The 231,283-nt window shown below is 45.1% G+C and overlaps 34 protein-coding genes and 1 long non-coding RNA gene across 83 annotated transcripts; 15 read left to right on the plus strand and 20 right to left on the minus strand.

Annotated features, from left to right (window-relative positions):
• Window positions 1–5,048: 5,048 nt before the first annotated feature.
• sn (fascin domain-containing protein singed) lies at window positions 5,049–21,164 on the minus strand. Of its 2 annotated transcripts, none has more exons than XM_070278106.1 (7): window positions 20,947–21,164; window positions 20,288–20,612; window positions 10,913–11,186; window positions 7,226–7,646; window positions 6,585–7,154; window positions 6,274–6,522; window positions 5,049–6,215 (listed from the first exon to the last, which is right to left on the minus strand). In XM_070278106.1, the coding sequence occupies exons 3-7, from the start codon at window positions 11,139–11,141 to the stop codon at window positions 6,122–6,124; spliced, it is 1,563 nt and encodes a 520-aa protein (XP_070134207.1). In that variant the 5' UTR covers window positions 11,142–11,186; window positions 20,288–20,612; window positions 20,947–21,164; the 3' UTR covers window positions 5,049–6,121. The 2 variants fall into 2 exon arrangements, with proteins under 2 accessions (XP_070134207.1, XP_043065889.1); XM_043209954.2 differs by having other exon boundaries at window positions 20,288–20,835.
• Window positions 21,165–22,325: 1,161 nt separating this feature from the next.
• sws (patatin like phospholipase domain containing sws) lies at window positions 22,326–33,177 on the plus strand. 7 transcript variants are annotated; one of them, XM_070277928.1, is made up of 12 exons: window positions 22,328–23,120; window positions 24,921–25,655; window positions 25,709–26,724; window positions 26,783–27,354; window positions 27,411–27,829; window positions 28,167–28,442; window positions 28,506–28,692; window positions 29,827–29,943; window positions 30,778–30,894; window positions 31,327–31,538; window positions 31,604–31,948; window positions 32,174–33,177. In XM_070277928.1, the coding sequence occupies exons 1-12, from the start codon at window positions 23,019–23,021 to the stop codon at window positions 32,606–32,608; spliced, it is 4,533 nt and encodes a 1,510-aa protein (XP_070134029.1). In that variant the 5' UTR covers window positions 22,328–23,018; the 3' UTR covers window positions 32,609–33,177. The 7 variants fall into 7 exon arrangements, with proteins under 7 accessions (XP_043065640.1, XP_070134156.1, XP_017102051.2 ...); XM_070277959.1 differs by lacking the exon at window positions 22,328–23,120 and adding an exon at window positions 24,820–24,837; XM_017246542.3 differs by lacking the exon at window positions 30,778–30,894.
• A 31,931-nt stretch (window positions 33,178–65,108) lies between these two features.
• Window positions 65,109–65,923, minus strand: LOC108122721 (uncharacterized). Its single transcript, XM_017237439.3, has one exon. It carries the CDS (start codon window positions 65,803–65,805, stop codon window positions 65,191–65,193), a length of 615 nt encoding a protein of 204 aa, XP_017092928.2. The 5' UTR covers window positions 65,806–65,923; the 3' UTR covers window positions 65,109–65,190.
• Window positions 65,924–66,051: 128 nt separating this feature from the next.
• Window positions 66,052–68,061, plus strand: LOC108122749 (DM7 family protein GG17591-like). 3 transcript variants are annotated; one of them, XM_070280216.1, is made up of 5 exons: window positions 66,052–66,113; window positions 66,263–66,324; window positions 66,439–66,516; window positions 66,578–66,658; window positions 66,920–68,061. In XM_070280216.1, exons 2-5 carry the CDS (start codon window positions 66,300–66,302, stop codon window positions 68,035–68,037), a joined length of 1,302 nt encoding a protein of 433 aa, XP_070136317.1. In that variant the 5' UTR covers window positions 66,052–66,113; window positions 66,263–66,299; the 3' UTR covers window positions 68,038–68,061. The 3 variants fall into 3 exon arrangements, with proteins under 3 accessions (XP_070136317.1, XP_070136362.1, XP_017092965.3); XM_017237476.3 differs by lacking the exon at window positions 66,578–66,658 and having other exon boundaries at window positions 66,056–66,324; XM_070280261.1 differs by lacking the exons at window positions 66,439–66,516; window positions 66,578–66,658 and having other exon boundaries at window positions 66,054–66,324.
• Window positions 68,062–69,765: 1,704 nt separating this feature from the next.
• Ubr3 (Ubr3 ubiquitin ligase) lies at window positions 69,766–85,847 on the minus strand. The gene is made up of 9 exons (XM_070280311.1): window positions 84,307–85,847; window positions 81,637–82,602; window positions 81,159–81,571; window positions 80,940–81,098; window positions 71,798–75,260; window positions 70,983–71,737; window positions 70,793–70,924; window positions 70,588–70,727; window positions 69,766–70,531 (listed from the first exon to the last, which is right to left on the minus strand). The coding sequence occupies exons 1-9, from the start codon at window positions 84,929–84,931 to the stop codon at window positions 70,414–70,416; spliced, it is 6,771 nt and encodes a 2,256-aa protein (XP_070136412.1). The 5' UTR covers window positions 84,932–85,847; the 3' UTR covers window positions 69,766–70,413.
• Window positions 75,704–80,893, plus strand: orion. 2 transcript variants are annotated; one of them, XM_017237472.3, is made up of 6 exons: window positions 75,704–76,203; window positions 76,274–76,609; window positions 79,078–79,392; window positions 79,451–79,854; window positions 79,912–80,301; window positions 80,363–80,893. In XM_017237472.3, the coding sequence occupies exons 1-6, from the start codon at window positions 75,931–75,933 to the stop codon at window positions 80,655–80,657; spliced, it is 2,013 nt and encodes a 670-aa protein (XP_017092961.2). In that variant the 5' UTR covers window positions 75,704–75,930; the 3' UTR covers window positions 80,658–80,893. The 2 variants fall into 2 exon arrangements, with proteins under 2 accessions (XP_017092961.2, XP_017092962.2); XM_017237473.3 differs by lacking the exons at window positions 75,704–76,203; window positions 76,274–76,609 and adding exons at window positions 77,791–78,501; window positions 78,572–78,736.
• A 131-nt stretch (window positions 85,848–85,978) lies between the features above and the next one.
• On the minus strand, window positions 85,979–86,992 carry LOC108122751 (small ribosomal subunit protein uS11A-like). The gene is made up of 3 exons (XM_017237479.3): window positions 86,899–86,992; window positions 86,379–86,643; window positions 85,979–86,315 (listed from the first exon to the last, which is right to left on the minus strand). The coding sequence occupies exons 2-3, from the start codon at window positions 86,613–86,615 to the stop codon at window positions 86,097–86,099; spliced, it is 456 nt and encodes a 151-aa protein (XP_017092968.1). The 5' UTR covers window positions 86,616–86,643; window positions 86,899–86,992; the 3' UTR covers window positions 85,979–86,096.
• Window positions 86,993–87,138: 146 nt separating this feature from the next.
• Window positions 87,139–88,192, minus strand: LOC108122750 (small ribosomal subunit protein uS11A). The gene is made up of 3 exons (XM_017237478.3): window positions 88,057–88,192; window positions 87,555–87,816; window positions 87,139–87,494 (listed from the first exon to the last, which is right to left on the minus strand). Exons 2-3 carry the CDS (start codon window positions 87,789–87,791, stop codon window positions 87,276–87,278), a joined length of 456 nt encoding a protein of 151 aa, XP_017092967.1. The 5' UTR covers window positions 87,792–87,816; window positions 88,057–88,192; the 3' UTR covers window positions 87,139–87,275.
• Window positions 88,193–88,221: 29 nt separating this feature from the next.
• Window positions 88,222–89,550, plus strand: Dhdds (Dehydrodolichyl diphosphate synthase subunit). The gene is given in 3 exon segments (XM_017237427.3): window positions 88,222–88,932; window positions 88,934–88,981; window positions 89,078–89,550. Coding segments are annotated over 3 exon segments (903 nt in total). The 5' UTR covers window positions 88,222–88,323; the 3' UTR covers window positions 89,324–89,550.
• A 414-nt stretch (window positions 89,551–89,964) lies between these two features.
• mahe (maheshvara) lies at window positions 89,965–98,935 on the plus strand. Of its 2 annotated transcripts, XM_017237600.3 has the most exons (4): window positions 89,965–90,344; window positions 90,993–92,537; window positions 92,596–94,546; window positions 94,615–98,935. In XM_017237600.3, exons 2-3 carry the CDS (start codon window positions 91,011–91,013, stop codon window positions 94,033–94,035), a joined length of 2,967 nt encoding a protein of 988 aa, XP_017093089.1. In that variant the 5' UTR covers window positions 89,965–90,344; window positions 90,993–91,010; the 3' UTR covers window positions 94,036–94,546; window positions 94,615–98,935. The 2 variants fall into 2 exon arrangements, with proteins under 2 accessions (XP_017093089.1, XP_070138328.1); XM_070282227.1 differs by lacking the exon at window positions 89,965–90,344 and having other exon boundaries at window positions 90,829–92,537.
• Window positions 98,936–107,488: 8,553 nt separating this feature from the next.
• LOC122321059 (uncharacterized) lies at window positions 107,489–108,666 on the minus strand. The gene has a single exon (XM_043210130.2). It carries the CDS (start codon window positions 108,558–108,560, stop codon window positions 107,607–107,609), a length of 954 nt encoding a protein of 317 aa, XP_043066065.1. The 5' UTR covers window positions 108,561–108,666; the 3' UTR covers window positions 107,489–107,606.
• Window positions 108,667–108,896: 230 nt separating this feature from the next.
• On the minus strand, window positions 108,897–110,590 carry LOC108122705 (uncharacterized). Its single transcript, XM_017237426.3, has 2 exons — window positions 110,218–110,590; window positions 108,897–110,085 (listed from the first exon to the last, which is right to left on the minus strand). Exons 1-2 carry the CDS (start codon window positions 110,418–110,420, stop codon window positions 108,990–108,992), a joined length of 1,299 nt encoding a protein of 432 aa, XP_017092915.2. The 5' UTR covers window positions 110,421–110,590; the 3' UTR covers window positions 108,897–108,989.
• Window positions 110,591–110,796: 206 nt separating this feature from the next.
• RhoGAP5A (Rho GTPase activating protein at 5A) lies at window positions 110,797–112,933 on the minus strand. The gene is made up of 4 exons (XM_070277588.1): window positions 112,705–112,933; window positions 111,977–112,647; window positions 111,444–111,921; window positions 110,797–111,389 (listed from the first exon to the last, which is right to left on the minus strand). The coding sequence occupies exons 1-4, from the start codon at window positions 112,805–112,807 to the stop codon at window positions 111,124–111,126; spliced, it is 1,518 nt and encodes a 505-aa protein (XP_070133689.1). The 5' UTR covers window positions 112,808–112,933; the 3' UTR covers window positions 110,797–111,123.
• Window positions 112,934–113,169: 236 nt separating this feature from the next.
• On the minus strand, window positions 113,170–116,597 carry Mlc-c (Myosin light chain cytoplasmic). 2 transcript variants are annotated; one of them, XM_017237502.3, is made up of 3 exons: window positions 116,446–116,597; window positions 116,281–116,308; window positions 113,170–114,284 (listed from the first exon to the last, which is right to left on the minus strand). In XM_017237502.3, exons 1-3 carry the CDS (start codon window positions 116,446–116,448, stop codon window positions 113,872–113,874), a joined length of 444 nt encoding a protein of 147 aa, XP_017092991.1. In that variant the 5' UTR covers window positions 116,449–116,597; the 3' UTR covers window positions 113,170–113,871. The 2 variants fall into 2 exon arrangements, with proteins under 2 accessions (XP_017092991.1, XP_017092989.1); XM_017237500.3 differs by lacking the exons at window positions 116,281–116,308; window positions 116,446–116,597 and adding an exon at window positions 114,356–114,472.
• On the plus strand, window positions 114,820–116,446 carry LOC138926129 (uncharacterized). 4 transcript variants are annotated; one of them, XR_011442562.1, is made up of 3 exons: window positions 114,820–115,192; window positions 115,870–115,922; window positions 115,982–116,446. It is a non-coding gene; the product is annotated as an uncharacterized lncRNA (long non-coding RNA). The 4 variants fall into 4 exon arrangements; XR_011442616.1 differs by having other exon boundaries at window positions 116,048–116,446; XR_011442516.1 differs by having other exon boundaries at window positions 114,820–114,970; window positions 115,030–115,192; window positions 115,870–116,446.
• A 174-nt stretch (window positions 116,598–116,771) lies between the features above and the next one.
• On the plus strand, window positions 116,772–119,660 carry Pop1 (POP1 ribonuclease P/MRP subunit). The gene is made up of 2 exons (XM_070278255.1): window positions 116,772–118,577; window positions 118,645–119,660. The coding sequence occupies exons 1-2, from the start codon at window positions 116,903–116,905 to the stop codon at window positions 119,523–119,525; spliced, it is 2,556 nt and encodes an 851-aa protein (XP_070134356.1). The 5' UTR covers window positions 116,772–116,902; the 3' UTR covers window positions 119,526–119,660.
• Window positions 119,661–122,521: 2,861 nt separating this feature from the next.
• Window positions 122,522–143,283, minus strand: OtopLa (Otopetrin-like a). Of its 13 annotated transcripts, XM_070277363.1 has the most exons (13): window positions 142,895–143,283; window positions 138,088–138,140; window positions 137,665–137,833; window positions 136,867–137,000; window positions 136,420–136,458; window positions 128,129–128,313; window positions 127,805–127,962; window positions 127,499–127,610; window positions 127,280–127,440; window positions 126,386–126,403; window positions 124,388–125,820; window positions 123,855–124,201; window positions 122,522–123,472 (listed from the first exon to the last, which is right to left on the minus strand). In XM_070277363.1, the coding sequence occupies exons 3-13, from the start codon at window positions 137,812–137,814 to the stop codon at window positions 123,267–123,269; spliced, it is 2,943 nt and encodes a 980-aa protein (XP_070133464.1). In that variant the 5' UTR covers window positions 137,815–137,833; window positions 138,088–138,140; window positions 142,895–143,283; the 3' UTR covers window positions 122,522–123,266. The 13 variants fall into 13 exon arrangements, with proteins under 13 accessions (XP_070133464.1, XP_070137598.1, XP_017092983.1 ...); XM_070281497.1 differs by lacking the exons at window positions 138,088–138,140; window positions 142,895–143,283 and having other exon boundaries at window positions 137,683–137,911; XM_017237494.3 differs by lacking the exons at window positions 138,088–138,140; window positions 142,895–143,283 and having other exon boundaries at window positions 123,843–124,203; window positions 137,683–137,911.
• A 4,602-nt stretch (window positions 143,284–147,885) lies between these two features.
• On the minus strand, window positions 147,886–157,785 carry LOC138926363 (proton channel OtopLc-like). Of its 2 annotated transcripts, XM_070280161.1 has the most exons (7): window positions 157,619–157,785; window positions 154,871–156,992; window positions 150,610–151,353; window positions 150,438–150,555; window positions 150,277–150,373; window positions 150,036–150,218; window positions 147,886–149,978 (listed from the first exon to the last, which is right to left on the minus strand). In XM_070280161.1, the coding sequence occupies exons 2-7, from the start codon at window positions 156,697–156,699 to the stop codon at window positions 148,675–148,677; spliced, it is 4,275 nt and encodes a 1,424-aa protein (XP_070136262.1). In that variant the 5' UTR covers window positions 156,700–156,992; window positions 157,619–157,785; the 3' UTR covers window positions 147,886–148,674. The 2 variants fall into 2 exon arrangements, with proteins under 2 accessions (XP_070136262.1, XP_070136264.1); XM_070280163.1 differs by lacking the exon at window positions 157,619–157,785 and having other exon boundaries at window positions 150,610–151,356; window positions 154,871–154,998.
• Window positions 157,786–160,223: 2,438 nt separating this feature from the next.
• LOC138925826 (kelch-like protein diablo) lies at window positions 160,224–161,351 on the minus strand. The gene has a single exon (XM_070277308.1). The coding sequence runs from the start codon at window positions 161,349–161,351 to the stop codon at window positions 160,224–160,226; it is 1,128 nt and encodes a 375-aa protein (XP_070133409.1).
• A 568-nt stretch (window positions 161,352–161,919) lies between these two features.
• Window positions 161,920–162,957, minus strand: LOC108122770 (enoyl-CoA delta isomerase 2). The gene has a single exon (XM_017237526.3). It carries the CDS (start codon window positions 162,734–162,736, stop codon window positions 161,954–161,956), a length of 783 nt encoding a protein of 260 aa, XP_017093015.2. The 5' UTR covers window positions 162,737–162,957; the 3' UTR covers window positions 161,920–161,953.
• A 28-nt stretch (window positions 162,958–162,985) lies between these two features.
• Ns3 (nucleostemin 3) lies at window positions 162,986–165,240 on the minus strand. The gene is made up of 4 exons (XM_017237521.3): window positions 165,041–165,240; window positions 163,686–164,976; window positions 163,422–163,627; window positions 162,986–163,352 (listed from the first exon to the last, which is right to left on the minus strand). Exons 1-4 carry the CDS (start codon window positions 165,140–165,142, stop codon window positions 163,134–163,136), a joined length of 1,818 nt encoding a protein of 605 aa, XP_017093010.3. The 5' UTR covers window positions 165,143–165,240; the 3' UTR covers window positions 162,986–163,133.
• A 144-nt stretch (window positions 165,241–165,384) lies between these two features.
• O-fut2 (O-fucosyltransferase 2) lies at window positions 165,385–167,033 on the minus strand. Its single transcript, XM_017237522.3, has one exon. It carries the CDS (start codon window positions 167,031–167,033, stop codon window positions 165,558–165,560), a length of 1,476 nt encoding a protein of 491 aa, XP_017093011.3. The 3' UTR covers window positions 165,385–165,557.
• Window positions 167,034–167,165: 132 nt separating this feature from the next.
• Window positions 167,166–168,891, plus strand: LOC108122771 (mpv17-like protein). Of its 2 annotated transcripts, XM_017237527.3 has the most exons (5): window positions 167,166–167,360; window positions 168,015–168,184; window positions 168,261–168,394; window positions 168,451–168,582; window positions 168,655–168,891. In XM_017237527.3, the coding sequence occupies exons 2-5, from the start codon at window positions 168,025–168,027 to the stop codon at window positions 168,811–168,813; spliced, it is 585 nt and encodes a 194-aa protein (XP_017093016.1). In that variant the 5' UTR covers window positions 167,166–167,360; window positions 168,015–168,024; the 3' UTR covers window positions 168,814–168,891. The 2 variants fall into 2 exon arrangements, with proteins under 2 accessions (XP_017093016.1, XP_043065787.1); XM_043209852.2 differs by lacking the exon at window positions 167,166–167,360 and having other exon boundaries at window positions 168,043–168,184; window positions 168,237–168,394.
• On the plus strand, window positions 167,373–170,796 carry LOC108122772 (uncharacterized). Its single transcript, XM_017237528.3, has 5 exons — window positions 167,373–167,847; window positions 169,997–170,144; window positions 170,202–170,284; window positions 170,333–170,515; window positions 170,577–170,796. Exons 2-5 carry the CDS (start codon window positions 170,009–170,011, stop codon window positions 170,733–170,735), a joined length of 561 nt encoding a protein of 186 aa, XP_017093017.1. The 5' UTR covers window positions 167,373–167,847; window positions 169,997–170,008; the 3' UTR covers window positions 170,736–170,796.
• LOC108122769 (trypsin-1) lies at window positions 168,889–169,911 on the minus strand. Its single transcript, XM_017237525.3, has 2 exons — window positions 169,366–169,911; window positions 168,889–169,309 (listed from the first exon to the last, which is right to left on the minus strand). Exons 1-2 carry the CDS (start codon window positions 169,909–169,911, stop codon window positions 168,944–168,946), a joined length of 912 nt encoding a protein of 303 aa, XP_017093014.2. The 3' UTR covers window positions 168,889–168,943.
• Window positions 170,797–171,107: 311 nt separating the features above from the next.
• On the minus strand, window positions 171,108–172,479 carry LOC108122768 (uncharacterized). Its single transcript, XM_017237524.3, has 2 exons — window positions 171,655–172,479; window positions 171,108–171,600 (listed from the first exon to the last, which is right to left on the minus strand). Exons 1-2 carry the CDS (start codon window positions 172,356–172,358, stop codon window positions 171,387–171,389), a joined length of 918 nt encoding a protein of 305 aa, XP_017093013.2. The 5' UTR covers window positions 172,359–172,479; the 3' UTR covers window positions 171,108–171,386.
• A 311-nt stretch (window positions 172,480–172,790) lies between these two features.
• tilB (touch insensitive larva B) lies at window positions 172,791–176,363 on the plus strand. The gene is made up of 4 exons (XM_017237523.3): window positions 172,791–173,007; window positions 173,062–173,908; window positions 175,675–175,890; window positions 175,952–176,363. Exons 1-4 carry the CDS (start codon window positions 172,998–173,000, stop codon window positions 176,055–176,057), a joined length of 1,179 nt encoding a protein of 392 aa, XP_017093012.2. The 5' UTR covers window positions 172,791–172,997; the 3' UTR covers window positions 176,058–176,363.
• Window positions 176,364–177,378: 1,015 nt separating this feature from the next.
• Window positions 177,379–180,066, minus strand: wap (DDB1 and CUL4 associated factor wap). Its single transcript, XM_017237568.3, has 5 exons — window positions 179,330–180,066; window positions 179,072–179,264; window positions 178,554–179,013; window positions 178,318–178,499; window positions 177,379–178,255 (listed from the first exon to the last, which is right to left on the minus strand). Exons 2-5 carry the CDS (start codon window positions 179,260–179,262, stop codon window positions 178,057–178,059), a joined length of 1,032 nt encoding a protein of 343 aa, XP_017093057.1. The 5' UTR covers window positions 179,263–179,264; window positions 179,330–180,066; the 3' UTR covers window positions 177,379–178,056.
• A 43-nt stretch (window positions 180,067–180,109) lies between these two features.
• Usp2 (Ubiquitin specific protease 2) lies at window positions 180,110–190,965 on the plus strand. Of its 7 annotated transcripts, none has more exons than XM_017237564.3 (11): window positions 180,110–180,174; window positions 181,791–181,927; window positions 181,983–182,629; window positions 184,237–185,166; window positions 188,590–188,815; window positions 189,125–189,271; window positions 189,336–189,549; window positions 189,618–189,940; window positions 190,001–190,150; window positions 190,221–190,299; window positions 190,364–190,965. In XM_017237564.3, the coding sequence occupies exons 3-11, from the start codon at window positions 182,153–182,155 to the stop codon at window positions 190,434–190,436; spliced, it is 2,619 nt and encodes an 872-aa protein (XP_017093053.2). In that variant the 5' UTR covers window positions 180,110–180,174; window positions 181,791–181,927; window positions 181,983–182,152; the 3' UTR covers window positions 190,437–190,965. The 7 variants fall into 7 exon arrangements, with proteins under 7 accessions (XP_017093053.2, XP_017093056.2, XP_017093054.2 ...); XM_017237565.3 differs by having other exon boundaries at window positions 180,169–180,262; XM_017237566.3 differs by lacking the exon at window positions 180,110–180,174 and adding an exon at window positions 180,194–180,279.
• A 2,132-nt stretch (window positions 190,966–193,097) lies between these two features.
• LOC108122814 (uncharacterized protein C18orf19 homolog A) lies at window positions 193,098–194,775 on the minus strand. Its single transcript, XM_017237622.3, has 3 exons — window positions 193,946–194,775; window positions 193,742–193,887; window positions 193,098–193,685 (listed from the first exon to the last, which is right to left on the minus strand). Exons 1-3 carry the CDS (start codon window positions 194,353–194,355, stop codon window positions 193,525–193,527), a joined length of 717 nt encoding a protein of 238 aa, XP_017093111.1. The 5' UTR covers window positions 194,356–194,775; the 3' UTR covers window positions 193,098–193,524.
• A 72-nt stretch (window positions 194,776–194,847) lies between these two features.
• LOC108122813 (tRNA methyltransferase 10 homolog A) lies at window positions 194,848–196,073 on the plus strand. The gene is made up of 2 exons (XM_017237621.3): window positions 194,848–195,716; window positions 195,777–196,073. Exons 1-2 carry the CDS (start codon window positions 194,927–194,929, stop codon window positions 195,959–195,961), a joined length of 975 nt encoding a protein of 324 aa, XP_017093110.2. The 5' UTR covers window positions 194,848–194,926; the 3' UTR covers window positions 195,962–196,073.
• Window positions 195,980–202,274, minus strand: LOC108122812 (uncharacterized). The gene is made up of 4 exons (XM_043209769.2): window positions 202,102–202,274; window positions 200,224–200,654; window positions 197,747–198,051; window positions 195,980–197,688 (listed from the first exon to the last, which is right to left on the minus strand). The coding sequence occupies exons 2-4, from the start codon at window positions 200,304–200,306 to the stop codon at window positions 196,952–196,954; spliced, it is 1,125 nt and encodes a 374-aa protein (XP_043065704.1). The 5' UTR covers window positions 200,307–200,654; window positions 202,102–202,274; the 3' UTR covers window positions 195,980–196,951.
• Window positions 202,275–202,862: 588 nt separating this feature from the next.
• On the plus strand, window positions 202,863–206,082 carry Cp110 (Centriolar coiled coil protein 110kDa). 4 transcript variants are annotated; one of them, XM_017237682.3, is made up of 5 exons: window positions 202,863–203,049; window positions 203,104–203,275; window positions 203,338–205,023; window positions 205,494–205,742; window positions 205,807–206,082. In XM_017237682.3, the coding sequence occupies exons 1-5, from the start codon at window positions 203,036–203,038 to the stop codon at window positions 205,936–205,938; spliced, it is 2,253 nt and encodes a 750-aa protein (XP_017093171.2). In that variant the 5' UTR covers window positions 202,863–203,035; the 3' UTR covers window positions 205,939–206,082. The 4 variants fall into 4 exon arrangements, 3 of the variants coding, with proteins under 3 accessions (XP_017093171.2, XP_017093172.2, XP_017093173.2); XR_011442249.1 differs by lacking the exon at window positions 205,807–206,082 and adding an exon at window positions 205,314–205,418 and having other exon boundaries at window positions 202,864–203,049; window positions 205,494–205,635; XM_017237683.3 differs by lacking the exons at window positions 205,494–205,742; window positions 205,807–206,082 and adding an exon at window positions 205,092–205,453.
• Window positions 206,083–206,548: 466 nt separating this feature from the next.
• On the plus strand, window positions 206,549–220,314 carry l(1)G0196 (inositol hexakisphosphate and diphosphoinositol-pentakisphosphate kinase). Of its 11 annotated transcripts, none has more exons than XM_070282826.1 (12): window positions 207,846–208,100; window positions 208,357–208,412; window positions 211,573–212,005; window positions 212,074–212,316; window positions 212,788–213,286; window positions 213,346–213,626; window positions 213,687–213,855; window positions 213,914–214,111; window positions 214,168–215,191; window positions 215,246–215,579; window positions 217,554–219,287; window positions 219,439–219,950. In XM_070282826.1, exons 1-12 carry the CDS (start codon window positions 207,854–207,856, stop codon window positions 219,831–219,833), a joined length of 5,613 nt encoding a protein of 1,870 aa, XP_070138927.1. In that variant the 5' UTR covers window positions 207,846–207,853; the 3' UTR covers window positions 219,834–219,950. The 11 variants fall into 11 exon arrangements, with proteins under 11 accessions (XP_070138928.1, XP_070138931.1, XP_070138927.1 ...); XM_070282825.1 differs by lacking the exons at window positions 207,846–208,100; window positions 208,357–208,412 and adding exons at window positions 210,206–210,960; window positions 220,123–220,314 and having other exon boundaries at window positions 219,439–219,795; XM_070282832.1 differs by lacking the exons at window positions 207,846–208,100; window positions 208,357–208,412 and adding exons at window positions 211,079–211,200; window positions 211,256–211,354.
• Window positions 220,315–220,380: 66 nt separating this feature from the next.
• On the plus strand, window positions 220,381–221,943 carry LOC138927686 (inositol hexakisphosphate and diphosphoinositol-pentakisphosphate kinase-like). The gene is made up of 3 exons (XM_070282844.1): window positions 220,381–220,508; window positions 220,567–220,789; window positions 220,850–221,943. The coding sequence occupies exons 2-3, from the start codon at window positions 220,580–220,582 to the stop codon at window positions 221,801–221,803; spliced, it is 1,164 nt and encodes a 387-aa protein (XP_070138945.1). The 5' UTR covers window positions 220,381–220,508; window positions 220,567–220,579; the 3' UTR covers window positions 221,804–221,943.
• Window positions 221,944–231,283: the final 9,340 nt, after the last annotated feature.

Genomic DNA, 231,283 nt, shown 5'->3' on the forward strand with positions numbered 1-231,283 from the left:
AGAAAGTTTGTGCTGCAAAAGGAAGCGAACCGTTGACTGGCAGCTCGGTTAGCCAGGGTTCGAGGTTGGGTCAGGTCAGTTTGAATTGCTGCTGGCTGCCAGGCAAATAGCTAAAACATTTTTGCCAGGTAACTTTTTAATTAAAGCTGGCTATGGATGCTATGGAGAAGCTATGGAAGTAAGCGACGTGCCAGGTGTAACGCCTTTACCTTCACATCCTGCTGCTGCATCAGCTCCAGCTCCAGCTGCTGCTACTGCTACTGCTCCATCATCATCATCATTATTATCGTCATGATGGGGCAGTTAACAACAGCTTTCTCGATTACCACAATAAAATACTTTTGCAACAGTGGCTGCCACACAATGCCTTCAACGGTCTCCTCTCCATCGATGCGGTTTCCGAGTAATATTCCAGATTTTGTACATTCTTCAGTCTACACCTCAGTCTACAATCCTTTTAAAATATACTACTTACGGCTTAAGAGTATTACTTTTATTAGTATTATCTACTGTGGGATTTTCATCTCACTGTCTCGTTGAAATTTATTCATAAGCTGGAAGCTGAGCCTGGGCGACCGGTCGTCCTGTTGAAAACAATTTCAATTTATACAAATAAAATCAATTTCATTTATGGCTGGTTGCCTTTGCATTTTATTTTTTATGCCTGTGTGTGTAGCTGCAGTAAGCAATTTTTAATTGAAAAAAAAAAGGAAACACATACAACACATGTTTGAATAAATATTTGAAATATTCACACACTCGAACTGGAAGCTATTCCCGTTGCGATCCCCCGTCTCCAGCCATTGTTCTGGGCCTAAAATGTTGAATTATGAAAAGTCACAGGTAACGTGGCTCCAACTGGCAGCAAAATAATCAAACTGCACAAACAACTGGACCTCATAAATAGTTGAGAGGCAGAGAATACGGGAAAATAAAAATGTTATTCCTAGTCCCCCACGACCTGGGGCGGTTTGTACAGCCGGGAAGGGGCATGGGGCATCTGTCCCCTCGTTCCCTGTCCTTATGTGTGGCTGTAATTGTTTGTCTTGTGCATTGGTGTGTGTTTGCGGCTCGGATCATGGGCTGCTGGCAGTGCTTCCACATTATCTTTTGCATAGAGAAGCAAAAAACAAGCTAGAAACTAAGAATATCTAATGGAATTTGAAAATCGTAGGCTTTTCTAAAACTAACTTTAAGAAAACTATATCTTCTAAGCAGAGATCTTTATGATTTCAAATCGAAATTAGCATCTCGTTGAATTTGTATTGTTTTATTTCGATTTTCAAACATTTAGAAAGGTTCTTTAAGGCCTGTGAAAAAACGACAACACTAGCCCTGCTCCTGCTCTGTCAATTTTGCTTTCTTTTCCCCATCGGCTTTTGAAGGGAACGGAGCTGCTCCAACCACTTGTTTACACGGTCAAAACTAATTGGATTGCCCGTTTGGAACGCAACGTGAAAGGATATCCAGGTGTACATTGCACACACGTACCAGTTGGAATAGCTTTCGATGCGAGCCAGTCTACAAAAATATCATAAATTATTAGCTTCTAGATTGGCTCAAAACATGGAAGAAGAGGGTGTTTTTATGGAATTTGATCCGAGGGATAACAGGCTCCTAAGGCTGATCAAATATCCGGATCATCTCGTATTTGGGGTCCCATGTATCAGGGACGGTAAGTGAGCTTCTACCAGGTGTATATATTCTCGAGTTAACGTTGAAAACCCTCTAGAAGGACGTGTGGCTCCTCCACAAGTGGGGCGTTGTGCTACAGTGACTCCTGCTCGGCAGAATGATGACCAGGTGCCTTCTCCACGGGAGCACCAATTCAGGGAAATGCGCAAACGCTGATCAGTAATGAAGTGGAGGGGGATTTAATCTTTTTAATATACATAAACGATCTAATTCCTTAAGAAACTATATTAAATATTGTTAAATTCTGTTAATGGGGAAATAAAAGCTAGCCTTAAGATGAATCTCTCACAGGTGTCTTTTCATTTGAGAGTACATTACCAAATTGCCAAGAAAGCCAAGGAAAATCAGGTAATACAAAATTCCTGTATCCTTGGCCAAAAGTAGAGTGCAAGAAATCCTAGCCACAGCATCATACAATATTAAAATGAAAGTAAAACTTTGAAAGTTTCACTTAAAACTTAAAACTTTACTCTTATGTTTACAGTTTGCTGCCCCCAGGGTTAACCTTTGCCCTCTGCAATTAATATAATTAATTGTTGACTTAACTCCAAAGACTTGCCAAAAATTGACACAAACTTAAGGCGGAAACATTTTAATTACCCTTATGAAAGCTGGGCGGGGGGCAATTAAATTAATAGAAAGCTGCCGGGAGTCGTGAGGATATAACATGTGGAGAGAGGCCCTAAGACCTAAGACGTCTTTGAACTTCACTAAAATGTATTAAATCAACTACTTGATTCGTTTGATTGCGAATTGCGAACGAGACCTGTATATATTTTTTAATTAAGTGAAAATTGTGTGAACTTTTGGGTGTTAAGGCGCCTCAGACGGTAATTTAGCAAATTAGACCGTCCACATGGCAGGTCCTAGACTCTGAGAGCGTCGCCCCCACTCGCCCATCAACAACAACAAAAGTGGCACAGTAGCGCTGGGGTGGATCAGGAGGCGCTGGGGATGCCACTTGTTGGCCAAAGCCCCCTACCCTACTCCCTACCCGTCCTTCCTAATCGTTGCAGTCGCCTCGAGATGTCCTTACACATTTTCCTAAACAATAAAAATGCAAAAAGGAAATTGAAAGCCCCGAGTTGGAGCAATGGAGCCATAAAGTTTGTGACTTTGGCAGAGCGTTTGCCTGGCTTCAGGACACTCGAAAAATAGAAATAATTCAAAATAAATGCTATTAAGGATGTAAAATATAACAAGACTCTTAAGACATTGTTAATATATATTATTGAGATATTTGAACCTATAATCTAAAATCGATTAGATTTTTCTTTTCGTGTAGAGATGCTTCTACTTTTTCTACTGCCACTGCCACTGCTGCTGCTGTGCTTCTGGCAACTTTGTTGCGAAATGTGCAGCAAATAAGACTAAAAAAAAATAGGAAAAATCCGCCGGAGAAAGTTGCAGACCCAGATTGAGTCCGGGGGGTCCTGCCACCCTCCTCCCTCCTCCCTCCTGTCCTGTCCCTTCCCGCTACTTGTTTCGCCTCGTCACAAACATTTCGCAACGTCGCCCCGTTTTAATGGCAGTTCAGGATTGGATCCTAGCGGCGGGGGGTGGCGAATGCGGAGGTGGAGGGCGAACTCGCGGCCCTTTTGTTGCTTAATTGGCGGCCGGCGGCCGAGAGCCGCGTCGTCGTCGTCGTCGTCCGTGCACTGCCACAAATCGTCGGATGCTACCAGCTACGTGCTCCGGATCCTGGCTCCTGTAACTTGGAATCCCCACTAACCAGCTCCCGCCCCATTGCCGACTTGGGGATATAAATTTTCGCACCGTGTTCATCTATCCCACGTCCGTGCGCCATTTGCATTCCGCCATTGTCCTGCGCCAAGTCGTTTGGCCTGCCAGGATTTCGATGGCAGGATGTGGGCGCAGGGCCACCTCGTCCTGGCTTGGAGTAGCCAGCCCCACGTGCTACGTGTGTGCCATATAACTTGGCCGGCGTCATTGTCATCGTCGCTGTCCATTGTGCAGCAAGTGCATTACGTAATCAGGACACTGTCCCCAGGACATGAGTCCAATTCCATCCAATATCCGTCCAATGAGTCAGCGAAACGGTATTTTTCAAAATCTCTCAAATCTATTATTGAGCAGGAAAAAGTAATATATTTAAGTAATAGCTTATTACTTAAATAGGATATACTAAAAACAAAAAATATCCTTTTGAAAATGTAATTACTTAAAAAATAGTATAATATTTTCATTTTTATAGCTAGTATACCTTATATTTGAAATCCAAAACAAAATAGAATAATTTTCAAGCCATATCCTTTACAAATTGCATCCTTATAGGCCATAAATCTTGTTTGTTTGTTATCCTTTCCAAAAAAAAAAAATGAAAGTAAACACCACTGTGTGCAACATCAAGGATGACAGCAACAAAACAATGTGGCAAATGTGCAACGTGGCGGCTGGTGGGGGTACTGTCGGTGGCTACAACTACCCCATTCCCATCCCAGTTGGGGTCCGAGTCCAGAGTCCTGCCATTGCAGTTATGTCACATGGCTGACTTAATTCATTCATTTAGACGACGCTGACAATTGTAGGTGTCTGGTGCGCGCCCTCTGTCATTTCGTTTTTGTCAGCGCCCACGACGCAGTGCAGCAAAGGATATTCAAGGATCAGGCACAAGAACACTCGAAAAAAACAGGCCAAAGCCCAAAAAAATTATTAACCCATTGGCACTACAACGTTTCTTCTTTAATTAGAAATATAAAACAATAAGAGCCACTATAATATTTTTAATTAACTTTCAATAAGACCTGAAAAGTAACCCTTTTTTTTTGCCGAGTGTAACAGGGCGGAGTGGAGCCAAGCGGAGCTGGGCCATTATGGCTCCGACATTGTCAATGACTGGCGAATTATTATTGCCTGACAGAGGCAGTTGGACGCCAGTTCCACGCCCCCAAATTTGACCTGGTGGCAGCACCTTTCCCCACCCCCATTGTTCCCGGGTGTTGGTGCCACCAACCAGTGTGGGTGCATCATCTTGTTATGACAGTTGGCACCAATTTCTGCACACGTTGCAGGTGGGTCGGGAGGCGCCACAAAGGGGTCAACCCGTTTCTCCACAAGTCAATTAGAAACTGTCTTTGTGGTGGCTATTTTCCTTTTAAAAAAAAAGTTTTAAAACCAATTATACTCATATTTATTCTCTTTTATGTATTATACTCGTATTTTATTCCTTACTTTCAGGAGACGAAAGTTTAATATTTAAATTTCCGTTGCGGGAATTATCGATAACCGGTTGAGCGTTGCCAGTGGGTGCAGCGCTGCCAGAGTGTTCAGGATTGAAAGTTAAAGGACACAGTTGGCGCCAAATCCAAAAGCCAAATAAAAAGCCCCACAGATCATGTATATATATGTATATATTTCATATGTATCATACAAAATTTCAATTTTAAGATTTAGCAACTAAATTGGGTTGAGTTGTTTTTCGTTTTCAATTTCAAGTGCGAAAATTAAAAAAAAAGATTACTAATTAATTAATTAAGAATTGACGCAAATAAATAACAAAAAACTAATTCAATATACGCATATGTTAGGATAAATATATATATATAGATATAGTGTGGAGATGGTTCCATGTTTTTTTTCATTTTTTTTTTCGTTTTTTTTTTTTATTACAGATTAATCTTTTAATGTTGTCTTAGGATCTAAATTTCATGTTTTTTTTTGTTTTTGTTTTAATTTTTGTTTAATAAAATTGCTTGCTTGTGAGTGTGTTGGTGGATTGTTGAGGGTGTGAGAGTGTGTGTGTACGTATGTGAGGGGCTAAAAGTGTGATCGTGTCAGTGTTTTATCATTCATATCAATATTTTTATATAAATATATATATAAATAAATTTATAGGAATATGTGTTGATTTTTATGTTTTCTTATTTTCTTGCTTTCATTTCCATTTCAATTCTTTAATTCTTGATGTTTTTTTTCTTTCTTTCTTGTATTTCTTCGTTAAGCTTTACGAATCGAATATGTATATAGTGTTATATATGATGTGCTTGTGTAACCATTATGCCATTTTTTGCTGATATTCTTTTTACGTTCGATTTTCGATAAAAAACGGAAGGACTCGCGACAAAACTTGACTTGTCTATGCTAAAAAATTTCTTATTGTTTGATGCTGGATGCTCCCATCGTATAAAAACGTATAAAAAGCTAAATAGGTTGTTAAAAAATCTCTCATCTCCATGTATACGTAGATCTTTTCATATATAAATATATAAGTTTTTTGCTTTTTCATCTTGAAGTTTTCCATTATTTCCATTTATCTCTCGTCTCCGTGAACTCTGCGCTTTAGGATCAAATTGTTGTGCGACTTCTCCAGCTTGAGGCGCAAGACTTGGCCTCCAAGTTTGGATGGGAAATGTGATACTTTGATACTGATGGACCCGGATGGGGGCTGTGGGGACGTCGTCCCGCCCTAGAACTCCCACTGTGTGGCCGAGTCGGTGCCGTCTTCGAGCAGCTTGAAAGCTCCGTTCTTGGTGGCTCCCAGATACTTGCCCTGCTGCGATCTATTAACAAAAAAAGGACTTAGTACGAAGATACACTCAAATTATTCTAAAAGTCAACCTTATGCAGATCCTGGTTGGCTCGCGCAGCTCCAGGAAGAAGCCATCGCTTGGCGCATCCGCATCCACCGAGATGCTCTCGCCCTCGATGCGCCAGTACTTTCCGCTGTGCGCCTTCAGATGCACCAGCCCCTTCTGGGCGCGCTCCACCAGGATGGTCTCGTAGGTGGCCTTGTTGCACTCCAGCTTGAGGTTTCCGGGCGTGCGATAGCCCACGAATCCCTGCTCGCACTTCAGCACAAGAATGGGCCTTTAAAGAAGGAGAGACATGTTTGAGTGGTTGGTTGCTATGAGCTTAGAGCTTGGGTTTACCGATTGATCAAGTAAAAATAGAACTTGGCTATCTCCTCGATGGACTCCGAGGTGGCGAACAAATGTCCCGAACGCTTGGTGGCCAGGAACTTGCCGTTGTTGGCCCGGAAGGAGAGGGAACCGTCTCCGTGCCAGATAAGCTCAAACAGGGCATCGGCACAGCGCCGATTTCCGGTGGCCTGGATACCACCGCCGGCCGACAGGCACCAGTAGCGATCCTGGGTGGTGCGTAGAGCCCAGCGGTGCGCCGACCAGTCGTACTCCAGCTGGAACGTCTCGTTCTCGCCGACCTCGTCCTGATTGGCGGTCACATCCACGCCCTGCTTCACGCTCACATACCGCAAGTTGAGGCCGGCGATGAAGGAGGCCTGCGGCAGGGAGTCCTCCAGAGAGAACAGCTCATCCCGTGTCACCGTCGAGGAGCGCGACTTGAGGACCGCCTTGGATCCGATGGGCGACAAGTACTGTCCCTGGCGATCACGGAGCGCCAGATGTCCGCCATGGTACTCGGCACTGAACAGGCAGTCCTCGTTGCACACCACCTGCAGCTTTCCATTGGCATTCAGATATCTGATGGTAGTGGGGATTCAAGTGATACTATTAGTTTGTTTACTTCATTTCAGGCTATCCGGATCACTCACTTGTTGTTGCACGTGTGCAGGGCATAGCGACCGCCCTCCTCGGCACGGAACTCCAGAGTGAAGAGGGTGTCCTCGCCCCACGGAATGTTGGCATCGACATGGATCTCGTCTTGCGACTCGGAGAGATGGGCGAACCGCTTCCTCCCAATCGAACGAAGATTCACCTGCGGCCGGGCAGCCAAATGGACTGTCCAGAACTCGCTTGCCCCGGGCGTCTTTGCCGTGCAGACGAGTTTGTCCGGATTGCCGCCGAGGAAGTAGCCGCGCGACTCGTTCTTCAGTGCCCAGCGTCCGCTGCCGTCCTCGCTGATCGAAATCTGGAACCGGCTGCCCGCGTCCCGCTCCTCGCTCTCGCACAGCACGTTGCCAAACTGATCGACCGAAAGGTACTTGTTCAGATGAGATCGTAAGTAGATAATACCTACAATTGAAAATTAAGGACATTAATCACTTGCAGATGAGGGGAAGGGGTATTGAGCTACAAAACGTTAAACGTATTTCTCTTAAAGATCGGATAAAGATTGGGAAAGATATAAAAAAGGGTCGGAACATTGGGGCAAGTTTGGAAGTTCTGGAAGTCTAGGTTCCAAAAAAAATTTGAAAAAAATGGATTTGTATTTTAGTTTTCAAATTTTGAAGTAGAATGGAAGAGAATTTATCTAGAAATCGTTTAAGATATTCCTCTTGAAAATCGGACAAATATTGACTGAGTTATATAAGGTTGTCAAATATCTCCCTTCCGCTTTTTTGCTCTTTATTCAATGCTTTATAAAAAGTGTTACAGTGATCCGATTTAGTTTAAATATGCGCCGTTTTGTTCGATAATCCGTTTCCATCTAGACGGCAACTTCATAATACCTCCCTCGTAGAAGCCCCCCTCCTTATTTGCGAAGAACTCGGACAGCCACTTTTCACAAGCCTCTTTTGAGTTCAACTTTACACCACCAAGGGCGTTCGTCATGGACAGGAACAGGTGGTAATCACTTGGCGCTATGTCCGGGCTATATGGTGGATGCGATAAAACCTCCCATCCGAGCTCCCGTAGCTTCTGACGAGTCATCAACGAAGTGTGTGGTCTGGCGTTGTCCTGGTGGAACACTACACCCTTCCTGTTGGCCAATTCTGGACGCTTCTGGTCGATCGCCTGCTTCAAGCGGTCCAATTGTTCGCAGTAGATGGTAGAATTAAGCGTCTGGCCATATGGGAGCAGCTCATAGTGGATGATTCCCTTCCAATCCCACCAAACACACAGCAAAACCTTCCTGGCCGTCAATCCCGGCTTGGCCACTGTTTGGGACGATTCACCGGCCTTCGACCACGACCGTTTTCGTTTGATATTGTCGTATGTGATCCATTTTTCGTCGCCAGTCACCATCCGCTTCAAGAATGGGTCGAGTTCGTTCCGTTTCCGCAGCATATCGCAGGCGTTGATTCGGTCCACAAGGTTTTTTTGCGTCAAATCATGCGGCACCCAAACATCAAGCTTTTTTTTGTATCCAGCCTTCTGCAGATGGTTTAAAATGGTTTGGTGACTAACTCCCATCTCCTGGGCGATGTCACGAGAAGCCACATGCCGGTCTAACTCGATGTATTCCATGATTTGATCGGTATTTGTCGTCACAGGTCTTCCGCCGGCTGGCTTATCCATGGTGTCGTTTTCACCGGCTCTGAATCGTCGAAACCATTCCTCCGCGGTTCGAAGTGATAGAGTACCATCCCCCAAAACCCCATTAATCTCACGGAACGTTTCTCTAGCGGATTTGCCTTTAACGAAGGAAAACTTTAAAATAGCGCGAATTTCGGCGTTAGTGAACTCCATGTTTACACGTCTATAACTGGTGAACGCAATATCCAAACTAATCATGCATAGCGTCGTTTTGTAGGTTATGTCAAGACCTTTTAAATTATGTATAGTGTTGCCAGATACGAGCTCTGTAGCGCTTTGTACATAGCCGCGAAATTCAAAAGACAAAAAGGCGGAAGGGAGATATTTGACAACCTTATAGCTTCCAAAAAGGGGACATATTTCCATTTCCAGAACTTTTCTCATTTTTGAAGGGGGTCCATCAGAAAAAATTTGTAAAAATGGGATTGAAAAATTTATTTCCATATTTTGATGCAAATTAATGGAGAATCGATCTAGTAATCGTTTAAGGTATTCCGCTTAAGAATCGGATCAATATTGGCTAAGATACAGCTTCCGCAAGGGGTCACATTTCCATCCCCAGGAATTTCTCCATTTTTCAAAGGGGGTCCATCAGAAAAAATCAAAAAATTTGGATCGAAAATTTGTATTGCAGATTTTGATGCTGATTTATGGATAATGAACCTAGAAATCGTTTAAAGTAATTCGCTTAGAAATCTGATAAAAATTGGCTAAGATATAGCTTCCACAAGGGGGCATATTTCCATCCTCACGCACTTTTCTATTTTTTAAGAAAAATTTTTCATGAGAAAAATTCTAAAAAATCGGATTGAAAATTTTGTATTTAGATTTTGAAGCAGAATTAAAGATAATGAACCTAGAAATCGTTTAAGGTATTCCGTTTCGAAATCGAATTAATATTGGCTGACATATAGCTTTCCAAGGGGTCAATTTTTCCAGCTCCTCAAAAATATAATTTTTTAAAGAATTTTGTTTTTTTTTATAAAAGTATGTAAAAATATCATTGTATATTTTTTTCAGTGCATTGGAAAAATCAATCAAGTTGGCGCGGAAAGGCTGGCATGGCATGGCCTGGCCTGGCACTTTGGCGATGGCACTTTCGGCTATCGATAGCCGGGAATTTCGATTTGGCTCGCTTTCCAAACATTTTGAATGCTATTATCTATTAAGCCATTTGGCCGGGCTTTGGCCAAAGCCATGCCTCCAGGCGGGGATTGGAGCTCGGAAAATGGGAGAGAGAGAGAAAAACAAGCGTAGCAAGAAATTTTCAATTTGGATGAGCTATTTTAATGGCCAAGGCGAACGCCGGGCTGACTTATGGCTTTGGTATTATAGAAAATGTTTATTAATTGCCAATGGTAACGGCCAGAGATCGGCGCTATATATAAAAACCAGTTGCATGGCCAGCTTTAATTGTAATTGCAGTTGGATGTTGGTTGGCTTTAACATCAACAGTCTGAGTCCCAGACCGAGTCCGAGTCGGAGTCGGAGTTGGAGTCCAATTCCAATGCAGCAACTTGATAAATGATGCCAAATTCGTGAGGCGCTTTGTTTTCTACTCTCCCGGCACGTCAAATTAGTGCAACTGGAATTATCCGTGCCCCCCAAATGATTTATGTTGTTTCTGACAACAAAAACCAAAATCAAGAAACTCAAATAATAAACTTGGGGGGGAAGAAATGGGGGGAATGGAGCCAAGACCGGCCGAGATGATGGTGATTACGGTTGGCAAATGGTTGCCTTGACTCTTGGCCAATTACTAACTGGCTCAGGAGCTCAGGAGCTCAGGAGCCCCTCCTCCGACCAGCCATAATCACTTGCATTCGTTGGATTAACATAACTGCTTATCTGCCTGCAGATACAGATACAGATACAGATACGCTAGAGATAAAGATAGATTGCCGTTTGTGGTTGTGTCATCGATTGTTCAGAAAACAAATCTGCAAAACTGCAGATAGAAAGTTACAATAGATACTGAGATCGAGATAGTCTCCACTATAAGACTATAAAGGTCGACTTACTTTCACCGGTGTTCGAGGGTTCGAGGGTCCAAAGCTGCTTCTTCTTCAGACTGGCGCCATTGGCGTTGAGCTTGAACCCAAAGGTCTCGGCGGTCATGTACTTGTGCTGGCCGTTGATCAGGCCGATGGTCCACCATCCCTTCTGTTGGTTCTGTGAGATGATGTCCCCGTTGCTGTGGCCCAGCTCGCAGCCCTGGCCCTGGCCGTTCATGGTGCTGATGGGAGCCATTCAGAGGCTGTATCTCCGGCTAGAGTTTCAAAAAGTGTCCTCGAGCTGAAATCGAACAAATAAAACATGATATAAAAAGTCTATAAAAATAACCACAATTTACACTACATTTGGGGCAATTATAGTCCCCTCCCCCTGCCCTGCAAAACGCCCCTGGGTGGAGAGCATTGATTATGCGTTTAATTATGTAAAACTATCCACATGATTGATGAACACTTTGTCATGGTCGGGGGAGAGGAAGGGGGATGGAATGAAGATTGGGAGAAGAAACGCGAAGGCTGCGTGCAAGATTTATGTCTCGAGTCTTCAGCTTACGACTGCGACTTGGACTTGGAGTTGGAGTTGGACTTCTCCTTCTCCGCCTGTCAGACGGGATCTCCACTGTACTGTCTGGCCATGTGTGCGCTGTATGCATTTTAAGTAGTGACGAGTGGGCAGCGGGGGGGAGTGGCAGGGAGCTTGGTCTGCCATTTCAATGGCAATGCAACAGGAAATGCAGATAACATTTGCATTACAAGGCGACACATGTCGCTGATCCGGCTCCATCTCTCCCTGGCCCGTTCTCCACTCGGTCGCCTCCAATAAATTCAAATCCAACAGGCAGAAGTCAGCTGTCGCAGCCTCGATGACACTTCTATCGATGACACCGATAGCACATTGATGAATTTCGATTGAACCAGCAGCAGGTGTCATCACACCTTTCCAAAAGGTCAGCTACCCCGCTCAGAACTACCACAACTGAGTGGAAATAAGACCCCTAAAGTATCGAAATCTATCGATAATTATCGATAAAGACCCAAATTGAATAGAAACCTCAAACTATCCACCAGAATAGATACATAGATACTGGAAATCTCCACCCAATGACCTTTCCAAAAGCTATCCACCCAGAACTACCACAACTGAGTAGAAATCAGACCCTTAAAGTATCGAAATCTATCGATAATTATCGATAAAGCCCCTAATTAAATAGAAACATCAAACTATCTACCAGAGTAGATACATAGATACTGGAAATCTCCACCCAATGACCTTTCCAAAAGCTATCCACCCAGAACTACCACAACTGAGTAGAAATCAGACCCTTAAAGTATCGAAATCTATCGATAATTATCGATAAAGACCCAAATTGAATAGAAACCTCAAACTATCTACCAGAGTAGATACATAGATACTGGAAATCTCCACCCAATGACCAGACCCGCCTATATTTTCGCGGCAGACATTTGAAACAGAAGTTTCTCCAGCCAGACAGTTGCAACTGTAAACCGATAACTACTAAGTGGCGGGTCTTGGCAGCTGCACCAACATGCTGAACCACATTAAGAACAGAAACTGCTGTTGCAACAAAAAAAAAAAAAAAAAAACCGAACCAGAACCAGAACCAGATACAAAAAACCAAGTGAGTAAAGGAGAACAACTCATTAGCGTGACGCGTGCCTGCTAATCAGAGCTTATGAATCTCTGGCCGGGTTGCTGGCTTTCTGACTCATCCGGCGATAAAAAAATATAAAACCACGCCAAACATAAATTAAGAACAGCTACAAAAACTTAAAATATATAAAAACCGGGCAAGGGGACGGGGCGCAACTATAATAATAATAATAATAAATAGGCAGGAAAAACAGTTGATGCCACAAAAGGTGTGTTAAGGTGCCACCTGTGGCAAGGTGGGTGGAGGTGGCTCCTACTGGTTGGATTTCGCATTCTAATTTCTTAAAAAGGGGGAGGGGGGGCGATAAAGACAAAAGCGTGACTGCGACTCTCAGCACTTGCTGGATGTTCATTTTTCTAGGCGTTGGCTCCTGCCCATCTTGCCGGTTGGTAAGGGCGTGGCAGGGACGATGGCCTGGGCGTTGGCTTTTAAAAGCAAATCGCAGATGGCAGATTAACATCAAATGAAAATGAAAATGAAAAAAGTAAACAGTTAACAGCTAACAGGAGGGAATTAGCCAAGCAAATGTATGCTTTTGGCCAACAAAGTCAACGGACTGAGCCAACTACCAAAAAGCAAAGTCAGCAGGTTGGCTGGAAAGCCAGCTAACTCTCTTGTTAGCCGGTCTCCGGTACCTCTGGTGTTTACCTGTTTCGTCATTAATTTTCCCCAACTTGAATGCGATTCGATAGGCGAAAATGTATGAACATTGAACAAGTTAGCTGAACAATTAATGGTGGCCATTTAAAACAACAATTTCCACGCTCTTGACCACTGCAAATCATAATTAATTATGCAAACGTTGAGGTTTTGTATCTTTCTCTATCTATCCATCTATCTATCTATCTATCTTTTTTAGCTTTTTCTGTTAACTTGCCCCTGAGGTCAGACGTCTTGGATACGTCTTGGATGTGGATATAAAGTGAAAGATTTGATTTAGACGTCCTCTAACAATTAGTAGAAACAAAGAAATGCAGTTAGCCAAGCACCGTTGCAACAACATCATGATCTCGTCTTCATCGTTATTATCATCCAATTACTGCAAATGGAGTGCCGCCGCCGGGCAACGCCAAGCGGAACAAATGCAATCCGCATCCAACACATCCACACATCCATCATGTCCATTTCGAGTCCATCTGGAACTCTGATCTTCTCCAGACCGATGGCTGATGGCTCTCTCTTGAAAGCTAAAGTCTAGTAATATTTTTAGTTTTTTAATTCAAGAAGTAGGGACTAGGTTCTACTAGGGAAGTAGTTCTTCTAGAGGCAACATATAGCAGGTGTTTGGAACTGTTTGGCATTGTTTGAATGCGACTGCGTTTATCAGTTATACCGTTATCACGCATGAGAGCGAAACACACGCAAAATAAAAGCAGGTGAGTATCTAGCCAAGGCAGAGCAACACCTGAGATACCTGAGACACCTGAGAAGTTGGTGAAAGGTGCGCGCGCTCTGGATGCTTCTAGCTTCCATTTCATATTTTACATTTTTCCTAATTTGCTAAAAGCCCCAACTAGGCCTCTATAGAGAGTATGTGGTGGTGTGCGTGTCCAATTTCATTTAATTAGATTGCGTTTTAATAATGTCACACACACACTTAGGGAGAGATACTAAATTGCCAGCATACACACACTCCCATGCAGATACTGTATCTTTGTATCTTTGTATCTGCAGCAGCAGCAGATATTCACCGACATCCAATTGCTTTGATATTGATAGTGTAATTTAATTGATTTGCGAGCCAGAGCCAAGCAGCGGAATAATAATAATGAGCTAAATATCATGACTAGTGCTCCCTCCAGATACTCTACCTCGTGTTTCGGTTACGCCACCGTTTCAGTAATTCCCTCGAAAAAGACCCCCAATCTGCTGATGTTGCAGTTCAAAAAATTATATAAAATGAGACATGGGTTTCATGGTTTTTTTTTGCTGACCCCACAATGAAATGAAATTAAAGAAAAGACCTGGGGGCTGGCTTTTGGCAATTTCTTCATAAGCGCCATTAATCAGCGACAAAAGACCAGACAGTGCGATCGATTGTGCGATTTTCTTTTATTTTCTTGCAAAAGTATGTTGCAACATACGGTATATCTTACTGTAATGCAGCAAATGGAGCACCATTCTAAAAATACAGCCACACCATCTCACATACATACATGCCACATAACAAGACATTAACAGGGGGCCTCAAGATACTCTTCTGGCGGAGCTTCTTCTGGCCAGAAGAAATAGAAACATTTTACCCATGCTACCTGCTACAGTTTCTACAGTTAACGATGTGCTCGTGTCGTCTTCCATACTCACTGCCACTCTCCACTCAGAACTGAGACAAGTCTTCTCTTCTCAAAATTTGCTGTGGCATCAAGACAGTGGCAGTGGCAAGACGCACGCGCGCATGCGCTCTCAAGCGTTGCATATTGTTTGTTGCAACTTTAACGGCTGTCAAGAATGCGGGGCAGCAAACTGAAGAGGCAGCTCAAGAAGAGAGAGGCCTCTAAGATGTATCTCACCAGGGATATACCCTAACTTTTTGGGGATTAATTATTAAAATGGAGACTAAAACCTATAGGTAGGGAAGGGTACTCTGAGGAAGTATCTTCTACCTTCCTTGAACTATCTTAGGGATAGCATATACCCCATTGTATCTATAGGGTAACTCGTACATCCATGAGATACTCAAAATGTGAATTGTGGCTAGTGGTTAGTGAGATGCAAAATCGTTTACCACTGCCACCTCCTCCTCCTCCCCCTGAGCCAGCTCATGAGTTGCCTTGGGCCTGTTATTTTTAAAACATTTTGCGGTTTTCCCCCCCTTTCCCTCCCCCCTTTCCTATCAGATTAAAACAAAAGAAAACAACTTTCATCGTGTATTTACATACATGCTCTCTCTCTCTTTCTCTCCAAATATCTGACAGATACAGATACAATTCATCCAACTGAGAACTGTGATGATGAATCGATGATGTGGACAGTTAGGATAATGACGGCCATAGGATGTCATAATGAAGCCTTAAAAGATCATCAGACTAACCGCAGAGCCACCGAGAGCCACAGAGCCACCGACATTCAATTATCGAACCGATATAGTATCTGACGAACCCCCCGATCGATGGCGGGGGGTCACCTTTCCAATTGTTTCATAATTACTCTGGCTTGTGGCTGGAGAGGCTTTTCTCCTCGGCCTGTCTGTAGAAAGCTCCAAAAACAAGTGCAACAATCAATTATTATATCGCTCGGCTCGAAAAGTAAAAGTCGGGGGGCTGTTTGGCAAAACGCCAATAACCGTTAGAACAGCTACAGCTTCGCAATCGATTGTCATGCAAATTTTGGAGCCAAGATGTGGATGATTATGATGTGGCTGCCAAACCAAACGGAATCCCCAACGGCGCTACCAAAATAGTATAACAAAGACCAGCACAGTGGAAAAAAAAAATGTGAATGTTTCGGAAATGAGGAAGAGTCATATATGGAGGGAGGGGAGAACTGGGTTTTATTGGATCGTTTCCTCGTTTTTCTCTCTGTGTATGAGGGTCACTGCAGTTTACAGTTGGGAATCAAAAAATCAAAATCAATAATAAAATGGAGTGATTTCAAATAGAGAAATCAATGAAAGCCACAAAAATACAAAAAAAAAGCCAAAACAAGACAAAACGGTTTCGGGCTGGCTCTTTCTTCGTTTTGCTTTCTTCTTTCTTTTTATTTTTTTTTTTTTAAGATTTTGACTTGATTATTAAAAAAAAAATACGATCTGGGGGATGGTCTCGGCGAGGCCTGCAATTAAGTCGTGGTTTTGGTTTATTGAACGCATCTCCCGAGGAAACTATCTGTGAGATACAAAAATGTATATCGAAGGCAAGGCATCAGAGAGCTAACGGTCGCAACTCTGGCATAGCAGAGACTCTGTAAACTCTGAAATTACCGCTTCAGGTATACAATGATTTATGCGCCAATTACATGAACGCCGACAGAGCAGAGAGCGCGGGAAAAGTGTCTTGGAAAATCTTCAAAGATCTGCCCCTCCCCCTCCGGGGGCATATTAATAATTTGTTCGCATTTTCAATACATAATAACAATGCGCATAAATATTGTGAGCCATGAAAATTGCAGAGAAGAAAATGCCTGGCGGGCTCCGAAGCCATAAACTCGTCCAATATTTTCCATCTTTCAGAAAGAGTCCCCCCCTGCTGATCCTGCTGCTTGTGGCTTTCAATACAATTGTAATTTATGATTATTATTGCCAATTTATTATTCACTCTATGCGAGATATTATAGATTCCAGATCAGATCGTTTTGGGAGCTCCTCAATTCTGAACCATATCCGGTCCAGGCTGAACTCGAGATAGATTCGTTGGAAAGTTTTCACCCTGGCATTCAATTAGTGTTTTTGGCCAAAGAGCCAGAGGTGTCGCAACATATTCATTTTGTTCAGTCTCGGCTTTTCGGGGGCATGCCACACAAGAGCCAGTTGTTGCAGCAACAAACTTGTTGCAGTAGCTAGCTATTCGCCACAACCAGATAGATGGCAATGCCAGAGATGCTTTTGGGTGAAGCTTGGTGGATTGGTGGATTGGGGAGCTGGCACTGGTAGTGCAACTGCAACTGCTACTCCCAATCCTCATCCGAATCCAAATCGGATTGCTGCAACTGGTCCAGCTGGTTGTCAAGTGAGACATAAATGCCAGGCTCAGTCCCAGACACTTAAGCTCAGATTGAATTACACAAATATTATTTTGAATCTGAAAGATACAATCTCGTGGAATCTCAAAGGTTAGAGGCCTGGATGATGAGGGCTTCCTCTTGGGATGGGTTATCATCTGGTGTTGGGGGGCTGGCTATCGAACGAGGAAATGTGGTTTCGATATTTATGCATTTCGGGCTTTATCGGAACGGAAGTTGCAAGATCTTCCAAGATGGGTCACTGAACCCGCAGCAGATCCCAGCAGCACCCGGCGAGCATATCAATTATTTGTATTGTGAGCTGAACAAGGAGGCAAGTGGTGGGGCGACGACAGATGGGCGCCTCCAGAAGCCCGCCACACCCTGGCCATGCCGGCCATGCCGCATTTGCATTGATAATGCCACCGAGTCAACCCGGGCCATTGATATATGACCCATAAGTGTAACTCGGAGTTGGCCGGAAAGGAGCCAGCCATGAATCACAGGCAGGAGGGGGGGCCAGTCAGGGCGTGCCGTTGAAAGGGAAACCAGTCGTCGAGAATGGCGAGAAAAAAAGGAGTAACTCGAAAAAAGAGGCCTGGAACAAAAAAAACCGAAACCGATGACGACATGACTCAGCAACAGATACGAGAATACAGAAAACTTTAAGGGGTGTCGCCACCAACAAAGAGCCTCTGAAGCTCCCAAGCCCCGAAACCCCGAAGCCCCGAAGGGATTATGTTCATTACCAGGATTATAAGTCAAGTAAGTCAACAAAATCAAGACAATATACTTCTGATTAATAAAAAGAAATCCATCGCGAACTGAAGCCATATAGATACATAGATACATAGCTGCATAGATACATAGATACTTTGGAAGTTAATCAAAAAAGCAATAAAATTAAATGGAAAGTCGAACAAAGAAATGCAAGACACACTCCAGACCCCTCTCCAGACATTCGTACGAAAATAGCTCATCCACTGACTGGCATTCCGTTCAACCCCAGAGTGCCCCGCCCCCCATCCCCCATCCCTCGGAGTGCGTGAAGTGCGTTCAAGGACGGGCGACAGCTGCAATTGATGACGGATACAGACGGGGGCGGGATGAAGATACATCCACATCCACGAGATACAAACTGCAAGATACCAGATACAAGTACGGCAAGTACGGGGGTGTGTATGACCGGCATGTGCCGAAATATCCACAGACTCAGCACATAGGGCACACGCTGCGGAATACATAACAGCAGAGGGCACACAAATAGGACCTACCTATAGTTTTCCATTGTAGGAACTGCTTCTAGACAACTGCCCTGAGCTGTCCCCCCCTCCCCAACCCTCTGCCTTCTGTTTACGTTTATGTACTTTGTCTTGAGCCACAGCAGGGATGGCTGGGGCTTGGGGGGTGGGGGCCAGCGTACCTGATTTCCGGCGGCGCAACGGAAGCATTCGATTGCCATGCGACAAAATTAAAGAGTGGGAGTGGAAGGAGGACAAGGAGGAGGAGGAGGACGGTGGCTATGATATGGGAGACGTTGCCATTAGCGCAGCCAAATCACAAAAACAAAACGTGACTCAGGCTGGCAGGGGTTCTTTGTTTTTTTTTTAATTTATGGCAGTCTCGACTCTCAATGCTCCTGGCATACTAATTGATCCCCGGGTACTCTCCAGTCCAATACTAAAAACCGGCTGCCTGGTTGGATGGCTGACTGGCTAGCCTAAAATGCAAAAATGCTCATTGAAAATTATTGATTTACCATTTTGGCCGTAGGGCAGGGCAGGATACAAAGGATTCCAAAAAAGGGGAGTGCGCCGCCAACGAAATGAAGCAGAAACGAACAACATACACCCGAAGCGGGAGGGCGGGGGAGGTAACACAAAAGGAATATCCGTCCACCATGGGTGTTAAAGTGCAATTTTCCAATTCACTTCCCACACGAAATCCAATACTAATATACAAAAATATTAAGAAAAACCCTCATATTCTAGCAGAAAAATAATAGATTTATTTTTTGACTACCTCAGAGATTTTGGCAACCACAGTGCGCTGCTGCTGCTGCTGCTGCTGCTGCGCGCATCCGTTGAATTTTTGGGAGGGAAGGACGAAACGCCGGAAGGATACATACACACACGGATGCGAATGCGAATTGGATGCGTTTTCGAGCCGGGAACAAAGAAAGGAGCCACAAAGGAGGGGTGAGAACACATAAACAAAAACAAGCAACTAACTAGCCATCCAGCCAGCCGGAGAAAAGAGAACCATGCCCGAAGAGAGCTGGAAAACAGTTAGAAACTAAGGCGATGGGCCTCCCCCCGCCCCCTTGGGGGCACCATGACTGCGTGTTTATGTCTGTTTATGGTTGAACTTGAATGATTGAAACGAGTCAGAGAGAAGAGGTGAAAGAAAAAAAAAAAGAGAGATGGTCCAAAAAGAGAGCGGCAACAGTGGCTGGCTGTGGGAGGTGGATAGGCGGCAGGCGGCGGGAGGAGGCCATTCCCGAGGAATGGAGCCACGCCGAACGAAGAGCATTGGATGCCAATGTCAAGGCAATTAGCCAGCCAAAAGCCGGTTGGAAAAATCAGCAGAAAACAATGCCAACACAAGGTGGAGCACGCCGAAGGAGAGCTCAAAATGAAATGCTAAAGTGAAAAAAAAAAAAAAATAAAGAAAAAATGGCAAGAAGGTGGCGAAGACGAAGGAGCAGCGAAGCGAACTGACAACTTTTATGACTTGCAAGAGAGCGTGGCCATTGGCTTTTGGCAGGGGCGGAGCCAGGGAAACTTTCAAGGGGGGGACTTGGGATTAACTTTGCCGGAGGCGACTCAATTTAAAATCCATTGGTATTCATTTGGATTGGAATCTGCGTAGGTTGGCCCCCCCACAAAAAAAAAAAACCGAATCTTCTGCCAGCCCGTAAAGATTACACCTGGAAATGGAGCGCTTCTCTGTCTAATTTGCACAGGCGATAGAGGCGACAGACAGACAGGGGAGGGATGTATGTAGTATGTAGCTAGCGCGAGAGAGCCATCTTTGGGCAAGGAATTCCACTTACTTTCTTTGCTCTCTCTCTCTTTGCTCCTTCGCTCCTGTTGTTGTTGTTGTTGTTGTTGTGTGGCTGCTTTTGAGCTTTTTTTTTCTCTCCCTCTTTGGATGGCTGGGGTGTCACTTAATTACCGGTGATTTCAGGATCCTCCTGGGCCTGTTTGTAGTATTAGTTAGCTTTTCCAGGTGTTATCCTGTGCTGCGTTTGCGTTTTATGATTTTTTTTTTGTTCTGTTTTTCTGCACTCGCTCCGTAGCACTCTCTTCTTCTACCTTTACGTCTGTCACACCCTTCGGTTTTTGGTTTTTGGTTATAGGTTTTTCGGCTTTTTGTCACTGACACAATACAAAAAAAAATCAAGAAAAAAACGTAAACAAATCACGACCAGCGATTAATTATTCTTCCGTTTAGTTTTTTGAACCCTGCGGCTGCTTTGTGCGAGTGCTGTTTCTATGGGTGTTTATCCGGCTTTTTTTTCACGGCAGATGGCAGATTTTCACGACTTGGTTTTAGTGTTCACCTGATTCTGATTGTTTTCTTGAAAAGTTCTTAGGGTTGCTGATTTTATATCAGAATATCAATATATCAGTAGAGTGTGCAAGTGATATATTTATATCGTGATATATCGAAAGTACGGTTTCTTTCTTTTGATAGCTTTTGACGACTTACAAGTGCCTGGAATTGACTGAGTTCACCTGTCGCCTGTTTGATAATGTTTGATCCAACTAGGTTTAACTAGGTTCGAGGTTGGCGCAACCAGATTCTGGCAACCCGATTCGTACCCGGTTCGTACATGCGCTACGGTTCGCTCTCGGAGAGGGGACTGTGTGAATCTCTACTCTAACTCTACTCTCCAACTCTGGATGACTCTTGAACTCTTAACTAACGGTAACCTCTTGGATTCAAATATTCCGCGTTGGGCTTTATATACCCCGAGCTCTCTCCGCTGCTAAGTTGTTCTCTCTCTCGGGTCTCTCGCTGTTAACCTAGCCGTTTTCCGCTAAAAATATTATAGTTGGTGTATTAATATACTATTAAATAAATATTAATTAAATAATTATAAATAAATAATGTCGGAATTCCCTTTCAGAAGGAAGTTATCAGTTATCATTTATTTTTTAGTTATTTAGTTCTAATCGATATATTTCATTAATTAATATTTCTAAATTTAAATTTTAAAAAATGGAGCTAGGATTTGGAAAAAGCTAAGATGCCCAACTCTATATTTCTCTCTCTCTGTTAAGACGCTGCTAATCATCCTCTCCGGCTGTTGAGCAGCTGTTAACTTTCGCGCGGGATTTGAAATCGTAACGGTAACGGTGCCTGGGCAAAGGAAATGTGCATAACTTAAGTGCATTGCATATATAATTGCAGCTAAAATACACCTGAAGCTGGCCACCCAAACGACGCGACTTTGTCGTTTTGCTTGGCTTGCCGAGATTGGAGATTCGAGATTCGGATTGAGGCTGAGACTGAGCCCCGAGCCCGGCACGCTCCAGTTATTTTGGATGCACTTGCTTTTTTATTGGATGTTGCACGTTAGTTTCGGACCTCCGATTCGGATCCGGAGTCGCAGCCGCTTTGGATTTCACCAAAATCCTTTAAATCAACACACATGAATATTTATACAGATTTTACAGTTGTTAATCACTGAATATTACCGCCGGCCGCTCTTCACGGCTCCTTGGCTACAAGAAATCTTAAGCGGAGTTAATTATGCGCCGCAAATTAATGTTCAGCTGCATGCCACTCTTCGATCCAAGCTATATATTTTCAATTCAAAAACCTTAACAGCAGGCGCCAAAATGTGTCACCTCAACGGAACTATCGAAATATAACGTTTTCAAACTTTACAGAACTGCTAACAAAACAAAAAATAAAAATGGTACATAAATAATAAAATATAAAAGCTTTTAATCTGATAGTATATATATTTTATGATAGAAATAAGAACACTTTATTGGGTTTTTGAAAACATACGGTTTACATATTGGCAACTCTGGCCGCGAAATGATCGATAGTGTTGTCGATAGTGATTATCGTTATGTTTCGCCATCCCTAACTTAGAACTTAGAACCAATAACAAAATTTCTAGAGTGCATTTGACTTGATTTATTAGTTTGTAGAACATAGCAAAATTCTGGTCTAGACCGAAACACTAAATTAAGGAGGCTACACCCCCGCAATACCCGCAACCCAGAGACTGTCGCAGCAGGCTCCAGAAGAGCAGTAAGCGAGCACAAGGATAATTAAGCGAGGCAAACAAAAGCCAAACGAAAGACTCAAAGAGTGAGAGGAAAAAAAACAAAATTGCCCGATTTTTCTCGTAACAAAAAAAAAAGAGAACTTCTACTAAGGAAAATAGACGGAAATCCAAAATAAAAAAAAAACTCTGCTCGATAGTGCTGTGCGTATGTGCAGGTGTGTGTGAGGGTGTGCGTGAGAAAGCTGGCGGCGCGTGCATTATTACAACTATAATTGCAAATAACTTGCGTCAACATAGGGGCGGGGGGGAGAGCGCGCGCGCGCTAAAGTGAGATAGAGCTACGGAGCAACCGAGATTTGGCCACCCGCCCAGGCCCCCGCCCCACTCTTCGTCCGCTGTCTTCACACTTCCGTGTTTACCAAATAAGCCCCAAAAACAACAACAAACAGAACTACAACGTCGTCGCCCACAACTATCCAGATAGAGGGAACCTGATAGTCGAAGAGTCTAAGAGAAACGTGAAAGAAAGACAGTCATGGATGTCCTGGAACTGCTGCGCGCCAGCGCCACCGGCAGCTACACGGCTCTCTTTTCAGATGCGTGGTGCCAGTACGTTTCCAATCAGATCACTAACTCGGTAAGTGCCATTCCAAACTTCACCCCTTTCTTTGTTTATTGTTTAAAGCGATCGTGAGTCAGTTCAGCGATAAATGCGGGAAAGAGATATAGAAAGGGGTTTAAGGACAGACATATGCTTAGAAGAAGCTAGATAACTACTAATCTTCATCAGCATTATCAGCTCTCGACCCCTTAGAAGAATGACCTTCACTTGGTCAGGACTCTGTCAGCTGTCTTGGGTTCGGAACCCCGCTAAAGAGAGGGCCAGAGAGCATAGCTCCAAACTACTCTCGACAATAATTGGCAGCTGATGCTGGTGACCCCTCCTCCTCCCCTCCACCCCTTCCATGCTACCCCTTAATCTTTACGTCACATCCGTGTTTTGATATTTAGGCCTTCAGAACAAAATCGTTCTATATAGCCTGGCCTTACATAAAAAACAAGAACAAATCCGAGAAATTCAAAAAAAAAAACACAAGCTCCGCACCACCACTTCAGTAGCCACATGATAAGCACCAGGGCCCAATATTGATAGTGGCACTGAGGCACTAAAACCCAAACAGCATGACCCCCAAGAAGGGGCTGATTAGACGTCGCATAACTGATTGCTAATCAGAAGCACGTGCATATGTGGGAGGTTCTAGCTTCAAGGTGGGTGGGGGGTGTAAAGGGTGGCGGTCTTCTTTCAAATCAGTTTTCAATAATTCAATTAACCCCTTGGGGCCGAATCAATTTAGTCTTCCATCCGTTCCCTCCGTGTGACTGTGTAGAATTCCCAGCTACTCTATCTATCGTTGGGTTTTCTTGCGTTTTCCAGCATTTCCATGGCTCACATGGATCACTGCCAATCCAATTCAATCCAATTGGATCACTAGAGGAATGCATGCTTTGGTTTCCAATTAGCCAGGTTGGATGGCAATCGGAATTCGTTACGTTTCTTGGACGAATGCAGCTATGAGCTGAGGGAAACCTGTTGCAAAAATAAACTGTAAACAATAAACAAACAAACAACAAGTTAATAATAGCAACAATAACTAGAATAAGAGTAACACAAGAGGGGGGGAGTGTGGTGGGGGCTAAGGGGTGGGGGAATATCAAAGAGCGAGCGCCAAATGCGGAAACTGCTGAAAATCAACAACAACAAGAACAACACACAACGAATGCATCTTGATAAACAGCAATACCAACAACAACAACAATAACAAAAGCTCTAGTCTCTAGGCAGTGCTGCGGCAGCGACGTCGCGTCGACGTTTCAATGTCAAAATGCAATAACAGAACGGCGATCAGAAGCAGTGGCAGAGGCAGTCACCAGGTGGCAGGGGGGGGGGGGGGTTCTCTGGGGATTAAATTACCCTTTTTTTAAAAACAAATTCCTCACTGGCTAATGACTAAATTATAGCTCATTTTCCCAATATTATGACTAATAGAATAACTATTCCGAGACTCCTTCTCTATACCCTTCTCCTTTTCCTGCCTCGAGGCACCGCCTCTGCCTGTTGGCCACTGCCTGAGGGCAACAACAACAACAAAAGTGCAACCAGACAGCTGATGAGCTGGATTATACGGGCGTGACACTGGCTTGGAAATCAGCTTTTGGGAAATTACAAGTGTCCGTTCGTGCTGAATAATTCAGATACTAAGTGGCATGCCTATAATTTAGCCATAACGCGCTCGAAATAGCCCAGCAAACGCCTACTAAATGTCAATTAAACAACAGCCCCCCCCCCACACAAAGTACTTCCTATATAGTTTTAAAATTCAATAGATTTAATGGAAGACATCCACAAGATACTAAACCTATAATGTGTATCTTTCAGATGTACCTGTATTGCGCTTTGGGCGTTTTGTCGGTGGTGTTTCTGGCGTGGTTCATGTACTTCAAGCGCCTGGCCCGGATTCGGCTACGAGATGCCGCCTCTCGCTCCATGAGCGCCATCAACTCCTCGTCCGGCGGAGACCTGCGCGGCCTGAGGTTCCGGAAGCGGGACAAGATGCTGTTCTACGGCCGTCGGATGCTGCGCAAAATGAAGAACGTCAGCGGCCAGATGTACAGCAGCGGCAAAGGCTACAAGCGGAGGGCAGTGATGCGCTTCGCCAGGCGCATCCTTCAGCTGAGGCGCGACAACATGCCGCTGGAGATGCGCACCGTGGAGCCGCCGGCCGAGTATCTGGAGGAGACAATCGACGGCAGTGACCGTGTGCCGCCGGATGCCCTGTACATGCTGCAGAGCATCCGCATCTTCGGCCACTTCGAGAAGCCCGTCTTCCTGCGGCTCTGCAAGCACACGCAGCTCCTGGAGCTGATGGCAGGCGACTATCTGTTCAAGATCACCGACCCGGACGACAGCGTCTACATCGTCCAGTCGGGCATGATCAATGTGTATATCTCGAATGCGGACGGAAGCACGTTGTCCCTGAAGACGGTGCGCAAGGGAGAGTCGGTCACGTCGCTGCTGAGCTTCATCGACGTCCTGTCGGGGAATCCCAGCTACTACAAAACGGTGACGGCGAAGGCGATAGAGAAGTCCGTGGTGATCCGGCTGCCCATGGAGGTGGGTTGAGTTTTCCGTTCTAACAGTCCATTTCTCACATGCTCTTTCTGCAGGCCTTTGAGGAGGTTTTCCAGGACAATCCGGACGTGATGATACGCGTCATTCAGGTGATCATGATCCGCCTGCAGCGCGTGCTCTTCACAGCTCTGCGGAACTACCTCGGCCTGAACGCCGAGCTGGTGCAGAATCACATGCGTTTCAAGAGCAGCACCATAATGATGCCGTCCTGCACATCCACGCGCCAGAACGGCTCCCAGCCGACGCTCGGCATGCCCGCTCCCACGTCCTCGACCACCACCACGACTCCATCGCCATCGCCCACGACTGCCACTGCAGTTCACCCTGGCTTGGCAGGTGCCAACGGTGTCATTGGTCCGGGCAGACCTCCCGTCTCGCCGTCGCGCCACTCACGCGAGGAGCACACCCTGTCCGATCCCAATCCCAATCCGGACGTGATAAACGCCGGCGTTGGCAGCGCCTCCGGCACCAACATGTTCGCCGAGGCGCACGGTGATGCGCCCAATGTAGACGTGTTCCACCAGCACCAGCACTCCGTGGGCAATCTGTCGACGCGACGTGGTTCCATCTCCCAAATGGCGCCCGATCTGGGGCCGACACTAGCAGGTCAGGGCGTGGGACCCGGTGTAACGGGAGCACCTCCGTTGATAGGTGGAGCACCCGTGTCCACGATAGACATGCGACTGGTGCACGCCTCCGCTGTGGAGAGCCTGCGCAAGGAGCTGGGCCTGCCGGAGGAGGACGCCCACATTATTGAGTCGTTTGTGGAGGTGCGGGAACTGGAGCCGAATGTCACCCTCATCACGGAGGGCAACTCTGACGATGTGTGCGTGTGGTTCGTGATGACCGGCACTCTGGCCGTCTACCAGGCCAACCAGGACGCGACACGGGCCAAGCAGCAGCCGGAGAAGAACGACATGCTCATCCACTTTGTCCATCCGGGCGAGATTGTCGGCGGACTGGCCATGCTGACGGGCGAGGCCAGTGCCTACACCATCCGCTCCAGGAACAATAGTCGGGTGGCCTTCATCCGGCGTGCAGCCATCTATCAGTAAGTGGTAACCACTGCGGATGAAGTCCTGAACTAACTTGGGGCTCTTCCTTTTCAGGATCATGCGGCAGAGGCCCCGCATCGTTCTGGATCTGGGCAATGGAGTGGTTCGTCGGCTATCGCCTCTGGTGCGGCAGTGTGACTACGCCCTGGATTGGATCTTCCTGGAGTCCGGACGAGCCGTGTACCGGCAGGACGAGATCAGCGATAGCACCTACATAGTTTTGAGCGGACGAATGAGATCTGTGATCACGCATCCCGGTGGCAAGAAGGAGATCATCGGCGAGTACGGCAAGGGTGACCTGGTTGGCATCGTCGAGATGATCACCGAGACGTCGCGCACCACCACCGTGCTGGCCGTGCGCGACTCGGAGCTGGCCAAGCTGCCCGAGGGCCTGTTCAATGCCATCAAGCTGCGCTACCCCATTGTGGTAACGAAGCTTATTAGCTTCCTCAGCCACCGCTTCCTCGGCACGATGCAGACGCGCTCCAGCAGCGCGGCGCCAGGTGGACCCGTCGAGGCCAATCCCGTCACGCACAAGTACTCCACGGTGGCTCTCGTGCCCATTACGGACGAGGTGCCGCTCACGCCCTTCACCTACGAGCTCTACCACTCACTTTGTGCCATAGGTAAGCTCTCCAAATATTTCAAAATGTAAACAATCTACTAAAGATTGGTCCAACAGGTCCCGTCCTCCGCTTAACCTCCGATGTGGTGCGCAAGCAGCTGGGCCCCAACATCTTTGAGGCCGCCAACGAATACCGACTGACCTCGTGGCTGGCGCAGCAGGAGGACCGGAACATCATCACCCTGTACCAGTGCGACAATGCACTGAGTGCCTGGACGCAGCGCTGCATGCGTCAGGCGGACGTCATCCTGATCGTGGGGCTGGGCAACGGCTCCCATACGGTGGGCAAGTTTGAGCGCGAGATCGATCGCCTGGCGATGCGAACGCAGAAGGAGCTGGTGCTACTCTACCCAGAGACGACGAACTCCAGGCCGGCCAACACGCTCAGCTGGCTGAATGCCAGGCCCTGGGTAACGAAGCACCACCATGTGCTCTGCGTGAAGCGCATCTTCACCCGCAAGAGCCAATACCGCATTGTGAGTGACACCTACTAATAAGATACACCAATTCCTATTCATATGTAGGTGTGGTTTATTCGCCAGGAACTAACAATAGCATGTAAGCTTAAGATTGGCCAGATCGCTAGATACACCCCACCTTGGGGTGGCTAGCTAGCACAGTCCTGTCCCCAACATTCGTGGCTAATCAAGAACGATCCAAAGCCCCTCAGGGTATCTTTGTTAGTTAGATCGGACGTGACTGACAGAATGTTGGAGATAAGATACAGATACTAAATTGGGAAATGAGATTGTTGGTCGTTTAAGACTCTGTTCCACAACCTAGCCTTTGATGATCCGTCGAATCTACTTGCAGAATGATCTCTATAGTCGCGTCCTGCTCTCGGAGCCGAACATGCATTCCGACTTTTCGCGCCTCGCCCGCTGGCTGACGGGCAACTCCATTGGCCTGGTTTTGGGCGGCGGCGGAGCTCGTGGCGCTGCTCACATCGGCATGCTGAAGGCCATCCAGGAGGCGGGCATACCCATCGACATGGTGGGCGGCGTCAGCATCGGTGCCTTGATGGGAGCGCTCTGGTGTTCCGAGCGCAACATCACCACAGTGACCCAGAAAGCGCGCGAGTGGTCAAAGGTAAGATTCTACATATTTTTTTAAGCTTTATTTTTTTTAAATATATTTTTTATTTTTTTTTAGAAAATGACAAAATGGTTCCTACAACTGCTGGACCTCACCTACCCGATCACCTCGATGTTTTCCGGACGGGAGTTCAACAAGACCATCCACGACACCTTCGGGGACGTGAGCATCGAGGACCTGTGGATACCCTACTTCACCCTCACCACCGATATAACGGCTAGTTGCCATCGCATTCACACCAATGGTGAGTGATGCCCGCTTTGCAATTGCCTTCCTCTCTCTCTCTTTCTTTCTCTCTTTTCCTCTTGGTGTCTCTTTCTCGCTCTATCTACCTCTCTTTGTCTATTCCTCTATGCCTTTGTTAGTCTCTATTTTGGTCTATGGTTTATTTTGCTAATGCGGTGGATATCAGTCTTTGGAATTATTTTAAAAAAATAAATCTAAATGTTTTTTTATTGAAAAATGTACAAGTTATAACATGTTTCTGTTTCATTATCCTCTTGCTTTTGGACATGACTGTACTTGCGTTCTGTACTCATTATCCATCTCACTCTCTCGACTGGTATCTGCTGTATTATTATTTGGTTTTGTTTTCTGGTTTTCTGATAACTTTGGCTTTTGAATTGTAACGGTAATGGCTCGGGGAATCCCGCATTTTCATTTGGCTTTGATGCACTTTTAGTTCCATAACCATATTACCTCGTTTTATGCTTATTTTGTAATAGTTCTTTGGTTCCTAATGTCCTTAGAGCTAAAAAGAGTCCTTAGACAATGTGACACGCACACACACGTACACCCCCGACACAACCACAGCCTCATTCCATGGTCCGCCAACCTAAAATCCTTTTAGAGGTATTTTCACACACATTTTAATGCGAAAATCGATACTTAGTTTATCGATTGCTGTGCTATCGATCGAAATTGTGCCGTTACTTTTGAATTTGAATTGAATTTAGAATTCTCATTGTTGTTGCTGTTGTTGTTGTTGATGTTGATGTTTTGGAGCTTTTTTGTCAAACACGATCCGAAAACCAATTCTTGTGCTTTTTGCTAGAGGCTAACCCCCCCCGTTTCCATCGCACATTTCTAATTGTTCCCTCATTGAAAACCCCACATCCCCAGCTCCCAGCTACCAGCTCCATTGGGAAAAAAACCGAAAATGAAATCCTTAAAAACTAAGAAAAGATCGCTCAAAGCTATTTTCTTTCTCTTTTTCTCTCTTCCTCCCGATAAAAAAAAAAACAAAATAAAAACAAAATTACGACTAAAAAACACTAAAACCAACACCTTAACACCTTTATCATTGCTGGCATGTCTTCTGTCGTTGATTGCAAACCAAAAAAAAAATAATATCACCACCACCACCAACAAATACTAGGATCTCTGTGGCGTTACGTACGCTCCTCCATGTCGCTCAGCGGCTATATGCCGCCTCTGTGCGATCCAAAAGATGGACACCTCCTCCTGGATGGCGGCTATGTGAATAATTTGCCAGGTAATTACCAAAACTACCAACTAGCAACTAGCACATAGAATACGATTTAACAAAAAAATAGATAACATTAAAACTAAAACTATAAATAAACATAAATTTAATTCCGAGCGTCAAGTTTAATATCAAATTCAACTTAGAAATGTTTTTTTTTTATTGTTAATGGCACAGAGAGCGCGCAGAGTGTTGGAAAATCCTCTTGTTCGATCATGTTCGGTCATGTCCGGCTGCGTTTCGTTTCGCGTTCCATTCCATTTCGTTTCTAACCTAATTCTGGTAAAGTCCCGATAATTTCTGGTGTAAATATGTATATATAGTCCATTCCTCCCCCAAACACACATCACAAAAACACACCCACACACACAGACACAAGTGCACAATGTTTCTTTTTATTTCTATTCCCCACAAAAAAAATTATGTAAATTATTCTAGTTTTTTGAAAATTGATTTTTTGTGGTATGCGTACTTTTTAAAATGGTATTTCTTGTTCCTTGAGTTGCTCCTTAGTTTGTTCCTGTCCCTTTCTTCCCTCTGTTGTTGTATTTTGTATGATTTGTAGTTAGTCACCTTTAATAAGTCTTAAAATATCATGAAAAAAATTCCCATTTGGTTAGTTACAATTCTGTCTATCTCGTTCTCTCTCTCTCTTTTTCTATTTACCTCTTACACACCAAATAAATAAATAATATTGTCAAAAATGAATAAAACAACACTCCACAATTCACCATGCAACCCACACACACCTCACACGCCCACACACACACACACACTCCACACCTCTGTGCCCGTGATACACTCTTGTTGTTTTTGTCTCTTTGGGCGACCTTTGACCTGAAGGTCAGCTGTGGCGATACTGCCGGGCCAGTATGTCCATTGCCGGCGTCTTCCCGCCCTTCTGCGACTATCGTGATGGCCACCTGCTCCTCGACGGCTGCTACACGAACAATGTGCCAGGTAAGGATCCAAGGATCCATCCCAGAATCCAACCAATCCAGCATCCATACAGATTCCGATCCGTTCCGTTCAAATTCTAACGCTCTGTGCCGCCCTGCGTCCGTTCCCCATTTGGGAATTGAATTGAAATCATTAGCTCGGCTTTACCCTCAGTATCTAAGGACTCCTGAATTCCCATTTAATTGGCTATTGTGATTGGAGAAAAAAGTGTAGATCCTTAGATCCTGGGGGAAGCTTCTAACTTTTAAAAATCGTACATATCGCGAAATTAGTTATCAAAGTAACTTGTTAAATCGTAAACTCTTGCATGGTTGTAACGAAAAACTAACCAAACACTTCTCCACAACCACATTGTCAACGAACTCCCAAAACCAAACCAAATTCCATCCACTCCCCACTCGCTGTTGCATGCCCCACACACTCCCACAATAGCCGATGTGATGCACAACCTGGGCGCCGCTCATATTATCGCCATCGATGTGGGATCCCAGGACGACACCGATCTGACTAACTACGGGGACGATCTAAGTGGCTGGTGGCTGCTTTACAAGAAGTGGAATCCGTTCACCTCGCCAGTGAAGGTGCCCGATCTGCCGGATATTCAGTCCCGTCTTGCCTACGTGTCGTGCGTCCGTCAATTGGAGGTCAGTATAGGACACCATCTTGGCTAGTTTCATTCCAAAATACTCATATATATATTTGCTTACAGGAGGTCAAGAACTCGGACTACTGTGAATACATCCGGCCACCAATCGACAAGTACAAGACTCTGGCATTTGGGAGCTTCGACGAGATCCGGGATGTGGGCTACGTTTTTGGCAAGAACTACTTCGAGAACATGGCCAAGGCCGGGCGACTGGGTCGCTTTAACCAGTGGTTCAATAAGGAGCCACCGAAACGTGGCAACCATGCGTCCCTCAACGAGTACACCTTCATCGATCTGGCCCAGATTGTGTGCCGATTGCCGGAGACGAATGTGGGCAACACGGCGGACTTATTCAGCGAGGACGAAGACTGTGATGGTTACATCTCGGAACCGACAACGCTTAATACGGTAGGTGCCGGTGACGATGGTGCAAGTGCAAGTTATGTTGCTGGTGGTCCAGATTCACGATCTCAGCTATTAATGGGTGATGATGCCTCGCGAGTTCAAGCAACGGCGATAAGCGGAGTGTTGACCATATTTTTATTATTTTCTTTTTGTCTCCGCCAATAAAGGATAATCTGTACTCTTTTTGATTTCCTTTCCTGTTCCCTATATTTCATATCGCCTCACCAGGATCGACGGCGAATCCAAGTGCCACGTGCCGGCAACTCGTTGTCGTTCTCCGAGAACGAGATGGACTCTGATGTGGAGCTGGACCTGCAGCTGGAACGAAAAACGGAAAAGTCTATACACTCCGCGGCCACGTCTGTGGGGAGAGGCAGCATGCGTTCCAGGGAATTCCATAAGCTGGAGCAGGAGCGGAATGTGGATATCGCAAGGATCAAGGATGAGACTGAACGCGTAAAGGCGCCAACGAATCTGGACCGGAAAGGGGATGGACAGGAGCAGGAACAAGAACAAGAACAGGAGCAGAAACTGGAGCAGCAACTGCATCAAGGGGAACTACAGCAGAATCCGGAAGTAGAGGAGGAGCAGCGCAATCAAGGAGAAGGAAACGAGGACAACAAGGAGAACAAGGGAGGCGCGTATAACGAAACCAAAAACTAGGCTATAGAGGAGGATGTCCAGGCCACAGAACCCCAGAAACAGAAACTACTCAACCCACTCAACCACTCAATGCAAAATCAAACTCAATCAACTTCAAACTCCAATCACCAATCTCCAGCGAACTGGCAAACGGATCATGTTAACCTCTAGGTTTTAAGAGCAACCAAGACTTAGGCTTAGCGTAGCATATAAACGAACTCTGATACCCTAATCCCATCCAGTCCCGTCCTCTCCATCACCTCCTCCTTGAGTCCTTTTCCTTTACTTTTCACGCAATGTAATGGAGGCACAAGTCCAAAACGAATCATACTTGTATATATATAGTTATATATTTTTACTGAAGCAACAACACAAAAACAAAGACTTCCCTGCACTAACCCTGGATCCACGATCCTTGATCCCATGAACCTGAAACCCTTAGAACCGCCTCCTATTGCCGCACACTTGTTTAGTCTCTTATTTTTAATAGTTACGCAAAAAGTTTGTTTAATGGTCGAAATATTTTACTTTATTTTTCTCTATTGTGAATGCAAGCTAAATAAATTAAAAAAAAATGGAAAGTACAAAAACCTTGAAGTGTCACAGCTTTTTTATCCAAAACTCTAAGAGCTCGTAAGAATATGCCCTATTTTAATAAGGAAATTACCTATGACTCGGATGATACTTGGCAGATCATGAAATCTTATAACTTTCCGATTTTAAAGCAACTTTCCTCATTCAAAACAATGCTTAAATATCGTTCTTTAATTTTTCGACATTTTTCCAAGGGGTCCGCCTACAAAATTGTGGGTTTTCCTGATTTTCCCACTTTTGGTCCTTCGGATGGCCATAGCTCTGCCAATTTGTATCCGATCAGAAAATCAAGTACCATTTAGTAATCAGCGAACCCAAAAGCGACTTTCCTCATTCAAAACATTGCCTAAATGGCGTTTTTTAATTTTTCGAAATTTTTCCAAGGGGTCCGCCTACAAAATTGTGGGTTTTCCTGATTTCCCCACTTTTGGTCCTTCCGATGGCCACAGCTCTGCCAATTTGTATCCGATCAGGAAATCAAGTACCATTTAGTAATCAGCAAACCCAAAAGCGACTTTCCTCATTCAAAACATTGCCTAAATGACGTTTTTTAATTTTTCGAAATTTTCCCAAGGGGTTCGCCTACAAAATTGTGGGTTTTCCCAATTTCCCCACTTTTGGTCCTTCCGATGGCCACAGCTCTGCCAATTTGTATCCGATCAGGAAATCAAGTACCATTTAGTAATCAGCAAACCCAAAAGCGACTTTCCTCATTCAAAACATTGCCTAAATGACGTTTTTTAATTTTTCGAAATTTTCCCAAGGGGTTCGCCTACAAAATTGTGGGTTTTCCCAATTTCCCCACTTTTGGTCCTTCCGATGGCCATAGCTCTGCCAATTTGTATCCGATCAGGAAATCAAGTACCATGTAGTAATCAGCGAACCCAAAAGCGACTTTCCTCATTCAAAACATTGCCTAAATGACGTTTTTTAATTTTTCGAAATTTTCCCAAGGGGTTCGCCTACAAAATTGTGGGTTTTCCCAATTTCCCCACTTTTGGTCCTTCCGATGGCCATAGCTCTGCCAATTTGTATCCGATCAGGAAATCAAGTACCATGTAGTAATCAGCGAACCCAAAAGCGACTTTCCTCATTCAAAACATTGCCTAAATGGCGTTTTTTAATTTTTCGAAATTTTCCAAGGGGTCCGCCTACAAAATTGTGGGTTTTCCTGATTTCCCCACTTTTGGTCCTTCCGATGGCCACAGCTCTGCCAATTTGTATCCGATCAGGAAATCAAGTACCATTTAGTAATCAGCGAACCCAAAAGCAACTTTCCTCATTCAAAACATTGCCTAGAAATAGTTTTTTAATTTTTCGAAATTTTTCCAAGGGGTTCGCCTTAAAAATTGTGGGTTTTCCTGATTTCCCCACTTTTGGTCCTTCCGATGGCCACAGCTCTGCCAATTTGTATCCGATCAGGAAATCAAGTACCATTTAGTAATCAGCGAACCCAAAAGCAACTTTCCTCATTCAAAACATTGCCTAGAAATAGTTTTTTAATTTTTCGAAATTTTTCCAAGGGGTTCGCCTAAAAAATTGTGGGTTTTCCTGATTTCCCCACTTTTGGTCCTTCCGATGGCCACAGCTCTGCCAATTTGTATCCGATCAGGAAATCAAGTACCATTTAGTAATCAGCGAACCCAAAAGCAACTTTCCTCATTCAAAACATTGCCTAGAAATAGTTTTTTAATTTTTCGAAATTTTTCCAAGGGGTTCGCCTTAAAAATTGTGGGTTTTCCTGATTTCCCCACTTTTGGTCCTTCCGATGGCCACAGCTCTGCCAATTTGTATCCGATCAGGAAATCAAGTACCATTTAGTAATCAGCGAACCCAAAAGCAACTTTCCTCATTCAAAACATTGCCTAGAAATAGTTTTTTAATTTTTCGAAATTTTTCCAAGGGGTTCGCCTAAAAAATTGTGGGTTTTCCTGATTTCCCCACTTTTGGTCCTTCCGATGGCCACAGCTCTGCCAATTTGTATCCGATCAGGAAATCAAGTACCATTTAGTAATCAGCAAACCCAAAAGCGACTTTCCTCATTCAAAACATTGCCTAAATGACGTTTTTTAATTTTTCGAAATTTTCCCAAGGGGTTCGCCTACAAAATTGTGGGTTTTCCCAATTTCCCCACTTTTGGTCCTTCCGATGGCCACAGCTCTGCCAATTTGTATCCGATCAGGAAATCAAGTACCATTTAGTAATCAGCAAACCCAAAAGCGACTTTCCTCATTCAAAACATTGCCTAAATGACGTTTTTTAATTTTTCGAAATTTTCCCAAGGGGTTCGCCTACAAAATTGTGGGTTTTCCCAATTTCCCCACTTTTGGTCCTTCCGATGGCCATAGCTCTGCCAATTTGTATCCGATCAGGAAATCAAGTACCATGTAGTAATCAGCGAACCCAAAAGCGACTTTCCTCATTCAAAACATTGCCTAAATGACGTTTTTTAATTTTTCGAAATTTTTCCAAGGGGTCCGCCTACAAAATTGTGGGTTTTCCTGATTTCCCCACTTTTGGTCCTTCCGATGGCCACAGCTCTGCCAATTTGTATCCGATCAGGAAATCAAGTACCATTTAGTAATCAGCAAACCCAAAAGCGACTTTCCTCATTCAAAACATTGCCTAAATGACGTTTTTTAATTTTTCGAAATTTTCCCAAGGGGTTCGCCTACAAAATTGTGGGTTTTCCCAATTTCCCCACTTTTGGTCCTTCCGATGGCCATAGCTCTGCCAATTTGTATCCGATCAGGAAATCAAGTACCATGTAGTAATCAGCGAACCCAAAAGCGACTTTCCTCATTCAAAACATTGCCTAAATGACGTTTTTTAATTTTTCGAAATTTTCCCAAGGGGTTCGCCTACAAAATTGTGGGTTTTCCCAATTTCCCCACTTTTGGTCCTTCCGATGGCCATAGCTCTGCCAATTTGTATCCGATCAGGAAATCAAGTACCATGTAGTAATCAGCGAACCCAAAAGCGACTTTCCTCATTCAAAACATTGCCTAAATGGCGTTTTTTAATTTTTCGAAATTTTCCAAGGGGTCCGCCTACAAAATTGTGGGTTTTCCTGATTTCCCCACTTTTGGTCCTTCCGATGGCCATAGCTCTGCCAATTTGTATCCGATCAGGAAATCAAGTACCATTTAGTAATCAGCGAACCCAAAAGCGACTTTCCTCATTCAAAACATTGCCTAAATGACGTTTTTTAATTTTTCGATATTTTTCCAAGGGGTTCGCCTACAAAATTGTGGGTTTTCCCAATTTCCCCACTTTTGGTCCTTCCGATGGCCACAGCTCTGCCAATTTGTATCCGATCAGGAAATCAAGTACCATTTAGTAATCAGCGAACCCAAAAGCAACTTTCCTCATTCAAAACATTGCCTAGAAATAGTTTTTTAATTTTTCGAAATTTTTCCAAGGGGTTCGCCTAAAAAATTGTGGGTTTTCCTGATTTCCCCACTTTTGGTCCTTCCGATGGCCACAGCTCTGCCAATTGGTATCCGATCAGGAAATCAAGTACCATTTAGTAATCAGCAAACCCAAAAGCGACTTTCCTCATTCAAAACATTGCCTAAATGACGTTTTTTAATTTTTCGAAATTTTCCCAAGGGGTTCGCCTACAAAATTGTGGGTTTTCCCAATTTCCCCACTTTTGGTCCTTCCGATGGCCATAGCTCTGCCAATTTGTATCCGATCAGGAAATCAAGTACCATGTAGTAATCAGCGAACCCAAAAGCGACTTTCCTAATTCAAAACATTGCCTAAATGACGTTTTTTAATTTTTCGAAATTTTTCCAAGGGGTTCGCCTACAAAATTGTGGGTTTTCCCAATTTCCCCACTTTTGGTCCTTCCGATGGCCACAGCTCTGCCAATTTGTATCCGATCAGGAAATCAAGTACCATTTAGTAATCAGCGAACCCAAAAGCGACTTTCCTCATTCAAAACATTGCCTAAATGACGTTTTTTAATTTTTCGATATTTTTCCAAGGGGTTCGCCTACAAAATTGTGGGTTTTCCCAATTTCCCCACTTTTGGTCCTTCCGATGGCCACAGCTCTGCCAATTTGTATCCGATCAGGAAATCAAGTACCATTTAGTAATCAGCGAACCCAAAAGCAACTTTCCTCATTCAAAACATTGCCTAGAAATAGTTTTTTAATTTTTCGAAATTTTTCCAAGGGGTTCGCCTAAAAAATTGTGGGTTTTCCTGATTTCCCCACTTTTGGTCCTTCCGATGGCCACAGCTCTGCCAATTGGTATCCGATCAGGAAATCAAGTACCATTTAGTAATCAGCAAACCCAAAAGCGACTTTCCTCATTCAAAACATTGCCTAAATGACGTTTTTTAATTTTTCGAAATTTTCCCAAGGGGTTCGCCTACAAAATTGTGGGTTTTCCCAATTTCCCCACTTTTGGTCCTTCCGATGGCCATAGCTCTGCCAATTTGTATCCGATCAGGAAATCAAGTACCATGTAGTAATCAGCGAACCCAAAAGCGACTTTCCTAATTCAAAACATTGCCTAAATGACGTTTTTTAATTTTTTGAAATTTTTCCAAGGGGTTCGCCTACAAAATTGTGGGTTTTCCCAATTTCCCCACTTTTGGTCCTTCCGATGGCCACAGCTCTGCCAATTTGTATCCGATCAGCAAATCAAGTACCATGTAGTAATCAGCGAACCCAAAAGCAACTTTCCTCATTCAAAACATTGCCTAGAAATAGTTTTTTAATTTTTCGAAATTTTTCCAAGGGGTTCGCCTAAAAAATTGTGGGTTTTCCTGATTTCCCCACTTTTGGTCCTTCCGATGGCCACAGCTCTGCCAATTGGTATCCGATCAGGAAATCAAGTACCATTTAGTAATCAGCAAACCCAAAAGCGACTTTCCTCATTCAAAACATTGCCTAAATGACGTTTTTTAATTTTTCGAAATTTTCCCAAGGGGTTCGCCTAAAAAATTGTGGGTTTTCCTGATTTCCCCACTTTTGGTCCTTCCGATGGCCACAGCTCTGCCAATTTGTATCCGATCAGGAAATCAAGTACCATTTAGTAATCAGCGAACCCAAAAGCAACTTTCCTCATTCAAAACATTGCCTAGAAATAGTTTTTTAATTTTTCGAAATTTTTCCAAGGGGTTCGCCTTAAAAATTGTGGGTTTTCCTGATTTCCCCACTTTTGGTCCTTCCGATGGCCACAGCTCTGCCAATTTGTATCCGATCAGGAAATCAAGTACCATTTAGTAATCAGCGAACCCAAAAGCAACTTTCCTCATTCAAAACATTGCCTAGAAATAGTTTTTTAATTTTTCGAAATTTTTCCAAGGGGTTCGCCTTAAAAATTGTGGGTTTTCCTGATTTCCCCACTTTTGGTCCTTCCGATGGCCACAGCTCTGCCAATTTGTATCCGATCAGGAAATCAAGTACCATTTAGTAATCAGCGAACCCAAAAGCAACTTTCCTCATTCAAAACATTGCCTAGAAATAGTTTTTTAATTTTTCGAAATTTTTCCAAGGGGTTCGCCTAAAAAATTGTGGGTTTTCCTGATTTCCCCACTTTTGGTCCTTCCGATGGCCACAGCTCTGCCAATTTGTATCCGATCAGGAAATCAAGTACCATTTAGTAATCAGCGAACCCAAAAGCAACTTTCCTCATTCAAAACATTGCCTAGAAATAGTTTTTTAATTTTTCGAAATTTTTCCAAGGGGTTCGCCTTAAAAATTGTGGGTTTTCCTGATTTCCCCACTTTTGGTCCTTCCGATGGCCACAGCTCTGCCAATTTGTATCCGATCAGGAAATCAAGTACCATTTAGTAATCAGCGAACCCAAAAGCAACTTTCCTCATTCAAAACATTGCCTAGAAATAGTTTTTTAATTTTTCGAAATTTTTCCAAGGGGTTCGCCTAAAAAATTGTGGGTTTTCCTGATTTCCCCACTTTTGGTCCTTCCGATGGCCACAGCTCTGCCAATTTGTATCCGATCAGGAAATCAAGTACCATTTAGTAATCAGCAAACCCAAAAGCGACTTTCCTCATTCAAAACATTGCCTAAATGACGTTTTTTAATTTTTCGAAATTTTCCCAAGGGGTTCGCCTACAAAATTGTGGGTTTTCCCAATTTCCCCACTTTTGGTCCTTCCGATGGCCACAGCTCTGCCAATTTGTATCCGATCAGGAAATCAAGTACCATTTAGTAATCAGCAAACCCAAAAGCGACTTTCCTCATTCAAAACATTGCCTAAATGACGTTTTTTAATTTTTCGAAATTTTCCCAAGGGGTTCGCCTACAAAATTGTGGGTTTTCCCAATTTCCCCACTTTTGGTCCTTCCGATGGCCATAGCTCTGCCAATTTGTATCCGATCAGGAAATCAAGTACCATGTAGTAATCAGCGAACCCAAAAGCGACTTTCCTCATTCAAAACATTGCCTAAATGACGTTTTTTAATTTTTCGAAATTTTTCCAAGGGGTCCGCCTACAAAATTGTGGGTTTTCCTGATTTCCCCACTTTTGGTCCTTCCGATGGCCACAGCTCTGCCAATTTGTATCCGATCAGGAAATCAAGTACCATTTAGTAATCAGCAAACCCAAAAGCGACTTTCCTCATTCAAAACATTGCCTAAATGACGTTTTTTAATTTTTCGAAATTTTCCCAAGGGGTTCGCCTACAAAATTGTGGGTTTTCCCAATTTCCCCACTTTTGGTCCTTCCGATGGCCATAGCTCTGCCAATTTGTATCCGATCAGGAAATCAAGTACCATGTAGTAATCAGCGAACCCAAAAGCGACTTTCCTCATTCAAAACATTGCCTAAATGACGTTTTTTAATTTTTCGAAATTTTCCCAAGGGGTTCGCCTACAAAATTGTGGGTTTTCCCAATTTCCCCACTTTTGGTCCTTCCGATGGCCATAGCTCTGCCAATTTGTATCCGATCAGGAAATCAAGTACCATGTAGTAATCAGCGAACCCAAAAGCGACTTTCCTCATTCAAAACATTGCCTAAATGGCGTTTTTTAATTTTTCGAAATTTTCCAAGGGGTCCGCCTACAAAATTGTGGGTTTTCCTGATTTCCCCACTTTTGGTCCTTCCGATGGCCATAGCTCTGCCAATTTGTATCCGATCAGGAAATCAAGTACCATTTAGTAATCAGCGAACCCAAAAGCGACTTTCCTCATTCAAAACATTGCCTAAATGACGTTTTTTAATTTTTCGATATTTTTCCAAGGGGTTCGCCTACAAAATTGTGGGTTTTCCCAATTTCCCCACTTTTGGTCCTTCCGATGGCCACAGCTCTGCCAATTTGTATCCGATCAGGAAATCAAGTACCATTTAGTAATCAGCGAACCCAAAAGCAACTTTCCTCATTCAAAACATTGCCTAGAAATAGTTTTTTAATTTTTCGAAATTTTTCCAAGGGGTTCGCCTAAAAAATTGTGGGTTTTCCTGATTTCCCCACTTTTGGTCCTTCCGATGGCCACAGCTCTGCCAATTGGTATCCGATCAGGAAATCAAGTACCATTTAGTAATCAGCAAACCCAAAAGCGACTTTCCTCATTCAAAACATTGCCTAAATGACGTTTTTTAATTTTTCGAAATTTTCCCAAGGGGTTCGCCTACAAAATTGTGGGTTTTCCCAATTTCCCCACTTTTGGTCCTTCCGATGGCCATAGCTCTGCCAATTTGTATCCGATCAGGAAATCAAGTACCATGTAGTAATCAGCGAACCCAAAAGCGACTTTCCTAATTCAAAACATTGCCTAAATGACGTTTTTTAATTTTTCGAAATTTTTCCAAGGGGTTCGCCTACAAAATTGTGGGTTTTCCCAATTTCCCCACTTTTGGTCCTTCCGATGGCCACAGCTCTGCCAATTTGTATCCGATCAGGAAATCAAGTACCATTTAGTAATCAGCGAACCCAAAAGCGACTTTCCTCATTCAAAACATTGCCTAAATGACGTTTTTTAATTTTTCGATATTTTTCCAAGGGGTTCGCCTACAAAATTGTGGGTTTTCCCAATTTCCCCACTTTTGGTCCTTCCGATGGCCACAGCTCTGCCAATTTGTATCCGATCAGGAAATCAAGTACCATTTAGTAATCAGCGAACCCAAAAGCAACTTTCCTCATTCAAAACATTGCCTAGAAATAGTTTTTTAATTTTTCGAAATTTTTCCAAGGGGTTCGCCTAAAAAATTGTGGGTTTTCCTGATTTCCCCACTTTTGGTCCTTCCGATGGCCACAGCTCTGCCAATTGGTATCCGATCAGGAAATCAAGTACCATTTAGTAATCAGCAAACCCAAAAGCGACTTTCCTCATTCAAAACATTGCCTAAATGACGTTTTTTAATTTTTCGAAATTTTCCCAAGGGGTTCGCCTACAAAATTGTGGGTTTTCCCAATTTCCCCACTTTTGGTCCTTCCGATGGCCATAGCTCTGCCAATTTGTATCCGATCAGGAAATCAAGTACCATGTAGTAATCAGCGAACCCAAAAGCGACTTTCCTAATTCAAAACATTGCCTAAATGACGTTTTTTAATTTTTTGAAATTTTTCCAAGGGGTTCGCCTACAAAATTGTGGGTTTTCCCAATTTCCCCACTTTTGGTCCTTCCGATGGCCACAGCTCTGCCAATTTGTATCCGATCAGCAAATCAAGTACCATGTAGTAATCAGCGAACCCAAAAGCAACTTTCCTCATTCAAAACATTGCCTAAAAGTAGTTTTTTAATTTTTCGAAATTTTTCCAAGGGGTTCGCCTACAAAATCTTGGGTTTTCCCAATTTCCCCACTTTTGGTCCTTCCGATGGCCATAACTCTGCCAATTTGTATCCGATCAGGAAATCAAGTACCATTTAGTAATCAGCGAACCCAAAAGCAACTTTCCTCATTCAAAACATTGCCTAACAAGAAAGGAAAGCTAACTTCGGGCGGAGCCGAAGTTTATATACCCTTGCAGTTAAAACCGGATATATATCGCAAACATCGGATATAGTTGGCCGATCCTTATGGGAATAGGAATATATAATCCAATTTATTACAATACAAAATCTAAAAAAAGTCCCAAACTTCTATCTTCAAAAATACGAAAGTTGATATTTCTACCGAATACCATTTCCGATCGTTCAGTTATATGGCAGCTATGGGATATAGTCGGCCGATCCTAATAAAATTTGGTAGGTTGGATCAACTGACCAAGAATTAAATCTGTACTAAGTTCCAGCTTTCTATCTTCAAAAACACGAAAGTTGGGTCATTTCCGATCGTTCAGTTATATGGCAGCTATAGGATATAGTCGGCCGATCCTTATGAAATTTGGCATGACGTAATGTTTTGCCAAATATAGCTCACATGTCAAATTTGAACTCTCTAACTCTAAAAACACCAAAGTTATACCATTTCCGATCAATCAGTTATATGGCAGCTATAGGATATAGTCGGCCGATCCGGGCCGTTCCGACTTATATACTGCGTGCAAAGGAAAGAAGGGTGTGTGCAAAGTTTCAAGACGATAGCTTTAAAACTGAGAGACTAGTTCGCGTAGAAACAGACAGACGGACACACAGACGGACAGACGGACAGACGGACAGACGGACAGACGGACATGCTCATATCAACTCAGGAGGTGATCCTGATCAAGAATATATATACTTTATAGGGTCGGAGATGTCTCCTTCACTGCGTTGCACACTTTTGACCAAAATTATAATACCCTCTGCAAGGGTATAAAAATAGTTTTTTAATTTTTCGAAATCTTTCCAAGGGGTTCGCCTACAAAATTGTGGGTTTTCCCAATTTCCCCACTTTTGGTCCTTCCGATGGCCATAACTCTGCCAATTTGTTTCCGATCAGGAAATCAAGTACCATGTAGTAATCAGCGAACCCAAAAGCGACTTTTCTCATTCAAAACATTGCCTAAATGGGGTTTTTTAATTTTTCGAAATTTTTCCCAGGGGTACCCCTGCAAAATTGTGGGTTTCCCCGATTTCCCCACTTTTGCTCCTTCCGATGGCCATAGCTTTGCCAATTCGTATCCGATCAGGAAATAGAGTACCATTTAGTAATCAGCGAACTCAGAAGCGACTTTTCTTATTCAAATTATTGCTTAAATCTCGTTTTTAAATTTTTCGAATTTTTTCCTAGGGGTACCCCTACAAAATTGTGGGTTTTCCTGATTTCCCCACTTTTGCTCCTTCCGATGGCCATAGCTCTGCCAATTCGTATCCGATCAGGAAATAGAGTACCATTTAGTAATCAGCGAACTCAGAAGCGACTTTCCTTATTCAAAATATTGCTTAAATCTCGTTTTTAAATTTTTAGAATTTTTTCCTAGGGGTACCCCTACAAAATTGTGGGTTTTCCTGATTTCCCCACTTTTGCTCCTTCCGATGGCCATAGCTCTGCCAATTCGTATCCGATCAGGAAATAGAGTACCATTTAGTAATCAGGGAACTCAGAAGCGACTTTCCTCATTCAAAATATTGCTTAAATATCGTTTTTAAATTTTTCGAATTTTTTTGCTAGTACCCCTGCAAAATTGTGGGTTTTCCTGATTTCCCCACTGTTGCTCCTTCCGATGGCCATAGCTCTGCCAATTCGTATCCGATCAGGAAATAGAGTACCATTTAGTAATCAGCGAACTCAGAAGCGACTTTCCTTATTCAAAATATTGCTTAAATCTCGTTTTTAAATTTTTCGAATTTTTTCCTGGGGGTACCCCTGCAAAATTGTGGGTTTTCCTGATTTCCCCACTTTTGGTCCTTCCGATGGCCATAGCTCTGCCAATTCGTATCCGATCAGGAAATAGAGTACCATTTAGTAATCAGGGAACTCAGAAGCGACTTTCCTTATTCAAAATATTGCTTAAATCTCGTTTTGAAATTTTTCGAATTTTTTCCTAGGGGTACCCCTGCAAAATTGTGGGTTTTCCTGATTTCCCCACTTTTGCTCCTTCCGATGGCCATAGCTCTGCCAATTCGTATTCGATCAGGAAATAGAGTACCATTTAGTAATCAGGGAACTCAGAAGCGACTTTCCTCATTCAAAATATTGCTTAAATCTCGTTTTTAAATTTTTCGAATTTTTTCCTAGCGGTACCCCTGCAAAATTGTGGGTTTTCCTGATTTCCCCACTTTTGCTCCTTCCGATGGCCATAGCTCTGCCAATTCGTATCCGATCAGGAAATAGAGTACCATTTAGTAATCAGGGAACTCAGAAGCGACTTTCCTCATTCAAAATATTGCTTAAATCTCGTTTTTAAATTTTTCGAATTTTTTCCTAGGGGTACCCCTGCAAAATTGTGGGTTTTCCTGTTTTCCCCACTTTTGCTCCTTCCGATGGCCATAGCTCTGCCAATTCGTATCCGATCAGGAAATAGAGTACCATTTAGTAATCAGCGAACTCAGAAGCGACTTTCCTTATTCAAAATATTGCTTAAATCTCGTTTTTAAATTTTTCGAATTTTTTCCTAGGGGTACCCCTACAAAATTGTGGGTTTTCCTGATTTCCCCACTTTTGCTCCTTCCGATGGCCATAGCTCTGCCAATTCGTATTCGATCAGGAAATAGAGTACCATTTAGTAATCAGCGAACTCAGAAGCGACTTTCCTCATTCAAAATATTGCTTAAATATCGTTTTTAAATTTTTCGAATTTTTTTGCTAGTACCCCTGCAAAATTGTGGGTTTTCCTGATTTCCCCACTTTTCCTCCTTCCGATGGCCATAGCTCTGCCAATTCGTATTCGATCAGGAAATAGAGTACCATTTAGTAATCAGCGAACTCAGAAGCGACTTTCCTCATTCAAAATATTGCTTAAATCTCGTTTTTAAATTTTTCGAATTTTTTCCTAGCGGTACCCCTACAAAATTGTGGGTTTTCCTGTTTTCCCCACTTTTGCTCCTTCCGATGGCCATAGCTCTGCCAATTCGTATCCGATCAGGAAATAGAGTACCCTTTAGTAATCAGCGAACTCAGAAGCGACTTTCCTTATTCAAAATATTGCTTAAATCTCGTTTTTAAATTTTTCGAATTTTTTCCTGGGGGTACCCCTGCAAAATTGTGGGTTTTCCTGATTTCCCCACTTTTGGTCCTTCCGATGGCCATAGCTCTGCCAATTCGTATCCGATCAGGAAATAGAGTACCATTTAGTAATCAGGGAACTCAGAAGCGACTTTCCTCATTCAAAATATTGCTTAAATCTCGTTTTTAAATTTTTCGAATTTTTTCCTAGGGGTACCCCTGCAAAATGGTGGGTTTTCCCCACTTTTGCTCCTTCCGATGGCCATAGCTCTGCCAATTCGTATCCGATCAGGAAATAGAGTACCATTTAGTAATCAGGGAACTCAGAAGCGACTTTCCTTATTCAAAATATTGCTTAAATCTCGTTTTTAAATTTTTCGAATTTTTTCCTGGGGGTACCCCTGCAAAATTGTGGGTTTTCCTGATTTCCCCACTTTTGGTCCTTCCGATGGCCATAGCTCTGCCAATTCGTATCCGATCAGGAAGTAGAGTACCATTTAGTAATCAGCGAACTCAGAAGCGACTTTCCTTATTCAAAATATTGCTTAAATCTCGTTTTTAAATTTTTCGAATTTTTTCCTAGGGGTACCCCTACAAAATTGTGGGTTTTCCTGATTTCCCCACTTTTGCTCCTTCCGATGGCCATAGCTCTGCCAATTCGTATCCGATCAGGAAATAGAGTACCATTTAGTAATCAGGGAACTCAGAAGCGACTTTCCTCATTCAAAATATTGCTTAAATCTCGTTTTTAAATTAATTAGGGGTACCTAGGGGTACCCCTACAAAATTGTGGGTTTTCCTGATTTCCCCACTTTTGTTCCTTCCGATGGCCATAGCTCTGGCAATTTGTATCCAATCAGGAAATCAAGTACCATTTAGTAATCAGCGAACCCAAAAGCGACTTTCCTCATTCAAAACATTGCCTAAATGGCGTTTTCTAATTTTTCGAAATTTTTCCAAGGGGTTCGCCTACAAAATTGTGGGTTTTCCTGATTTCCCCACTTTTGGTCCTTCCGATGGCCATAGCTCTGCCAATTTGTATCCGATCAGGAAATTAAGTACCATTTAGTAATCAGCGAACCCAAAAGCAACTTTCCTTATTCAAAACATTGCCCAAATGGCGTTTTTTAATTTTTCGAAATTTTTCCTAGGGGTACCCCTGAAAAATTTGTGGGTTTTCCTGATTTCCCCACTTTTGGTCTTTCCGATGGCCATAGCTCTGCCAATTCGTATCCGATCAGGAAATAGAGTACCATTTAGTAATCAGCGAACTCAGAAGCGACTTTCCTTATTCAAAATATTGCTTAAATCTCGTTTTTAAATTTTTCGAATTTTTTCCTAGGGTTACCCCTACAAAATTGTGGGTTTTCCTGATTTCCCCACTTTTGCTCCTTCCGATGGCCATAGCTCTGCCAATTCGTATTCGATCAGGAAATAGAGTACCATTTAGTAATCAGCGAACTCAGAAGCGACTTTCCTTATTCAAAATATTGCTTAAATCTCGTTTTTAAATTTTTCGAATTTTTTCCTAGGGGTACCCCTGCAAAATTGTGGGTTTTCCTGATTTCCCCACTTTTGGTCCTTCCGATGGCCATAGCTCTGCCAATTCGTATCCGATCAGGAAATAGAGTACCATTTAGTAATCAGCGAACTCAGAAGCGACTTTCCTCATTCAAAATATTGCTTAAATCTCGTTTTTAAATTTTTCGAATTTTTTCCTAGGGGTACCCCTGCAAAATTGTGGGTTTTCCTGATTTCCCCACTTTTGCTCCTTCCGATGGCCATAGCTCTGCCAATTCGTATTCGATCAGGAAATAGAGTACCATTTAGTAATCAGCGAACTCAGAAGCGACTTTCCTTATTCAAAATATTGCTTAAATCTCGTTTTGAAATTTTTCGAATTTTTTCCTAGGGGTACCCCTGCAAAATTGTGGGTTTTCCTGATTTCCCCACTTTTGGTCCTTCCGATGGCCATAGCTCTGCCAATTCGTATCCGATCAGGAAATAGAGTACCATTTAGTAATCAGCGAACTCAGAAGCGACTTTCCTCATTCAAAATATTGCTTAAATCTCGTTTTTAAATTTTTCGAATTTTTTCCTAGGGGTACCCCTACAAAATTGTGGGTTTTCCTGATTTCCCCACGTTTGCTCCTTCCGATGGCCGTAGCTCTGCCAATTCGTATTCGATCAGGAAATAGAGTACCATTTAGTAATCAGGGAACTCAGAAGCGACTTTCCTCATTCAAAATATTGCTTAAATCTCGTTTTTAAATTTTTCGAATTTTTTCCTAGGGGTACCCCTGCAATATTGTGGGTTTTCCTGATTTCCCCACTTTTGCTCCTTCCGATGGCCATAGCTCTGCCAATTCGCATTCGATCAGGAAATAGAGTACCATTTAGTAATCAGCGAACTCAGAAGCGACTTTCCTTATTCAAAATATTGCTTAAATCTCGTTTTTAAATTTTTCGAATTTTTTCCTAGGGGTACCCCTACAAAATTGTGGGTTTTCCTGATTTCCCCACGTTTGCTCCTTCCGATGGCCGTAGCTCTGCCAATTCGTATTCGGTCAGGAAATAGAGTACCATTTAGTAATCAGGGAACTCAGAAGCGACTTTCCTCATTCAAAATATTGCTTAAATCTCGTTTTTAAATTTTTCGAATTTTTTCCTAGGGGTACCCCTGCAAAATTGTGGGTTTTCCTGATTTCCCCACTTTTGGTCCTTCCGATGGCCATAGCTCTGCCAATTCGTATCCGATCAGGAAATAGAGTACCATTTAGTAATCAGGGAACTCAGAAGCGACTTTCCTCATTCAAAATATTGCTTAAATCTCGTTTTTAAATTTTTCGAATTTTTTCCTAGGGGTACCCCTGCAAAATTGTGGGTTTTCCTGATTTCCCCACTTTTGCTCCTTCCGATGGCCATAGCTCTGCCAATTCGTATCCGATCAGGAAATAGAGTACCATTTAGTAATCAGCGAACTCAGAAGCGACTTTCCTCATTCAAAATATTGCTTAAATCTCGTTTTTAAATTTTTCGAATTTTTTCCTAGGGGTACCCCTGCAAAATTGTGGGTTTTCCTGATTTCCCCACTTTTGCTCCTTCCGATGGCCATAGCTCTGCCAATTCGTATTCGATCAGGAAATAGAGTACCATTTAGTAATCAGCGAACTCAGAAGCGACTTTCCTTATTCAAAATATTGCTTAAATCTCGTTTTGAAATTTTTCGAATTTTTTCCTAGGGGTACCCCTGCAAAATTGTGGGTTTTCCTGATTTCCCCACTTTTGGTCCTTCCGATGGCCATAGCTCTGCCAATTCGTATCCGATCAGGAAATAGAGTACCATTTAGTAATCAGCGAACTCAGAAGCGACTTTCCTCATTCAAAATATTGCTTAAATCTCGTTTTTAAATTTTTCGAATTTTTTCCTAGGGGTACCCCTACAAAATTGTGGGTTTTCCTGATTTCCCCACGTTTGCTCCTTCCGATGGCCGTAGCTCTGCCAATTCGTATTCGATCAGGAAATAGAGTACCATTTAGTAATCAGGGAACTCAGAAGCGACTTTCCTCATTCAAAATATTGCTTAAATCTCGTTTTTAAATTTTTCCAATTTTTTCCTAGGGGTACCCCTGCAATATTGTGGGTTTTCCTGATTTCCCCACTTTTGCTCCTTCCGATGGCCATAGATCTGCCAATTCGTATTCGATCAGGAAATAGAGTACCATTTAGTAATCAGCGAACTCAGAAGCGACTTTCCTTATTCAAAATATTGCTTAAATCTCGTTTTTAAATTTTTCGAATTTTTTCCTAGGGGTACCCCTACAAAATTGTGGGTTTTCCTGATTTCCCCACGTTTGCTCCTTCCGATGGCCGTAGCTCTGCCAATTCGTATTCGATCAGGAAATAGAGTACCATTTAGTAATCAGCGAACTCAGAAGCGACTTTCCTCATTCAAAATATTGCTTAAATCTCGTTTTTAAATTTTTCGAATTTTTTCCTAGGGGTACCCCTGCAAAATTGTGGGTTTTCCTGATTTCCCCACTTTTGCTCCTTCCGATGGCCATAGCTCTGCCAATTCGTATTCGATCAGGAAATAGAGTACCATTTAGTAATCAGCGAACTCAGAAGCGACTTTCCTCATTCAAAATATTGCTTAAATCTCGTTTTTAAATTTTTCGAATTTTTTCCTAGGGGTACCCCTACAAAATTGTGGGTTTTCCTGATTTCCCCACGTTTGCTCCTTCCGATGGCCATAGCTCTGCCAATTCGTATCCGATCAGGAAATAGAGTACCATTTAGTAATCAGGGAACTCAGAAGCGACTTTCCTCATTCAAAATATTGCTTAAATCTCGTTTTTAAATTTTTCGAATTTTTTCCTAGGGGTACCCCTACAAAATTGTGGGTTTTCCTGATTTCCCCACTTTTGCTCCTTCCGATGGCCATAGCTCTGCCAATTCGTATTCGATCAGGAAATAGAGTACCATTTAGTAATCAGCGAACTCAGAAGCGACTTTCCTCATTCAAAATATTGCTTAAATCTCGTTTTTAAATTTTTCGAATTTTTTGCTAGGGGTACCCCTGCAAAATTGTGGGTTTTCCTAATTTCCCCACTTTTGCTCCTTCCGATGGCCATAGCTCTGCCAATTCGTATTCGATCAGGAAATAGAGTACCATTTAGTAATCAGCGAACTCAGAAGCGACTTTCCTTATTCAAAATATTGCTTAAATCTCGTTTTTAAATTTTTCGAATTTTTTCCTAGGGGTACCCCTGCAAAATTGTGGGTTTTCCTGATTTCCCCACTTTTGGTCCTTCCGATGGCCATAGCTCTGCCAATTCGTATTCGATCAGGAAATAGAGTACCATTTAGTAATCAGCGAACTCAGAAGCGACTTTCCTTATTCAAAATATTGCTTAAATCTCGTTTTTAAATTTTTCGAATTTTTTCCTAGGGGTACCCCTGCAAAATTGTGGGTTTTCCTGATTTCCCCACTTTTGCTCCTTCCGATGGCCATAGCTCTGCCAATTCGTATCCGATCAGGAAATAGAGTACCATTTAGTAATCAGCGAACTCAGAAGCGAATTTCCTCATTCAAAATATTGCTTAAATCTCGTTTTTAAATTTTTCGAATTTTTTCCTAGGGGTACCCCTGCAAAATTGTGGGTTTTCCTGATTTCCCCACTTTTGCTCCTTCCGATGGCCATAGCTCTGCCATTTCGTATTCGATCAGGAAATAGAGTACCATTTAGTAATCAGCGAACTCAGAAGCGACTTTCCTCATTCAAAATATTGCTTAAATCTCGTTTTTAAATTTTTCGAATTTTTTCCTAGGGGTACCCCTGCAAAATTGTGGGTTTTCCTGATTTCCCCACTTTTCCTCCTTCCGATGGCCATAGCTCTGCCAATTCGTATTCGATCAGGAAATAGAGTACCATTTAGTAATCAGGGAACTCAGAAGCGACTTTCCTCATTCAAAATATTGCTTAAATCTCGTTTTTAAATTTTTCGAATTTTTTCCTAGGGGTACCCCTGCAAAATTGTGGGTTTTCCTGATTTCCCCACTTTTGTTCCTTCCGATGGCCATAGCTCTGCCAATTCGTATCCGATCAGGAAATAGAGTACCATTTAGTAATCAGGGAACTCAGAAGCGACTTTCCTCATTCAAAATATTGCTTAAATCTCGTTTTTAAATTTTTCGAATTTTTTCCTAGGGGTACCCCTGAAAAATTGTGGGTTTTCCTGATTTCCCCACTTTTCCTCCTTCCGATGGCCATAGCTCTGCCAATTCGTATTCGATCAGGAAATAGAGTACCATTTAGTAATCAGCGAACTCAGAAGCGACTTTCCTCATTCAAAATATTGCTTAAATCTCGTTTTTAAATTTTTCGAATTTTTTCCTAGGGGTACCCCTACAAAATTGTGGGTTTTCCTGATTTCCCCACGTTTGCTCCTTCCGATGGCCATAGCTCTGCCAATTCGTATTCGATCAGGAAATAGAGTACCATTTAGTAATCAGGGAACTCAGAAGCGACTTTCCTCATTCAAAATATTGCTTAAATCTCGTTTTTAAATTTTTCGAATTTTTTCCTAGGGGTACCCCTGCAAAATTGTGGGTTTTCCTGATTTCCCCACTTTTGTTCCTTCCGATGGCCATAGCTCTGCCAATTCGTATCCGATCAGGAAATAGAGTACCATTTAGTAATCAGGGAACTCAGAAGCGACTTTCCTCATTCAAAATATTGCTTAAATCTCGTTTTTAAATTTTTCGAATTTTTTCCTAGGGGTACCCCTGCAAAATTGTGGGTTTTCCTGATTTCCCCACTTTTGCTCCTTCCGATGGCCATAGCTCTGCCAATTCGTATTCGATCAGGAAATAGAGTACCATTTAGTAATCAGCGAACTCAGAAGCGACTTTCCTTATTCAAAATATTGCTTAAATCTCGTTTTTAAATTTTTCGAATTTTTTCCTAGGGGTACCCCTACAAAATTGTGGGTTTTCCTGATTTCCCCACGTTTGCTCCTTCCGATGGCCATAGCTCTGCCAATTCGTATTCGATCAGGAAATAGAGTACCATTTAGTAATCAGGGAACTCAGAAGCGACTTTCCTCATTCAAAATATTGCTTAAATCTCGTTTTTAAATTTTTCGAATTTTTTCCTAGGGGTACCCCTGCAAAATTGTGGGTTTTCCTGATTTCCCCACTTTTCCTCCTTCCGATGGCCATAGCTCTGCCAATTCGTATTCGATCAGGAAATAGAGTACCATTTAGTAATCAGCGAACTCAGAAGCGACTTTCCTCATTCAAAATATTGCTTAAATCTCGTTTTTAAATTTTTCGAATTTTTTCCTAGGGGTACCCCTGCAAAATTGTGGGTTTTCCTGATTTCCCCACTTTTGTTCCTTCCGATGGCCATAGCTCTGCCAATTCGTATCCGATCAGGAAATAGAGTACCATTTAGTAATCAGGGAACTCAGAAGCGACTTGCCTTATTCAAAACAGTGCCTAAATATCGTTTTTTTAATTTTTCGAATTATTTCAATAATTTGAGTTTGTTTAAATAAGTTTGTTTATATCTCGGTCATTTTCCAGTCGATCGGGAAGCAAAGTACCATTCCTGAATCAGGACCTTGTTGTCCTTCGAACTTCATTATAGAATCCTCGTAAAATCCTGATCCACATCGTAGATGACGATGCTGATCCTTTTCTAAAATGATAGCCGCTCGAAATGCTGTCGTTGGATTTCGAAAATCCTTTGATGCAGATCAAAGGATGCTTATGTCCTGATTCAACAATTATATTCCATTCTAAGATCGGTTTAAAAAAGACCGAGATATAAACAAACCAATATATGGAAATAAGTTTTCAAGCCAAATTTCATTACCATTCGATCTTTACTTGGCCAAAACCAGATTTTGTTAGTCAAATGGACGGGCCGTATTTTTCTGCATTTTTTGACATCCCACAATGCGGGCTTAGATGCCAATTGGCCGAGTTATTCACAAATAAGATCGAAGATTGGCCAAGTAAAGATCGAATGGTAATGAAATTTGGCTTGAAAACTTATTTCCATATATTGGTTTGTTTATATCTCGGTCTTTTTTAAACCGATCTTAGAATGGAATATAATTGTTGAATCAGGACATAAGCATCCTTTGATCTGCATCAAAGGATTTTCGAAATCCAACGACAGCATTTCGAGCGGCTATCATTTTAGAAAAGGATCAGCATCGTCATCTACGATGTGGATCAGGATTTTACGAGGATTCTATAATGAAGTTCGAAGGACAACAAGGTCCTGATTCAGGAATGGTACTTTGCTTCCCGATCGACTGGAAAATGACCGAGATATAAACAAACTTATTTAAACAAACTCAAATTATTGAAATAATTCGAAAAATTAAAAAAACGATATTTAGGCACTGTTTTGAATAAGGCAAGTCGCTTCTGAGTTCCCTGATTACTAAATGGTACTCTATTTCCTGATCGGATACGAATTGGCAGAGCTATGGCCATCGGAAGGAACAAAAGTGGGGAAATCAGGAAAACCCACAATTTTGTAGGGGTACCCCTAGGAAAAAATTCGAAAAATTTAAAAACGAGATTTAAGCAATATTTTGAATAAGGAAAGTCGCTTCTGAGTTCGCTGATTACTAAATGGTACTCTATTTCCTGATCGGATACGAATTGGCAGAGCTATGGCCATCGGAAGGAGCAAAAGTGGGGAAATCAGGAAAACCCACAATTTTGCAGGGGTACCCCTAGCAAAAAATTCGAAAAATTTAAAAACGAGATTTAAGCAATATTTTGAATGAGGAAAGTCGCTTCTGAGTTCGCTGATTACTAAATGGTACTCTATTTCCTGATCGGATACGAATTGGCAGAGCTATGGCCATCGGAAGGACCAAAAGTGGGGAAATCAGGAAAACCCACAATTTTGCAGGGGTACCCCTAGGAAAAAATTCGAAAAATTTAAAAACGAGATTTAAGCAATATTTTGAATAAGGAAAGTCGCTTCTGAGTTCGCTGATTACTAAATGGTACTCTATTTCCTGATCGAATACGAATTGGCAGAGCTATGGCCATCGGAAGGAGCAAAAGTGGGGAAATCAGGAAAACCCACAATTTTGCAGGGGTACCCCTAGCAAAAAATTCGAAAAATTTAAAAACGATATTTAAGCAATATTTTGAATGAGGAAAGTCGCTTCTGAGTTCCCTGATTACTAAATGGTACTCTATTTCCTGATCGGATACGAATTGGCAGAGATATGGCCATCGGAAGGACCAAAAGTGAGGAAATCAGGAAAACCCACAATTTTTCAGGGGTACCCCTATAAAAAAATTCGAAAAATTTAAAAACGAGATTTAAGCAATATTTTGAATGAGGAAAGTCGCTTCTGAGTTCCCTGATTACTAAATGGTACTCTATTTCCTGATCGGATACGAATTGGCAGAGCTATGGCCATCGGAAGGAGCAAAAGTGGGGAAATCAGGAAAACCCACAATTTTGCAGGGGTACCCCTAGCAAAAAATTCGAAAAATTTAAAAACGAGATTTAAGCAATATTTTGAATGAGGAAAGTCGCTTCTGAGTTCGCTGATTACTAAATGGTACTCTATTTCCTGATCGGATACGAATTGGCAGAGCTATGGCCATCGGAAGGACCAAAAGTGGGGAAATCAGGAAAACCCACAATTTTGCAGGGGTACCCCTAGGAAAAAATTCGAAAAATTTAAAAACGAGATTTAAGCAATATTTTGAATAAGGAAAGTCGCTTCTGAGTTCGCTGATTACTAAATGGTACTCTATTTCCTGATCGAATACGAATTGGCAGAGCTATGGCCATCGGAAGGAGCAAAAGTGGGGAAATCAGGAAAACCCACAATTTTGCAGGGGTACCCCTAGCAAAAAATTCGAAAAATTTAAAAACGAGATTTAAGCAATATTTTGAATAAGGAAAGTCGCATCTGAGTTCGCTGATTACTAAATGGTACTCTATTTCCTGATCGGATACGAATTGGCAGAGCTATGGCCATCGGAAGGACCAAAAGTGGGGAAATCAGGAAAACCCACAATTTTGTAGGGGTACCCCTAGCAAAAAATTCGAAAAATTTAAAAACGAGATTTAAGCAATATTTTGAATAAGGAAAGTCGCTTCTGAGTTCGCTGATTACTAAATGGTACTCTATTTCCTGATCGGATACGAATTGGCAGAGCTATGGCCATCGGAAGGACCAAAAGTGGGGAAATCAGGAAAACCCACAATTTTGCAGGGGTACCCCTAGCAAAAAATTCGAAAAATTTAAAAACGAGATTTAAGCAATATTTTGAATAAGGAAAGTCGCTTCTGAGTTCGCTGATTACTAAATGGTACTCTATTTCCTGATCGGATACGAATTGGCAGAGCTATGGCCATCGGAAGGACCAAAAGTGGGGAAATCAGGAAAACCCACAATTTTGCAGGGGTACCCCTAGGAAAAAATTGAAAAATTTAAAAACGAGATTTAAGCAATATTTTGAATAAGGAAAGTCGCATCTGAGTTCGCTGATTACTAAATGGTACTCTATTTCCTGATCGAATACGAATTGGCAGAGCTATGGCCATCGGAAGGAGCAAAAGTGGGGAAATCAGGAAAACCCACAATTTTGTAGGGGTACCCCTAGCAAAAAATTCGACAAATTTAAAAACGATATTTAAGCAATATTTTGAAAAGTCGCTTCTGAGTTCCCTGATTACTAAATGGTACTCTATTTCCTGATCGTGGGAAAACCCACAATTTTGTAGGGGTACCCCTAGGAAAAAATTCGAAAAATTTAAAAACGAGATTTAAGCAATATTTTGAATGAGGAAAGTCGCTTCTGAGTTCCCTGATTACTAAATGGTACTCTATTTCCTGATCGGATACGAATTGGCAGAGCTATGGCCATCGGAAGGAGCAAAAGTGGGGAAATCAGGAAAACCCACAATTTTGTAGCGGTACCCCTAGGAAAAAATTCGAAAAATTTAAAAACGAGATTTAAGCAATATTTTGAATAAGGAAAGTCGCTTCTGAGTTCGCTGATTACTAAATGGTACTCTATTTCCTGATCGGATACGAATTGGCAGAGCTATGGCCATCGGAAGGACCAAAAGTGGGGAAATCAGGAAAACCCACAATTTTGTAGGGGTACCCCTAGGAAAAAATTCGAAAAATTTAAAAACGATATTTAAGCAATATTTTGAATGAGGAAAGTCGCTTCTGAGTTCCCTGATTACTAAATGGTACTCTATTTCCTGATCGGATACGAATTGGCAGAGATATGGCCATCGGAAGGACCAAAAGTGGGGAAATCAGGAAAACCCACAATTTTGCAGGGGTACCCCTAGGAAAAAATTCGAAAAATTTAAAAACGAGATTTAAGCAATATTTTGAATGAGGAAAGTCGCTTCTGAGTTCCCTGATTACTAAATGGTACTCTATTTCCTGATCGAATACGAATTGGCAGAGCTATGGCCATCGGAAGGACCAAAAGTGAGGAAATCAGGAAAACCCACAATTTTGTAGGGGTACCCCTAGGAAAAAATTCGAAAAATTTAAAAACGAGATTTAAGCAATATTTTGAATAAGGAAAGTCGCTTCTGAGTTCGCTGATTACTAAATGGTACTCTATTTCCTGATCGGATACGATTTGGCAGAGCTATGGCCATCGGAAAGAGCAAAAGTGGGGAAAACAGGAAAACCCACAATTTTGCAGGGGTACCCCTAGGAAAAAATTCCAAAAATTTAAAAACGAGATTTAAGCAATATTTTGAATGAGGAAAGTCGCTTCTGAGTTCGCTGATTACTAAATGGTACTCTATTTCCTGATCGGATACGAATTGGCAGAGCTATGGCCATCGGAAGGACCAAAAGTGGGGAAATCAGGAAAACCCACAATTTTTCAGGGGTACCCCTATGAAAAAATTCGAAAAATTTAAAAACGATATTTAAGCAATATTTTGAATGAGGAAAGTCGCTTCTGAGTTCGCTGATTACTAAATGGAACTCTATTTCCTGATCGGATACGAATTGGCAGAGCTATGGCCATCGGAAGGACCAAAAGTGGGGAAATCAGGAAAACCCACAATTTTGCAGGGGTACCCCTAGGAAAAAATTCGAAAAATTTAAAAACGAGATTTAAGCAATATTTTGAATAAGGAAAGTCGCTTCTGAGTTCGCTGATTACTAAATGGTACTCCATTTCCTGATCGAATACGAATTGGCAGAGCTATGGCCATCGGAAGGAGCAAAAGTGGGGAAATCAGGAAAACCCACAATTTTGCAGGGGTACCCCTAGCAAAAAATTCGAAAAATTAAAAAACGAGATTTAAGCAATATTTTGAATAAGGAAAGTCGCTTCTGAGTTCGCTGATTACTAAATGGTACTCTATTTCCTGATCGGATACGAATTGGCAGAGCTATGGCCATCGGAAGGAGCAAAAGTGGGGAAATCAGGAAAACCCACAATTTTGCAGGGGTACCCCTAGCAAAAAATTCGAAAAATTAAAAAACGAGATTTAAGCAATATTTTGAATAAGGAAAGTCGCTTCTGAGTTCGCTGATTACTAAATGGTACTCTATTTCCTGATCGAATACGAATTGGCAGAGCTATGGCCATCGGAAGGAGCAAAAGTGGGGAAATCAGGAAAACCCACAATTTTGCAGGGGTACCCCTAGGAAAAAATTGGAAAAATTAAAAAACGAGATTTAAGCAATATTTTGAATGAGGAAAGTTGCTTCTGAGTTCGCTGATTACTAAATGGTACTCTATTTCCTGATCGGATACGAATTGGCAGAGCTATGGCCATCGGAAGGAGCAAAAGTGGGGAAATCAGGAAAACCCACAATTTTTCAGGGGTACCCCTAGGAAAAAATTCGAAAAATTTAAAAACGAGATTTAAGCAATATTTTGAATGAGGAAAGTCGCTTCTGAGTTCCCTGAGTACTAAATGGTACTCTATTTCCTGATCGGATACGAATTGGCAGAGCTATGGCCATCGGAAGGACCAAAAGTGGGGAAATCAGGAAAACCCACAATTTTGCAGGGGTACCCCTAGGAAAAAATTCGAAAAATTTAAAAACGAGATTAAAGCAATATTTTGAATGAGGAAAGTCGCTTCTGAGTTCGCTGATTACTAAATGGTACTCTATTTCCCGATCGGATACGAATTGGCAGAGCTATGGCCATCGGAAGGACCAAAAGTGGGGAAATCAGGAAAACCCACAATTTTGTAGGGGTACCCCTAGGAAAAAATTCGAAAAATTTCAAAACGAGATTTAAGCAATATTTTGAATGAGGAAAGTCGCTTCTGAGTTCTCTGATTACTAAATGGTACTCTATTTCCTGATCGGATACGAATTGGCAGAGCTATGGCCATCGGAAGGACCAAAAGTGGGAAAATCAGGAAAACCCACAATTTTGTAGGGGTACCCCTAGGAAAAAATTCGAAAAATTTAAAAACGAGATTTAAGCAATATTTTGAATGAGGAAAGTCGCTTCTGAGTTCTCTGATTACTAAATGGTACTCTATTTCCTGATCGGATACGAATTGGCAGAGCTATGGCCATCGGAAGGACCAAAAGTGGGGAAATCAGGAAAACCCACAATTTTGTAGGGGTACCCCTAGGAAAAAATTAGATAAATTTAAAAACGAGATTTAAGCAATATTTTGAAAGTCGCTTCTGAGTTCGCTGATTACTAAATGGTACTCTATTTCCTGATCGAATACGAATTGGCAGAGCTATGGCCATCGGAAGGAGCAAAAGTGGGGAAATCAGGAAAACCCACAATTTTGCAGGGGTACCCCTAGGAAAAAATTCGAAAAATTTCAAAAACGAGATTTAAGCAATATTTTGAATGAGGAAAGTCGCTTCTGAGTTCGCTGATTACTAAATGGTACTCTATTTCCTGATCGGATACGAATTGGCAGAGCTATGGCCATCGGAAGGAGCAAAAGTGGGGAAATCAGGAAAACCCACAATTTTGCAGGGGTACCCCTAGGAAAAAATTCGAAAAATTTCAAAAACGAGATTTAAGCAATATTTTGAATGAGGAAAGTCGCTTCTGAGTTCGCTGATTACTAAATGGTACTCTATTTCCTGATCGGATACGAATTGGCAGAGCTATGGCCATCGGAAGGACCAAAAGTGGGGAAATCAGGAAAACCCACAATTTTGTAGGGGTACCCCTAGGAAAAAATTCGAAAAATTTAAAAACGATATTTAAGCAATATTTTGAATGAGGAAAGTCGCTTCTGAGTTCCCTGATTACTAAATGGTACTCTATTTCCTGATCGGATACGAATTGGCAGAGCTATGGCCATCGGAAGGACCAAAAGTGGGGAAATCAGGAAAACCCACAATTTTGTAGGGGTACCCCTAGGAAAAAATTGGAAAAATTTAAAAACGAGATTTAAGCAATATTTTGAATAAGGAAAGTCGCTTCTGAGTTCGCTGATTACTAAATGGTACTCTATTTCCTGATCGGATACGATTTGGCAGAGCTATGGCCATCGGAAGGAGCAAAAGTGGGGAAAACAGGAAAACCCACAATTTTGCAGGGGTACCCCTAGGAAAAAATTCGAAAAATTTAAAAACGAGATTTAAGCAATATTTTGAATGAGGAAAGTCGCTTCTGAGTTCGCTGATTACTAAATGGTACTCTATTTCCTGATCGGATACGAATTGGCAGAGCTATGGCCATCGGAAGGACCAAAAGTGGGGAAATCAGGAAAACCCACAATTTTGTAGGGGTACCCCTAGGAAAAAATTCGAAAAATTTAAAAACGAGATTTAAGCAATATTTTGAATAAGGAAAATCGCTTCGGAGTTCGCTGATTACTAAATGGTACTCTATTTCCTGATCGGATACGATTTGGCAGAGCTATGGCCATCGGAAGGAGCAAAAGTGGGGAAAACAGGAAAACCCACAATTTTGCAGGGGTACCCCTAGGAAAAAATTCGAAAAATTTAAAAACGAGATTTAAGCAATATTTTGAATGAGGAAAGTCGCTTCTGAGTTCGCTGATTACTAAATGGTACTCTATTTCCTGATCGGATACGAATTGGCAGAGCTATGGCCATCGGAAGGACCAAAAGTGGGGAAATCAGGAAAACCCACAATTTTGTAGGGGTACCCCTAGGAAAAAATTCGAAAAATTTAAAAACGAGATTTAAGCAATATTTTGAATGAGGAAAGTCGCTTCTGAGTTCGCTGATTACTAAATGGTACTCTATTTCCTGATCGAATACGAATTGGCAGAGCTATGGCCATCGGAAGGAGCAAAAGTGGGGAAATCAGGAAAACCCACAATTTTGCAGGGGTACCCCTAGGAAAAAATTCGAAAATTTTCAAAAACGAGATTTAAGCAATATTTTGAATGAGGAAAGTCGCTTCTGAGTTCGCTGATTACTAAATGGTACTCTATTTCCTGATCGGATACGAATTGGCAGAGCTATGGCCATCGGAAGGACCAAAAGTGGGGAAATCAGGAAAACCCACAATTTTGTAGGGGTACCCCTAGGAAAAAATTCGAAAAATTTAAAAACGATATTTAAGCAATATTTTGAATGAGGAAAGTCGCTTCTGAGTTCCCTGATTACTAAATGGTACTCTATTTCCTGATCGGATACGAATTGGCAGAGCTATGGCCATCGGAAGGACCAAAAGTGGGGAAATCAGGAAAACCCACAATTTTGCAGGGGTACCCCTAGGAAAAAATTCGAAAAATTTAAAAACGAGATTTAAGCAATATTTTGAATAAGGAAAGTCGCTTTTAAGTTCGCTGATTACTAAATGGTACTTGATTTCCTGATCGGATACAAATTGGCAGAGCTATGGCCATCGGAAGGACCAAAAGTGGGGAAATCAGGAAAACCCACAATTTTGTGGGCGAACCCCTTGGAAAAATTTCGAAAAATTAAAAAATTATTTTTAGGCAATATTTTGAATGAGGAAAGTCGCTTCTGAGTTCCCTGATTACTAAATGGTACTCTATTTCCTGATCGGATACGAATTGGCAGAGCTATGGCCATCGGAAGGACCAAAAGTGGGGAAATCAGGAAAACCCACAATTTTGCAGGGGTACCCCTAGGAAAAAATTCGAAAAATTTAAAAACGAGATTTAAGCAATATTTTGAATAAGGAAAGTCGCTTTTAAGTTCGCTGATTACTAAATGGTACTTGATTTCCTGATCGGATACAAATTGGCAGAGCTATGGTCATCGGAAGGAGCAAAAGTGGGGAAATCAGGAAAACCCACAATTTTGTAGGGGTACCCCTAGGAAAAAATTGGAAAAATTTAAAAACGAGATTTAAGCAATATTTTGAATAAGGAAAGTCGCTTCTGAGTTCGCTGATTACTAAATGGTACTCTATTTCCTGATCGGATACGATTTGGCAGAGCTATGGCCATCGGAAGGAGCAAAAGTGGGGAAAACAGGAAAACCCACAATTTTGCAGGGGTACCCCTAGGAAAAAATTCGAAAAATTTAAAAACGAGATTTAAGCAATATTTTGAATGAGGAAAGTCGCTTCTGAGTTCGCTGATTACTAAATGGTACTCTATTTCCTGATCGGATACGAATTGGCAGAGCTATGGCCATCGGAAGGACCAAAAGTGGGGAAATCAGGAAAACCCACAATTTTGTAGGGGTACCCCTAGGAAAAAATTCGAAAAATTTAAAAACGAGATTTAAGCAATATTTTGAATAAGGAAAATCGCTTCGGAGTTCGCTGATTACTAAATGGTACTCTATTTCCTGATCGGATACGATTTGGCAGAGCTATGGCCATCGGAAGGAGCAAAAGTGGGGAAAACAGGAAAACCCACAATTTTGCAGGGGTACCCCTAGGAAAAAATTCGAAAAATTTAAAAACGAGATTTAAGCAATATTTTGAATGAGGAAAGTCGCTTCTGAGTTCGCTGATTACTAAATGGTACTCTATTTCCTGATCGGATACGAATTGGCAGAGCTATGGCCATCGGAAGGACCAAAAGTGGGGAAATCAGGAAAACCCACAATTTTGTAGGGGTACCCCTAGGAAAAAATTCGAAAAATTTAAAAACGAGATTTAAGCAATATTTTGAATGAGGAAAGTCGCTTCTGAGTTCGCTGATTACTAAATGGTACTCTATTTCCTGATCGAATACGAATTGGCAGAGCTATGGCCATCGGAAGGAGCAAAAGTGGGGAAATCAGGAAAACCCACAATTTTGCAGGGGTACCCCTAGGAAAAAATTCGAAAATTTTCAAAAACGAGATTTAAGCAATATTTTGAATGAGGAAAGTCGCTTCTGAGTTCGCTGATTACTAAATGGTACTCTATTTCCTGATCGGATACGAATTGGCAGAGCTATGGCCATCGGAAGGACCAAAAGTGGGGAAATCAGGAAAACCCACAATTTTGTAGGGGTACCCCTAGGAAAAAATTCGAAAAATTTAAAAACGATATTTAAGCAATATTTTGAATGAGGAAAGTCGCTTCTGAGTTCCCTGATTACTAAATGGTACTCTATTTCCTGATCGGATACGAATTGGCAGAGCTATGGCCATCGGAAGGACCAAAAGTGGGGAAATCAGGAAAACCCACAATTTTGCAGGGGTACCCCTAGGAAAAAATTCGAAAAATTTAAAAACGAGATTTAAGCAATATTTTGAATAAGGAAAGTCGCTTTTAAGTTCGCTGATTACTAAATGGTACTTGATTTCCTGATCGGATACAAATTGGCAGAGCTATGGCCATCGGAAGGACCAAAAGTGGGGAAATCAGGAAAACCCACAATTTTGTGGGCGAACCCCTTGGAAAAATTTCGAAAAATTAAAAAATTATTTTTAGGCAATATTTTGAATGAGGAAAGTCGCTTCTGAGTTCCCTGATTACTAAATGGTACTCTATTTCCTGATCGGATACGAATTGGCAGAGCTATGGCCATCGGAAGGACCAAAAGTGGGGAAATCAGGAAAACCCACAATTTTGCAGGGGTACCCCTAGGAAAAAATTCGAAAAATTTAAAAACGAGATTTAAGCAATATTTTGAATAAGGAAAGTCGCTTTTAAGTTCGCTGATTACTAAATGGTACTTGATTTCCTGATCGGATACAAATTGGCAGAGCTATGGTCATCGGAAGGAGCAAAAGTGGGGAAATCAGGAAAACCCACAATTTTGTAGGGGTACCCCTAGGAAAAAATTGGAAAAATTTAAAAACGAGATTTAAGCAATATTTTGAATAAGGAAAGTCGCTTCTGAGTTCGCTGATTACTAAATGGTACTCTATTTCCTGATCGGATACGATTTGGCAGAGCTATGGCCATCGGAAGGAGCAAAAGTGGGGAAAACAGGAAAACCCACAATTTTGCAGGGGTACCCCTAGGAAAAAATTCGAAAAATTTAAAAACGAGATTTAAGCAATATTTTGAATGAGGAAAGTCGCTTCTGAGTTCGCTGATTACTAAATGGTACTCTATTTCCTGATCGGATACGAATTGGCAGAGCTATGGCCATCGGAAGGACCAAAAATGGGGAAATCAGGAAAACTCACAATTTTGTAGGGGTACCCCTAGGAAAAAATTCGAAAAATTTAAAAACGATATTTAAGCAATATTTTGAATGAGGAAAGTCGCTTCTGAGTTCCCTGATTACTAAATGGTACTCTATTTCCTGATCGGATACGAATTGGCAGAGCTATGGCCATCGGAAGGACCAAAAGTGGGGAAATCAGGAAAACCCACAATTTTGTAGGGGTATTCCTAGGAAAAAATTGGAAAAATTTAAAAACGAGATTTAAGCAATATTTTGAATAAGGAAAGTCGCTTCTGAGTTCGCTGATTACTAAATGGTACTCTATTTCCTGATCGGATACGATTTGGCAGAGCTATGGCCATCGGAAGGACCAAAAGTGGGGAAAACAGGAAAACCCACAATTTTGCAGGGGTACCCCTAGCAAAAAATTCGAAAAATTTAAAAACGAGATTTAAGCAATATTTTGAATGAGGAAAGTCGCTTCTGAGTTCGCTGATTACTAAATGGTACTCTATTTCCTGATCGGATACGAATTGGCAGAGCTATGGCCATCGGAAGGACCAAAAGTGGGGAAATCAGGAAAACCCACAATTTTGCAGGGGTACCCCTAGGAAAAAATTCGAAAAATTTAAAAACGAGATTTAAGCAATATTTTGAATGAGGAAAGTCGCTTCTGAGTTCGCTGATTACTAAATGGTACTCTATTTCCTGATCGGATACGAATTGGCAGAGCTATGGCCATCGGAAGGACCAAAAGTGGGGAAATCAGGAAAACCCACAATTTTGCAGGGGTACCCCTAGGAAAAAATTCGAAAAATTTAAAAACGAGATTTAAGCAATATTTTGAATAAGGAAAGTCGCTTTTAAGTTCGCTGATTACTAAATGGTACTTGATTTCCTGATCGGATACAAATTGGCAGAGCTATGGCCATCGGAAGGACCAAAAGTGGGGAAATCAGGAAAACCCACAATTTTGTGGGCGAAACCCTTGGAAAAATTTCGAAAAATTAAAAAACGCCATTTAGGCAATGTTTTGAATGAGGAAAGTCGCTTTTGGGTTCGCTGATTACTAAATGGTACTTGATTTCCTGATCGGATACAAATTGGCAGAGCTATGGCCATCGGAAAGACCAAAAGTGGGGAAATCAAGAAAACCCACAATTTTGTAGGCGGACCCCTGGAAAAATTTCGAAAAATTAAAAAACTATTTTTAGGCAATGTTTTGAATAAGGAAAGTCGCTTTTGGGTTCGCTGATTACTAAATGGTACTTGATTTCCTGATCGGATACAAATTGGCAGAGCTATGGTCATCGGAAGGAGCAAAAGTGGGGAAATCAGGAAAACCCACAATTTTGCAGGGGTACACCTAGGAAAAAATTCGAAAAATTTAAAAACGATATTTAAGCAATATTTTGAATGAGGAAAGTCGCTTCTGAGTTCCCTGATTACTAAATGGTACTCTATTTCCTGATCGGATACGAATTGGCAGAGCTATGGCCATCGGAAGGACCAAAAGTGGGGAAATCAGGAAAACCCACAATTTTGCAGGGGTACCCCTAGGAAAAAATTCGAAAAATTTAAAAACGAGATTTAAGCAATATTTTGAATAAGGAAAGTCGCTTTTAAGTTCGCTGATTACTAAATGGTACTTGATTTCCTGATCGGATACAAATTGGCAGAGCTATGGCCATCGGAAGGACCAAAAGTGGGGAAATCAGGAAAACCCACAATTTTGTGGGCGAACCCCTTGGAAAAATTTCGAAAAATTAAAAAACCATATGTAAGCAATGTTTTGAATGAGGAAAGTCGCTTTTGGGTTCGCTGGACATTTACTCGCGAGAAGAATCTAGAGTACCTGGAGAGCAAAACGCAAACCATTCCATTAAGATTTTAATTGATTGGATATTTGTATAATATGTGACATTTTGATTTTTTGTATTTCAGAGTAATAATTCATGCCTAATTGAGCTTTCTTGCTGTAGACTCTTGGACTTCCAAGATAAGCCCGTCCACCAGCTCGGCGATAAATCGTTTATCCACCACCCGAGGAGGCTCCTCGTCCTTCACCAGGATCTGATGCGGCTGCTCTGGATGGAACAGCATACCCTGGGGATGCCAGTAGATCATCTCCGGATAGTGACCCGGATAAAAGTATACATAATCGTCGACGGGCTGCCGGGAAAGAGGGATACGGCGACTCTGGGGTGGAGCATGCATCGGCAGCTGATGGCCAACGACGAGCAGATCTGGAGTAGTCTTGGCCACATGTCTGGACGCCTTCCTTGGCGAACGCTTCCTCGACACCGCAATGGGACTGGAACATGGCTTTGGTGGTGGGTTGGGGGGAACCTTCCGTAGTTGTGGTAAAGGCGTCTCCAAGCTTCCCATTTGTTGGCCACCCTTCATCCGGCTCGGGGTGCTTAGCTCGCCCATGGTAATGGCGATGGGTGGCGCGGTTGAGTCGTTGCAGAGGAGGTCGATGGATCGTTTTCCGGTCAGCCGTTTAAGCCGTCTGGTAATCCGTTCGCGTTCCAGGCAATGTCGCTGATAAGTCTGCCTTAGGCGTTCCTCCATCTTAAAAAGTTCTAGATTTTTTTTCACAAAACGAATTTTTTGTTTTTTTTTTTAAACGAATGAGATTTTTTTTCCGAAAAAGAAGTTATCAAATCAATTTTTGCATTGATTCTGAATTTTGATTTAAATCTACAGGGTTCCCATTTATTTTGTTGACAATCGGTTATTATTTTATTTGCTGTGTTTTTGGGCCAGAATCTTTCGATCTGGGTGGCCATTCGTTTTCTAGCAAAACTGTCAATTTTGAACGTTAGGGTCTCAGTGTGAAAAATCCTCACAACTCGAACGGCCTTCCCATCGTATAGATCGTATGTATATTTCTTGTTTTCGAAATTTATTCAACTTAAATTTTCAAAGTAATCAATCAACGAGTTGTATTTTAAACTTTTCTATTCCTACCGCTTTTGCTACCGCGAACGTGAATTGTTTATACCGCCGCTGGTATCCATCGAATAAGATTGGAACCACCGAACGAACACTGGCGGATATTCAAGATGAATAAGAATAAGAATTCCCAAGGTATGCTACTAGTTATTCGATTTGATATATATGCCTAGCATCCATATATATAACTACCATTGTCTTATGGGCGATAATACACCACTAACCGATTTGTTAATCTCTTTCCATCAGGTTTACCACGATTGCTTCGAAATTTTTACACTTTACCCAGAGACTGGCATCATGTTATATTTCACGCAATTTGTTGTGGTAAATTATTTCAAATTTTTGATAACAAATTATTAATAACTAAACTTGTTTGGTTTGTTAGTCATTTTGCAATTTAGAAGTAATATTCTCGGCTGGAAAAAAAATATTCAAAAATTCTTGAACAATGCTTTCTTGCATATATGTATGTACTTTTCATATTTAATATGTTTTCTATAATATATATATTTTTATATATTTATGCCTTTTATATATAGTTATGCCTTTTAGTTATAATTTGAATATATAATTCAAACTATATAGATATGAAAAGTAGTAGTAAATTTTTGCATTTTAGTCGCCTGCGTATTTTAGTAGTAGTTTAGTTTTGAGATGAATTTGGCTTTTGGCAAAAAAAAAAAAAGATAGTAATTTTTTGAATTTTAACCGAATTGCATGATTTTAGGCGGTCCTCCGTCGCAATCACGTGTTCCTGTCCCACACCAGGAGCGTCGTAACCGTCGCAACAAGACCGATAACAATGGCGAGGACCGCACCGTCGTCAACCGTCGCCCCAAGTACTTGCCCAACTTGAAGGGTCTCCAAGTGCCGCGCGCCCTCCTCGACCACAGCGATCGCTTTGTGCTGATTCCATTGTCCTTGAAACTCCATCAGCATGATGCTGGCGCCGCCATTGAGTTCCAGGACGAGAAGTGCGTCGGCTTCGACTTGCCGCGCTCCATGTTTCCGGCCCACGCTCCCCTCGGCAAGGTCACCTATTTGCCGCGCCAGCTCCTGCCGGCCGGATTCGATGCTGGCGGCGTCTTTGGCGGCGGCGTATTGTCGCGCAAATTCTATCCCATCGGCCTGATGGGGACGCAGCAGAAGGGCCAGACCCCGCCCCTGTTCGTGGGCCGTCGCTGCGTCGTGGCTGAGCCGCGTCGGCGCCAGCCAGGTCTCACCTCTGTCGTTGGACGGGTGCTGCCGATCCGCTTCAATGACTTGAGTGGCGGCACCAACACATCTGATATGAACAAGCGCTTGGAACGCCACGATATTGCTGTGGCCCAGATCGTCCACCAACCGTCCAACATGCCAGGTATGGCCGAGTATCTTAAGAGCCAGAGCCCACCTCAGTTCCACATGTATGTCCCGGACATGAGTGAGTTGGTCCTGGTGACAACCCGTTCCTGCCGCTTAGCTATGGTGGTCCTGTCGACGGTCTTGCATCCTCACGTTCCGATGGTGGCCTACGCCACCTTTGGCGATGAAGGCGAGGCTAATTGTCCGCGTTTCGAGTTGCCGCCCGATGTCTTCCCCAACTGCGAGGGCATGATGCTCCCGGTCTTCTTGCCGCCGAAGTACCTGCCATGCGGCTACGACGCCGGCTGCGTCTTTGCACCGGGCGCCTTGCCGAACTCTGTCTTCGAGGGGCCCCTGGAACTGGGCTCTAACCAGCCGCAGCACAACGCCGCCCTGACTCCGCCCCTGTTTGTGGGCCGCTGCATGACTGGGGTCACCTTGAATCCCAGGCAACCATCAGATGCTCGACCAGCTACACAAACTCGGGAATGTTTCTCCTGACAAAGGGTCCGACACAGCTGAGCCGGCTGCGGCCGCTTTGCCCCCGCCTCTATCAGCCCTAACCCTTGGAGCGACAACTCCTAGTTTTGGAGGGGATGGCGATTGTTATGAAGTGTTGGACATGGAAATCGAGGAGAGCGAGGAGGAGAACGATTACGATATTAGGGGATGTTCGCACTGCCTAAGGGTACCGCCGACTCCACCGCCACCGTCACAGCCGTGCACGTTGGAGTTTGTGGAGCGTCTGGCTCCCAAGAACTGGCGAAACGAGGTGGTCACGGCGCCGCCAGTCAAGACCTTCGACGTGGACGGCGACATCGACGCCATTGGAAAAATTCTAAACGAGATGCGCACTAGCGGCGTGGACTTGGTCCTCAAGGGAGAGCTCGGCCAGGGTTTCAACTATGATCGCGCCTGCGAACAGTTCCGCGACATGATCCAGCGTCGCGACGAGATCCGCGAGCAGATGTCCGTTTCGCTGAATGAGCACGAGGAGAAGATGCAGCGCTTCAAGAAGCGGGCTCTGCGCCGCGTCAAGAAGGAGGCATGCATCATTGGTGACCCGAACCAAGCAAGCACCATATGCTGCTCCACCTGCGGCCAGATCCACTGTGAAATACCGTGATATTGAATAACAACTTGAATAATTTCATTATCATTTCATAATATGAATTATAATTTGTTGCAATTTTATTTAGTATTTTCCGGACTTGTCACATTTTTATAGTTTTGGGATAGGGGGGGGTCTAACTTTATCTGTGTAGTATTGTATCTGGTATCTGTATCTAGAGTGTGTGTGTATCTGTGCATTTAATCTCGTAAATCTCGTCTGCCATTAGTTATTTATTTGTATTTGTTATTCTAGGACGCCAACCGAAGTCTCTACATTTTAATAACTATTAAAAAAAAGTGAAGAAAATGTGATTTAAAATATAATATATATATATATATATATAATTAACTTCTCTCTGTGTATTTACAATGTGCAGCAAATTTAAAGAGAAATGCAGAGGTGGGACCGGGACCGGGACCGGAACCGGGACCGGGACCAAGGACCGGGGGCGGGCATGTCCAACTACCAATTGCTAATAAAAAATAGACAAACAACCATTTAAATGGAAACCTTAAGATATATTGCTAGATTTTTGTTTTTCTTTTTTTTCTTTTTCACTCGGCTCCCAGGACCCCCAGATTAACAAAAAATTTAAAACCGATCGATTAAACAGGAAACGGAAATAAATAGAATCCGATTTTGAAGCCCCACCTCGTACTTTAGCGTCCGATCTTAATCGTATAATCGTATAAGGTATTTATTATGTGTATGCAAACTAATTTCTACGCAATTCACAATTCGCTTTTCGTTTATTTTGTATTCTTTTGCATTAACTTTAGTATTTATACGGTATTTATATATATTTATGTGTTTATATATATATTAACTATATAATTGTGTTTTAACTTGATTTAGTTTTCATTTTTTACATGCACAAACTCATGAGGCCAAAGAAGACAGTTGTTATATAATTTGTTAGACGCTTTTCGCTTTATCTTTTTTTTACGATTTGTTTCCCTAAAAAAAAAAAACCTATAATGTTAAGGACTTAAGACATAGTTTGGGTAGAACGCATTTAGAGAGAGCCGCGCGGTGCTTAAACATTTTTTAATTCTCTGTTCCGGTTTTGTTTTGTTTTTTTAGTTTTAACGTCTTTGTCCAACAAGCCACGCCAGTTTTTGTGGTTGAAATATATATATTTTTTGTTATATTATATATGTATATTATTTATAAGTCGTACTAAATTTCTTGTAAAACATTTTCGTTTCTTTCTGTTTCTCGAGAGATTCACATGCGTGTGCCGTGTGTCTTTTCCATATCTTCCATGTATCTTGCTTTAAATTTTGTTTGTCAAGCTCTCTCATCAAATAATATAATTTTTATTTCTTTCAGTTTCCACCTCGGTCTTTCCGTTTCGCGACCTTATACATATTTTAATATCAACTATTGCGACGAAAGAGAAAGGCCTGTAGCTACATACGGATGCGGGTTAGGTTAGGTTTCTTCAATGCGATTCCTATCCTTGGCTTAAGCAATGCTAAGCTTGGCTTGAGGATGGGAAACTAGAACCTTTTAGATCCATTTAACGAAACCCGATTCATGAAAAACCAAAAAAAAACTGGGAGTGAGAGAGCCTGTATGTGGTTAATGTTTGCGAATCTCGGATCATGTGGCTAGTGGTGGTTGTGGTGTGTGTTCGGACTCGACTAGGCGGTGAGTGGGAGAGTGGCAGGAGCGGCTACCAAAACGACATCGTTGCAGTGTGTATTCCCTCAGATCTGGCCAACTAGCTCCTGTATGCTGCGCAGTAGATCTTCCATATTTCACAAGAGATCCCGATGGAACACCCAGGTGTGTTTTGTGTGGGCAAACTTATGCGACAGCCACTGCGACTCGAGCAGATTGAAACGGTCCTGGCTCAGATACAAGGGTTTGCCGCGCCTGTTAACCGATTACAATATTAATCTTGTTTCTAACAAATGAAGCGGTTGGCTTACTTGAGATCGCGATCCTCTTCGTCAAAGTCGTCCAGATAGAGGGAGCCCCACAGGCAGGCCCGGCGTCCGCGGATCACGATGATGTAGGTTGAGGTGACCACCAGGAAAATACCGATGCCTCCACCGCAAGACAGCGTGTGCTTTATTTTGGTAACAGAAGGTTATCATTAAATGCAAGAGGTTAAGAAGAGGACGGTCAACTTACCCGCACCGCCTCGCAGCAATCGTTCTCCGCACAGCAGTTCTGCTTCAAGCACACAATCGTCCCGCACAGCAGGCAGATGGAGCTCTCCTTGGGTACTTTGTAGCAGTTAAGGCAGGGCCGTTCGTGGTAGTACTACAAAAAGCGAATCAGAAATTATATAATTCAAAATAAATACAAGAGAAACACTTACCGTAAACAGGCGCTCGTACTCGCGCGGCAGCTCCAGGAGACGCGGCTGCTGCCACAGAGAATGCTGGTTAATGAGCACTAGCTCCCGTGTGGTGTCCGTCGGCGGGCGAACATCCATTAGCTGCTGGCACCAGAACTGCGGCAGCGTGCGCTCGGTGCCCGGTATGAAGCACAGACCCTTGCTGGCGTTGAAGCAGTCCCAGTCCATGGAGTCTGTGACCAGTTCCAGGTAGTAGACCAGGCGCACAAACTCCAGACCCGGCGCCGATATCTCCGGCATCTCGTGGCGGTACAAATGCTGACGCAGCAGAGCAGCCACGCGCAAAAAGGGCAGGCAAAGCGATTGGAGCTGCAGCTCCATTGACTTGAGGTTCACCTCGGAGGCAGAGGCGGTGGCGGAAGCGGAAGAGGATGAGCATGCTCCTGCTCCGGCAGCGGAAGAGGAAGAACTAGCAGCTGCAGCTGAGCTACTCGTGCTAGGTATGCTATCACGTCGCAAGTGGACTAGCTTGTTTGTCTGTTCCAGGACCAAGGTCATGGCCTTGCCCAGCTGCGAGGAGTTCTCCGGGCGCTGGCCACCTACACGACGGCGTCCCGATTCCGGCGATGTTTCCGAGGCAGCACTATCGCTCGCACTGCCGCCATAAGTGGCCAGAATATGATCGACCTCGAGATCCGTGAGGGTGACGCAAAGCTGGACTACGATTTGGTAGTAGAGCAAGTTGTACATCACCTTCACCATGCAGGTGAAATAATCTGCAAAGAAAAGCAATTTGTTAAGCTGCACATCCTGCCTAGAATCGTTAAGTCACTCACCCTGGTCCAGGTGTAGCGGTGCCAGCAGAATGAACTTGAGCAGCAGTGCTATGGGATCGGCAAGCAGGCTGGGTATCAGCTCAACGCAGTGCGCCGGCAGGGGCTCTGTATCGCTCACGGGCAGACCCGCCAACGAGGCCCAGCTGCTCCACAGCGGCCACTCCACCAGGACGCGCACGTGCACCGACAGCACATGCAGCAGCGGCACAATGCAATCACGTTTGGGCTTGTATCTGGTGGCGTTGGCGGAGCAGAGCGAGCCGCCGCGCTGAATGATCTCCGCCTCCAGGTTGGTGCGGGCGATGGAGGTCACAAAGACGAACAGCTTGCGGAAGGTGATGGAAGCGCACTTGACTTTGCGCTGCGAAATATTGGTCATCACCTCCATGGCGTGGCCCATGGCCTCCGTGAGCTTTGTTGCCTGCTGGAAGTGGATGCAAAAGTGAGGAAGGTGCTGCAAGATGCATCCGTGATTGTAACTCACCGGGATTGTCTCGTTCTCTTGGATTAAGTCTGTGAGGTCGGCGACGGGGCGCGCCAAAGGCTGGTTCCCGCTTCGGACAAGATGCGTGGGCCTGTCCAGCTGCGGACTGAGCGGCAGCACTGAGTTGGATAGCTGCCGGCACACCGGGCAGTAGAATTCACCACGATCCTGCACAGGCTGACGCTGGGTGGTGTACAGCGTCTTCAGGTACGCCTCCAGGCAGCTGAGATGCACGTGGTGCCCGCACGACTGCACATGCACTCCATTGTCGTAGGCCATATTGTTGGACAGATACCAGGACTCGTCCCCAAACTTAAGGCTGAGCAGTTCGGTGCGGCGTCCGAACTCTGCCGCCAGGCGAGTAGTGTGCGCCAGTCGGTACTCGTCCTCCACGTTCAGCGGCAGGGGCAGACGCTCGGCAATGCGGCGTCGATGGCCGACAATGCCACTGGACTCCACCAAGACCACCAGTCCGATCGGGTTCGATTCGGTACTGGGCGTGGTGCAATTACAAATAATGCAATCGTACTCCTTCTCGCGCGGCTGCTCCTCGTACAGGTCCTCGTCCTCGTCGTCCTCCAGTCCGTAGGTCGTGCTGCCGGCCGCGGCCGCCGCCGATTGCATGAACTGTTTCTGCTTGTTGGCAAAGTCCTGCATCATCTTTTGCTGGCGTTCGCGGGCGCGCTTCCGGCGCTCCTCCTTCTCCTTGGTCTCGCGCGCCTTGGCCTCTGCCTGCTTCTCGCGCTGGTTGGGCCACAGCCGCGCACGGATATCGTCAATGTTTTGGGCGCACAGCTCGTCCCGTTTGGCTATCTTGCGCAGCAGATTCCCAATGAAAAACGGCCCGTCGCCGATTCTCGAGGACGACACATGGATGTCCTTGTAATTGCGAGTGGCGCTCCTGCCGCTGCTGCCACCACGACCCCTTTCGGCCAAGGCAGTGCTCTCGGCAGCCGCCGACGAGGTGCTGGCCACGTCCATACAGTCCACATCCATGGCGTCGTCTCCGCCAGATGCCCGATCCTCGCCGTCGCTGAGCGAGAAGCTATCGAGGGTTCCGCTGAGTTGGGAATGAAGCTTGAGCAGCAGCGATAGGATGCTCTCGTCGAGATGTAGTTCGTCCTTGTTGCCTACGCCGCCGATAGCTATGTCTACGGACCTCTTTCGGGCGCCGCCCGACTCGTAGTTCATGCGGCGACCGCCGCCGGAGCCACTCACGCCCGATGTGAAACTGGATCCGGCTCCCAGGGCATTCGATGGGACTATGTCCATGTTGCTGGGCACGGCCACAGGCTGGACCCGCTGGAAGGGTAACAGCATGCCGCTGCCGGTGGGCGTGGTGGGGGAGAACATCTCGTTGGAGGGATTGCCGACAGAAGCGTTACCCACTCCGCCGCCAGCACCCACTCCGGGCCCTCCGCCAACGCCCACGTTATTGGTCTCCGCCAGAAGAAGGTCCCGGCGTATGGCCACCTCCATGCCACTCTCGGGCAGCGTGATCTGTTGCAGGGGAAAGTGGAAGTCCAGGGCAGCCGCTGGACTCATGTCCATGGCATGATCACCGTCGCGCAGCATCTCGTCATCGTTGCTGTCCTGGCGAATCACTACACCGGTTTCGGCCACAACTGAGAGATCCGGCGGCAGGGCCACTTCCATGCCTGGCACTCGCAGAGGCACGAGAGCCTGGGACACGTTCCTGCGGCTCAGGGCACCCGCTCCTGCCATCCCAGCGGAGCCAATGGCACCGCCGATAACTACACCGCCGGTGGCTTCATCGGCATCCGAATCAACGTGACCGATCATGCGCAGCGCGTGATCCGGATCGGTTTCCACGTCGTAGTCGAGGTCCGAGTAGAAGGGATTCGAACGGTAGCTGGAGGTAATCACCTGAGGATCACGTGACTTGAGCGACACCTTCTTCACAACGTGGCGCAGATTGCAGCTCAGATTATCCGTGGGATAGCACTGGAAGAGCTTCGGCGGCTCCTGCCGTCCGGGTCCATAGCCGTGATAGCCTGATCCGCTGGACGACGATTCCACTACGGCAGCGGCCACAGATGAGGGAGCGCGATCTCCGCTGCCACCAGCGCCACTACCACAACCGCCTCCAGCCTGACCGGAGCCCACGTCATTGCTGGTCTCGACGGCGATCTCCAGAAGGAACACAGCCAGGGCCAGAAGGTGCTCGGACACGTCGCGCGTGTGCACGGCCCGGAAGAAGATCGACAGTATGGTGGAGTGGAAGACACGAGAGTTGAGGATCCGGCAGGGATCGCTGAACGAGCTGTTGGCTGGCAAAGCCTGCGGCAGGCGGAATGGCGGCCACAGATTACCGCTGGCCGGCATCTTTTCCTTGGACTTGACATAGTTGGTGAAGCGATCTAGCGACGACTGGAAGTCCCGGCGATGCACCGCCCGCAGCAGGACGTGGAGCGGATCGTAGTGCTTCTCCCACACCTCGTCAATGGGCGTGAAGAGTCCCTGCTCCAGGTTCTCACTCCCACTGGACGGAGCCTTATACACGGAGAGCTTCTTGAGGAAGATCTCGAAGTTCTTGGTGTGCACATTTCCGGATCGCTCCGGCATCAGTTCAAGGAGCTGTGAGTGGGTCTTGTTCTCGGTGGCCAACAAAGCACTAATCTCAATGATGCACTGGGTGGCCTCATCGTTGCCCAGGTTGGTACGGCTCGTGACCAGAGTGGCCAGGAACGTGAGGAATCCCTCCAGCATTGAGGACTGCTCGGCTTTCTGGGGCTGCTTGAGGGGCGCGGTCTCCAGCCACTGGCCCACATCGAACAGCTCGATGGTGTTCTGCAGGAAGAAGTACTGCGGCAGGTTGGTGGCGCAGATCTGCAGGAAGAACAGGTCCATGTCGGCCATCGAGTTGCAGAAGTTGGCCTGGATGTAGGTCATGGCCTGGCCCTTGATTTGCAGTCCATTGCGAACCCATTTTCCGGCCAGGATCTCGTAGAAGAAGCTCTGAAATGGAACAAGTGCGAAACTTTAAATTTGAAACTCGGAGCGCAAGATTAATCGATGACTAATGACCCCGTCTATCGAAACTGGCTCTGAGTTTCAACCCTGAGCCACGCACATAGTGTATACCTGCTTCAACCTATGCTCCGACTCTCACCTGCTCTCCCGCTCCCACCCACAGACACCTAGACATGTAACTAAAAGAACCCAACAAAGAAACAGTTACCGTGGAGAGTATGTCTCCATGTTTGTGTGTGTGTGAGTGATGGAGACAGGCTATGTCTGCAAGCAACGCACATCTGGGAGGTTTTTATTGCGATGAGCGAGAGGAGCGGAAGCGAGACACTTTTAATCCACTCGCACCATCACCACCATCACCATTACCAGCATCTGCTCTCCCCAGCTCTGCTCTCCTCCATTGCCAGCGACCCATTCCAAGCCACCAGAAACTGAACTGAACTCGACACTCGTTCTCTGTTTGCTGGCGGCGGCATTCGGCATTCGTGTTTCGATTTTCAGCGGGCGCAGTTGCGTGCGTGTGGGTGTGTGTTTGGCTGTAAACAATTCTCCGACAGGCGAAATTTACTAATAATATTTAAAGTAACCCGAAACTAAACAAACAATCCAACAATAATTCAACTCGTCGCCACACACACGCGCCACACTCGCCGCCATGGATCCGAAACTGGGACTTCCCCTTTTGATGACCAGCCTGCTGCTGCTGGTCTGCCACCAGCCCACGCCCACCTCCGCCCTGATCGAGGACGTACTGGACATCATTCATGTGGTCAAGGAGGTCACCTCCGGTGTGCTCAAGGCCTGGGACATTGTCCAGTCCTCCCCCCTGGCGGCCAACATTGATTTTCCGCTGATGCGGGAAAAGCAAAAGAAGGTGCTGCAGCGGCTGAAGGAAGTCAGTCGGCAAATCGACCAGACCGAAGAGCAGGTGAGTCAGTTCCCATACTCTGGGAAAGACCCAAGTGCCCAAGTGTACTCATCACCACTTATAACCTCAGCATGCCGAGTATGTGGCCATGGCCATCGACTCTGTGACCAGCTACATGCACAACAATGCCCCCATCATGGCCAAGATGAACGACATCGCGGACACGATCAACAGGATCTCGTCCCGCTACCAGCAGATGCAGAAGTACGAGGCCTACAAGGACAAGCTCGAGATGTCCACCCTGATCACGTTTGCCGAGTGGACCGTCTCTCCGAACGCCCATTCCGTCCACCACCTGATGGATCGTCTGCACATTATTCTCTTTGGAAACGAGGACAGGGGGAACAGCTCCTCCGGCAGCAGCAGCAGCAGCAACTTGCTCTCCCAACTGGCCACCGCCTATGAGGTAATACCATCCTAATGTTACTTGTGGGAGGGGTTTGCGTCCAGCAATGAGGTTAAACAGTCATCACCCTTCCTGATAGGCTATATTTGCACTAGGGGGCTTTCACTGTAGCACCGCCGTGGAGATCATGAATGGGGTGCCAGTTTCGCGAATTGCGAATTGTGCTTCCTGCATGCCATGATGCCCGGCTAAATCGTATGTATAATTCGGATGAATCATGCACACACTTGATTCGGGCCTAATGAAAGGCTTTAGGTCGGACTACTCGACTTTCCGGTTGTCTTCGCTTCGTCACTACGGATTCTTCGGCAAAAGAAAGTCGCGCTTCCAGGGTATTAGTCATCGCCCATCATTAGCGTCTTGTGGAAAGATTTTGGGAACGGGCTCACGCTCGCGCTCGCTCTTTAAATAAATTAAGCATAAACAAAGCTCGCACTTTATGCAAAAACGGTGCCTGTTTGCGTGAGGTCAAAGGTCGTGTGTCAACAAAAGACTGCGAATCTTGTTGAACAAAAAACAAAAAAACGACAAGAACAACAAAACAAACAGTAGAGAAGGCACTGCAGCATTGCCGCCCCCATGCGGAGATTCAAAAAAAAAAAAAAAACAAAAAGGGGAAAAGGGGAGCAGCGTAGTCGAACTCTTTGTTTGAGCATCGCAGGCAGAAAGAGAGCAGGAGCTGGAGAGAGAGAAAGACGGAATGCAGGTGGGGAGAACCACCGCACAGCTGTTTGGCATACAAATGAAGCGGAAGACGTGCCGAGAGCGGGCAGGCAACTTTCTAGTTATCGAATATCGGCTGGGAAGCCTGCGCAAAAATGATCGCCAATATTGTGCAGGGTATTAATCAAGTCTGGATGGCCAAATAATCAAACATATTCGCTCAGTTCGCGCTCTCCCACTCATGAGTCGGACACACACAGACAAGACCCACAATTTTGTCTGTGTTTGTTTTTGTATGAATGTTTACGCTTCACAAGAAAGAACAAAAACAACAACAACAACAACGGGGCCTGAAAAAGAGCTTCAGCAGCGATTTTATTTCAGCTTTTTTTCCCCCCCATCCCCCATTTTTTGTAAACGTACACGACGACGACAACGACATCCACACTCACACATCCGTAAATAATAACGAGCGGAGCTGAGCGCGGAGCGCTTTGAAAAAAAATCAGAAACTGAAAATCACAGTAGCTGAACAGCTCTCAGAACAACAACATCTCATACTGAAAACTGAACCACAGGGAACGCGAATTAAAGTAAATCGCAAATTATTTATTCACGAAACTGAGTTGATGTGGACGAGTCCTAAAGTAACGGGGATTCATTGTCCATCAAGCAGTTGAAGCTTTAGTTCATCAAGTGCAAGCAGTGCATCGGGAGAAGCAGGCCAACCACTGCGAAGAGGAAGAGCAGCAGACCTCCCAAGGCTGAGAAACCCCCTTTTATTCAAAATCCAACAGCGGATATATCTTATCGGACGGAACAGCGACCACTGCCGCGAAGCCAACATGGCGCCGCCTATCGTTAGTTCGGTTGCGATTTCGTTGGTTTGCTGGATGATGATTTGCGCCACGGCGGTCTCAGCTGATGGCTGGATGCAGAGGCATTCCTCGTCGCACACCCGCATCCCCCAGCTCATGGTCGACGCCATGCGCACCGAATACATCGCCCTCGAGCAGTCGCTGTGGGAATATCTGGATAAGACGGCCAATAGCCAGAACAACAAGGAGACGCAGTTGCGCAAAATATTCGACTCCCATAGGGACTTCAATGGACGTCCCCTAATGGATCGAACCTTTGAGGAGAATCGCTATAAGCCCCTCAACCACTACGAGTGGTCCCTGCTGGAAAGGGATCTGGTCTACATCAGTAAGCTGTTTGAAGCCTACAAGGTATTCTTCCCGCAGTCAGACGTCCTTTGAAGACTTGCTGAAAATCTCCTTCCTCTTCTCTCTTGAACAGGACGTTTTTGTGAAGCAGAACAACAGCGCCCAGCTGGATGAACTGGCTGTTCTGGACCTGGCGCGCGAAGTCCTGCGAAACGACAAGACCATCTCGATGCCACGCATCCTGGACGAAATTGAACGAGTGATGGTCCAGCAGACGCTCTACTACCGGGCCATGCTTGTTAGTTCCTAACCATCAGTGGGGCTTTAGAGTCTATTAGTGTCTCTGTTTCCCAGGCTTTTGAGAAACGTGACATTAGTAATATTTTCTATAGGTTTAGAATTCAAAAAATTCCATTTTCTAAGCACAATTTGCGCCAATCTGCCACCCGCGAACCATTATTAGTTAGCGAGTTATATAGCTTTTGGGGCATGTCAGCGATTTTAACGGCCAGATGCGATGGCTAATTATGGCTAAATGGCCAGCCTGAGGTTGCAGGAATGCCACATGACAGCTGGACGCCTAATCGCGATATCGGATAACTGGATATTGATGACATTTGTGTTAATTTCCGCTTGCAGGTGTCCAAAGATCAGATTTGCAACACGCAGCAGTCGGCCCAGCAGTTCGTGTACTCCCTCTACGCGGACATCGCCCTCACCGAGCTCAAGGCCTACACCATGATGGAGTTCTCGTGGATGATGTTGCGGGTCTACGGCAAGGGCAACTACACCCAGGAAGCGGAACTGATGCGGAACGACTACGAGAAACGGACAGAGCGCACGCTGAAGCTCCTCAAGGATGTGATGCTGCGGGCCGATCGTATCGTGTATCGTTGTGATCCTCCCAAGCACATTCCGAAGGTTACCTACGACGAGGTGACCCGTCTGCTGCAGGTGGGAGCTTTTTACATGCCCTCTGAGACTCTATATAACCATTGCTGTACGTTTTCAGGGGTATGTTGAGAATGAAGTGGATCTGAACAACGAGGAGACGTGCCGGGAGACGTGTGACTACTATCAGTCCACTCGCGCCGAGGGCTGCTTCAAGGAGAAGTACTGCGCCCGCCAGCAACGCTGCTCCGGACGCATCTACAACTGCCAGTTCATCGACTCCGACATGTGGGTGTGCCCCTCGCCACAAAACAGCACCCGCCGGTACGAGTACATTGAATACGAGAACGGACGTGTGCTGGGACAGAGAAGCAAGTGCCATCGCGGCACCACCAAGGTGGACAGCTGGTGGCGGTATATTCTGTGGCACTGCAGCTACTGCTTCTGTCTGTGCGACGAGCAGGGCCTGAAGTCGGATCGCTTCTTCAACCTTCGCGACTCCATTGCCGATGTGAAGAAGAACAGGTGGGTAGTGCTCGAATTTCAGGGATACCAAATCCACAATGGAACCTTCTCTTTCAGAGTTGTGACTGGCCTGCGACTGGTCAAGTCGAACCGAATCTTCCACCTGCAGATCCAGGAGGGTGAGCTTATGCCGCGCGGCGTCATCAATCAGAGCAGCTTGGAGTGGAAGCCGGTGGAGAAGTACAACATCTTCGATCGCGACGTCAAGAAGGGTGTCGACTACCATACGCTGAGCTACGAGAGTCGCTCCATCGACTTGGATGATGTGAACACGGACGACAACAGCTTTGTGGTGACTGGCGTGAGGTTCCGACTGGTGGGAGCCCATCTCAACCTGGAGGCCTACTACACAGAGTTCGACTTCAAGACTGGCAAGCTCATCCAGCCGGAGCTCAACAGCTATTGGAAGTCCAACGACAACACCGACGTCAGCGGTGGAGCACGCCGGTAAGTCTCCAGTCGAGAAACACTCTACTTCGTAATTTTAAAACTTGCTCGTCCTTTTCAGGGAGAAGCTACGCTTGGCGAACGCAGACCTGCCCACAAGAACCATTGCCACGTCGCTGGTGCAGTCGCGCCACAACCAGTACATCGACTTCACCAACACCGGCCTGGACAAGGACGCGGCCCAGAGCACAGTGCCGTTCATCGACATTCAGGACGTCGTCTCGAATCCCCCAGTGCCCCTGTCGGGCATTGGCATCTACTACAAGGGACGCAACGGCTACGGAGGCTTCCTGGGACCCAAGATCATCACCTACGACTTTATGCCGCACGTGCAGGTGCCCAGGAAGAAGCCCTAGGGGAGGCGAGGGCACAGCAGCAGCATATTTCATAGCTTTCTTAGTTTTACACACTACTCTATCCAAACACTTGCAAATACTGTCGCGTAGTCTAAGCCAGATCGGTGCTGAGTCGGTCTAAATCGAGGGAGGACGGACGAGTCGGAAGGGACGCAGAATCGGCAAGAATCGAATCTAACTCAAATTATATTGAAATTTAGCCATAAAAAGAGAATAAAGAGAATCTGAATCGGAAACCTGACTGCTTAATCATAGTAGAGGGAGGGATCATGGAGCACTCACCTGGACACGCAGTGGATGAATCATCAGCAGGGGCAGCAGGTATGGACGCGAGGGCAGCACCTCGCTCAGACTGATTCCCATTTTGGTCACCGCCTGGCAGACGAACGCCGCCAGGTAGCGGTGCAGTGGAAAGTGGAACGAGGCTTGCATCATCTCCTCCTGTAACAGAAAAGCACATCCTTTAATGGGATTCACTTGAACGCGCGGGAACAGCCTCACCATCGACAGCCGGGCCTCCATAAAGTAAATCGAGTCTAGCCACTCGTGCAGAGTGGTCACGCAGTAGTTGATGATCTTCTTGGCCAAATTGGCGTGCGTTCCGTCCTGCAAGTGGGAGATGATGGACCACATGGGATAGGCGCTGGCCTCCAGTTCGCACGAGAAGGCCGCATAGTAGCTGTTCGGCTCGAACTCCACATGGGAGGCAGTTTCGCGGAGGTTCACGTTCATGCCCTGGAGCATCTGCAGGAACTGGAACCACATATCGATCAGGTTATCGTCCCGCAGGAAGACCAAGGCCACCGATTCGTGCGAAAGAACATTGTTGAAGTCGGATACCAGAGGCCAGTAGCAGTGATCCTTCATCACCTGGCGCGTGCAGTCGATGACGAAGTGGAAGTTCTTGAGAGGATCTGTTGGGCAAAGAAATATAAAGCTGATAAGAGACGAGAGGAGAAGAGATCGGGGGTAGACTTACCGTGCAGGGTATTCTGTATGAGTATCTTGGACATCATCAGCTTCAGACTGATGATCATCACATGCAGCAACGACAGCTCGTTGACCATCTTGAGGGCGAGGCTCTCGTTGGAGAACAGCTGGACGCTCATGTGCACCACCCGGTTGCTCAGTGTGTCCGGATCGCGCGACATTTCCAGCACGGACGGAATGCGGCTGTAGTGCATCACAAATGTCCGGGTCAGGTGCTCCTTGTAGTCCTGATCGGGCAGCATGTTTAGCAGGAAGCAGACCAGCGTCTGTGGAAACTCAAACTTGAAGGTCCAGAAAATGAACTCTTCCAGCAGCGTGGTGTGGACCAGCTTGTCGCCCAGCGCCGGCAGATCCCTGTACTCGTCCGGCGGCTCTGGATTGGGGAATCTGTTGACCGCATCCTCGTACTTCTCGCGATTGGCGCGCAGGAAGCGGCCGTTGCGGGTATCCAGGCAGGGCGCCTCCATGAAGTAGGCGTAGACCTCTGGGTTGATCAGCGTGCGCGTCATCACCTTGCGCATGATCTCGCCCATATTGTTCAGATCGATCAGCATGTTGGCGAACTCCTCGCACGAGTAGGAGGTCTTTGCGTGCACCTGCAGCGAGGTGTCGCTGTGCTCGCGGAAGTGCTGCAGCAGGCGAAACAGCAGCTTGGGCATGATGGCCTCCGCCACGGCCAGTAGGTTGTTGGGCACTGGGTCGCGATTGACTCGATTGTTGATCCCGTGGTCGCTGCAGAAGCCCTCGGCCTTCATCACGGACGTGTCCCCGCAGTCGCAGGCACCGCCCGCCTGTGACAGGAACATGTTGAAGTCATGGTTCGCGTGGTTGCCCTTCTTGAAGCAGTCCCGGCAAATGGACATGCAGGGCGATATGCCGCAGGTGCGGCATCGGTACGCCACCACATGTGGCACCCAAACGAGACCGCATTTGGCATGGTTGTCATAGCTGCGCACTGGAATAGGAAAAGGAAGAAGGATATTTCAATTAATGTGATATAGTGTGGTTATCCCATCCACCCAGCTATTCAGTTTTAGGCTTAAAATAATCACAAAGCTATAGCCACAATAGAGGAATCCTATATATCTTTTCGAGGTGAATCAAAATGGTATCGAGGTGAGCCGAATTAGCCGCAATGCCATTGCTATGGCTATGGCTATTGGTATTGATTTGATTCGAGTTCCAAAAATAAAACGATGCACTCATTGCTTAGTTAATTTCGCTTGTTGCGTGACTCGCTGTCTTTGTTTTTGGCTGTTTGGTTGTTTGGTTGTTTGGCTTTTGGGCGTTTTGGCGGCTGAAAATGCGGCTAAAAAGGTCAACGGCGACCGCATGCGGAAGGAACCAAGAAGCAACAACAACAAACTCGAGTAGCAACAAACAATAAACAATGGCAACAACAACGACAACCCTGTTGTTTGCAGCGAAAAGTTGATTGACAATTTTTGTAAATGGCGATCGATCAACAGACTAGTTGGCAACTATATATCTCTGGCCCGCTCTTCCTCTCCGGCCATCTCTTTCTAACTGAGAGCCCGTTCTCGGGCAAGGTTCGTGTTGTCAGCAGGTGAGCGCAGGCGACCAGCTGAGGCAGTGGGAGGGAGGGAGGCGAAAAGGTGGATGCATGGGAACGGAAAGACGGAAAAAGGTGCACTCACTCACTCACTCTCGCACACACTAATGCCTAATAACATAACGGTCGGTCAATTGCCGATTAAAGAATAAGTACCATGGGCCATATCGGCATCTCGATTGCAAACAATAAAATGAATAAAATATATGATAACGCCCACTGTGCGTGAGAGGTGGCGTGTTGTGCCGTCAACTTTGTCAAATCAACAACAATGACGGTCAATAAACTTTGGTCATGCAGTTTCATGCAGTTGCATGCAGTAGGTCTGCAGTTTGCAGTTGCAGTTTGCCCGAAACTAATGTTCTTTATCCCATTTGTACTCTTTTTTTTTAAAGAGAGATTTTAATGATTTATATTTTAAGATTGAACTTTGCATTGTTCTGCCCCAACTAATGGACTAATGGAGCAATCTAGTGCCAGTAACTAGCACAAGTGTTTGATTTGACCATTTATTACGCAAACTGCAAAACTGCAAAACAGCTGACACAGCCACAAGATGCAACTTGCAGGCCACTGTGCGTGTGCCTATGCGTGTGCGTGTGCGTGTCTTCTTTGGGGGGCTGGGGCGGGGGGCGTGCCTGACAAGTGGGACAAAACGGGAACGAACGCCAACCCATGAACGATAAAACAGACTTTGGCGACATACGCAGCCTGGCACAAAAAATAAGCGTAATCATAAAATACTATGCAAAAAAAAAAAAATAGCAGAAGAGCATTGCAAATAGATGAGCGGTCGAGATTAAATTGGGCTAAAGTTGACTCCCGTATCTGTGTGTGCGAGGCGGTGGGGCTGTGTTAGTGAACGCGCTTGATTGCTGTTGCCATGGTGGTGCACTCTACTCTGCTCTGCTCTTCACGCTGCCTTGCACCTTGCTCACCCTCCCCTCTTCGCTCGCTCTCTCTCACCTGGCGCGCTCTCGCTCCCTTATAGGGCCCCGCAAGGCGCACAGGTAGGCGCACGCACACATGCTGCCGATTCAGGGGCAACGGACTTGCGATCAGCTGGTGCTGGTGGAAAAAACTTACCGATTTTGACAAACTCCTGCGGCGTGCGTCCGCCGGCGATAAGCCATCGTATCCACTCGATGTTGTCCGGATTGTCAATGGGCGTACCCGGATTGAACAGCGTGTCCATGATCGAGTCCAGGTCCGGTGTGGGGCTGCCACGGCAGCATTCCGTGTTGATTAAAGCGGCCACCTCCTTGCGGCTGCGCAAGCTGAACGAGGACGTGCCAAAGAAGAATCTGGGCTTGGCCCCGGAATCGCCTGTCGCGGCACCTGAATTATTGCTGCCACTGCCTCCTGTGCTGCTCGCTGCACCCGATCCACCACCACCACCTGCCCGGTCCGGTACCGGCGGCGGCGGATCGGCGCTAGAGTCCCAGTCGTGAAATGGCGAGGGCGAGTTCCCTGGCCCAGCAGCGCTACCTCCGGCACTGGCGCGTGGCGAGCTCCCAGCACCGGTGGTTGCTGTGCCCGATGATCCCGTGCTTATGGTAACATTGGCCGGAAGCACATAGGCTACCGAGGAGAGATCGACATCGGAGGCCTCGTCATCCTCCTCATCGTCCTGAACCATCATTGTCTCGCGCACCTGCTCCACATCCTCGATGCTGATGTCCGCATTGGACAGGTTGTTATCCTCGTCCATGATGGTGCTGTTGCGGCGGCTGTTGTTCGGTTGTTTGGTATTTTGGTGACGTCGCGGCCGCTAGGAGCACGCTTCTTTACGATTCTTCTTCGATTATTCTCTTTTTCGAAACAAGTTTTTAGCTGGTGGTGGTGCTGGTGGTGGTGCTGGTGCTGCCTGCTGCTGCTGCTGGTGCTCTTACTGATTTTTCTGCTTTGATTTCTTGTTGTTTGGCTGCCTCACTCAGATTTTTTTTTGGGTTTTATGGTCGAGTTGGGTCAAATTGAAAGATTTTGTCGTTGAAGTGGCGTCTCTGCTGCGACAGAATGTGGAGCACGGAGTACCGATTACGGAGGAGACGAGAAATTTCACAATACCACACGGAAAACCGACAACTGAAAACCAAACACTTGACTTTGACTCACACTCGTTGGAGCCGCTTCTACATCTCCACTTCTACTTCCACACACCTCGCTTCCTGCTCTTCGCTCTAGTTTGACGTTGATTGCACGGCCAACTATATCCAATAGGATATATCTCCTATATCCACATCCGTGTGCGGATGTGGATGCAGAATCGGTTGGCTTCTGGGTCACTTTTCACGCCGTTTCTTGTTGCTGTTTCATTTGCAAATAAGCCGTCACACCAACACACATACACAAGTGTGGCCAAATATATTATTCGTGCATTGAACTTGCCAATTACGCCTATTTTAGCACACTATGCACCAATTTGTGGCGCCCGCGGCTCTTCTACGGAGCTCCCGTGTCCAATGGCACCCGTATCGCCGCTGCCTGATTGCTGGCGAACGCTTTTATTCCTGCCAATTTTGATATTTTTGCTCCACGAATCCGTTCGCTTGTATGTGTATATGAATTTTATCTGCAATGCTATGCGAGAGCTGCTTCTGCTGGTCGTTAACCAGCACTCTCGTTATCCAACACTGATCAAAACATATTTTCAGCAAGAAGAAGAATAACTATCGATAACTCTTGAATGATACCAGACTGTTTACAGAGCCCCAAAGTGCCCAACTTTCCCCCAATGCCCACTATGGCACCACTCTGGTTGCACTCTTCATTTCCATTCTTTATTTCTACATTTATGCTGTATTTTAGATAGTACAAAAAAAATTAACGCAGCTTGGGAAAAAGAAAAATAGAGCGCCGGCTCCTTCAACCCAAATTTACAGACGACGACCACGACGGCCTCCCTTCCTGCGGGTGGAGTCAGAGGGAATGGGGGTCACATCTTCGATGCGACCGATCTTCATGGAGGAACGGGCCAGAGCGCGGAGGGCGGACTGGGCACCGGGTCCGGGGGTCTTGGTCTTGTTACCACCGGTGGCACGGAGCTTAATGTTCAAAGCGGTGATTCCCAGAGTCTTGCACTTCTCAGCCACGTCCTAAGGAGGGAAACAAGATTTAGTAAATGATTCTTAAAGGGTGGATACGGGATGCCGGTTTACCTGGGCGGCCAACATAGCGGCGTAGGGCGAAGCCTCATCACGATCGGCCTTGACCTTCATTCCGCCGGTGACACGGGCAATAGTTTCACGGCCCGACAGATCCGTAACATGGACGAAAGTGTCGTTGAAGCTGGCATAGATGTGAGCCACTCCGAAGACGACCTCTCCATCGCGAACCTGGGGTCCCAGCTGAACCTGGACCTCCTCCTTCTGAACTTTAGCCTTCCTGGGAGCCATTCTGCAGCGTCTGTTTGTCGATCAGCAACTAATGACAGATAGAGAACGTAGATTCATTAACACCGGCTCATCAAAACAACAACAACACACACAACGGAGATCCACCACATAAACACAAAATAATTCATTGGCATCCGCGTCTTTTAATAGAGTATTCGTTATTTTATAAACATTATTTTATTCTCAATAAAATGCAATATATGTTTCATAGTTTCGTTTGTGGCGATAAATTCGCAAATCATGTTATTTTCACAAAAATATTAGGAATCAAAAATAAACCAACCAATTGCGTGAACGGATGCGAAAAAAGAAGGCAAAATCCACAGCTGTTCGATAGATATCGGTATCAGGGTTGATAATATCGATTAATCGGCTCAATTTTCGCCGATGTATCGTTGCATATGGTGGCAACGTCTCGCCGCTAATCAAGAATTTTTGTAAACATTTAAAAAATCCTTTAAACTTGAAAGGAAGATACATTATCCCATAATACATTCTTAAATAACATGATCAGAATATCAAGTAGCATTTACATCATCTTTTCCTGGTTTATTAAAGTGAATTCATGCACAAAAGCCAAACATGTTTATGGTCATATACACAAATGCAACATTTTGAATTGTTAACAGAGTCCAGCAGATCGAAAGCACTGGATTCCATTTACAGACGACGACCACGGCGACCGCCCTTCCTGCGGGTGGAGTCGGATGGGATGGGAGTCACATCCTCGATGCGTCCGATCTTCATGGAAGAACGGGCCAGAGCACGCAGAGCGGACTGGGCACCGGGTCCGGGGGTCTTGGTCTTGTTACCACCGGTGGCACGCAGTTTGATGTGCAGAGCGGTGATGCCCAGAGTCTTGCACTTCTCAGCCACATCCTAGATAGAACAGGAAACACATTAACATCCGGCTTATCCGGGGGACGCGTAAAAACCCACCTGAGCAGCCAACATAGCGGCGTAGGGCGAAGCCTCATCACGATCGGCCTTGACCTTCATGCCACCAGTGACACGGGCAATGGTCTCACGACCAGACAGATCCGTAACATGGACGAAGGTGTCGTTGAAGCTGGCGTAGATGTGGGCCACGCCGAAGACAATCTCACCGTCGCGAACCTGGGGTCCCAGCTGGACCTGGACCTCTTCCTTCTGAACTTTAGCCTTCCTGGGAGCCATTGTAGGGTAGTTTGCGGATCAGAAACTGCGGGAATGACAAAGAATATTCACATTTAATCCACATATCGCCACGGTCACAAACAAAACAAATGCATGCGCACAAACACAACAAAAAACATTAAAAAAAAGCGGGTATGGGAGAATTTCTGTAAGATTATTTATAACGGCCATCGAGCCTGTTTGAGGGGACACTTTATTACGTCTCAAATGGGCTCGAAATCGGCGTTTTTCGGTAAAAATTAGGGGGCTTAATTTTCGAACGAACCACTTGCGTGAACCGGATGTCAAAAAAGAAGGCTGTCGTAGCTGTCAAAGTGCCAGGGATGGTACGTCTCAACGATAGACATTTGTGAGAAGTTCCATCTCTAATCGGTTATCGCGCCAAGTTGACAGTCCTTATTTTGGTATGACCAGATACGCGCAACCATGATAATCTGGTCACATTGTGGACCCGTATCACAAGACACCCACAACACAAAACAATCAAATCCTTTTGACTACTATTTCGTCCACGTAAGGAAAGCTTATCGCAATGTCGTGGGTCTCCGACTATCAATACACCTGGCTGGAATCCACTACGATGCAGGTGCTACGCGCCTGTGGCCACATTCCACACCACGTAGCCTTTGTTATGGACGGCAATCGACGGTTCGCACGATCGCAGCAGATTGATAAGATTGAGGGCCATTCCCGCGGCTTTGCTAAGCTGGCAGATTGCCTTCGCTGGTGCCTGGACATTGGCGTCCGTGAGGTGACCACCTTTGCCTTCAGCATAGAGAACTTTAAGCGCTCCAGCGAAGAGGTTGAAGGTCTCTTTAATTTGGCCCGGGAGAAGTTCGCCCGGCTTCTGGAGGAGACCGACCGATTAAATGAGCATGGAATTCGCATTCGTGTTATTGGCAACATTGGATTGCTTCCCAAAGACCTCCAGAAACTGGTGGCAACAGCGATGCTCAGTACCGAGCAGAATGACAAGCTCTTCCTCAACGTGGCCTTTGCTTACACGTCGCGGGACGAGATTACGCAGGCTGTGGAAACTGTCCTGCTTCACTCCTCTGAAGATCTGCGCCCGGAGGATATCAACGAGCGGCTGATAGAAGAGTGCCTTTATACACGTCATTCTCCGCCTCCGGATCTGGTTTTTTCGAACGTCCGGCGAGACCCGATTGAGTGACTTTATGATGTGGCAGGTAAAGTGATGTGCCCCAAGTGGTACATGGTGAAATTTTAAAAATGTTGGAGCCTAAAATATACTTTTTCTATCGGTTATTCTTACTGCTTTTCAGCTAAGCACTTCAGTGCTTTACTTCAGCAATGTCCTGTGGCCCCAAATCACTTTTTGGCATTTCCTGGCCAGCATTCTAGCCTATCAGCGCGACCGATGGCAGCTAGACGACTTCAGACGGTCGGAACGACTGCAGAGTCTGCAATTGGCAAAGAGTCATGACTTCTACAGCGAGCGGATGCAGAAATTCCTGGCTATCATAGACGAGGACCGGCGAAAACTTTTGGTGCGACTAGCCGCCAACTAGTGTTTGTGATATGATATTAGATAAAGCTGAGTAACGTTGTGCAAATAGCTGCCAAGGCCCTGCAGCCTTCTTCCAGAGTTCTATGAGAGATTTCTTTATTAAAATACACTTGTTTAAGATATTCACCTGGTTTCGTGTTTACGGCGAAAGAAACACTTCTAGTTAAAACAAAAATTACCTTAAAATATTAATTTAATGCCTTACTAAACACTTTCTACACGAAACAACTTTTTTTATTTAATAGTATTCGACTCGTGGGTATCAAGGGTTTCTCCATATGTTGGTATATGGATTATAGTTGGCCTATCAGGACCATGAACAATTTTTTCTATTAAACATGGAAATATTTTTATAGAAAATTTGAATTTCCCATATAACCATTCTAAATGGCGCCAAAATATCCAATTAGATCCAAGTTTTGCGGGTTAAGAAAATTGACCATATTAAGTCATATTTTACCCATAGATAGTAATATTTATTGGCAAATCCATCTTGAGAAAGTTGGTACAATCATTTAAAGATTTAATTGATAGAGCTTTTTAACCGCTATCTCTACCCGGTTAAATATCAGACATGCTTCTTTAGTGGTGGAACTTGAATTCCTCCATGTCTGGCAGCTCTGCGGCGATTGGCAACGCTGTTTTCGCTGTCGATGGTTTCACAGCGAACTATAGACGCGTTTTTTTTTGTTGTATAAAATACCTAAAATACAAGATTAGTATTAGTTAAACCAACTAAACTTTAGTTAGCTTTACGGTTACTTTTCCGTGGAAAGGTAAAGTCACGGCAAACAAACAATTCACGGCAAAAAAGAGGCGTGCTTTTAGTGAGCTAGAAAAAGAAAACCGAAACGACCGAGCGAGTCAGGGAAAGGAAAATCGAAAAATCGAAGAGGCTTCTGAACCGACCAAATCGAGCTGTCAGCAAATGTCAGTAGCAGGGCATAACTACATAAATTGAAGCCCACACAACAAGTCAGGCTCTTCAAAATTTACACAGAAGGCAGCCAACAGGAAAAAAGGTAAGTTTCTTCGAGGCGTGAAAAAACAGTGCATTTCTTTTTTTCTCTTTTTTTTTTATTATTATCTTGTGATTGTGTGAGCGGCGGCGGTGCTTCCTTTCTCGGAAACGCTCTGTCTCTTTGCCTCTCTTTTTCGCCGCTTGCGGCCACCCGCTCTCGCTATCACCCACCGTTCTCTTTTATCGTCATCTCGTTTTCGGCCGTGCGATGCTGTATTGATTTTTTCGGTGGTGGGTGGGTGTCCTCCGACTCTTGTTACGGTCTCCACCCGGTTTCGATACTTTACTTATATGTATAAATTCATATATATGTATATCTTGGGTATTACATATATCTATTACACATACATACATACATCCATAAATTTTTTGTGTTTCAAAAACAGAGCTCCGATTTAGCTTCCAAGTAGGCTACCCTTTTCCATTCGATCCATTAGTCCATTTACATTTACACACCAACCCGGCAGCTATAACTTTCGGTGAGATAGAGCTAACGCGAACACACAAAAAAACGGAAACAAAAAAATCTAAATTCTAATAAAATAATTAAATTATTTATAAAGTACAAAGTACTACGCGAGTGCGTCTATTAGTATTTTCACGTCAGTTTCGTTTTTTTTTTTCTATTTTCGTTTCACTTTCCGATTAGGAGTCAGGATTTAACGCGATGTACGCCGGAGCATATGCACCCAACGCCGGGGGCGTTCAACAACACACAGGAGGTGGTTATTATGGAAACGGTGGCCAAGGCGGCGCTGGCGGCGGCGGGGGTGGCGGTGGTGGTCCGCGCCACGAACGCCCCTACTATCCACGCAATAATTTTGCCGGTGCCGGTAATGGGGCTCCTCCAGGAGCCGGAGCCGCTGGCGGTATGCACTTTGGTCAGCCCTACGGTGTAATGGCCTATGGCATCCAGAATGGAATCGGTATGGCCGGTGGTAATCCATCGGCCGGCGGCGGAAACCCGTACCGCCAGCAGAACGGTGTCGCTTATGCCGGCAATGGCATTGGACCGGGCGGCGGTAACGGTGGCCCTGGAGGCAGCGGTGGTACTGGGGGTGGCTACGGCGGACCTCGTGGCAAGAACCCCAACTACGCACAGCGCTACCAGAAACCGCACAACGGCGGTGGTGGCAGCTATCAGAGCGGCAACTATAACGCCGCCGCCTTGGGCATGCTTTCCAAGGAGGAACGCGCCGAAATCCAACGAGAGAAGGCCAAGAACCCGGGCCGTAATCTTGTCAAGCCCGTGTGGCTTAACTTGGAGCCGTTCCAAAAGGACTTCTACAAAATCCACCCCAATACGCTGGCCAAGACCGAACAGCAGGTGGCCGATATGCGCCGTGAACTGGAAATTACCGTTTCCGGAAGCGACTTACCGCACCCGGTGGCCAATTTTGAGGAGTGCTCACTGCCGAGTCACGTCATTGATGAAATGAAACGCCAGGGCTTCACCAAGCCGACAGCCATCCAGTCGCAGGGCTGGCCCATCGCCTTGAGCGGCCGGGATCTGGTCGGAATTGCCCAGACTGGATCTGGCAAGACTTTGGCCTACATGTTGCCGGCCATTGTGCACATTGGCAATCAGCCGCCAATCTTGCGCGGTGAAGGACCGGTGGCTCTCGTGCTGGCGCCCACCCGTGAGCTGGCTCAGCAGATCCAGTCGGTGGTGAGAGACTATGGCCACCTGTGCAAGCCAGAGATCCGACACACTTGCATCTTTGGCGGGTCGTCGAAAGTGCCGCAGGCCCGTGACTTGGAACGCGGCGTTGAGGTGATCATCGCTACTCCTGGACGCCTGATTGACTTCCTCGAGAACCGCAACACTAATTTACAAAGATGCACCTACTTGGTGCTAGACGAGGCCGATCGCATGCTGGACATGGGCTTTGAGCCGCAGATTCGCAAGATCATTGAACAGATCCGGCCAGATCGTCAGGTGGTCATGTGGTCCGCCACTTGGCCCAAGGAGGTGCAGGCTCTTGCCGGTGACTTTTTAAACGATTACATTCAAATAAACATTGGGTCGATGAGCCTGTCGGCCAACCACAACATACGCCAGATAGTCGAGATCTGCACCGAGATGGAGAAGCCGCAGCGCATGGTGCGTTTGCTAAAGGAGATCGCTCCCACCACCAACAATGCTGCCAACAACGGCAACAAGATTATTATCTTTGTTGAAACCAAAATTAAGGTAAGATTTGGATTATTTTCTTCCTTTCCATAGTTTTCTAATCATTATTATTGTCCAGGTGGAGGACATCTTGCAGATCATACGTACTGAAGGCTACACTGCCACTTCCATACACGGCGACAAGACCCAGAATGAACGCGACTCGGTGCTCAAGGACTTCCGCAATGGCAAGTCAAACATTCTGATTGCCACGGACGTGGCCTCGCGCGGCTTGGACGTCGAGGACTTGCAGTACGTGATCAACTACGATTATCCGAATTCGTCGGAGAACTATGTGCACCGCATCGGTCGCACTGGACGCTGCCAGCAGCTGGGCACCGCCTATACATTCTTTACCCCGGACAATGCCAAGCAGGCCCGTGAGCTTATCTCAGTGCTGGAGGAAGCCGGCCAGACGCCCTCGCAGGCGCTCCTCGATCTGGCTCGCTCGATTCCTAGCTCCGGCGGCTATCGCGGCAACAAGCGCTGGAACAATTCCGGTGGTGGAGGCGGTGACCATCGCAACGGCGGCTACCAGCAACGCAACAACAATCCATTGAACTACCAGGCCGGCAATAGTTATAACAATAATCGCGGCGGACCACCGCAAGGTGGTGGCTATCAGCAGTACAACGCAGGCGGTAATAGCTATCAGCAGAACGGTGCTGGAGGCGGCGGTGGCAACTGGAACCGCATGAACCATCAAATGAACCATCAGGACGGACAACAGCGCAACGGGAATGCTTATCGCCCTCGTGCTCCGTTCAATAACGGAGGACCACGTGCCATAATGGGCCACCAGGGCGGTGGCGGCGGTGTTGGAGCTGGTGGTAACGGTGGAGCTGTCGGTGGCTCCGGTGGAGCTGGCGGTGTTGGTCCCCAACCGCATATGGGTCCCCAGCAGGGCGGACCATCTCCGTTCATGGCGCCACAGGGGTATCGCGGTCGTGGTCAATTCGTACCGCCAGGAGCCGGAGCTGGAGGCATGCCGCCACGGTTCCAGCAGTATCCCAAACGGGATTATCAACAGCAGGGTGGAGGCGGTGTGCACCACTATCAGCCACAACAGCAACAGCAGCAGCAGCAGATGCAGCAACAACCGATGTCGCAACAGCAACAGTCAAAGTCATCCAAGGACGATGGAAAGCAGCAGAACCAGGCACCACCGCAGCCACAACAGCAACAGCAGCAGTACGCTGCTCCGCCGCCGCCGGCCACCGTAACAACACCACTGGTGCACTATACTCCGGCCAATTCGCCACCGATAGCGGCTGTGGCTGCCGTAGCTGCAGCAGCCGCCGGACGGGCTGCGGCCGTGGCACCGGGTGCTGCCACCTATATGTACGATGCTGCCGGTGGTGTGTTGGCCACTACAGCCGCACCCGGCACCAATCCGTATGCCAATCAGTTCAGCATGCCGGCCACCTATTATGCTACTCAACATCATCAATTCGCTCCGGCTGTACCGGCACCTGGACCAGGACCGGGCCAGCCGATCGAGCCAACCGGACAGCACTAAGGCGTTCGATCGACCAGTTAACGGGAATATAATTTTAGTCATCAAAATCGATATCGGATAGTGAACAGCGGGACAGTGGACAGCGGAGAGCAACAACATCAACATCAACATCAATTTGATCAACGTCAAAAGCAACAAGAACTAGAACCATATAACACGGACAATGAACCGAATATCTAACCGAAGTACATCCAGAACGTAAATGTCAGTCAAGTCGTGAATACAAAATGCTCATCGAAAGGCAAAGTGCAAATTGCGTGAAATGCTTATATGCTATCAGAAAGTATCTAAAATGAAAACCAGATAAAGGATGTTTTTGCTAACCCAAGAGCACAATGTTCATTTTTTATTCTACACTTTAGACACCCATCCTCACACTAGCTTTTCTATTATGAACTATGTATTTTTTTTTTCTATTTGCTCGACTTCGGGTAGAAGTTGATTTATTTTTTCACATTTTCTCCTTTCTTTTTCAACTGTGGGGCTGATTATCACAAAAACACAGACAGCGGTGAGTGTCCAGAATGCCTCCTAAATGGTGGTTATCCTTGAAACTAAATTGCTTTTGTATATCCACAGCAATAACACCTGAACCAAAGGACACACTCTACAAAACAGCCCAACACACAGATCCTCAACGAGGTAAAACAAAAAAGAAACCCCAACTCGAAAATAGAATACATTAATTAGTTCGTAAACTTTTCAAAACCAAACAAAATCTGACAGTTGCATGTTCTTCGAATGTAGGATTATTCTAATTTGTTTCATTTTGCCTCGGCATCGAGATGCATTACAATTTTTTGTTAACGTAAATCTAAACTCCGGTACAGACTAAACTGTTAATTTAGTGATATATTCATGTGTATTTAGTTTTTACACAACAGAGGACACAAGCACGCAACCAAAACAAAAATATCTGAATTTGAAAATCTAAAAAAATATGTGCAGGGCAGTGGAAACGACTCTTTCACTAGCTTGGTTGGTAAGAAATGTACGGTTTGCTTATAATAACACATTAAAATGGAATTAATTATTTTGTTTTTGAATGATATGTACACGTATATCCGTGCTAAATTTGCAACAAGGCAATTACAACAATGGAAAACTGACAAAATTCTACACAAATTCAATTCGAGACGCAGGCGCAGATTGCAGATTGCAGATCGCATATAGTTTTCGTTTTCTAATTATTTAAGAAACAAATATTAAAAAAAAAAAAAATGAAACTTAAAAAATGATATGAAATTTTCGAGGAAAGGCAGCGCTGCTTTGGTAGGAAGTATGTAATAGAAACTAAATAATAATAATAAAATGTAAACACACAAATGACAGAAGACACACCCAACATACGCACACACAACACACATACTACATACGCTTCAGAATTATATAGTTATCATTTTTAATTTCCCGTTTTTAAGATGCATATATGTGTGTATTCGATATATATATGTAGATTTGAGCTTGATTTTTATCGAAGATTCAAAGCAAAACTAACTCATTTTGTTTAAGAAAAGACAAACAAACGACCATAGGATTTGATGATAGAGTCCCCCCAAACACATTCGCATAAATCAATGATGTTTTTTCAAAAGTTCTATGCAAATACTTGAAAACTAAAATTAATTACAAGAATTGACCAAAGATCAGATCAGAAGCCGGACAAAGCTTATGAAGAAAAAAAGAAAAGACGCCACATTCATCCATAAAAACAAGAGGAAAAACTAATTTTCAAACAAAAAAAATTCGGGAATGAGAACGAAACGATCAAGAATCGAATATAATGATGCCAAGCAATGCCACACGAAAATAATGATAATAATAATACAGCAAACATAATACATACTTCTGACTATTCCAAAACAGAGAATATTGCCAACAAAGATAGCTTCTTCACCCGTTTCCCCCTCATTAAGAAACGATTATTTCGATTATTATTTTAATAGAAAGTGTTTAGAAAGTATATGAATTGTGAATTGATTGGCAGCTCTCCGGGTTACATGAAGAACAAAATGAAACTCCCAACATATATATATAGTTAATTGTCCAGGTATCAGGTGTCCAGTATCCAGTACCCAGGTGTTGCTGTTGTTGTCCTCCTCCGATATATAGATCTCTTTCAATGTACATATTTGTACATATATATCTTTCAGTTCAGGAGACGGAACCGACACAAGGGATTTTCTACACAAAAAAAAATTTAAGAAAAATAGTTTAAAATCAAGTAGATTATATTAAATGTTCAGACACATACATATATATGTATATATATAAAACATATATATAGATATAGATATTTATATTTGTTAGCCGGACCAGGGGAGTGAAAAGAGGAAAATTTTATAAAATTGTTGATTTCTTGTCTTATGATTTTCTACGTATACGTTTCTTTATTAGGAAATAGATGAAAATATTTATATATCTATATATCGTCAACACAAGGATCTCTTTGAAGCAAAACTAAATATACAATAAAAGAGGGGAAACTCGATTTTTATATGTATAAAAATATATATACATAACTTACATTCATAGACGGAAGGATATGGAGGAGGAAGATATATATTTTTAAATTTTTAATTTGATTTCTGAATTGATTTTATAGTTTCTTCTGGGGCTTTTGTTTTAATTTAGTGCTTTTCATTTAAATCAATTTCCTAATCCGAGCTAGGCGGCGGGTACATGTTATTTTTTTTTTATTCGAAATGTACTCGGTGCGTATACGCAATATTTGCTAGGGAAATGCATAAATATCGTGAGTCGGGCGGGAGTTTAATTCTTATTTTTTACATTTATTAATTATGATTTCGATGCAACCGAATTGTGATGATGTGATAGACTTATATAAAGAATAAAAACAAAAAAACATACGAAAAATACAAAAGTACTAATTAAAAAATAACCAATTTAAATAAAGTAACGCAGCCAGGCCAGGCCAAAAAAATGCAAAAAAACTGAAACTGAAACTGAAAATGAAGCTGAATCAGTGTCTGAATCAGAAAAGGAATATGAGTATATGTTATGTATTTGTATTATTGTCGTTGTCGTTGTCGCTAATATATATTGACAATGTCCGATGGCTACAATATATATATGTATTATGGATGACTTGAGGCATACATTCTTTTTTTTGAAGAAATAAAACTATAGAGCGCGATATTTGTATTGTATTTATCTATAAGTTGTTGTATACACACTGCGAAACAAAACAAACCAAACAACAAACTCAAAAACTTAAAAAAAAAGCAAAAACACGGGGAACATACACACGAAACCAAAAACTTAAAAAAAAAAAACGAGAAAAAAAGAGCAAAAGAAGTTGAAACTGATAATATTTAAGGTTAACTCTGACCCCAAACAAAAAAATTTATGAAAAGGTAACGAAAGCATTCGTCTTCCTTAATTTCCTCAAAGAAAAATCTATAATAATTATAATTGGAAAGGTAACGAAAGCATTCGTAGTCCCTTTCGAATTTCGTTTAAGTCCTGATCGATCGCTCTCTCTCACTTTCTCTCTCTCTATCTATCTCTGTCTCTCAGTACCCCTGACTAAAAAAAAAAATCGCCTATATCAATGATAGAAATTTGCAAACACATATATATTTTTGAAAGTATAGAAATGCAACTTTTGAAAAAATGCAACCAAAAATGATAACTGAAGAAACTAAAGACTAAAGCCCAAAAACAAAATGGAATTCAATGGTTTGGAGCAAGGACACAAAAAAAAAGGAAAAGAATAAATAACGCCAGAAAGAGGCCCACTTAGATGCGGGATTCGTTATTTTGGATAGTTTGTATAGCTGTTTTCGTTAATTTGCTTAGGGATCTAAATCGTTTAAAGACACACACACACACACACATATGTATATATATTTAGTATATATATACTGTACCTAATGTACACTCGTTTTTGGTTGAATTTTTTTTTGTTTTGTCCCTATTTGTTTTAATCTTTTGATTTGTTATAAGTCCTTTGTTTTTGTATACCAACAAATATATCATATATATGTATAGACATACATATATCTATGTCGTATAAGCGATCGAGTGAATTGCATTTACCGTTACAGTGCGGTTTTGTCGCACAAGTGCCAAAAATGCAAAAAACCAACAAAAAAAAAAAAGAACAGCACCCCTCCGCACACACACACACACACACAGACACACCAAACACACACAATACACCCATTCCTTAGGCACACATACATACAACCCCGACAAGCCATGTTCACAATTTTGTAATCATACCCGGTACTTAAGGGTATTTATTTTGAAAAATCTTTAGTTTTATTAGTGACGAATTTAATGCATATTTTGAGATTGAGATTTTTAGTTTAAATTACCATTTCTTTGAGAATCATCTGGAGAATAATTGTTTTGCGAAATCAAGGACATGGCTCTGAAGGGGTGAAGAACACGAGAAATATTTACATACGAAAACCTACAAGCATACTTTTAAGCGCCAAAGTTAGGAGCTGTGAAAAAAAAAACAGCAACAGAATTGTTGAACAAAAAATGGTAAAAGCAAAAAAGCAGCAATTGTATGTCATAAGCAAATGAATTTGGAAAATTCACATTTGGCCGCAAATCGTAGGACGATCGGATCGAAGATTAAGATATAACTACTAATCGGGAGGAGAAAAATGTTGAAAAAACCAAAACAAACCCATTGTGATAAAACAGCTGCGTAATGAAGTACGTCAGAGCCCGATAGACGACGCGATAGACTGTGACGTCGTTTTACGGTTTTTATTGTCTAATTAATTGTGTATTTCGATTGCAATTCGACAAGTGTATGTCCCGACACGGGGATACCCACTAGGTCCTACTTATTATAATATAATATAAATTCAATCAAAAGCAAGCCAACAATTTATCCAAACTAGGTTTTTGTTTTTTTTTTTAAAAAAAGGAAAACATACAACTGAATCGAAAATGAAAACTGATGAAAAAGCAACCGACAACAAACATACACTTACACGAACTCTTTTTTTTTTTAAACATAATTTGAAAAAACTAAACGAAAGGATACAAAATGGTAACATTTTCTGATTTTCATTTGTTGTGTTGATCAATGCAAATTTAAGCAAAAACAAAATATATAAAAAAAACTATGAAATATGTATTTTCGAAGAAGCGTGCATTTAGAATATCCTTATATTACACATGCAAACCATTTGAAATCTTTAAAGATAATGCCAATGATCTGAATCAGAATCGGACATGGCTGAAGAACTTGATGAAAATAAAAACACAATACAAAATACAGAAAACAACAATTAATATAGAAAAGCTAAGCAAACGCGTTTGAATCAATGTTTGCAGCCTAAGCCTAAGCTAAGTAATCACACATACACAATATTCTATTGATTATAAAATTGAATATAATTATATATATATTCGTATGCAATTTACTGCATACTCGCACCCCTCGCCTTCGTCCACAAAACAAAAAAATTACAATTAAAGCATTAAAAATATATTAATTAGGCGACGAAAGTGATGAGAAACTAATGGAGAACCTAAATTGTAATCAATTCACCTATCTAATGTACTACATGCTAGGTTACATGAACACATAAATAAATCACTTCCCCCCCACTCAAATTCCAAAATCCCTTGTTCTTAATCCTGGAATCCCCCTCCTCAAACCCAAGCCTTTGCTCCAGCCCAAATGGATTGAAAAGGGCTTGTTTACAAAAAAAAAAAAAATAAAGAGCGAAGCGAATATCTTCTATGTAATAAATAAAAGCCAACAAAATCACTTTTAAATACGCAAAGGTTTTATTTTTAACGGGTCGAAGGGGAAAAGGGTGATTTGCCAATGGTATTTCGTTCTAGAATGGGATACGAAATGCCTAAAATATCCGCTAATAAGTGCTAGGATGGGACCCCTTGAAAATGAAGATTTCCCCCCTACGGCCCACTGCGATGTCTATATCTTCCACAATTCTGATCCGATTCTCAAGCGGAGTACCTCAAACGATTTCTATATCGATTCTCCATCATGCTGCATCAAAATCCTGACACAAAATATTTTTTAAATTTCTTGTCCATTTTTCCTGATGGGACCCCTTTAAAATGCAGATTTCCCCCATACGGCCCACTGCGATGTCTATATCTTCCACAATTCTGATCCGATTCTCAAGCGGAGTACCTCAAACGATTTCTATATCGATTCTCCATCATGCTGCATCAAAATCCTGACACAAAATATTTTTTAAATTTCTTGTCCATTTTTCCTGATGGGACCCCTTGAAAATGCAGATTTCCCCCATACGGCCCACTGCGATGTCTATATCTTCCTTAATTCTGATCCGATTCTCAAGCGGAGTACCTTAAACGATTTCTGTATAGATTTCCCATCATTCTGCATCAAAATCCTGACACAAAATATTTTTTAAATTTTTTGTCCATTTTTCCTGATGGGACCCCTTGAAAATGCAGATTTCCCCCATACGGCCCACTGCGATGTCTATATCTTCCACAATTCTGATCAGATTCTCAAGCGGAGTACCTCAAACGATTTCTATATCGATTCTCCATCATTCTGCATCAAAATCCTGACACAAAATATTTTTTAAATTTTTTGTCCATTTTTCCTGATGGGACCCCTTGAAAATGCAGATTTCCCCCATACGGCCCACTGCGATGTCTATATCTTCCACAATTCTTATCCGATTCTCAAGCGGAGTACCTTAAACGATTTCTGTATAGATTTCCCATCATTCTGCATCAAAATCCTGACACAAAATATTTTTCAAATTTTTTGTCCATTTTTCCTGATGGGACCCCTTGAAAATGCAGATTTCCCCCATACGGCCCACTGCGATGTCTATATCTTCCACAATTCTGATCAGATTCTCAAGCGGAGTACCTCAAACGATTTCTATATCGATTCTCCATCATTCTGCATCAAAATCCTGACACAAAATATTTTTTAAATTTTTTGTCCATTTTTCCTGATGGGACCCCTTGAAAATGCAGATTTCCCCCATACGGCCCACTGCGATGTCTATATCTTCCACAATTCTTATCCGATTCTCAAGCGGAGTACCTTAAACGATTTCTGTATAGATTTCCCATCATTCTGCATCAAAATCCTGACACAAAATATTTTTTAAATTTTTTGTCCATTTTTCCTGATGGGACCCCTTGAAAATGCAGATTTCCCCCATACGGCCCACTGCGATGTCTATATCTTCCACAATTCTTATCCGATTCTCAAGCGGAGTACCTTAAACGATTTCTGTATAGATTTCCCATCATTCTGCATCAAAATCCTGACACAAAATATTTTTTAAATTTTTTGTCCATTTTTCCTGATGGGACCCCTTGAAAATGCAGATTTCCCCCATACGGCCCACTGCGATGTCTATATCTTCCACAATTCTTATCCGATTCTCAAGCGGAGTACCTTAAACGATTTCTGTATAGATTTCCCATCATTCTGCATCAAAATCCTGACACAAAATATTTTTTAAATTTTTTGTCCATTTTTCCTGATGGGACCCCTTGAAAATGCAGATTTCCCCCATACGGCCCACTGCGATGTCTATATCTTCCACAATTCTGATCCGATTCTCAAGCGGAGTACCTCAAACGATTTCTACATAGATTCTCCATCATTCTGCATCAAAATCCTGACACAAAGTATTTTTTTAATTTTTTGTCCATTTTTCCTGATGGGACCCCTTGAAAATGCAGATTTCCCCCATACGGCCCACTGCGATGTCTATATCTTCCACAATTCTTATCCGATTCTCAAGCGGAGTACCTTAAACGATTTCTGTATAGATTTCCCATCATTCTGCATCAAAATCCTGACACAAAATATTTTTTAAATTTTTTGTCCATTTTTCCTGATGGGACCCCTTGAAAATGCAGATTTCCCCCATACGGCCCACTGCGATGTCTATATCTTCCACAATTCTTATCCGATTCTCAAGCGGAGTACCTTAAACGATTTCTGTATAGATTTCCCATCATTCTGCATCAAAATCCTGACACAAAATATTTTTTAAATTTTTTGTCCATTTTTCCTGATGGGACCCCTTGAAAATGCAGATTTCCCCCATACGGCCCACTGCGATGTCTATATCTTCCACAATTCTGATCAGATTCTCAAGCGGAGTACCTCAAACGATTTCTATATCGATTCTCCATCATTCTGCATCAAAATCCTGACACAAAATATTTTTTAAATTTTTTGTCCATTTTTCCTGATGGGACCCCTTGAAAATGCAGATTTCCCCCATACGGCCCACTGCGATGTCTATATCTTCCACAATTCTTATCCGATTCTCAAGCGGAGTACCTTAAACGATTTCTGTATAGATTTCCCATCATTCTGCATCAAAATCCTGACACAAAATATTTTTCAAATTTTTTGTCCATTTTTCCTGATGGGACCCCTTGAAAATGCAGATTTCCCCCATACGGCCCACTGCGATGTCTATATCTTCCACAATTCTGATCAGATTCTCAAGCGGAGTACCTCAAACGATTTCTATATCGATTCTCCATCATTCTGCATCAAAATCCTGACACAAAATATTTTTTAAATTTTTTGTCCATTTTTCCTGATGGGACCCCTTGAAAATGCAGATTTCCCCCATACGGCCCACTGCGATGTCTATATCTTCCACAATTCTTATCCGATTCTCAAGCGGAGTACCTTAAACGATTTCTGTATAGATTTCCCATCATTCTGCATCAAAATCCTGACACAAAATATTTTTTAAATTTTTTGTCCATTTTTCCTGATGGGACCCCTTGAAAATGCAGATTTCCCCCATACGGCCCACTGCGATGTCTATATCTTCCACAATTCTTATCCGATTCTCAAGCGGAGTACCTTAAACGATTTCTGTATAGATTTCCCATCATTCTGCATCAAAATCCTGACACAAAATATTTTTTAAATTTTTTGTCCATTTTTCCTGATGGGACCCCTTGAAAATGCAGATTTCCCCCATACGGCCCACTGCGATGTCTATATCTTCCACAATTCTTATCCGATTCTCAAGCGGAGTACCTTAAACGATTTCTGTATAGATTTCCCATCATTCTGCATCAAAATCCTGACACAAAATATTTTTTAAATTTTTTGTCCATTTTTCCTGATGGGACCCCTTGAAAATGCAGATTTCCCCCATACGGCCCACTGCGATGTCTATATCTTCCACAATTCTGATCCGATTCTCAAGCGGAGTACCTCAAACGATTTCTACATAGATTCTCCATCATTCTGCATCAAAATCCTGACACAAAGTATTTTTTTAATTTTTTGTCCATTTTTCCTGATGGGACCCCTTGAAAATGCAGATTTCCCCCATACGGCCCACTGCGATGTCTATATCTTCCACAATTCTTATCCGATTCTCAAGCGGAGTACCTTAAACGATTTCTGTATAGATTTCCCATCATTCTGCATCAAAATCCTGACACAAAATATTTTTTAAATTTTTTGTCCATTTTTCCTGATGGGACCCCTTGAAAATGCAGATTTCCCCCATACGGCCCACTGCGATGTCTATATCTTCCACAATTCTTATCCGATTCTCAAGCGGAGTACCTTAAACGATTTCTGTATAGATTTCCCATCATTCTGCATCAAAATCCTGACACAAAATATTTTTTAAATTTTTTGTCCATTTTTCCTGATGGGACCCCTTGAAAATGCAGATTTCCCCCATACGGCCCACTGCGATGTCTATATCTTCCACAATTCTTATCCGATTCTCAAGCGGAGTACCTTAAACGATTTCTGTATAGATTTCCCATCATTCTGCATCAAAATCCTGACACAAAATATTTTTTAAATTTTTTGTCCATTTTTCCTGATGGGACCCCTTGAAAATGCAGATTTCCCCCATACGGCCCACTGCGATGTCTATATCTTCCACAATTCTGATCCGATTCTCAAGCGGAGTACCTCAAACGATTTCTACATAGATTCTCCATCATTCTGCATCAAAATCCTGACACAAAGTATTTTTTTAATTTTTTGTCCATTTTTCCTGATGGGACCCCTTGAAAATGCAGATTTCCCCCATACGGCCCACTGCGATGTCTATATCTTCCACAATTCTTATCCGATTCTCAAGCGGAGTACCTCAAACGATTTCTACATAGATTCTCCATCATTCTGCATCAAAATCCTGACACAAAGTATTTTTTTAATTTTTTGTCCATTTTTCCTGATGGGACCCCTTGAAAATGCAGATTTCCCCCATACGGCCCACTGCGATGTCTATATCTTCCACAATTCTTATCCGATTCTCAAGCGGAGTACCTTAAACGATTTCTGTATAGATTTCCCATCATTCTGCATCAAAATCCTGACACAAAATATTTTTTAAATTTTTTGTCCATTTTTCCTGATGGGACCCCTTGAAAATGCAGATTTCCCCCATACGGCCCACTGCGATGTCTATATCTTCCACAATTCTTATCCGATTCTCAAGCGGAGTACCTTAAACGATTTCTGTATAGATTTCCCATCATTCTGCATCAAAATCCTGACACAAAATATTTTTTAAATTTTTTGTCCATTTTTCCTGATGGGACCCCTTGAAAATGCAGATTTCCCCCATACGGCCCACTGCGATGTCTATATCTTCCACAATTCTTATCCGATTCTCAAGCGGAGTACCTTAAACGATTTCTGTATAGATTTCCCATCATTCTGCATCAAAATCCTGACACAAAATATTTTTTAAATTTTTTGTCCATTTTTCCTGATGGGACCCCTTGAAAATGCAGATTTCCCCCATACGGCCCACTGCGATGTCTATATCTTCCACAATTCTGATCCGATTCTCAAGCGGAGTACCTCAAACGATTTCTACATAGATTCTCCATCATTCTGCATCAAAATCCTGACACAAAGTATTTTTTTAATTTTTTGTCCATTTTTCCTGATGGGACCCCTTGAAAATGCAGATTTCCCCCATACGGCCCACTGCGATGTCTATATCTTCCACAATTCTTATCCGATTCTCAAGCGGAGTACCTTAAACGATTTCTGTATAGATTTCCCATCATTCTGCATCAAAATCCTGACACAAAATATTTTTTAAATTTTTTGTCCATTTTTCCTTATGGGACCCCTTGAAAATGCAGATTTCCCCCATACGGCCCACTGCGATGTCTATATCTTCCACAATTCTTATCCGATTCTCAAGCGGAGTACCTTAAACGATTTCTGTATAGATTTCCCATCATTCTGCATCAAAATCCTGACACAAAATATTTTTTAAATTTTTTGTCCATTTTTCCTGATGGGACCCCTTGAAAATGCAGATTTCCCCCATACGGCCCACTGCGATGTCTATATCTTCCACAATTCTTATCCGATTCTCAAGCGGAGTACCTTAAACGATTTCTTCATAGATTCTCCATCATTCTGCATCAAAATCCTGACACAAAGTATTTTTTTAATTTTTTGTCCATTTTTCCTGATGGGACCCCTTGAAAATGCAGATTTCCCCCATACGGCCCACTGCGATGTCTATATCTTCCACAATTCTGATCAGATTCTCAAGCGGAGTACCTCAAACGATTTCTATATCGATTCTCCATCATTCTGCATCAAAATCCTGACACAAAATATTTTTTAAATTTTTTGTCCATTTTTCCTGATGGGACCCCTTGAAAATGCAGATTTCCCCCATACGGCCCACTGCGATGTCTATATCTTCCACAATTCTTATCCGATTCTCAAGCGGAGTACCTCAAACGATTTCTATATCGATTCTCCATCATTCTGCATCAAAATCCTGACACAAAATATTTTTTAAATTTTTTGTCCATTTTTCCTGATGGGACCCCTTGAAAATGCAGATTTCCCCCATACGGCCCACTGCGATGTCTATATCTTCCACAATTCTTATCCGATTCTCAAGCGGAGTACCTTAAACGATTTCTGTATAGATTTCCCATCATTCTGCATCAAAATCCTGACACAAAATATTTTTTAAATTTTTTGTCCATTTTTCCTGATGGGACCCCTTGAAAATGCAGATTTCCCCCATACGGCCCACTGCGATGTCTATATCTTCCACAATTCTTATCCAATTCTCAAGCGGAGTACCTTAAACGATTTCTGTATAGATTTCCCATCATTCTGCATCAAAATCCTGACACAAAATATTTTTTAAATTTTTTGTCCATTTTTCCTGATGGGACCCCTTGAAAATGCAGATTTCCCCCATACGGCCCACTGCGATGTCTATATCTTCCACAATTCTTATCCGATTCTCAAGCGGAGTACCTCAAACGATTTCTATATCGATTCTCCATCATTCTGCATCAAAATCCTGACACAAAATATTTTTTAAATTTTTTGTCCATTTTTCCTGATGGGACCCCTTGAAAATGCAGATTTCCCCCATACGGCCCACTGCGATGTCTATATCTTCCACAATTCTTATCCGATTCTCAAGCGGAGTACCTTAAACGATTTCTGTATAGATTTCCCATCATTCTGCATCAAAATCCTGACACAAAATATTTTTTAAATTTTTTGTCCATTTTTCCTGATGGGACCCCTTGAAAATGCAGATTTCCCCCATACGGCCCACTGCGATGTCTATATCTTCCACAATTCTGATCCGATTCTCAAGCGGAGTACCTCAAACGATTTCTACATAGATTCTCCATCATTCTGCATCAAAATCCTGACACAAAGTATTTTTTTAATTTTTTGTCCATTTTTCCTGATGGGACCCCTTGAAAATGCAGATTTCCCCCATACGGCCCACTGCGATGTCTATATCTTCCACAATTCTGATCCGATTCTTAAGCGGAGTACCTCAAACGATTTCTATATCGATTCTCCATCATTCTGCATCAAAATCCTGACACAAAATATTTTTTAAATTTTTTGTCCATTTTTCCTGATGGGACCCCTTGAAAATGCAGATTTCCCTCATACGGCCCACTGCGATGTCTATATCTTCCACAATTCTGATCCGATTTTCAAGCGGAGTACCTCAAACGATTTCTATATCTATATATATTGGTTGCGAAATAGCAAATAAAAAAACACTAAGATTTGCATCGAAAATGAAGAGTTCTTGAAGGTTTTGAATTCCTACCCGTCAGCAAATGATTTTAAAGTTGCCAACTGTATCAAAGTGAACTAAAACTATCGATAGCCGGTGTGTAATTCATCGCTTCTTGCAAATAAATGGGATTGGTCCACCACCATCAAGCAAATAAATTAAAAATATCGACGAACTGACCACCCATAGCAAATAGCGACTCCACCCCTAAAAAGCGAGCTAAAACTATCGATAAATAAACAGGGTTTTAAATTTTCCGCCTCTAGCGAAGGATTTTAAAATACCCACCTCTAGTGAATGCTAACGATACGATAAATTTTAAAGCTTATTTTGAATTAGAGGAAAAGGGAATTGGACTTTAGATTTTCTCAGACTTTAAATTAAATAAATGCAAAAAAGTTTGCAAGGTAATATTTGCAATAATTGGCATTTATTTTTAATAAATGTCATATGAGCTTTGGGATTTTTCCCCAGTAACGATTCTCTACCAGACAGGTCCGCTTACTCGTGCATGACGAAGCGCAGAAAACGCATGTAGTTTATACCCGGATGCCCGTCATCCATCATCCCACTGGTTAGAATCTTTAGCTCGTCGCCGGTGAAGTGTTCCTCGCCACGATTGAGTACATTGAGCAGGGTGGATTGATCGATGTAGCCAGTATTGCCGGGATCCGCCTCGCGCAGGTCATCAATAAACTCGTCCCTTTTGGCCATGTCCATGTCGATGGCATTAGGGCCAATTGCCTGAAGATAGATCCTGGCCTGGTGCACCATCTCCTCTGTCTGGGCTTCCCTGTCGAACATTTTCTTCACCAGATGCTCGTAGTGGACATTCCCGTCAATGTCCGAGACACTATGGAGTAGGCTGAAGACCTCCGCCTCCTCGAGGCGGTCACACACGTTGGTTAGCATATGGCGCAGCTCAGAGTAGGACAAGACACCGGTTCCTTGGGGGTCGCAGCTACGCAAAGCTGTCAGTACTTCGTCGGCGTTCAGCTTTTCGCTCAAGGTTGCCAGTTGGCAGTAGAGCGTGAGGACTAGTTCGAAGGCAACCCTTCTAGCCATATGGGTGCTCATTGGTCCCATTTCTGTGCGGCGTCGCAGGTGCTCTTTTAGGCGGTTGCCAAGCCACTGATCATTAGGAAATAAGCCCATAGTGCGGAGGCATTCGTCCACATCAGAGATATCGATAGTCGGGGTATTAATATAAATGATTGTCGTCCTTGATTGTCCTCCAGTTCCTGCTCCACCTTCTTCAGTGTGTATTTCTTCTTCTCCATTGGCTCCTTCATCAATACCTGACTCGGCTGGAGGCTTCTCGATCATCGTCTGCTTCCTCGTATTCACCTTGGATGCGAACAGCTCAAAGATGTCCCGCAGCTTGTGCACCTCAGGCAACATAATCATCAACTCGGACCGTTTGTGGAAGAAACCAAATTTATGGAAAGACCGCATATCTTCTGTTTTTTAATAGAAAAGAAAATGTCACAAAAGATTTTTAGAAACGAGAGCCGAATACGAAAGTTACAATTACAGGATGAATTTGGAATAGTGAATAATTTTTCAAAGGTTGCTAAGAAAATGTATAAAAAAAATTAAATATATTTTTGAATATACAGATGTTTTGGAACGATACTTTTCTGTAAAGAATTTCTTCTATTTTGTAATATCTTCCAATATCTTCCAGTATCTAAGATCTCTGCAAACCTGATAAACTGCAAAAATACGAATTTAATTTCAATTAGGCGACAAATTCGTAAATCTATTTATTTCTTCTTATAAAACCAAGAATTCCATAGTTCATGATGTATTGTTATATAATAGTATTTTGTGGCAATTTACAATAATAAACAAGATATGATAAATAAAAATCGGCTAATAAGACTAATCTTTCTTGAAACCCTTGCTCGTATCCCAGGTGCCTTTAGCGTAAGCATGATCCGATGGAACTCGGCGTTCGGCCTTACCTTCCTGATCATCCAAAACGGATCCAGTCGGATTTTCTGGATCCGGGGAAGAAGGGGAGTCCAAGACGGGATGAAAGGTATTCACATTTATCGAGCCTGGATTACTCAGGCCGCTTGTACTTGGTACATTACCATCGACGTCTTCCGTATCGCTGATCATCTCATAAGCATCGCTCAAAACAGGGGCTGCCACCATAGGGGCTGCCACCATAGGGGCCTCCATCACACGGCCTTCCTCTATTAACGCTTCAATCTCAGGGGTTGCATCCGGCAAGCCTCCTCTTACAGGTTGTGGTAGTGGTGGCAGTGATGCATGCACTTCCGGCGAAGCTGGGGCTCCATTGTTGCTCATTGACTCCACCGGACCGTCATGCTCCTCCGGCAGGTATTCGATTACACTTTCCATGTCCAGCTGTACATTGCCCTCGCTATCCTGCACATAGCGGACAACATTCTCGTCCGTGTTCAGTACGTAAATGGGCAAACGCTGGCCGATGGCCACCGAGTCGCCAGCATTATAATTAGCCTGGCCATCGCCTCCAGTTAGGAAGATCAAGTTTCCGTCGCCAATGCCGATCTCGCGCATAGACCCGGCTTCCTCGGTGCTTTGCTTCTGACTGCCGTAAAGACCATAACTTCCGTCCGGCATGGTTGCCGGATTTGGTTGCTCCACCGCTTCTTGTGGACCCTGCGATTCGGAATGCTCCGGTTGCTGCTGTACCGGCAGCTGCACAACCTGCAGTGGCTCCTGAGGTACCTCGGCAACGGTCACCTCCTCAGTTTTCATTGGCTCAGGTGGAGCTACCGTGCCGACCACCACCTCGATCTTAGAGCCGACCTGCGAGTTGAAATGCTCGCCGTGATCGGTGGCGTGTTGGATCTGGTTCTCGCCGAGCTGGGCCTCAAGCTGCTGAGGAGCCTCCGGGGCTGGCAAAGTATCCATTTGAGAAACACTTCCCGAGGGAGCATTCATCTCAAATGAATCGTTATTCTCAAGCTTTAGCTTGCCGTCCCTGAAAAGGATACATATTTATAAAAATTGCAACTAATGAAAATAAAGGTTACTATAAATTGTAACTTTGTTTTTTCATTGAAGTCTGCAAAGCATTGGTCCAATTAAGGATAGAAAGCTGAAAGAAACTTACTTTGACTTCGAAGTCATGGCGGCACTGCTTACTGCAGTCACCAGGTTCGCGAGTCCACTGGCCATCTCGTTTAATTGCGGCTTCTGGTTCTTCACCTCCTTCAGTTTTGCCGCCATTGGACTACGGCTATCGGGCCGCATTTTCACGGCCAAATTGGCATCAGTTATTTCGGGTTTCTCAACCTGCTTGTTGACCTCCTTCATTTCAAGCTTTTGCTTTACTTGGTTTTTAAAATTCAACTCGAAAAAAAATCTCGACGAAAAAACACAAAAGTTAAATGAGAGCACAAAAAGTTCAAACGGAACACGTCCTTTTGATTTCAGTACTTTTTAGAGAATGAAGGTTTTAAACTTCCGACCGGGTCGAGTCTCAAAATTCGTTTGTCAATTTTGAAAACCTAGTCTATGGTACCTTGGTTTACAAACAAAGGATGACCACATGCTCAGCAATGGCCTTTTCCAGGGTTTCACCAATTTTAAAATATTACTCCAAAAAAGTTTCAAAAAAAATTAGACAATTCACAAAAAAAACAAATATATACAATTCAAAAAAAAAAAATATTAAATAATTCAAAAAGAATTCATTTTTTTATAAATTCAATAAATATGTTTATTGTGACGCATAATACATGCTCCAAAAAATAATACCAAAATCGGTAAATTCGAACGTTGGACCTTCATAACATTTGATGTGCTTACTGGTTTCTTTTTTCCCAAATCTTTTGGATGCTTACTTAATACTTTACCCTTATCTTAGGCTATATTTTTGGTGGAATCATCGAGTCGTGTGAATAGTTTTTAAGGTGTTATATAGTTATACATAGTATATGTAGAGCCAAAGCAAAAGAGAACGAGGAATGGATAGCCCATTCCACTCGGTTTCATGAATTTGGGAGGAGGAGGCGGATCAGGCAAAGATCTTTTTGCAATGGGTGATGAGCGAGGATAGCATGAAGATCTCCTCGGTGAGATTGGTCATATGCTGGGGAGTGGCTATCAATGTGGGTGCGAACACCGTGGCCAGGTTGTGCTCGTTCATCTTGTTGACGGCGTAATGGGAGGCCACGCGCTTCAGGTGCTCCAGCATATACTGTAGGCAACTGTAGTGGGCAGGCGGCAGGCGGTGCACTGCCTCGGTCATGAGAGTCAGCTGCTCAGCTTGGTTGCTGTTACCTGTAAGAAGATATTTATTATTATAACAATATCAACAAAGGCGCAAGCACTTACGGCCGGCAGCCATGAAACTGGGATAGGCCTGAAATGTGATCAGCGGTACCGGCAACAGGCGCAGATAGAGCTTCAGCGTTCCGGCAATAACGTTAACGTTCCCGTAGGCCGTCTCCGACATGTCCGTTTTCTCGCCGTCCTTGTCTAGAGCCAGCTTCAAGGCCTCGATTTCATCGGCGAAGCCGGAAACCCGATAGATTCCCTCCTGCAGCATGCCCCTCGCCTCCACCTCTTCCACACAGCGGCGAACTACAAAAGGTATTTGGTGGTGCTGCTCCAGCTGGACCATGGTGGTTAGATCTGTTCCGAAGACACCACGAATCCGCTTCAAATCCGGCACACATTTGGGCGGCACTAGTTCGGAGCACTTGGCGTGAGCCACAAAGCCACAGGCCTCACACTTGACACCCTGGGCGGTGAATCCCCACAAGAAATTGGCGCAGAACTCGCACCAGTTGAGGCCCTTGAAGGTGTGAACCTAGAAGAGTTTCAGGATAGTATTGAAGATTGTTCTTATATGGAAATATACGAACCTTGAACTGATGCGGCTTTTCGTAAACCAGAGGCATGGGATCTGCTGCAGCAGCTGCTGGAATTGAAGACCTAACTTGGGGCTGAGACTGCCGCTTTGGCTCCGCATCGGTCTGGTCGTCCTTCCCTGGCGCGGGGAGTGATGTTTGCGCTGCATCTTTGGGTTTCTCTGGAGCCATCTCCTTGGACAGTGCTCGTAGCTTTCGCCCATTCAGCGTCATGTAGGGACTCTGCTGATAGCAGTTTCGGGTCTGCTGGTTAATCTGCTGAATAATCGGACCGGCATGGAGCTCCATGTGAAAGTTGATCAGTCCGTCGGCCACCATGTCATGAACCGAGTCGAAGCACTTGTCCTGATCACGAAGGTAATGCCCTTTATCGGGCTTGTAGAACACTTTGAAGTGTTTAGTCCGCTTGTTGAATCGGAGACTGAGAGTGTAGTATCCGTCGGACTGCGGACTTCGCCGGACGAGGTAGCTTCCCTCGCGACCATTTGCCAGCAGCTCCTCGGCCTCCAAGTGACCCATCACGCCATGGTACTCAGAGCCATAAAGTCGAACAGCCGAGTCATTGGCCTCCACAGCCTCGGCCTTTGATTTAGCCGGCAGCGGCAGCAGGGTTCTCAGACAGCGCAATGGAAATGGAGTCGGAGCTTCCAACTGGATCTTGTACACTAAATGCGGAGAAGCTTGGTGAGTAACAGATCATGGAGGGCGTTGCCTGGACTTACACTCCGGTTTCCAGACCTTTTGGACGGGCGAGCTGGGCTCCTGGGAGCCACTGGCCACTACGCCCTTACCGCCGCCAGTCTCCGGCCCTGCGTTCAGGGGCATGGTGTATATGCAAGCTGTGTTGGGGCAGCGGCTAATTAAGGAAATCAGTTGCGGCGGCGGCTAGTTACTAATTAATTGTCGGGAAACATCTTCGCTTTTGTTTTGGAACACAAGAGACAGTGTGGCCAGACGGAAAGTCGAAATATACCAAAAAGCTTAATGCGTGAGACGCTTTTCTTGGTAATTTCTGGGCGGGTTTTTTAAAAACATGAATCATAATCTAATATGCGTTGCATATTATTCATTCATTCAAATAAATGAGTCTCCTAATCTATTAAAAGATAAAGTCTAATGTAAGAGGGATAATTTATTATTCATAAGAATTTTAAATATCATCCCAAAGAAGGAAAGAAAACACAATATAAGGTTTCAATTGGTTTAATAGTTTTAAGTACGTTTCTTTTGTAAAAAGACCTACACATTCACTTGTTCTTTTTAATAATTATTTATTAAATACAAATATTAAATTATTTAAAAAAAATAAAACATGTAAAACTTCAAAATGCGCATTTAAATTCAAACATACGCCGCTGACTTCGTATATTAAATTTAGTTACAAATACTTTTCGTGATACTCTCGCTGTTTGCTCCACTTGTTTTTAAATATTTTCTTAAGTTTTGACATATGTATCGGTATCGAGTGATTGGTACAAAAGAACGCCTGAACTACGGGATAATTACGCAATTATACATTTTTCCTGTTTTCGTTTTCTCTTTTAGAATAATACGCACAATTCACAGACGTGGATTAGTGATTAATCGAGAACCTATATGTCTACATCGATGGTTAGTAAGTTGGAAATGGAAGTGGCCTCCAACCTCTCTGTGCTTCTATGCATTCCTCCCAGCTTTCGGCTTTGTCTTTCGTTGGAATTCCTGGGGGCAGGTGGCTCTCAATTGGAATTATGGAGTTGGAGTTTTTTTTTTTTCTTATTTTTGGAACTTATGGCGGAATGAACGGCTCTCAGCTAGCTTGGCAGGTGTGTGTGTGTGTGTGTATTGTGTGTTTCAAAAGTGCTGTGGATAGTTAGTGTGTTGTGTGTGTCGAAGGATCTCCTTGCTTCCTAACCGCTCATAACCATGCGCACAAACTCCTCGTAGTTGATGTTGCCCTGCTGGTCCTCCATGTTGGCCAGCAGCTGCTCCACCTCTTCGTCGGTAAGCTTCTCGCCGAGCGTGGTCAGCAGGTGGCGCAGCTCGGCCGAGGAGATGTAGCCACTGGCGTCCTTGTCGAAGTGACGCAGTCCCTCGATGAAATCGTCGGCAGTATCCCCCGAGCGGGCCTTCGATATAGCCTGGTAGATGGGCAGGAAGACCTCGAACGAAATGCGCTCATCGGGCTTCAGTTGGTGGGTGCACTTCTTCACATCCGACTCGGTGGGGTTCTGGCCCAATGCCCTGAGGCATTCGCCCACCTGGCTGAGCTGGATTTTGCCATCACCACGGTTGTCAAAAAGGTTGAAGGCCTCCTGGAATTCTGTGTGTGATAAAAAAAAATACACATTAGAGATTATGGATGAGATACTGCAGATGCAGAGAATGTGCCACCTTCCAGTGTGGTGAATGTGGGTTTCACATGAGCCGTATAGTAATACATCTTCCTATATTCAGACTTTTATTATGATTTTGCGCTTTGATCACCACCTTGCCAGCTACCGAGTGGCCAAATGACTGAAGCCACTGCCTCAAACTCCAGCTGCCCCGGGTTGGAGCCTGGCACTGCCCCGTCGCCACTGCCGACGGCGCCTCCTCCTTCTCCCCCACCATATTGATACTCTGTCGGCCCCCCTGCAATCCTCCCCACTTAACTGCCATGCAATACCCTCACTTCATCGGAGAACTTGTTTACGCAAAAGCAACTGGCCCGGGCTGGAGTTGGGGCTGGGATCCCATGAAAAAGGGGTATTAAGGTTTTGTTTACAATAACGATTCGTTGAAGAATCAGTTGTTTAAAGCACAGATCCAAGTCGGATTTCATGGAAAAACACCACGAATGGGTGGGATTCGGCCCTTTCCTCCAGCAGGGCAGTAGCATTTGGCATTCGAAAAGTGGCTGTGCGAAGTGAAACATCGTCAGGGAACAGTTTCTTGGCCTACAAACTCATATTAAGCCTAAGTTTTGTCTTCTGTGGATTAAAGAGGACTTAAATAATAGGGAGAGAAGTGAGTTTAAAAAGTATACCTCAACCGAAAAGAGCATGCCATATTCTTCAACCTTAAAGCTTTAGCACGACCGAGGGGCAGTTTTTGTTCGGTTATCATGCGCATACAACATCCAAAAATGGCAATAAAAACAAACGATTCCAGCAAATTTTTGACCATTTTTGGCGATGACTAAAGGCGACGAATGCGAATCGGCGGAGCAAAGCCAAAGTTTGCAACAAGGTGAGCGCATATATAGTATATATATTTGTGGCATGTACATGATCGAATGCGACGGGGGCTGACGTCAGAGATCGGATTGGATCGGATCGGTCCGACTTATCAGGCAAATAAACACACACACCAATTGATTTTGATTAAGTTATCACAACGGTGTCGCCAGTTGCGTAAAGATTCGATCGCATCGGATTGGGATTGGATTGGGATTGGAAACGTGACCCAGAGAAGGTGACTGGCCCAGCCATAAATGGAAGCTGGCCCACTGTCACTTTTGTTTTCGGATCTTATCGCTGCCATGTTGCAGTTGCAATTGGTGTTGCATTAGTTGATTTTTCGTTGAGCTGCCGGCGGGTCGAAAAAACCGGGTGATTATCGTACAAGCTGACGCCTCTCCTGCCTATCTAATCGCCCACATCCTATGCCTTCAAATTGTGGTTTTTTTCGCGGTTTTATACCCTAGTCTAAGGGTGCTAAGTTTCTAGGCAGAACTTGATGGAATTTGTCCCTCATAAACTTGATTGATTACTTGGGAAATGATAGTCTTTAGAAAAATTACATCCAATGTATAGGATCTATAGAGCTTCTCAATTACTAAGATTCGTAGAAAGTAATCTATAGCCTCAAAGGGTGTACATTTCTTAGGGTTTATATTTTCTATAAACTACTATTATCTTTTCTAGGGAATTCAATGGTGCGACGTCCGATTTTCTTCGGTTTTTGAGTGTTTCTGCGGGTGAGTCATCGCGATCGTATTCATATATTCGTCTTCGTATTCGTATGGCTGCTTTCCAGTTGTGCCGCCGCCACTGCTGCCCTCGTATTTGTTTTATCAATGATTCATATTCAACATACCTATAGGTATGTCGCCGCTGAAGATGTGTAACACTAACACAGATACTTTTTCGTCGCTTTCACATACCATTGCTACATTGCTGGCTTGGGGGCCACAGATGTGCTGTCCCAGAATCGCATGCAAATATTGCGATTCGTTGGCACTTTGAACTTGTGCGCCCCATTTCCCCCAAAGACAACACCCACCCAACCCACACAGCCCCACTCTCACAGATGCACACACACACACACGCACTCACCAGCCAACTGATCCTCGGTGTAAGCTGCCTGAAAAACAACAAAACAAAGGAAAACATGAGTCGTCGTCGTCATCGTTGCTGGCGAAGCGGGAAATAGGAGCTCCCGTAAACATTCAATTGTTATTAAATATACAAAGTGTCATGTTGCCTACTTCACGCACTTACCATATCGATTTGTTTTTTTTAGCTAGCTGAGGGAGAAGAGAAAAACACAAAACACGGGAAAATTCGGTGGCGAAGCAAACGCAAGCAAAATTTTTATACGGCAACAATGTGACCAGCTGCCAAAACGGACTGTATCCATATATAGTGGCCTACCGGCAGGGTCAACTGCTAGGGCTGCAAAAGAGTTATCGTATCATGCTTAAAATTGTAGTCTATTTATTAAAAGTTAAAATAAACTGAAATTATTCAAAATTTATTAAAATTTTGTTTGTTTAAATGATGCTTTTTAACTTATTTCCAGCCTAGGTTCTGGTTACGAAATTGCAAGTATCATCACTAAAAACAGTGTTGTAAAACACTATATGCAGCCGGCACACGTGCGGCGGGATTCGTTTGTTTTTGTTTCTGGTCAGGATTGAAGTTCTCCGAAAGGACCCTCGAGGATTTACCTCCAGCCATGGCCAGTCAGAAACTGGAGTACGATGCGGCGTTAGGCGGAAAAGTGACGCTGCCCACGCATGTAACCACATATCATTATGCGGCCGGAGCGCTTCAGGAGATTAAGAGCCTAATAGAGGAGGCTACGCAGCCGTCCCAAAGAAACTGCAAGCTCATCTTCCAGACTCTTCCTAAGCATATGCGCCGGCGGGCAATGTCGCACCACCCTAAGCGACTGCCAAGAAAATACCGCCAGGCGCACAAATCCCAAATGGGGAAAAGCGGCAATGATCCCGTGAACACTAAGCGTCCCTCTAGGAAGTACCGTCGCCGGCCAAAGAATCTACTTAATGAGTACGTTCGCCGGCAGCGAAAAAACATTTGGCTGGAGACTCATATCTGGCACGCGAAGCGTTTTCATATGGTGGATCGCTGGGGTCATCGTTTGCCCCTCGCCAGTTGTGATAAAACCTACCGCGCCTGCTACCGTGCCAGTGCCCAGCACTGTTTGCTTCAGGACATCTCTTTCTATTGGTGCTTAGAGCTGCGTGGTAGTTTGGAGGTCTTGCGTCAGGGTTTCGCTCGTCTGACCAGTCCTGAGTGTGGCTTGGGCATTACCGCCAAGACCTTCATTACTGGTCGGCGCGAGGGGTGTGTGGAGCTCTTCGAGGATAGTCAGTACCCGCACGGCGCTATCCAGAAAGCCAGATTTCTGTGGCGTCCCGAAACCGAGGGTCAGCCAGAACGCACTCTCTGGCTTTGGGTGCATCCCAGCGCGGCTCAGACTACCCTGGAACAGCTCCTTAAGGTCTTTCAACTGAAGCATAGCAAGCAGAAAACACTGCAATTAGAGGAGGAGATGGAGATGGACCAGCCTCTCACAAGGACAGCCTCTCCTTGTCTGGACAAGGAAACCCAAGACCAAGATCAGAAACTTAGTAAAAAACGAACCTCGGAGAAACCGCTACGTTTCTGGACGCTTACCAAGGCTTTCGAACGATATCCCGCTTATGCGAGCTTGGATAACTCAGTACACTTGCTGGTCCTCCAAAAGGAGTTCAATCGCTTCCGACTGACAGGACCCAGGGCTCAAAGTGTGTTGGCAGCCAGCTTGCGCCCGCATCAAGACAACCCTCCAGAGCTCCAGCCCCAGTCTGACTACGTCCAGGCAGCCCTGCAACTATACTCACCGAGCGAATTGCTTTCCAATTTGGTTATGGGCGTCCAAGTAGCAGATCCTCGCTTGCAGCGTCCAAAAAAACGGACGAAAGCCGAGCCCGCCGAAACACAACGTCCTTCTGCTGAAGATTTGCTGGTGAACCAGCCGAAGACCTTGCCGGATAGTCCTTTGTGGCTGTTGCAGGAACGGGAGCGCTTGTCCAAGAGTATCATGTCCACGGAGAACTACGAGAAGTTGCGCCAGCAGCATGCCATCGTTCCGGGAGCACCATGTGCGTTCGAGGCGAAGATGCAGAAGGTTCCACTGCTCCTGATACAGCGACCAGGATCCCAGGATGCCAGCTACAAGAGACTAGGCTACGGCTGTGGCTGGGATGTGATTGCTCCGGCAGGATATGGTATGATTCTGTGGCTGACGTTGAATATGTGGGGTGCGCGCCCTGGTGGACTGCGGGAACTGGATTCGGTCGCCAGGGAGGCGGGGGCCGAGATGCATCTGCCGGATACGATAGCTGGTGAGTTGTGGAAAGAAGTTGGTTATTAGTATATGGTTCGAATATACTTTCTTTTCAATTCAACCAGGAGTCCAAGAAGCCAATGTTTTGGGAGATGAGCAGCGGGCAAGGTACTTCCGGTTACCTCCAAACAAGCGCACCAATTACCGGAAGTTGGCTGTCGTCAGTCCGTTTAAGGCTCCCTGGAAGCAGCTGGTCAGGGATTGGCACGATGGTTCCTTTGCTGGGTCCTTCTATGTACTGCGGCATCGCCAGCAGCTGGAGGGGATAGCGGATAGTTTGAGGCAACGAAGGCCCCTTCCGGAACCATTGCCACAAGCAGCTCTTATCCAAATCCAATTGCGGCTTTCGGCCCGAGGTCATGTTAAGGCCAACGCCCTTATTTGCCTGCCCTCCACGACGGATTACCGCAACCGCTGGCGGCAGATAAAGCGGAATGATCAGGCTCCCATTCATGTGGAACCTCCTCAGCCGGACCTCAATGAACCAATCCGAAAGCAACTGCGGCACAGACACAAGCTGATGCTGAAACGTCTGAGGGGACGCCGACTGCGAGAGAAGCGCCGCCTCCAGGAAACAGCCACCAAACGCGTCCACATACGCCCGGCCAACACGGCCGGTTTGGTGCGCAGCCAGCTCCAGGAGATGTGCCGTCTATGGCTGCCCAACGATCCGACCGAGACCCGGGACAGCGTGCGCCGGCAGTGCAGTCGGGAAGTCTTCGGCTACGTGTCTTCTGCCGGCTTTAGCTTCACAGAAGCTACAGTATGCGCCGTGGGCTATGTGACTCCTGGGGGCTTGCAACAGCTGCTGCAGGACCTGCCCCAAACCACCAACAGAAACCAGGGGCGGCAGCCACTCATGTGCCTTCTCCGGGATCCTGATAGCAGGGACTATCGGTGGGCCAGCTTCCAAGTGAACTTGGACGTGGCCACTCAAGCTCCTTGAGACGGATGCGCTTCTAGCCAAATTATTTTTAAGAACGTTTTTGTTTTAACTATAAGTTTAAGTCGAAGATGCGGAGACCTCAACCACTTCCCCAATAAATAAGAAATCAACTTGATTTTTGTTGTACATATTTAATACTAATTTTTATTCAATTTAAAATTACTTGTATGTCATCTTTGCTTCGAAAACATGCGAACAACTTGATGTTCAAATTGTAAGCATGTCCTTGGTTTTCTCGTTATCTTCGTTATGCAAATTGTTATGGTTTTTTGTTCGAGTGTATGTCTCTGAATGTGAGTGTGGCTTGAGTGTAGTGTGAGTATGTTCGAGTGTAGATGTTTGTTAACAAAATTGTTCAAATTGTATTCTCGTTTCGTTTGGTTTTCGTATCTAAAATGCGACAATGATTAAAAAATTGCATACAATTTTTGTATTTTTTTTTTCGCGTTCTGCTAAATTTGTTTGTATTATATCCGAGCGTGTGCCGGGGCACTCACTCATAATTTATAGAATTTATAGAATTCATTAATATATATTCATTCATAGTACTCATTTGTCGAACTTGGTTGCTTATCCACTTGAATTCGTTTCGTATTTGCTGATTTATTTGATGCGGTTATGGGAAAATGTATTTGAAATGCATGTAATTTTCGCTCTTTATATATATATATATATTTATCAGTTATTGAAATTGTCTATATACTTACGAGTATATAAGTACGTCTATATATATATATATTTACTTGTGTGTGTTTTTGTTTTTGGTTGTATCATGGAAATTGTAGCGGCTGCTTTGGTGTTTTTGGTTTTGGTTTTGGTTTTGAATTGTGCGTTAAGTTTCTCGATCTGAATACGTTTTTTCTTTAGCTCTTCTCGGTCTCGAATTTGCAACTCTCCAGTGGCTCTACTTAGATACAGATACATACATAATTCCATTATGTAAACTCTCACTTATAATTATACAACTTAGTTGAAACATTTAATAAATATTTCTTCTGCTTGCTCACTTTCATGTTGTACGGCGTAAAATATGATTCGATCTTATGTTTAACTAAATTTTAAGGAAAAAACAATTGGATTTATTTATATATATATATTCATATATATTATGAATATATATATATATGTATATGTATAGTTAAATATATGTATGTGTGACTTTTATGCGTACAAGTACAATTTCTAAGAGCCTACGCAAGTACAAGTTTCAAACTGAATTTGATTCGCAAACTTTGAATATGATGTTATCCCTGGATATTATCCTCCAGATCCTTGTCATATGAATGTGTATTGTGTAAATGTATATGTGTATGTATGTGTGATAGTGTGTGCTGAACTACTTATGGTTGGGTTTCATTATTTTCGATTTGGCTTTACCTATTTGCTTGCTACCACATTACATTTGATTGGATTACGAGTTTTGAATATATCGTTTAGCGATATAACATGCATTTTATATAGACTTGTAGACTTGACTTTCATCTGTGTATAATCAGCGATATTCCGCGGATCCGTTGAGGGCAGTGAGTTTCCACCAACAAATTCTCATCTCATCTCATCCCATCTCATTTCATTCGGTTTGGTTTTCTTTGGTCTTTAGCAAACTGATGCTTTCTGACTGCCTGTTTCGGGGGACATCCTTTTCTTCCAGACAAATAAGAGGATAAGGGATATGGGTTATGGGGTATGGGGGCTGGAGAAAGGATAGGTTCGGGTTCACCCCTCGGTATAGAGATAGAAAGATTGGGACAAGTCCCATCCCCAATTCTTGTCTTGCGCATCGTCTCCATTGTATAAAACTTTGAAATACTTTGAATTTGGTGGGTTAGTATACATATATTTATAGATATACGTGGCAATATATCTTTCAAAATGTTTTTGTTACTCTTTAACAAATTGTAAATTGTAAACAATTTGATGCCTTCTGTCAATGGTCTCATCCTATAGCCATCATCCTGCCCATATCCTTCGCTCTTCGATCATCAAACTCGGCAATCCATTTTGCTTTAGCTAAAATTTCATTTATAAATGCGGGGATTCACGTGGAAAGATTTCATTTCAATGTCTTTGTTTTCAGTTTTCGGTTTTTGGTTTTGATTCCATGGGTTTTCTTTTTTTTTTTGAGAATTTCTTGGTTTATCCGATTCTCTGCTATAACATACATACATATTTCAATTATTATTATTATTATTACTGTTAATTATGTTTTTGCTTTTTAACATTACTACTAATAATCAAAAAATGGACATTTATAAACTTTTATATAATGTATATTAAAAATGTTTTTGTTTCTTTTTGGTTTTTTGTTTTTTTTTTTCGGCCATTGGATGCCACAATTTTGTATGTTCTTTGTTTGTATATTATTTTTGTATTTTTTGTTTTTCGTTTCGTTATGTTGTTTTTTGGGGAAATTTGTTTTTACAATTGGCCATGAAGTTGTCTTAGCGCCATTGTTTCTAAATTCTTACAAAAGTTTTCGACTCAGTTTATGTGGGTTTTAGCGGCTGAGAAAAAAATAAAGCTGAGAAAACGAAGGGCGATCAAATAAAGTCAAGAAATCAAATCAATAGCTAAATAATAAATGAATTATATAATTCATCACAGTTTTTTGTTGTTGTTCTTGTTGTTCGGCTGTTACTTTTGTGTGTGGAGAAGTTAAATTTTCAAATCTATTCAGAATGCTCGAGCGAAATTCCTTTCGTTTCCGGTTTTCGGTTTCCGGTATCGATTCGTTTCCATTTCGTTTCCGTTTCCTGTGGCTGCGTTCTTCTTCATGGCATTTTGCATTTCCCTGTCTGTAACTGTGTGTTTTTTTGTTTTTCTGTTATTTGTTATTCATTTGGCTTTTTTTTGGGGTTTTCCGGGGAGTTTTCCGCCGGACTTACCTACTCGTTGAGCACACTCAAAATCTTAATCGCAGAGTCGCAAACGCGCGAAAGTAAACAACCATTTTTTCTCAGAATAACTTCTTATTCGAAAAAGTAAATTTTAATTGATTTTGTCGTTTTTTTTTTTTTTAATTTTGGGTTTTTAAATAATGGTAAAACAATTACAAAATTAATATTAATTTGCGTTTCGTTTGGTTTTGTTTAGTAACAAGGTATTGCAGCATGTTAGAAACGAAACTATAAACTAAACAATATTTAAACATATAACTCAGGCAGCATAAACGATATGACTTAGTTCTTAAGTTTTTTTCAAGTGATAAAAAAAAGAATAATAATATATTTAGGGGGTGAAAGATTTAGGGAAGGGGAAATCAAAAATCAACAAGCGACTTTGCAAAGCGATTCAAATTGTTTGTTATCGCTATCGTGTTATCGTTAATCGTAGACTTTTCGATTTAAGCTTGTGGTCCGATCGGTTCGTTCGCTTCGTTATCGTTTTCGGTTTCGGTTACAAATATTTATTTCACTTTACTTGATTTATTCTCGCTTTGGTTTCTTCTTTTTATGATTTGTTTATTCTTTATTGTTTTTTTGAACTTATATAACCTATGCATATGCGTAACTAAAAACGAAAACGACGACGGAAAAAAAATCGAATCAATATATTCAAATATGCATTAATGTATATATTATATGTAGTATGCATATGTTTAATACGTAATTAGAAACTAACTTTTCACTTGATTTCGGTTTCGGTTTCGGTTTTGGTTTTTGCGTTTTGGGTTCGCTACATTTTGGGTTTTCTTTTATTTTTTTGGTGCATTTTCATAACTCCCATAACTGCCACGTCCTGCTATGGCCAGGACATACGTATGTGTGCCGGGATATATGTTTCTGTATATATATATACGATCCAGCTTACTCCAGGCGTGCCTTGTAGGTGGTCTTCCAGATCTCGGCGAGTGTCACGGCGCTGTGGAAGCGATGGAAGATGCACAGGGGCAGTGTGATGCGCTGGATGATCGACCAGGGCACGAATCCGTAGAACTCCAGCTGAACCTATAGTGTTGGGAATGGAAATGGGTTAATAGATAGGTCATGAAAGGGTTCTCTTTGGGTTAACAGCACAAGAACAGCATGCAAAGCTCACAGCAATGTCAGTATTTGAAACTTATAACGGAAAAAGTGAAATGAAATCGTTATTTTAGAAATGAACTGTGTTTTTTAAATGTTTTCGGAAAACTATATGAGAAGCATGCCAAAAGACAAACAGTTTAAGAGCAAGAACAAGGACTTGGAAGACATGTGTTAGATTTAAAACAAATTATAGTATTTGTTATCGGGTTTATCGGTTATCGAATATGTATAGAATAACGATAAGGAACGAGAGCGTTAATCGTCTTACTTAAACTCAGTCTCGCTTACGTACATATCTACTTACAGGATTGGCGAATACTTTTTGAGCTTCGAATGTGTAGATGGCGAACATGGCCACGTTGCAGATGAGTAGGAAGGTGACGATCTGGCGGCCGGGCTTGCTCCGGTCGTGCTCCGGCAGGTGGACACGTCGCCGGGACACGTCCGCAATGAATAACAGCTGGAGGATCACCTGGAAGACGGCAACTCCGCCGGTGGTCGTCACCAATAGACTGGGCTCGCTCTCCAGTACCTTCAGGCTGCCGGCAATGATGCTGAACACGGAGTAGGTGAACAATCCAAAGGCCGAGATGCGCAGCAAGATGTCGTTGAGGTTCGACTGCTCCTCGCAGCGGAACTTGAGGTTCTTGACTCTGTTTTTGGTTGGAAAGGATTAGGGATTAGTGAGGAATTGAACAAGTTACGTTAGCCAATGCCTGCAGGGGAAGAGTATAACGCAAAAGTATACATCTAAGGATCAATTTCAACAAGTTTTAAAAGCTTATACTTTTCCCCTTGACTGGCAACCAGCTCCCAGTCCCATCCCAATATCCAGACCTGATAAAGCCCACTATTATGGCCAGTATGGCGAAGGCCATCAGGATGCAGTGACTGGCATCGGCCAGGTAGATGGCCAACAGCGAGAACTGCTGATGGCGCACCAAGACGAAGAAGAGTATCAGGCAGATGAGGGCCCCGACCAGCAGCAGCAGCCCAAAGAAGAGTCCCTTCGACGAGCCAACGCAGTCGACGCGTCCGGAACGCGCCTGCTGAGCCATAGCCACCGCCCGCCGGGAGAGCATCACCTCCAGCCGGTGCTCCAGATCCTCGTCGTTCATCCGGCCCGGATAGCGGCCGATGTGCTTCCACATCACATACAACACCACCGCCCCGATCAAAGAGTACTCGATGATGAACGGATACAGATACGGGGCCGAATCGTAGACAATCGTTCCCATAATATCGATGCGTCCACAGGCGGTGGAGTTGAGTGTACCAATGTTGGAGGACAGGGCAGCCGGATAGATATTGTCGAGGCTCTCCAGATTCTCGAAACTGACCAGGCCGGTGGACTCCTCATGGCCAAAGTCCGTGTACGTCTGGAAGCTGTTCTCCATGGGTCCCTGGCCGAAGAGGTTGTTCATGATGCTGGCGCCCGGGCCCTGAGTGCTGCTCTCCGGGCTGAGGCTGCTGGCAAGGAAGGCGTCCAGTCCCGTACCCGCACCCGTACCCGAACTGGCGGTAGATGCCGGACCGAACCCGTCGACTGGCGCGGCGGCGCTGGAGAGGATTCGCTGTAGGCCGCTGAAGCTGCTGCTGGTCTCCAAATTTCCGGCCGACTGCGACGGCGATGACGGGAATGCGGTGGTGAAGGTCGATGATGATGGGATGTAGGTGCTGGTGCTAGATGGAGGCGGAATCGTTGTGGTGGTGGTGGTGGTGGATGTACTGGTGGATGAGCTGGTGGAGGTGCTGCTGCCGCCGCCGGAGATGCTATTGGTGGCCGCGGTGGTGGCGCTGGTGATAAACTTCTTCAGCTTGCGGGCCATAGTAGTGCTGTGCCATTGGTAGCCGGGCGTGGTGTACGGTGCCCGGGTGGTGGTGGTGGTACTGGTGGTGGTGCTCGTCACGGAGTCGCCGCCCATGCCCAGGCTCTTTGAGATACCATCGACTGTGTTGCGCACCAGCTTGGACAGCACGTTGTCCGTCTTGTAGACATCCTTGGGCAGGATGTCCTCACCGTCCAGCACTTCGAACTCGCTGTTGGGTCCGGCATGGGTCCGGAGCACTGTGCCGGCATGGCGCAGGGCATGTTGCCTGATCGAATGAGCAATGGAGGAGGCTCCCGGCTCGGGGTCGTTCTTCTGGTGGTAAATGGTGATCTCCAGCAGGGATTCCTTGACCAGGGTGCGGATCCACACGCAAATATTGGTGGCCACCACGTGCATCAGACCGAAGCGGGCAATCACCTTGAATCGGTGGATGTTCAGCTGGAGAAAGAAATGAGATCCGGAGAAAGGCAGAGAAAGAGAGAGAGAAATAGCGATCCACGCTTGAGTACGGCTGGCAATTGGGCGGAGTTTCAGGAGATACTTCGAGAACATTACGGATTACGTAGATTAAAGTACGGGCAAAAGTGAGTTCTCCCGAGGAAGAACTGGAAGCCAGATCCACTGCAGATCGATCTGTTGTTACACTAATTCCGAGGCTAGTTATAAGGACTACTAGGATACAAATCGGACAAGATTGGAACTCCCATTTTGTTGGGAACTTGAAATACTATATGATCTGCAGGGGAAATGGCATCTAAACAAAAACCAATCGACCAAAAATGTCCCAAGTGGTTGTATCTTATAGATATAGTAACTTGTTTAAGCTAATGGTTATCATATCGTACGAGTATATATATATTCTTTATACATAAGTGGGTGGGTGGTGGGTATGCAGGGGTGGGCGAAATGATCAGATCGTTGTGTGAGATTGGAGTAGAGTATAGTTAGGGTATCAGTAGAGTAGAGTAAGGTAGAGTAGAGTAGAAAATGATATATATCGTACCTGAAATGGCGGCCTAGTCTGCGATCGCGAATCGAATGGGGCGGAGTTGTGGGATTATGTACACAAAAATGGTTCATTAAATAACTACGTAGCAAAATTTCGAAATTTTTTTTTGTTTTTTTTTTAAAGAATGGATATGCGTTTAATGATTGAATGAATGAATGATGGATTGGAGTGATTGGATGGATGACTGGATGTATGTGGAGAATATACTGTGCGCGCAGAAGAATTGAGAGAGCCTCGAGAGTCTATATTTAAGGATATTAAGGCTTAATTATAGACTTCGAGGACTCGCAGCGGATAAATACAGATTCTGCTGATGTGGTCTTTTGTCTTCAATGGGTTGTCTAATCTCAAGCTCTTTTTTTTCAGTGCATTTGTCTGTGGGTGAGTTTCGGTGAGCTTCACACTTCAATGATCGTTTCTCGAATAAGTAGCAAGCGAGTGAATGAGTGATATGGCAGCGTGGTATTTGATGGATGCAAGTGCGATTGCAGATGCAGATACTGTTGCAGATACAGATACAAATGCTGATGGATGATAACTGAACGCAAAGCTGCCAATTAACACGCCAATAAATCGTATTTGCTTTTAATTTTTAATTCATAAATCCGAAACTGATTAAAAAAAAAACAATAACCGACCTAGCTCTTAATTCTTTTCTTAATTTATTTTTTAGCCGGCTAAACTAACCTCGCTTCGGGATCTTCTGGGGATTTCGGAGGACTTGGAGTCGTGTACTTATGGTTGGTTTAACATTTAATTTTAATTATAGTAGTATAGTAGTAGTAGTAGTAGATAATAGCAGTAGGAGGTAGTATTTATCAGTAGTAGGTAGTCTCATATGCTTACAGTGTTCTTCATTTATGATATTACTGGTTTTGAGTGACTTACCCGGGCGTTCATGAATATAAAGTACATCTGCATGAAGGTGAAGATCATCTGCAGGAGGGGATTGACTCCGATCAGAATGTGGTGGCACGGCGAATCGAAGGGGATCTCGAAGAACGAGCCAAACTCCAGTCCAATGTAGATCATGGCACCAAGACCGAAAGCTGAAATGGATTACAAGATCATCATATGTGGAATGTTTTGGATTATTATCATAGCTACCTATGGCTCCTACTCGCAGGAAGAAACTGCCATGGGTGGGATCGCTGTGGGTGGTCTTCCTCTTTCGCACATTCTTCGGGGTGACGGCCACCTCGGCATCCACGGGTGCTTCCTGTTGTTTGTTTTTTTTTTTTGGATATTGAAAAGATAATGCAATTAACAAGGCCAGATAATCGGCTAATTGAAGCGACCTCAGTTCACTTGGCACCTAATTAGCTGGGTCATGCTTTTCACATCATTGGGGGCGGGTTGTGTCCCTCAGTAATTACTGCCAGTGGAGGGATGGAAGTTCTAGCTGAGAATTACCTGATAGGCGGCGCCCTTGGCGGCCTTGCCAGAGTCCTTAGAGCCCTTCGCGTCCTTCGAATCGGCCGGATCGGCATTCTTGGCTTTCTTCGACTTTTTCTCCTTGGGCTGGGGTTTCGGTTTGCTGCCACCGTTGCCGCCGTTGCAGCAAGAGCTTTCTGTAAAGGTAACCAAGTGAGTATCGGGTATCATATCGTAAGGGTTTCAGACCTTTTCATGGGCTTGGGAAGGTCTAAAAACCTTGGAAGTAAAATATGATATAGTAGATATTCTTTAGTTTTAAGACTTTAGATGATATCTTACATATCATAGATGATGACTTACCCTGCAGCAGGAAACAGAAGACATAGAGGAGGAAGAGTATGCTGACGCCGTACAGATAGGTGAAGAATGTCTCGTAGTAGAGCACCGGCAGGCGGTGTGTAGTCACGTCACTGATTACGTAAGCGATGCAGACGACGATCAGGAGGATCGCATACACCAGGCTGGTCACAATAAATAGCGATGTCCTGCGAATCGAAGGGTAATTGGCGGGAAGGGGCGGTTCCCGACATGAACACATTAGCTTTCCCGTTATCAGACTCATTTCGCAATTCGAATTATTTACAGAAGAGTGAACAAGGGTGCTCGAACAAGTGTGTGTGCTTGTGGGTGTCGGGTGTGAGTGTGGGTGTCGGATGTGAGTGTGTGTTGTTATTTTCTCTGTGTAAGTGGTTCAGTGTGTGTGCGAACTAACTGTGTCAAGATCTGGGCATAACTGGGTGCCATACTCCCCTAAATTGACCCACTGCCCCGCTTCCGAAAGTGATTCTCAGTTAGTGCTAATTTCCCACTTTACCACAATGTTGTTAGGTGTTTTTTACTATCGTTTTTTTTTTTTTTTTTGTGAGTATGAGTGGGGTCTTGGCATGCAACTACTCGGCATCGGAATCTGGATTTGCATCTCGAGTGGCAGCTCGAGAGCATAACCGCCTGGTATTAGCCCCTATTTGATGTTTGATTATCCACAGGGTCTGCGCCAGTGGTCTGTAATCGCTAAAAAGCTTACAAAATGTTAGGAGAAGGATGTTTTAAGATTCTAGTTTAAGTTATTAGAATATTTAATTATCTAAATCTTTTCTATTTGAGTTTAAAGAAAGATATTTTAAAGTTTTAATTCTATATCCTATGCATTTCAATCTTTTCGGCCCACTGTTCCTGCTGCGAAACTCATTTACAGTATTTTGTGACCCAGTTAGTTGCAAAAGCTGCTTTAAATACACAAAGCGGCCACCCATCTACACCCAGACCCACTCCCACCACCCACCACTTGAGCACCCATTTGAATGTGTAAGCAGTGTGTAATGGTGGGAGGGAGGTGGAGGTGGGCTCCATGTCTGAGCTGAATCAAATCCCATGTTTGCATTGTACATCTACGAGGAGAATTCCTTTAATTATGCATGACATCAAAGCTGATTTTCAAGCATTTCAAACACAACGGAATGTTGTGCGAAGACGAACATATTTTAGAATAATATAACCAATTAGGAATTAAGATAGCCCTGAAGTGTGGGGGTGGGGGAATTATGAAACAGAGGCGAGGGACGAGGATAGGTCATGGTTCACGTGTCACATTACCATAGTTCGATGGGTCCTGTTATCGGATTTGTTTCATATGTGCCCTGTACCGTTATTTTCGCTGGCATAAAACTGTATTTATTTGGATTTGGCTTGAACGTGTAGCAAACCCTATAAGATTCCAGGTGAATAAAATGGTTCATTTCCAATAGTTTGCTTTCATTTTTTATGTTTTTGGATTTTATTATGGATTTACATACATTTATAGCACGGGGGGGAGGCTTGGACAGCGTCCGAAGAGGGCTAAGGGGGTTGGGGCGTGACAAAGGACTAAGCAAAACATAAAAAAAGGACACAAAAAGCGCATCTTCCGGGGACCTTGATGATGGGGGTGAGTGAGACGCAAATATACGCTTTACGGTTCACGCTTTACGGCCGGGAAGCGAGTAGTGGGAGGTGGATTGCACTTTTGGTTATATAGCATATTATATATATGTATGTATATGCGGCTTACGACTTATGTACAGTGTGTAGGGGTGCGGTTGTGTAAGTGAGCGTGTCTATGTGTGTGAGTAGGTGCCTTGAGGGAAGCTGTTATACACAGGGATTAGCTAAATACTCGTACTAAATCGAGGCGCGGCCTTGGAGCCAACTTCCACACCCAAAGGATTAACAAAACAGGAATAACCATCAAATTAGGGATGTACAATTGAATTACAAGTATCCTCCTCAATCCATATGGATTTGTTTATATTTTAAAACATCATTTTCCTTTTCAAAATGAACAAAGTTTAAACTTTCCCTCGCAACCTATTCGATTACTTATTCGGTCTCCCCAAATGAAAGTGTTATCGGTAAAACTCCCACCTCTGGAGCGGCTGCGGCATGACGTTCTTCAGCTCCATTTCCTTGTTGGCGGCATTATTCTTCTCGGCGGAATCGGTGCTGCCGGCGGTGTGGGAACGGGACACCGGTAGGGTGGCCATATTGTCCCCGCCCTCGACGTCGACGGTAGCGACCTTCACTTCACCGCCGCCCATTGTTTCCGTTTCCGTTTCGGTCTCCGTTGTGCTGGCTTTTCCTCCGATCTCGATTACCTATCGATAACTACTTCTGCTTTCTCCGTCGATGGAGCTTCTTGGCGGTTATTTCCGGTCTATTCACTGGGTGTCACTGATTCTTTTGTTTTGTATTCTGTGTATTTTGTCGACTCTAAATGAAACAATTTGCGTGACACTGCGGTTTATAATTGTTTTAAAAGCAACAGAATGTCTTGTTATCCCCCCCCCCCCACCGACTCTCCGATACCGGGGCCTATATCTGTCCCGCTTCCCGATTGACTTTCAATGGCCCCCCTTTTAGCTCCCTCTCTGTTACGCATTTTTTGGGTTTGGGCTTGTGGAACGCATCTCTCAGGATGCATATTGGCAAATGGGCAAATGAGGCGTGGCCAGTGCATCCCGGATAGGGAGCGACCTAGTGACCTCTCTCTCTCGCGACTCGCGACTCTTGACTCTCTCTCCGCTGCCTTTCTCCTTTCTCCATTCGCCTTTCTCCGGCGTGTAAACAAGCGAATCAACCCCCGTATTTTTGGCATTCCGGCGGGGAAATTGTATTGTATCAAAGATGAGAAAAAAAAAGAAGGCAAACTCCGTGTGTATGCAGTGGACCTAAGTGGAATTTCATCTCCGGCTGAGGAGCTTCTCCAGCCTTCTCCCTGTCCCTGTCCCTCTGGTTCGTACTCTCTCTCTCTCTCTCTGGCTTTTGTGTATAATAAGCTCCTTAATGTATATGTTTTGCGGGTCCTGCCTGCCCGGTGCCATCAAAATCCTTTTTTTTTTTGGAGGCCTGGCCACAAACGGTTAACTGCAGATTTTCGGCAAATTGTTTCATTTTCGTCACAAAAACAAAAAGGAAATCACAAGGGTTTTTTCCAGTTTTCAGGATATTCAAAGTTTCCCGCAGATTTGCACACAATTTTCGATTGTTTCGTCTATTGCACTTTATAATCACTGACAAAATCACTTTTTTCAATCAACAAACAAGAAAAAAAACGGATTGTTCTTCAGTTTCATTCAGGAAAATGCAAAGTTTTTCTATTTCATGGAGTTAAGAGCTTGGCTGGGAGTCCTTTGAAGAGGACTCTGGAGCTATGCTAGGCTGGTGGATGGATACCTTGCGAACGTTTCGCTCGACACGTCCAAGACCCTTTACTATCCAACTACAACTGAAACGAAAAGGACCCTGGCAGGATAAATTCAGCATCGCCGCAGACGCAGCTTCAGATTCAGTTTCGCACTTTTTTTTTTCCATTTTTTTTTGTTTTTAAGCCAGCAGCCGCCCTCAATCTGCGCCGAATCTCTCTCGCCTTCTCTCTTATTTGATATGCCCGTCTCTGTCGGTCGGATGCCCCCTCTCTATCGCTCCTGCTGTAAGGATTTTAGGGGAAAACGGGTCCTGTACGTATGGAAGAAAGTAGGACACTTGGTGCGCGATTCTTGTTGCTCTCAGTTCTCAACCGAGTGCTCGGTTGGGTTATTTTGGGTTATGTTGGGCTATCTTTCCATGTTCCATGTTCCTCGTTTCCGAATCCCGAGTCCCGAATCCGAATCCACCATTCATGTTATTTACATGGCCCAGCATCCCGATCCCAATCCATGTACACATCCAACTGCCTTTTGTTTGTCTTGATTGAAAGTTAACTGTCATCTCCTTACCTTTTTTTTTTATTATTTATGCTTTTTTCCCCAAGAGTTTAAAATGCTTTTGGCTTCCTTGGTTTCCGGTCTTGGTCCTGCTTCCATTTAGAGGCTTCAATATTTATTTCATTCAACCAAAGTCCTGTTTAGGTTTTACCAATTAAGGGATTACTATTTATCCTGATTTAATGGGCTAAGCATTTCCTTACAATTTCCATTTATTTCCCATCTGTAGTACCGAGCTGGCCAAAAAGGTATCTTTTAATTGAGTTTCGCATCGCCGGCCAGCAGATTCTTTGTTTTAGCCGCACTCGCCCTGTAAATGGGTCACTTAACAGGGACGGAGTTCAAAAAAAGTGAAGCGCCGCCACAGAGGGGGGCAGGTTGAAATGCCAATCAGCGCTGCAGCTTGCAACGGAGAAAAAAAGGGGCAGGCATCACAGAAACATAAAAAAAAAAAGAGAACAGAACAGGACGAACTGTCAGTCATCGGAAAGCAACAGCCCAAAACTCAATTACCCGGGATGGTCCTGCTCCTGCTCCTACTCCTGTTCCTGAAGCTTCTACCGATTTTACGAGTACTACTACCGTTTGTTGTTGTTTTTATTGTTGTTACAGGGCCCACCCCGTATAGTAACCCCATCCCCTCAACTCAACCAACAGTGGGTTGCTTTCAGGCCATTGTGGACTTGAATGCTTCGAGACCGTATTTTGGTTTTTTTTTCTTAGCAAACGCTTATGTTTCTATTTAAAATACTGTTGAAAGTTTTGGATTTCAATTATTAAAGAATAAATCTAGAAATCGTTGCGAAACCGCTTAAGAATCAGATGAAAATTGACCAAGAAATGACCTTCGCAAGGGACCAAAGTTGGATCTCCGCAGTTTTTGAAGGGTGTCCCCTAGAAAATTTTGACAAAATAGGATCTAAAAATTGCTTTCTAGTTTTTAATGCAGATTGATAGAGAATCAATTTAGAAATCGTTTAAGGTATTCCCCATGAGAATCAGATCAATATTGACAAAGATATGAGCTTCGCAAGGGACCAAAGTAGGATCTCCATTTTTTGAAGGGGGTTCCCTAGAAAATTTTGAAAAAATAGGATACAAAATTGGGTTTCTAGTTTTTTATGCAGATTAATGAAGATTCGATTTAGAAATCGATTAAGGTATTCCCTATGAGAATCAGATAAATATTGACCGAGATATGACCTTCTCAAGGGACCAAAGTTGAACTTCCCAGTTTTCGAAGGGGGTCCCCTAGAAAAATCTGAAAAAATTGAATCCAAAAATTGGTTTCTAGGTTTTGATGCATATTAATGGAGAATTAATCTAGAAATCGTTTGAGGTATTCCGCTTGAGAATCAGATCAATATTGACCAAGATATGGCCTTTGCAAGGGACCAAAGTTAAACTCCCCAGTTTTTGAAGGGGGTCCCCTAGAAAATTTTGAAAAAATAGGATCCAAAATTTGGTTTGTAGTTTTTGATGCAGATTAATGGAGAATCGATCTAGAAACAGTTTAATGTATTGCGCTTGAGAATCAGATCAGTATTGACCAAGATATGAACTTCGCAAGGGACCAAAGTAGGATCTCCATTTTTTGAAGGGGGTCCCCTAGAAAAATCTGAAAAAATTGGATCCAAAATTGGGTTTCTAGTTTTTGATGCAGATTAATGGAGAATGAATTTAGAAATCGTTTAAGGTATTTCCCATGAAAATCAGATCAATATTGACCGAGATTCGCAAGGCACCAAAGTTGAACTCCCCAGTTTTCAAAGGGGGTCCCCTAAAAAATTTTGAAAAAATATGATCCAAAATTTGGTTTCTAGTTTTTGATGCAGATTGATGGAGAATCAATCTAGAACTCCATTAAGGTATTCCGCTTGAGAATCAGATCAATATTGACCAAGATATGAGCTTCCCAAGGGACCAAAGTTGAAAGGTATTCCCTGTACGGATTGGATCAAAATGGCCCAAGATATAGACATGGGTGTGGATCATAAGGGCCACTCTCACGATTTTTATAAAAGTCCGATAGAAAATCTAGTTTCCTGCTGGTGATGCTTTTCCCTTAGATCCTTAATGTCCGGGCGTTCATTAGACCGCAATTATCCTTCCACTCCTTACGGTAGCTGCGTCTAATCCGTTTCGAGGACCTGCGTAGCCCATTGTGCGCTGCGGCAGAGCTTACGATATAACGCCAGCGTCGACGTCAAGCTGTCTGCTCGGTTCGGCTTCGACTTCGTTCGTCCTTTTTGGTGTTTTCGTCCCGTTCGTCCTGTTTATCGTCTCGTAACTCCTTTTCGGCCGGCTCGTGTTCGTGGCGTTTGCTTTGTGCGCATTTCACAACAACCAACATTGCGGCATTCTGTTTTGCTTTCCCGTTCGCCGACAGTCCTGGCCGCAGGACCTCCATGCTCCATCCACCATCCTCCACCTCCCTCCACCGTCCCCCCAACTCCCCAATATGCCGCAGTCATTTTGAAGTGCAGAATGAAAGGCAGAGAGTGCGGCCAGGAGCAGTATTAAAAAACTGCGTGGTTGCAGTGAGAGAAAGACTTGTTTGTCCTTTGATCCTTTGATCAAGCCCAAAACTATAATATCCTGACTCCTTTCTTTCAGTGCCTAAATAATTGTAAGGATTTGCGTCGCAATTCGCCAACTGCGTCACAAGGATGCATTGAGTGGCAAGAAGGAGGGTGAAGAGTGGCTGTCAAGGGAGGGTTTCCACGTCGCAGTCCCTGGCTCCGCCAGATGATGAAGACGTGTGACCCAAATGCCACTCACTCACTAATCCTGGGAGCAGAAAAATGCCAAACGAAATCCTTGAAATTCGAGAAGTCTAATGCGGAATCAAGCTGAAGCCGAGGTGGAAGAAAATAACTTTATTTGTTTTTTTTAAACTCCCTCTAAGCACGAATAAATCATCGACTAGTTGTTTTCATTAATTTGGCTCAATGACGAACGGATTAGAAGGACCAACAGGACCCTGGGGAGCACCCCTTGCGTAGCTATAATGGTTGCTACGGCGAAAGCCTTTCATCTACGGGGTTGATTCGGCCTTGCCTAATTATATTTTTAGCCACCCCTCGGGAGGTCTTTATCGCGGGCTTAAGATATTATTTATAAAACACCAGGCCATCGAGGGTGACCATATCCTTGGGCTATCCTAGTCCTAGTCCTAGTCCCCAAAAACCTTGTGCCTAATCGGTTGATAATTTGCTCTTTCCGCAAATAGAATAGAACAGAGCCTACAGGCTCTAAATGTGGTCATAACCGGTACTTTGGAGGTCCTTTTTATGTAAAAACATATTTTCTTCCAGTGAAGTCACAACTCTGGCCAAATGCCAAGCATCGATAGTTTCTATGCCAGTTTTTAACTTTTTTTTACAAGTACAAGTATTGTTAGCGAATTGCTAAAACTCACGAATGTAAGTCATTCGTACAATGACACTTAATGCCCAGAGACAATGCCGCCCAGTGGGTTGTTGGGATGGGAGTGATGTGGTGCAGATGCTGAATGCTGAATATGCCAGATCTGGTGGCATGCATCGCTGACAGTTCATGCCGCAGCCAGCGGAGTGGAATGCTTTGTCGGTTTGTCAAGTTGCGTAATTTGTTTGCAACTTCTTCCTAGCACTACTCGCACCACCCATCCACCCAGTCACCCAGCCACCCAAAACATCTACTCTCTAACTGCATTGTGTTAGCGATTTTGGATGACTCGCCTGCCTACTTATTTGTTTTATGTGTCCCCGGGTCACGGAGAAGAAAGAAAATTGTAAATGGGAATGGAAATAGGAGTGGGGAGTGGGGATTGGGAAGGCAACCATCGGAAATGTAAGGCAATGTGCTGTTGCCTGTCGTCCAGTTCATTGACATTATAATCCCCAGATCCGCTGGATGCCAAAAAAAAAAAAAAGAACACAAAGAAACTTTGGAGGAAAAAAGAATAAATTTGGGCTCAGCTAGTTTTTGTGTGCGACTCCCTAAGCGGATAGGCTACTTAAGTTTGTGTTAAGCCACTGGAAAAAAATATATAATCGGGGAATTAACTTTATTTACATCGAGTCTCGACTATGATGTTAGTAGTGCGTTTAGAGTTTGGCCAACTACGTCTAGGAGAAGCCATCGCAGGATGCAGGTGGGAAATCATTAGGAACTACTTCGAGTGAGAACTATCGACTATGTAGCTTAGAACTGATGGGTTAGTATAGCAGTATAGTAGTGATTCTACGGTCAGTGATCTATCGGAAGTATAATAGGCTTAGATGTCGGAAGAAAGAGTACAGGCTTAAGATATTTAGATATATGTAGGATAGGGTTTTCAAATCACTTAGATATTTAGCAGAATCTGACCTTGGCTGCGGACGCATCAGGACCGGTGGATGTTTGCCGCTGTAACGGTTTCTTACTCATTAAAATTAAACTTTTAACATCTTAGCATATTTTTGAATATAAAATAATTGATATTTTTCTACAGCTTTATACAGAATCAAGGATCTACACAGAGTTCTCACAGAGATCAGTTTAAGGGATAATGATTTCGATTAGTTTTCTTAGCTGCTCAGGGACGAATGGAATGGAATGACGTGAAACGGAGTGAAATGAAACGATAACGGAAGAAGCTTTGGTACGGAAATGGAATGCGATAAACACGAAACACAAAACATTTGATGGTGGACACACATATTTGGAGTATAATTTATTTATACTTTCGAGTGGTGCTAGCAAATGGCGAAAACGAGTGGCTATTGGGATGGGATATCGATTGATTTATCGATTATATATTGAGGCATTACTTACTTGGCATTTTTCGGTCGTCGCACATCGATGGGATAGTCCTCGTCGAAATCCAAATTGAAGTCCTCGCCAAGATCGTGTGGGACTAGGGGAGTCCTCTGGTGGGCAGGACTCGTGTGGTAGGTATCGCCTTGTAGCTGTTGGGAGTATCAACAAATCACATTTATTATTTCTATTATAACTATGATAGGACAACCCGCTGACACACAATAAATTGGAATTATTTATATAATAATAAAATATACATATTTACATAAAATGAATATTATTATTTATTATTTTCATCCATACACCAAAGAGAGTTAGAAAACAATATGTCTGTACATTTGATCAATTCCAATTTATTGCAAAAAATCATATTACTTTTTTCGGATTTTTCGAATTTTTTAGATTTTTTGAGGAACATAAAGTTAAGGGCGAATCGGTTACTCGTGCAAGGATTTTGTTGGTTAACTGATTTGGTATCGGATCCGGCTATAGAAGAAACAATCTTGAAACATAAATGGTTAATCTGCCACAAACACACCGACACACAGACACACACTGTACGAAAAAGAGGGTTATTCCTTAAACCATATGCAATATTTACAAGCTTTTCGATTAGCTAATGATTATGTACATTTGAGGATTTATGAAATGTTATATGAGTCTTGTGAAAAGCTTCCAATTTAATAAATGACATTAATTTTTCGCATAAAATGTTTTCAGTGTGTTATGTTGGGGGTGTGGGTGTTTCGAGATGATATATTGCATATGAGTCGAACTTGAATCCTTGTAGCGAGTAGATCGAAGGGCCCGTACCTTCACCACAGTGCCGACCTGGTTGGATTCGGATGCCGACTGGCGGTTCTCGAGCAGATTGGCCCGCTCCATGTTCTCCAGCTGAAGTGTCTCCCTCGGTTGGTCCAGCAATCGTTCCCGCATCTCATGAATGTAGGGACACCGCTGCATTCCCCGCTCTCGCTCTGATCTGCCAGATATTCGGATATATGTTTGTTTTCCTTAGATATGCTCGCTGATACTTAAGGCCTTTTAATTTTTTGTATTTTTTTTTTTTTTTAGCTTTCTGGGTTAGATTCTAGCGTGGCTTATAATCAACTAGCTCCAAAGTCGGAGTTATTGGTTTTCCATTTGTATAAAGGTATATATAAAGGTTTATAATACGGTATATAAAGCGCTAAGGAGGTAATCAAGCTGTCGGTTCAACGAGAAAATCAGTCATACGGTTTGCAGCAGCAGTTGAATTTCAAGACTTTTGGTTTCACAAATTGGTCGAACTGCAAAAAAACAATATAAAAATATACAAATCAATTAATATTTAGGAAAAATTCTCGTATTTCAGACTTGGCCCAGATGATGTGATTATTATTTATACGCCCAAAGTCTACATATATTTTGTTATGGAAATATGGGCCAGCATAGTGTCTGATTTGCTTCGATCATTTTTGTTTTTATACGCATTCCCCGATATTGGTGCCAGGGGCTTAGTCTGAGGGGGATCGAGGCCCAGTACTCCAGTGGCCACCTTCGACCGGACGCCTCTCGACAACAGACGACCTCGGATGCTATTGTGCCCCACGCATGAAAACCAAATAAACACCATTGCAGCATGCAATTTGGTTTTTATATATACTCCCCATATATATATATAATGATTTTTGGCCAGAATCCAAAATGGAAGTGTGGCACATAATCAAGGGAATCTATGCTTCAGTTTCGAACTCTGGAGTCTGAGGCCTGAAAGAATCTGAAGTACCCCCTTTCCCCCATAGCCCATCAATCTGTCAAGATCTTGGCACGAATCCATCAACATCATACGCCGGCATCAATGGATTAAATGTGATGGCCATAAAACGCTCCACCGTGGAATTTCCAGACAATCCACTTGTTGCTCTTCAACGGAAAATGCTACCCATTCAAGGCCGCACATGGAAGACTATTTTCGGGGGCAGCCGGAGGAGCATCGGAATCTAATGTTTTCGATTAAAAATATTTTTGAACTTTTTGGCAAGAAATCATAAAATCAAAATATTCTTAATGGGCTTGTGTCGATGCATTGCTCTAATTTTGATTTTTAAAAGTATCTACATTTTATTAAACGGATAAAATGGCAATATTTTATTGGCCATTGAGGTCAAGTTCTATTCAGCTGTTTTTGTTTCGTTTTCTTACCAATAATGTTGTTTAGAGCCAAAATAAGAGATCTGCTGCGGCAATTAACAGCATTGGGTTAGTTTTTGCACATATGGGTTGTGTGTGTGTGTGGTTGTGTGTGTGTGTGGTTGTTAGCCATCAAATGTTAATGGTATTAGCCAAGCTTTCAATTTGCGCGACTGTGTTGGTTGGCTTGATGTTGCTACCCAAACGGGAACATGCGACAATTCTGTCTTGCAAATGGCCATGGAAAAGTGGAAAAGCCACAGCTAGAATAAAATAGAAAAAAATAGGAAAAAAGACACAGAACACACTGCTACATTGTGGCCAGAATGCTTTTATGACCGCCGACACTGCACCTTTCTACGATTTTTTCTTCCTAGTTTTTTCTTTCTCAGGTAAGCTGAGGTAATGATGTCGTAAACTCTCGGTTGGGACTCTCCCAGAGGAGGATGATGGGAACTTCTTGATGGGAACTAAGCCAAGTAGTAGAAGAAAGCGAGATCTCGGTAGTTCTCCTTCGGAAGTTCTCATTGCAGGTTTTGGAAAAATTAAGGCCGTTCTTTAGTTATTTAAACAAAAATAATGTCTGACCTCTGGGCTGAAATGGGCTTTTATTGCCAATTAAGGTGGCATGTACCTGATCTTTGAACTTTTATTGAGCCATGAACATTTATCTAGTTAGCACATCCTCTATGCTTTTTAGTTTCTAAAAAAAAAACACAGTCCAGACAAAAACTAAAACCCAGAGATTGATATGTGTACTTTATTTTAACTTTTAAAGGTCATATCTTCCATGATCGTAGTCCGATTGCAGAATGTTAACCCTTCCCGATCTTAGATTTTAAAGTACTTTTATTCACAATCAAAAACTAGCAGTACAAATTTGGACCCATTTTTTGAAATTTTTCCAAGTACTTATCAAAAAAATGACCAAAAATTGATCCTTATTTTATTTTATATATTTTGGTGCAGAATGCTGGGGATTAGAACCCTGATTCATAAATGGTGTTCCGTTTAAGAATCGGTTGCGAAACATTTAAAATATTCACTAAAAAGTGCATTAAAAATTTCAGTGTTTTTATTTCAAAAAACATGGAAAAAGTAATTCCCATTTTTTCAATTTTTTGAAAGGAAAATTAGGATAACTCGGCTTATACTCAGCGGATCATAAAATGTTATACATTCCCGACTTTAGAACTTCGAGTAGCATCATTTTCAATCAAAACCTGACAATAAAAATTTCGACCCATTTTTTTCAATTTTTCCTAGGGGTACCATCAGGATTTTTGTCAAAAATTTGAACAATTTTTTTTTTGTTAAATATTTGCAATATTTTAATGCAGATCAAAGGTAATTGGAACTCTGATTCATAAATGGTATTCCGTTTAAAAATCGGTTGCTAAACAATGAAAATATCTGCTAAGAAGTGCACCAAAAATACTGTTTTTGAAAAAATAAAAAAAAGTCAACCTGTTTCCAATTTTTCAATATTCTCACAGGAAAATGTATATAACTCAGCTAATACTTGACTAATCCTGAAATGTTATACCTTCCCGATCTTAGAATTCCAAGAAGCATCATTCGTTTTTAAAACCTCGTCTTAAAATTTTTTAGCCATTTTTCTCAATTTTTTCAAGGGGTACCATTAGGATTTTGGTCAAAAATTGATAAAAAAATATATTTGTTTGAAATTTTTGATATTTTGATGCAGATTGAAGGAGATTGGAACTCTGATTCGTAAATGGTATTTGGTTTTAGAATCGGTTTCGAAATAGTTAAAATATGATGCAAAAAAGTGCATCAAGAGTGGGGGAGCATTGTTTGATGGGTGGTTGGGCTTTTCCTTTCTTTTTAACAAGGTTTTTCCTTTTCCAGATTGGTCTCGCATCAATCGATCTGGAAATATGAGTGCCACCAACTGTCTGCTGGTTTTTTTTTATGGTAAACAAGCTGTGCCACTTGAATTGGGCGACCAGTGCAACGTGCCTCCGCGGCATTTGTTGCATTTGCTGCACTCGCCGTCGATGTTGCATGAATTATGACGGGCCCGCAACAGTGTCTGATGACAGATTACAAACAAATGACAGCCCCACCCACCCACACACCCGCCGCAGATCTAAAATAACGAGATCGGCGCCACTGCACAGCCAGAAAATGAGTGTGAGAATAGATATATTAATAGATCTTTTGATGAATCTTTGAAGAAATTAAAGGTGGTGGGTCTTCAGAAACTTTCTTTTCAATAAGCTTTGAAATGTATCTGAGGGGTATATTTTCTCAGTGTAGAATAAAAAGCTGATCTGTGAATGTTGCAGAGACGGCGCCCACATTGAGAACCGGATATGCAATTGTATACTTTGAAAGAAAGAATGCCAAACTGGGAGTCCAAATCCGTATCCGAATCGAAATGAAAATGGGAATGCAAATGGGAATAGTTAAGGGGAATGGATACAGTGTTTGGTATGGAAATGAGCCTGAGAACTGGGAGACCCGGCAGATGGACGCAGTCCGGGGCAATAGGGTGACCTTATAAACAAAACCAAAATCATCACAGAAAAAAAAGAGTCGTCTGCCGGTTGCAGTCTGTAGACTGCAATCAGTCAGTTTTTTTAGGGTTTTGGTGGTGGGTGGTGCGTGGTACGTTCCTTCACTCACTCGCAGAACCACCCACCCATCCCAGTCACCCATCTATCCATCCATCCATCCATTCATCCAACCACCCAGTCATCCAGCTGGCAAGTCATCCATCCCCCGAGGTCGTCGGCTCATTAGTTAATATACGTATTCGGTCGCACGATATGCAGAATGTGCATTCCGCTCTGTTTTTGTTTTGTTCCCTATTTTTTTGTTGTTTCTAGCATGTATATATTATATTTTATGCTGCAAAGTCCAGTCGTCAAACCACCACCACAGCCTAAGGCTAAAAAAGAAAGAAAGGTAGCCGCACCACCCACCCACTAGCCGACCCAACTAACCACCGCATGGAAATCGCGTGTCGTTTGCTTTTCAACCCTCGCGAATGGGTTTTTCATCTTTCCGCGCCTTTTTCCAAAAACATTCAATTTTCTTAAGCTCTCAGATCGATTAATACAAATCGATAAATATTGATAACGATTATACAGTGCTTGAAATCGATTTCAAGCGTAGGTTTGTGCTTGAATGATTTTAAATAAAATGAACAAAAATCTAGAAAAACTGGTTATTATAGCTTAAGATTCTTAAGAATCTTAAGTTCTCCTAAGAAGACCTCTAAGACCTTCCATCTGGCCTGCAAATCTCCTGTCTTCAGGGGAGGATTAAGGTGTTGACCTAATTCTGGTAAATGATCTGCCCTCCGGAAGACTTCCTCCTCAGTCTCAGTATCAGTCTTCTGCCCTCCGACTGTTGTTGTTGTTATTGTTGCTGTGTGGTTTTAGTATTTTTTCCCCTTGTCGCGTTTCTTGTGCAATTAAGATTTTCCGCTTGGCCCAGCACTTTTATGGGTTTACTTTGGCGAAGGTAGCACAATCCAAACCAAACCGAACCAAAACCCAGCGCGATTCCAATGTCTTTCTAATGGAAGACCAAGAAATGTGTGTTTGTAACCGGAGAAGGGCAGGCAGTTTGATTGCTTTCGCTACGTGTGACGGGCGGGGGAGACTGGGGGAGGGGATCAGCAAGAGCTTAGCACAGTCAGCCTTCGATAGGGGGGATTTCCCAAAAACTTCTGATGTCATTCTGCCTATTTTTGTGTCATTTTTTAAGGTGGTTTCTAAGCTATTCAATAAAAGGATTTAAAAGAGCTCCTTGATAGGGAAGCTCTACTGTATGTGATGTCACACTTGTGCGGCGGATCTTTCTGGGGTATCCAGTGGATCCAATCCACTTGACTTACTTTTTATTTTAGGGGCCTCTTCTCTCGACGTTCGTCACATGCGTCCTTCCTTTGTCAGTGATGTCCTTTTTGATGTCCTCTTTGTTTGGCAGCGGAAGCACTCCTCTGGCGGGGGGGTGGGCGGCGTCGAGGGGGCGTGGCGTCTGTTGCGCGCGCTTTTATTCCGTTATATTCGCTGCGGCTTGTTGTCCTTTCTGTTAGCCTTATTCCTCGTTGCTCCCTGTTGTTGTTGTTGTCTTGGCCAAAAATACGTGTTGACTGACTGGACCGGAAATACACGCCAACACAAGTACAGACACACGCACACACACACACAAGCACAGAGCAGACAAAATGGACGACGCACTTGCCAAAAAAATATACTTCGCACTCTGATCTCTGTCTTCGTTTTTTAAGTTTTTGACTTTTTTTTTTTTGTATGGAATAACACTTGGCTCACTGCACAGGAACAAAAACAAAGCAAATTGGTTTTTTAGCAAATGATTGTAATGCAAGCAATTAACTATCTATTAGACAGTAACTAACCAACAACAACAACAACAAGAACAACAAAGCTTATGGGAAAAAAGCAATTACAGCCGTTTAAAGTCGCGAATGACTAAATAACGTCATTTAATTATTTAGTATTCTTGGCTAAAAAGCTGCAATTGCTTTATTTCGGTTCTGATTCTGATTCGGATTTAAATTCTTATTCTATTTGTTGTTATTGTGGTTGATATTGTCTGATTTTTGTGATTAATTTATTATTGGCAGGCACCGGTCTGGAAAAGCTGCCTTCCATCGCTCGTAACGGTTCACTGTCGACTGCGACTGCTAAAGAAAAAACTTTTTTAGCAATCGACGCCGCCGGCCCCAATATCGTAAGTTACGATATTCAAAGTTTCCGGCGTCTGTTGCTTGTCTTTTTCAAAAAAAAATAAAAATAGTATCAGTGGCATATTTTGGGGAATTTGTGAACAAAATATATGATTCTTATATTAGATTTATAGATTATAGAATAATACTTCTTATGGATAATACAAATAAAAGATTAAAAAAAAAGATTAAAGATTAAAATAAATTATTTTTGACTGGATCTTTATTATTTTTGAATAATAAGTATAGTACGGTATTATTTAAAGATTAATAGAGTATTGAAAAATTCTAGGAATTAGTATTCACAATACTCTAAGATTAAATCTTTAAAAATGAAAGTTTAATAAAAATTCGTAGACTGAAAAAAAGTTTAAAAAAATAAAAGCCTTTTTCGAAGATAAACTAAAATGCAAGGCTTTTAAAAAGATGGTTTTCTAGGAGTTACTATTATTCCTAGTCACTTACTACCATTTACCTCTAATATATCTTTCTTGGGAAAATGTCTTGGAAATTAAACACTTATCGAAATCCCCTTAAAAGTATTAAAAGTTCTTGTAAACAGAAAACTAGGGCAATTACATTTTCTGTTTGCATATGCACTCTAGCCCCTGTTGAGGAATTGGAAAGAAAGCCGTGTAGTAGCAGCAGGACCTAATGGACAGCTACGAGGATGTCCCATGGGGAGCATGTCATTGTCCAACCATCGGGCCTTCCGGCAGTCCGGCAGTCCGGCTGTCCGGCTGGCTCTACAGCTCTCCGTTCGATTTGTTCATGCGGGTAATCAGATTATCAGCCGTGAATAGAACGGGGCGCTGGCCCCGTCTCCCCGGAGACAAAAGACGCTAATGGGCCGAAAGGTGTGACCCAAGAATCCAAGATGCAATCTGGGGGATGGTGGGGTAGTTTTTTGGTGGCAAAGTGCGAAAAAGGGGCGGCTAGTAGTTGGGCGGGTGGGTCGAATAGCAGCAGCTACGGAACTGCCACTTTTACATTTGACGCATGCGTCGAGTCCTGCCACAGGACATTCACCTCGGATGGCTTTTAGTTTGCCGCCAAACAGGGTGCATTTGCGTTTCTAATTGCAGGCAGGCAGTCCAGGCAGCTTGGCGCGCCCACGACATAAAAAATACACAAATAAAAAAACCAAAATAGTTTTTTTTTTTTTTTTGGGGGGGGGGGGGAGGAAGGATAGTATGGGCTGGGCAGGCTAATTGAATTAGGATATAGGCACGGATACACACACACAAACACCTATATATATATATATATATATATATGCATGGATATGTCCTGCAGAAATCGGAAAAGACGCGCCAGGCGAGTGCTAACCTAGTTTTGGGCCAGCTTGGTTGGCCAGGGCGTGGTTCAAATCCCGGGTAACCATTCCGGGTATATATACAGTCTCAGCCCCAAAGATACATAGGCTGGCTGCCTCCAAAAAGAAAACAGCATCCACAAATTGCAGCTGAAATGAGGGGAATAGCATCCACAGTCGAGCGAGATGGGGAGTTGGGGAAATGAGCAGGCCATCTCTGTCGGGAAAATGCACGCACTCTAGAAGAAGAAAGAGAAGGGGAATACAGTCACAGATACAGATACAGATACATGGTTGCCTGACTTTTGGAGATACTCGCTTGTACAACTATTTGCGAGTACATTACACTTTTCGGCTTCAGTTCAGTATCTGTATCTGAATCTGAATCTGTACCTATATCTCTATCTGTATCTGTATATGTGGATGTAAATGTATCTACATCGCTAGCTCTATCGTGAAACCCCACCCATAAGCTCCAGCAAAGCATCCACCTAGGACATTATTCGCAGAAACACTCCAGATGACCCAAATATGAGCACTCCCCGGTAGCACTGGCCCGGCAAAAGCAAACGAATTACGTTTCAATTTAATAATCATATTTATTGCATATTTACTGCCATTTTATAGTCAATATAGTTTGGTTTATGATTTCGGTTTTTCGGTTTTCTTGGGGGGTGTATTTATTTCTTTCTTGGGGAACACAGAACATTCACGACTAGTTGTATCTGGGGGGCGTGTGGCTTGATTTTCGTTTAACCTTTATTGTAAATACATATAAATACTTGTAACACTTAATGCAAATTGCTTTTCCTAGGCTTAGTCCAGTTCCATAGCTGTTAAGTATTGTTTCTCATCATCTTCTGTTTATTTCTTCGTTATTTTGGGGAAAAGTTTTTAGAAAAGTGGAATCCTTAAACTACAAACTACATGAAGTACAGATCTCTGGAAGTATTGAAACCCCCCTTCCGAGGAAAGGGTTCTGCGAAAGACGGATAGAAAGGTTCGAAAAGCCAGAGAATACAAAGTATATAGTAAAGTGAGTCCCACAATTTCGATTATTACATTTATTTTGATTTGTTTTTTGGTTTTGTTTTTTTTTTTTTCCATTTTAATGAGAAAAAATAGTGGTTTTGGGTATAACTTTTAAATATTTTGTTATTATTTTGTCGTAATTTTCAATCGGTTTCAGTTTCTACTTGGAATAGGAGTTCCTCTAATGACGTTCGATTTCACAATCGCAACTACTTATAGTACTTCAATAAATACTAATGCAATAATCAATTATTAAATTTAATTTTAAATTTTAAATTTTCGTTTTTCGATTTGATTTTCGAGTTTGCGTTCGATCCCCGTTCTCGGTTCTCGGTTCTCGATTCTCGAGCAGTGTATTCCAAGAGTCGGTGTACAATAAATACATGTAAGAAAAATGCATATAAAGTTATAGTTAATTCTAGTTAAAAATTTAGTACGAGTATAAAATTGAAATAACTAATTTAATGTATATATATATATACTTTAATATATATATGTATATTTTGTTCTTAAATTGTTTCATTCTTTGTGTGAGTTTGGTGACGATGTGTGTGCTTTTTGGTTTTGGTTTCGATTTCGATTTCGATTTGGCATTTGAATAACTTTTGAATATACAATGGATGAGTTAGTAAATTCAAAAAACTCCCTTCTTTGTTTTTAATTGTGGTTTTTGCAACAAGAACGCAATTACAACATAGGCTACATAAAGAACTCTTTGGCATTGAAAAATATACAGAGACGATCGCAAGTGTATATCCTAGATACATATATCTTATACCATTATGGTAGACGAGAAAAAAACAAAAAAAAAAAAAAAACAGACATCGATATTTATACGTACATAACTCCTTAAAAATTGTTTACTCGCTAGAGATTTCTTTGTGCGTCTTACAGTAGGTGAGATTTCTCCAATTTCGTGATTTGTCATCTACATTTCATTATTTTTGAGCATTTTTAATACTGTGTGTATATATTGGGGTGGGGTGGGGTCGAGGGGCATGTGAAGACCAAGCTTAGAAGAAACACAAGTGCATATCACATAATAAACCTATTCGGGCGAAACAAGGCTCCTAACAAGTCAATAATATCAACAAATTCGATTAACGCTGTGATAAAAATCAGGCATTTCAACAATGTTCTCAAACGAGGGGGCGTCGGGAGTTGATGGGGGGGCGTGGCTACATTATCCTTAGGCTCTAGACTCTAGACTGTGTGTGGTAGGGGTCTGGGTGTGTGTTTCTGTGAACTGTCCTACTTGGTAGGCCAGTGTGTGTGTGTTGTAACTTTGCGTTGTTGTTTTGATCCATTTGATCCTTAAAGATGATCACCTCGATTCTCTGGTGGGGTTAATGACTTCCTCTCCTGACCGATCCTGATCGGAACCTTTGCTTATCCTTTACGGTTTTCAATATATGTGTTTATGCCTTTGAACGCCGATTAATAATGCTTGTAAATATCCATTTAAGAACTCGACTCGCTCGCTAAGGGATTATACATATCTGGTATGCGGTATATAGTTCGGTTGCCTCACAACCCTTTGTGCTGATCCTTAGTCAGTCTCTCATTTATATCCTTTGTATATAAATGTATAAAATGTCTTGCAGTTCAATTGCGATCGCGAGCTCGTTCAACAATTTAGCCAACTAGATAGTTTCACATTTTTTCGATTAAATATTATGTCTGAACATATGAATTCCTCTACAGTTACGAGTATGTCCTACCATTAATCTTGTGTAGAACTCAAAAGGCAGGTCCGGGGTCTTCCAAGGACTCACAGGTAAGTGACTCGCCCGGAAACCCCAGATCGACTTTTGAGGATTCTTCTAAGTAGTTGCGAGTACGATATGGCGTATACGTAATGTGAGCTTATTTATTGCGTATACGTACTAGTGGCATTGCTTTTGGGGTTCCTCGTTTTTTGATTTCTCTCTCAATATCCTCTCCTAATATCCTTTAACTTTCCGGATATGTTTTCAATACTTTAATGAAATAGACTTGCATCCGCTTTGGTTTCTGGTTTCTGGTTTGTGGTTTGTGGTTTCTTGGTGGTTCCTTCTCCTAGAGGTGGTTGGGTGATGGTGGTTTCTAATCTGCAAAATGGTGGTTTCTAATCCTGCCAGTGGCTCTGCAAGTCCTAGACAAAACTGAGCTCATGCCCGCTCATCGCGTCGATGAACTCAAAGTGAGCGTAAACTCATTCGCCGTTGATGACGTAGACCGGACAGAAGGCCTTCTCCGTGTTGAGGCTCTGCGGCGACATGGCCCGTGCGTGGTGTGGTGCCCTCAGGGTGGTGCCATTGTCGCCGCCTTGTGCCCCTTCCGGATCGGATGCGGTAACAGTGCCGGCCTCTACCCCAGCTCCGGCTCCAGCTTCAGCTTCGCCCCCCTTATCGTCTTTGCCCGATCCGCCCCCCGAGCCCGATCCCGAGCCACTCTCACCGCTGTCCACCTCCTCCACCGTCTCCAGCTCGCCCCCGGCCAAGGTGGTGGAGCAGTAGCAGTAGGAGAGGTTCGTCTTCAGGTCCTCGCAGAACTGCTGCTGCTGCGCAATGCTCTGGATGCGCGAGCGGGCGAACTCTCACATGTACGTCGGCTTGAGCTTGTAGGCCCGCTTCCAGATCTCGCACAGGCACACCGTCGAGTGGAACCGATAGAATATGGCCAGCGGCATGGACACGTGCGTGATGATCGTCCAGGCCCACAGCCCGTAGAAGTTCAGCTGGATGGGGTGCGACTCCGCCCGCGACTTCTCCAGGGTGCTGATCGCCCACATCGCCAGGTTCACCACCAGCATGAACGTGACTATCTCCCGGCCGGGCTTCTTGCGGATGTGCTCCGGACTGACTGCCTGCCGCCGGCTGGCGTCCAGTATGAACATCGTCTGGCAGGCGGTCTGGACGATCGAGGCCAGGGCGTTGATCGGCACCAGCATGTCGTCGCTCCGCAGCGTAAAGTGTCCGGCAATCACCGTGAAGATGTTGTACAGGAACGAGCCGGTCTGGGCGCCCACCAGCAGGATATCGTCCAGGGAGAAGCTGCGATAAGCGTCGTACTGCAGGTGCCGGATCTGGATCATGCCCAGCAGGGTCGCAATGGTGGCTGTGCCGTAGATGAGCAGCTCGCAGATGGTCACCTCCGTGACGGCCATGGACACGAACTCCGGGCGGGAGATCAGCACGAAGAATATGATCAGCGAGATGATGGTCAGCACCAGGATCAGGATGCCCACGAAGAGACCCTTGTGGGCGCGGGCGCAGTCCACGGAGTAGTGGTGGGGCGAGCGCTTCATCGGCGAGCTGATCATGTCCGGGCGCTGGGGCGTGGGGCTCTGCGGCCGGGAGATGCTGCGCCACATCACGTACAGAATGGCGGCGCAGATCAGGGAGTACTCAATGGTGCACGGGAACAGGAACGGCGAAGCATCCTGCACCAGGGTGCCGATGATGTTCGTCCGCCGGCACTCGAAGATCTGGTAGGGACCCTTCAGGCCACGCGGCACCCGCAAGTGGGCCGTCGGATCCTGGGGGATGATGGCATGGCCACGCGAGTGCCCCGGTATCCTGTGCGAGATCCTCAAGGTGCGATTCTCGGGATTGTAGAAGGTCAGTATCTCGTGCTTCGTCTCCTGGATGAGGACGTTCAGCCAGACGGCCAGGTTGGTGCCGATCATGTGCATCAGGCCGAAGCGGGCGATGATCTTGTAGCGGTAGACCTTGATCTGTTCGTTGTTCAGGAAGATGAAGTACATCTGGATGAAGATGAAGGCCATCCGCGTGGCCGGGGTCAGGGCCAGCAGCACGTTGTGGCACTTGGTGTCCGGATTCAGTTCGAAGTACTGTCCGAACTCCAGGCCCGAATAGATCATGCTTCCAATGCCGAAAGCTGTAGGAGAGAGAGTTAGTGTCGATTCTTGGCAGTGGAATCCTGGCGGGGACTCACCTACGGCGCCCATGCGCAAGTAGAAGCTTCCGTAGTGGTGCTGCCTGCCCAGGGGCGAGAGCAGTGATGGTCGCCGCACTGGGATGGGCGGAAGTCGCCGGTGCATGGAGTTGCTGTCCGTGTCCGACTCATCCATGCTGTCCGTCCCACTGGCCTTTGTCGCGGACTTGTTCGGAGAAGTGGCTGAGATTTGTGGTCATGTTAGTCACCATTCAAGGGCCCATGAGTGCTATTTCCTTACCTATCGGAACTGGCAGCTTGGGTCTTCCCCAGAGCAGAGTGGCGTACATGAAGAGCAGGAAGATCATACTGCCAATGTACAAGTACAAATAGTAGACCTACCAGGCAGGGGAGTCACAGGCTTAGTTAGTGTGATTAAGTGTTATAGTCCCCGCTACTTACCTCGTAGAAGGAGGGCGGTATGTAGGTGGATATGACCTCTGCCATGGGGAAAGCAATGCCCATCACCACCAGCAGCTTGCCATAGAGGGCCGAGAAGAGCGTAGCCAAGGCATCGCCACTAGAAGAGGGACAAAGTAAGCAACACAATCCGGAATATATGTCCAATACTTACGCCTTAACCCTCGGCATCGGTGGATAGACGAACGAGGGGCGGTGGGTGCGCTTGATGGCGGGCAGCACCGGGTAGTTGGTGAGCTGATGCGAGTGGTACAGCGCCAGCTGCCCTCCGTCCGCCTGGCTGCTCATCGCCGGCTGGGAGCTGCTGCCGCCCGGCGAGGACGGCGGGTCGGAGGATCCTCCGCCGCCACCTCCGATGTCCCTGTCGCCGTCCCCGTCCCCGCCGCCGATTATCAGGCCACTGGGTCCGGGAGTCTCCTGGATCTGGCTGCGATGCGGCAAGCTGGACTCGTCGATGGTCACATGGTGCTGGGAACCGGAGCGGGCCGAGACCCTGCCCGGGGAAATGGCCACCACTGGCTCAGCAGCAGCTGAGGATGCACTCAAGCCGGAAGCTGTTGCTGCCGCCGCGGTGGTGATAAGCAGCCGCCGTTGCCCGTAACCGGGACTTCCGGCCGGGTCCGAGGGCGGAGGCGGTGGTGGAGCATAGCTGCTCGGCACCGTGGGCGTGGGCACCCGGACACTGTGGTGCGTGTGGTGGTTCTGGTGGTGCGGATGCTGGAACTGGTGGGGCAAGTGGTAGTGGTGATGGCTGGGCCTCGGCTGGCTGGTGACCGTCACCGGCTGCGGCGGCGATGGCTTCTGCTCGTCCTGGTAGCTAACGGTGGCCACCGGGGGCTCCGGCTCTGTCGGCTCTGCGTTGCCGGGGGCGGTGGCGGTGGCTGTGGCGGCGCTGGAACTGCTGCAAGTGGAGGTGGTGGAGGAGTGGGAATAAGTCGGAGAAGAAGACGAGGAAGACATGAGTGGTGGTGGTGGTAACTGGTGGTGTTGGTGGTGCGACCGACGTGGGCTCACTGAACCACGGGATTGGGATTTCAGATCCGGCACCCGATTTGCAGACACAGATACAGATGAGCCCGAAAGCCAGTAGCGACTCAGATACACAGATACATGGATAACCCATAGACTTAATTAAATAATGGTCTCCCCTCCAGAACGCCATGTATATATGGGATATGTGGCATATAGGAATCATGAATATATATAGTCTTTTGATCCGATGCCAGACATTTCCGCTGATACATTGAACTTGACGACTTGAACTTTAAACTGCCGATCAGCGACCTGAGATAGTGACATGCTAATGGGAGGGGGCATCTCTGGACTGCGGCAGTGGCCTTCCGGAAAACCACCCACTTATAAATCACCCGTATCCACCTACCCCACAGACAGTTCTTTTAAATTGCGCTTAATAACAGGTACAGATACAGATACAGATACAGATACAGATACAGATACAGATACAGATACAGATACAGATACAGATACACCGACAGTTGCGAATAAAAAAAGAACAATCCCAGTGGAAACAGAAACTTAATGAAAAGTCCCCATCCAGAGCGGTCTCCACGGGCAATTGAAACTAATCGCCGTCTAGTGGACACCGCATGAAAGTACAGTGCGTTTCATGACCATAGGATTTGAACTATTAACTTTTCCAGGGAAGGGCCATAGTTTCAAGGGAGAAGAGTCCTTTGTTGGCAACTGGCAACTGCCATGTTGGATGCCTTATGGATGGGATCCCTCAGATAAGTTTACACTGCCAGACCGCACTGTACCTGAGCACTAAAGTGAATATAGAGTGATGTGCTTATGTTTAGCTCATCGTGTTTGCTGGCCAAATGGAAATATGAAACATTTTTCAGTACGTGATTGGGATGTTTAATTAAGACGGTGGGCGGCATGCACATGACACATGACAGGTGGATAGGTTGGATGGAGGTTGCTGGGATAGAGGATGACGGATGGCGGTTGAATGGCTGGATTTCAATCTGAAGAGGTCGCATCCTGCTTCACACGCCCCCCACACTTCAAACCATCCACACGCATCATTTGTTTGCATTCAAATCGTATCCAAAATCCGCAATCCCCATCCATGGCGGCATCATCATTACGCCGTATGGCATTGCACGAATGCCCCGACTGGTGGCAGGGAGGGGGGTGGCTTATAAATAACCTTGACATCGGGACATACAGGGACATGCCGGGACACCCAGAAGAGGAACAAAGCAGTGGTGCTGCACCAGCTTTTGGATGAGTGGTTGCAATTGTGTGGGTCATGCACTCGAGTGCACTTGTAATCTGATTTCTAAAAGTGTGCTGCATACTTTATGGCGTCCTTTCCACAATTTCTTCTTGTTTTTTTTGTTGTTTGTTTGTTGCTGCGGGGTTGTTCACCCCAAACAAGCACGCCATGCCCTCGACTCGACTGTTGCATAAATGAATGAAGAACCTGCACCTGCACCTTCACCTGCACCGTTTCGCGACCACAAAGCTCGTGCCACCAAGTCACGGAGGTCGTCGACAACCCGCTCCCTCATTCACGTTCACTGTACAGTGAGCACTTGTACAAGATGTGCCGCCGTGCCTTTATGATGCAAAAATAAAAATCCGATACATATTGGAAAAGATTAACCCCCAAGAGGCCTGGTACTCCTCTTTAGAATCAGACCAAAATTGTCCAAGATATAACCTCCACAAGGGGTCAAAGTTGCATGCCCCACATCATCCACGCCGGATTATGGCAGTTACTATCTCTGACGTCGAAAATCATGATTCCGAGCCGGACAAATCAATCCGAAAAGCACGGTCGGCCATTATCCGGGTTCCGGGCAACTTGTCCGTCAATTCCAGCTGCTAATTTCCGGACCCGGCCGGGGTGCATCAAGAATTCATGAGTGCGAATGCATTCACCCCAAAGTTGGACAAAGGAGGTTTTCAGCTTGCAGCTCGCTGGCCTGGAAATGTCCATTACGGGTGCTCGCAAAACTACAAAAAAATAAGAAAAAAGGCAGAAAACCACATTGGCTGCAAAAATAAAGCAGGCAATGGCGATGGCGATGGCGACGATGTTGCACAACCAGTAACGAGCAACCAGCAACTTTCAATTGACCCATTTAGCCGAGGCCGGGCCACCTCCAGAGCAGGAGAAGGAGCAGTAGCAGGAGCAGGAGCCAGAGCAGGCATCCTTGTAGGAGGTGTAGCCCGGGGCGGCATAATGGGTGTGCGGCAGCGACCAGACACACACGGAGGCGATACAGGTGGCGCACAGGTGACACCCACGGAGGCCGAGGACAACAACCTGCCATCCCAGGCATCCTCCGGCTGTCACCTTTCACCTCAGCGGCCGCCTTCTTTTCTGTTGTATTCGTGCGGCAACAATTTGTGCCTGTGGAGTCCGCATTGTGGAGCCAATCGAGCCGCCCGGAGAGGCAGCGGCGAGTGCAGACCGGGCGTATACGCAATTCAACTGCCGCATACGCCGTGTGGCCTGCACTGAGAGAAAAAATGCCAACAAATGGGCGATAAAAACAGAGTCAAAGGAGAGTTTTCTAAAAACATTTAAAACATTAATTAAAACCATTAGTTATTTAATTAATAAACTAAAAAAATGCATCCTTTTCCCCCAGTGAAGAATTGCCATGTTCGACGCCGGCTTTGGCGCTATTACTGGGGGGCCCAGGACCAGGCCCAAGCCCAGACCCAGTCCCAGTCCCAGTCCCACTCCCAGGCCCAGTCCGGCTCTGTTTACGGCGTATAACTTGTGAGGGTGTTGCTCTGGAAACGTGATGTTTAATTAATGCAAAGTGGAAGGAGGCTGCAGACAACGCCGAAACGGAGCAGCGAAGCGAATGCAGATGGAGAATTACGTGGAAAAGGTGGAGCCGGAGTGGGCGGATGGGCAGGAGGAGGATGCCAGAAGCGAAGGCAACATGAGCACATCAGTTAAACAGTTTTGTTGGGCTATTAGCAGCGACTAATGGAGGCTGACGACGCGAATAGTTATATGAGATTCCGGGGGGAGAGTGGGAAGTGGGGAGCTTGGAGCTGGGAGCTCGGGGCTGAGGGCTGAATGCTGGGGATGATTATGCAATTAATGAAGTGCACGACGAGGACGACGAGGACGAGGAGACTGCCAAGCAGGCACGGAGGAACCTTGGAGCACCCACCCAACAAGATGATACAGTTAGATAGGCGAGGGAGGACATTCTCAAGGAATCTCCAAGTAAATCGCATGCTTTCCCACTCGAGAGACTTTTGTGCCCAAAACGAGAAGCCCTGGAGGCGTCTCCAATCTACTTTACGGACTTTAATCTGCTCTCCACGCTTTCGAAATCCGTAATCCGAACTACTAACCGCCCTAGAATTATCTAATGCCCCCGATATCAATGTCCAATCTCAGAGGGTTGACTCACCTGATCTGTTCCTTCACTCCGCCGGCTACGGAGACTCCGGCGGCGGCGGCTGCTGTCTCGGCCAGCTTCGGCGGGCTGCTCACCATCGGGGGACTGCAGACGCGCGGCGGCGTAGTGACCCGGGGGGGACTGTGCATCTGACGAGCCAGTTCCGGCGGCGGACTCCGCATCAACGGGGGCGAGGGCATCGCCGGCGCCCCCTCTCCGCCCGGGGGACACTGGAGGCGCGGCGGGCCCGACTTGCTGGAGCGAGCCGGGCTGCGGAGCTGGGGCCGGATAGATGTTGGGAATTGCGAAGAGGCGTGCGGCGACAGGACGCCAGGAGCAGTTCCGGATACGACAGATCCAGTGCGGGATCCGATGCGAGAGCCGGCCTGGGAGCCACTTCGTGAGCCTGGGACCTGGGAACGTTGGCTGCCATTGCGACTGGGGCCGCGACTGTCCGGTGTAGGGGATCCGCCGGACCCGGCTGACATGGAAACGGAGCCGGTCAAGCCGGCCAAGGCTCCGCTGGCGATGCTGGCCGCCCGGGGAGAGCTGATGCTGTCGCCCGGATGTTCCGGAAGGGAGACTCGGTCAATGGAGAGCTCGTCTGTCTCCACCTTGGTCAGCTCCTCCTCCTCCTCGTCGAGTTCCTGCTCCAGGGGCGGCGGTGGAATGAAGCCACGATCCTCGTCCAGCTCAGCAAAGTGCTCTGGAGGCGGAGCAATGATGGAGGAGGCCGAGTAGCCGTTGCTGGGTGGCGTGGTGATGGTTGTCGACTCGTCCTCGTTGTCCAGCGAGCGACTGTAATCCTCGCGAGCTCCGCTCACTGGCTCCGGTAGCTGATCCGGTTCAGGCTCAGCCTCTGGCTCTGGTTCTGGCTCCGGTTCCTGATCCTGCTCCAGCATTTCGGGAGGCGGCTGCTCGGCATCCAATCTGGCGTGGATTGGCGGAGAGTTCGGCTGGGACTCAGCCTCGCCCTCGCTCTCCGAGGAGGGGGTAAGTGGCGGTATCGGGCTGGCGTGCTGCGCGGGCGGCGCCACCATCCGGCTGATGTTGAGCTCCGGACGGGGGGGCGGGGTCACTGGCGGTGAGGGCGACGTGGAGGGGGACTTCGTGAGAGGGGGCGTCACCTGGCCGAGATTGCCCTGAACGTAGGAGAGATTGGACGGAAGAGGTGGCAGTGGTGGTGGAGGGCCATCGTCCTCCTCGTCTTCGTCCTGGGATTCCTTGGCTTCGGGGTAATCCTTTGCCGGTTCCGATTGCGGTTGCTCCTCCTCCTCCTCAGCGTCGATTTCCTGAGGCGGTGGAATGGCAACCACCTCCTCGGCGTCGTCAGTTTCCTCACCCTCGCCATCGTCATCGGTTCGGAGCCCGGCGTCCTCCATGGGCGATAGCGGCGGTGGCGGTATCAGCTCTAGTTCCAACACTGAGTTTATGGGCGATCCCGGCGGAGAGCCAACACCGGCTCCCTCCTTCGGCGGCTCGTCCTCCTCGTCCTCTTCGTCTTCTTCGTCGTCCTCGTCATCGGCCGCCGACTGCTGCTGTGGCGGCGGAGTGGGCGTCGGCGGAATGTCATCAGTTTCCGTCAGTGTGGGCAAGGGCTGGCCCAGCAGTGACGGTGGTGGCGGGGGCGGGGCCACCAGGAGCATCACCTCCTCGGCAAGGGAGATTGTGGGCAGTGGCGGTGGCGGCGGAGGGACCACCTCCGCTGTGGCTGTAGCGGCTGTGGTGTCCACCTCCTCGATGTCGGAGTCGATGCCCTGAGCAAAGTCCATGTAGAAATTGTCGCGGGAATCGCTGCTCCCGCGTCGCAGTTTCAACGACAGGTCCGGCGAGCTGTCCATCTTGCTCGCTCGCACTCTCACTCTCACTTCCGCTTCCGCTCCCCCTGGCTCTCTCTCGCACTCTACTGTTTTGCTTTTCTTCCTTTTTTTTTTCCTCAAAGAAATTCCTCAACACTCCCAGCGGATGTGGAGTGGCGGCCTCTGGCGGCTGGTTATCGCTGGTTTTCTTCGCTGTCTTTGGCTTTTCCGCTAACGGTACTTTGAACTTGGATGTCCTTCTGATGAAGAGTTACTTCATTTTTGGGCTTTTCACTTGATTTCACTGCACACGCATATTATCCCTGTGTGTATCCCTGAAAATGCACAAGGAAGTGTCAAAAACACGCATACACACACGCACACACACACACACAGAACAGCAGCACAGCATCCTGTTCGCTCTCTCGCTCGCTTTCCTTCTACCACATAATCTCTCTACCACTATTTGTTTTCAGGGGAGAGGCGTGGGCGTTTTTGAGGGGCGTGGCAATGCAATTTGCTGCGCATTTGGCTTTTTACGCAATGAAATATGTGCGAATATGGGAGCGTGGGCTGGTTGGTGCCTGTTGTGCCCGTGTGTGCGTGTGTAAGTGCGTAGTAGGCACAAGGATGAAGGATGAAAGGATAAAAGAGCCACTGATTCTATGGCTGTCAGGCAGCTTGTCAAATTATTCCTGAAGAACAACAACATTCTTAGCACTCGGTTTTCCTGATTTCTGAGACAACACTCGCCACTTCAGGAATGTCCTACTTTCATGTTTACATATTTTTTCTCCTCTTTACCACTTTCGGCACAATTAAACCGTTACAATTTCAGAAAGCTTTCTGATATCAACTATACTACAAGGTTGTTTTATCTATCTTTTTCTCAAGCATTACTCAGATGCTTTTTTTTTAATCACAATAAAAAATATTTTACAACAAAAAAAAAATAACAGACTTTACTCGTTCGTGATGTTGTGTTCCGGTTTCCGTCGAATAGTCTCCGGTGCACATCAAAACACACGGACTCCTGGACGAAAAATAACGGCTTTATTTCAATTTCTGCAAGTTCGTTCGAGCTTCGTGTGCTTCTCGACTCTGCTCGGCTCCGCAACGACTGAGAGAAGCAGAGCACCCCAGACCCAGCCTCCCCTCAGCAGCAGCATAACTGTGGATCCATGCGAAAACAGAGGGAAGCTCGTGCCAAATTTAACTGCGCCACAAAACACTCTCTCTTGACGGGAGAAAGAGCCAGAGAGAGAGAGAAAGTACGCCTCAACTACGCAGGCGGTGAGCTGCCAGTGACCGGATGGCGGCGGGCGGCAGGGAAGGGGGTGGTGTTCCCAGAGAGGCGCCTAGCCCGGAACGGTGGTTGTCGAACTACAACTGCAACGTACTTGACCGGGTTCCAATAGCATTGTTTGCCAAACTTTTGAGTTTACCGTAATCGCAATTCTGTGGCGTAGAAGCGCCGGATTAAGATGAAACTAGGGTAGAAAGTCAAGGGCCGGGCCACAAGACTGTACTGAGGACTTATAAGAAACACACAAGAATGATTGTTATCAGTAAATTATATAGCATACTTAATGGGATAACTTTCTTCAAAGTTGGAACTAAAGACAGAAAACGTTTAGATTATAAAACAGATCTCTGTTTTACGTTATTCTAATATCCTTATCAATTAAATCAAGTAAAAATGATATTGAAACTGGAAAAAATAGTCTTTCTATAACATATTTCCTTCCCATTGTGCCGTTTAGTCATATCAGCTGTTGTACCGGGCGTTTGAAATAGCGTAAAAAGCTTTACTGTTTGCGAGAGAAATGCTGTGCTATGGAATGATATGAGAATCCTAAGATACAGCTCGTTTATTTGGAGCAAACAAAAGAGATGGCAGCAATAACAAGAACATCAAACGGGAGCGGACCGGTAATCACGGAAGTGCGCACGCCAACCTTTCTCCTCTCTCTCACCCTGCTCAACCCCCACGCCCGTCATACCCTTCCGGTTTCACGCAGCGATTGACCGTTAGATGTGCTGGAATTTCAGCTAACAACAAGAGTAACAGGCCGGGAGAAAGACGGTACCCTTTTCATGTGGAATGTTTTGGGAAAACATGACAGCTCGTACTGGCCCATTGTATTTTGTATACTTTATTTTTATTCTTTCCGCCTGCGCGAAGATAAAACGAAGCAGAGCCGAAGCAAGGAAAATAGGACTTCCGCTGGGAGTGCCAACTCCCTTGTTTAACCTTATAACGGAACTGCCTATGCCAAATATCTATTATTTCCAGCAACAGGTTGGAACTTAAAAAAAACAGCCATTATTAATTAAATCGTTAAATTTAGAACACAATTTTCAAAATGTCCCGATTGCCCAAAAGTATGCTTCAAACTTAATTTTTGCCCCTTTGTTGATCTTCATTCCAGTGGCTATCGATTTACTCCCATCACTAAAAATTTAATTTATTTATTGTTTATTTATGTAGAATGTGTAGGCTTTTAATAAGCCGGAGGTTAAGCCGGTGCTTCAACTTCAGAATAGCAGCCTCTCCTAATGCCGTTCTCCAAACAAAAAAATAAAATAAAAAAAAAAAATTGGAAAAAAAAAATTTTTTTTTAATTAAAATAAAAAAAAAAATTTAAATAAAAAAAAAAAAATTACAACAAAAAAAATTACAACAAAAAAAAATTACAACAAAAAAAAAAACAACAAAAAAAATTACAAAAAAAAAAAATTACAACAAAAAAAAATTACAACAAAAAAAAATTACAACAAAAAAAATTACAACAAAAAAATTACAACAACAACAAATTACAACAACAACAACAACAAATTACAACAACAACAACTAACAACAACAATCAATTACAACAACAATCAATTACAACAGCAATAAACTACAACAACAAATTTTACAACAAAGGCAAGCAATAAAACCTGCACGAAAAAAAGAATTTTCCCGAGTTTTCAGGCTTGCTTAAGTGCCACCTATGAGAATCGAGGAGGAGGGCGCTATTTTTTAATAAAATATTATTTATTTTTATTTATTATTAATTTTTTTTTTTATTGAACTGCCACCAAACTAAAACATTTTCGGCATTGTTATGATATGCAAAAAAACCGTAGAATTTTACCCGTCGTTGGACTATATGGCACCCCTAAAAGTAGGCAACAGAAATGGCAGTGGAGGCATTTTAAGATTTAAAATTTGTGAGTTTAATTAAGTTATTCAACAAACATAAAAGGAAAGACTGGAAATAGAAAGACTAATAAGATACCATCTACCTAACATCTATGTATGTACCTATCCTTATAGAGAAGCTAAATCCATTAAAAAGCTTAGATTCAAATTAAACATCATATATAATTTCCGTAAAATATTTAAATTTTGTTACATAGGTAGCTATTGCCGTGTACCTCAATGATCGATAATATTAATAGATAATATAATAGATAGTTTTGTAATAAGAACAAGTTTGAAGGATATCATTATATCCTTCTATCCTTCTATTCTATTTTATCCTTCTATCCACGCTAGGTGCTGGAGTATCATCGGGGTTTTATACCACCGATGTACCACCTCTTTGTTCGTCTTTCAATGTAAAGATAATATCCACTTCCAAGTCCTCCATCTGGGATTTTCCCGAATCCTCTGGTCCGTCACCCGACCACTCCTCCTGCAAAGATTCAACATAGTCGGCAAAGTCAGTAGCCGTGAACTGATGCGTGTGGGGGAATCTGGACTTCTCGTGGCGAACATGGTAGGAGCACTTGGGGTGGTACTGCCACTTTCGCGGGTACACCAACTGGACAAACTTGCGTCTGCACATTTCCATAAACTTCTTGATATCGTGCTGGCAACGGGAACCCATAAAAGTCACGGCGTCCGATATGCGATCCATTGTTTTCGGATCCTTGTTGAAAGCCAAAAGCACCGGATCTTTCCGACAGAGCTCCTTCTGGTCAGGGTGCACGGTGGAGTTGCGCAAGCTGACCAGGAACTTCATTGGCATATAAGGGAAGCGGACGCAGTCCATCAAGCGTTGCAAATGTGGCAAGCGCTCAGATACCAATTCTGGGCGATGACCTACCCATCGCAGAACAGCAAAAAAAACTTCCATCTCCGAGTTGACGCCCAGGGAGTCCAGCAACAATAGTTGCTCCAGCACCCCCACCTCTAGGTCAATGAAGTCCTCACTGCCCACCAGTGGTAGGAAGTAATTGCGCACCCTTCCAAGCATAGTTTCACGTAGTATTCCAAGCTCAGGTAGGTTCTGGGCCTGCAGGTAGCACCGGAAGGCTACTTTCTCCTGCACCGATTCGTGGCACATTCGAGCCCAAAGTGCATCATATAAAATCTCGACCTTAAGGTGTTTGGCGGCCTGGAGAGTCGGCACCACATTCTTCAATTCCGGGACTTCCGTGGTACGCATCCATTTGTAAAGCATCTCGAAACCAAGGGCTGGCACATTTTTTTCTTCAAATGTAAACTCCTGGAGACGCCAGTCGCGTGTGGCGAACCACACGGAGTAGCACTTGAGCAGACCGGGAATGCAGTCGAAGTGAGTGTGCTCGCCTATCCATACACAGGTGGTGGCACATAAGTTTTTGGCCAACCTCTCCTCAGCTAGAGATAGCAGTGATGGCTTCGGCGGCTTGTCGCTCACAGTCTTTGGACATTGATTCATTTTCAGGATAGAGAAAAACGATCGCAATGGAATTTCAGTGTTTTTTTTGGACATTTTCTTCCAGTCTGTGTATTCTTCGTCCGAAAAAGTCTTCCACTTGAAACATGCCAATTCACAGGATTCTATAATGGCCTCTGATGACGGCAAGGAGGAGGAGGAGCAGGACGGGCCATCCTCCTGAGATCCAAGCTCACCCGTAATGGTCTGTGTCGCGTCAAAACAGTAGTTCGATTCATTGCTCATGACTTTGACCTTTGCTTTAGTTTCCTCCAGATGGGGGGCGCCGTCGCCAATCATTTCGGTTTCGGAAATTTCCTCAGACATATTTTTGTAGATGGGAGCCAAAGTGGTGTCGGAGCTCCCTAGATCAGTTACCTTTACAATGTCAGACATAATATTGAATATAATGTTATCCCTGCTCGATTCACAGACTACTTGTTGGATTCTCCCAGCCTACTGGAAGTTAATCCTTTGAAGAAATATTTAAGATTATGTTCAAGATGCAAGTTTCGACATTAATATCCTTTTTTAATTTTAAATTTTATTCAAATTAGTTGTTTAGAATTAAAAAAAAAGAAACCATTTAATCTACAAAATACATCCTACAGCTTGGGCCGGGCTAGACGACGTCGCTGGGAGGCCAGAGGAGTGGATTCCTCGCGCAGTTCCGCCAACAAGGCGTCTCGCCAGGGTCGGAGCATTAGCTTCTTCGTAGCCAACAGCGATGAGGGCGGCAGATGCGAATACTGTTCTATGCGGTTCCAAAACTCCTGGGGATCCTTAACAACGCCAGCCACCAGGCCACTATTCCGAGCACTTCCAGCATCCGCTTGCTCGCCCAAGAGCAGCAGCCCCCGGATGTGTGGAAGCGTCCAGTTAGGACCAACTGCCGCACAGGAGTCGAGGTGTGAGAAGGCGGGATGGAAGGTGGCTGATTCGGTGGCATAGACCAGGTCGCACAGACTGGAAACGCTAAAGCCCAGTCCCAGGCATCGACCATCCACAAAGGCCACCAAAAGTTTTCTATAGCCCAGAAGCTTCTTGGCCAGCGAGCGCATCACAAAGTTTGCCGCCTTCTCGTGTATGTACTGTTCCTCCACCGGATCCGGATGATCTATAGCTTCAGAGGCCCGCTGCCGGGTTCTTTTCACCAGCCCCTGCTTCAGTTCCAGGGGATAGGAGTCGCCGCCGCAATCAATGGAAAAGTTTCCACACAGAACCACTATCCGGATATCTTCATCTTTAGTGGCGAGATCCAGTGCTCTCATTAGCTCGTAAACGGTGCGTCGCTGCCAAGTGGGTCCGAACTGAATGCGTAGCACTCCGGGAGAGATGCGACCCACCGAAAGCTGCCCGAAGTGCTGGAAGTCTGCGCCCGCGGCCATCGTCGTTCGGCGACGTTCAGATAGAGACTGCCTCTTGCTAATTCCAGCAGAAGACAAGACCTGCCGAGAGATATGTTTATCAAGCGATCAAAGTACAAAAACGCACTGCACCCTCTCACTCCTCCGGGCTGGAGTGGACTAGTTCTCCCCCTACTCCCATGCATGTGATCATATGCTGTGTGTATGCGATATGCAAACGAGCGAAGCCTCCTCCTTGACTCCCAAACGCGATTAAGTGGCTGTGGGAGGTTATCGACTTATGGGGGCAATTACGCACTCCGATCTTTCTTTTTTTTCGCGAGATAACGCTCTGGCATTTGTTTTAATAGCTAGGAAAGTCTAATGCTAAAAATATACAGGGTGCAGTTTAATAAATAGTTGCACGTCCAACCAGGGATTAGTGCTCGTCCAAGTGGGAGAACTTTTTGCGCAATTTCTCGCGGCGTTCCTTCTTAACGTGGCGCCAGGGCTTTGCCATCGGGTCGGCGGCGGCCACTAAGGATCCGTCATTGCTCAAGCGGACATGTGGAAAGTTGGTACGGCCCTTGACATGGGCGTGGTTAGGCTTATCGTCGAAAAACTGCTGATCCAGAACCTTCGCCTGGCTTTTGTCAATCTAAAAACGAAAAGTGATTATTAGGAAGTAGTACTTTACAGCCTATGAGGTTTGTGATGGAATCCTTACCCTCATGGCTCTCTGTTGCTGGCTGGGAAGCTGCGACTCCTCGATCACCTTGCGCTGGCGCTCAGGGAATTTGTGATAGTCCTCCTGGACCACCGAGGGCGGTCCCAGGGAATAAAGCAGCTTGCCGTTCACATAGTCCTTGAGCACATAGCGAGCGGAACGCGCTTGATCCGGCTGACCGTTGGAAGTCATGAAGCCTCTGTTGTCTGTAAAGAAAGGGGAACGCTTATATGAATGTACAAAGGACATACAAAAAACACTCACATCCGTAGGCCAAAAGCAACTCCTCCGAATATGGCGGACGATTGGGATCCTCTCCCTCCAGGGGCTTCGCTATCACGATGCCGTACTTATCTTCGAGAACATGGCGCGGAATGCGTTCACACAAGAGATTAACAGCCGGGACGTGGTCACGCATCTGATCGATAGGCAGGATGCCATTGAGCAACATGTCGGCCTTGGTAAGCACAAAACTGGGCATAACCAAGCCGGGGCAGTCGCACAGCAGGATGTCCTTGTCCAGGAAAAGTGTCTGGAAGCGTTTTGTCTTTCCCGGAGTGGCCGAAACAGAGACCTTCTTGACCGTCATCAGGGAGTTGATTGTGCTGCTCTTTCCCACATTCGGATAGCCCACCATTCCGATAGTCACGTGCTGCTCTGTGTGCCTCGGCCCAAAGTAAATGTGACGCAGGAACTCTATCAGCTCCAGGCGGGATAGTACTCGCGAGCTGTTCTTATCGGTGGGAAGGCAAGGTAGCTTCTCCTTACAGTCCATAATCTTCAGCTTCTGCTCGATGGCTTCTAATGTTCCCTGCCACTTGTCCAGAGACTTCTGAATCTCTTCGGCCGCCGTACGCAGCTCCTGTACCTCCGCTACGTTTTCCTGCCGAGCTGCCTCTGCCTCGCGTTTCAATTCCTCCTCTACCTGAGTAGCAGAATAGAACGCTGTGCGGATGCCTTCGCCGTCGAAATATTCCGCCCAGTGGCGACGCTGCTCAGCCGTCAGAAGGTCTGACTTGTTGACCAGGATCATATTCATCTTGTTAGGATTCACTTCCTTAACATAACGCTCCAGATCGACGCTGCGGAAGAGCAACGGGTTGCGGGCATCGACAATTTGAATCACCACATCGGAACGCTCAACGACACGCCACAACTGCCGCCAGAACTCAAGGTTCTTCTCGTAGGGCGTCATGATGATCTCCTCGTCCTCCTGAAGCAGAGCAAGATCTCGACGCCAGTCGAGAAAGGCTTCATTTTCCGCCCGTTCTAGCTCCTCTGGTCTGGTGTTCTTATCCCATTTGGGGCGTCGCGGAATCTTCAGCTGGTCACGGTGTTCATGGTGCTTCTGGTGCATCTTCTGCTCCTGTGTCTTGCTAAGCAGTCCCACTCGTTGTTTCGGGTTCACGAAGGTGATGTTCAATTTCTCCGCTTGGAACTCTGTACCGGCCAGCTCAGCCGTGCGCAGGAAAGCCTGGAAGGACGACTCCTCCGTCACCGACGATAGATTAAGGCGGCCCCAGTCGTAGCCGTCCTGCAGTTCCGTGGTGTGAAGCTACGGGAATTGAAACATTTTGTTTATTATTTTGGATTTCTATGTGTTTCTACGCACTACGCACCATTGTGTCGTTGTCCACCTTCCTGCGTGGCGTGTGGCCAAACCGATCCTTGATCAGCTGGCGTCCCAGATTGGGCGTGGCGCCCTTGTTTTTCTTACCCATTCTAAAAAAGGTAACTACCGTCTAAGTAAAATAATTCTTTCAAAATAAAAACACGTGCAATTCTTTGCCTTTCCCAAGTTTAGTGATGGGAAAGAGCTGCCACCTGGTTGGACAATTCGATGGTGGAGCCAGACGTTGGGGTTGTATATTGTGCCAGACAGTTAGAATGGATGGCGCGTAAATTTGAAAAACTTGTATAGAAAAGTGTATAAAAGGCAAAATGTATAAAAAAGAACGTTGAATAAAGATTATTGATTTATTTTTTGGTACATAATCGCAGGTTGTTTGGAATATTTGTTGCAGTTTTGATAAACGTGAACTTACAACTAGGATTCGAGTAATCTTAGCAGGATGGAGAAGATAGTCTCCATAGCTATCGGATTCTTAGTACAATATTTGATAACACAGCGAGAATTCAGTACAAATCATCATCCTCCTCATAGTCAATCTCGCTGCCATCATCCCAAACAATAGGCCAAACCGAATTTCTGGAGCAGGCGCCTCCTAGCGCCCTGCAAAAGGTGTTGAAGGTACTCGACTGCGGAAACCCGAGAATCTCCCGCTCTTCGTAGATACGGTACGTGAATGTGCTCTCATATGTGCCCACAAAGTACCGGGCATATGCACACACTAGCTGGTCCACCACGGCCACACCTCCGTCCTTCAACTCCCGCCGCTGGGCATCTGATTCCGGCGTAAAATGGACGAAACGGAAACGGTAGAACAGTTCCTTCAGCTCCATCAGCTCATATGGAGTAGCATCGGTGGCCATGAACACGGTGGTGAGGTTAAAGCCCCTCATTAGTTGCTTTGCCTGTTGGGCAGCCGATTTTAGTGTGGGAGTGGTCGCTTCTCGGGACCGCACAAAATCGCCGCGTCTCAGATGGGCGCAAAGGTAGTCCCCGCCACGGGCATTTCGCTTTGGGCGTTCCAGCTCCCACATGGCCGGTCGCTGCACTCCGGTATCCTCATCCTTAGTGGTTAGAGTCTGTTTCCTGAATTCGGCAGCAACAGTGCTGAGGCGCCGAGAAAAACGCATTGAACGACGAGCCAGCCAGAAGTGTTCGTCGCCCCAGTGGTCGTGGAGCACTGTCTCGGCCGAGAGCACAGCATAGGTACGCATGTCGTCCGCATCATCGGGTCCGCTTGTGTCCTCAGCAATAGCCTCACGGAGCAGTTTCTCTAACAGCCCGGCGCTGCCCTGGAAGCGGACGCAATGGAAACGCTCTACCCGCAACTCCGGTTGCTGGAGAATGGGTCCGCCGGAAAGGGATCTCTCGTTGCATGGCGCATCCGTAATACGTTCAAACTTGTCCCTAAATATTCCTTGCTCAAGCATATGGTCGAAATGCTGCAGGCGGAATGCGTGTGCTACGTGCACCAAGGGAGCGCCTGGGCTGCCAAACAGGCGCTGCTCGGCCAAAAACTCCTCATAGTCCAGAACCGGGGCATAGCGGCGAAGACTCTCTACATCAAAGAAGTGGCTCCAGGGCAGATTGCTCTGCCGCAGGCCCTGTGAGTTCCAGTGATAAAGTCGAGGCCAGGGGGGCAGTACTAGGCGCACGTTTCGGAAGCGTTCCTTGTGCCGTAGGCGCCGCACGAAAACTGCCATGCGAATGTATACGTCACGTCGGAGATTGAAGCCCTCGGAGAGATTCACGTCGTACAGGATGTAAACGACGCCTCGTAGACGAAGTACTGCCGGCGGACAGGTGTCAGGCAGCGGCAGAAGCTCCTGGATCAAGTGCCTCGAACAGGTAGCATCCCGGCGACGGTGGATTTTCCTCGTTAGGACGGTAGACTTGTTGCGGTAGGCGGCCGTTAGCTGGAAGAGGATTAGGAGCAGCAGTAGAAACGCCAGGGACACTGTCCCTGGCCACCGGACTCGCATAGTGTTTGGTTAATTTGTTTCCGGCGCTTTTATCCAACAGTTTGCGGATTAGAGTGACCATTTACTCGAAAAATAAAAAGCCCGGCTGCTGGGGCCGTCACCAACCACCCCCACCCAGTAAGCTTGGAAATGCTGGCGATAATGACAAGCAGCTGACTTTAGCAAAACACGGCTGTTTGGATTTTATCGCTAGTTACGCGAATGACGGCGGGCGCGAGATGTGGAGCCCCGCACAACCACAGTACAAATTAGGATTTTAATAAGTTAGACTAAGGCTAGTCCAGGCCCCCATATACATTTCCAAATTCCCCGTCCCCACCCCGCCAAGTAAGTAGAAGCCCCAGCAACGCCAACAGCAACAACAACAGCAACGTACCAACAACAACAGCCTATACGGTCCTGCTCTTTGTTAGTTTTTAGTTTACGAGCGACGTAATCTGTTTGCTTGATGACTGGCGTTGCGCCAAACGTGCCGTTATTTTCCATTCATGCGAAATCTTGGGGAAGAGCGAGCGGTGGTCGCCCTCCCCTCTGGCTCTGTTACATAAAGTCCTTGTGAGAACACTTCCGCCAGATGACACGCACTCTCGGAGAGCTCTGCCGTCACATTTGAGGGTCAATATCGGCGCAAAGAGGTTTTTCCCCTGCAAACAGAATGCATTGGACTGGTTCGTGCATATTGATGCACTCGGAGTGGGCCTCGCATGTTGCTCACCATGTTCGAAATTAGAAATTGCCTCAGGGGGGAGGAACTTTTAGTTTTCGTGCGGCATCCACCGCGATCAAGTGCCGATCCAAGCAGTCAGAGAACACAGCAAGTATCCCACCAACCCGTTAGCCTTTGACCATGGCCAGCTCCCCTCCTCGCAGACTCTGACCTTGGCTGGGCCGTTTTTAGTTTTGTTTGTCGCTGGCGGTGCTGTTGCTATTGCTGTTGAGGATACAGGTTGGACAGGGAATTGACTTAGATCCTTTAAACAGTTTTCGGGATATGGTGCCGCAGTCGGTTAAGTTTATCCAGGCATCTCTGTTCCGCATTCAGGGAGCCGGCAAGATGAAGATCCATCCCATGGCCAGGGGAGCGCTCACCTATGCTGTGATGTGGCCAACAGGATGTCTGATCCAGCAGGCGATAGAAGGCAAGAGTCCGCGTAAGTACAAGCATCATGTCGTGGCATCTGAACCTCCTCCTTCACCTCCCAGCCTTCATCCAATGCTAAAACACAGGGGACTATGATTGGGCCCGGGCTCTTCGGTTCAGTCTTTTTGGATCCCTCTATGTGGCGCCCACTCTGTACGGATGGGTGCGACTCACCAGCGCCATGTGGCCGAAGACCAACCTGCGCTCCGGCATCATCAAGGTAAGGGCGCCATCAGCTCGGGGGAAACAAGCTTAAGCTCATCGCAACATTTTCAGGCCGTCACTGAGCAGCTCTCCTACGGACCCTTTGCGTGCGTCAGCTTCTTCATGGGCATGAGCCTGCTGGAGATGAAGACCTTCAGCCAGGCCATTGAAGAAACGATAGAAAAGGCGCCGCCCACGTATAAGGTAAGCTGCTTGCAGAACCTGCTCCATTAACCTCCCGCACATTGCTCATTACTTATCCATACACCCATCCAGGTGGGAGTCTGCATCTGGCCCTTCCTGCAGACCATCAATTTCTCGCTGGTGCCGGAGCACAACCGCGTTGTTTTTGTGAGCATATGCAGCCTGATGTGGACCATCTTTCTTGCCTACATGAAATCCCGCCACGAGAATACGCCGGCCGTCAAGCAGTAGCCTCGCTTTAAGTAATCCAAATTCCTTGTTTGTTGTTCTTTAGGCCAATTGTTGAATTAGATAGAGATAGATATATATATTGTATGCAGAGGTATTTAATTGTGGGGTGTACGAAGTGTCATTCCTAGGCCTAGGTGAGGGCTGGTGGCGAGCGTCCCACTACAAGTTGCCCGACCCATAGCGACGACGGGGTGGATGAGCTGCCCACGGTAGTCACAATCCAATCGACGTATTCCGACACCTCCGTGAATACTCCGGGAAACGGTGGTCGTGCGCACGGTTTAATGCTCCAGGATACGATTCCAATTTGGGTGTCCGAGCTGGTTAGCAGCAAGGGTCCTCCGGAGTCGCCACTGCACTGGCCCTTTCCGCCCTCGGGCACACCGGCGCAGATCTGACTGGAATGCAGCTGCTCCTGATGACGCTCACTGCACTCCTGGTCGCTAAAGACTTGGAGGTTGACCTTCTGCAAATTTCGCTGCACCACGCCGCCAGTCTAAAACAGGACAAGGTATAAGAGGACTTTCTAAAGCCATCAAGTTAAGCCCATACCGCATTTAGACCCCATCCCGCAAGAACAGCACTAGCATTTCCAGGTGTTTGCTGACGAGGCTCGGGGAGACGCACCGGTTGGGCCCGCTTGTTCATGGAAACGTAATCCTTTAGCTGAAGAAGAGCTATGTCGTGGACATACTTGTTCTGGGGATCGTAGCCAGGATGCACGTGGATGGCAGCTACTTTCACCAGCTGGGTGGTGTTGCGCACCAGCCGCTGGCTGCCGTACTGCACATCCACCTGCTCTGGCTTAGATCCTCGGACGCAGTGGGCGGCTGTGAGTACCCAGTAGGAGTTGAGCAGTGTGGCGCCGCAGGAGTGGTTGCCACTCTTCGAACGACGCAGGGAGACCACAAAGGGAAACTCGCCGGGCGCCGCGGTGGTTCCATTCACGATTTTTCCATCGTTTTTAAATGCGGCAGCCAAGACGAAGGAGACCTGAAGGCACAACGCGAGCCGTGCACTCGAAGCCATGTCGGGATCTATGTGCACGACCCGCCAACGGAGCTGGGTATTTATGGGGCCAATGGGTGGGACCCGCATTTATACTCTGCCTTCGAGCTGGCCATGCAGGTGGTTGAATTATCCATGTTAATGAGATGCATACTTCGCGATTGTGATTCCGCAGGCCGAGATTGCAATGGCAGCCCCACTGCTGTGGCAGAACTTCAAGGCGCTCGTCACCCGATACCCCATAATGCGTGGCATGATATCATACAGCCTGATCTGGCCCACGGGCAGCCTTATCCAGCAGACAGTGGAGGGCAGGAGTTGGGGTGAGTAGTTGCTGCTGGTCTCTGCTAGGAGGAGGTCCATTCTCGCAAGTCTTTCAGGTACCTATGACTGGTGGCGTGTCTTGCGCTTTAGCATGTATGGCGGACTCTTCGTGGCTCCAACACTCTACGGATGGGTCAAGGTAAGTGGTGATTCCACCAGCAATATAAACTTATTGATGGTCCCCTAGGTCTCCAGCGCCATGTGGCCGCAGACATCTTTTAAAACTGGAGTGATCAAAGCGGCGGTGGAGACGATATCCTATACGCCCGGTGCTATGACATGCTTTTACTTTTTCATGAGTCTCCTTGAGTCCAAGACGGTGGAGGAAGCTGTGACCGAGGTCGGCATTAAGTTCCTACCTACATACAAGGTATGTCAACTATAGAAGAAGATTCCTCGTTGCATCTTATGTTATTATTATCGCTCCATAGGTGGCATTGTCGGTTTGGCCCCTGGTGGCCACCATAAACTTCACGCTAATCCCGGAGCGGAATCGTGTTCCGTTCATCAGCGCCTGCAGCCTGTGCTGGACCTGCTTCCTGGCATATATGAAGCATCTGGAACACCACGAGGTGGACACAGCCATTTAATGTGCCTAGTATTGTTTCTGTAATAATATTTTTTGAATAAAGTAGCCATTTAATGTAAGGATAGCTCCTGTGTGACCAGCTTCTGCGCTTCCATTTGACAGTGTTGGTAAACACGTAGCCAGCATTTCTATCCCTGGATCCATGGCGGCATCTTTGTTTTATACTTGTTTTTTTTTTTGATATTGCATTCCACAAAAGCTACAGGTATAGGAATATTCTGTAAGAAACTGGAGTTCTTTACGTCCAAGGAAGTGGAGCCATCATCAAGGACCTTGATCGAAGGATACTTAAGGATTATACAAAGGCTTCACTGCATCATTTTTTCTCGTCACCTTAGATTACCTCTTCAGCTTATAAGTTAGTTATGTGTAGTTAGTCTAAGCAATGATTCTAATTAATTTTATTTTCGATATCGTATCAGAGTGTGTACAAAAGTAGTTCGGGTCATCAAATTTCCATTTCCATTTGGCCCCTGGTTTCGAATTAGTTTCTGATTTAATTAGACCTTAAGGTGTACAGATGTACAGAAAATGCAAATCTGACTCTATGTGTGTGTGCTTCTTGACCCAACCCAATGTTAGTATTCCATTCCAGCGGTAAATCCAGCACCGCCCCAGCCCAGTGATGGTGATGAGATGAGAGTTCCTAGCTCTACGAGGATGTCAGGGGCACCAGCTTGATCCATTCGTTGACCACGGCCTGGTGGTAGCCTATGCGCTTAAGAAGAGCCTCCGACCGCCAGTTCACGGCCACGATCCAGGCGGTGAGAGTCACCTCCTCGTTCTTGGCAATCCGCTTAGTCATGGCAGCTGCCAGGAGGCCACCTAGACCTCGTCGTTCCGCTTTGGGCAGGACTTGAAGCATGCTGGAAACAACGTTAAGGATTAGGCCACCGAATACAATATCTTGCGGATCTTACCCAAGGCCGGAGAAATCGTTCTGGAAGATCCAGGAAATGAGTTCGCCCGTATCACTCCGACAGATTCCCAACGTATGGTTGAAGCGGATGAGAGCCCGTAAATAGGCCAAGGATCCCTCACCTTTGTTCGGCCAAATGGAGTGAACCATGGCCGCGTCCTCGTCAGTGAGCCGTCGGATATCGAACTCCGACAGCAGTTCCGGCACCTCGGCCTTCCTCGCATCCTCGTGGCTCAAGACCATTCCGAAACATTGACGCGGCTGCATCTCCAAGACACCCCGTTTCTGAGCCAGCGTCTTGACCCGGTCACAGAATCCTAGATCCACATTGGTCAGCAGGGCACCCTGAGTCCATTCGATGCGATTGGTCTGCTCCAGGCACTCCCACATCTCGGGGCAGCCGTCCGGTTGCCAACTGAAAAAGGAGACACTCTGGACTATGTCCCGGTGGAGACTGACGTACGTTCCCCACTTCCGGAAGTCACCACGGCGATGAGTGAAGAACTGCTTCCTCAGGGATATGTAATCCGGATCATCGCGACTAATTTTGGCTTCGTCCAGCTGGCGATCCCACTTTCTCTGATTGTAAAACAGCAGATAGTGAAAGTTTTGGACTCCGAACTTGGTCTTGTACAGAGCGAGCAGCTCGTCTACTTCGCTATCGCTGAGTGGACGCAATATATCATTATCCTTGTCGGTTCCCATTGTCAGATCGTGACCACATGTACGTATGTGTATTATCAAGCTGTGTTTTCTGTCTGGCCGCCGCTCAATCGCTAGACAAACTGGCCGGCGCACAACACGACGCAATTAATTCGATAGTTCCACTACTTAATTGTAATTCAGCTGATTAGATTTCTCTCGCTAGTCCAGGAGCGGAATGCCGAAAGAGAAATTCGAGCCGAAAAACAGGCCGGGTTTCGCACCCGGAAGATGTTCATTATCACCAGGTCTTAAGTGATTTTATTGGACGGCAGCTACTTTATCAGCACAACTATTGCATAAAATACAAATAAATATTGCATCTTGCAGTGGGTAGCCAAGTGGTGACTTCTTAACACCCTTACTGTCTGACAATAAAGGTAGGATAGGCTTCATATTGTTCACTGGACGGAGAAATCCGCTCCTGGAACGACTAGTGACGTCGCAATCGATATGCATATGCATATCCATTCAATGAGTTCAACGAAATGCAGTTCCAAGGTAGGAATGGGACCAAAACAATACAGAATGACTTGGGGAAAACAGTAGGCCATCAAATGACGTATCTACCGATTGCCTAGCAACGGCGTAGACTGTTATTTTCAAGGCAATAGTCCCACTTCAGCATAACAACCATCCAATATGGTTCGCAGTGAGTAGTTGAAACTATTATAAAATATATTATTTAAAATATTTGTACATTTAGTCACCGAGGAGTTGATTCGCAAGAAGGCCGAGCACAACGAGCGGCTCATCAGCACCCTGGAGGAGGTCTCGCTGCACCAGGAGGACATCGAAAAGATCGAACACATCGGAAACTGGTGCCGGGAGCTAAAGATTCTCCTTTTGCAATCCAATCTCATTGGTCGCCTGGAAAATCTGCACAAACTAAAGCGCTTGGAGTACCTGAATGCTGCCATAAATAACATCGAGCGTATCGAGAACCTGGAAGGCTGCGAATCTCTCAAGAAACTAGATCTCACTCTAAATTTTATTGGTCACTTGACCTCCGTTGAGTCTTTAAAAGGCAACATCAACCTGCGGGAGTTGCTCTTGATAGGAAATCCGTGTATTGATTATCCGAACTACCGGAATTATGTGATAGCCACTTTGCCGCAACTAGAGAGCTTGGATGCTGTTGAGATCACTCGTTCGGAACGGCTGCAAGCTTGTCGCGAGTTGGTCGCCAATCGGGCCAACATCGTGCAGTGTCAGGCGAATCAGGCCATAGAGCGGGATGAGCAACGGATTCGTGTAGCCAACCAGCAGCGCGCTTTGGCGGAGCGGTGTGCCGCAATCGAGGACGAGGAGGAACGCATCCAGACCTTCTGGCAGTCAAAGAGCGAGCACTGTCCTGAAATCCGCACCGAGATTGCCAGGCAGCATCGCCTTGGACGCGAGCGTCACGAGCCAAAGTCCGCGGAAACGGTACCAAAGAGGCCACGCCATCTCTTCGCTCCCTGTGGAAGGCCATACAATCTAAATCAGGCCAAGCTGAATTTTAATTTTCAAGACGAACCAGATCACTATCTGCTTCATCTGGAGGTTTATAGGTGGGTTTGGGAAAGGTCCATTTTCAAAAGCTTTTTTTTCCAAAACCTCGTCTTTCCATAAACATAACTCAGGCAATTTCTGTCCGATCCAAGAATGTTATACCTTTCCCATCTCGGCTCTTTCAGGACTTTATGTTTCTTCCAAAAACTGGCATTCAAAAAATTTTAAAAATTTTTGAAAATTTTCCAATTTTGTACCCTCATAAAATTTTATCAAAAATCGATGAAAATTTTCTGTCGCAGATTTTTGTGAATAATGATAGTATTTTAACCCAGAATTGTTATAAAACCATCCGTTTAGGGATCGGTTAAGTATTGGCTGAGATATGATAGTCCCCGTTGTTAGAAAATCGAATTTAGACCCCTAGGATCTGGAATGGTGAAAAAATGGCTTTTACCCAACTTTGATTAGCCATAACTCAGCGAATTCTTGTCTAATCTAAGAATGTTATACCTTCCCGATCTCAGCTCTTTTAGGACTTAATGTTTTTGCCAAAAACTGGCAGTCAAAAAATTTTAAAATTTTTTTGAAAATTTTCCAACGGGTACCCTCGTAAAATTTTATCAAAATTCGATGAAAATTTTCTGTCGCAGATTTTGTTAAAAATTGATAGTATTTTAACCCAGACTTATTATAAAACCATCCGTTTAGTGATCGGTTAAGTATTGGCTGAGATATGGTCTTCGCCGATGGTAAAAAATCGAATTTAGACCCCTAGGATATGGAATGGTCAAAAAATGGATTTTACCCAACTTTTTATAGCCATAACTCAGGCAATTCCTGTCCGATCGAAGAATGTCATACCTTCCTTATCTCAGCTCTTTCAGGACTTAATGTTTTTGCCAAAAACTGGCATTCAAAAAATTTAAACATTTTTTGAAAATTTTCCAAGGGGTACCATCGTAAAATTTTATCAAAAATCGATGAAAATTTTCTGTCGCAGATTTTTTTAAAAATTGATAGTATTTTAACCCAGAATTATTATAAAACCATCCGTTTAGTGATCGGTTAAGTATTGGCTGAGATATGATAGTCCCCGCTGGTAAAAAATCGAATTTAGACCCCTAGGATCTGGAATTTAAAAAAAATGGATTTTACCCAACTTTATATAGCCATAACTCAGCGAATTCTTGTCCGAGCCAAGAATGTCATACCTTCCTTATCTCAGCTTTTTCAGTACTTAAAGCTTATACCAAAATAAGGCAATAAAAAAATTTAAAAATTTTTTGCAAATTTTCCAAGGGGTACCCTCGTAAAATTATATAAAAAATCGATGAAAATTTTCTATCGCAGATTTTATTAAAAATTGATAGTATTTTAATCCAGAATTATTATAAAACCATCCGTTTAGGGATCGGTTAAGTATTGGCTGAGATATGGTGTTCTCCGATGGTAAAAAATCGAATTTAGACCCCTAGGATCTGGAATGTTAAAAAAATGGATTTTACCCAACTTTATATAGCCATAACTCAGCGAATTCTTGTCCGAGCCAAGAATGTCATACCTTCCTTATCTCAGCTTTTTCAGTACTTAAAGCTTATACCAAAATAAGGCAATAAAAAAATTGTCAAATTTTTTGCAAATTTTCCAAGGGAAAAACCCTCATAAAATTTTATAAAAAATCGATAAAAATTTTCTATTGCAGATTTTGTTAGAATTTGATAGTATTTCACCCCAGAATTATTATAAAACCATCCGTTTAGTGATCGGTTATGAATTGGCTGAGATATGGTATCAAATATATAAAAATAATTGCATTTTCCAGACATTTGGATACTTCATTAATTGACGTAGATGTGGAGCCCTTCTACGCCCGAGTAACTGTCAAGAAGAAAATCTTCCAGATTGCGTACAACGAAGAAGTCAAGCCGGATGAAACGTTGGTGCAGCGTTCCCAGGCCACAGGACACCTACTGGTTACCTTGAAGAAGCTCATGGTGAATGAAGTGCTGCTAAGCGCCAAGAAAACTCTGACACAGAGGTGGGCTTTCAAATAATCCGAATAAACCAGGATCCTAACTCCCTTTCTTATCTGTTTCCAGCCCAAGCGATAAGGTAGAGCCGAAGAAAACTGGTGAGGTAGAACTCCGTGGCGTGGTGGACATCAGCAACATATGTGCACCCCCTGATCTGCCGGACTTGATATAGTTTAGAACGCAGCAGCTTATTATTTAAAAATGGTTTATTGAAATATTTGTCGGTTTTGGTTTGTTTTCTCCTTCAATTCAATCATTTTTGTGTTTGGTTTTTGCGCCAAAATCTCAATCAATCGTCCAAAGAGCTCCATCGGCCTTCTAGTAACCACCAGCCAGATGGGATGTCTAGATGTGGATGTGTGTATCTGGGTGCGTGTTTATAAAAACATTCAATATTTAAATGTAGTTACATGGCCATTACATAAATAGCATAATGCAATAAATAAGCACAAATTAAGGAGAATAATTGAAACTGAAACTGCTGGTGTTTTCCAAATATTTGATATCCTATTTTTTTTGTGTATTACTCTTTTTTTTTCACAGAAACCATTAATGCCAAATCAGTATACAATACAATATATATATATATAACCGATGGCTATAAATATCAAAAAGGATTCAATGGCGAACTGGGATTTGGAGGGGGGGACTTCACAAAATCAGGGGATAAGTCTTGTTCTGATTGTTGGTTGGTGTTACACATTTTTTTGTTTCTGTGGCTAAAAAGATTCTCGTTCATGTTGTATGTACAGTACATGACCTTTCGGGTTATTAGTATTACTATATATTCATTTTGTATACACATATACATATTCGTATGAATATATGGAGTGGCTGAGCTGTGAAATTGCTATAAATTACAAGATACATAAAAAAATTCGATTTTTCTTCTGGTTTTCTGTTTTGCTGTTTTGTCTGGAGAAGTCGCTGTTGTCCTGTGGGGATTTGGAGGAGTTATTATTATACCATTTATAGGGGGTATATCCTGTTTTACTGTGAAATGATCATAGTTTCGCCTTGTTGTGTTCTTTTTGTTTTTGTTTGTTTGTTTGTTAAATGGATATAGCAACAATCTTGTATTCTCTCTCGCTCATATATTTCGGTATTTGTTTTTTTTTTTACTTTTAGTTTGTATCTTTAAATAGTATTGTATTCTAGCTGTGTTGTGTGCAGTTGTATTCCGTCTCCAACATCTCCAATCTCCGATCTCCAACCTCCACTCCCTCTCGGTTTTATTCAGTTATATATTTAAGTATTCTCGCTTACATTATTTAAATCATTTTATTTTTGTTTTGCATTTGCTTAAGTCCATGGTTTTGCTTTTGTTTTTACTTCTTTTCGTTTTTGTTTTCGATTTTTCGATTTTGTTTTTGGTTCTCTTAAAAACGTGTTATAAAAATTAAAATTGAACAAAGTAAAAAGTAAAAATATTTCGAAAAAGCGTTTTCTTGTGGTAGCTGTCTATTTTCTGTTTTTTGTTTTTGTTTGTCTCATTGTGTTTTTGTATTTTTTGTTATGTTTTATTGCTGCTGACTCAAAATATTGATTGGTAACAATATTTATGGTTGAAAAAACGAGGTAGGACATTGTTTTAAATATTTTTTTGCTCTTATATTCCCATTGGTTTTTTTTTTTTGTTTTTTTTGTCGTCTAAGCCAAGCATTACAACATTAAACAAAGCTCCTCAAATTGATTTGTTCAAAGGGGGCAGGGGCAGGGGTGACATTTTTGGGCCTTGTCAAGTGTGAAATAAACTACAATTAGAAATACATGTTTTGGTTATACCTTATAGACTTATATACTTTTATAGTCAACTAAGCTATGATCTCTAAAATACACGATCCTTATCGTCCATATCCTTTCGACTCCTTTCCTTTCCTTTCTCTCTCTCTCTTTCCATATCCACTTCGCAATCGACAGTAAATAAATAAAATATTACGGAAGCGGTGACAGAACCGATCCAACTGAAGCTCAAGCCTAGCGCAAACGTATGCTTCAGAAATTTAAAAAAAAAAACGAAACAAATACCAACAGCAAATATATGTATATAGGTGTATGTGTAAGTGTTTTCGTGGTGCTGCCCTCTCGTCTCCAGTTTCCGTTGACTGTGCGTTGTTCAGCCATTGCAGCCAAGTGCCAAAAAAAAAACAAATCCAACAAAATAAATTGACTCAGACCCGCAGGATCTCGCAAGCTTTGTTGTAGCAAATGGCTATCCAGTCGGGCTGGGTGGCGCCCCACTGAATCTGATTGACTTCGCCCTCGGCAGCTGTATAGGCTAAAATTGGATCCTCGATTGCGCGTGGCATTTGTTGTATATCCCAGATCAGTGCTTGGTGATCATCACCGGCAGTGCAGATGTGACAGGAACTGTAGAGACACCACATCGAAATAATAACGCTTGTATTAATCATAAAAATAATCCTTCTTACCTATGCGGCGCCCACGCAATACCGTTGACGCACGCTCTGTGATTGCTCAGTCTTGCAACGGGTGTACAAGGAACACGAACATCTAAAATAATAACTTCACATGAATCCATGGCAACTGTGGCTAAATAGTTCGGGTCCTGTTTGTTCCAGGCCAAGCGCAGCAGCGCGGTGTGGGCAGGATCCTGAAAAAAATACAAGTTGAGTCTATTTCCATGTCAGGGGGGGCTCTCACTCACCTCATAGATAATGGTCGAGTGCTCCAGGTGACGCAAATCAAACATGCGCACCGATCCATCGGCTCCAACCGAGGCGAACATGTCCCGACCGCCGCCTGCCCGCGAAAAGGCTATGTCATAGACCTCCTTGTCGTGGGCAATCAGCTGTGTCTTTACGTGCCCCGCCACATAGACGCGGGCGTGTGGCTGGCCAGTCTCGAGGCCCCAAATAGTGCAGGTGGTGTCTATTGAGCTGGTGCCAACCAGGTTGGGATCCACTTCGTTCCAGTCGAAGGAGGTGAGCGGGGCGCAAAAATCACTATTCTTATTGTTATTTAATACGCATTCGAGACGAGTGTCCGGCTCTCCGGCACGCCATACACGTAAGTAGTCGCCGCTGGTGGCCAGCAGATCTGGATAGACCCCTTTCGAGTCCGGAATCCACATGATCTTGGTGGTCGGATATGGATGGTCAAATGTGCTGTGATGGATAATGAAAAGTTGTCAGTAAATCAATGGTACCGGAGCGGCATTGTTACCTCTTGGCACTAAATTCGCTGGTATCCTCATCCAGGCTGATGATCTGCACCTTGTTGTTGTACTCCTCGATGAAGCTTCCAAGGGCCAGCCGAAAACGCTTGTCCGGCCGGACGCTCCAGTTCATGGAGTACAGCGGCCATGGTGCGAGATATTTATAGATCTCCTTGCGCTTCCCGGCGGTCGATGACATAACTGTAGGGGGGGGCGGACAAGGACAATAAGGAGGAGTGCTGGGCAATTAGGCGAGAGAGACAGACCTGAACTGTGTGACTTGTACTGGGTAAGTTTACAATGAAGATGCTATCCGCAGTAAGGGGACTCTCCTCAAGAACGTGGGATGATGAACTGGATCGGTGTGTGATGGCAACCAATAGCGGATGATGGTTTGGATTTTAAGACGGTGATAATGACCGATGATTAATGTCTGATGATAATAATGATGATATGACGACGCCTTTCAAAACTGCGCAAAACTCAACAAAAAGCCAATGTGCAATGGGAAACAGAGATGTTCTTCGTTTGTGTTTCGCATTGGCACTTTTACAGCGGACGTTCCTGGCTTTTCTTTACGGGTTGGTTTTCCTGAGAATTCACTTCATTTTGCGGCGGCAGTGTTGCCAGCTCGACCGTCTTCCGGCTGAATGCGATTCTCGTCGAAGTTTTCTGGCTGAATTTGACGTCGGCCAGTGGGGCGGATTGGTGGGGAACCGTATCAGAAACCCGGCTCCAGCGGCGTGGACATTTCGGCCGCAATGCGTCCGCTTGGCTGGAACTTTTCCGGCCCTCCCTCAAACTTGACAACACTAAATTAGAATTAAACCACAAATAGCAGTCCCGTCTGTATTCTGATCGACTCTATTGAGAACTTGGTAAATGCTATTCGCTTTCTTTTGCAGCCACTTTTGCGAATGGCGTTTAGAATTTTCACACGGAGAAAGAATTTTCACTTGCGCTGTATATACTAGAGATGTGCCAGGGTTTGCGTTGCGATTCGATAACTATTCGATTTGATTTATCGAAGCTCGATTGCAGATACCCAAATTTCGCTTTGCTCAATTATCGCCGCTCGGCCACACTGGCCAAAATAAAAAAAATCAGTAAAGTAAGTTTTCTGCTGCTCTGAAAATTTCAATATTTTTAGCAGATGCATAAAGTTATTTGACACAATTATCGTCTGAGAGCGAGGCGCGGTGTGTGATTAAAACAAGTATATAAACAAATATAGACGGTTTTTTCTTCGAAACGACCTCGTTCGACTCGTGATATTCGTTTTGCGGTCAAATTTTCCCTACTCTCCCCCTCTCACTCTCTCTCCATCACTCCACCAGCAGCAGCTTTAATATTAGCCTGGATTTTTCGGTTTCTGCTCGGTTATTTTCGAGGATCGGCTCAAGGCTAAAAAAAATATGTAAAGCCATCGTCACTTTTCCACTTTCCTTTTTGAGCAAGATATTTCACTTTGCGTAATTCGTATTTGCGACAGTGTTAGTGTGTGTGTGTGTGTTTGTGTGTGTAAGAGAGAGCTCGTGGCCGTGTGTGTGTGACTGTGTCCCCAATCGTGCTATCTCGCTTGCCCACATATGGTGGCGCTGGTTTTACTACTGCCATCCCTTGCTCCCACGCCCCCACCCCGGCCCCCCATTTCACTGTCAAACCAGCAGCGTGAATGTGTGCCTGTATGTGCTTAAAGCGCTTTTAAAAATAGACTTATTTCGTTTCATTTTATATTTTGTTGTTGCTTTTATCATAATTATTGGATTTTTGACGGCAGCGGCGGCGGCGGTGGCGGCGGCGGCAGTGAGAGCGTACAATTTTTTTTTTTTTGATCCAAAAGGCGCAGCATCATGAATAATGAAAACGTGGTAACCGAACCAAAAAAAAAAAAAATAAAAAAGCTTTACACACTATGCGTGTTGAAGTGTTGGTGTGTGAACTTGAAGAATTTCATTTATTTCTGTACGGGTGTGCGTGCGTGTGAATGGGCTGTAGTTGATAGTATTTTATAAACGAAAGATCGATTTGGCCATTTTATAACAGTTAAGTCCCCTCCAACCCCCTTAACGGTCGTTCGGTAAATACGCCAAAAATGGTGAAAACTAACGGTTTCCTTATGTAGACTGCCTGGCGGCACACACACACACACACACACATACATCCGACTCGTTCACACTTATACTCCAATACAACTTCAGTTTAGTGTTACCGCATAACCCAACCCCTAGCCCCCCCCCCCCCCCCCCCCCCCCATCCCCTTGTAATTGTTGTTGTTATGACGAGAACTTGCAGAACCGTTTGTTTTTTTTTTTTTTTTTTTTTTATTATTATTTTGTGATTGTAAACAAGTGACGCAGCTGATCAGTTGTCCATGTCCCCACGTTCCAAGTGCAACTCACTGGCGAAGGTTGCGGCGCATCTGAGTGGCCCCTAGGTGTCTCGGCACATGTGTGTTGTTAGGCCTTAATTAATTGATTACATGCCCAGTGTGTTGGTTTGGAAAAATCAATTCAAGAGTTGATGGGTATGGTTACGGGGGTGGGGAGCTCCCCTTGAAAAGTTTAGCACTATCCTTGGCATCCCTGGGATATTTAAATTTTAACGAACCTTGAACTCGCCAGCCTTGAGTTCTCCAAAACAGAAGCCGAAGTGCTGTGCGGAATGCGGAAGCTTTATTCCATGATGCCTAATGACTAATAACATTATTTTTTTCTTGCCTTTCAGTTGCCTATTTATTCAACAGCAACAATAACGGGTCTTAGATGTAGGACATAAGCAGATATTAAGTTTAAAACTAAACTAAGCCTTGGGGATAAGACGAAGATAATGTGTAAATAAGCAGAGTCTACAAAGGAGTCGAGGTAGGTGAATCACTTGAACCTATTCGAGGTTAATTATTGGCACTTTTTAAAGCAGGAAACAAGCCAAAAACTACGGACGCCATCACATCCACGCCAGAGGAACATCCAAACAACGAAGACAAGGGCACCCAGGGCACGTGCAATTAGAAACAGTATCAGAGATATACCCAAGATCGAAATCCTGACCGCGGTTAGATTAGAGCTGCTGCTGCTGCTGCCACTAATATGCGTGTAATTGCGCCGCGTAGATCGTCAACGTCAGCGGCGGGCAGCGGCAGTCTATACGGCACATCGTCGGCCGGCGGCGCCACCGGCAGCAGCAGCGCCTCCACCAGCGGCAGCGGTGCTGCGGACAGAAGTAGCATCACCACGAACGGCTATTCACGTTACTCGTCCAGCTACGATCGCAGCAGCAGCCTCTCCAAGTGGCTGCCACCGTCCGGTAGCTCCTCGGCCGGCACTTCCTCGTCCACGTCCGGCTACGGCAGTAGCTATTATCCCAGCTCCTATTCAACGTACTCCTCCAGTCACACCGGCGGCTCCTCGTCGTATACGCCGCGCTCCAGCCTGCAGAGGAGCAGTGTCGGGTCGACAAGCTCATCCTCGTACTTGAACGGAGGCGCCGGCTCCAGTTCGTCCGCCTACCGCACCAGCTCCTCGTACTTGAACAGCTATGATTCACCTACGTACAGCCGATACGGAGTGAGTGTTGTTTTTTGGTTAACTTCTTGACCTTGTTTACTTTACGATTATGACCCCCGACCCCCCCCATGCCTTTGGAAATGGTTAAAACCGGTGGCAGATCTCTTTTCATAATCGGTTTGGATCTGTATCTCTATCCGTAGACTTAAGTGATTACAAAACCTGTATGCTGGGCCCCTGGTATAACTCTAATCACCAATCCCTCCTCCTACCTGAATATTGTATACATTTGGTGAAGTCATCGCACAACATATCATTCGAAACCCTATCTAGTCGTGTACGGAGGGTGCTTAGCCCCAAGGAGATCAGTCAGTACTTGGTTATTAGTCTGTAGAGGATCGTCCCCCATCCGAAGACCTCTCGCATTGGCTTAGTCATCTCAGATCGCATCTCATGAACGGACACCGTCGCCGACAACAGGCTCTACACTCACTCATGCCTCATGCCGCGAGATTGTGGTGATCCCTGCCCAGCCTTACCACCCCACCCTCCCCACCCCTCCCCTCACCCCTTTTCCTGCCTTGTTTTGGCATTGTAGACCCTGTCGGTAGTGTCATGATATTTTCGTTTTGCTGATTTGCGTTGCGTTTTGCGATGTTTGTGTTGTATTTTTGTCATTGCATACAGCAACAACAAGCCACCAAACATGAACCACCCACCACCCAGACACCCAAACACCCACACACCCAGTAGAGCACACCCACCCCCCACAACCACACCCAGACCGACACACACACTGGCTCAAGACCTTAGGCAAACATGCGGCATTTTACGACAAAGACAAAGGCCAACCACTACAGTGATCTCTCGACGGCGGGGATACTCAGTAGATAAGTTGTGGGCAGAACCCCCTCCCCCCAGTTAGGATAGAGGGCTCTACCATGGCCCGGAGTTTGGGGTTCTGGGAGAGGTTTTACAGTTCAGGAGAGGGGAACCACTTGTTGGCACAAATCCAATGGGGGACCTATATAGAGCAGCCGATGGGAACCGAGTCGGGGGGAATATAGCAACAATTGTGTCATCAGTCCGCATCAGTAAGGTTAACGTGCGTGAGTGTGTGGGTGTCTCTGGGCCGTCTGTCTGAAGTTTTTGTTTAGAAATACGAGTGGTGGTGGGCAGTAGGTGGTGCAGTCTCCTCGCTGCACTCCCAGCACTCCCGGCACTCTCAGAAGGAAATGTGCCAACATTTTGTGGGTCAAACATCTGGCAATGAAACTATATATATAGCCCCTCCCCGTCAGGAATCTAGACCCCCAAACCCGAGCTGAAACCTAAGTATTATTTTGTGATCATCTCTCATCCTCTGTTTCTGTTTCATTTGTGTATAAAATCGCCATCATCATGGAGTTCATCATTGATGTTTCTGTTTTTTATATTTTTTGGTTTTTTTTTTGTTCATATATATATGTATATATATGCCCGCCCACATATATATATCTCTGACATTGAAACATGTTGCCGAATACCGTTTTGCCGTTTACCGTTTACCGTTTTGAAAACCGTTACCTCCAAAAACCACCACAAATATTTCGCTCATCCCAAAAAAAAACTTAAATGTTTCACCAAAAAAAAAACCCGAAACCCAAAAAAAATAAAACAAAAAAAAGTTATCGCGAAAAAGTGGAGGCAAGGTTGCATCATCGAATGGCGATAGCTTGAGCTCGAGTGGTGGATCCACCAGGAGGGGGGCGGGCGATGACTATGGCAGCATCCGGCGCGGGGAGACCGCCAAGAAGCCACCGCCCAGTGGAGGAGGCACCTCCTCCTCAAGCTCCAATGCGAACAGCGGCGAGAGCAACGGCGGCCACACCACAAACACGAAAAGACTCTCCAGCTCATCCTCATCTCCGTCGCTGGCCCGCCTGGTGGCCACCTCCGGATTGGACATCTACGAAAAATACAGTCCGGCCAACTATAAACCCAACTGTGAACTGTCACGTTCCAGGTCGGGTCATGCTGAGCCGGGTGATGCGGAGAATGGCAGCAGCAGCGATGCAACCACCACCACCACCACCACAGTGACTCTGGATAGGCCACGGAGCAGCCGGTATAGTCGTCTCTACAGCAGCGGCAGCGATGCAGGAACAGCAGACAGCAGGGATTCGAGCTCGGGAAGATTGGGCTCCGGCAAGTTCACGCTGAGCAGCAGCAGCAGCAGCGGCGACGTGCCCACCGCCACCTTCACACTTCGCAGCAATCGGACGCGTCGCCACGTGGAGGACACATCCCCCGCACCAGCGGCGCCAACGCCTCCACCGCCGCCGCCACCGCCACCTCTGCCCGCCAGCACCACCACCTCCAATGGCCACAAGACGGCGGAGAGCAACGGCCTGGAGGCGAAGCTGAACGGGCTGTCTTTGCTCTCCACCTCGCCGAAGCGGAACGCCATCTACGAGAGCCGCAGTGGCAGTAACCTGCGGAACCTGGACACCACCGACGACTCGGGCGTGGGGGCGGCCGGCGCCGCCAAGGCGGAGAATGGCAACGGGGATGTGAGCGCCACGGCGACCTTCAAGCTGGGCGACGGCAGTAGCAAGGTAGAGCAGAAAGGAGCAGCTTGGCCCAACTATCCAAAGACTAACCACTTTGCATGCGCTCCCCCTCCTCCAGGCAGGAACTAAGCTGAGTTTTGTGAATGTCCAGAGACTAATCCAGATTCCAGATTCCAGATTCTGGAATCTAGAACCCTTGCATTACCCATTCTTGCCACAAATCCCCCCCGTCTCTGAGAGCTCCCCTGATTTTGAAATGTGTTTTTATTTGTTGTGTGCTTATTTGTGCGATAGCCCGGCAGTTTCATTTAATCAAGTTTACATTTCTATGTATTTTTAGCTAAAATCTAGCCGATTGCGCCCCTTCTAACTTTAATTAATCGCAAAAAAGAGTATCGCAAAAATAAAGATCGCCACGCAACTAATATACATCCTCCTATCACCACAAAAAAACCAGAAAACCAAAACTAAAACCAAAACTAAACCCCCAAAAAAACCAAAAGAATCCCCCTTAGAGTTGGTTGACTAGGATTCAGGCTTTCAGGATCGAGGCAAGGAGGCTGAGGCGACACGGACTTCGAATTCGAATCCAAATCCGAGATCAGAGTAGGCTGAGCTCTAGCTCAGATGTCCAATTCTCGGAGTACAAACTATAACACAACACATCTCGTACCCATTCAACTGTAGACTCACCAACTCACCAAAAAAAAACTAAAATCCCAAGGATTCCCGCAAGCCGAACCAACTAAGGAGCCAGGAGTAGAGGAGTAGAGGAGACTCGAGACTCAAGAAACCGGGAACCGGAACCGGTAGCCGCGCCACACCGTCGAATGATGTTAGACATTAAGAAAACCAGAGGATTCCACAAGATTCCACAGGCATCCAAATTGCAGGCAACGGCGAACGCAGCCCCATCAGGAGGATCATCAGCATCCGCATCAGCATCCGCAGCAGTAGCAGCAGCAGCAGCCGCTGGAGAGACAAGCGCAGTCACAGGAACAGCAACTGGTAACCAGAACACATCGTCGCGTCGAGGTTCCGGCTCCATATCGCGACTAAAGGGAAGTAAACACACCACGGCAACTACTGGTGCTGCAGCCGGAGCATCGGTGGCTGTGGGCAAAACACACGCCGCCTTGGCGGCAGCCAAATACGGAGGCGGAGGTGGAGTAACTGCAGCCGTACGCTCTGGTCCTGGAACTGCAGCAGCAGGAGCAGGAGCTAATCCCGTGCGAGCCGCCAATCAGCGCTATTTCTTGGTGCCCAGCTATAAGGACCCCACATTCCTCAAGGCCGAATGCGAACTGGCCCATGCCCAGGTGACGACCCATTCGAAGGGTAAGCCCAGCGGCAAACGTAGTCGTGCCGTGGAGGATTCCAGAAACAATAATCCGGGAACGGGAACAGGAACCGGCACTGGGGTAGCAGCCGGACAACGATCGAATCCGGCCGGGGCGCTGGGTGATATGCGACGCACGCCCATGATCAATGGCAATCAGCAGACCGGCAGCAACGGCATCGGCAACGGCACCGGCACCTCCACCAGCACCAACAACACCACCTCCAGCACAACCACTACCATTACCACCATCACCACCACCACCACCACCACTACCAGCAACCTGCTCAAGTACAGTGCCAGGTCAGCGGGAGGAGCCACTGCGACCGCCCACCACCTACACCACCACCAGCAGCCACAGCCACAGCAGTCCCATAAGCTCTACAAGCTGAAGCCCATCCACGGCAGCTGCAACAACAACTCGGGCGCTCCCGTAGCTATTATGAATGGTCACACCACGACCACAACCAACCACAACAACAACAACAGCGGTGGACTCAACAGCATCAACAACAACATGCAACGGCAGCAGCAACAGCAACAGCAGCAGCACGATGACATCAGCTACATAGACAGCGATGAGCCGGCAGCGGGCAGCTCGGCAGGAGCAGGAACAGGCACTGGATTATCGGGTTCTTCGGGAGCAGGAACGGGAGCCATCAAGTCTAGCATTTGCTACTTTAAGCCCATAACGCCGCCGCAGCTGAGACACCACCACCAGCAGCGGGAGCAGCGTCGGGGCGACGACCAGGAGGCTCCAGGAGGTAATGGCAAGCGCTACGCCCGCCCCAAGTCGACCATCATAGCGTCGGCGCACTCCAACTTCGCGGCCAACTACGAGAAGTTCAACAACTATCGCCAGACCAACGGAACCCCGGACCCGGCCGCCGGCTCGGAGTCGCGCACCAGTGCTGGAGGCAATCCCAGCAGCAACGCCCGTCGGTACGGCATCGATTCGCTGAGCATCAAAGCATCGATCGAGAAGTTCAACAACCTCAGTGGCCAGAAGCAGAGGCAGGCGACTCCGACGCCAGTGCTGGGAGCCGGATCGCGGGCAGGATCGTCGGGTAGCTCGGCCGCGGCCGGACGCAGCAACCAGAACATTGGGAGCAGCAGCGGGAATCTGCAGCAGCGCTTCAGCAGCGATCTGGACAACATTCGCGTGGCGGCCGGCTACAGTGGCTCCCTGACACGTGCCACCTACCGGTCGACGTCCACCGTCAGCCAGGCGGCGCCGCCGACAGCCGCCGGCTCCGGCATCGGGTCGATGGCGGTGAGCAAGGTGCAGATGCGGGGAGTCCACGGTAGCAACAGCAACCGGCAGGCGGTCGAGTGCGAGGCCATGACTAAGGTAACGAACAACGACAATGCCGCGACAGCCACACCAGCTGCAGCCGTGGCAGCCACACCACCACCACCACCACCACATCAGCCATCAGCCACGTCTTCCGTCTCCACCACAGCCACAGCCACAGCCCCAGCCTCCAGTACAGTCACAGACACAAGTACAGGCCCAGCTACGGGCTCGATAGCCGCCAGCGATAGTGTAAGTCGAGCGACTTGGCCAGGTTCAGTTTAGTTTTCTTTTCTTAACTCTCCATTCCGTTATCTTCTATATATATATAGTTGCATATATTATGTACTAGAGTATCCAAAAAAAAAAATCTTATATTTCCTCATATAGCAAGAGAGACATCAGTTTGTAGAGAAGCCATCTTATCCCATGTCCCCCGTATCGCTCCACCACGCCACACTGCCGCATCACTTATTGTTTCAGTATCCTTAGCATGTCGCTTTGTTTCTCCCAGCTCCCGCTTCTACTCGTCCCACATCTCATCGGCATTCCAGACCTCATCCTCACCACCACCACCACCACCACCACCACTACCACCTCTTACTAACCTGGTCTAATTGTTGTTTTCTTTGGAATCACTAACCGCTCGATTGCTAACCAGTTGCTTTGATTTCTTACTGATTACTTTAATTTTAATCGATTAATTATCAATTAACCACATCCGGCCCATCCGATGGGCAGCCAACGGCTGGTGGATGACACACAGCCCTTGGCTGCCCAGCGGGTCCGGCTTAAGGCTTCAATCTAAATGGCATCACCCTTTTCTGTTGGACAGACGCAGGCGAGAAGTGCCACCGGGAACAGCGGCAGTGCTCGGAGCGTCCTGCCGCCCGTGTCGCCCACATCGAGTCGCTACTGGGAGCACGATCGCGATCGCGACACAACCACCAGCCGCAGCACCGTCGGCACCTCATCCTCCCTCAACTCGTCCTCGTTGAAGCACAGCACCGACGATGGCTACAAGAGCGCCTCCTCAGCCACCAGGGATGAGAAGTCGGAAGGTGAGTACACCAAGGTGGGATGAGATAGAGGGGGCATAGGAGGCCATGACTCTTGCCTCAAATTGTGACAGTGACAGACCCTAGTCCCTAGTATAGAGAGTCCTGAGTACGACACGTTAGTTTAAATTCTTAGTGTGAACGAAAGCGAATGCCAGTGTACAATCGCGACGATAATACGCCAAGTGGCCGACGACGAGACGATACCGATGCATCCAAATTGGGGAGTGCCCCTTGGCGGTGCCCAAGCATTGCCCCGACACCCACGCCCATTGAAATTAATCTATCCCGTTTACGAATGCCACTCCACAGGTTTGTGCGGGCTGAGAAACATTGGGAACACTTGCTTCATGAACTCGGTCATCCAGTGTTTGAGCCACACCCAAGAGTTGACCCGCTTCCTGCGCTCGCACCATGGATCGCGTTCCGCCTCCACCAAGGATCAGCAGATACTCCACGGTAACTCCATTTCTAGAATCATTCCCCAAAGATCAGTCTCACTAATGGGTGTCGTTATCCACAGAATTTGCCAAACTCATCCAGGAGATGTGGACATCGAATGTGCACACTGTGACGCCGATGGAGCTGAAGCGCGCCTTCTCCACCAAGCACCGCATGTATAGCGACTACAACCAGCAGGACGCCCAAGAGTTCCTGCGCTTCTTCCTTGACTCGCTGCACTCGGCCCTCAACACGGGCGTAAAGGGAGAGACGCTCAACATTGATGATAATCTCAGGTGAGTGGCTTCTGGCCGAAGCTCCACGACAGACGGGTCTCAACATTGCACCTCTCATCCGCACACAGTGACAATAAGAAGGCGGACCTCACCTGGGAGTGGTATACGCGGCACGAGAACTCGCTGGTGCGCGACCTCTTTGTCGGGCAGCTGAAGAGCACCCTGAAGTGCACCACCTGCGGCAACACCAGCGTCACCTTCGATCCGTTCTGGGACCTGAGCGTGCCATTGCCCTCATCATCACGCTGCAAGCTGGAGGCCTGCTTGGACCTCTTCATTCGCGAGGAGGTGCTCGACGGCGACGAGATGCCCACATGCGCCAAATGCAAGACACGACGGAAATGCACCAAGAGTTTCACCATCCAACGTTTCCCAAAATATCTAGTTATACGTAAGTTATACAGAGGATAGATTCTTCTAGAGAATACTAACCATAGAGAACTCTCTTCAGACTTGAAACGTTTCTCGGAGACGCGCTGGAGCAAGCTGTCGAACATCGTGGAGTTCCCCACAATGGATCGCGAACTAAACATGGGCTCCTATGGGGCCAACTCCAACTCCAATGTGCATTACTCGCTCTACGCGATATCCAATCATATGGGTGAGTCTGACTGGGCTGCCTACTGGGGCACAGTACCAATCTTATGACTTGCATCTCTCCTTCATCGCAGGCTCAACTGCTGGTGGACATTATGTGGCCCTTTGTAAGCATCCCGTTTCCCGTAAGTGGCACGAGTTCAACGATAATATGTAAGTAGATGGTGTGTACGGAGTGCTGGATCACTCACTGATACCTTCTCTCCCGCCAAAACAGTGTCAGCGATGCCTTGTCCGAAAACTTTCTCGTTTCATCCAGTGCCTATATACTTTTCTATGAGCGTGCGTAAGCTTTCCACGCCAATTGCAGTGTTTACTTCGTAAAATGAAAAAAAAGAAAAAAAAAAACCAACAAAAATAGAAGAAAAACTGGGACGATGACGGATGGCGGCGGCAGTAGCTTCCGTGCAAGGGACGGTGATGTAACATCTAAACGGGAGGACGGAGGAGACAGCAGCCAGAGCATGCAGCCGGGAAGGAGCCGGGAAAAAACTTGTAGAAACGCTTCGTAGAACGGCATTAAATGAAAATTACTTAATTTAACTAAGCTTAAACTGCAAGCACAGGCAACGCAACTAACACCCAAAACAACCCACAATGCAAGACCCGAGAAACCAAACCAATTAGGCGCCGGAGGCGGCCCGAAAGCGAAGTAGCAAGTGTGCATAGAGATCATGGACAAAATGTACATACTGCATAGTTGAGCTTCGATGTCTTAACATAAACATGAGAAAACAATGAACTTGTGTGTGTGAACAAACAAACAAACAAACTAAAAAAAAAAATCAATTTTCGGCAAACCAACAAACCTAAACAAACTATAAACAAAAATATCCTGAAAAGAACCAATCGAATCGAACTATTTACAGGATTCTTTTGTATAACACACGCACTGACACCAAACACACCACACACATCACACACACTAAATCTCGAAAATAGCAATCAGCAATCTATGTTTCAATATTCCTCTATTAAGTGTTATTTATTAAAAACAAAATTTTTACATTGAATTAACCGGGAAGGTCGTGTCTCTCTCTAACCTCTGACCCTTCGGGGCATAGTCCTCTATTTATTGTAATATTGTATATTGGTTTGCCGAAAAAAGAGTGTCATGTGGTTGTGTATAAAGAAATAAAAAAACAACAAAAATAAGAAACTAACTACAATATTAAAGTGAAACCGAACCGGGAAATGAAACTATGCGGAAACTCGGAAGAATACTATAAATATTTAAATTCGTCTTTCTTGTGCAATATATTTCATAAAAAAAAAAGAAACTGCAATAAATAGTTCCAACTTAAGACGATTAACAAAAAAATACCTTAAAAAAATAAAACATCGCAATCGCACCACAAAAATCACACTAAAACCTTAAAAACTTAACTAAGAGAAACGGCTTTTTACAACAAAAAAAAAAACAATAGTAATTAATTAATGGATAAAACGAGAAAGGAAAACGAAAACGACGCAAGTAAAGCTGAAATCTGCATTGTGAAAACGTACTTATGATAAATGCTAGTAGTAAAATTTAAAAAACAAAAAAACAAATTTAAAAAACAAAAAACAAATGGGGGAGAAACGAGAAAGCAACAACACCAAAAACCACAACACGAGTTCGACAAAAATATTGTTATCGTTTAGCCAAGACACCAACCAAAAAACCATCCAGCCCCGTGGGGGGCCTAACTTCCCCAAGACAAGACACCAACCGCGCGGACTCCGCCAAGGGCAACCAGTAGATTGTTTTCAATTTTTTTTTTTTAATATTTAAAATTGTATTATTTTTTGCGTGTGTTTTTAATTATTCGGTGGGAGAAGACCACAACTAGTCTCAAAAAAAATATAAGATGCAATGAAAAACTCAACACTGTTATTTATGAGCTATATACCTTATGTTAAAAAAATAACTGTTTATGTCGTAATTTTTAATTTTGTTTGATTTTGTGCGTACATATTTCATAGTTTAAGTCGAGAGTTTTACACTCACTCCCTCCTCCTCCCCAGCTACCCTCCATGCCCCCCCTCCCGCGAGTACATACTAAATCAACTTATACTTGCTATATACTTACATACATATATATATATAAAGAATATATATTTTTGTTGCCTATTTTGTTTTTATACCTACATACATAAATAATATATATTATGTAATTTATTTATTTATTGTATTTATGTAAATGATATATAAACCACACAAATACACAATACACACACACACACACACACACCCAGAACCACAACCACAACGACTCACTGTTACACTCAGCGAAACTGGAATAAATATGTGTACATAATTGAACTTGTTTCCGGCTAAAATCCAATATATAGGAGCAGGCACGCCCACACAACAGCAGATCAATTCGAAGGATTAATAAAAAAAAGAAAACAGTATAAGACACAATTATTTATGTGTAAATTGACAAAAGCAACTACTATATATTTTTTTTTTCTGGTTTAACTATTAGTTACAATTAAAATTGTTGGATATTTTACTAACGTTAAAGAAAAAAAAACCAAACAACAAAAAAAAAAAACCAAGAGGAAAAACCAAAAAATAAACGCAAAAATAAAAATTGAAAACCCAAATCTTTCGGAATTTGTTAATCCCCCCCCTTGCCAACCCAACCACCAACCACGAAAAAGAATATATAGCCTTAGATGCCTTTAATGGGGATTCGCGTCCATCCAAAGTCGAACATAAAAACGAAATAAATATCTGGTTTGAACCATTCCGAGAAATGGATTTCATAAAAATGAAACTAGCCTTTATTTGTATATCTAAAAATATGTATATCTATAAATAACGATTTCCGAACTCCATATCCATGTCCATGTCGGCACAATGCACTATACTCCGGCCTTGTTTGGTTGTCTATTACTTGCTTTTTTTTTTTTACTTATGACGTCCAACAATTTAGTAACAATAACAGAAACTTTAGGAAAAATACAGGTGCAACGTTAACTTCAGATGTATTAAAATCAATGGGGGGAGAGGAAAGTGTGAAAATGGTGTTCTACTGGTATTTCAGTGGGCTTTCAAATGGGCGTGGCTGGTATCTGTGTGTACGGCGCTCATTGTTGACGGCGCTTTTGTGATCGGCTATGGTTCCGGACAAGAGTTAGGTTCGTTGAGCACCAATTCCGGCAGCTACGGCGGCAGTTCAACAAAAAAGATAACACGTTAACTGCTCGCCAAGCGCCGGGAGCCGATCGCTGCTGCTCGCTGCTAATCCTTGGAGACGGAGAGAACAACCGGAATTTTGGCGGCGGCAGCGGCAGCGGAGGCGGCGGTTTAGTAGGATGTTGTGACAGTGGCAACGGCGGCGATGGCGACGACGACAACGCTAACGAGTCGTCGCCCGCGGCCAATGATCATTTGCTCTCATCTTTTTCGGCCTTTTCCGCCTTGTCGGCCTTGGCGCTGGCCCGCGTGGCCTTCTTGTCCTCGTACATCTTGATGAGCTCGTTCTTCGTGGGTATGGGCTTGATGTAGCCGTGCTGCACCAGATACTTGATAGAAACGGTGGTGCATCCTTCGGAGAAAGTCTAAATTAGAGTCTGTTAAACAAAAAATAGGGCTCTCACATACCCAGAGTAAGCGCATAACGTAGAGGAGTGGCCACCTTGTAGCAGAGATATGCTATGGCGTAGTGACCCATATCCGAGCCCTGGACCTTTTCGATGATCGTCTCACTTAGGTGGATATATTGCAACAGTGACGGCACATCCACGCCACTGAAATAGATGCAAGAAATAATGAAATGTCCAGAGATATCTCGTAGGATATACATGCCTTTTTGATAGATAATAGAAGCCTCCGAACCAGCCCACTGACGTGATCACATGCACCGGGATGAGCACATACCAGTACTGCTTGTACATGTGTTTGAATTTGGCGAACAGACCCATGTTGGCAGCTTCGCCAAAGAGATCGCTCGACGTTGTGGCAGCCGGCTTGGGGGTTTGCGGGCTGGATGCTGATGCAACCGGCGTAGCCGCGGGAGCAGCGGCTGTTGGCGCGGACTTGTGACTGTAACGGGTGATAGCAAAGGGCATGACTAGGCTTTGCTTCCGAGCTTCCTTCAACTGGGGATTCAACACCAGTTTTGGCGCCACCGACAGGCATCTGTAGTGATTGGCTCCGAGGAGCCGCATGGAGCAGGCGAGCATGCGCTGCCTTGTGAGTAGAGCCACTGTAGCCATGATGTGTCTAATGGATCCGGTGGAAATCCTCTCCAGCAATCCAAACTCGTTTCGGGACCCGATTACGCGCTGGGCAACCGGATAGCTTAACAAATGGGTACACTCTCTCCGTGATTAGCCTGCGAATGCACAGTCCCACGCAGAGCCGGCACAATAATAAAAGATCTCCTGATTCAGCAGTTCTGCCTTCGACCCGAAAACCACGGCTGGCCTGTGTAACAGCGTCAGAGATGACGCAAATGTGTGTAGCTTCTGTTGGACTAGAAGAATAATGTTGCCTCGCTAATTGTATCGTAGTATGGATAACAATAATCTAAAGACTCATTTTTAATTTTCAATTTTGTATTTTTTTGTGTTGTCGAGTTTCTTGGGTGTTTCGAATCTGGGTAAAAAGTGCCTTTTAGTTCGGCCATAACAGGTGACAGATATCTAACGTGCTGCTGAGCGCAACAGCGATAAGCACGTGCGATAACACGTCGCTAGCAACTATCGATAACACTCGCACCAAGCATATGTTTTTGTTGCCGCATTTTCAATCTAGTTGTGTTTTAATAATATTGACAAAGATTCAATGGAGACGACCTTACAGGTGGTTGATCCGGACCCACAGGTGGTCGAGCCGTCGACCCAGGCAGATGAACCCTCGAAACCCCTTCCCGGCGTGGTGGCTCTCAGCACTTGCCCGGGCACCACTCCTGGTACCCCTCTGAGCAAAAATCAATTGAAAAAACAGCGAAAACTGGCCGCGTACGTGGAGCTGAGGAAACTCCGCCGGGAAAAGGAGCGAGAGCGCAACAAGCAGAAGAGGAGGGATGCCAAGGAGCAGGGCCTGCCCATTCGGACGGGTCCTTCCCGCAAGGAGCTAAAAAGGAAACAGGCTGTCACCGGAGCAGATGGCAATCCGGCCCTCAAAGTGGCCATAGATCTTGATTACGATGAGCTGATGCAAGAGAGGGACATTGCCAAGTGCGTGAAGCAATGCCTGCGAATCTACACCATCAACCGAAGGAGCTCGCATCCCGGGGAGCTGCACTTTGCTGGCATTCGAGAGAATGGCAATATCCACAAGTGGTTCATGAAAAACGACGGCTGGGAGAACTGGAACGTGAAGTATCATTTCGACAAGACGCACAAGGATTTGTTCGACCGGGAGCATATGGTCTACCTCACCTGCGAGTCGGAACAGGTGCTGGACAAGCTGCAGCCGGGCTGCACCTACATAATCGGTGGCCTGGTGGATCACAACCACTTCAAGGGACTCTGCCATCAGAGGGCCACGGAGGCGGGTCTAAAAACAGCCCGCCTGCCGCTCAGCGAGCACGTAGACATGAAAACCAGATCCGTGCTCAGCACCTATCATGGTAGGCTCACCTTACAAGTATTAGCACAGAATATCTAATGATAATTGTAATATTTTTTAGTTTTTGAGCTTCTGACCAAGGTGGCTGCTGGCCAGGACTGGACCACAGCCATTCTAGACACAATTCCCGTTCGAAAGGGGGCCAAGGCAAAGGATAGAACAGAGGACTCCGAGCCAAAGCAGCCCGATGAAGCAGAACCTCAGGATATAGAATCGCAACCTCCACCATCGGGGCTAGACAGTTGACCCGCGTTTTATTTGCAATTCGAGGTCTTTTTGATTTTTATTTTAGTTTCTCTTGTTTTTATAAAATCACATTTAGTTTTGTTTCGCAAATTAAAATACAACTTAAAGTATATAGCGCAAAAAATAATAATTAGAATTAAAAGTGGATTATTTAGAACGTGCGTCGACTTCCAGCGACAAAAGTCGCCATCGAAACGCTAGCTTCTTCCAATTTCTGTTCTCTGTTGGTTTCATATACATATTTATGTAGTTTTATGGTTTTATGTTTTTGTGCACGTCATATGGCGATTGGGTTTTCGAAGATAGCACCGAACCAAAATTTATACAACTATGTAGATTAATTTAAAAAAAATAATTATATTTTAAATACCAATTATCCATCTGTTTAGTCACACTTTTTGGGCTTTGATTAGGATTTGGATACAGATTAAGTAGCTTTACGCCCTTTCACATTGAACATCTATATAACTTTCCATCGAAATATGTTGGTTTTCTCGTATATTGTTGTTGTGAGTGTGTGTTTCTGTTGTTTCTGTCGTATATGTACATGTTTCGGTTTTTTGTTTTTTATTCTTCGGGATAAACTAATCATATTTAAATTAAAATAGGAATAAGCATCGTAGCGAAACGAAACGAATCGAAAAACAAAACGAAAAACATACAGATAGTTTGAAAAGATTCTCCTTAATAATTAAATTTTAGGGCTGAGGAGCACGCAAATAGCAGACCGATCTGATCAGATCACTAGTGTATAGCAGTTTAGCAAAATATATAACTGATCTCCACCAGGGATTATAGAACCTATGTATGTATCCTCCAAACCGTCCGCGTCCGTGTCCGTGTCTATGTCTGTTTGTGTGCATATGTATACATATGTTATGTTAAGATAATAGCTTTATAATACGACAAATCGGAATCCGGAGCGAGCCGACATCGACACCCACATCGACATCAGCATCCGATCCGATTCTACTTGCTTCTGCTTTGGCTTTACTTGAAGTCATCCGTTTCGAGTATCTCAAAGTCACTCTCATCGGACGAATCCAAGGCGGTCACCAAGCGCTGCTGCTCACGATCTCGATTGGAATCGGTGGCATCGCTGCCGGTGGCTAGAGCTCCGGAGCCTGCGCCTGCTCCCCATTGCACCAGGCCGGAGACTAGGCTGGGCAAGAGCTTGCCGCTGTTGGCGAGCAGGGCCTGAGCTTGGCTCTTAACGGCCAGAGCGACTAGCTCCCCAGCAGGATCCGGTTGGTCCGGCGATGAGGCGGCGGTTATCTGGCGCAGCTGGGAGCTGCTGCCATCGACGGCGTTGTGATCGGGGAACTGCAGCCCCTTGGACAAACTTTCCTCCGACGAAGACGAGGTGGTGGACAGAGAGGAGTCGCGCTTGAAGTGTCCTTTCCGGAACTTCATGTCACTATCCTCGGCTGCCTGCTCTTCTTTTGTGTCCTTTTGCTTCTTGGCTGCCAACGGAGCCAGCTCGTCCTCTTCGTCCGTGGAGTGCTCGTCGATCTCTGGTATCACGTCCGGAATGAGCAGCTCCGAGGGAATGTCATCGCTGCGCTCGTCATCATCCTCGTCGTTGGCTTCTGTGGGCGAGCTGATGGTGGCCACATCACTGGCACGCTCCAGGACAAACAGATTGGACTCGTTTACGTCTGGCAAGAACTCGTCATCCACCTCGGTTTCCAGGTTGTTGTAGTTCAACTTCTCTGACCACTGGAAGTCTGGAAAGGATGGGGGGGTTCAGTAAGGAGTACTATATGATCTAAAGGAATAGCTTACCCTTGTGCTCGATCTTCAGGAGCTTAAAGTTGTACTTGGTGGAGACGAGGGCGGAGATAACCAAAATGGCCAGAACCAGGGTGGAGCCCGAGATGAGGTGACCGAGCACGGCCAGGGTGCCTAGGCATCCGCTACTGGCCAAACAGAACATGCTGGGACTGTTGTGTCGCCACTCCTCGATCCTCTGCAGCCAGGAGTTGATCTTGCTTCGCAGCTCGTCCGTGGGAACGATCCGGAAACTGCACCGTGTCCAGTAGATCCAGTAGCCGAGCAGGCCCAAAAACAGAACTCCCAGCGGTCGGACCCTGAAAGCAAGTCCGGAATAGAGTGGATACGCCGGAGAGGATCTTGAACTGCAGCAAACAAAGGCCAGCAAGCTAATGGCGATGATTCCCCTGATTCGCAATAAGTCTATCGGGTTTTAGGGTTTCAATAATTAATAACCGGTGAGTGGCCAAAACATGTTCTATGGCCGAGCAGGAAGCAGAAGCTAACCCCCCCCCCAAAAAAAAAAAAAAAAGCTGGTTTTCCGACTCTTGATTTCTGGTCAAGAAGCCAATGTGCGGTTCGAAAGTATAAGGTTTATTCACTTCTCGCTAAAATTATAATACCAGGCAGTCTGAGGAAGTACCTCTTTGGATCTATCAGTCTCCGTATACTTTTGAAACGCACTGTACCATCAGAAAGTCAAAAAAATAGAAACATTCCAGACAGCTGACGGAGGCAAATGATCATTCGATCTCTTGGAGATAAATGAGCTCGGGGTTTCACTGTAATCTAGTGTTTACCTTGTAGAAGGAGTTGGGACCCTTATGAGGAGGATGGCCCTGGACAACAGGAACTACTAGGGCTCTGTCTAGGGCTCTCGCGTTATCAGCTGCGAGGCTGGGGAATCGATTCGTAACCCCCAGAGTTTGGGGGGTTTCGGTTCTGTTTTTGTTTCCCCCATTCCGCTGGGCTATTGCCGATTCTGCTTTGGTCGGATGTTTGTTTATTTTTTTATTGGCCTGCCCGCCGCCCTACGCCGATGACGCCGACGACGCTGCTCCGCTGACGACTTACTTTGCTCTTGAAAAAAAGCCTCTAATTAATTATCTCGCTGTTTCGCTGCTAATTCGCACTTTGGCTTGATGTTGAATAAACAAAAAAAAAGAGGAGGGGCAGGTGGCGGTGGCGGTTCAAGGGGAGTTCTTTGGCATTTTTTTTTATTTTTGGACAGAGAGCCAGACTGATCGAGTGATCTACGACATTTGGCGCAATTGAATGCATAACCAGATTGCCAGGCCATTGTTATGGTGACTGAGATACTCGGATACTGATACCGACCCAGGCACAAGTGGAAGAGCCAGCCAAACGCCAGAAACAGAAAGCAAATATCGCACAATTGTCCCGTTTAGATACGGAAGCGGAGAGCGTTGCATGTGCACTCTGGGGATACAGTGCCCGCTGGCTAGCAGCCACGAGATACTTCTACTATATCTACCGATTCCTGAGAGCCTTGTTTATGCGTTCGATGGCGAAAAGAAAGTGCCACCTTCCTTATCATTGACCCACATAGCTTAATCTTTGAAAACAATAATAGTCACCATGGCTGATTAATGATATATGTATATACTATATCTCGGCCGATTTCCCCTGTAGCTGTAGGAGCACTGCGTGCCATTCATTCTCAGCATTTCATTTAATTCTTTTTTGGTTAATTACGCCACACAGAGTGCTTTAAATGGGGGGGCTTTGGTGGTGTGCATGGAGTGCCATATATATATAAAGGTATATGTACATATATATTTATATACCCGACGGGCCAGGGGCGTGGGGGCAGGGCCTCATAGTCGGCCAAAATGAAGGTGCAAGCACGTACAAAGAAGAGATCTCGCCAGCCCCCACAGATGCGGCCAACTAAGTAGCAGTTACCCATCCCCCGAAGAATCCCCAAAGGTCTTTCAATATCAAAGTCACCCTTCTTCTCGAAGACTATCCTATTTTAAATATATTCCTTAAAAGTTGATTTTTTTATGGGAATCGCAGAGGGAATACTATATTTTTGAGGAACGTTCTGTGGGGCTTACTGGCACATGCACATCATGCCATTCGTTTGTAGAGCACTCTATATATGTGTGTGCTGGCTATATACTATATTCTTAAAATAAAACATTGCAACTTTCAGCTCGAAATTGGCCACGCGACGTTTCCTTCAGCTTCACCCAGCTCTCACACTTTCCCTGTCTTTCTGGGCTGTACAATTTATTTTTACAGAACTGTCCTCTTTAGTGGCCCCAACAAAAGGTAATCATCATAGGAGCCGGAAGACATTGCTCAGCGGGCGCCTGACCCATTTTTGGTTTAAAAATTCCTCGAAATACCAAGTTCTTGAACTCTATAGTTGGGATATCTATCTTCCATTACCGATAAGTATTATACAAGACCTACAGTGCGGTTAGGGCTATGGATACCAGGGTGTCTGAAATGGAGCTTACCAGGTCATCAGGAGCATTGTGACGATGGCGGCCGCTCCACAGTACAGCGTGGGGTACGACCAACGGGGCAGGGCTTGGAGCATTGTAGCGGATAGCAGATGATGTAGTGGTGTCTTCCAGGTGTCTAGGGCCGCTCTGCGACGCGACTTCCGTTTCCGTTCTGACTCCGGCCTCGATTTTGGTTTATTTTGATTGTAAATTTTCGGTGGCGATTGATTGATTGAGACAATCAAGTTACGGTTACGGTTAGGTCAGGTTCTGGATGGGCTCTGGGTTGTGGGTTGTACGCATGGGCGGAGTTTGATTGTTGCTGCTGGCCTCCCTCTCTTGGGTGACTTTCTCCACTGGCTCGGCCGTGGGGATAATGCGCTGGTTCTCAATGGCCTGGCCCGCCTCGTGGTTCGTGGGTTCACAATATAACCGAGAAAATGCTGCGTAGAAGGCGAAATAATAATAATAAATAATAATACGGAGAAGGGTGGCACTGCCTCCTACATGGCAATTTACCAAAACAAGGCGAAAAACAAAAACAAGCCGCCGCCGACGAGAAAATATGAAAGAAAGCCGAAAACCGGCGCACTGGTATTATTGTCCGATTTCAAATGCCAAATCGCACAAATCCATATTTTTTGAGGGCCCGTCCCGGCCGATACACTCGAAGAAAATGTTGCTATCTCGCATTAGTCACTGCTGGGATGGGGTGTTGTAAGATTTATTTATGGGACAATTTTTGGGACATTGAGATGTGACGAGAGATGACTGTTTATGGTTTATTGCCTTGTTTTTTTTTCTGTGTAGTCAGTGCAATTTTCATTTTGGCAAACGTCGTCATTGGCTTGGAAAAACAATAACACCAATGGCAACACAGCAGTTTGCAATTAAAACAAAGAAAACTGCGTTGTGCACCATGGAAAGTGGCATGTTATTGCGACTTTCCCCAAGGACTTGTGAAATAATTAACTATTCTTTTCGATCCGACACTTCTATATATAAACTTTATTCTTTTTTTTTTTTTTTGCTCCACATATGTATATGTATGCGTATAGTTGATGTTGTTTACTGGGTGGGGTGATAGTGGGTGGCCAACGCAGTGCTCTGCCAGCGTCGCTGTCGCCGTTACAAGGCACCGGCTGCGTGCGAGCGAGGAGGTGGCCGAGATGACAACGCGTGGGAGAATGCGCGAGCGTGAGAGGAGTACACAGTGTGGCAGGCTTTCCAGGGGGGGAGGTGAGGGGAAAAACTCTCCGGGAGTTGTGATAATAACACAAAACATAGTGAACTAGCGCAAAAACAAAAACAAAAGAAAAAACAAGAACGTACCACAGAACATATAAAAAGCAAAGTTGTTTGGCCTTCGATGTCTTTTCAATTGCGTCGCAGAATATATACACACTCACGCTCTCCCTCACACACACACACATGTATACACATGTATATACACACATATGTGCGAAACTTGCGCTTCTTGTTTTTGTTTTTCTTACACTTGTACCTCGTATTTTTTAATGCCAAGTAAATTAAAAAGCGGAGACGATGGAGGTGACAGGGGATCGGAGGGCTCGGACTTCCATGTCAAGTGATTTTGGCTTGAGTCACCCCGCCAGCGGCCAGACAAAGCCATTTTTTTGCGCAAGGAAGACTGCACATTTACCGCCCACACACCCACCCGCCCTCCCACCCCTTCCGCAGCAGACACACTCACGCAGAACTTAGAACGCAATTTTGGAGTACGAAAAAATGGGGAAAACTAAACAAAAAAAAACACGTTTTTCAGCACATGTTTGCCGAACACGCTTTGCCGTATTTAGTTCTGTAACTGGGGGATAAACAAAACACACACAGGAAAACCAAACAAAAAACAATAACACAGTTTCGTACTTTTTGCAACAGCTGGTGGTATCCGCTCTATTTAGATATTTATCCTATTTATTGGGCAGTTCTTTCGCTAATTTCAAACAGCAGCCGATTTTCGATCCGATCGCGCCACAACAAAACACTGTCAGCTGTCTGAAGACCTCCGACTCGCTCGAGATTATTGTAACTTATATATTGTATATATATATATGTACTGTAAATTAGAGGTGGAGAACCATCGATGGCAACATCGATATTTTCGATAATATCGCTGTGGGATTTTCTACAAAAACAAAAAGCTTTAATATTGTTGTAAACTAGATTTATTATCATTATCGAATCCATTAAACATTCACCAAAATTATATATTATCCTTAAAAAAAAAAGGAAGAACATTTCAGAATAAAAACACCAACTGGGATATTCCAAAGCAACATTCGACTGTAACTCGACTACCTTGAAAAGATATACCTTAAGAAAGACCTCCTTTTGATTATAGTTTTTGAGTGTCTTTTTTAAAGTTACCGTTGAAATTTCAAAGCTTGGCGGGCAATCAGCCCAACGAGAGAAGGTAGGAAGTTATCGATATTTTATTTGAAAAATATTGACTTACGTACCAATTTTAAGACCGGAAGATAAATAAGACAGTTAAAATTTACAGTGCGTGTCGAGAACTGAAAACCCGATCTTTTATGTTGTCTTAAAATATTTTTTTAGGCCATCTATCGGTTTTTTGGCGCCAAAACGATAACCGGTGAAGTGCCATCATTAGCTGTCATCTCTAATAGCAACTGGCAAACATAACAAACATTTATTAAAAAATTTAATAACACTACAGTGCCTAAGCGCCTGTTTCACTCGAAATGCTATTACCATTCTAGACAGTCGCCTTAGATCATTAGATCACCCCAAAATTCAAATCATTTTTCACCAACAAAATTCACAGTACAAATTACCGATGGAGAGCGCGTGGTATGTGGTTTCCTGAATTCAATCGCTAATGTAATAATACCTTTACCTTATTAGCAAAGTCATGGAGCAGCTGCTGGCGGCTGTCGAACAAAGCCAGTGCCAGTCATATTGTCACAGCAGCACAACCGCGTCCACACCCACGGCCATTACAACCATTTCGTTGGAGTGCTCCTCCGGTCCCGCTTCTCGTTTCCGGTTGGATGGTCAGCCCATACTGCCGCCGTTGGTTAGTGGTGTGTTTCTTTCTGGGGAGCGTCCCTACTCAACCATATCTTACCCGCTTTTCAGATGACGAGCTCCAAGCGCAGGGAGGTAGAGTTGGATCGCCAGATGGCCATCCAACTAGAGGAGCAGTATCGACTGGCCAGATGCTCGGCGGGCGCCGAAGAACGCAGAACTTCTGGCGTGATGGCAAGCAGAAGAAGTGTGCCGCAGCTTCAACAAACAGAGACGTTCATTTATGACAGTACACAACGTCCACAGCGACCCAAAGTTCTTGGGTTGGAACAGAAGCAGCTACCAACCATCCATGTGGATCCTCCCACGCCTCACGTAGATCCTCCCACGCCGCCGTCTCCTAAGGAGCCTCCACTATCACCGCTTCGGATCAAACCCAATCGAATAACCAATCGCATTTTGCAATTCGAGCTGTCTGGGCTGGGCCAACTTTTACCTAGTCCAGCCTCCACAGCGCCGCCCAGTCCTCCTAAAAAGTGCATTCTGCGTTCCAGCACTAGTCCTTCCTTGGCGCAACAGCAAGTACCTGCCCCAGTCGATGAGCTGCGAGTAGATATAGTTCCCACGGAACCTGTTGGACTTCAGCGCTCCAGAAGTTTTACTCTGGAGGAGCCCAGTCAGGTTCTGGTCGAACATATGCAGAGAGCCCATGCCCAAGCTGAACCCCAAGTTCATTCCCCACGTCCCTCGCAGCTGGCCAGCTACCAGCAGGAAACCGTCGAGTCCATGGCCAAGAAGGTAAACAAGAGCCCAAGGAGTAGCTGTACCAATACCAGTCCCAGTTGCACCAGACGCAGAGAACGGGAACGCGTTGATCACCCTGAAAGAGATCGAGAGATCGAACACATGATAGAACGGGCTTTGGTTGAGCAAGGCCCAGTGGATTCTTCTCGTAAGGCAGGGATTCGCAAGTACCTGCGGGGCCATCGAGAGCGTCTCAATCAGTTGGTACAATACCAGGAGGAGGAGCGCCGACGCATGCAGGCCGAGTTTGACCGCCAGCAACGCTTTCTTATTGACGCTTTGTGCTCCGAAATTGATGAATCTGCTTCGGTGGGCCCACCGGAGAGCCAGGTCTCGGCGTACACTAGCACAGGAGATTTAGAAAGGCAGATGGCGAGCAGTTCGCTTAGTGGCGACATTAGCAACCGGAATTCAACCACGCCTGGCTGGTCATCTCCCAGCAATACAATCATTTTGTCGTCGTGTCTCGAGAACTCACCCCGAAATTTCGATGATTTGGATGAGTTCCTCAATATGGAGGATAATTGTAGGTCGACGGCGCCAACTTCATCGCGAAAGCGGCTTTTCAGTCCTAAGCTGTCATTGACGTATGACTCTGAACCGCAGCCGCTGGAGGAGATCAGTGCACCGAGCACTCCGCGATCCTTGCCGTTACGGAACAGTAGCCTAAGCAATACCAGGCGCAGACCGGGACCAGGATCCGTAACCATCCCACAGGCTCCACTTCAAACAAGGATGCGGTCCCGGACTGTGGGCAATCCCAGAAAAAGCAATGGCGGAAGCTCGGGCCTTGTCAAATCTCCTGTCAGAGTTGTAGGAGGAGGAGGAGGAACTGGCAAAAAGAACTTATCGGGCAGTGGCAATTCCACACAAACGAAGAGGAACGGGAACGTCCGACACATGAATCAGTCTGCTCAGAGTTCGGGTATAGTTCAGGGTGTGTGGAGTCCCACCAAGACGAAGAAGATACCATCACCCATGCGAAAGAACAATGTGAGTGACCCAAAAAGAACGCCTTTGCTCTTCAAGCTCTTTTCTGTATCTCTCTCTGTATCTTGCAGGTTTTCACTTTCACGAAAACAAGTCGGTTGTTTCTTCCATCAAAAATATTTCTAATCGAGCCAATTTAAATCGGGAATACGACTTTCTCCATCAAGAAAACAAACACAAATCCTTGAAAGAAAGGAGAGTGAAAGTGAAAACCGAGACAGACCCAATATCTATATCTCTGTTTTTCTATCCTATGAACGAACCGATTATTTCCTCATTTTCAATGCAAGCAGCGCAAGAAGCCTTAGCAAATCCAATTCAGGCCAGCTAACATAAATCAATTGCCTTAACAAAGACTGCGTGGAGGGAAACGAGACGGGAACAAGCCTACGGCACCTGTAGCTAAATCTTATACTAACCCATCCAGCATGTGCCTTTTTTCGCCCTTTAACTTTTCATTTGATCCTCGACAGAATCAGGAGGCGACTTTGGGAAACAATTTTGAGCAGGAGAAGCGTGAGTGGGCAGCTACGAGAATCAATGCCGCCGCGAGGGGCTTCCTGGTGCGCCGGCTCTTTGGTACTGAGCAAGTGCAGCGGATTGTCCAGACCATTCGAGATACTTTGATATTTGTGCTCAACCTGCATCTAGAGACCTGTGGCAATGGTCAGGATGCGAAGGAAACGGCAAATCTTCGTCTGAAAGCACGGCTACTGCAACAGGTGGGTTTTTACCCATATCCTCAGGGATTATTTTAGCAACCTTCCTATTAATTATTGTTTACAGTTGTGCTCGGCCAGCCGCACCCTGCACCTCATATTCTTTCAAACAAGTATCAAGGAGCGCATGGACATCATCTCAAGGGACCGGAAACGTATCAAAACCAAGCTCCTGGCGATGCACGTGAAGCATCGCTAACCTGCCTCCATTTTTAGTTCACTTTCCCTACTAAATCTGATAATAATTTTAACCAAAATTTAAAACTTGTGTTTTTCATTGATAACTTTCCCAAGAGTTGCGAGTTTTAAGTTCAAAATCATATTTTTTTTAAACCCTTTTCCTGTGCACTTTGAAATCAAGTTGTTCTAGTACTAAAATAATATTAGATAAGTATTAAATACTACAATATAAATAATGTTGAACTTCAATTGTTTTCAACCCCAAATTTTTTTTATCTATCGCTATTTCTTTTGAAACGAATGTAAATTTTGGCGCCAAAAAGCTCGCCACTTTTTGGCACAGCTGGAAGCTCGCACCCCACTTGTGCCGCGAAAAGCTGCATCAGATCGAACCGGTTATGTCTAAACGAATCGGGTTATATTTCGAGAAAGGACCAATTTCTAAAAATATGCCCTTTAAAAAAGTTATTTAGATACTTGTTTTAGTATAAAAGTTTTGTGCTTTTTTTTTGGGGTGAATACCTTGTTTTTTTAGATAGTTATTTGTAAACTTTAACACACTTTTGAAATTAGGGGGAAAGTAGGATTTTTTAGTGGGTTTTCGGGGACTGCCGAGAGCGTTTGGTGGAAATCGGATTCGGCCATCTGGCGAAAGCTTTGCAGCGAGCGGACGTGCGTGCGTGTTAAGCCGATAAAATAAACCATCATTGAACTGTTAAATAAACAATTATTAATAACTCACAATCCCTTGGCCCCCCTTGCCCGCATCTTCCCGCAACGCCAATTCCCGCGCATTACATTGCCCGCCGAAAAGATTCAAAAAAGATTCAACGCAGCAGAATTTCTTTCGTAACTCTTGGTGACAAAAATAAAAAAAATACAAGAAAATCGAAGGCTAAACAGAGACGGCGAATGTTTTTGTTTTTACTGATGGTGCAGACTTCTTATTAAAAAAAATTAATATATAATAATAGCACTCGAAGCGCGGCTAGATCCCAGCGAGGGGTGTGTGTGGGTGTGCGTGTGTGTGCGTCATGTGAAATGCAAAAAGGCAGTCTTGTTGTTGGATTTGTTGCTATTCTTTAACACGCACTAACATCCAGAATAAAAAGTATTATTAAATGTCGTACACCGAGCTGGAATCAGGATATCAGGACCTGCGTCAAGGCAGTGCTGCCGCCGCAGCCTCAGCAGCCGCCCACAATCAACAACAGCAGCAGCAGCAGCAGCGTCAGCATCCGCTTTCGACGTCAACGTCGGCGGGGGGACAGCAGCAGCAGCACCGCGTCGGCTTCTATTTGGGTCAGGATGGCAACGTATGCGCTTTTCTCATTTTCTTCTACTTTCAACAGATCTATTTCTTAATCACTTACTAAACTCAGTTACTAAAATCCCCAAAATTACGGCGATATGTGTTATTGTGCAGCGGCGGTCACAGTAGCAGAGCATGGGCGATCCAAAGTTTATTAAAAATAATCTATTGACTAAAGTTAGGCTTAGCTTTGGGCCGGAGCTTTTATAATTTAACAAATAAGTTTTACTGCGGAGTGATCCATGTAATGACTATCATCCTGACCGCTGCTGTAGTCTTCTCTGCATGTGTGGGGGGTCTGGCCCTGACTTTTTGCGTGTTTGTTGCAGTGGCAGCGGCAGCAGCAGCAGCAGCTTCTTCTTCTTCTTTTTGTCCCCCCCACCAACAACCAACAACAGCTGACTATAGTCTCAATGTCAATGCCAAAAGCTTTCGCTCTCTCCAAGCCTCGCTCTCCCCACTCCATCCCACTCTCAGAGCGGGCAGTGGCGTTGGCAGGACATTTTCAAGGATTTTTCAAAATGTAGGGTCCTGCTCCTTGGACGCCCACTTGCCAACGCCCCTGCCCCTGTTTCTATATGTATGTAAATTGATTTGCTCTTCCCTTAAAGCAGTTCAACAAATGGGCAATAGCTTCGATAAGTTTGGGGGCGGCGGGGGCGGTCACAGTTACACCAGCAGCAGCAGCAGCAGTGCGCGACGTCGCGGCTGGAGCCGACGTCGCCGCTGTCCAGCGACAGGAGGAGCAGCAGACGCAGGCTCCCCAACAGCGCTGTCGACGGCGGCAGCGGCAGCGGGAGCGGAGGCGGTAGCGGAGGAGCAGGGACGTCGCTGGCTGACGCACGTAAACTCCACTCCGAATCTGGGCGGTGGGTGTGCCCCAAAGTTCTAGACGACGAACTACACACTGAGAAAAACATTTTTGATTTTCAATTTTGAACTCAAGGCGTCGCTGCCTCTCACTTTGATTTTGATTTTAATTTAATTTAATTGGCGCTAATTAAAAACAATGAATCAGAGATGCCTTTCTGAGTGTAGAGAGTGTAGAGTCGTTCGGAGGCTATCCTTTTCTTTAATCACAATTCTCGCTTTTATTCACCGCCCCTCCAACCCCTCCACCCCCAGAGACTGACATCAGTGAGTTGCCGCTGGAGCCGCGTTCCTCATCTTTCTCCCATCCGGTGATTTTTTAAAAAAATATATTTTTATTTGTTGATTTTTTTTCTTATTTTTTTTGGTTTTGGCTGGCAGTTTCCTTGTTTATTTATTCTGGCTTTATTTCCGTTTCAGTTCAATTGTTTGCGCGCTAAATTTTAATTAAGTTTTTGTCTCCTTGGCTGCATTAATTAATTAGCCCGTTAGACCGTTATTTGTTCAATTTGTTTGCCTGCCCGATTGTTTGCCTTTTTTTTTCGTGCTTTTTTTTTTGGGACCGTCTGGAGTTCTGGGTGGCGTCTTGAACCTCAGTCGGGTTCGGACTTTGCCAAGGAGAGGTTTCACTGGCTGGGCGAGCAACCTAAACCAGGTATTTATTGCCCCAATACCACGATCCATATGGAATCCAAAGAAAGAAGTCTTTTGGGGCTGCTTCCGGTAATTTTTTCACTTCATACTTTGGGGCTGATCGGTATTAAGTCGGGTGCTAATGAACTGCATGGCTCGCTGCATATACGTATTATTTATTTACCTTTGTTGGCAGAAAAAATCAGGGTACTTTATTGGGTACTTTTTAGTACCCTTACTAAAGGCATTATATATTTTTTATAGTGTAGTATCTAATACCCAGACTCTCAGAATCGGCAGGGCTTGTCGGTTTCTATATTTATACAAGTGCTTCAACCTTTTCCAAGGAACCCTCTGAACAGGCCTCTAGGCTCGGCTCTTGGCCAGCAGCGATCAGTGCCAATCACGGCATCCGTGAATCAGGTAATAGTTCTGCAATAGCTCTGCAATAGCTATAGTGCCCCCACTTTGGGGGGCTATAGGGCCTCTGGCCTGTCAGTGCGAGATAAGTTACACCTGTATCTCTGAATCTGAATCTGTGTCTGTGAGTCGTGAGGTGGCCATTGTCGGATTTTCACCTACCAAATTGGGAGATCTCTAGTGCTAACGATCGGAAATAATACACAGAGCTCTATCGACGGGGCTTCGATTTATAGACATAAAATATTTATATATAATGTGACTATTTGCCAGATCAATTGGCTCTTTGTGGGGTTGCTGGTTGGTAGGCTCCCGTAGAGACCTCCCCGCCCACCCAAACTCTTATCATCGTAAGCTCTTATCGGTTCCGGGGGCCGCTCATTACCGGTTACCGCTTGGAGGTTACCGGTTAGCCCTGCCGCCCCACCACCCCACCGCTTAGAGGTCACCAGTTACCGGTTAATTGTTGTGGCTTGTGTTATTGTTCCTGTTAATGCTTTTGTTCCCATTGTCGCCGCTGCCTTCATTAGCACTTTTCGATCGGACGTCGGACGTCGACTCTATATAACTTGTAGTTAAGTCATGTCGTCAACAAATAAGAGCGGCGATGATAACGCCTTAGTATGTCGAAATATTTATACACACAGATAGCGAACCGATTGTTTCTTGCTACTCCCCAAAAAAAAAACGTTTCCGAACTATATACTTTCATTGTAGAAATGTTGGCATATAAGGGGGATTATCTGACGATAGGTTGGAATACTTAAACAATACTGCTATATTCATATATTTCTCCAAGTGTTCCCTCGCCTATTCTCTCGGCTGTCTCCGTAGAAGCCTCTTTTGCCCCGTTTCTCTCCGTAATCTCTCAATCAGCCAAATGGGAAGGCGAGTGGGTTTGGCAGACCAATTGGCGCACTCCCACTCCCCCAAGACGATGATCGGATCTGATCCAATCCGATACGGCCCTATTGGATGCCCAGCGACCCCAGGGACCCGTACCTTGGGGTTTATTCCGATTTTTCGCCTCAGCTTCGTTCAGTCGCGTTCCGGTAGTCGGTGGAGCGATCTCGTCGTGCGCCGATTTCAGTTTCGTGCTTTTTTTTCCCCCATATTTATTCGGCGGGCTGGGTCATCTGTGTATCGGGCACGTACTGGCCGATTGTCTCGGAATTCCAGACCCTATAACAGTGTTGCCAAACTAATGTGCCATTGGTAACAAGTTCAGTCTGGAAACGGCCAACAAATGACGTTTCGAAAGTGAAAATCTATTTGTAGTCCTCTGAAGATAGACTCCAGGAGGAATATCCTTTTTGTGAAAGAACTGTTAAAAGTATGGAGTGGACGTGGTTCAAGGACTGGTGGCGCCTCAAGAAACTCCGTTCGCGACACCAGAGGCACAAGAAAAAGCTCGAGGCCGCCGCTGCTGCCGCTGGAGCAGCCGTAACTGCCGCCACGGCTCTGCCCGGATCCGATATTCCGGAGAGCCTGGGCGCCCAACAGCCCCAATCTATCCGTCGCCATAGTATGGACCCCGGGCCCGGCGATGGCGGCGTCCGAAGGCGGCGCAGGGCTCGTGGCCGTGACCGTCTGCGCCGGAATCGCTTGCTGCAGCAAAGGCAGAGGCGCAGCCAGAGTGCCGGAGTCCAGGGCGGCAAGGAGAACCTGCCGGGCTCGTGGCCAAATAAGGACGATGACGACGGAGAGTACGGTCCCTTCAATGTCAGCGACTACGAGGACTACGCTCCCATCCACGGAAGCGACGAGGACAGTGACGACTTCTGCTTCTGCGATATTTGCTTGAACGTAGGTCTGGAACTAGACTCTAGAGGATTGGGTTTCGAGGTCGGACCGGGAGGGAACTATACGCTAAATGAAAGCTAATTACTACGTTGATGGCTGGGGGAACTGAGCCGGCTTATCGTTTGTCTACAGTTCGTTCATATAAAGTGTATATTTATTAGCTAAAGTATTGGAAAATATTAGAAAAAACCAGAAAAAAATGCAAGTTAGTGAGTGGGTGTCGAGGGTGTGAATGCGGCAGAGGTAAGACTATAGATGAAGCAAGGTGTTGCCCCTTTAGGGACTCATTCATCCCCAGGAGCAAGTGACACTTTGATATTCCTGAAAAAAAGCACACATTAAAAATCCAAAAAAAAAAGAAACACTTTGAAGCAAACCAAGAACGAGTGGAAGGCAGGTAGTAGTTGTCGAAGTAGGGAGTGTCTGCCCCGTCCATTGCCTGGGGCCTGTTGCCCGCTGCCTGCATTGCCTGATTGCCAGGGAACCGATTGCGCCGTCTTAATGTTGCATCCCACCTTGCCGCCGCCCAAGTCCGGGGGCTATGTGGGCGGCGTAGTGCGGCGGAAGCGCAGGCTTAGCAGTCTGATTCATGCCCGTTTCTTTTTGTATTCCAAGGGCGACACTGACTTCGGGGACAGCAATGACGGGATGGACTCCGACACCAGCACCTCCTCCAGCAACAGCAAGCAGGTGGTCGTGGGAATATGTGCGATGGCCAAGAAGACACAGTCGAAGCCGATGAAGGAGATCCTGACGAGACTCGGCGAATTCGAGTTCATCAAGCTGGTCACGTTCGAGGAGAATGTGATCCTGCGAGAGCCCGTCCAGAACTGGCCCACCTGCGATTGTTTGGTCTCGTTCCACTCGAAGGGATTCCCGCTGGAGAAGGCCATCGAGTACGCCCAGCTGCGGAATCCGTTCGTGCTGAACAACCTGCATATGCAGTACGACATCCAGGATCGCAGGCGGGTCTACGCCATTCTCGAGAAGGAGGGCATCGAGATACCGCGCTACGCCGTCCTCGATCGGGACTCTCCCGATCCAAAGCGTAAGTCTCACATTGGTGAATAGTAATTCCTATCCACCGCCACTAACTTGAGATCCTCCCACCCACAGATCATGAACTCATCGAGTCAGAGGACCATGTCGAGGTCAATGGAATTACCTTTAACAAGCCCTTCGTGGAGAAACCGGTCTCGGCGGAGGACCACAACATCTACATCTATTACCCGACGTCAGCGGGCGGAGGAAGCCAGCGGTTGTTCCGGAAGATTGGCAGCCGGAGCAGCGTCTACTCGCCGGAGTCGCGGGTGCGCAAGACAGGCTCCTTCATCTACGAGGACTTTATGCCCACCGATGGTATGCAACTTGCCACTCACTATGCTCCCATGCTCTATGCAGCTGTAGGTACTATTCCTCGATCCTTGATCCTATCCTGCCTCCCTGTTTTCCCCCGTGCGGTGATGGAAGAGCACAGCATTCCTGCACCTCCTATCCTGCTTACCCATCACAGCTCCTGCCCCTCTAGACACCCGCTAATTCATAATCCCGCTCTGGCTGTTTGTTTTTGTCATGGCTTTGGCTGGATCCCCGTAGACCACATCATGTACAAACCAATGCAACAGCGCAGCATCGCATCCATCGCCCATTGTGCCTGTCCTGCGTTAGCTCCGCACGCGCCGCTCATCGTCGTCACAATTATGAATGAATTAATATAATCGTTTGAATTATACTAGCAAACTGAAACAAAAACTATACAGAACACACAACACACAGTACCAGTGGCCGCCAGTCGAACGCACTGAATCCAGCATCACCTTTACAACTTAGTATACTTTTCAGGCACGGACGTCAAGGTGTACACCGTGGGCCCGGACTACGCCCACGCCGAGGCCAGGAAGAGCCCGGCCCTGGACGGCAAGGTGGAGCGCGACAGCGAGGGCAAAGAGATCCGCTACCCGGTCATCCTCAACCACTCCGAGAAGCTCATCTCCCGGAAGGTGTGTCTGGCGTTCAAGCAGACTGTCTGCGGCTTCGACCTGCTCCGGGCCAATGGCAAGTCCTACGTGTGCGACGTGAACGGCTTCAGCTTCGTGAAGAACTCCAACAAGTACTACGACGACTGCGCCAAGATTCTGGGAAACATGATCCTGCGGGAGCTCACGCCTACGCTGCACATCCCGTGGTCGGTGCCCTTCCAGCTGGACGATCCCCCGATCGTGCCCACCACCTTCGGCAAGATGATGGAGCTGCGCTGCGTGGTGGCCGTCATCCGCCACGGCGACCGCACCCCCAAGCAGAAGATGAAGGTGGAGGTGCGCCACCCCAAGTAGGTGTTAGAATCTTTCCTTCAAGAGCAGTGTTTGAGGTTTGCTAATCTCTCCGCAGGTTCTTCGAGATCTTCGAGAAGTACGACGGCTACAAGCTGGGCCACGTGAAGCTGAAGCGGCCCAAGCAGCTGCAGGAGATCCTGGACATAGCCCGCTTCCTGCTCAGCGAGATCCACACCAAGGCCCACGCCGAGATCGAGGAGAAGGAGTCGAAGCTGGAGCAGCTAAAGAACGTGCTCGAGATGTACGGTCACTTCTCGGGGATCAACCGCAAGGTCCAGATGAAGTACCAGCCGCGGGGAAGACCTCGTGGCTCCAGCTCGGACGACAGCAAGTCAGGTAGGCTCTCCTCAATCATGTCCTTAGCTAGTTACCTAAAAGAGTCCTACCATCTTGCAGCGGACACACCCGTTGAGCCCTCGCTGGTGCTCATCCTAAAGTGGGGCGGGGAACTGACGCCGGCTGGAAGGATCCAGGCAGAGGAGTTGGGCCGAATCTTCCGGTGCATGTATCCGGGCGGTCAGGGCAGATCGGACTATTCCGGCACCCAGGGACTGGGCCTTCTGAGGTGACACGTCACGTCCACTGTCTCCCATGCCGGTGTTGACATTATTTCCTTCTTCCAGGCTGCACTCCACATTCCGTCACGATCTGAAGATCTACGCCTCGGACGAGGGGCGAGTCCAGATGACCGCCGCCGCCTTTGCGAAGGGTTTGCTGGCCCTGGAGGGCGAACTCACGCCCATTCTCGTCCAGATGGTGAAGAGCGCCAACACAAACGGACTGCTGGACAATGATTGCGACTCGAGCAAGTACCAGAACTTGTAAGTATGACGGGGTGCTACTCCATGACCTCCTTATAATCCTATTCCTCCTACAGAGCCAAAGGACGTCTGCACGACCTGATGCAGAATGATCGCGAGTTCACCAAGGTGGACCGCGAGCTGATCAATCCCTGCAACAGCAAGTCCATCAACCAGGCCCTGGACTTTGTCAAGAATCCGGTGGACTGCTGCCACCACGTGCACCTGCTCATCCGCGAGCTGCTGCACATCATCAGCATCAAGAAGGACGATCCAAAGACCAAGGACGCCATCCTGTACCACGGCGAGACCTGGGACCTGATGCGCTGCCGCTGGGAGAAGATCGAGAAGGACTTCAGCACCAAGTCAAAGCTGTTCGACATCTCCAAGATCCCGGACATCTACGATTGCATCAAGTACGATCTGCAGCACAACCAGCACACGCTGCAGTACGACCAGGCCGAGGAGCTCTACATCTACGCCAAGAATCTGGCCGACATCGTCATCCCCCAGGAGTACGGCCTGACACCGCAGGAGAAGCTGGCCATTGGTCAGGGAATATGTTCGCCACTTCTCCGGAAGATTAAGGGCGACCTCCAGCGGAACATCGACGAGGTGGAGGACGAGTTCATGAACCGTCTGAATCCACACTACAGCCACGGGGTGGCCAGTCCCCAGAGGCATGTAAGGACCCGGCTCTACTTCACCAGCGAGTCGCACGTCCACTCGCTGCTCACAGTGCTCCGGTACGGCGGCCTGCTAAACGTCGTCACGGACGAGCAGTGGCGCCGGGCCATGGACTACATATCGATGGTGTCCGAGCTCAACTACATGTCCCAGATTGTCATCATGCTGTACGAGGATCCCACGAAGGACCCCACATCGGAGGAACGCTTCCACGTCGAGCTCCACTTCAGTCCGGGCGTCAACTGTTGCGTGCAGAAGAACCTGCCGCCGGGTCCAGGATTCCGGCCACACTCCCACGGCGACAATGCCTGCAACGTCAGCCTGCAGTCCTCGGACGAGTCGAATCCTTCGCGGATCGAGGAGGAGAACGACTCCGCCTGCTCCAACGAAGACCAGCAGAGCAAGAAGCGAGGGGTGAGTTCTGGAAGTCCTCTTTCCAGCAGATCCTTTAGTTATCTTTTCCACCAGAATGGCCAGCGGAGCGGAGATCGCAGCGCCGAGCGACAGACGGCGGCGAGCGGGATGGCCTTTGGATTCAATCGCCTGGAGCTGCGCTCCAAGCAGTTCAAGTCGAAGCCCATACCTATTGGGGCCCACCACACGGTCAGCGGGCACGAGGCCATGGATCTGGCCAAGAGGCTGAACGAGGAGCTGGCGTCGCAGCAGCAGGCCCAGTTCTCCCAACAGCAGCAACAGCTGCGGCCCATCAGTCCCGACATCCGGGCGGTGAGTCCGGACTGTGAGCCGCGATCCCGCAGCTTCGAGCAGAGGGCCACCTCCGGCGTCTGTCCCAAGGAACCGGGTACGTATGTCGTTCTCTTTTTCGGGCACGTCGATCGAGCAAAGCTTGCCGCCTGCCGCCTGCGCAGCAGCCTCTTGGGCGGGCTTGAGATTGGGCTGCGGTTTGGGCTTGGAATCGGATTTAGGATTGGGGTCTGAACGAACCCACCAACCCTGAGACCCAACCACCCAACTGTTCAGCCACACCCGCCTTCCAGCTCCTCTAACCCCCGTCATGTTCTTGTCTAACACATCCCCTCCACCCCAAACACCTCGCGTTTCTTGTGTGATCCTAATTAGGCAGAGGGTCTGGGTTTCCTCATCAATTATAATATATTTAAACCCAATTTCGATTAAATTAGAATTAATCTGCCAATGAAAGATCTAAACCAGACCTTCTGTCGCACATCAGTTCGGTTTCTCCGAAGTATTCCTTCCTCATTCTGTGGTAATCGTGCATACTTTTATTTCAAAAACGTTTTTATTTGAGTCCTTAATTTTTGGAGGTTCTGTGCATGCCGTTCCTATGTTTTCTGTGTTCCGTCTCACGGTTTCCTCCCACCCACACTGCCAGCTAACTATAAAAAAAAAAGTGAACCCCTCTCCAGAGTGTGAATCCCCTCATTTTTTATATACAATATATATATATTTTTATAGATACTATAAATTCCTAGATAGATGTCTCTCTCTCTCTCTTTATATATTCAAAACTTGAATGGTAAAATGGAAGAATTTTCGGTTGTGATTTAATCAATTTTTTCACTATTGTTGAAGAAGAATTTTACAAACATTTTCATCTCTATCTCTCCCTTCTCGAGCTGTGCCCAACATTTTTTTGGTTTTCATTTTTTCCACCGTGCAACGATCGATGAGATTTCCACACACTCTCACATCCAGCTATACAAAAACACACCAAACACATCCTTCAAATCCTTCTCTCGATCTGCATTTAAAAAAAAACAATATCAAACTGTTGAGGAAAACTGTAAATCTATAAGCATCTGGCCGCGGAATCCCGTGTACTTGGCAATGCTGGTCACACTGTCTCGGCGACAAACACACACACAGCCACACTGTCCAGGACCCACTGGACTCAGCTGAGCCCCAGGAAAGATTTCCCCAGCTCCTTGCCTGTTGGGAAAAATGCAGGGAGCTTCAATAAGAAATTTTTTGGGAATCTTTGCTGGGGTCCAGCTGAGCCCATCCTGCCCCCCTTTTTTCTCTCTGTGTCTCTATCTATCTCTCTCTCTCTCTGTTTCTGCTTGTTTGTGTTTTCCCACTGTCCTGTCACTTGCCTTTGTTTTTGTCTCAGTGCATGGAAGGTCTTTGAAAAGTCTTTAAAATATTGAGAAACTAAAGCTTGGTTTTTGGAGTTCCCCAGTCTGCGTCTGTACGTTGCTCGTTGTTGTTGTTTGCAGACTCGGGCCAACCACGCCATATCTTCAAAATCTCCATCCACCCATATCCCCAGATAACCCCCACAAAAATACAAACTCATACAGATCAGAAGTACACAATAACCCGAATCGGACGCGACCTCTACTTACAGTGTTTTGAAGCCTGGTTTTGTACATTTTTTTCTCGACTAACTACAGAAACTCTTACTAAAGAACTTACCCCAGCAACCGCAAAGCTTTGAAGCCTAAACAAATATTTCAAATTTAAGTTTTTAACTAATTTTTTATAGCTCATAATTTCCCTTTGTTTCTCCTTTTTGTTTACGAATCTTCCTTCGTTTCTTGTCCTTTTGTTATGGAATCCACATAATTTATAAACTTCTCTGCGCGATCTTCGACTTTTGATTATCTCGGCTAATGAGTTTTCTATTTACAAAACACACAAACACCATTTAAAAACAATACACCAATGATACCAACATGGCTGACTGGAACTTGGAATTGATTTGGTCGCCCACCTCCATCCACACGCCTAACTAATAACCATATTCCTCGGATCATGTTGCTATCGGACGGCGCTTGCTTGGGGGGTTCAGCAGGGCCTACTTTCGGGGAGATATCCAATGCTCGGGTGGGCGTGGCCAGCTCGAAGGGATCGGATCCCTCGGGCGCCAATCGAACTGCTCTCCAGATCCGTGTCACGGACAGCTTGTCCTTCTTCAAGATCGACTCGTCCACCAACGAGTTGCCGTTGTCCGACATTGACTTCTCTTTGAGTCCTGGGACGCCACAGTGCGGTCCGTCTGGCCACAAGCGCCTCCATGTGCTGACCATGCGCCGCATGGAGAGCTGCGACGAAGGCGACGACCTGGAGAACCTGCAACAGCTGCAGCACTTGCCGCAGATCTCGCCCCTGGCCACCAACGAACGCCCTCTGAGCTGCAACTGCAGCAGTTCGATGGTGCAGGAGCACTCGCACTCGAAGAGCCTGATCGACCTGGCGGGTCCGGCTCCCTGTTCGCCGGAAGCGGCCCCGCCAAATCCGGAGCATCCCGGCTGCGGCCACGGCGACCCGGTAACGGAGGCGAGTGCCAGCAGTTTCGACGACGACTTCCAGTTGTCCAGCTCGGCTCCGGCCATCCTGATGAGCTCTCAGTTCGGCCAGCGACCGGTGGTGGCCTCGCTCTCGCCTATGCAACATGCCACCACCTCCCCGACAGCCTCAACGCTGCGCCTCTGCCAAGACATGGACAAGGCCGCAGTCTCGGCTTCTTCCGCAGCCGCCTCCTCCGTGGCGCAGCGCAAGGCCACCAGCAGCTCCTGCGGCCAGTTGTCCATGCCGGCCTCGGCACCGGTCCTGGCGGAGAATCCCTTTCGCTTCAGTGTTTCGCCTGCCAATGCGCTCTCCGGCGGCTCCTTTGTGAACTGCTTCGAACCCATAGAAGAGCAGGTCACGACCACAAATGAGGCAGTTCAAGGTCCAGGACAGGCTCAGCCACAGGCCCAGGTGGTCTACAATCTGCCGAGGCTGTTGGTGACGGCCTCGGCAAGTACCACAGAACTGACAAACGCGAAAAACGCCGTCTCCAACGACTGGGTGACTTCACCAACGACATCCTCCTCTGTTGAACAAGAAACCGCCACTGTTACGCCACTATTGACACCAACAACCACCAAAGAACCCGCATCAGGTACAATACAAATAACATCCCCATCACAACACTCAGTTCCAACACCAATCCCAGCAATAACAACAACAACAACAACAACAAAAGCAGCAGCAGCTTTGTTTGATAATACAGCAACAATGTCTTCTAATCAACCATTTACTAACCAACTCCAATCGATCGATCCCACCTCGACTAACGCACCACCACCACAACCACCATACCCACAACTACACCAACACTTACTCCAACAACATCAACAACAACCACAACAACACACTCTACAATCAACAACGGCAACTGCAATCATCAATCAACAACAACAACCATCATCCACCAACATGAAACAATCAAATAACACCACAATCTCAACAACAACCACAATCACAACCACTACGACCCCGTCTTGTTGTACCAACTCCATCGCCACAGATAGCCAAGTCTCGGTCTCGGTTTCGGCCTCGGTCTCATCGGCGAACTCGTCCACATCGTCGCGTCGCCAAAGACACAGTATTGCCGGCCAGATGTCCTATATGAAAATGTTGGGTTTCGGTGGTTTTAGCAAAAAGATGGCCACCAGCACGAATAGCCTTTTCAGCACCGCCGTCATTAGCGGCAGTTCCTCGGCACCGAACTTGCGCGACATGATACCGGTCTCCTCCTCCGGTGAGTACTCCCAACCACGTATCTTATAGTCGGATTCCAAAGGAATTCCATTTAGAATACTTCAAAATAGTGGGGTTGCCAATGCTATTAGAACAATTATTTAGAATCCTTTATCGTCTGGAACCTACTAACAATATCTCTGATCCCTTAGGATTTGGAGATGTGCCGCCGATTCGGCCACTGGAAACACTTCACAACGCGCTGTCCCTACGTAAGCTGGATAGCTTCCTGCAGGACATGATTCTGGCGCAGATCTTTAAGACACCGACAGGATCACCGCCGCGGGGCTTTGAGGCACCTTGCGACCTGCCGGCGGTCTCCTCCCTGACGCTCGGCACGCACCGACCGCCGACGTTGGTCGATGTGACGCCCTCGAGCACTACGGCCACGGCCACACCCACGGAGGTGCCACGCGGCGGCAGCGAGTCCAGCTCGGCCAGGCAGTGCTCCCTGGATAGCCAGTCGAGGGCGGACCCCCGGTCCTCCAACCAGGAGCCGGGCACGAAGCGTAAGTGCTACCGCAAGTCGGATAACTATTGGTACTAGAGACACGGAACCCGGAAACCCATATCCCCTTATGTCCACTTGCTGCAAAAATTCCAAATCCATAATACGCTTGTTGGAATTCATTAAATTTATTTGTTTACGTTTTCTTATCATGAATGTCTATTATTATTATTATTTTATTTGATTTTAATGATTATTATTTGTTGTAAACGGTACTTTCTAACCAGAAAAGTATTAAAAGTCCTTATCCTGGTGGAGGAAAATCCATGTCCTATGCTTAAGTTTCGTTTTCCAAGTGATTTATTTATTTTTTCTTTTGGTTTTTCAGAGGATTCAACTGAGCCAAGCATTTAAACTAAATGCACACCTTTTTTTCACTCTATACATATTTCTTCTATACATACATATATGTCTATGGATTGTACAGATTTGGTGGATATATATTTATTTTTGGTCCTTTAGCCTTTTGTTCTGAAGTTTCGAAATAAAGATTGCCGGAGCGCAACCTTTTTATCTTGAATTTTGCGATTTTTATTTCATTTATTAACTAACATGTGACTGTGAACTAACATCCTTGATCGTCCTTCCCCTTTTTGGGTTAAAAGCTTGGCAGCCACAGGATAGATATTCGTTGGAGGAGAAGGAAGAGGAGAAGCCAAAAGAAGAGGAGGAGCAGGAGGAGGCTTCATCTCTCCCACCGGAAGTGGAGAGCAGGTAAGTCAACTGAACAGATCCCCCTTTCAAAGGTGTAATGCCACTCCCCATCCTGCAGCCTGGAGATAACCATGGAGAACGTCGAGTTCGAGCACGACGAGGACGGACAGTTCGAGCCTCTGAACCAGGACACCCTTGGCAGAGGCTTCTTCCTGAGCGTTGGAGAGCAGGAAGCCGGTGGCGGAGGCAGTGGAAGCACTTGCCTCACCCCAGTCAGCTTCGGTATGGATCTGAATCTCAGCATGGTGGCCAACAAGGGCTCCATGTCGCTCTCAATGGATGTGAGTGGACTCTACGCAACGATAAAGACTATAATGATAGTGAAACTTTCACGATTTCAGGGCTTTGAGGACGACGAGGACCCCACTTTGTCGGCGGCCACCACTCCGTCGCTGCCCGCGGACGGCGAACCTCACCTGGAGACCTGCTACTGCTGCCCCAGCCACGCCGAAGCTCCGCCGGAGGTGGCCAGCGACGATCCGCGCTTCGGTTTCGCTTTGCCCGTCCGTGTGGTCACCCAGGCGTCGCCGGAGCATGTGCGTCAGGTGCGACGGGCCCACGATCCGGTGTCGCCGCGCATCCAGAAACAGATAAGCCTCTTCGAGGGCACTACCGCGGGCAGCGGTACGGACAAGACGGATTCCAGTGGCTCGGTGGCCGGCGGAGGAGCTGGAGCGGCTGCTCTGCACGCTTCGATCAACATACCGTCGGCGCAGCATTTGCGGCAGGATGCCCGGCTGCGCAAGTTCGAGAATCTCACGCAGTCCACGTCGAACTCAAACTTTCCCTTCGAGAGCAACACGCTCAAGCGGGTGCCCATGCAGGCCACTGGGGACTACTCCAACGTGAGCCACACCCAGAGCTGCATCAACCTGAAGAGCGGCGTGAGCAGCGCTGCTCTGGGGGGATCGCCGCAGCACCAGAGAGGAACAGTCGCACCAGGCGGCCGGGGTGGAGAGCCAGTGGAGCGGGAAGCGTCGGCGGGAGCAGCCCACTTGGGCCGCCTCGTAAGCACCTGCTGCTCCGCGTCTGCATCGGCTTCCGCCTCGCCGTCGCCGTCCCCTTCCCCATCGCCGGGAGCTCTGATCGTGAAGGAGCGCTTCATCGAGCCACCCAAGAAGGGCATCATCCGGGGCTACCACGGCAAGACGCAGTCCATGGATGCGGACTTTCTGTTCAACGAGTTCCTGCTCCTGCCGGCGATGGCGCCCGCTAAGCTCTCCATCGACAGCTCGGACATAGACAAGGTAGAGGAGCACCCCGTGGCCTCCACCAGCAAGAAGCCGCCATTTTGAATCCTCTTTTTTTCCTTCGTGAATGCTGATCTTAATCTAAACTCGCTTCTTAGCTATGAAATCTTAAAAAATTAATCAAACTTGTTGTTGTTGTTGGGCCAAGCAAATAAAATAAAACGGCAATCTCTATTTTTCTGTCCAAAAAGAAAGAAACTATCTGTCTACTCTGTGGGTTTGTTACCTCCTAAGACTATGAACCATTTCCTCAGTGGCTATTCTTGAGATTCTCGTTACGATCTCACTTTCGCTTGTCGTTATATCAGTTATATCAGATCCCCCCTCAGCGGATCCGATCTAGGTTGGGATTACTCAACAATCAAGACAACGGATGATAACAATGGGATGACGATCACCATGATGAGGGGCTATGGGTGATGTGATGGGTGATGGTTGTGTGATGATGATGCCATGCTAATGATCGGGCCAAGTGAAAGTTCGGCCGATCGGCTGTCAATGACCGATGCCATGGCCAGAATGCCTCTCTACCTGTCCCACTGGCGGGGGGGGGGGGGGGGCCACCTAGTCCGGGGGCTATATGGTAAGTAAACGGTTTCACTTGTCAACCTCGATCCACATTCAGCGGCTGCCATTGGAAATTCTAGACTGCGTATGCTGGGCACGTTGCTTGGATATGCACACTGGGTGACTATACCACGATGGCAGAGTGTGGGCTGGGCTGGGGGGCGTCTGAATTTAAGGCTAAGTAAATGGCCCGCAACGTTTTGCATGCCTGATTTTGCCAAGATCTTACTCAAAAGCCAAGATTACTAACTGAAATTATAGGAGACTCTACCTAGAGTAGGCACCTGGAAGACGAAGTTTATACACACTTTAGGAGCTGTATCTATCTGATGTACTTCTTAGTAGAAAAATGAATGGTTTGTGGAAAGTCTGGGGAGTCTAATGATTAAATACTAAGAGACTAGTTTGTCTGAGAAACTGATTGGCTTGATCTTAATAGCCCTCTATAAGGGCACAAAAAGAAAGGGCTCTCCGCACTCCAACCCAAGAACTTATCGTGCAATTTATCAAATTAAGTTTATAAGCCCACTGCAGAACGCACTGCTCTGTCTGATGCCTAGTTTTCACTTTAACAACAGTAATTAGCATAAGACTAGGAAAAAAAAAACTAAAACAAGAAACTAAAACAAAGTCTGCAAACAAAAACAAAACGTTTCCACTCAATTTAGTTTTTTGGTTAATTTTGCACGCACGCCTCCGAGTAGTTGGACTGTAATAAGAGCAACCGAGTAAGCACTACACACTCTCTCCTGCTCTCACCCACAGAAGACACTGAAAGAAATCAGTGACTGGTTATACTATGCCATTTTTGTCTAATATATGCGGTATTCCTCATCACCCAAAAGAGTTCCACAATGACTACAATTTGAATTTTTCCACAAACCACCTAAAAATTTCTCGCTGTGCATGTAAAGGTACCCATTATCTGTGCGCTGTTTGGCATTTGGATGCGGGTGCAGGTGCAGGCACATGGCTGCCTCTGAAAAACAGGTGCGGTCCCGCCTTGCCGCAAAAGTTTCGCCTCGAGGGAAAGTTCTAAGCTGGCGGGCTGAAAGTGTGTGACCCTTATATTTTTCGCGTTTTTTTATGCAAATGCCTTTTGGCTTATCGAATGCCAAAAAATAAGCCACGAACAGCGTAAAAATATGTAGAAAACAGAAATTCCACGGCCATATGGTAACTAATAAACTTTTACAACAAATTCATTCGAATTCTGATATTCTCCAACTTTGACCCCTTGCGGAGGCTATATCTTGGACAATTTTCATCCGATTCCCAAGCGGAGTACCTTAAACGATTTCTAGATCTATTCTGAGTAAATCTGCATCAAAACCTAGTAACAAAATTTTCGATCCGATTTTTTCAAATTTTTCTAGGGGGCTCCCTTCAAAAATGGGCATCTGCCAAGGAAGACCAACTTTGACCCCTTGCGGAGACTATATCTTGGACAATTTTTATCCGATTCTCAAGCGGAGTACCTTAAACGATTTCTAGATCCATTCTGAGTAAATCTGCATCAAAACCTAGAAACAAAATTTTCGATCCGATTTTTTCGAATTTTTCTAGGGGGCTCCCTTCAAAAATGGGCATCTGCCAAGGAAGACCAACTTTGACCCCTTGCGGAGGCTATATATTGGACAATTTAGATCCGATTCTCAAGCGGAGTACCTTAAACGATTTCTAGATCCGTTCTGGAAACTTGACCCCTTGTGGAGGCTATATCTTGGACAATTTCGATCCGATTCTCAAGCGGAGTACCTTAAACGATTTCTAGATCCATTCTGAGTAAATCTGCATCAAAACCTAGAAACAAAATTTTCGATCCGATTTTTTCAAATTTTTCTAGGGGGCTCCCTTCAAAAATGGGCATCTGCCAAGGAAGACCAACTTTGACCCCTTGCGGAGGCTATATCTTGGACAATTTAGATCCGATTCTCAAGCGGAGTACCTTAAACGATTTCTAGATCCGTTCTGCATAAATCTGCATTAAAACCTAAAAACAAAATTTTCGATCCGATTTTTTCAAATATTTCTAGGGGGCTCCCTTTAAAAATGGGCATCTGCCTAGGAAGACCGACTTTAACCCCTTGCGGAGGCTATATCTTGGACAATTTTGAACCGATTCTCAAGCGGAGTACCCTAAACGATTTCTAGATCTATTCTGAGTAAATCTGCATCAAAACCTAGAAACAAAATTTTCGGTCCGATTTTTTCAAATTTTTCTAGGGGGCTCCCTTCAAAAATGGGCATCTGCCTAGGAAGACCAACTTTGACCCCTTGCGGAGGCTATATCTTGGACAATTTTGATCCGATTCTCAAGCGGAGTACCTTAAACGATTTCTAGATCTATTCTGAGTAAATCTGGATCAAAAGCTAGAAACAAAATTTTCGATCCCATTTTTTCCAATTTTTCTAGGGGGCTCCCTTCAAAAATGGGCATCTGCCTAGGAAGACCAACTTTGACCCCTTGCGGAGGCTATATCTTGGACAATTTTGATCCGATTCTCAAGCGGAGTACCTTAAACGATTTCTAGATCTATTCTGAGTAAATCGGCATCAAAACCTAGAAACAAAATTTTCGATCCCATTTTTTCAAATTTTTCTAGGGGGCTCCCTTCAAAAATGGGCATCTGCCTAGGAAGACCAACTTTGACCCCTTGCGGAGGCTATATCTTGGAAAATTTTGATCCGATTCTCAAGCGGAGTACCTTAAACGATTTCTAGATCTATTCTGAGTAAATCTGCATCAAAACCTAGAAACAAAATTTTCGATCCCATTTTTTCAAATTTTTCTAGGGGGCTCCCTTCAAAAATGGGCATCTGCCTAGGAAGACCAACTTTGACCCCTTGCGGAGGCTATATCTTGGACAATTTTGATCCGATTCTCAAGCGGAGTACCTTAAACGATTTCTAGATCTATTCTGAGTAAATCTGGATCAAAAGCTAGAAACAAAATTTTCGATCCCATTTTTTCCAATTTTTCTAGGGGGCTCCCTTCAAAAATGGGCATCTGCCTAGGAAGACCAACTTTGACCCCTTGCGGAGGCTATATCTTGGACAATTTTGATCCGATTCTCAAGCGGAGTACCTTAAACGATTTCTAGATCTATTCTGAGTAAATCGGCATCAAAACCTAGAAACAAAATTTTCGATCCCATTTTTTCAAATTTTTCTAGGGGGCTCCCTTCAAAAATGGGCATCTGCCTAGGAAGACCAACTTTGACCTAGTTCGGAGGCTATATCTTGGACAATTTTGATCCGATTCTCAAGCGGAGTACCTTAAACGATTTCTAGATCTATTCTGAGTAAATCTGGATCAAAAGCTAGAAACAAAATTTTCGATCCCATTTTTTCCAATTTTTCTAGGGGGCTCCCTTCAAAAATGGGCATCTGCCTAGGAAGACCAACTTTGACCCCTTGCGGAGGCTATATCTTGGACAATTTTGATCCGATTCTCAAGCGGAGTACCTTAAACGATTTCTAGATCTATTCTGAGTAAATCGGCATCAAAACCTAGAAACAAAATTTTCGATCTGATTTTTTCAAATTTTTCTAGGGGGCTCCTTTCAAAAATGGGCATCTGCCTAGGAAAACCAACTTTGACCCCTTGCAGAGGCTATATCTTGGACAATTTTGATCCGATTCTCAAGCGGAGTACCTTAAACGATTTCTAGATCTATTCTGAGTAAATTGGCATCAAAACCTAGAAACAAAATTTTCGATCCGATTTTTTCAAATTTTTCTAGGGGGCTCCCTTCAAAATGGCCATCTTTGTAGGAAGACCAACTTTGACCCCCTGCGGAGACTATATCTTGGAAAATTTTAATCCGATTCTCAAGCGGAGTACCTTAAACGATTTCTAGATCTATTCTGAGTAAATCTGCATCAAAACCTACAAACAACATTTTGGATCCGATTTTTTAATATTTTTCTAGGGGGCTCCCTTCAAAAATGGGCATCTGCCTAGGAAGACCAACTTTGACCCCTTGCGGAGGCGATATCTTGGACAATTTTGATCCGATTCTCAAGCGGAGTACCTTAAACGATTTCTAGATCCATTCTGAGTAAATCTGCATCAAAACCTAGAAACAAAATTTTCGATCCGATTTTTTCCAATTTTTCTAGGGGGCTCCCTTCAAAAATGGGCATCTGCCTAGGAAGACCAACTTTGACCTAGTTCGGAGGCTATATCTTGGACAATTTTGATCCGATTCTCAAGCGGAGTACCTTAAACGATTTCTAGATCTATTCTGAGTAAATCTGCATCAAAACCTACAAACAACATTTTGGATCCCATTTTTTCAAATTTTTCTAGGGGGCTCCCTTCAAAAATGGGCATCTGCCTAGGAAGACCAACTTTGACCCCTTGCGGAGGCGATATCTTGGACAATTTTGATCCGATTCTCAAGCGGAGTACCTTAAACGATTTCTAGATCCATTCTGAGTAAATCTGCATCAAAACCTAGAAACAAAATTTTCGATCCGATTTTTTCCAATTTTTCTAGGGGGCTCCCTTCAAAAATGGGCATCTGCCTAGGAAGACCAACTTTGACCTAGTTCGGAGGCTATATCTTGGACAATTTTGATCCGATTCTCAAGCGGAGTACCTTAAACGATTTCTAGATCTATTCTGAGTAAATCTGGATCAAAAGCTAGAAACAAAATTTTCGATCCCATTTTTTCCAATTTTTCTAGGGGGCTCCCTTCAAAAATGGGCATCTGCCTAGGAAGACCAACTTTGACCCCTTGCGGAGGCTATATCTTGGACAATTTTGATCCGATTCTCAAGCGGAGTACCTTAAACGATTTCTAGATCTATTCTGAGTAAATCGGCATCAAAACCTAGAAACAAAATTTTCGATCTGATTTTTTCAAATTTTTCTAGGGGGCTCCTTTCAAAAATGGGCATCTGCCTAGGAAAACCAACTTTGACCCCTTGCAGAGGCTATATCTTGGACAATTTTGATCCGATTCTCAAGCGGAGTACCTTAAACGATTTCTAGATCTATTCTGAGTAAATTGGCATCAAAACCTAGAAACAAAATTTTCGATCCGATTTTTTCAAATTTTTCTAGGGGGCTCCCTTCAAAATGGCCATCTTTGTAGGAAGACCAACTTTGACCCCCTGCGGAGACTATATCTTGGAAAATTTTAATCCGATTCTCAAGCGGAGTACCTTAAACGATTTCTAGATCTATTCTGAGTAAATCTGCATCAAAACCTACAAACAACATTTTGGATCCGATTTTTTAATATTTTTCTAGGGGGCTCCCTTCAAAAATGGGCATCTGCCTAGGAAGACCAACTTTGACCCCTTGCGGAGGCGATATCTTGGACAATTTTGATCCGATTCTCAAGCGGAGTACCTTAAACGATTTCTAGATCCATTCTGAGTAAATCTGCATCAAAACCTAGAAACAAAATTTTCGATCCGATTTTTTCCAATTTTTCTAGGGGGCTCCCTTCAAAAATGGGCATCTGCCTAGGAAGACCAACTTTGACCTAGTTCGGAGGCTATATCTTGGACAATTTTGATCCGATTCTCAAGCGGAGTACCTTAAACGATTTCTAGATCTATTCTGAGTAAATCTGCATCAAAACCTACAAACAACATTTTGGATCCCATTTTTTCAAATTTTTCTAGGGGGCTCCCTTCAAAAATGGGCATCTGCCTAGGAAGACCAACTTTGACCTCTTGCGGAGGCTATATCTTGGACAATTTTGATCCGATTCTCAAGCGGAGTACCTTAAACGATTTCTAGATCTATTCTGAGTAAATCTGCATCAAAACCTAGAAACAAAATTTTCGATCCGATTTTTTCAAATTTTTCTAGGGGGCTCCCTTCAAAAATGGGCATCTGCCTAGGAAGACCAACTTTGACCCCTTTCGAAGGCTATATCTTGGACAATTTTGATCCGATTCTCAAGCGGAGTACCTTAAACGATTTCTAGATCTATTCTGAGTAAATCTGCATCAAAACCTAGAAACAAAATTTTCGATCCCATTTTTTCAAATTTTTCTAGGGGGCTCCCTTCAAAAATGGGCATCTTCGTAGGAAGACCAACTTTGACCCCTTGCGGAGGCTATATCTTGGACAAATTAGATCCGATTCTCAAGCGGAGTACCTTAAACGATTTCTAGATCTATTCTGAGTAAATCTGCATCAAAACCTAGAAACAAAATTTTCGATCCGATTTTTTCAAATTTTTCTAGGGGGCTCCCTTCAAAAATGGGCATCTGCCTAGGAAGACCAACTTTGACCTCTTGCGGAGGCTATATCTTGGACAATTTTGATCCGATTCTCAAGCGGAGTACCTTAAACGATTTCTAGATCTATTCTGAGTAAATCTGCATCAAAACCTAGAAACAAAATTTTCGATCCGATCTTTTTAAATTTTTCTAGGGGGCTCCCTTCAAAAATGGGCATCTGCCTAGGAAGACCAACTTTGACCTCTTGCGGAGGCTATATCTTGGACAATTTTGATCCGATTCTCAAGCGGAGTACCTTAAACGATTTCTAGATCTATTCTGAGTAAATCTGCATCAAAACCTAGAAACAAAATTTTCGATCCGATTTTTTCAAATTTTTCTAGGGGGCTCCCTTCAAAAATGGGCATCTGCCTAGGAAGACCAACTTTGACCTCTTGCGGAGGCTATATCTTGGACAATTTTGATCCGATTCTCAAGCGGAGTACCTTAAACGATTTCTAGATCTATTCTGAGTAAATCTGCATCAAAACCTAGAAACAAAATTTTCGATCCGATTTTTTCAAATTTTTCTAGGGGGCTCCCTTCAAAAATGGGCATCTGCCTAGGAAGACCAACTTTGACCTCTTGCGGAGGCTATATCTTGGACAATTTTGATCCGATTCTCCAGCGGAGTACCTTAAACGATTTCCAGGTCCATTCTCCGTGCATCTTCATCATATTCTCTAAATATAGTTTCAGTTTCCAATGACCAATTAACCTGGCCAAGAGCGAAATAAGGGCCAACAACAGATGTGTCGAACAAGTGCCTATCAGTTTCTCCCTTAACATACCCGGGCCGTGTTTATCTGAAATTCAAATTTACTTTCCGTGGTGCTGTTTACCTTTTTTTTGGCTTCTGACAGCAGCCCCCGAATTATTTGCATAATAGAAAATGTTTAAGTTGTTTCCTCTGTTTTTTTGTTGGTTTGTTGGGTTTTTAGCTGCTGGCAGAATCGACAAGATCGGGGATCGGAGAAAGAGTCAATCGACGAGGTGTTCACTTTCTTTTTCACTTCGAAGTGAATTTTTTCTTCTCTGGTTTTTTATTTTTCTCGAGAGACAGTCGATGGGTGCTGGATATGTATATAATGGTGTCTTAAGCTGAGGTCGCAGGTGAAAATTTGGAGACCCATGACTCGTTACAAGAATGAGACAAGTTTTCTATAAGTCTGGTATATAGATCCAATATAAGAATTAATATTTGAGAGGAATGCCCATCCTGTTGCCGATTTGTTTCGTTTGATTTTCGAAAGGTGGCACATTAATCATGTGCCAATTGAGCCGGACTTGTGCATTGTTTGGTTTCAGCCAGGCTAATTACGCACCTTTTTTAATGGTCACTGGATAGGTGACTGCCGGGGGGTCAGGGTGTGGTGCCAATTGCAAATTGCGCATACGCCCCGGCTGACATGTGAAAGAAGCGGCTGATGGGCCGAGACTGCGGGAGATGCGAATGCGAGAGAAAAGTCGTTAACAGGCAAAGTTTTCGAAATTATATATCTCAGATCTCAGCCCCTCCAGACCCCCCTGAGCTCACAAACGTACGGCCAACAGAAAAATGTATGAAAGAATTCCCAAAAATCCGCTGGAGAGTGAAAGCAGCCGGCAAAATGCGAGAGTTTCGTTTGCTTTTTTTGGCGGGGCTCCCAAAGATCATTGACTGTTTGTATCTGTATCTGTAGCCTGTATCCGTGAGTGTGCTTGGGTATCTGCGTGTGGGTTGAGTGGCACACTTGCCGCTTGTTTTCATTTCTGGGCTTGGCCCGACCGACCACGATCGGTGATCAAAGTATTGAACTCGTTTCTCATGGGGTGGGGGAACTTTTCCGATACGTGTGGGTATCTGGCCACCATTTAATCTGTAACTATTTTGGGGGCAGCACCAAATAATATTGGGCCCAAATCAAAAGGAAAATTGCTGCAATCTCGGCTACAATAAATTCCCATTCTTAAGTGTTTGCCAACAATCTTAACGATCTCTGGCGAGTAATGGATATGGAATATGCATTCTGCTTATCATGTAGATGTGTTTCGCAATGTGCTCAGCGATTTATAGGCCCATAGTCGCCGAATGAAAACGAAATTGAAAACGAAAACGAAAGACTCAAGACACAAACTTGTCGCACAAGCACCGCAGCCGTTTGCAAACTTACATAAAGCAAGTGCCAGAAGATACAATACGATAGCCTCCAGCCCCCCTCCCCCACTCCACTCCACTGCCCTCCCGAAAAAAAGGCTGAAAAACAAGTGGAAAACCAGTCATGAAGTGGCCAGCCAAGAGTTTTGTGCAATTACTTAAATATTTTTCCTTTTTGCAGGCGCGAGTTTCTTTTGTCTGTTTCTTATTTTGGAAGCCGCTTGCGTAAATTATACTTTCGCGATCAGACACACAATATTTTTATGAATTTTTCGAGAGGCACTCGAATTTGGTGTTGCACTTTTTTGTATTTGTGTTTATTGGATTTGCATAGGCACTGGCATGGGCATGGGTGTTTATGGCCCGGCAGGTGAACGCTCTATTTAAGCCACTTTAATGCCAAATGGTTCGCGCCCAAAAGTGCTCCAAAAAGCAGAGTTTAATTGCACATTCAATTGTTTTTGGCCGCGCGTCTTCCTCGTCTTTTTATGTGGCCTATAATTTTGTATTATATTTGGGCTTTGTGGCCTTTTGTTTACGGATCTGTTAGCCGTTGCTTTTGGCCATTAAG

This window comes from Drosophila bipectinata, chromosome XL (assembly GCF_030179905.1).
Source record: "Drosophila bipectinata strain 14024-0381.07 chromosome XL, DbipHiC1v2, whole genome shotgun sequence".
In the NCBI taxonomy this organism is placed as follows: Eukaryota; Metazoa; Arthropoda; class Insecta; order Diptera; family Drosophilidae; genus Drosophila; species Drosophila bipectinata.

What these genes read in the sequence shown, in the direction of transcription:
- sn (XM_070278106.1), bottom strand. Translation starts at nt 11,141, where the DNA reads ATGGCTCCCATCAGCACCATGAACGGCCAGGGCCAGGGCTGCGAGCTG. An exon ending in CTGCACACGTGCAACAACAA is followed by an intron (nt 7,155 to 7,225) that starts GTGAGTGATCCG and finishes CACTACCATCAG; the next exon opens with ATATCTGAATGCCAATGGAA. An exon ending in TATTTTTACTTGATCAATCG is followed by an intron (nt 6,523 to 6,584) that starts GTAAACCCAAGC and finishes CCTTCTTTAAAG; the next exon opens with GCCCATTCTTGTGCTGAAGT.
- sws (XM_070277928.1), top strand. Translation starts at nt 23,019, where the DNA reads ATGGATGTCCTGGAACTGCTGCGCGCCAGCGCCACCGGCAGCTACACG. An exon ending in TGATCCGGCTGCCCATGGAG is followed by an intron (nt 25,656 to 25,708) that starts GTGGGTTGAGTT and finishes CTCTTTCTGCAG; the next exon opens with GCCTTTGAGGAGGTTTTCCA. An exon ending in CGGCGTGCAGCCATCTATCA is followed by an intron (nt 26,725 to 26,782) that starts GTAAGTGGTAAC and finishes CTTCCTTTTCAG; the next exon opens with GATCATGCGGCAGAGGCCCC.
- LOC108122721 (XM_017237439.3), bottom strand. Translation starts at nt 65,805, where the DNA reads ATGGAGGAACGCCTAAGGCAGACTTATCAGCGACATTGCCTGGAACGC.
- LOC108122749 (XM_070280216.1), top strand. Translation starts at nt 66,300, where the DNA reads ATGAATAAGAATAAGAATTCCCAAG. An exon ending in TAAGAATAAGAATTCCCAAG is followed by an intron (nt 66,325 to 66,438) that starts GTATGCTACTAG and finishes TCTTTCCATCAG; the next exon opens with GTTTACCACGATTGCTTCGA. An exon ending in CAATGCTTTCTTGCATATAT is followed by an intron (nt 66,659 to 66,919) that starts GTATGTACTTTT and finishes GCATGATTTTAG; the next exon opens with GCGGTCCTCCGTCGCAATCA.
- orion (XM_017237472.3), top strand. Translation starts at nt 75,931, where the DNA reads ATGGATCCGAAACTGGGACTTCCCCTTTTGATGACCAGCCTGCTGCTG. An exon ending in TCGACCAGACCGAAGAGCAG is followed by an intron (nt 76,204 to 76,273) that starts GTGAGTCAGTTC and finishes TTATAACCTCAG; the next exon opens with CATGCCGAGTATGTGGCCAT. An exon ending in GTCAGCGGTGGAGCACGCCG is followed by an intron (nt 80,302 to 80,362) that starts GTAAGTCTCCAG and finishes CGTCCTTTTCAG; the next exon opens with GGAGAAGCTACGCTTGGCGA.
- Ubr3 (XM_070280311.1), bottom strand. Translation starts at nt 84,931, where the DNA reads ATGGACGAGGATAACAACCTGTCCAATGCGGACATCAGCATCGAGGAT. An exon ending in AGTACGAGCGCCTGTTTACG is followed by an intron (nt 70,925 to 70,982) that starts GTAAGTGTTTCT and finishes CGCTTTTTGTAG; the next exon opens with TACTACCACGAACGGCCCTG. An exon ending in ATTGCTGCGAGGCGGTGCGG is followed by an intron (nt 70,728 to 70,792) that starts GTAAGTTGACCG and finishes ACCAAAATAAAG; the next exon opens with CACACGCTGTCTTGCGGTGG.
- LOC108122751 (XM_017237479.3), bottom strand. Translation starts at nt 86,615, where the DNA reads ATGGCTCCCAGGAAGGCTAAAGTTCAGAAGGAGGAGGTCCAGGTTCAG. An exon ending in CCGCTATGTTGGCCGCCCAG is followed by an intron (nt 86,316 to 86,378) that starts GTAAACCGGCAT and finishes TTCCCTCCTTAG; the next exon opens with GACGTGGCTGAGAAGTGCAA.
- LOC108122750 (XM_017237478.3), bottom strand. Translation starts at nt 87,791, where the DNA reads ATGGCTCCCAGGAAGGCTAAAGTTCAGAAGGAAGAGGTCCAGGTCCAG. An exon ending in CCGCTATGTTGGCTGCTCAG is followed by an intron (nt 87,495 to 87,554) that starts GTGGGTTTTTAC and finishes TGTTCTATCTAG; the next exon opens with GATGTGGCTGAGAAGTGCAA.
- mahe (XM_017237600.3), top strand. Translation starts at nt 91,011, where the DNA reads ATGTACGCCGGAGCATATGCACCCAACGCCGGGGGCGTTCAACAACAC. An exon ending in TTGTTGAAACCAAAATTAAG is followed by an intron (nt 92,538 to 92,595) that starts GTAAGATTTGGA and finishes ATTATTGTCCAG; the next exon opens with GTGGAGGACATCTTGCAGAT.
- LOC122321059 (XM_043210130.2), bottom strand. Translation starts at nt 108,560, where the DNA reads ATGCGGTCTTTCCATAAATTTGGTTTCTTCCACAAACGGTCCGAGTTG.
- LOC108122705 (XM_017237426.3), bottom strand. Translation starts at nt 110,420, where the DNA reads ATGAAGGAGGTCAACAAGCAGGTTGAGAAACCCGAAATAACTGATGCC. An exon ending in GCCATGACTTCGAAGTCAAA is followed by an intron (nt 110,086 to 110,217) that starts GTAAGTTTCTTT and finishes TATCCTTTTCAG; the next exon opens with GGACGGCAAGCTAAAGCTTG.
- RhoGAP5A (XM_070277588.1), bottom strand. Translation starts at nt 112,807, where the DNA reads ATGCCCCTGAACGCAGGGCCGGAGACTGGCGGCGGTAAGGGCGTAGTG. An exon ending in AAAGGTCTGGAAACCGGAGT is followed by an intron (nt 112,648 to 112,704) that starts GTAAGTCCAGGC and finishes CTCCGCATTTAG; the next exon opens with TGTACAAGATCCAGTTGGAA. An exon ending in CAGTTTCATGGCTGCCGGCC is followed by an intron (nt 111,390 to 111,443) that starts GTAAGTGCTTGC and finishes ATCTTCTTACAG; the next exon opens with GTAACAGCAACCAAGCTGAG.
- Mlc-c (XM_017237500.3), bottom strand. Translation starts at nt 114,404, where the DNA reads ATGTATTACTATACGGCTCATGTGAAACCCACATTCACCACACTGGAA. An exon ending in CACATTCACCACACTGGAAG is followed by an intron (nt 114,285 to 114,355) that starts GTGGCACATTCT and finishes TATCACACACAG; the next exon opens with AATTCCAGGAGGCCTTCAAC.
- Pop1 (XM_070278255.1), top strand. Translation starts at nt 116,903, where the DNA reads ATGGCCAGTCAGAAACTGGAGTACGATGCGGCGTTAGGCGGAAAAGTG. An exon ending in TCTGCCGGATACGATAGCTG is followed by an intron (nt 118,578 to 118,644) that starts GTGAGTTGTGGA and finishes CAATTCAACCAG; the next exon opens with GAGTCCAAGAAGCCAATGTT.
- OtopLa (XM_070277363.1), bottom strand. Translation starts at nt 137,814, where the DNA reads ATGCAGCGGTGTCCCTACATTCATGAGATGCGGGAACGATTGCTGGAC. An exon ending in CTGATGCGTCCGCAGCCAAG is followed by an intron (nt 128,314 to 136,419) that starts GTCAGATTCTGC and finishes TTCGATTCGCAG; the next exon opens with GACATCGCTATTTATTGTGA. An exon ending in ATAATAGTGGGCTTTATCAG is followed by an intron (nt 124,202 to 124,387) that starts GTCTGGATATTG and finishes CCAAAAACAGAG; the next exon opens with TCAAGAACCTCAAGTTCCGC.
- LOC138926363 (XM_070280161.1), bottom strand. Translation starts at nt 156,699, where the DNA reads ATGGACAGCTCGCCGGACCTGTCGTTGAAACTGCGACGCGGGAGCAGC. An exon ending in GGAGTGAAGGAACAGATCAG is followed by an intron (nt 151,354 to 154,870) that starts GTGAGTCAACCC and finishes CACTTGCAGCAG; the next exon opens with TTCCAGCGCCGCCACAGCCA. An exon ending in TACCGCCCTCCTTCTACGAG is followed by an intron (nt 150,374 to 150,437) that starts GTAAGTAGCGGG and finishes CCTGCCTGGTAG; the next exon opens with GTCTACTATTTGTACTTGTA.
- LOC138925826 (XM_070277308.1), bottom strand. Translation starts at nt 161,351, where the DNA reads ATGAATCAATGTCCAAAGACTGTGAGCGACAAGCCGCCGAAGCCATCA.
- LOC108122770 (XM_017237526.3), bottom strand. Translation starts at nt 162,736, where the DNA reads ATGGCCGCGGGCGCAGACTTCCAGCACTTCGGGCAGCTTTCGGTGGGT.
- Ns3 (XM_017237521.3), bottom strand. Translation starts at nt 165,142, where the DNA reads ATGGGTAAGAAAAACAAGGGCGCCACGCCCAATCTGGGACGCCAGCTG. An exon ending in AGGTGGACAACGACACAATG is followed by an intron (nt 164,977 to 165,040) that starts GTGCGTAGTGCG and finishes CAATTCCCGTAG; the next exon opens with CTTCACACCACGGAACTGCA. An exon ending in AGCAACAGAGAGCCATGAGG is followed by an intron (nt 163,353 to 163,421) that starts GTAAGGATTCCA and finishes TTTCGTTTTTAG; the next exon opens with ATTGACAAAAGCCAGGCGAA.
- O-fut2 (XM_017237522.3), bottom strand. Translation starts at nt 167,033, where the DNA reads ATGCGAGTCCGGTGGCCAGGGACAGTGTCCCTGGCGTTTCTACTGCTG.
- LOC108122771 (XM_017237527.3), top strand. Translation starts at nt 168,025, where the DNA reads ATGGTGCCGCAGTCGGTTAAGTTTATCCAGGCATCTCTGTTCCGCATT. An exon ending in GATAGAAGGCAAGAGTCCGC is followed by an intron (nt 168,185 to 168,260) that starts GTAAGTACAAGC and finishes GCTAAAACACAG; the next exon opens with GGGACTATGATTGGGCCCGG. An exon ending in TGCGCTCCGGCATCATCAAG is followed by an intron (nt 168,395 to 168,450) that starts GTAAGGGCGCCA and finishes CAACATTTTCAG; the next exon opens with GCCGTCACTGAGCAGCTCTC.
- LOC108122769 (XM_017237525.3), bottom strand. Translation starts at nt 169,911, where the DNA reads ATGCGGGTCCCACCCATTGGCCCCATAAATACCCAGCTCCGTTGGCGG. An exon ending in CGGGATGGGGTCTAAATGCG is followed by an intron (nt 169,310 to 169,365) that starts GTATGGGCTTAA and finishes GTCCTGTTTTAG; the next exon opens with ACTGGCGGCGTGGTGCAGCG.
- LOC108122772 (XM_017237528.3), top strand. Translation starts at nt 170,009, where the DNA reads ATGGCAGCCCCACTGCTGTGGCAGAACTTCAAGGCGCTCGTCACCCGA. An exon ending in AGTGGAGGGCAGGAGTTGGG is followed by an intron (nt 170,145 to 170,201) that starts GTGAGTAGTTGC and finishes CAAGTCTTTCAG; the next exon opens with GTACCTATGACTGGTGGCGT. An exon ending in CACTCTACGGATGGGTCAAG is followed by an intron (nt 170,285 to 170,332) that starts GTAAGTGGTGAT and finishes ATGGTCCCCTAG; the next exon opens with GTCTCCAGCGCCATGTGGCC.
- LOC108122768 (XM_017237524.3), bottom strand. Translation starts at nt 172,358, where the DNA reads ATGGGAACCGACAAGGATAATGATATATTGCGTCCACTCAGCGATAGC. An exon ending in AACGATTTCTCCGGCCTTGG is followed by an intron (nt 171,601 to 171,654) that starts GTAAGATCCGCA and finishes CGTTGTTTCCAG; the next exon opens with CATGCTTCAAGTCCTGCCCA.
- tilB (XM_017237523.3), top strand. An exon ending in CTTCATCTGGAGGTTTATAG is followed by an intron (nt 173,909 to 175,674) that starts GTGGGTTTGGGA and finishes TGCATTTTCCAG; the next exon opens with ACATTTGGATACTTCATTAA. An exon ending in AAGAAAACTCTGACACAGAG is followed by an intron (nt 175,891 to 175,951) that starts GTGGGCTTTCAA and finishes ATCTGTTTCCAG; the next exon opens with CCCAAGCGATAAGGTAGAGC.
- wap (XM_017237568.3), bottom strand. Translation starts at nt 179,262, where the DNA reads ATGTCATCGACCGCCGGGAAGCGCAAGGAGATCTATAAATATCTCGCA. An exon ending in AGCGAATTTAGTGCCAAGAG is followed by an intron (nt 179,014 to 179,071) that starts GTAACAATGCCG and finishes TATCCATCACAG; the next exon opens with CACATTTGACCATCCATATC. An exon ending in ACTCGACCATTATCTATGAG is followed by an intron (nt 178,500 to 178,553) that starts GTGAGTGAGAGC and finishes TATTTTTTTCAG; the next exon opens with GATCCTGCCCACACCGCGCT.
- Usp2 (XM_017237563.3), top strand. Translation starts at nt 185,952, where the DNA reads ATGATGTTAGACATTAAGAAAACCAGAGGATTCCACAAGATTCCACAG. An exon ending in CGATAGCCGCCAGCGATAGT is followed by an intron (nt 188,007 to 188,589) that starts GTAAGTCGAGCG and finishes TCTGTTGGACAG; the next exon opens with ACGCAGGCGAGAAGTGCCAC. An exon ending in CACGAGTTCAACGATAATAT is followed by an intron (nt 190,300 to 190,363) that starts GTAAGTAGATGG and finishes CCGCCAAAACAG; the next exon opens with TGTCAGCGATGCCTTGTCCG.
- LOC108122814 (XM_017237622.3), bottom strand. Translation starts at nt 194,355, where the DNA reads ATGGCTACAGTGGCTCTACTCACAAGGCAGCGCATGCTCGCCTGCTCC. An exon ending in TTCTATTATCTATCAAAAAG is followed by an intron (nt 193,888 to 193,945) that starts GCATGTATATCC and finishes CATCTATTTCAG; the next exon opens with TGGCGTGGATGTGCCGTCAC. An exon ending in ACGTTATGCGCTTACTCTGG is followed by an intron (nt 193,686 to 193,741) that starts GTATGTGAGAGC and finishes CTTTCTCCGAAG; the next exon opens with GATGCACCACCGTTTCTATC.
- LOC108122813 (XM_017237621.3), top strand. Translation starts at nt 194,927, where the DNA reads ATGGAGACGACCTTACAGGTGGTTGATCCGGACCCACAGGTGGTCGAG. An exon ending in CGTGCTCAGCACCTATCATG is followed by an intron (nt 195,717 to 195,776) that starts GTAGGCTCACCT and finishes AATATTTTTTAG; the next exon opens with TTTTTGAGCTTCTGACCAAG.
- LOC108122812 (XM_043209769.2), bottom strand. Translation starts at nt 200,306, where the DNA reads ATGCTCCAAGCCCTGCCCCGTTGGTCGTACCCCACGCTGTACTGTGGA. An exon ending in ACAATGCTCCTGATGACCTG is followed by an intron (nt 198,052 to 200,223) that starts GTAAGCTCCATT and finishes ACTTGCTTTCAG; the next exon opens with GGTCCGACCGCTGGGAGTTC. An exon ending in CCTGAAGATCGAGCACAAGG is followed by an intron (nt 197,689 to 197,746) that starts GTAAGCTATTCC and finishes CATCCTTTCCAG; the next exon opens with ACTTCCAGTGGTCAGAGAAG.
- Cp110 (XM_017237682.3), top strand. An exon ending in AGCCCATACTGCCGCCGTTG is followed by an intron (nt 203,276 to 203,337) that starts GTTAGTGGTGTG and finishes CCCGCTTTTCAG; the next exon opens with ATGACGAGCTCCAAGCGCAG. An exon ending in CACCCATGCGAAAGAACAAT is followed by an intron (nt 205,024 to 205,493) that starts GTGAGTGACCCA and finishes GATCCTCGACAG; the next exon opens with AATCAGGAGGCGACTTTGGG.
- LOC138927686 (XM_070282844.1), top strand. Translation starts at nt 220,580, where the DNA reads ATGGAGAACGTCGAGTTCGAGCACGACGAGGACGGACAGTTCGAGCCT. An exon ending in CCATGTCGCTCTCAATGGAT is followed by an intron (nt 220,790 to 220,849) that starts GTGAGTGGACTC and finishes TCACGATTTCAG; the next exon opens with GGCTTTGAGGACGACGAGGA.